The 252,396-nt window shown below is 44.0% G+C and overlaps 3 protein-coding genes across 7 annotated transcripts; all 3 read right to left on the bottom strand.

The window, feature by feature from the left end:
- Nucleotides 1–11,747: 11,747 nt before the first annotated feature.
- Nucleotides 11,748–135,414, bottom strand: ELAVL1 (ELAV like RNA binding protein 1). 2 transcript variants are annotated; one of them, XM_033954839.1, is made up of 6 exons: nucleotides 135,263–135,414; nucleotides 122,850–123,030; nucleotides 121,348–121,451; nucleotides 51,709–51,862; nucleotides 31,709–31,934; nucleotides 11,748–12,990 (listed from the first exon to the last, which is right to left on the bottom strand). In XM_033954839.1, exons 2-6 carry the CDS (start codon nucleotides 123,016–123,018, stop codon nucleotides 12,666–12,668), a joined length of 978 nt encoding a protein of 325 aa, XP_033810730.1. In that variant the 5' UTR covers nucleotides 123,019–123,030; nucleotides 135,263–135,414; the 3' UTR covers nucleotides 11,748–12,665. The 2 variants fall into 2 exon arrangements, with proteins under 2 accessions (XP_033810730.1, XP_033810731.1); XM_033954840.1 differs by having other exon boundaries at nucleotides 122,850–123,026.
- A 7,997-nt stretch (nucleotides 135,415–143,411) lies between these two features.
- Nucleotides 143,412–188,330, bottom strand: LOC117365597 (tetraspanin-3-like). Of its 4 annotated transcripts, none has more exons than XM_033956141.1 (7): nucleotides 188,193–188,330; nucleotides 175,819–176,010; nucleotides 166,472–166,546; nucleotides 157,997–158,095; nucleotides 157,569–157,721; nucleotides 150,717–150,800; nucleotides 143,412–144,023 (listed from the first exon to the last, which is right to left on the bottom strand). In XM_033956141.1, exons 1-7 carry the CDS (start codon nucleotides 188,253–188,255, stop codon nucleotides 143,937–143,939), a joined length of 753 nt encoding a protein of 250 aa, XP_033812032.1. In that variant the 5' UTR covers nucleotides 188,256–188,330; the 3' UTR covers nucleotides 143,412–143,936. The 4 variants fall into 4 exon arrangements, with proteins under 4 accessions (XP_033812032.1, XP_033812034.1, XP_033812033.1 ...); XM_033956143.1 differs by lacking the exon at nucleotides 188,193–188,330 and adding an exon at nucleotides 187,909–188,031; XM_033956142.1 differs by lacking the exon at nucleotides 188,193–188,330 and adding an exon at nucleotides 187,678–187,807.
- A 2,717-nt stretch (nucleotides 188,331–191,047) lies between these two features.
- Nucleotides 191,048–202,769, bottom strand: LOC117365483 (bone morphogenetic protein 2-like). The gene is made up of 5 exons (XM_033955958.1): nucleotides 202,523–202,769; nucleotides 200,786–200,928; nucleotides 197,123–197,245; nucleotides 195,622–195,817; nucleotides 191,048–191,463 (listed from the first exon to the last, which is right to left on the bottom strand). The coding sequence occupies exons 1-5, from the start codon at nucleotides 202,767–202,769 to the stop codon at nucleotides 191,048–191,050; spliced, it is 1,125 nt and encodes a 374-aa protein (XP_033811849.1).
- Between the last annotated feature and the right edge of the window lie 49,627 nt (nucleotides 202,770–252,396).

The following is a 252,396-nucleotide window of genomic DNA, read 5'->3' as shown; positions in this document are numbered from 1 at the left end:
CAAGCCACTGGAGGTGGTTTGACATTGAAAAGACCCTTCATGAATCTAGAAATTAAAGGATGAGCAGTGAGAGGTTTGCCATCCACTGGTTGATGAAAAGAACTGAGATGGACTTGGATGGAAGTAGATTTGAGGCCAGAGTCAGACAAGTTAAATAGATAATCCAATACTGAGGAAACAGAGATGGATTTCGGATTCTGTTGATACAGAGTACACCAAGAAGAAAACAATGTCTATTTTTTGCTGGTAACACAGTTGCGTGGACAGTTTTATGGAAGCTTCCAAGATGAAGTGTACAGGCTGAAAAAAAGTGAGTATCAGCTGCGCTTAGCCCGAGAGGTATCAAGCTGTCAGGTGTAAAGACTGAAGATTAAGACGCAGAAGAGATCCTTGACTCTGCATGAGAAGAGAGAGGAAAATTGGAAGAGTTACTGGCTCCTTGGTACAGAGTTGAAGTAGAAGGGAGAACAAGGGCTATCTGGGTCATCGAGGAGCTATAAGAATCATGGTGGCCGATTCCTGTTTGAGTTTGACAAGTGTCTTGAAGACGAGAGGAACTGGAGAAAATGCATAGAGAAACTTGTGCGTCCAACCCAACAGAAAAGCATTTGCGTCCAGGCGATGAGTCGAGTACTGCCTGGAGCAGAACTGGGGTAACTTGTAGTTTAGAGTGGACACAAACAGGTCAATGTGAGGAGTTCCCCAATGAGAAAAAATCTGATAAAGAACTGGAGAGTTGATTGTCCATTCATGAGGTTGAAGAATTCTGCTGAGTTTGTCTGCCAATGAATTCTGTTTTCCTTGAATATAGATTACTTTGAGGAAGATCTGAGCAATCGCACATTGCCAGATCTTCTGGGCCTCCTGACAAAGGAGAGAATCCATTCCTCTTTTAGATAATACATGGCCATTTGATTGTCAGTGCAGACTAGGACATGACCTGAGACTAAATGCTGAAAAGTCTTGAGAGCACTGAAAATCACTCTCGGTTCCAGTAGATATGATGGCACTGGTCCCGGGGAGACCAGTGGCCTTGAGTGCGAAGTCTGTCCAGATGAGCTCAACAAGCATAAGTGGACAAGTCCATGGTCAGAACCTTCTAATGCAGAGATAAGTGGAGGAATAATCCTCTGGAAAGATTAGAAGAGTTCATCCACCACTGTAGCAATCATCGAAGAGACGATATGACTAATGTGCTACAAAAGAGGATCAAGAGCTTGGGATGACTGAGATGCTAGAGACTATTGAGGAGTCCGGAGGTGAAGCCTTACAAAAGGAGTTACATGGACTGTGGAGACCATATGTCCCAGGAGATCCATCATGTTCCTGGCTGAGACGCATGGAAGTTGAGAAATTTGTTGACAAAGCTGAATCAAAGCACCTTGACGCTGCTGAGGAAGAAAAGCCCTGAGTCGAATAGTGTCCAATTGAGACCCTATGAACTGGAGCATTTGAGAGGGTTGAAGTTGTGACTTGGGAAAGTTGATCTCGAACCCCAAATGTTGAAGGAAGAGTATTGTCCAATGGGTTGCTAAAAGGACACACTGACAAGATGGATCCTTGATGAGCTAATCATCCAAGTAGGGAAAAACTTGAAGACCCTGAGAGCGCAAGGCTGCTGCAACCACCACCAGGCACTTCGTGAAAACCCTGGGAGAAGATGCTAGGCCAAAAGGTAGAACTTTGTATTGATAATGGTGGTGCGCCACCTGGAACCTGAGAAATTTCCTGGAAGCTGGAAGAATAGGAATGTGAGTGTAGGCCTCTTTGAGGTCCAGAGAGCATAGCCAATCATTGCGATCCAAAAGAGGATACAAAATCGCTAGGGACATCATACAAAACTTTTCCTTGTCTAGAAATTAGTTGAGGCCCCTGAGATCCAAAATTAGCCAAAGACCTCTCAGCCTTCTTTGGGACAAGAAATAGCGAGAGAAAAACCAGATTCTTCTGTGCTGAGGGAACATTCTCGATAGTATTGAGAAGAAAATCGATTTCCTGAAGAAGAGACGTCTGGTGAGGGTTTAAAAGAGACTCTTTTGGAGGATGATCTGGGGGAATGGTGAGAAAATGAGGAGAGTACTCTCTTGAATGACTTTTAGAACAGAGGTCTGTGGTGATCAACTCCAAACACTGAAAACAGAGTTGGAGATGACTCCCTGTGGGAGAGACTGAGACAAAGGCAACAGTGACTATGCTCTCTAGAACAGTGATTCCCAACCCTGTCCTGGAGGAACACCAGGCCAATCGGGTTTTCAGGCTAGCCCTAATGAATATGCATGAGAGAGATTTGCATATGGAAGTGATAGGCATGCAAATTTTCTTCATGCATATTCATTAGGGCTAGCCTGAAAACCCAATTGGCCTGGTGTTCCTCCAGGACAGGGTTGGGAACCACTGCTCTAGAAGCCCATCAAAGACTGAGTGGATCTTGGAGGAGCTGATGGTTGAGATTTTGGAGTACGCTGCTGTTTCTGTTTCTTCTGCTGTGGCCTAATAGGAGGTTTCGTTGAAAGCGCCTCTGATAAGAGGAAGGTTTAAAAGATTTTGCAGCCGCTGGTCTTGTTTTGGATTTGACCAAAGCATTCCAATGTTTCTCATGGTCAGTGAGCTTTTGGGTGGCATTTTCAAGAGTCTCCAAAAAGTTCATCACCTAAGCATGGGATATTAGCCAATCTATCTTGGAGATTAGTATCCGTATCTGCAACTCTAAAACAGGCTAAACATTTCATGTTCACAGACATTGAAGAGGCTCTGGAAGTCATTTCAAAAGCGTCATAAGCAGATCTAAGCATCTACTTTCATAGTTGGGTAAGAATGCGAATGAGACACAAACTCTTTCAAGATGTTTAGAAGGAAGATATTTTTCAAAAGCAGGAAATTTCTTGAGATGTTTCATGTAACAAAAAAAATAGAAATTGTAATTTACGACCCTGTTTGCCAACATAGAATTCCAGTAAAGGCAACGGTCAAATTTGTCCATAGTGTGCCCCTCTTGACCTGGCAGTACTGAGGCATAAACTTTGGATGGATAAGACTTCCATAAAGTAGATTCCACCACTAACAATTAGTGCTGAAGCTGTTGGTTGTCAAAACCTGTAATAGAGACAATATTATAAAGAGAGTCTAACTTTCTGGGAGCCACAGGTATAGTGAGAGGAGTCTTCCAGTTCTTATGAAGAGTCTATTTAAGGATACCATGTAATGGGAGTTTTAAGAGCTCTTTAGGAGACTGATCTGTTTGTGCTTCGACTGGTGTCCGTCTGATGAATTCGGAGTCGGGGACCATGGATGCTTAGAAGCATGTTCAGGAAGACGTTTCTTCTTGGATGAAGTCAGAGTCGAAGATCTGGTATGCTTAGAAGCACGTTAAGAAGAGCGATGTTTCTTAGACTGAGTTGGTGTTGGAGACCTGTGGCTCTCAGTAACATATGCAGAACGGCGTTTCCTTTTGGAAGAGCATTTGCTTGAATGAGAATGGCGAGAAGGAGATGATTGACCATGCCTTGACGAACTTGAATGATGAGTAGATGCAGTTCAGGATAGCCGAGTTGATTGGTGTTAAAGAGTTGCTTTGATGTAGTACCGAAGAACCAATGGTGGTACCAGAAGACCTCGTGGTATTCTCAAGCCAAGCTGGTACCGAAGTATTCAGTGTCCGGGTCATAAGGCGAAACATGTTACCAAATTCTAAGCGGAAGCACACATCCAGCTTTTCCTGAAAAGAAAGCACCGGTACCGCCAGCTTTTCTGCCGGTACCAAAGGTGCCACGGCTCGCCTCGGAGAGGTCATCGCTTGGACTCTATGCTATAGTGGCCTGCAACACCGACTGGGAAGCTGGTGGCTTCTTAACTGGCTTACCAGAGGGAGCGATATCCTCCGACACCGGTGTCAATGTCAACACCTTCAATGTCAATAGCTGGGATGCCTTTTCGACATCCATGCTAGTGCCAAATAACTTTTCCTGCTGCGGTTTGCGGCTTTTGATAGTATGTTTCTGAAGTGAAGAATGACGCATGCAGGACTCTACACGATGTTCTGGGCCAGGGCACTGCAAACACCAACATTGGGGGTCGGTGAGAGATACGGGCCGTTGGCAACTGTTGCACTTCATAAATCCCGTCAATGGGCAGAACATCGATGGGAAGACCGCCTCAGCCAAATTAAACTAAATGGCTGAGACAAAAATATAGGCCACGCCAGCAAACACCTGCAGAGAACAAAGAAAAAGAACAAAAAATACACGAGAACAGGAAGATAAAAAGGCAAAGTTTGAATGACATTCAAAATACACAACTTAGCTCCGTGGAAAACTAAGAACTGAGGAGCCACATGCCTACGTTGGGCAGGAAGGCACTTGCATATGCGCAGTGTGGTCAGTTGCAAACTTTCTAAAGTTCTTAAAGTGGTGATGAACTTTTAAAGCTGTCCATACTGGGGTTCCATGGATAATGTCACCCACATGTGAGAATATGCTGCCTGCTTATCCTGAGATAATTAAATTACTTAAAAAGAAAATTACATTTTCAGTGCATACCAAATCTTTATGTACATTTCTTTAAAATTTAGTAAGAAAGAAAAGTTTTTTTAAAAAAAATTCTGAAAAATACAACACTGATAAACATGCCATTGAACATAACTATCTATCAAATTGTTTCCTTTTGCATTTTTTTCATTTCAGTCTTTAAAACCTTCTTTCAGAGAAATTTCCAGCTTTCTGAAGGGGAGCATTAAAGGGAAGAAGGTGGTCTGCAATATCTATTTCTACAAAATGCAACATAATGAATGTTTCATCAAGTCATATACACATTCTTAAAATAATACAATAGGATTCAGATTTGTTTTAGATGTTTGGAAAGCAGTGTCATACTTTATTTAAAAGAAACCCATGTAAAAACAAAGTTAAAATGAAAGAAATGATACCTGAAAAATAAATTATTTCATATAAAACAAATAACTTAAAACACACTCAATATACAAAATGTTTTATCCATATACAGCATGGGAAACAAAACCTTCTGTCCCACAAACTACTTTGTAAGTGAAAATCACAAAAATTGAGGGAAATGGTTAAAAGTCAGAAAGTACAGTACAGTATTCATAGTTGATTATTTAATAAGATATGCTCCTAAGTTCCGATACTTACAAGAGCCATTTTACCTCTAATGACCAAATGAAATTTTATGCTGTAGAAGTTTCAATAAATTAAATAAAAATAAGAATCCTAAAATATCTGGGGGGAGGTGGAAGGGGAGAAAAAGATTGAATAGTTTCAATTTCATATTAAGCTTTCTGGTGAGCTCTCTAAGAAGCATTAGTAGAAAGAACCTTCTGTGATAAATCTCCCTCACCAAAAAAATCAAATTGCTTCCTTCTGTGAATTCCTTACCAAGTATAAGAGCCAACACAATATGGCTTGGGTATGCAGGAACAAGCAGCCTGGCTTAGAAGGCAAGCTACATTCTGAGATTTTTGGCTTCCCCTCAAGGTCTGTGAACATAGGACAAAACTTACAGATGTGGTACAATCATTCCCCATATCTGAATAAAATATTAAGAGCTATTAAATTCATATATCACACAAAATAACTATCGATGCTGCCCTCATTAAAAAAGAATGAGAAATGAAAGTTCAAATTTGTTTCAGCAAATGTGTTATAAACTGTGCATTAAGCTTAAAAGTAAATTAAGCCATTTGACTTCTGAAACAAGGAGTTATATAAAGTAAAGGTTTCTCTTTTTCCCTTTGTAAATCAATCTACTTTATTTAACCCAATTTTATACAAACAGGGGCAGAGAAAGCAAAAAAATTCATCATGATGGCGCTCCAAAGTATTAAATCTGGTACTCCTAAGGACATTCTAATTTTCATCTCCCTAAGTGTGAGGAAGTCCAGCTGTACAGAAGTAGTATTCCAGTTTGAAACTGTGGTGCAAAAAGCAAAACCTACTTCTTCCTTCCCTCCCTCTCAAACCCCCCCCCATGTTCATTTCTCTCCTTATAGGCACTAGGCACTAAGGTTATTGGAATCCCGAGCTAAAGTACTCCCATTAACATTACAAATGATACTGTAAGTTTAGATTTTCCTCCAAAAGGAGGTCAGAGAATAAAACAGCACATTCTTACTACAAATGTGTCTGTGGGAAACAAGAAACAAATCTTACAAGATGTCAATCAAGATCACAAATGTACACTACTAAAGGTTATATGTATTGGCATTTCATTTATAGATCTAATTAAACCTTAAGTAAATTTAATTGGTAGATAAAAATATAGACTATTTTGGTTATTCTTGGGGATATTAAGTTATTGAAAACTCTTCCTATTTAGTTTCAATCAAACTCCATGCAGACATCATATTGATGCATGTAAAAAAATGAATATAGCATGGGCTACTAAACAAAAGGGTCAGCATACATGACATAAAACAATATATGTAAAAAAGAAAGGAAATCTAAAACTCAAAATAGGATCCAATGAAAGCAAGAGGTGGTGAAATCTGTACTTGAGGGACCCATCTAGAACTGCTGGTCTAAGGGACTTCATTATCACTCAGATTTTAACAGGACATTCTATGCATTACTACCCCCAAAATATAGCATGTAAGTTGTGTTTCAGGTCACAGGTCTAACAAGTATGTAGGCAAATTAAAAAGGCACTAACCTAATTCATTTGGTAAAGGGGTAGGAACTGTAATGACAAATTTAGATTTTTAACACATTTACTTTGTCGGTGGACAAGCAAAAAAGCTTTTTCAGAAAAAATGTTTTACGGCCTTGATATTATTGGAATCACACTTAAATAAAGAAAACCCAGAAAAAATTAACAAATCCTTGCAATAAAATATCAACACCTTACTCCCAAGAAAGAGTTGAGGCCCAAACTGATGAGATCTACGTTTCTATGGTAGTTGATTTTTGCTGTAGACAAGATACCTGTGCAATTAAAAAAAAGTCAAAGCTATCCAGAAACCTTATATCTTTCTTGTAAAAACACTACTGAAATAGATGATTTTGGAGATTTTCCCATCAGCTTCACCCAGATAGCGTCTGCATGTGTCCTGCTCATCTGTGGAGAACATGGGACTGTGTACTGACCAGCACTGAGAAGCTACGAAGTATAGAGTGCATATTCTAGTAGCATCAAATACTCAGTACTTTCAACATATTGCTCAATATAACACAAGGAGAAACAGAATACGTTAATCAGAAATTCTAACTACAGGGGCTGGGTTTTAACAAATGAAGTACTGCAAGGCTCATGATGTTTTGAAAGTGGAGGGGTAGCCGTTTTAAAAAGTCAATTTGCCTTCATGCAGAAAAAACATACACATGGAGACCAACTAACATTTTAAATCAACTGGTATGTGATGAAGTAAAACTCAGATACTACCGTATATGGTCATCATAGACTATACAGTAGTTCCTAGGAGCCCAAAATTTGAAAATCCATCTCTATATAACAAGTTTCAAGTTCGCTTAACCATTTTCATTATCTATGGGCTTTCAATCTGCCTAAAAATACTGACTTAAAACCATTATACCCTATGTGAAAAAGTAAATCATTTTGTCAAGTAGCTGAGGGCCTTTCAGAAGGGGAGAAGGTATTGTATATTTCATTTTTTATTTGCAAGGTGGTCATATGTTTAGTGTTTATAAAGACAAATACTTTACATGCCTATCTGCTAGCAGAGAAGTTGAACAGCCAGATATTTATAATTTACAAAACAGACAGTCTATTATCCAACTTTACATTTAAGTAGAAGTAGCAGCAAAGTTAAACTCATAAAAAAAGAAGTTCTAAAAATGCCCACAAAATAGGAAGTGAGGGAGGACACATGTAGAAGTTCTTCAGCCCCATCAAGTGCTCACCCCTACACAATTGCTTGGCTGATTTGAAGTTAATTTTAAAATGACGATAGAGGTATAAGCAAGTAGTATCAACCTTGCATATCTACTGTGTGCATATGTACAAGTATAGGAACAGGATGTGCTGGACTGTACAGTAAGAGAGCCTTTCCTATCTTATGGCTGTGGCCATTCCCATATATTTCTACTTAGGAAGCCTTACGTAAGTGATGAGACCTACTTGGTTTGGCAAAAAGAAATGGTTGGCCTTTAATATTTTTCCTCATGTAATTCTAAAGCATTTAAAATACAGCATCTGTTTCATAGCTGACAGGAGAACCGAGTAGCAACCAGCTGGTCTAGTTTCTGAATTTAGTAAAATTAAGTACCATTTAATTATACCTTCCTCTTGAAGCAATATTTTTCTACTGTAAGCCTCACCGCCAGTGTGTATTACGATTATATAAATCAATACCTCACATCAAGAAATTACCATTTCCAAGAGCAAGTCATTAATACCAAATGATTACCTACATATTTTTTGATGTGATGTTTACATTTGAACTGTAGTCAAGAGTGAAAACATACCACAGATGTCGCCTGAGGAAGTGGGGAAATTTCATGCCAAGAATACTGGACTTTTCTTTGGAAGAAATCCAGATTATGTATTTTCAATAGAAAACTGTTTCTTAGGCACATATGACCCTTTGAAAAATGCTAACTTTTAAAGGATATTCTCTGCTTTTCTGAAAACATGGTCACAGTGAAACATATTACTAGAAAGCTTCACTACTGCTCATGCTTACTAAAGCTTGGTGTGCACTAACTGCTGAGTGGCCCATTTATTCCTATGGATCATTCAGCATTGAGAACGCACACTATTGTCTGTTAGCACATGCTAAGCTTTAGTCAATATGACCTTATGTTTCTGTCTTTTACAGACAGGTGATGTTCTACAAGTTTAATTCATGTGCTTTAAAATAAAAATCAAACCAATTTGCTTTTGAGTAAAATGTTAGGTTCAATCATGAATCGATAATGAATGCAATTTTTGAGCAAACTGGATGGACCATGCAGGTCTTATCTGCTATCATTTACAATGTTACATCAAATGAGTTTCTTACAAAATAGCAATCAGGCTCTTTAGAGAGCACAAATTATGCCTTCAATCTTTTCATAGATAGCAAAGTATTTTGTTTTAGGTCACATGAGAAAAGTTCTGTAATTACTTTAGTGTCCATACTATAAGCCAGGAAACAGAGAGAACAAAAAATGGAGTTCCACTTTGACCAACGATTTATCTTTCCACTCTATCATTACAATAACCCAATTTTATCTTTAAACAAATCGCAAATTGGTCAATGAATTCAAATTCAAAAGATCTCGTGTTCCTCATAACGCTTCATTCTCTTTCTTTAGTATAAATTTGAGTGACATTTTAATGTTTGCTAACAATGCAGCCACACTAAATCTACATTTTTGATCAGCCTAGAGAACTCTTGTACACAACTAACTAGATTTTCTGAACATTAGGTCAGCTGCCCAAGGACCTCTTCACACTTTAGGCTTTCATAAAACCATGTAATCTAAGGATCTCTATAGATCCTACTTCACTCATCAACCAACAGTACTCTCAAGCATACAAATGGAAATTCCCCAACTTAACATGTAAGCAGCTTCATAAGCCCCTCACAGTCTGTGTCAAGAAACTCCAAATATGGCTATCAGCCTTACAATGCCACCATATATACTGTCTTTCCTGGGTATCCCATCAGTATCTACAGTTAGACTTCTTCAGGCCTTCTGTCAGTAGTGTGAGTATAACCTATGTAAAGGGCTTTGCCGAGTATGCCAAGTCAGAAAATGATTCCTCAGGTTATTGAGGTAATTCTCTATAGATCGTATAACATTAAGCGCCAGGATGATGCACACTAACCCCCTCTTCTATTAAACTGCACTAGCAGTTTTTAGCACAGAGAGCCGCGCTGAATGGTCTGCGCTGCTCCTGATACTCATAGAACTCTATGAGCGTCAGAAGCAGCACAGCTCCCTGCGCTAGAAACTGCTAGCGCTGTTTAATAGAAGAGGCCCTAAATGTGAATCCTAAAATGTACATGTAAATGCCGTTATAGAATACTAGCAGTTGTGCAACTAGCTTTGAAATGAAAGCTCCTGCTCCATTTCAATGGCTGGTATAAATGCTTACAGTTAGGCAGGTAACCGATAATATTCTAGAAGATATGTATGTAAGTGCTAGATATGTCCTTGACCTTCCTAGTTCCATGCCCCTTGCAGTTGTACACTTTGGATTTTACATGCACCTAGGGGCAGTTATGCAGATTAACTGCTAATTTGTGTCAAATAGTGTTAACACCAATAGCCAATTATTGGTTGTTAATGCTAATTAGTTGCTCTTTAAACAATTAATTTATGCATACAACTGCCCTAACTCAGCGCATACTTTGTGTGTTAAGCATAAATTTGGGCAAACATGTCTCTAAAATTAGAGGGTTAATGTACAAGACTTTAAACTGAATGTCATCAGCAGGGAGTTTCTAAAACAAAAAAAGGCCACATAACTGTTCTCCACTTTCTCTCCAACATTTTAGGGTCAGAAGATATGCAGGCTGAAAAATATGGACACATTAAGAAAACATAAAATCTATTTTGTTCTCCTTTTTTGTTTTATGCTTCTGATATAGTGAGAGATGAACTTTACCTTTCTGTAATGCAAAGTTAACTGCATGTATTTTAATAAGAATAACTAATGGGCAGACTGGATGGACCAATTAGGTCTTTATCTGCCGTCATTTACTATGTTACTATATGTAAGAAAAAGGAAATTTTGCCATTCTATTCCCCCCCACACAGGCCTGATTAAACACTTGTGTTGCTGTAACTTGTTAATGGAGGTTAAAAACTACTAGTGATATAAATCTGTCAATTTGCTTCTTTCATTTGAGAATACAGTCTTACATCAAAACAAGTGAAAGCACTGGAGTTTCTTTCTAAATCAATAAGCCAGTGACAGCCATCTATTCTAACTACCTTCACACATGAAAGATAGCCCTCCCATGAGTTTCTATTAATTCTTCAGATTTTATCTGCAGTGGTTACAGAGAAAGCAGTAACAGTTTGCAGCTCTGGAAATCAGAGTCCCTTTGCACATCTACTTATCTATCAATCTGAAATTTTGAAAAGTATTATTTAGCAAAGAGTCTTCAGTCACACAAAACCCCTGAACTAGAAACTGAATAGGCCACCTCAGGGGCTGTACAATGCTTTGCAGTTTAAGACTATAGCCTTGGATGGGCCTTAAGAGTTTGTTTTCTGAAGGCAGAAAAACTAATTATTCAGTAATGCTTCTTCATGCAGAATGAGCGGAATTTCTTCTGATAGGCAAGGTCTGTATGAATTTGTTGTAATGACATTTTACTCAACCATGATCTTTCCCCCCTCTATACATCTTTTCAGTTGTGAGAGAAATTTCTTTTAAGTTTAATCTGTCAAGATCTTCTTTAAAAAAATTAAAAATAAAACCCATCAGCAGTTCTCCCTGAATGTCAGCCTCCTTGTGGAATTCCTATCAGAAAAAAATAATTTAAAACAACAAAACAAAACAAAATTTTGAGCAAAACAAAATCAAATTTAATGGTCTTAAATGCAAAAGTAAAACAAAGAAAAACAAACACAAAAAAGCAAAAAGAAAATTAACAGAATAACTGAAAATTCAAGGCAATCTGCAGAAAACCTGGGGAGTTCATTTTTTAAACTATAAATCAAATATTTTGTTAATATCTAACTTGCAAGAAATAAGTACTTTTTCATTGAGTGTTCCATATGTAAAGCAAATTGCCAAAACAAAACCCTATAATAAAAGAGAAAACTAGCTCACAGAAGGGATGCGAGAAACACAATGCTCAAATGTTTATAAAGGTTATTACAAAATAGAATTATCTTTAGGAAATCAAAAATATGCTTAGTGATCTCCCAAAGGGGGCATGGATCTCACTGAACCATGATACATGCAGTACTGTGACATACAAGACTCAGTTTGATGAAGTAGCAACATAGAATCACATTTCCATTTGGTTTTGCATTTGAACTTTGACTCTGGAATTTTCACTCGAGTTTCTTTTGAAACTCTTTGGTCCTTCCCTATTAGAAATGGGGTTTACAAAAAAAATCATTAAAAGTCTGAATTTGACAACTTTAACCAGTATCTCTTATGAAAGCTACCTCATCAATGGTGTTAAAATTTTGACTAGCATGCTGTTCCTTGCAAGACCTTTGCTTCATAAAGCCTAATATGTTTTCTGTTGAGTGCAACTAAGAAAACTGTTCTGTAAAACAAGTGCTGACAACTAAAATTTCTTAGTAACTTTGAAGACTCTTTAAACTACTGAGAAGGAAAAATAAACAAAAACAAAGTTGTCAGCCTGACACATACAATTAAAAAGGCTGTTTCCAACATTTGGAAAATACAAGATCCCCTGGAACAAATCTTAGAGAGTCTTCTAAGTTAAGCATGCTCAAATTTACCACCATCCATAGGGTATTCAGAATGTGATCTACTCATTTAATTTTTTATAGTTTAAAGTAAATAACTTAAGGAACTTAAAATTGGTCTAACATTGATGGGATATTTCAAACATTTGAACATGTAAGTTGCATCCCAGAGTATAAAAAACCTTTTTACTTTTCATTTAGACTAAGACAAACACTTGTGAAAATTGGCGCAAAATGAGTTTTACACTAACAAAAATTTCCCAACTTTCTGTTAATCTTAATTATCTATTCCATACAAAAAGCATCAGCCAATTATTTGTGGGACTTGCTGGTTTTGAAGGAAACCTGTAAGATTTTGTCCCCCAGGCGGTAGCCATTGAGGCTTGCAATGGCCATTGCCGCTTCTTCATAGTTTGTCATGGTCACAAAACCAAAACCTTTACACTTGTTGGTGTTGAAATCCCGAATAACTTTCACATTGGTAACTGCACCAAAGGGACCAAACATCTGCCAGAGGATCCCCTCATCGGCGTCCTGGCCCAGGTTGTAGATGAAGATGCACCAGCCAGATGATGCACTTCCAGGGACATTCACGCCCGAAATCCCACTCATGTGATCCACGCCCATCGGGGAGAACCTACCAAAAGACAACCATAAAATATTCCCATTATAGCTCCTTTCAAGCAGAAATTTCACATACTCAAAACAAAAAGAGTAGCTGACATTAACTGATATTGTATTAAAAGCAAGATTTATATTTCTGTTTAATGCAGAACAGACTTCTTGTACACTCCAGCTAGTGGAGGAAAGGCAATCTCACCTGATTCTTCACAAAACACGAACCTCCAGATTTTTTTGACTAGCTTCCTTTTTATTGGTATTTGTAGTTATTTTCTTTAATAAGAATTAGTATACTCAAGAAATTCAGCATTAGGTCTTCTAATTATACACAAGGAAAGGTATAAATGACAAAACATGCTTGACAAGAATCATAATGGTGATACCTTGATTTATGATTAGAAAAGTGAGAATGATGAAGATGCACGTAAACAGCTCCATATTCCCCTGTACAAAATAGAGTTGGAACAGACCATTCATATGAATGAATTTAAAGCGCTCTTACTTTTAGTGGATCAGTCATTTTTTACAGCATAGGTCCCAGAAACAGTCTATTACCTCCCACCTCAAATTCCACCCACTCAGAAATGTTATCATGCCTCTTTATGGCTGGATTTAACAAGCTCATTTGGATTTTCCAGCCTTAGTTGAAAAGCAACAAAAATGTGAATCTTGATAAGCATCTTCATTGTTTTTCTAAATTATTCTTTTTTTTTCAGTTCAATCATCTTTATTAGCATTTTGAAATTATATGGTCAATGACATAGCAATAAGAACAATAATGAAAAATACAGTATAACTAAACAAACGAACTGGACAGCTGTGTGCAATGACATAAGTAGATTCACAATTTTAAGAGTATGTAAAGTAAATATCATATATAATTATCACTCAAGACTATAGTGTAGTCTGTACCTTGATATTTAGTAGAAGATTATGTTAATAGATTAAGCACAGTTACTTACCGTAACAGGTGTTATCCAGGGACAGCAGGCAGATATTCTTGACTGATGGGTGACGGCACCGACGGAGCCCCGGTACGGACACTTTTAGAGTGATTGCACTCTAAGAACTTGGAAAGTTCTAGAGACCGCACCGCGCATGCGCGAGTGCCTTCCCGCCCGACCCCGACGCGCGGTCCCTCAGTTAAGATAAGCCAGCTAAGAAGCCAACCCGGGGAGGTGGGTGGGACGCAAGAATATCTGCCTGCTGTCCCTGGATAACACCTGTTACGGTAAGTAACTGTGCTTTATCCCAGGACAAGCAGGCAGCATATTCTTGACTGATGGGTGACCTCCAAGCTAACAAAAAGAGGGATGGAGGGAAGGTTGGCCATTAGGAAAACAAATTTTGTAAAACAGATTGGCCGAAATGTCCATCCCGTCTGGAGAAAGCATCCAGACAATAATGAGATGTAAAAGTATGGACTGAGGACCACGTAGCAGCTTTGCAGATTTCCTCAATGGGCGTGGAACGGAGGAAAGCTACAGATGCTGCCATAGCTCTAATTCTATGTGCCGTGACAGAACCTTCCAGTGTCAGTCCGGACTGAACATAGCAGAATGAAATGCACGCAGCAAGCCAATTAGATAGTGTGCGCTTAGAAACAGGACGTCCCAATTTATTCGGGTCAAAGGACAGAAAAAGTTGGGGAGATGATCTGTGGGGCTTAGTACGGTCTAAATAGTAAGCTAAAGCCCGCTTACAGTCCAAAGTATGAAGAGCCTGTTCCCCGGAATGGGAGTGAGGTTTAGGGAAAAAAACAGGTAGTACAATAGATTGGTTGAGATGGAACTCAGAAACAACCTTAGGGAGAAACTTTGGATGTGTACGTAGAACCACCTTGTCGTGATGAAAGACAGTGAAAGGTGGATCAGAAACTAGTGCATGGAGCTCACTGACCCTCCTGGCAGAGGTGAGAGCAATAAGAAAAAGTACCTTCCAAGTGAGAAACTTGAAAGAGGTAGTAGCCAAGGGTTCGAATGGAGGCTTCATCAAGGCGGAGAGAACCACGTTTAGATCCCAGATCACCGGAGGTGCTTTGAGAGGTGGTTTCAGATTGAAAAGACCTCGCATGAATCTGGAGACCAGGGGATGAGCTGAAAGGAGTTTCCCTTGGACCGGCTCATGAAAGGCCGTAATGGCACTGAGATGAACTCTGATGGAAGTAGACTTGAGACCAGAAGTAGACAGAGAAAGCAGATAATCCAATAGGGGTTCCACTGCAAGAGACTTGGGGTCATGATGATGTAGGAGACACCAAGAAGAAAACCTCGTCCACTTTTGATGATAACATTGAAGAGTGGCTGGTTTCCTGGAGGCGTCCAGGATGGAGCGAACAGGCTGAGATAGCAAAAGATCAGTTGAAGTCAGCCCGAGAGATACCAAGCTGTCAGGTGTAGAGACTGCAGGTTGGGATGGAGGAGGGTTTCCTGATCCTGTGTAAGCAGAGATGGAAACAGTGGAAGTAGAAATGGATCCCTGGAACTGAGTTGAACTAGAAGGGAGAACCAATGTTGTCTGGGCCACCGTGGAGCAATCAGGATCATGGTGGCCCGTTCCCTCTTTAGTTTGAACAAGGTCCGAAGCATGAGAGGCAGAGGAGGGAAAGCATAAAGGAACAGATTGGACCAATCCAGAAGAAATGCATCCGCTGCCAGACGGTGAGGAGAGTAAAGTCTGGAGCAGAATTGGGGCAACTGATGATTGTGAGGAGCTGCAAAAAGGTCCACCTGAGGAGTGCCCCATTGTGCAAAGATGGACTGTAGAGTCGATGGGTCGAGAGTCCATTCGTGGGGTTGGAGAACTCTGCTGAGCTTGTCCGCTAAGAAGTTCTGTTCTCCTTGAATATAAATCGCTTTCAGGAATAAGCGGCGCGAGGATGCCCAAGACCAGATTCTCTGGGCTTCCTGGCATAAGAGGCGAGAGCCCGTTCCCCCTTGCTTGTTGATGTAGTACATGGCCACCTGGTTGTCTGTGCAAATGAGAAGGACTTGAGGAAATAGAAGGTGTTGGAAGGCTTTGAGGGCATAGAACATTGCCCTGAGTTCCAGGAAATTGATGTGATGCTTCTTTTCCTGAGGAGTCCAAAGGCCCTGAGTTTGGAACTCGTTCAGATGGGCTCCCCATGCATAAGGGGAGGCGTCGGTGGTGATGACCAGATGATGAGGAGGCAGATGGAACAGAAGGCCCCTGGAGAGATTTGAGGATATCAACCACCATTGCAGAGACTGACGAAGAGACGATGTCACAGATATGTGTCGTGAGCAAGAGTCTGTCGCTTGAGACCACTGGAGAGCCAGGGTCCATTGAGGAGTGCGCAGGTGAAGCCGTGCCAGTGGTGTGACATGAACTGTGGAGGCCATGTGACCCAAGAGAATCATCATCTGCTTTGCAGAAATGGAGTGCTGGGACAGCACCTGCTGACAGAGCGATTGGAGGTTGTGAAGACGGTTGTCCGGCAAGAAGGCTCTCATCTGGACCGTGTCCAGTATCGCTCCAATGAATTGAAGTCTCCGCGTAGGAAGAAGGTGAGACTTGGGTATATTGATTTCGAACCCCAGGAGTTGGAGAAAAAAGATGGTCTGGTTGGTGGCCAGAAGAACAGTCTGAGATGAAATGGCCTTGATTAACCAGTCGTCCAGGTAGGGAAAAACCTGAAGGTGGTGGGAGCGCAGAAAAGCTGCCACCACTACCAGACATTTGGTGAACACTCTTGGAGAGGAGGCAAGACCGAAGGGGAGCACTCTGTATTGGTAATGACAGTGATTGATCATGAAGCGCAGGTACTGTCTGGAGGCCGGATGAATTGGAATGTGAGTGTAGGCCTCTTTGAGATCGAGAGAGCATAGCCAGTCGTTGTGATCGAGGAGAGGATAAAGCGTAGCTAGAGATAGCATTTTGAATTTTTCTTTGACCAAACATTTGTTGAGATCTCGCAGATCTAGAATTGGTCTGAGGTCTCCTGTTTTCTTGGGGACTAGAAAATACCGGGAGTAGAACCCGTGCCCTCTTTGGTCCAGAGGAACTTCCTCTATGGCGTTCAGAAGCAGGAGGGACTGAACCTCCTGACAAAGGAGGGCAGATTGAGGAGTGTGCAAAGCAGACTCTTTTGGTAGACTTTGGCCCGGGAGGGTGTGAAAGTTGAGAGAGTAGCCGTGGCGGATGATGTTGAGGACCCACTGGTCCGAAGTGATAACTTCCCACCGGCTGAGAAAGAAAGACAGACGTCCTCCTATCGGTTGAGGGAGGAGAGGAGAAGGTTGAACGCTGGCTATGCCCTCGAGGATCAAGTCAAAAGGGCTGAGTCGATTTTTGTGGAGGAGGCTGCTTAGCTGGTTGTTGCTGCTGAGGTCTAGGTGCTTGCCGCTGCTGTTGACGCTGCCTCCTAGGTTGCTGAGTGGAAGGCTGCAAGGGGCGAGCCACAAAACGCCGCTGATAGGCCGTTTGCTGTCTGAATGGCCGTGAAGGTGGAGGTTTCTTCTTGGTCTTAAGAAGGGTATCCCAGCGGGTTTCATGAGCCGAGAGCTTCTGGGTCGTTGAGTCCATAGAATCTCCAAACAGCTCATCCCCTAAACATGGGGCATTAGCCAACCGGTCTTGATGATTAACATCAAGCTCAGAGACTCTGAGCCAAGCCAAACGGCGCATGGCTACAGATATGGCTGTTGCTCTAGAGGTAAGCTCAAAAGTGTCATATATAGACCTTACCATGAATTTCCTGAGCTGGAAAAGAGCTGAAGAGCACTGATGGAAAGCCTCACGATTCCCCACAGGAAGGTACTGCTCAAAGGAAGCCATGGTGGTAAGGAGATGCTTTAAATAAAACGAAAAATGAAAAGCATAGTTACCAGAACGATTAGCAAGCATCGCATTCTGGTAAAGTCGCTTACCGAATTTATCCATGGCTTTACCCTCTCTGCCAGGAGGGACAGAGGCATAGACACTAGCTCCTAAGGACTTCTTGAGGGTGGATTCCACAAGAAGAGACTCATGAGAGAGCTGTGGTTTATCAAAACCAGGAATAGGGATTACTTTATAAAGGGAATCCAATTTGCGGGGAGCTCCCGGGATAGTAAGAGGAGTCTCCAGATTCTTGTAAAATGTCTCCCTCAGGATGTCATGTAAAGGGAGTTTCAAGAATTCCTTTGGAGGCTGGTCAAAATCAAGAGCGTCCAAAAAAGCTTTGGACTTTTTAGACTCAGCCTCCAAAGGAATGGAAAGAGATTCACACATATCTCTTAAAAAAGAAGAGAAAGAGGTGGAATCAGGTTTGGAGGAAATATCCTGCAGAACAGGCTCGTCTTCCTCTGATGAACACTCCCCTTCCTACTGAAGAGGTTCTTCAGAGTCGCCCCACAGATCAGGGTCTCGAACATGGGGACCATGGTCCCGAGACTCAGGGGTGGATGGATCTCGGTGTCGGGACTTCTGTACCGACTTACCCGACCTCACCGACGCGGTACCGGGCGATGTTATCGGTCGCACCGGAGCCGATGTCTGTACCGATTGGTGATGAGACCTGGGCTCCGGTGCGAGGACAGGCATCAATGCCGATGAGGCCAAGTGGACCGGTACCGAAGGAGTGGATGGTGATAATACGGACTGTTCCACGATCGGTACCGGTTGCTCAGTGGGGACCGATACCGGAGGGCTCGGTGTCAGGAGAGCTGGAAGGAGTTGTTTGAGCTGTTCCTTCAGCTGTACCTGCAAGATGGCCGCAATGCGATCATCAAGGGAGGGCACCGGTACCGCTTTTTTCTTCTGCGGTACCTGCGGTGCCGCTCGACGCCCCGGAGATGAGGAGCCCGATGTCGAGGGACTCACCTCAATAGGGGCGGAGCGCTTCCGCTGGCGCCTCACGGTCGGCAGGATTGGACTCTCTGCAATGGAGACCGGAGGACGTTCCAGCGGGGAAGGCTTCTTAGCCGGCTTACCTGCATGCTGCGACGCCGACGCGGTATTGCGTGGCGTCGATGAGGTGGGTGCCGACGAAACAGGTACCGAGACCGGCGCCGAAGACGCGGGGTCGGACATGTCGGTGCCGAAAAGCAGTCTTTGCTGTATCTCTCGATTTTTGAGAGTCCGCTTTTTCAAAGTGGCACAGCGGGTGCAGGTAGAGGCCTGATGTTCCGGACCCAGACACTGAAGGCACCAGTTGTGCGGGTCTGTCAGGGAAATAGGCCGTGCACACCGCTGGCACTTCTTGAACCCAGGCTGGGGGGGCATGAACGTAAAAACGGCTTCTGCCAAATCGAAGGCCGAGGCCTCGATGATGGCAGTAGGCCCCGCCGGGTCAAATCAAGAAAACTCGACAAAAACAAAAGAAATTTTTTTTTTTTTTTTTTAAAGAAAGAAAAAAGAAAGGGCAAAAAGAACCCGAAAAAGTTTACGCGAGCGGGAAGGCGAATGAAAAAAATATTTCAACAGCCGTTGAAAATGCGACTTCTTAGCTCCGCGGAAACTAAGAAACTGAGGGACCGCGCGTCGGGGTCGGGCGGGAAGGCACTCGCGCATGCGCGGTGCGGTCTCTAGAACTTTCCAAGTTCTTAGAGTGCAATCACTCTAAAAGTGTCCGTACCGGGGCTCCGTCAGTGCCGTCACCCATCAGTCAAGAATATGCTGCCTGCTTGTCCTGGGATAAAGTTGATTATTTATGGATGGATCTGGCTCATCGGGACAGGCGAAGGACATATTAGACGTCGTAGTACATGTCAACGGTGCCCACATTTTTGCAAACTTCTGGAGTGAATTGTTACGTTCAGCAGCGACCCTTTCATGTCTAGCATATAAACAGACTGTATTCCACTATTCATTATAAGAAAAATTAGTAAAGTCTTTCCAATTGGCCAAAATTATTCATACTGCAATCAGTAAGAGTAATTGTATTAAGTGTAACATCTCCAGCGATAATAGTGCCTGCAATGAATGTATAGTGGATATGAGGTAAGAATAGAATCTCCTGTCAAGGAGAGTACATGAGACCAAATCTGGGTCCAAAAATCCTTCAAAAGAGGGCACTCAAAAATCATGTGTTTCAATGACCCTGTGACTAGTTTACATGACCAACCTTCTGTATTTGTATTCTGCAATTTTGATAGTTTTAAGGGTGTCCAATACGCACGATGCATTAAGAAATAGAAAGATTGGTATAATGTAGCTGAGCTAGTAAGTTTATAAAGTCCATATACGCTCCCAGGAGTCGGGATCTATAGTCATATCCAAATCTTCATGCCAAGTATTCATCACCTTGATTGGACTATGTATTTTATAAGATCGTAGTGTCTTATACCAAATGGAAGTCTTATATCAATTGGAAGCCTCTTTCTTATGATAAGCAAATTTGTTACAAAGGGTCAGAAGATCAGGCATGTGCCATTTTATATTCTGAGAATGTATAAGGTCATGCACTGCATGTTTAAGTTGTACCCATTGAAAAAATTCTGAAGGCGGTAATTTATACAGGGAACACAATATGTCATAGGGTATTCAATTCTTCCCATCAGATATTTGTTGTATGGTCCATATCCCAGAGGATTTCCAAGTTTTCCAGTTTACAATATGATGTATTTTAATTTCAGGATTGTACCATAAAGGTAAATGCATAGATCTATTCCATTTGAATTTTAAAAGGTCTTCAAGATCCAGTACTGCTAATTTACAGGAATCTAGTATATGATCTTTATCTTTTAGGGTCCCAGTGGCTATTATAAATGGTAGATATGTTAAGTTCATCCACCAATATAATTCCTGATCTATCCGTAACCACGATGTTTGACGTTCAGTACAATCAGTGTGGCAGATACACCTCGAGCATTGTCTGAGGAGGAAAGCATGATGATAGTCTAGAAAATCAGGAAAACTCACATCTCCATTCTGCCGAGACTGTTTCAATTTATGTAAGACTATTCTGGGTACTTTATTGTTCCATAGAAACTTAGTCAGTAATTAGTCAATTTTGTTGTAGAGTGCTTTCGGGAAAAGAATTGGTAACATGCTAAGAGGCAGTGGTGTACCAAAGGGGGGGGGGGGGGGGTGACCCGCCCCGGGTGCAGCCTTAGGGTGGGTGCACAGCCGACCAGGTCCGGAAAATGGTCGATCGCCAAGTCAAAGTGAGTCGATAGCGGAGCCCATCCCGAGCTATGTGATAGACTCACTTTGCCTTGGCGATCTACCGGGCCGATCAGCCTTTCTCTCCCCGACGTCAATTCTGCTGTCGGAGAGGAAGTTCAGGCCAGCCAATCGCTGCCTGGGTGGGCGGAACTTCCTCTCCGACAGCAGAATTGACGTCAGGGAGAGGAAAGGGGTGGCATGCTGTGGGTAGACATAGTGAAAAGAGGGAAACTGAGGACTGCATAGTAAGAAATAATTTAATTTAGATGGAGGCAGAAAATAAAGAAGGAAGACCAGAGAAGGAAAGGGAAGAGAGAGAGGAGAGAGAGATGCCAGAGAACGGGGAAGGAGACAGAGATATCAGATCTGAGCGGAGGAAATGAGAAGAGAGAGATGCTAAAAACCACACGGGGGAGGGAAAGAGAGATAAAAGGAGAAAGATGCCAGACCATGAGGGAACAGAGGGAAGATGATGGATGCCAAACCAAAGAGGGGGGGGGGGGTCTAGAGGAGAGATGGAAGGGGGGTGCATACAATTTCTGGAAGGGGCATAGGAGAGAAGATGCCATACAGGGAGGGACAGAGAGATGGCAAACAGCGGATGGAAGGAAGACAGTAACAAGAAGATGAGGAAAGCAGAAACCAGAGAAGGCAAAGGTAGAACAAAAATTTTCTATTTATTTATTGCTTTAGGATACATATGTCACTCTTTCTCTGGTGTTGCATTTTATGCAGAGTCCAGCTTTTTGCTGGTTCAATTTAATCTTTGTCTAAGTATTTCTATTTTATCCCCCGAGGGACCAATTTGCAGACCGGATATGCAATCTAGGGAGGTCTGTTGTCTGCCTGGAGCCAGGATACGAGATGTCACCGCCAGTCTGGATAGACTACTCACGCCCCGAGACCACTTTCCTATGCTTCTTGTCCACATAGGAACCAACGACACTGCCAGGAACACACCTGAGACCATCACCAGAGACTTTGGAGCACTGGGTGAGAGGCTGAAGCGGACAGGAGCGCAGGTGGTTTTCTCATCGATCCTCCCAGTTAGAGGCAAGGGAAGAGCCAGAGATGAATGTATCCTGAGGACGAACGAGTGGCTACAGGGATGGTGCCAGGATATGAACTTCGGATTCCTAAACCATGGGGAAGCGCTCCATCTGACCAGTAGGGGTAGGAACGTCTTCGGACACCGACTAGCCCACCTGCTTCACAGGGCTTTAAACTAGGTAAGTCGGGGGAGGGTACCCATTCACATATTACTGCAGAAAGGAATTATCCTGATGAGGTGAGTCGAAACTCTGCTTCCATGTCCAAGGTAAGTACCCACATTGCAAACAGTTCTTTAGGAGTCATACCGACTCGGGTAGGATACGCCTCACAGGGACTTAGCAAACACAAGATATGGAGGGCCATGTATGTCAATGCACACAGTTTAGGTAACAAAATTCTAGAATTGGAGGCTGAAATAAGGAATGCCGACCTAGATGTGGTGGCAATATCTGAAACTTGGTTCATGGACTCACATGGGTGTGATATGGCTATACCAGGCTACAATCTACTTCGTCAGGACAGAGAGGGCAGGTTAGGAGGGGGGGGGGTAACTCTATACATTAAAGAGGACATCCAAACCACCAGGATCACAGATGTCAAGTACACCGGGGAGTCCCTCTGGGTAAACCTGGCAAGAGGCAGAGAAAAATGCCTGTATCTAGGTGTGGTATACAGACCCCCAAGACAACTGGAAGACATGGACGCAGAATTAATTGAAGACAAAGAGAATATCACTCTACGAGGAGAAGCTGTACTGCTAGGGGACTTCAATATGCCTGATGCAGACTGGAACTCATTTTTAGCAACAACCAGCAGTAGCAGGAGGCTCTTAACCTCCATAAAGGGAGCACATTTCAAACAAATGGTAACGGAGCCCACTAGGGCCCAGGCGATCCTCGACCTTGTACTCACCAACGGGGAAAGCGTCTCAGAGGTCTCAGTAGGAGATACGCTAGCCTCCAGCGACCACAACATAGTATGGTTCAACCTTAGGAAAGGCTTCCCTAGATCAAACACGAAAACAAAGGTACTCAATTTCTGGGGCACAGACTTCGCACGCATGGGAGATTTCATCCATCGGACGCTGCAGGACCAAGCGGAGACCGATGATGTAGAAGCTAAGTGGTTAACACTGAAATCAACCATATATGAAGCAACTAGCCGCTTCATAAAATCAGTAAATAAACAACAAAGAAACAATAAACCCCAATGGTTCACCGCGGAGACCTCACACCTCATTAAGGAGAAGAAAAAAGCGTTTCTCTCCTACAAGCGCACGGAGAAAAGAGAGGCAAAGGTAGAATATAGGACCAGGTCTACAGCGGTTAAAATGGCAGTTAGGGAGGCAAAACTTCGAGTGGAAGAAATTCTGGCAAAAAACATTAAAAAGGGGGACAAATCCTTCTTCAGGTATATTAGTGACAGAAAAAGGAACACAGGCGGGATAGTATGCCTTAGAACAGTGGTTCCCAACCCTGGCCTGGAGGACCACCAGGCCAATCAGGTTTTCAAGCTAGCCCTAATGAATATGCATGGAGCCAATTTGCATGCCTGTCACATCCATTATATGCAAATCGCTCTCATGCGTATTCATTAGGGCTAGCCTGAAAACTCGATTGGCCTGGTGGACCTCCAGGACAGGGTTGGGAATCACTGCCTTAGAAGACCGGATGGAAGTTAAGTGGAAGCAGATTCCGATAAAGCCGAACTACTGAATGAATACTTCTTCTCAGTCTTCACCTGTGAGGCACCGGGACACGGTCCGCAGTTGAAGGCAACACAAAGCACAGAAGACCCGTTTCAGAATTTTGAGTTCACACCAGGTGAAATTTACAGTGAACTGGCAAGACTCAAGGTGAACAAAGCCATGGGACTAGACAATTTGCACCAAAGAGTGCTCAGAGAATTGAGCGATGTCCTGGCGAAACCATTGGCTGAGCTATTCAATCTCTCCCTAAGTAAGGGGAAAGTTCACCTGGACTGGAAATTAGCTAATGTCGATCCTCTGCATAAAAAGGGTTGCAGGGCAGAGGCTGCGAATTATAGACCGGTGAGTCTCACATCAATAGTGTGCAAACTCATGGAAATACTAATTAAAAGCAAATTAGACACGATCTTGAATGAAGGGAATCTTCGGGATCCCAGTCAGCATCGATTCACCAAGGGTAGGTCCTGCCAATCCAATCTCATCAGCTTCTTTGACTGGGTAACAAGAAAGTTGGACTTGGGAGAGTCTTTGGACGTCGTGTACCTGGACTTCAGTAAAGCTTTTGACAGTGTCCCACACCGCAGGCTGCTAAGCAAGATGGAATCGATGGGGTTAGGAGAGACACTAACTGCATGGGTCAATGATTGGCTGAGTGGCAGACTTCAGAGGGTGGTGGTTAATGGTACCCTCTCTAAAACATCGGAGGTGACCAGTGGAGTGCCGCAGGGCTCGGTCCTGGGTCCACTCCTTTTCAACATATTCATAGGGGATCTGACTCAAGGGCTTCAAGGTAAAATAACACTATTCGCCGATGACGCCAAACTATGTAATATAGTAAGTGAATGCAGTTTACAGAATTATATGGCGCAGGACCTGCTTACATTGGAAAGTTGGTCCTCAACCTGGCAGCTAGGCTTCAATGCTAAGAAATGTAAGGTCATGCACCTCGGAAGCGGAAATCCATGCAGGACGTACTTCTTGAACGGAGAAACTTTAACTAGGACTTCAGTAGAATGAGATTTAGGAGTAATCATCAGTGCAGACATGAAAACTGCCAATCAAGTGGAGAAGGCTTCATCTAAGGCAAGGCAGATATTGGGTTGTATCAATAGAAGTTTCATCAGCCAAAAGCCTGAAGTCATAATGCCATTGTACAGGGCCATGGTGAGACCTCATCTGGAGTACTGTGTGCAATTCTGGAGGCCACATTACAGTAAAGATGTGCGCAGAATTGAATTGGTTCAGCGGACGGCCACCAGGATGATCTCGGGGCTCAAGGGTCTCTCGTATGAAGAGAGACTGAACAAATTGCAGCTCTACACTCTCGAGGAACGTAGGGAGAGGGGAGACATGATCGAAACATTTAAGTACCTCACGGGATGTGTCGAAGTGGAAGATGATATTTTCTTTCTCAAGGGACCCTCGGCCACAAGAGGGCACCCGTTCAAACTCTGGGGCGGAAAATTTCATGGCGACACCAGAAAGTATTTCTTCACAGAGAGAGTGGTTGATCATTGGAACAAGCTTCCAGTGCAGGTGATCGAGGCAGACAGCGTGCCAGACTTTAAGAATAAATGGGATACCCATGTGGGATCCCTACAAGGGTCAAGATAAGAAAATTGGGTCATCAGGGCAAAGACAGGGGGTGGGTAAGCAGAGTGGGCAGACTTGATGGGCTGTAGCCCTTTTCTTCCGTCATCTTCTATGTTTCTATGTTTTACAAAACTGTGGAGCGTTTTTTAGCGCCAGCCGTGGTGATAGCAGCTCTGATGCTCAGAATTCTATGAGCTTCAGAGCTGTTACCACCGTGGCTAAAATCCACACTACAGTTTTGTAAAAGGAGGAGGGGTTAGTTTGTGATGATATATTCCATACTAGGCGAAGGTGTTTTCTGTGTTCTGTGTGTTCGAAAGACATGGTTTTCTGTTAGGATTGACGGTGTAGGATTGATCTGTAGTGGTCTGGCTTGTTTAGTTTTACAATGGGTGTATTGATGTACTGCTCACTGCAATATGTAAGATGCTGCCTTTTCCTAGGTACTCATGTGTGACGTGTGGCTTATTACTAAAAATTATGTTTTTCGAACAGATGGAGGGAGGGGTTTGCCAAAAAATGATGAGCCCCGGGTGTCACATATGCTAGGTACGTCACTGCTAAGAGGATAAAGAATTTTAGGGCTAATTACCATTTTGATCAACCCCAGTCTCCCCCACCAAGTGAGATTTAATGGTGACCATCTCTTGATTAATAGAGCGATGTTGTCTATAATATCTGTAGTAGTAAACAATATCGTATCCTCTATTGTAGTTCCAAAATGTATACCTAAGTATTTTAATTTGTTATTGGACATTGAAAATTGTACTCTTCCATTGAATTTTTCATAACAAATGTGTTGAGTGGCAAAAGTTCTGTTTTGGAGGTGTTTTCATTTGTATTCGGAAAATTTTGAATATTCTGATATGGTCTCTAATAACGCCGGAAGGGATTGTGGGTTAGTATAGATCAACACATCATCAGCATAGGCAGACATCTTCGCTTCTATATTGCCGCAAGGTATGCCTTCTAAATTATTCTTGCTTGTGTGGGTATTTACACAGACAGTAGTGATGGTAGCAAGGTTTACAATAGAGTCCTGATATCTAACCTTTGGTTATTCAGCTTTCCAGATGATCCAACAATCATATAATCCATGATCCACCCCCTCCCTCCCTTGTTCCTAAACAGGATTAGAACCTTCTTTTCCTCCCCCACTGCCGTCACACTCATTGCATTCCTCCCTCCCTCCCTTCTCCTTGATCAGCAGCAGCCTACCTAATTGGGGAAGTAGCAAGCTCTGGTCTCTCCTGCCAATGTAGGCTCTACTTTCAAAATGGCAGCTGTGAAACTGCTGCTAGGGGTTGTAGTAGCCATTTGAAAGTGAAACTGATATGAACAGGAGCTACCGGGATCATTCCTGTCCTGACTACACCATTAGATAACTAGATAAGTTATCCTGTGCTGATTACACCACTAGATAAGGTAGGCCTGAAGAAGGGGCTGCTGCTGGGTGTTTGTTTGTTTGTTTTTGGGGGATCACATATTATCCATATTATCTGACATTTTAGATTATTTGATAATCTATCAGTGCCATTTATGTCAGATAAATCATTATTTACACCAAGAGGACAAAACAGGACAATGTTTTCAAGAGTATCATGACTAACAGCCATGCTGCCATCAAATCTATACTTGGGGCATGTCATCTATTTTAAAGAAATTTATCTGAGAAAGATAAAAACAAATAAAGCTTTCGGGATTTTGACAATGTTCATGACAACCCTCTCTGTTTTCTGAAAGGACCAATGACCCTGGGTGTGAAATGCATCTAGGTGATGTTTATATTCCAATTTAAAATTTGAGAACATGGATGCACCAAAAGAAATCTTAAATAACTATAAAGCATATAAATAGGAAAACTAAGAGAAGAATCAGAAAAGCCAAAATTCTAACCTCCTGTTCGCAAAATTTATCTTGAGGATTCTGATTTTTTATATTAGAGGGTCTCAATGGTGGAACATGCTTCCAGAACAAATTCAAATGATAGCCGATCTCAAATCATTAAAATTTACACTAAAAACACTCAAGATGCATATCCCTTATGATGACTTTAAGTACAACTGTACAATGCTGTTGAGGAGTAGCTGAGAAATAATATGTGAAATTAGAACCTGCGTGCTGAGGGTAGGTATTGTGTTTCCTGAATTATGAATAAATATCTGCAATACAACTGAACCTTTTTTTAAAAAAAATTCTATGTACTTTATATCTGTAATCCGCCTGGAAACTGACTGATAGTGCGGAACAGAAATGTTATAAATAAAATTCTCGCAATGAAAAGTTAAATGTAGCAAAACTGAACTCTAAGGACTTTTTATTTTAGACTCATTCCTCACTTGGAAGTAGGTGCATTTTAACACCTGGGGCTTCAATTTCAGAACAATCATCTAAATAATTACATGGTGACAGAATTTATCACCGTTTCTGTCCCTGCGGATAACTGTAGGAAACCATCTCCATGTCATTTAAGGAGAGGGAAGAATCAGAGTATGAATGGGCACAGTCACTGACCCTCAAGCCTTGCATTAAAGAATGCTGGTGTAGAAGGACTGAAGTTAAGATAGACACTAAAGAAAGACATAGGATGGTTTCTCATCTGTGGGGGTGGGAATGGTGATGAATTGTCACCATGTCATGATCTACAATCATTATCATAGAAACCTCTCCCGACATCTGATTCCCCAGCTGTGCCCTATATGATTAATGCCCACCTGTGCCAGCAAAAGAGAGGACCTGACTTGGCTGTGTTTTGGCCTCTTAATGATGTGTCAGTCACAAACAAAACTAGAACTGTTGAAATATAAATATGGATGTATAAATGTATATATTTATGTGTGTGTATAAGAAGGTATAATATGAATAAATACGGTATATATTTTATATAGGTATGTATAAGCAGGTAGATTGATTATATATTATAGGCAGAAATAAGAAAGTGGATTGATTATGGTTTGGGCTATATTAAGCTCATTATGGAGGGCTGTATTGAGAACCAACTCAGAAAATGCTAACTCTGTATTGTAACTAGGGCTGTGGAGTCAGAGACAATTTTGGGTACCTGGAATCAGAGACATGGGTATCAGAAACTGAGGAGTCAGAGTCGAAGGATTTATCTACCGACTCCACAGCCCTGACTGTAACACCTTTACAAAAGCACAAATATTAAGAGTTAATAATGTATTGGTTTAATAAGATCTGTTTTGAAACCATCCCAGGAAATGCAAACTCTGTATTGTAACACCTTTACAAAAGCTCATGTATTGTAACACCATTACAGAAGCTCATATAAACCGCTTTGAATTGACTCCCCCAATCATTAGCAGCAGTATAGAAGCTTTCAATAAACAATAGGAACATATACTGAGTCAATGAATTGATACAATTCTTCAAACTCATTTGGCAGCAAACTCAGCCTGAACAGCAGAAGAGGTAAAAAATAAACAAACAATAAAACCTTGCTTGTTTTGTTATCCTAATATTCATTTTAACATATTGCTGGTAACCCCTCCCCCCCCCAAAAAAAAGAAAGCCAAACAAACAACTAACTAAAAACCTTTGAAAAGTTAAACTATTAAGGCAAAACCAGAAGGGACTTTGTTGGTAAAGAAGTGAAAAGAGCAATATTAGAATGGGTCAATAACCGTAGAGGTTTTCTGGACAGGTCTGATGAGATTACGGGAAAAAAAAAATCTGCCCAACCTTCAAAATTGGTTGGTCACTTCAATGTATTTCTAAAATACCCAATTGACATGAAGCAAAACCAGAGATTTAATCTATATGAAATGAGGACACTACTTTTGGAAGAATGGACAGAATTATTTAACTGATGTTCCTACTTCGGCAAAGTGGAAAAAGTGATCTAAAGTGGAGAAAGGGATCTCTACATGTTAAACCTTGTAGCCCAAAACTCTTAGAAGAAATAGAAATCAGAAATAACTACATAAAGGGTGAGATTCTTCCAAGAAACTCTCTTAAAAGGGGTCAAAGGTCAACAATCCTGGTGTCTTAAGCAAAGGAATCAAATTCCACTCAGGAGAAATGCACAAGAGGATGTATAGCGGCCCTTATTAGAGAAAGTGCACTGTGTATGGTGTTATCCAGAGACAGCAGGCAGATAGTCTGACATCATCCACATGTTATGGTAAGTAACTTTGCTTTTCATCCATCCATTCTGTCACTTTAAACTTGTTAAGCAGCTTTGAGACTGCCCGGACCGCAAATGTGCCTTCCTGCCAGATGTTGGCTTGTGGTTCCTCAGTTTCGTAAGGAAGCTAAGAAGCCAACCAGGGGAGGTGGGAAGGATGTGAGAATATCTGCCTGCTGTCCCTGGATAAAACCTGTTACAGAAAGTAACTGTGCTCTATCCTTGAACAAGCAGGCAGCATATTCTCACATGTGGGACACCCTAGTTTATTGAATGGGATGGTGAGAGAGTTGGCCATTAGGAAGAAAATAAATTCTGTAAAACTGCTTGGCCGAAACAACCATCTCGTCTGGAATAGGATTCTAGGCAGTAGTGAGATGTAAATGTGTGGATTGAGGATCAAATAGCTGCTTTGCAAATATCTTCAATGGGATTGGAATGCAAAAAAAAAAGAGCCCTGATGCTGACACAGCTTGGACTTTGTGTGCTGTAACACGTCCCCGTGGTGTTAATGTACAAGAGATGAGTCTTTTTCAAATGAAGGAAAACTCTGGAAGGAGAGAGCATAGGATGAAGTTAAGATGTGATAGGCTCCGGAGTAATATGGAGATGGTGGAAATGAAGACTGTATCTGAATTCAAGAAAGCATGAGACAGACATGTGGGACCTCTTGGGGAGAGGAGATAGCCCTTTACTTATTCCTGAGCTACCTTGCATTTGCACATAATTCTTAGTTATTTGTGTTTTCCCTTTGGTTATTTTACCTGCTTGTAAACAGTCTTTATTTTTATAATAATTGACCTGGTTCTTTGCTTGTTAGTATAATTTAAGAGCTAAGAATTTAGATCTGCTTGCAAGGGAATGTAAGTATACAACAAGTTCAGGAGTGTTAACCAAAAATATTCCATTACACACTTTGTTCCTCATTGCTCTATCACTATTAGGAAGCAATAGCCTGTAAATGCTCCACTACAATGGATCAGACTTTGATGAACCAATAGTCTTTTCTTCTGCTCGTCTACAAAGATCTTTGTGTCATCTGAAGGTACAAATACAATAAACCTTGGATTGCAAGTAACTTGGTATTCAAATCACTTTTTAGCTTTTGAGAAGCGTTGAAAAGTATTACATCATTGATTATAAATTAACTGAAAAGTTTTGAATCAAATGAAAATTGTTTACAGCACTAGAGCACTTTTTTGAAGTACTTTAAGCACCTGTGTACTTTAAACAGCTCAAGCACTTTTTGCTACCGGTTCTGAGTGTTGAGATGAATTGTAGTTCTTTTTAATAGTTGTTCTAAAGAATCCCTAACCAGTTAAGAGATACTATTGAGCTATAAGGGTTTTAAATGATTTGATGAAATGTTTAAGATTTAGAGTAGATTAGATAATAAGATATTTATAATAAGATATTAATAAAGAATAAAATAATGGATTCTGAATAAAATAATGCAATGAATTTATAGTTTAAATAATGGTAGGGAGGACGGTTTTAAGCCGGTGATGTCATCAGGAGTAAAGAGATAAAACTCTTTCTTCTCTTGGAAGAAATTCCAATGTGAGAAAAATCACTCCGCAATTTGAGGCTTGTTCCTGTCAGTTTAATCTAAGTAGAACCTGAGAGAGAGACATGTCTATACTGCTCTGCAAGATTTAAGGAAATGAGTAGATCTGTAAGGCTTAAATTTTAGTCTCTTCAAAGTCTAGAGAAGAGCTTTCCCTCATTTTGGTTCTGTAGGCTACATCACTCACATTTGAAGACTCTCTCTCTCTCTCTCGTCCTTAGAGAATATGATTACTTTTTTCCTCTTGCATGATTGACATTTTATGATCCCTACCTGATAAATTCAATCTAAGTAGTAGACATTTCTCCATTTTCCTGGTGAAAAGTCCATGCAGAAGAAATCAATTCACTTCATGTCAGGAAAAGCCAGAAACTTGCAATGCATTATTCTCAAAAAGTCATACAATTAGGCTGCCGCCGAACCAACATTAGGTCTGTCAGTGAACCTGCATTTTAATAGTAAGACTGCCACATCATAACAGAAAGAAAAGCAGGGATGCTGGAAGTCAGTCAGAGAAGACAATGCAACTAATATCACAATCTTTTCTTCATACCCACCTGAATCTTTGTGCCTGATGATGGACTGGCCCTCCAAACCGCCTGGCAGGAGAATGGTAGAGCTGTGAAAGAAGGGCCATATTCTTATTTTGATTGGGGTTGGCTGCAAACTTCACTGTGATGGGCTCTGAAGAACCAGGTGGCTTATGACCGTTGTAACTTGAAATTGCTTCTTCTGCTTCTGACCTTTTGTCAAATCGGATGAATGCAACTCCCCTGGATAATCCTTTTAATTGAAGTACAAATCAAACATTCAGAAAGCAATGAAAGATAAACCCCATATTTATATAACACTATTACACTAAACACAAGGTTTAATATGCAAACTTTCAGTATGTCCAAGGTCTTGTTCAAGTTTCTTTCCTTAAACATGATTTTTAAAACTCTTAATAAGATGGCTGCTTCCTAGGAGGCTCATGGAAATTAAACATGTTCAAAATTAAAAATGTCAATTACAGTATATAGGATTCTTTTCAGGGTGTAATCTCTTTTATAGGCTCAATTATCTTAAGATGAGGATACTATGCCGATATATTTTTTTTTTTAGATAATAGGATATTAAGAAGCCCACATAGTTAACAGTAAACATTGCATTGTGCAGGGAAAGTGTACGCAGGATATTTAATCTAATTAAAATATTTTTAAAATATTTAAGTAGAAGGCAATTTAATATTTTCCCCTTAATACTGCATGCATTCCATAGTCTGCTCATGCTTGTTGTCCAATACCAAAACAAGTATGAATTCATCTCTTAGTTATATTACAAAAGAATTTTTGTAATATCTCTGTTATATTACAGTAGATATTACAAAAATTCTTTATTGATTAAGCATCTGAAGGTAACATAGCAGTTACTTACCTGTAACAGGTGTTATCCAGGGGCAGCAGGCAGATATTCTCAAATGTAGGTGATGTACGGATATTGAAAAAGTGTATGTTACTTTCAACTTCTTCAAAGGTCTCGAGACTGCGCATGCACCGGTGCCTTCCTGCCTGACGTTGGCTTGCGAAACCATCAGTTCAGTTCAGTAAATAGTTAAGAAGCCAACTAGGGGAGGTAGGAGGGTTGTGAGAATATCTGCCTGCTGTCCCTGGATAACGCCTGTTACAGGTAAGTAACTGTGTTTTATCCAACCAGCAGGCAGTATATTCTCACAAGTGGGGCTCCTGCCGGACCCCCCAACGCCCCCCCCATGATCGTCAGCAGGAAGATGCTCAATCCTTCCTGCTGACAGAACCTGCCCCCCCGACGATCACCGGCAGGAAGGTGCTCAGCCCTTCCTGCTGACAAAACCCGCCCCCTCCCGACGATCGCGGCAGGAGGGTACCCAACCCCTCCTGCCGACCCCCCCAAAGGCCCTCCCGATAATCGTGGCAGGAGGGTGACCAACCCCTCCTGCCGGCCCCTCAATGATTCCCCCTAAGATCGCCGGCAGGAGGGTGCCCAACCCCTCCTGCCGGACCCCCCCCCCTAAAGCCCCCCCACACCAGACCCCCCCCCTTAGACTTACTTTCTCAAGTTGGACCTGACGGCTCCTCGCACGTCCGGCCAGCAGGCCTGCCTCCGTCCAAATGAGGCGGGACCGCCCCTTCCCTGCCCAACCCACAGGATCCTAGGGCCTGATTGGTCCAGGTGCCTAAGGCCCCTCCCGCTATAAATAAACAGGCAATAGAAAACAGGCAACAACATAGAACGAACCTGTCGTGTGCAATGAGCACAAATCAGAAACATGCCTTTGGTGGGGATATGTACCCATATATACAAAACAAGTCTCCACAGGTTCCTGTCTGCTGGCTAGAGGATACTGAGGCCTGAAGAGAGAAACATCCGAGGCAGAAAAATGCAGGCGATACAAGAGACAGAATAGACTGAGGATAGGATGTAATGATTCCTTCTTGGATTACCAGAAAGAAGATTATCAAAGGTGAGAACCTAATCTTCCATTCTGTTACATCCGCTCCGGAGTCATTACAACAGGTGACGTACCAAAGAATAGCAACATCTAGGGTGGGACAGAAGAGCCTGCCTGTAACACTAAGATATGAAAGCACAGAAATTTGCAGTGAGCTGGAAAAATCGGGATGTGCAAGTAAGCCTCCATGAAATCCAGAGAGGCAAGCAACTCTCCCAGTGTCACCACTATGACAGACTGTACTGTCTCTGAATGAAAGCGTGGAATCCAGAATAGGCCTCCAATTGTCGAAGCCTTTCTTTGGCACGATAAAATGTGTTGATTCTTGGCAAACAAGGGGGCCCTGATCAGCCAGCCATCCAATTACAGGTGTACCTGCAAAACCATTTTCTTCAAGTGAGCTGCCACAACCACCATCACATTGGTGAAGGTTTTGAGGAGCTGTTGTGAGGCTGAACAGCTAAGCCAAGAATTGGTAATGATTTTCCAAGATATGAAAGCGCAGAAATTTGTGGTGAGCTGGAAAAATTGAGATGTACAGGTAAGTCTCTGTGAGATCCAGAGAGGCAAGGAACTCTCCTGGTGCCACCACTATGACAAACCATACTGTCTCTGTATGAAAGCGTGGAATCCAGAGAGCCTTGTTCACATGTGTAAGATCCAGAATAGGCCTCCAATTGACGGAGCCTTTCTTTGGCATGATAAAGTATATGGAGTATCTGCCCGAGCTCGAGAGGTTGGGTGGCACAGGCTCTATGGTTTGAATATCCAATAATCTTTGTACAGTGGCTTGCACTCTAACCACTTTGTCCAGGCGCCCCACAGGAGAGTCCATGAACCAATCTGTCAGAGGCCAGGCAAATTCCAGCTTGTAGTCTGATCAAATAATGTCCAGAATCCACTGGTCAAATGTAATGTGTTCCCAGGCCTGCAGGAATGCTGATAGTCTGCCCCCTGTCTGAATAGAGGCATTCCTCAGCCTGGTGTCATTGTGCCTTTTTGGAAGAGGGAGCAGAATGGGAGGTGGAAGGCTGGGTATGCCTGGAGCTGGAGAGCCTGTAGCCCTGGTAAAACCTTTGACACATGGCACTAGAATATAGGTAGTAATGCCTAAAGCCATGAAAATTAGAGCACCCTGAACTTCTAGAGGACCAGGGTCTGCTATCAGACAGGGTCTTAGGGCGACGGTCCACCACCGAATTCATAAGATCATCCAGACTCTTGCAAAAAAAAAAAAAAAAAAGAGAAAGAGAAAGACAGAGAAGTGGACATAAAGAAGAAGTGGACGGAGCAGGCTGAGTGACTAAATTCAGCTCCTGCATAGACTTAAATAAACACAGAACCCTCGGATAAACCAATGGTTCTAAAGGCACCGAGTGATCCAATAATTCGGCATACAGCCCAGGATCCCCAGCCATGGGAAGCACAGCGCCTGTAAACAAGGGGTCAGCAAGCTGGTCATTTAAGCATCCCCCAGATCAAGGTCAGCCTGCCCATGAACAGCAGCTGACTGCGATGAGGCCATGCCCAAAGAAGCATTAGTATCACTCAGCCAGGATGAGACACTATCTTCTGAAACCACTCTGCCCAGCATTGGTCACACAGAAAATATATAAAGCTGATTTCTTGAGGCCAAGAATGAATTAACGTGCCAATTCCTGCTGACTCCTATTTCTTTCAAGGACTGATGTAAGGAACTTTGACATTCATCCTAGCTACCATCAGATCATGAGGTGGAAAACCCCAGCAATTCCTGATGACTGTGAAGGCTAACTACCAGAATTCCCATTCCCTCAGATTCAGGGAGAATCTGCATAGAAAATCTCCCTTAAAATCCTGTATGCCTGCAAAAGTACACTGCTGAGAATTGCCACTGCCAACAGATGAGAATTGGCCCAGCACAGGTGGCGGCCCACTTCCTTGGCTAGCCCCAAAACTATTTATGTTACAACTTCTACCCTGCCTACAACTAAGCAGTTAATAATCAAAATCAGAAATATACACAGATTTAGGAAAGACATACAAACAAACTCCATACCGTAAAACTGGTGCTAATGCTATATGCCTTTCCCAATAATATGTTGTAGATATGTCCTATCTAGGACCACTTGCCCTTGAATCAGACTGGTAAAAGAAAGCAAAACATTCTAAACCGCCCAAGTTCGATTTGATCAAATGAAAGAGACCATTTCCCCTGAGCCACCTGATTCTGGCAGTGTGCTCCCTAGACAAGGACTAACATCCACTGTGACTATGATCCATTTGAGCTTCTAGTCACTTCTTTGAGAAGGTTGCACGATTTAAGCCACCACCTCTTGCTGCTCTTTACTTGTGCCAAACAAAACACTTAAGAACATAAGTAATGCCTCTGCTGGGTCAGACCAGAGGTCCATCATGCCCAGCAGTCTGCTCATGCGGTGGCCCATTAGGTCCAGGACCTGTATAGTAATCCTCTATTTATACCCTTCTATCCCCTTTTCCTTCAGGAAATCATCCAATCCCTTCTTGAAACCCAAAACCGTACTCTGTCCTATCACACCCTCTGGAAGCACATTCCAGGTGACTACCACCCTCTGGGTGAAGAAGAACTTCCTAGCATTGGTTCTGAATCTGTCCCCTTTTAATTTTTCTGAATGCCCTCTCGTTCTTGTAGTTTTCAAAAGTTTGACTAATCTGTCCCTCTCCACTTTCTCTATGCCCTTCATGATCTTGTAAGTCTCTATCATATCCCCTCTAAGTCTCTGCTTCTCCAGGGAAAAGAGATCCAGTTTCTCCAATCTTTCAGCATATGAAAGGTTTTCCATACCTTTTATCAAGCGTGTCGCTCTCTACTGAACCCTCTCAAGTATCGCCATATCCTTCTTTAGGTACGGCGACCAATATTGGACGCAGTACTCCAGATGCGGGCGCATCATCGCCCGATACAACAGTAGGATAACTTCTTTCGTTCTGGTTGTAATACCCTTCTTGATTATACCTAGCATTCTATTCGCTTTCTTAGCGGCTGCTGCGCACTGTGCCGACGGCTTCATTGTCTTGTCCACTATTACCCCCAAGTCCCTTTCTTGGGTACTCTCACTCAATGACAGCCCTCCCATCGTGTAGCTGTACCTCGGGTTTCTGTTTCCTACGTGCAAGAATTTACATTTCTCTACATTTAATTTCATCTGCCATCTCGCCGCCCACTCCCCTAGTTTGTTCTGGTCCCTTTGTAAATCTTCGCAGTCTTCTATAGTCCTAGCCCCATTAAATAGTTTGGTGTCATCTGCGAATTTTATTACTTTGCACTTTGTCCCTGTTTCTAGTTCATTTATAAATACATTGAATAGCAGCGGTCCAAGCACCAACCCCTGCGGAACACCACTCGTGACCCTCCTCCAGTCCGAGTAGTGGCCCTTCACTCCTACCCTCTGCTTCCTAACTGCCTACCAATTCTTGATCCATCTGTGTACGTCTCATTCCACCCCATGGTTCTTCAGTTTCCAAAGTAGGCGTTCATGGAGTACCTTGTCAAAGGCTTTTTGGAAGTCTAAGTATACGATGTCTATGGGGTCCCCTTTGTCCATCTGTTTTTTAATTCCTTCGAAGAAGTGCAATAAGTTTGTCAGGCACGATCTTCCCTTGCAGAAGCCATGTTGGCTTATCATCATAAGTTTATTCCTTTCTAGATGCTCCTCGATGCTATCTTTTATCAGTGCTTCCGCCCATTTTCCCCAGAACCGAGGTCAGACTTACTGGTCTGTAGTTCCCTGGGTCACCTCTCGATCCCTTTTTAAAGATGGGCGTAACATTGGCTATCTTCCAATCCTCCGGGATCATGCCTGTTTTCAGGGATAGATTACAGACTTGCTATAGTAGTTCCACTATTTCCTCCTTTACCCTAGTACCCTAGGGTGGATTCCGTCTGGGCCTGGTGATTTGTCAGTTTTTAATTCTTCTATCTGCCTGTGTACGTCTTCGAGGCTTACTTCCATGGATGTTAATTTTTCTGCTTGGTTTTCTTTGAAGATTTGTTCAGGTTTCGGTACATTAGATGTGTCCTCTTTTGTAAATACTGACGAAAAGAACATGTTTAGTCTTTCCACCACTTCTTTCTCCTCCTTCACCACTCCCTATCTTGCAGCTCTGACAGAATGTTGATGCCTGCAAATGCATATACAAGTCCCTGCACAAGGAACTACACTCAAAACCATTGCCATGAATTTTAGTATCTGCATATAATCCCAGGCTCGAGGAACTGACTGCTTGAGGAAATTTTGTATCTGAGCTTAAAACTTTCACATTTGTGATCTCAGAACACACAGTTACTTACCATAACAGGTGTTATCCAGGGACAGCAGGCAGATATTCTCACTGATGGGCGACGGCACTGACGGAGCCCCAGTACGGACACTTCAAGAACTTGAAAAAGCTCTTGATGCCCGCACCGCACATGCGCGAGTGCTCTCCCGCCTGATGTAGGCGCATGGTCCCTCAGTTAAGATAAGGCAGCTAAGAAGCCAACTTGGGGAGGTGGGTGGGTTGTGAGAATAGATGCCTGCTGTCCCTGGATAACATCTGTTATGGTAAATAACTGTGCTTTATCCCAGGACAAGCAGGCAGCATATTCTCACTGATGGGTGACCTCCAAGCTAACAGAGATAGGATGGTGGGAAAACTGGCCAAAGAAATACAATTGGAAAACATGATGGCCAAACCATCCCGTCTGGCGAAATAACCAGACAATAGTGAGAAGTGAAGGAATGAACTGAGGACCAGGTGGCAGCTGTACAGAATTCCTCAGTAATGTAACTATAAGGAAAACAACAAAAGCTGCCAGAACTTGAACTTAGGGACTGGGACACGATATTCCCGTGCCAGGCCAGTCTGAGTAAAGAAGAACGAGAGGGAGGCAATCAGCCAAGTGAAAATCGTTCCCATGAATATAGGATATCCAAACTGAGTAAGAACATAAGAAGTTGCCCCTGCTGAGTCAGACCAGAGGTCCATCTTGCTCAGCGGTCCGCTCCCGCGGCGGCCCATCAGGCCTAGTGCCTGAACAGTGGTCCCTGATTAATTTTGTAACTTACCTCTAATCCCATCCCTATAATCTACCTCTACTCTTATCTGTACCCCTCAATCCCTTTGTCTTCCAAGTACATATCCAAAGCTTCTTTGAACCCCTGTAGCGTGCTCCTGTTTATCACATCCTCTGGTAGCGCGTTCCATGTATCCACTACCCTCTGTGTGAAAAAGAACTTCCTGGCATTTGTTCTAAACCTCTCCCCTTTCAATTTCTCTGAGTGCCCCCTTGTACTTATTGATCCCCTTAAGTTGAATCAAAAGAAAAGGTTGGAATAAAATCACTGTGGCTCCGACCTGTGTAACAAGGAGGACAAAAAACCGCTTATAGGACAAAACATATAAAGCCAGGATCCTTGTAGGGAAAAACAAGGTGCAGGAAACAACACAGACAGAAGAACTGACTGAGCGAAATGACAATAGTAGAATGTACTATGGACATGAACACAGAATCACCTTGGCTTGAGGAAAGACTGATAAGGATGAAGCTGCATGAACACTCACCGATCCCCCTGGAAGTGGTGAGAAACATAAGGAAAAACCATTTTCCTGGTAATAAACTCAAGTGGAGATGACGCCATTGATACAAATGGTAACATCAACAACCAGGAAAGAACCACAGAAATAGTCCAGACAACAGAAGGAGGAATAAGGTATGGTTACACACATGAAAAAACCCCTGTCATGAGCCTGAGAACCAGAGAAGAAATCAGAAAGAGGTTGCTCCTCAACAGATCAAGGAAAAAAATGCAATAGCATTAAAAAGAAGTCTGAGTGCTATAGACTCGAGACTAGAATCAAACAAAGAAAAAATACCACCAGTTAGGAAGGCAGAGAAAAAGACACCAGGAAAGAAAACAAAACCACTTTTGATATCAACAAGGGCGAGTGGCTGTTGTCCTGGCAGAAATCAACAAACGGGCTGAAAAAGATGTATATGAAACGGATGCAGCCCCAAAGAAAAACCCAATGAAGATTGGAAGAAATCAAAGAGTCCTGAGTCGGAGTGAACTGAGCAGGAAAATGAGAAGAAGAAAGGGCTCCCAAAATTTGAGTGGACGAAGAAGGGAGAACCCATGTTGACTGGGTCACCATGCATCATGGCAATAACAGCTCTCGTGAGCTTGATGAAAAAGCCCAACAGGAGAAGAAGTGAAGGGAATGCATATAAAAATATGCTTGCCCAATCCAGGAGAAAAAGAACCGTTGCCAGATGAAGAAAAATCCTGGAGTAAAAGGATTAAAGAATCCTGCTGAAATTGGCTGCTAGAAAATTCAGCTCCCCATGAATAGCAGTAAGAGCAGATGGCCAATCGCCTCCAAGGTCACAAAAACAGGGCCTCCTGTCATAACAGGAGAGAGCACTACACTCCTTGCTCAATTACATGTAGTGTAAAACCCCTGAATTGCCTGTGCAAGGAAGGAGGACTTGAGGACAGAGTAGATGATAAAAATCATGAGGTCCTAAAAAAATAATTTGAAAAAAATGTGATGCCTGGCAGTCGAAAGACCCTGAGGCTGTAGAATGCCCATATGAACTCCCCAGGGAGAAATTAGATGCAGCAAGCATGAAGACCAGATAACAAATAGAAAAGGGAACCTCTGTAAAGACTAGAGGAGATCAAAGATATACAAGTTTTGAGAGACAAGCCCTCGCCTGGTACCACTGGAAAACAAAAGACCACTGAGGAGCACAAGAATGTAGGCCAACTCGTGGCATAACAGAAACAGGAGAATGCCTGTTGTTCAAAAGGAACATGTGGAAGATTGAAAACAATCTGAAAAAGAAACACTCTCAGGAGAGTGGAGTCAAAAAGTACCCCAAAGAAACACAGACATGAATATGGGTACTGAAAAAACAACTGGGTAAAAAACTGGATGTTCGAAAAATGGAAAAAACAAGAAGGCCCTGTAATCGAATAGATGTGGCCAGCACAATCAGACACCCCCCTGAATAATATGGGAGGAAAACCCCCCCAAAACTGGTAAGGAGTACAGTTGAAAAACAAAACTCGAAAGCCGTATGAATTGGAGCCTGTAGCGGCTGCCTGGAAAAATCAGGAAGCAGATCCATGAGGTCTGAAATCCAGAAAAAATACAATCATCCAGTGGCCTTGACAATTAAGAGAAAGACCAGTAATCGAAGAGAACCCTTCAAGGAGAATTAGCAGAAGGAAACAGGAAGGACTGCCTAAGATCCCATGTAGACTCTCAAAAGAAAACAGAGTCTGAGAGCAGGAGGAAAAGATTAATGAATAAAGCCTCCAGATGAAGAAGACTCGGAGAGCCTAGGCTCGTAGGAGTACAGGAAGACTTAGAAGATAGCCACCATGACAGTGAAAACTGCTACACAGATGCGGCCAGAGAAAACTCACCAGGCCCATAATGTAGAGGAAACATGTTCCAGCACAGCCCCATGAACACGTTCCCAAATCAGACATATTCAATAACTTGACCTGTTGAGTAATAATAAAGACAGATACGCAGATGGAGACCAGATCTGTAAAAAACAGATCTGCAAAAAACAGGTACTCAAATGTAAAAGTGGCTACATGGAATGTGTACACCAATGAATGCCAAGGAAAACCATTCAGGCAGTAGGGAAATCTAGTAAGCCGGATTGGCTAACCGGACCCCAGCCTTGTCCACTTTGCCCAGAAAGACAGAGGACGACACATTAGTCGTGAGGAGGAACTCTACCAGGAAGGAAACAAAGACACATGGGAACTACTTCATAGGACATGCTAAAAAGTCCCCACAGAGATACAGGAAGGGAAGTAAATCACCCTGGAGGAGATAAGGACAAGAAAGGAAAAGAAATTCCGTAGGGAAAGAAATGACTGTACAAAGGCAACTCCCAAAGGAATGCATTTACAGAAAAATCCCGAATGGTGCAATTATGAAGGTTTTGCGAACCCCACTCAAGGGAATAAAGCACATGTGATGAAGAAGCACCCACCATTTCAGAGAGATGGGGCGCAGTTCTAAAAGACGCCCCAAGCCTCTCAATCAGTCAAAGCCAAGACTTATCAAGGAGTCGAAGTAAAAGGCCGAATACAGCTTGATGACTGCAAAGCCTTCCCATACCAGAACAATACCGACACTGGTAACTGCAACGACAACTGGTGTCATCAAAACCAGAGAAGACTCAAGTGAAAAAGTCCCCAGAATCAAAAAACTCAACCGGGCAGCACTAGAAGAGACGATGTCAACAGGGCAGACAACCCAAACAACTGTAATCACAGTTGAACATGTCGATGTCGACAAAAAAGTCCGACATCGACCTGGATGTCGATATGGACTGCGACATCGATCAGACATGACGACAGTAATATGACGTCGAGAGAGAAGTTGACATCGAACAGGGAGGTCGACACCAATTAGAAACATCGACATCACCGACAAGAACAGTGCCGACCGAAATCGTGGCATGAAAGAAAACATTGTTAAAAATGAAGAGCCGGTACCAAAGGATACAACGCCAGTACCAAGGTGCAACACTCCATAGATGAAAAAAGCTGGTATCAAGGCACACAGAACCACTGAAGCAGACGGGAAAAGACACCGGCACTGTTGGTCCATGACCGGTGTCCTGGTACCAATGATGTCATTCCCAAGCAGAGAGAAAAGGACACGGCACCATTGGTCGTGCCCTAGCAAAGATAAAAAGACGCCGGTACCGTTAGGCCATGACTGGTACCAATGGTGTTAAGCCCCAGCAAAGAGAAAAAGACACCGGTACCTTGGGTCCATGACCGGTACCGATGGTGTCGTTCCAGAGTAGAGAGAAAAAAGCACCAGCACCCAGGGGCCATGACCGGTATAATCGGTGCCGCACCCGGAGGAGAAAGAAAGAAAGAACACCGGTACCCTTGGTCCAAGACCGGTACCATTGGTGTCGTTCTGGAGCAGAAAGAAAAGAACACCGGTACCCTTGGTCCATGACTGGTACCATTGGTGTGGCTACGGAATAGAAGAAAAGAAAGGGCCACCAGTACCCTTGGCTCATGATCGGTACCTATCGGTGTCACTCCACGCTTCGAAGATGAACATGCACATATCAAGACAGTCATCGACGTCAAAGTGGAGCCAGAGATAGGACTGAAAAAGGCAGGATTAGACTCACTGCTACAATGACCTGAAGTCTAAAGGAGAAAACCAACCTACCAAAGAAGAAGCATCATAGGTAGTGCAGATCAGAAAAGCGGTGCCAGAAGTACACTGGGTACCGGAACACTGGCATCGCCTGGTGCCGGATTCCTGGTACCAGATCACTGGCGTCGACTGGTGCCGGATTCCTGGCGTCTTCGACGGGAACCTGCTTCTGGAGAATACACATGAAAATGCACAAAAGAGGAAAAAAGCAAGGGAAGGAATAAACGGCAAGGCCGAGGTCCCGAGATTGCTAAAATAACAGAAGGATGTCGGTGAAGACAAGTTCCACAACAAAACAACCGCGTGGAGGAAAAATGGGCAGGAAAAACCAACCCAGGACAAGAGCCATGCAGAGGGGAGAAAACAAAATGGCGATCCATAAGGCCCCACTAAACCAAACCGACAACGGTAAAGAAAAAAATAAAGTATAATTTAAGTTGTTTTTTTTAAAATGAACCTATCAATGACAGAAAAGAAGAAACTGACAAAAAGTCAGTAAAACCGCAAGAGCGGAAAGGCAGCGAAAGAAAAAATTTTCAACAGCCTTGAACCGCGACTTATTAGCTCTGCGGAAACTAAGAAACTGAGGGACCGCGTGGCTACGTCGGGCAGGAGGGAACTCGCGCATGCGTGGTGAGGGTGTCAAGAGCTTTTTCAAGTTCTTGAAGTGTCCGTACCGGGGCTCCATCGGTGCCGTCACCCATCAGTGAGAATATGCTGCCTTCTTGTCCTGGGATAAGGCATGAGACCAAAGGGGATGGATCTTCCATGACCACAAACTGGGCCTTAGACGAGCAATCCTTTGCTTGAGGAAGTCGAATTGGCGGCCTATTTTCAGATGTACCAAGTCTGCAAATCTTAACCTCCTAAGCTAAGCAGAAGCCATTAGTATCATTCGACCAGGGAGAGAAACAATTTTCTGAATCACTCTGCCTCAGCCATGCATAAAATATAAATTTACTATGATGTTCAGGGATGATAATTGTAGACCTGAGGTCAAAAAATAGTCTGTGATATCAAATTGCACAATTGACCTCCATTATATAGCAAAATTCATGGAGAGTGATCAAAATGATGTTATAAAATTCCTCAGAGATATGGAACTCTGTAAGGAAGGCTTGAAAACCTCCCAGACTGGAAGGTGAACTCTTCACCCAAGGGAGGTTTTCAAGCCTTCCTTACAGAGTTCCATATCTCTGAGGAATTTTATAACATCATTTTGATCACTCTCCATGAATTTTGCTATATAATGGAGGTCAATTGTGCAATTTGATAATGCATAAAATATATGCAGATTTTTGGGACCAGGGCTGAAGTAATGCATTGATTTCTACTGAATCTTGTTTCTTGTGCCCTTCCCTAAATTGGTATTCAAAATCACTCCTAAGCACTCTAGAGGCTGGGAAGGAACCAGCTTGCTCTTGCTGAAATTTATCACAAGCCTAGGTCCTGGAGCAGTTGCATCACCTAATATGTGGTTTGCAAGTTGGTGAGGTGATTAAAATTTCAGATGGTACAAAGTTATTCAGAATAGGAGGATTGCGAAGACCTGCAACGTGACAAACACACTTGAGAAATGGGCTGCGACATGGCAAATAAGGTTCAACGTGGATAAGTGTAAAGTGATGCACTTCGGTAACAAAAATCTTATACACGAATACAGGATTTCCAGGGCGGTACTTGGAGAGAACCCCCCAGGAAAGAGACTTGGGGGTACTGGTCGACAAGTCGATGAAGTCGTCCGCGCAAAGTGTGGCGGCAGCGAAAAGGGTGAACAGAATGCTAGGAATGATTAAGAAGGGGATCACGAACAGATCAGAGAAGGTTATCATACCGCTGTACCAGGCCATGGTACGCCCTCACCAGGAATACTGCGTCCAGCACTGGTCGCCGTACATGAAGAAGGACACAGTACTACTCGAAAGGGTCCAGAGAAGAGTGACTAAAATGGTTAAGGGGCTGGAGTTGCCGTACAGTGAGAGATTAGAGAAACTGGGCCTCTTCTCCCTTGAAAAGAGGAGACATGATTGAAACATTCAAGATAATGAAGGGATTAGACTTAGTAGATAGACAGGTTGTTCACCCTCTCCAAGGTAGGGAGAACAAGAGGGCACTCTCTAAAGTTAAAAGGGGATAGATTCCGAACAAACGTAAAGAAGTTCTTCTTCACCCAGAGAGTGGTGGAAAACTGGAATGCTCTTCCGGAGGTTGTTATAAGGCAAAACACCCTCCAGGGATTCAAGACAACGATAGACAAGTTCCTGCTGAACCGGAACGTATGCAGGTTGGGCTGGTCTCAGTTAGGGCACTGGTCTTTGACCTATGGGCCGCCGCGGGCGCGGACTGCTGGGCACGATGGACCATTGGTCTGACCCAGTAGCATGTTCATTTCTGGAAGAACCTAGACAGCTGACCACTTATCATTAACTCCTTGGAGTGGACCCACGACACATCAATGGGAAGAATGGAAGGGCCCTGGATTTCAAATTTCTGGTTAGCTCTTTTCTGGTCTGCATGAACGGAGAATTACTTAGGTTAAAACATACCACAATGTCCCAGTCTGTATCTCTTCGAATCATGCAATATAAGATGACTAGATGCTTGTCTACTAGAAGTTTTTGTTTGCCTTCTGGTATCCTTTGGAGGCTTGGAATCCCTCAAATCAAGCTTCTCTAGATCTTCTCCAAAAATAATGCAATCTCTGAAAGACAACTTAATGTGTCTTAGAAGCCTTATCTACTTACCATAGAAACCATTAGGCTGATACTGCTACCTCCATGCCTCTAGCAAATCATCTTATTCAGATGTAAAAAGCATTGGCTACATAAGCTAATCCTGCTTCCAGACAGGCAGGATCCTAAAAACTCTTTTGGACCTCTTCCAGAGACATTACTTGGTTCTTCAGGACTCAATATGAACAGACCCTGGAAACAAAGAACTACATATCACAAACTGGGGACCCAACACTGAAATGGCAAATGTTTGTTTTGGCAAGGATTCCCATTTAAAGCCAAGGATTTCTTCAAAGCAGTGCCTCCCTCTATTGCAATGCTTTTCAACCTGGTCCTTGGGGCAAACCCAACCAATCAGGTTTTCTGGATATTCACAATGAATATGCGTGAGATAGATTTGCTTATCAAGGAGGCAGTGCACACAAATCTCATATACATATGCACTGTGGATATCCTAAAAACCTGACTGGCTGGGTATGCCCCGTAGATTGGATTGAGAAGCACTGCTCTACTGGAATGACTGCTCTCTTATTAACAGCTATTAGCAAAAAATCCACTTTGGGCTGTTTAAATGTCTTCTCTTCTTCTGGAACTAATGAATAGAGCTTAGCTACTGTTCTACTTATGTTTCAGAGGATATTTTTTTTTCCTTGGGGGGGGGCATGGCTGTGCTCGTGTGCTGTAGCAAATCTTTGTAAAGTATTGAAGAGTAGAACAGACCTCAGAAAAGGAGACAGGGGGAAGGGTTATGGCTGTGCTTGTGTGCCTTTACAATGCAGAGCTACTAATTCTAAAGGTTATGGGTACAAGGTGAGGGTAGAGGAGACTCCTTTTGGGGAGGGATGGACAAAATTTCTGTCCCTGTGTTATTCTCTAAAACAGAGTCTTCTATCTCCTAAAACAATTAGAAATTCACCTTCACAGCAATGGTTAAGAATTCTGTCTTGCTTAGTTCCTCCAAAAATGGTTAAAACTCAACACTGGGTGATTAAAAAAAAAAAAAAATAATAATAATAAAAAATCCAAGAAGAGGAACAGTATAAAAAGATTTTTTTTTGGGGGGGGGGGGGAAGAGATACAGGAGGATAGAGACTCAGATTCATCTGAGTAAATCCCACCTCCACAGCAATGGATCTAAACACAAAAGGTCTACCCTCTGCTACTGGGACTCAGCTCTCTAACTGGGCAGGAGCTCATCAGACTAGATCAGCTCAAAAGCTACATCGTTCACTTGTTACCATCTGTTAAGAGAGAGAAATACAGAATAACAAACTGCATGGCACCCTTATAGGGTGAGTGGCAACTCTGTTCTCTGGCACCATCTGCAGTTTGATGGGCATAAGTCAAAGGTACTGGTCTGGTCAGGATGCTAAGTCAGCCCCAATTTGAACATCCTTTCTGAAATGCTGCTTCACATGTACACAACTTAATATGCTCATAAAATCCAACCACACGAAGAGGCAAGGCTGAAGATATTCATGGGTGTTTATAACTTTATGCTGTAAGTGCTGATACTCAGTGCTTGCCAGATAAAGTTATGTGCAAAAGTCTGAATGTGATAAAAGGCTGCCTTAAATTTATCCATTTATTCACATAACTTTATATGCATATACAGTATTTTTCCCTCCATAAGACGCACCCTAGATTTAGAGGAAAACAAGAAAAAAAACAAAAAACATTCTGAACCCAGGCTCTGCACCCAGCCCCCCTCACTCCCTGCCAGGCTCTGCACCCAATCCCACACTCCTTGCCAGGCTCTGCACCCTGTCCCCCCCAGTACTTTTTTAAATCCCCCCCATAGCTTTTAGAAACACCCCCTGCCCCCCCCTGTAGCTTTAAAAAATACCCCCGCCCTGTCCTACCTTTTAAAAACACCCTTATAGCCTGGTGGTCCAGCGTGTATCGGCATGGGCAGGAGCCAGATTCAACGTTGCTGCCTAGGCCTGCGTCCCTTCCTGAATGGCTGCTGTCAGTTCTTGCGAGTCCCGCAATCTTAAAGTGTTCTTCAAATAGGACAATTCCATTATAAAATACACATTCACATTCCCTATTCTGCCAAAGAACAAAACTCCAGTCTTCAAGGATCCTCAGACCACCGCCGAGTAACTTTTCAAGTGGCTTAATTCCTTATCGATCCTGGAGTCTACACTATTTTATATTTTTTTTAAATTTATTTATCTCAGTAGATATATAGGTACTTAGCTTTAGTATCTGCTCATCCCCATTGCTGATGCATTTTGTTACTCTTTTTCAAGGCGGGCAGTAGCGGCAGCAATGCATAAGCAAGTGTTAACTGCACAATGTTTCTCCCCGCCTTGAAAAACAATAGCGAAATGCATTGGTAATGGGGATAAGCAGATACTAAAGCTACCATATTTTTCGCTTCATTAGATGCACTTTTTTCCACCCAAAATTGGGTGGAAATTTCAGTGCGTCTTATGAAGCAAAGGTAACTTTTTTTTTTTAAACACCCCCACCCACCCCGGTGTACCTTTTAAAAATGACCAACTCGTTGGGGGTATGCGGGCTGACTGCTGCTGCTCCCTGCCGCTGCTCCTACTGGCCACCGCAACTCAAAGAAGGGAAGGGCCAGCATGCAGCGATTGCACGTCGCCGGCCCATAAGCCTTCTCCCAACATCAGAACTGACGTCAGTTCTGATGTCGGTCGAAGGCTTGTGGGCCGGCGACGTTCAATCGCTGCACGTTGGCCCTTCCCTTCTTTGAATTGTTGCGCGGCGTTGGCGGACCATGGCCAGGGGAAGAGGAATCTGTGGAGGGTAGGCAGGTTTCAGCACGCAGGGGGGGGGGGGGGGGAAGAAGGCAGTTTACGGCGCAGCAGGGAGGACCAAGGACAAAGGCTGGAAGGCAGTGAGTGCAAGGAGACACGAACTCAGGACATGGGAGGGAGGGAGAACGAAGGACAAAGGCTAGAAGGCAGTGAGGTAGCACGAACTCGGGGCATGGGAGGGAGGGAATAGAAAGGGACATTTCTTGGGCCTGAATGATGAAAGGAAGGAGACTCATGAAATCACCAGACAACAAAAGTAGGAAATATTATTTTATTTTCAATTTAATGATCAAAATGTGTCAGTTTTGATAATTTATATCTGCTGTGTGAATTGTGTGTATATGAAAAATGAAATGAACAGACTGGCAGGGAAGGGGAGACAGGGTGCAGAGCCTGGTATATATTAGTACACAATTTGGTTCAGAATAGTTTTTTTCTGGTTTTCCTACTCTAGATCTAGGGTGCGTCTTATGGAGCGAAAAATACGGTAAGTACCTGTATATCTAATGAGATACATAAATAACAAAATAAATTTTTAAAAAATATAAAATAAAAACCACAAAAAAATTGTGTAGACTCCAGCAGGATTGATAAGGAATTAAGCCACTTGAAGTTAAGTTACTCGGTGGTGGTCTGAGGATCCTTGGAGTTTTGTTCTTTGGCAGAATACAGAATGTGTATTTTATCTGTTTACCAACATTTTGAATACTGGTCATCCTGCTACAAAACAGTACACATGCATCTTTTCAGTCAATCCTGTTGGATCCCAAATGGATTCAGGCTCCCACAGATGCTGTGCTAAAGTATAAGAACAAATTTCAGTCCTATAGTTACCATATATAAAAAAAAAAATCCCCATAAATCATGTTGAGGTAATTTGTAACACTGCTGCATATAGAACTGCTCCCAGGAGTTCAAATAAACTGAACTGAATTGGATGTTACTATTATTTATCATATGGATTTTGAAACACTGTTCAGTGCACACCCAAGCAGTTTTGTTTTAGTCACTTAGCTCCCTGATAGCATGGCGCTTTGACTAACAATGTTACCACAAATAACTATTATGGCTCACCATGATACAACTCTGGCCATCTTTCATATTTGAATAGGGCACGTCATCTCTCCCTAGTGTAAAAACAACTTATAAGAGTATGTTAATAAAAGGCTTAAATTTGTGTTTTACTAATCTTGCACTCCCACTGCCTCAAAGTGTGGAGTTTAAACAGTACACCGTCAAAAGCGTGGAGGACAATGGCGTGCCAACAATCCTGCATCGACATATGAGTGCAGGAGAAATGTGCGCTGCCGCTTTGAGGCCTTCCATTATACACTGTGAGGGGGTGGGGCGGGGGAGGAACTGCTCACGCTCCCGTTGGGGGATGTTTGGGAAAACTCTCGCTCTCCTTCCCGTTTTTGGTCTTCAGGAGTTATCAGTGTAGTGTGTGTATGTGGGGGGTTCCCCCCCAACCCAACAGGAGTGTGAGGAATTCTAAGTGTAGTGGGGGGTTCCCCTCCCACCCCCCCTTAGGGCGCAAAAGGGAAGGCCTCAAAGCAGCGGCGCACATTTCTTCTGTGCTGAAATGTCGGCACGTCATTGTCTTCTGCGGTTTTTACATGTGTCACCGTTTAAACACTCCAGGGTGGGGTGAGGAAGAGATGCAGAGTGAAGGAGAGCAAAAGGGCTGCACAGGGGTACAGGATAGGGTGGAAAGGCATTTGTATACACTAGGGAAGAAATGCACACACCCTGTATGCCCACCATCCTCCTAACAAATTATCAGTAGAAAAGGATGAAAAGGTGGGATTACATGTCAAGTGCACATCATACATGGCAAGAACATGCATATTTTTAATGAATGCTTGAATGGTTTCATGAAACAAATGCTTGAGCGTTAATGCCCTCTGAGAACGCTAAATATTTGCATAGAAATTGTCCCAGACTTGTAGGCTTCATAAAGATTATCAACACCACAAATGTGTGATCACCTTGGAAATTTTTATAAGGATAATACATAGTAAATGATGGCAGATAGCAACCTGAATAGTCCTTCCAGTCTGTCCATTAGTCATTCTCTTTGGAAATACATGATTAAGTTAACTGTCTCTTCTTTGATATTTCTGGGCCATAGACTAAAGTCCACCTGGAAAACTGCTGAAGTTGCCGTCCAAACTCACTCCAGCCTATCCATCCATCCCATTGTTTGCAGGATAGCTACTGTAATGTCTGACAAGTAACATCCTCATGTTCCAGTTAGTGGAGTTCCCATTAATGCCCTTCCCAGCCATCCTACACTGAATCACCACATATGGGACACAAACTGTACAAGTTAGTCCAATGCCAGCCTTAGTTCTTTAATTTATATCATTTGTTTTGTTTTCAAATTTGAGATCCTTTGTGTTTATCCCACACTTTTTTGAATTCCATCACCGTTTTCCTCTCCACCATCTTCCTCAGGAGGGCATTCCAGCCATCCACCACCCTCTCTGTGAAAAATAATTTCCTAAGGTGCTCTTCAGAGGTACTGACTTAGGGCTAGATTCACTAAGGGCACAGATCGGTTCTGATCCGTGAGGGATCCGCTCCGTTTCCGGGGGGCTGATTCACAAATCGCCCTCATGCAAATGAGGGTGATCTGAATCATGCCCCAACAAATTGAATCGGATCGCTGAACAGCGATCCTTGAGCATGCGTATACCATCTGTAGATGGTCTGCGCATGGGCTGGCCCTCTGTGTTCGGCAGAGCAGGAAATTTCTTTTTTTTTTTCCTGCCCAAGCCTGTGGTTTTAACCCGCTTTAAGCACGTGAGTTAAAACCATGGGCTTGCACTGCGGGGAAGGATGGGAGAGTCAGGGCTGCACAAGTTCGGGGCAGGCAGGAGATCAGGGCTGAGAGCAGGAGTTCAGAGCAGAGAGCAGGGCGGCAGAAGGCAGGGCAGTCGGAAAGGACCTGAGCGACTGGTCCTCAGCAGTCGCTTGTTTGTGATCGGCCAGTCCAGTCGGTGTTGCAGGTTTGTTAGTGAATCACTGCCTGCCATCATTTGAATGCCGTTCCCCCTCATTTGAATGCGCGTATCGGAGGATAATCGGGACACAGGTTAGTAAATCGGATCGGAGGGATCGGCTTCAAACTGATCGGTACATGATCGGTTTGCTTAGTGAATCTAGCCTTTAGTGCTTTAACATAAATGTGTGTATACTAACAGCACTCAGGAGATAATATACCAGCTTTCTTAACTGAGTCATAATATTTTCTTAATTGTAATGCTTTAATCTCAGAAGAATATGAGCTATATTCTGAACATTGGGAAAATTAATTCTAAGAAATAAAAATATATGAATGTATATACCTGTAGCTTGATCAACAAGCACACGTGAGTTAATGATTCGCCCAAACCGTGAGAACATATCTTCCACATCTTTCTGCGTCATTGTTCTTGGGAGGCCGCTTATATACAAGTTTGCATCCTTGATATTTTCTGAGCTTGGGCGAGCAAATGACACCTTTAATACAAAGTTTCAAAAGTAAGATGCATGAATATACAGTTGAAAATTGCTTGTCTTTATAATTGTCCCTCAAAGTCATGTTGATGGATCACGTGATCTTTCGTACATAGCCCAAAGGTGGTTATCTGGTAGCAGGCTGAGATAGTATGTATCCATTCAAGTTAGGGGTGTTCTGAGTTATCTCCACTGCTCGAAAGCTACAAATGGGTCCATTAAAGATCCAGGAACTTTTCAGGACCCAGATGTAACAAAACTATGGTAAATATGGATTTTTTTTTTTTAATGCCAGCATTCGATAGTTTACTACAGGATATAGCATGCAAGTGATATGCAAATCTGTGCTGCATTAATAATTTGTGCTAATCTCAAAAACTATGTCAATAGCAGAGGTTTTATATGGTTCTTATTATACTAGCCCCACATGCCTGCCTCCATTAGCTAACAGTAAAAGGGGCCTGCAAAGGAGAACATATGCAAAAAATCAAAATGAAGTAGAGCCTCAGGCCTCAGTTAGCACATATATGAATCATAAGCCAAACGCAGTTACATTTCTGCATTTTCTCATCCCCCCCAACTTTTCTGCCCACATTTTGCTGCATAATAAAATCTGTGTCCATGCTGCCATTGTGGTCTCTCTTAGCTAGAGCCTGGCTTATGTCCATGTTCTTGTGAACACAAGAAGGATTCAGGTGAGTAAGAACCTGGGGTGTGGGTGAGGGGGGGGAAGGAGAGGAAGAGAGAGAAGGCAGTACCAAAACAAAGAGCCAGAAGAGCACAGCAGCACCCTTCAAATTTCTGCTTCATTTCAGAGTGGCATAAAATAATTGGGCTGGGGAAAGGGCAGTAATAAATTTTGTGCCTTTTTAAACAAAATTATTTAATCAACTATTGTTCCCTGTACCACAAATATGCATGCTGAACACACTATCCTTTAGCATGGTGGTTTTAGCATGAATATTTTCACATTAAAAACTTTAATAGCATGGGAAAATCCTCACAAAAAATACCAAATAAACTGCTTCATTAAAAGTTAATGCTATTTATTAGATCTATTGTTTTTGTCCAATGTCAGACAAAAACTAAAATTATATATACTTCTATAAAAAGGTGAAAGATCTTTTTGTTTCCAAAATAATTGTTGTCTACACATATGGTTGAAAGTTCTAGTAAAAGGCTGAGGATGGGTGTAAATTGTATAACAATCTGAGCATTAGGCTTGATTTTTAGTTGTGGCAAGTGCTATTGGCTTTGCTAGGGTTTGTTTTTAAGCTTCGGGATCTCTACTTCAGACATTCTGATAGAAGAGTGTAGTCTATACATTTTTTATTAACTAAGGGGAGAAAGTGATGTCGCTATAGGGTTAGGGATACTAGAGTCCAGAATTCTGTCAAGGCTAGTGTTTAAAAGTCTTAAATACTTCCCAATTTGTCCTCAAAAGAGAGCAACAATGCAGATTGGAGCCTGAGGCTCTACTCCTCTTATGTCCACCTGCAAGAGGCAACAGATGAAAAAATTCCAGTTCAGAGCAAGGGCCAGTGCTCAGAAACTGAGAAATGGAGCACGTGATGAATGTGGCAACCCTGATATGGCATTAATAAGCACGGTGCAGGAGAGCAGAGTGGTGATGTAATGAACGTATAATGGGACAGTGCTGACCAAAACAGACATGCAGATCTGGGTGGCAAAGTTGAAGAAGGAGATGAGAACATTGCAAGAAAGGCTACAGTCCACAATGGAAGAAGAGAGAGAGAAGAATCAGGAAATAGGTCAGAGACTTGAAACAGTGAAAAATGTGGAGAGGCATTCAGGAGAACTGGCCAGTGTTAAACTTTAGGCTGAGAAGTTGGAGCAGAAGCAGACATTTGGAGGCTTGAAGATTTAAAGAATAGGCCTGAGAAATACCCAAGACCGATGGAAATATGCAAGACAAAGGAGTGGTCAGATCTGGAGGAAAAAGGGCAATAGTCCCAGTTTAAGCTGCAGAGGGAACACCACATAGCCTGAGGCAGCAAAAAGATCAAAGACCCAGAGTCAGTCCATAAGCTATGGAATGACTTGCCTTTGGGCTTTGAAATCTGTAACAATGCTGGATTTGTGCAGAAACTGAAAACATTGCTGTTTCAAGAAGCATACAGGGACTGAACTATGTCCAGACAAAAGGTTTTACAGACTGCTTGGTGTGTATTTTTGATGCTGCTATGCATATGAGATGAGTGAGAGTTGTAGGACTTACCGATATTTTTTGTTGTCTATTTTATTGTTTAGTTGACCTTGTTTAAATTATTATTATGAATGTTTTTAATATAACTCGCACAAGTTCTGTCAGGCAGAACTTCTTGTTCTAATCCTACAGAAAGAGAGATTTTGGGCCCAGTGCGAAATAACCTGTTTTCAGTGCAGCAGCAGTCATGGCAAGTTCCCAGGGCTATGAGGGGCAGGGAAATGGAGCCCGGAGGAGAGAGGGAGCTGCCAGAATGAGAGGTGAGGCATGAAGAAGTGCCAGGAGAAAAAGATTTTTTTTTAAAACTGAACGAGATGTGGACCACAAGGGAGTTGAGGAACAGTTAATCAAGTTAAATTTTCTAACATGAGTAAAATTAACATGTTAATCACATTAATGTGTTAAATGTGCAGCCCTAATAAAGTCATCAATATATTCAGGGTTCAGGCTAGCTTTCCTGTCTTTCACAGATTTTAGCACAATAGAAAATGTCCTCTCAGAAGACATTCTGGTAGAAACTTCGAACAGATTCCCTGATTCTGTTAGATTGATAGGTCAGCTACAACAATTTCGCAAAGCCCTATAAACTCTGTTTACACAATATCTTAATGGCTTACCTACTGAAATGACAAACTGATAGAACTTTAACATTCTCTTTTTCATGTTTGCATATTTTTATGTATTCTGGACTTTAATTATTTATGAACTGAGTCAAGCTCTGTTAGGAGATGACCCGGTATATAAACCAAAGACTAGACTAGACTAAACTAGAGGACTGCACAGGAATGGGGATCATGGGAATCCTGCAGGGATCCCCCTAAGTCGACGGGACTCCCACGGGGACACCTCCAAGGCTGACAGGACTCCCACGGGGATGGACCCAGAGTTCCTATCCCGAGGCCTATCTAATTTCTGGTCCGGGTCCGGCGCCAAGCTGAGCTCCCGAGTCCCGACAAATCAGCAGCAACGGTCTCTGTCACGAAGGCAGTGATCTCAGCATATAGGCACATAGACTCTTTAGTCATCCTTCCCCCCCCCCCGCAACACTCACGCTTAACTCCCTCCTCAGTATCTGGGCGCACATGCAGCCACTGTAGGAGACGGCGAAGGGGAGAATGCCCCAGAAAAGTTTGCTAAGATCAAGAGTCTTTTTTCTGTTAAAAAAAGAAAATATAAATCATATGCTCTTCCCTGTACGCAAACTGAAATGCAATGAGGAGGGGCCAAGGATATGAAGACTCAGGGCTGCTGACTTTAGGAGGGGTGTTGGGAATGAATGTAGGGAAAGCACAGTTACTTACCGTAACAGGTGTTATCCAGGGACAGCAGGCATATATTCTCACATGTGGGTGACGTCATCTACGGAGCCCCGATGCGGAAGCATTTTCAAGCAAACTTGATTGAAGATTTAAGTTTGCTCTGCTGCTCCACGCATGCGTGCCTTCCTGCTCCACTAGGGGGTGCATCCCCTCGTGGTCTCCAGTTCACTTAACTAGCCAAGAAGCCAACCTCGGGGAGGTGGGCGGGTTGTGAGAATATATGCCTGCTGTCCCTGGATAACACCTGTTACGGTAAGTAACTGTGCTTTATCCCAGGACAAGCAGGCATGATATTCTCACATGTGGGTGACCTCCAAGCTTACTGAAGAGGGATGGAGGGAAGTTGGCAATTTAAGCAAATAGATTTCGCAACACCGATTGGCCGAATCGGCCATCGCTTCTGGACAGGGAGTCCAGACAGTAGTGGGAGGTGAAGGTATGAACCGAAGACCACGTGGCAGCCTTGCAGATTTCCTCAATGGGTGTGGACCTGAGGAAGGCTACGGAGGCTGCCATCGCTCGGACTTTGTGTCCCGTTACTCGACCATGCAGCGCGAGACCAGCCTGAGCGTAGCAAAAGGAGATGCAATCGGCCAACCAGTTGGACAAGGTGCGTTTGGAAACTGGGTGACCTAATCGGTTTGGGTCGAAGGACAAGAACAGTTGTGGGACTTTCCGGTGTGGCTGAGTGCGTTGGGGGTAAAAGGCCAACGCTCTTTTGCAGTCAAGAGTGTGGAGCGCCACTTCTCCGGGGTGAGAGTGGGGCTTGGGAAAAAACACAGGTAAGACGATGGACTGATTGAGATGGAAATCAGACACTACTTTAGGTAGGAACTTTGGATGGGTGCGGAGTACCACCTTGTCGTGATGGAATACCGTGAAGGGTGGGTCCGCTACCAGAGCTTGTAGCTCACTAACCCGCCGTGCGGACGTGAGCGCGAGTAGGAAAATTACCTTCCAAGTGAGGAATTTTGGATGGCATTTGCCTAGGGGCTCAAATGGAGGTTTCATTAGTTGAGCCAGAACCACGTTAAGGTCCCAAACCACTGGGGGAGGTTTGAGAGGGGGGTGGACGTTCAGCAGACCCTTCATGAAGCGAGTGACTAAGGGATGGAGCGAGAGGGCTTTCCCTTCCAGGGGCTGATGAAGGGCCGCAATCGCACTGAGGTGTACTCGAATGGAGTTGGTCTTTAGGCCGGAATGAGGCTTTAGGCCGGAATGAGATAGTTGAAGTAGATAGTCCAGGACCAGGGGGACGGGGACCGACACCGGGTCCTGGCTGTGGGAGGAGCACCAGGTTGAGAATCTGGTCCACTTTTGGGAGTAGCAGGTTCTCGTCGAGGTTTTTCTAGAGGCCTCCAATATCTCCTTGACTGATTGAGACACGGGGAGAGCAGTCAGGGGGAGAGAAACCAAGCATTCAGATGAAGAGATTGAAGATTGGGATGTAACAGTGAACCCTGACCCTGTGACAGTAGAGAGGGAAACAGAGGCAGAGGCAGTGGATCTCTGGCACTGAGCTGAAGTAGAAGGGAAAACCACGGCTGGCGTGGCCAGCGAGGGGCAATCAGGATCAGGGTGGCTTGTACTGTTTTCAGGTGGACAAGGGTCCGCAGTATCAGCGGAAACGGCGGGAACGCGTACAGGAACTTTCCCTCCCAGTCGAGGAGGAAGGCGTCGGCCTCGAGTCGGTCCGGGGAGTATATCCGGGAGCAGAAGAGAGGCAGCTTGTGATTGTGAGGGGACGCGAACAGGTCTATTTGAGGCGTCCCCCACCGTTCGAACACTCCTCGTAGGGGCTGAGAGTGTAGTGACCACTCGTGTGGCTGGAGGAGGCGACTGAGTCTGTCCGCCAGGCAGTTTTGTTCTCCTTGTATGTACACCGCCCGAAGGAAGGTATTGTTGGAGATTGCCCATTTCCAGAGGCGTAGGGCTTCCCGACAAAGGGGCCAAGACCCTGTGCCCCCTTGTTTGTTTACGTAGTACATCGCTACTTGGTTGTCGGTTCGGATGAGAACCACTCGGTCGCGGAGTAGGTGTTGGAAGGCTACAGCTGCGAGGTAGATGGCCCGAAGTTCTAGCACGTTGATGTGGCAGCGACGGTCTTGTGCTGACCACATTCCTTGGGTGCGTAGGCCGTCCAGATGGGCTCCCCAAGCGTACTCCGACGAGTCCGTGGTGAGTACCTTGCTGTGGGGTGGGGTGAGGAAGAGCAAACCTTTGGAAAGATTTGAAGAGTCGGCCCACCAGCGGAGTGATCGTTGCAATGAAGGAGTCACTGTCACGGAGCGGTCTATCGGGTCCCGGTCTTGACGCCATTGGGACGCCAGGGTCCATTGAGGGATTCTCAGATGGAGGCGGGCGAATGGTGTGACATGGACGGTGGAGGCCATGTGGCCCAGAAGGGTCATCATCTGTCGAACTGATACTGAGGTCAGCCGAGAGATCCTTCGGCTCAGACTTACTAACGCCTCCAGGCGCGGAGGGGGGAGGAAGGAACGGAGGCGAACCGTGTCCAGCGTGGCCCCGATGAACTGTAGGGACTGCGAGGGGCGTAGTTGAGATTTTGGGAAGTTTATTTCGAACCCCAGACTTTGTAGGTAGGTAATAGTCTGTTGGGTCGCTGAGATAACCCCTTCTTTGGACGGGGCTTTGATTAGCCAGTCGTCTAGGTAGGGGAATACCTGGAGGCCCTGGGAACGTAAGGTTGCTGCTACCACCACGAGGCACTTGGTGAAGACCCGAGGTGATGATGCTAGCCCGAAGGGGAGGACTCGGTATTGTAGGTGCCAGTCCCCTACTTGGAAACGCAAAAACTTGCGGTGAGCGGGGTGCACTGGGACATGTGTGTACGCCTCCTTGAGATCGAGGGAGCAGAGCCAGTCGCCCTCGTCGATCAGGGGGTAGAGTGTTGGTAGTGAGAGCATCCAAAACTTTTCCCGTACCAGGAATTGTTGAGGCGTCTCAAGTCTAGTATTGGGCGTAGGTCTCCCGTTTTTTTCGGTACCAGGAAGTAACGGGAGTAGAAGCCCTTCCCCCGTTGGTCGGGGGGGACCTTCTCCACTGCTCTCAGGCGAAGCAGGTCTCGAGCTTCGGAGAGGAGTAGAGGTAGCTGAGTCCGGTTGGGAGGGCAGTTCCTTGGGGGATTGTCCGGGGGAATGGCCCGAAAGTTGAGAGAGTACCCTGATGAGATCACGCCAAGGACCCATGCGTCCGACGTGAGTTGTTCCCAGCGAGGGTAAAAGGCTTTGAGTCGGCCTCCGATAGGAAGGTGGCCTGGGACTATGGCGGAGGGGGCCCGCCCCCTTCCGCGTGTCCCGTCAAAAGGACGGGGATGGTTTGGTGGTCGCGGGCGGTTGAGACTTGGGCATGGCCCTGTGATGGGCTTGCGGACGTCTGGGTGGGGGCCGCGAGAAAGCAGGGGTGGACTTTTGTGGGTAGCGGCGCGGAGGGGCCCTGTATGGCCTGGGCGCTGGCGGTTTGGGCTTTTGCCGGACAAGGGAGGCAAATGAGCGTTCATGTTCGGAGAGGCGTTTTGTCGCCGCCTCGATAGTGTCATCGAACAATTCCTTTCCCACGCAGGGGAGGTTAGCCAACCGGTCCTGTAAGTTGGGGTCCATGTCGACCAGGCGCAGCCAAGCTAGTCGGCGCATGGCGATAGCGAAGGCTGCTTCTCTGGAAGAGAGTTCGAAGCCATCGTAGGCCGCGTGGAATAGGTGAAGGCGCAGGTTGGAGAGGGACTCTAAAAGCAGGCTGAACGTTCCCTGCCGGGAGGCCGGTAGGTCAGTCTCAAAGGCTCTCAATAGTCCAATGAGATGTTTGAGGTATGATGTGAAGGTGAAAGTGTAGCTTTGCACCCTAGAGGCCATCATTGCGTTTTGGTATAGTCTCCTGCCGAACTTGTCCAGAGTTCGGCCTTCTCGGCCTGGGGGGACCGCTGCTGAGACCCGGGACGGGTGAGCCTTTTTCAAGGAGGATTCCACCAGCAGCGATTGGTGGGAGAGCTGTGGTTGCTCGAATCCCGGGTAAGGTACTGTGCGGTACTTGGCCTCCATTTTGGAGGGTACGGCCGTGACCATGTAGGGGGTCTCCAGGTTCCTGAAGAAGGCCTGTTGGAGTACCGGGTTAGGTGGTAAGCGAAGGGACTCTCTGGGCAGTGATGGCATATCCAGCTCCGTCAGGTACTCCTTCGAGTATCTGGAGTCGGACTGGAGGTCTAAGTCCAATGCGTGGCCCATGTCTTGGACAAAGCGAGTGAAGGATGGGCGAGATGTCCCCGGGGCCCCGTGCGGGGTCGGGGAACGAGATCTTCGTCGGGTGGAGAAGGATAAGGAGGCTTCCCTCGAGTATCGAGGTTCATGCTCTGATCCATGCTCCGAGGTTGGGGAAGCACTGTGAGAGTGTTCCGGGGTTGTCGATCTTCGGCGTCTCGAGGAGCCTCTCGGAGAGGATGCCGGGGTTAGGGGTACCGATCTATGTCGGATTGGTGACCCCGATCCGGACTCCCTCGGAGAATGTGTCCGAGGGGGAGTTCGGAGGATGCGCGGGTTGGAGAGTGATAACTCAGCCACCCTTAGTGGTCCTGTACGAGGTGTGGGAGAACGGCCTCGTAGGGCTGGTGAACCTCGGGCCTTCTTGGAGGTACGGCGGTTCGAGGTTTCTGTCGTTCTAGCCCGACGTTTTGCCCCTCGGCGGTTCGCAGAGGGGGAACGTCTCGGGCGTCTCGGCGAGGAGTCCGAGGAGGATGGGATGCGGCGAGGATTGCGCACCTTTCCTCGAGGTTGTTCGGTGTGAGGCTCAGGCTGGTCTGGCACATTCGAGGTCGAGGCCAATTGAAACTGGGCCATTGCAGCGGACAGCTCCGACGTGATCATCGCTCGGAGTAGGTCCTGGAAGACGGGCACGGACAGCATCGAAGGCATGTCCACTGCCTCGGTGCGCTCCACCGGGGGCGACCTCGTATCAGAGTATTCCCGTGTGGTGGAGGCACGGCCCGAAGGCTTGGAGGGCTTGGACGGGGCTGTAAGCATGGGGCTTCCGCCATGCGTCGCCGTTGTCCCCGAGGCTGGCTTCTTCGCTGTTGCAAAACCTGAAGAGGGAAGAGGGGACTTACCCGGAGCCGAGGCTTTCTGTTGTCCCGAGGACTTCGGGGTCGAGTCTCGAGGCGATGCCGAGGTTTCCGGGGCCGAGGTCAAGGCCGGGGCCGAGGCCAGGGCCGACCTCGAGGCCGAGGTGGAGGGTTGGTCCGGGGTGAAGAGATCCGCCATGCGGGCTTTTCTTCGGCGGAGGGCCCGGTTTTGGAAATTAGCGCACTGGGGGCAGGAGTCGGTTGGATGAGTCGCCCCCAGGCAAAGGATGCACCGGCGATGCGGGTCTGTGAGAGAAAGAAGCCGCTCGCACCGGGTGCACTTTTTAAAGCCGGTCAAAGGCCGGGACATTAAATCGAAAGTAGCCGCGGCTCGATTAGCCACGCGGCCACGGGGACCCGGAAGCCTCCGGGTCGTTGAAAACGAAGCAGGAATCAAGTAAAAAGGTAAGGAATTCGCGCACAGCGACTTAATCGTGAAAAAACAAGAAAAAATCGCGGTGCTAGAAGGCAGTTGGGGCAGAGCCTGAAAAACACGTCTTCTAGGCTCGCGGAAAATTTTGAACTGGAGACCACGAGGGGATGCACCCCCTAGTGGAGCAGGAAGGCACGCATGCGTGGAGCAGCAGAGCAAACTTAAATCTTCAATCAAGTTTGCTTGAAAATGCTTCCGCATCGGGGCTCCGTAGATGACGTCACCCACATGTGAGAATATCATGCCTGCTTGTCCTGGGATAAGGGTTTTTGTTTCCTGCTGGAACTCTTGGAGGGAGGTTGCTGTAGGCGGAGCGTCTCACCTCTGCTGCCTGCCCCATCTTCCAGCCTGCAATGACGTCTCCTCCCAGCTCCTTTCTGGGGTGATTTTTTTTACTGTTTTGTACACCAGAAGCCCTTATTGACAACAGGCCTAGGGAAGGATGCGAATAAGATGTCTTCTTCCTCACGTGTTTACAGGTATGCAGGAAATACATCTCAGAATTCAACAATAAAAAATAAAGTCTACTGTACGCAGTCAAGGTAAAATAATAAAATTGTGCGGAGGCAGGCAAGGAAACCGTGGTTGTTTTCCATGAGTAAACACGTGGGTGGGTAGATTGCTATCGATTTAGCATCTATACAGTGAGGAGAAACCTGTTCTGCCCTGGTTGTGGGAAGAGAAACTTTTTACTGTTCTTGAAGCATATGCTGTTAACTGAAGGCTGGGCAATAAGGTGGCAGACCTACTAAGGAACAGAGTTGGGCAAGTTACTTTGTAACAAATGAGTTCATCTGGGAGAATCTAATATAATAAAATGATAGGCTGCGCATGCGCACTAAAAAAAGTGTTCCCTGATCCCGTCGCGGAAACACGACTGCGCATGCACGGGTTTTACGTCACCACTTGCTCGCCGCGGCTTTCAAATAAAAAAAAATTACACAGCTGCGGCGGTCTTCCTCAACCCCGCCTCTCACTGTGAATGGTACCGGCTCCTCTCTCGAACTGCACCAGGATCGAGAGAGGAGCTGCAGCGCTGGCTTTCAACTTAAAACAAAACAAAAAAACCAACTGGAGATCGCCGCTCTCACCCAGCTCCCACTGTGCAAACTCCCCCCCCCCAACTTGAGATCGCCGCTCTCACCCGGCTCCCACTGTGCAAACCCCCCCCAACTGGAGATCACTGCTCTCACCCGGCTCCCACTGTGCAACCCCCCCCCCCAACTGGAGCTCGCCGCTCTCACCCGGCTCCCGCTGTGCAAACCCTTCCCCAACTGGAGATCGCCGCTCTCACCCGGCTCCCACTGTGCTACCCCCCCCCAAGTGGAGATCGCCGCTCTCACCCGGCTCCCACTGTGCAACCCCCCCCCCAAACTGGAGATCGCCGCTCTCACCCGGCTCCCACTGTGCTACCCCCCCCAACTGGAGATCGCCACTCTCACCCGGCTCCCACTGTGCAAACCCCCCCCCCCAACTGGAGATCGCCGCTCTCACCCGGCTCCCACTGTGCAACCCCCCCCCAACTGGAGATCGCCGCTCTCACCCGGCTCCCACTGTGCAAACCCCACCCCCCCATGGGAGGATGCGCCGCAGCAAAGTGCTGCTCAGGTACTGGAGGGGGAGAGACATATCGCTTCTGCACCGGTACAAACATCCCTCCAGCGTTGGTAGTCGCTGCACGTTAAACAGGCTGCTTCAGGCTTTCTTCTGCCGTTGAGTCCCTCTGCCGCGTCACCGATGACATCATCAATGACGCAACAAATAGACTCAACGGCAGAAGAAAGCCAAAGCAGCCTGTTTAGCGTTCTGCGGTTGCCAATGCTGGAGGGAGGTTTGATCTTAAAGTCATCTTGCTGGGAGGGTCGCAGAGACAGCGGGGGTTGGGCTGGGAGGGGAGAGAAGTGTCTGCCTCGGGTGCTTCAGGCAGCAGCAGCGTTTACAATTCGCTGCTGTTGCTGGCTTCAGGCCTTCCTCTCTGGCCGGTCCTGCCTACTTCCTGTTTTCATGAAGACAGGACCCGCCAAAGAGGAAGACCTGAAGCCAGCAACAGCAATAAATTGTGAATGCTGCTGCTGACCAATGAAGTAGTTAAATGAGGAAAGGGAGCAGAGGGGGAGAGAATGGCTTGGAGGGAAGGAGGAAGGTATGCCAGACCAAGGCAAAAGGAAGGAGGAGATGGGGAGAGGCCATATGGGAGAGAAAGAGAGAGATGGAAAGAGAAGAGAGGGCAGTGAATGGAAGGGGCAACATAGAGGGTGAACAGTATTCTAGCACCCGTTAATGTAACAGGCTTAAAGACTAGTGAGATATAAAGGCATCCAAGAGCCACTATAAAGTGCCAGCATCTGTGATTCAGGGACGCTACTGCTGCCTGCCAAGCTTGGCAAAAGGGACTCTTGGCCAACTGCAGAGGAAGTCCTCAGCTCAAAGCTTGGGGGGTCCTCATCAGCTGAGTATTTCTATTTTATATTTACATTAGAGGCTCTGGTAGAAACCCGTTTATACAGTATGTATTCTTCCCAATTAATATTTCCAAATTAATAAAGTGTCTTTGCTTATTTGTAAATGGGTCTCTACCAGAGCCTTTAATTCAGTAGCATAATTAAATAACTGTTTCTGAAGTTTAGGGATGGGCGGGCACAGAGTGGATTCCTCGCGGGGACAGAGGGGATTGCTCGTGGCGACAGAGGGGATTGCTCGTGGCGACAGAGGGGATTGCTCGTGGCGACAGAGGGGATTCCTCGTGGCGACAGAGGGGATTCCTCGTGGCGACAGAGGGGATTCCTCACGGGGACGGGTGGGATTTCTGTCCCCACGCAACTCTCTAGACTAGACTAGACTAGACATACTGGTAGTAGGAATGCACAGGATCACCCATGCAAGCTTTCGTCGGCACTTTTGCTTCTTTTTCCAAAAATCAAAACATTGTCTGCATCACTCAAACAAATATCTGTCCAATTCATTAATAGCCTTCAAAGAAGGCACTGTTACATGAAAGTTGCTCATAAAATTGCTAGCATCCATTTTCATTCTTTTGGATAGAGACTCTTCCACAGATGCAATGCTTCTGGGAATATACCGTACATACTCGAATATAAACTGGAATTTTTGGGCCAAAAAATTGGCCCAAAAATGGGGGTCCCGGTTTATATTCGGGTAAATGCTCCCCCCTTCCTCCTCCTACCTCTGCCGATCTGGTGGAGGTGCAGCGGGTCCTCTGCCGATCGTTGATGGAGGTGCAGCGGACAGGAGCAAGCTTTCTGAACTCCTGCCCCACTGCTAACCAGCTGCGCAGATCCACTTAGTCCATCTCAGCAGCACGATTTAGCGCTGCTTCTTGGTGCTGAGCGGCTTCCTTACTTGCTCCTGTGAATTCTCCCCTCCCCTGTCAGGTTCTGCACCTAGCACCCTTCCATCCTCCCCTCCCCTGTCTCTGCATTCTCCCTCTCAGGCTCTTCCCTCTGTTTCTCCTCCCTGCCCTATCTTCCTACCTCTGCCGATCTGGTGGAGGTGCAGCAGGCAGGAGCAAGCTTTCTTAATTCCTGCCCCGCTGCTAACCAGCTGCGCGGATCCACTTACTCAAAAGTTACTTTGTCAAATGCCCAGGAATCCCTTTTGAATCTAGGTTTGGGATTTGTGTCTACTTTGAAATATGATGCGTTTGAAACTAGATTGGCAATATTCAAATTGATACGGAAATTGCATACCAAAATGCTTTTTCTGGACCATCAATTTACTAGCGATGGAATGATCATTTCAGGCAGATCAAATTGGTGCCCTAGCAACCTCTTGCATGCAAATCTGTGTACTTTTAGAGATTTGGTTTTTCAAGAGATAGGACAATTAGAAGAACCTAATGTTAACAACCGCCCTGAATTTAACTTGTCCTATGAAGAATGGATAGCCCTGGGTGAGCTAAGAAATGAGACCTCGCCGATTATTACACAGGCGGATAAAGGAGGCACTACTGTAATCCAATCCCAAGAAAGCAATGTTACTTACCGTAACAGTTGTTATCCAGGGACAGCAGGCAGCTATTCTCACTAGTGGGTGATGTCATCCGACAGAGCCCCGATACGGACGTCTCACAAGCATGTCTTGCTTGAAGAAACTCAGAAGTTTCGAGATGCCCGCATCGCGCATGCGCCAGTGCCTTCTCGCCTGATGGTCCGGGCGTGTCTCCTCAGTTCAGGTAGCTAGCAGAGAAGCCAACCCAGGGGAGGTGGGTGGGATGTGAGAATAGCTGCCTGCTGTCCCTGGATAACAACTGTTACGGTAAGTAACATTGCTTTATCCCAGGACAAGCAGGCAGGTATTCTCACTAGTGGGTGACCTCCAAGCTAACCTCAATGGGATGGTGGGAGAGTTGGCAACTTAGGAGAATAAATTTTGTAACACTGTTTGGCCAAACTGTCCATCCCTTCTGGAGAACGTATCCAGACAATAATGAGAGGTGAATGTATGAACCGAGGACCAAGTGGCAGCCTTACATATCTCCTCAATCGGTGTCGATCTGAGGAAGGCTACAGAGGCTGCCATCGCTCTGACCTTCTGGGCTGTGACCTTACAGGGAAGGGGTAATCCAGCCTGGGCATAGCAGAAAGAGATACAAGCTGCCATCCAGTTGGAGATGGTACGCTTTGATACAGGTCGTCCCAACTTGTTCGGATCAAAGGAGACGAATAGTTGAGGAGCAGTTCTGTGTGGTTTGGTGCGATCCAAGTAGAAAGCCAAAGCACATTTACAGTCTAGAGTGTGAAGAGCTGATTCTCCAGGATGAGAATGAGGCTTTGGAAAAAACACTGGGAGAACAATGGATTGGTTGATATGAAAGTCAGAGACCACTTTAGGCAGGAATTTAGGATGAGTGCGGAGGACCACCTTGTCATGATGGAATACTGTGAAAGGTGGGTCCGCCACCAAGGCCTGAAGCTCACTGACCCTGCGAGCAGACGTGAGGGCCACTAGAAAAACCACTTTCCAAGTGAGAAACTTTAGTGGAGCCGTTTTCAGAGGCTCAAAAGGAGGTTTCATAAGCCGAGAAAGGACAACATTGAGATCCCAAACCACTGGAGGCGGTTTGAGAGGAGGATTGACATGAAAAAGTCCTTTCATAAATCTGGAAACCACAGGATGAGCAGAGAGAGGTTTCCCCTGTAGAGGCTGATGGAAAGCTGCAATCGCACTCAGGTGGACTTGTATAGATGTAGACTTGAGACCAGACTGAGACAGGTGTAGAAGATAGTCCAACACAGAGGAAAGAGAGGCTCGCTGAGGCTCCTTAGAATTGGAAATACACCATGAAGAAAATCTAGTCCATTTTTGGGAGTAGCATTGACGAGTAGCAGGCTTTCTGGAAGCCTCCAAGACATCCCTCACCGCCTGGGAAAACTGGTGAGGGGTTACGTTGAGAGGAACCAAGCTGTCAGGTGGAGAGACTGCAGGTTGGGATGAAGTAGAGATCCCTGATGCTGAGTAAGCAGTGAAGGAAATACCGGAAGGAGGAATGGCTCCCTGCTGCTGAGTTGAAGTAGAAGGGAGAACCAAGGCTGTCGGGGACACCGAGGAGCTATCAGGATCATGGTGGCATGGTCGGACCTCAGCTTGACCAGAGTCTTTTGAATGAGAGGAAATGGAGGAAACGCATACAGAAAGCGATTCCCCCAGTCCAGCAGAAAAGCATCCTCCTCGAGGCGATGAAGAGTGTAGATTCTGGAGCAAAACTGAGGCAGCTTGAAGTTGTGGGGAGCCGCAAAGAGGTCTATCTGAGGCGTTCCCCACTGAGCAAAGATCTGATGAAGGGACGTGGAATGGAGAGTCCATTCATGAGGCTGGAGCAGACGACTCAAGTTGTCTGCCAAGACATTGTCCTTCCCCTGAATGTAGACAGCTTTGAGGAAGGCGTTGTGGCGAACCGCCCAATCCCAGACTCTGAGAGCTTCCTGGCAGAGGGAGGCCGAGCCCGTGCCCCCCTGCTTGTTGATATAATACATGGCGACCTGATTGTCTGTGCGAATGAGGACCACCATGTCGTGAAGCAGATGTTGAAAAGCTTGAAGAGCATTGAAGATGGCTCTGAGCTCCAGAAGATTGATTTGATGGAGTCGGTCTGCACTGGTCCAGAATCCCTGAGTGCGAAGACCATCCAGATGCGCTCCCCAGGCATAGGTCGAGGAATCAGTTGTGAGAACCTTCTGGTGGGGAGGAGTGTGAACCAGCAAACCTCTGGATAGATTAGAAGAGGTCATCCACCAAAGTAGAGAATGCCGAAGAGCAGGAGTGACTACGATGTGCCGAGTCAACGGATCTGACACCTGAGTCCATTGAGAAGCCAGGGTCCACTGTGGAATTCTGAGATGGAGTCTGGCAAACGGCGTCACATGAACTGTAGTGGCCATGTGCCCCAGGAGGACCATCATGTGTCTCGCTGAGATGGACTGGCGAGAAGACACAGACTGGCAGAGATGAAGAAGAGCATCCATGCGCTGAGGAGGAAGGAATGCTCTGAGACGGATGGTATCCAGGACCGCCCCGATGAAGGGGAGCGACTGGGTAGGCTGTAGATGAGACTTGGGGAAGTTGATCTCGAAGCCCAAACTCTGCAGGAAGGAAATAGTGGCCAGGGTCGCCGAGACGACTCCCGGAGCCGAGGGGGCCTTGATGACCCAGTCGTCGAGGTAGGGAAAAACCTGAAGACCATTGCTCCGGAGTGCCGCGGCCACCACTACCAGACACTTCGTGAAGACTCTGGGAGACGAGGACAGGCCGAAAGGAAGCACTCGATACTGCAGATGTAGATGTCCCACCCAAAATCTGAGATACTTGCGAGAGGCCGGATGAATGGGAATGTGAGTGTAGGCCTCCTTGTGATCCAGAGAGCACAACCAGTCGTTCTGCTCGAGGAGGGGGTATAGAGAAGTAAGGGTCAGCATGCGGAACCTCTCTTTGACCAAGAACTTGTTGAGGACTCTCAGGTCCAGGATGGGTCGCAGATCGCCTGTCTTCTTCGGGACAAGGAAGTACCGGGAGTAAAACCCCCGGTTGCGTTGGTCCACAGGAACCGGCTCGACGGCACGAAGCCGGAGCAAGGCTTGAGCCTCCTGAAGAAGAAGGGCGGTCTGAGTCAATTTTGAAGGATACTCTCTTGGAGGGTGGTCTGGAGGGACCCGAAGGAACTGAAGAGAGTACCCTTCCCTGATGATAGTAAGGACCCAGAGGTCGGTGGTTATTGCCTCCCAACGATGACAAAAATGATGAAGCCGCCCCCCAATGCGAAAAACAGGGGGAGGCAGAACGAGACTGGTTATGCCCTCGAAGAGACAGTCAAAAAGGCTGAGGAGCCTTGGGGACAGTAGACGGCTGAGGCTTTTGCTGAGCTTTCTGAGGAGGCTGCCGCTTCGCAGGTTGCCTCGCAGGCGGAGCTTGCCTCGGCTGATAACGCCGCTGAAAGATTAAAGGCAGTCGAGAGGGTCGAGACTGCTGAGGCTTAGGCTTCGGCCGAAGAATGGACTGAAAGGACTTTTCATGATCAGACAATTTCTTCGTGACTGTCTCAATGGATTCGTCAAAAAGATCGGCCCCAGCACACGGGACGTTCGGCAGACGGTCCTGAAGATTCGGGTCCATATCAATGGTCCGCAACCAGGCCAACTGGCGCATCGCCACAGAGCAGGCCGCCGCCCGGGCCCAGAGCTCGAAGGCATCATAGGAAGATTGCATCAACTGAAGTCGAAGCTGGGACAGCGAAGCAACCACTTCCTCAAACTCAAAACGAGCCTGGGATTCGACATAGGGCATAAACCTCCGAAGCACAGGAAGAAAAAATTCCAAATAGGTAGCAAAATGGAAATTATAATTTAGAACTCGGGACGCCATCATAGAATTCTGATAGATGCGTCGTCCAAACTTATCCATGGTTCTGCCCTCGCGGCCCGGAGGCACCGAAGCATACACCTGGGCCGGATGAGACCGCTTGAGCGAGGATTCGACCAGGAGGGACTGATGGGAAAGCTGAGGTCCCTCGAAGACCTTATGATGCACCGTGCGGTACCGAGCATCCAATTTCCCAGGGACCGCAGGGATAGAGTAAGGAGACTCAAAGCACCTCATGAAAGTCTGGTCGAGGAGCTTGTGCAGCGGCAGGCGTAAGGACTCGGCTGGAGGACGAGGCAAATGCATGGTATCGAGGTACTCCTTGGAGTATCGAGAGCCAGAATCGAGGGTAATGTCCAAGTCATCCGCCATCTGCCTCAGAAACGAGGAAAAGGACAGTTGGTCCGCCAGCGCCGGTCTTCGAGAAGGGCTGGAAGAAGTCGAGGCCTCGGGCTCTACCGAGGCCTGAGAACAACATGGTGAGTAAAAAACTTTGGGGTCCTTGAACTCCGGTCCCGGAGGAGGAGATCCAGCTGAAGCAGAGTATCCCATACGAGGCAATTTCTTCTGAGGAGAGACGGTCGAGTGACGAGAGGAATGCCTCGAAGAGTGCCTGGATCGATGCCCCTCACGATGTCTGGATGGGGATCGAGCCCGTCTGTTAGAATACTGATCCCCGAAGCCTCCATAGAGCAGATAGGACTCGAGGCCGTAGATCGGAGAGGCGGAAGATTCGTCGCCTCCCCAGACGCCGCCCAGGCTTGATAGGGGGTACGGAAGAACTCGTCCTGCTTTGCCCAGGACTGGGAGGCCTCGAAGGTGGACGCCACACTGACTCATGGGGAGGAGTAACAGGCTCCAAGGGAGATAAGTCACTAAGGGAAGCTTTCCTCGAGGGAATAGGCTCCAAGGGAGGCATGTCACTAAAGGAGGCCTTCCTCGAGGCACTAGGTTCCAAGGGAGGTATGGCACTACCCGAGGCCGTCCTCGAGGACCGGGACGCCGACCGCCCCTCGGAATCGGAACTGGAAGGTCACCCTGGATCGAGGCAATCAGCCGGGGTCCCATGGTGGTCATGAGTTCCACAAACTGAGCCTCCAGAAGGGACCGCAACGAAGCCGATATGGAGGGATCCGCACCAAAAGGGGGCCCTTCCGCACGGTCTCCGCGCTCCTTCGGTGCCGAGTGCTTTTCCTTGCCAGCCTTTGGCACTTTGAGCACCACCGGTGGAACCGTAGGGGTCGGTACCTGTTCCGAGGAGACGGAGGAAGGCACCGGCGCCAAGGTCAAGGCCGAAACCAGCGTGAACGATGCCGGTTTCAGAAGACTCGAAACAGCCGGGGAGGCAGAGAGTCGAAGCACCAGTCGATGTCGAAGCGTTAATCCAACGCAGCTTCCATCTTGAACATGGACTCCCACAGAAGACAGCGACGCTTAAACGCTCGCGCTGTCAGAGTGGAGCAAGGCTGGCACGATTTTGGAAAGTGATCCGGACCCAGACACTGGAGACAGCGTCGATGCAGGTCCGTGAGCGAAATCGCGCGCTGGCACTTGCTACACTTTTTAAAACCGGTTATCGGCCGGGACATAGGCTGGAAAAGCTCCGCCGCAAGGTCGAAGGCGCGGGGCCCAAGCCACGCGGCCGACCCGGTGTCGGAAGAAAAATTTTTTTTTTTTCCCAAAAAAAGAAATCAAAGAAAGAAACAACACACGGCAAGAGTAAAAGAAACTCAACCCGCGGCGATGCAGAAAGCAAAAAATCGAATTCAATGGGCGCAGAAATGAAGTAAACTTCTCAGCTCCGCGGAAGAAAAAGAACTGAGGAGACACGCCCGGACCATCGGGCGGGAAGGCACTGGCGCATGCGCGGTGCGGGCATCTCGAAACTTCTGAGTTTCTTCAAGCAAGACATGCTTGTGAGACGTCTGTATCGGGGCTCTGTCGGATGACATCACCCACTAGTGAGAATACCTGCCTGCTTGTCCTGGGATAAAGGTATTTACAAACAGCTTATCTTCATTTGAACAATAGTCAAACTTATCAAAGACTACCCACTAATCCAGTAGTGGAACTGAAACAACATATTTTTAACGTGGTATCTAAGGCTTATAAAGGCAAAATGTATACTTCAAAGGAAACTTCATTTTTGCCTCTCGGATCACCCAAATTAACAGGAAACATTGGCATATTGTGACTTTGGCCATCCCTAATATTGGAGAGAAGCCTATTTTTGCGATTAAATGTGGTAGAAATATAGGGGAATTGGTAAATCATAGTATTATTAAAGAAATTACCCCAAAAATTCAAGGCTATCATTCAGATTGTGGCCAATGCCAATGGTGTGCATCCACCATGGTAGGGGAAAGCTGCTTTCACCCTACCACACAAAAAAAACTATTATTCTAAAACTCGCACTGATTGTAACTCTACGTTTGTTATTTATTTGATCCAGTGCCCTTGTTCGAAACTGTACATGGGGTGTACTACATGTTCCATCAAAACATAAGTCTAGCGTTAACACTCATAGTGAAAATGCGCCCCTCATTCACCACTGTATGCTATGTAAACACATTTTAAAAGATCTTAAGTGGAGGGTTTTGGAATCTGTGAATATTGGGTGGGAAGGTGGCAATCTGGAGCACATTTTAAACACTAGAATTGTGCTGGATGTTCAAGCCTGAGGGATTAAATGTAACATCTGATTGGATGACTCTGGTGATATAATGCTGGTTTAATAATTTGGTGTTTAGCCCTTTAAAAGATTCCCCGGGTGTGAGTGTGGGCAGTCCCATTTGGATTCCCGTCGTACGTGGAGGGTGATGTTATGGGGTTTTCCTATTTAACTGCAAAGTAAGATGCAGTGGCCATTTTGGCTTTGTAGTGGAATTAACGAACAAGCAACTGCTAACTGCACAACAGTAAGAGTGAATGGTTTTAAGTGATTTAATGTTTCTGAGAGTAGTATTTGGGTGGCAGGTTTTGGCCGATTGTATCTAAATTGTAATTTTTATTTGCAGTATCTCCCCGCCTTGAAAAAGAGTTCTGAAATGTGTCGGCAATGGGGATGAACAGATACTAAAAAGCTAAGTACCTGTATATATCATTGGACCTAATGTTATGACACAATAAGAAAAAACAACTATTAACTTAAAAAAATTATATTAAAAAATAGTATAGACTCCAGTAAGATCAATGAGGAATTAAACCACTTGAAGTTAAGATACTTGGTGGTGGTCTGAAGATCCTTAAAGAACTGGAAGTTTATTCTCTGGCACAATAGGGAAATGTGTACACTTCTCCCTCAGTATTCGCGGGGGATAGGGGCAGAACCGGACCATGAAGAGGGAAAAAATTGTGAATATCTTCTTGTCCGGCTCTCGAGACTACGACGGGAGCTCATGGCAGCCATTTGCTATTGGCGATCTACACGGGGCAGGAGCGTAGGAAGATCACTCCTGCCCCGAAAGCCCGCTAGACCACCAGGTAAGGCCAAGATGCCGGTGGGGGGGGGGGGGGGGGGGGGGGGGGAAGGCTGGAGAGAGGCGGGAACGTGCTATACTATGGGGAGTTTACCCCCCCCCCAAAAAAATCACAAATATGTGAAATCGTGACTGTTGAAACAGCGAATGGGGAAGGGGAAGTGTACTATCTATGGACAGCTTGGGAGATTCTGTGGCAAGCAGAGGAATGTGGAGGATGGGCAATATGTAGTTTTACATAGTACTTACTGTATTTTTATCTCCATAAGATGCACTTTTTCTACCCCCAAAAAGAGGGTGGAAATAAGGATGCGTCTTAAGGAGCGAATGTAAAAACCCCCCCAAATACCCTGTACCATTTTTTCCCATCCCGGCTGTCCAGCGCGTTTTCAGCATTCCTGCCTCGGTTCCCCAGCTCTGCCTCGATTCTCCTGTTCTCTTCCGGCAGCAGTACAGCGGTGCACGAGGCAGACATGTGCTTTTTGTGTGCCTGCTTGGTCCAGTGCTGAACTTCGAATGGCTGCCTGTCAGTTCTCGTCCCGCTTGGGGTGGCTGGAGGCTGGCTGGCTGGTTTGGTGTGGGTTGGCTGGCTGCCTTAGGGTTGGCTGGATGGCTTGGAACTGGCTGGGACCTGGCTGGCTGCCACTACACGAGCCTACCATTAGACGTGGCCACCACTAGACGTACCCTATACCCTGTCCCAGCCTACCAGTAGACCTCCAGAGGGGGACATGGTACAGGGAACACCATTTGGTTCAGAATTTTTATTTTCTTGGTTTTTCCTCCTCTACAGGTGGATGTGTCTTATGGAGCAAAAAATATGGTATTTTGCCACAAAGCTCAAGCATATTTTAGAATGAGAAATAGGGGGAACTAAATTATCTACTATACTGGAACAATTAAGTAATTCTATCTGTCCTTTAAAGTATTTATAAGGAGATCAAATAAGTTTAAACAGGGATAAGTACAGAAAATCCATTTATAAGAGATGTTCGATAATTTATCTACCCAAGTATGAAAGAAAGTAGGCAATCATGTTAAAACAAGTCTGTGCACGTTGTGACATGTCTCAAGGTTACTCATGCACAGTTGTGGCTCATTGTGAGTCAACATTCCAAGAGATAGGATGTCTTGAGAATCCTTGTGCGAATCAAGTAAGAGAAACTGCTAGATTTGAAGCAGCGTTTAACGATAAACTTTCTCACAATAGAAAGGAAAAAGCCAAAGGAGATCCATGAACGCATGACTGCAGTTTATGGTGAGTCTGCCCCATTATCCTACAAAGTAAAATTTTGGACCACGCAGTTTGTGGGGTAAAGAGTCTATTAAAAATGACCCTTACTCTGGACAGCCTGTGGAAGCAATTTCCACAGAAATGTTCAAGAAAGTCGAGGATTTAATTTTGTCAGACAGATGAATTAAGGTTTCCTGAATAGCTGAAGAAATGGGCATCTCAGCAGGTACAATTTAAAAAATAATTCATGAAAAGTTGAGCATGTCCAAGGTTAGTGGCAAGAAGGGTTACAAGAATGCTGATGCCATGTCAGAATGCCAAGAGGCTCCAGTGCTGTCAAGAGAACTTGGAGATGCTCCATGAAGACCAAGTGAATATTTTTCATTGTTTGGTGACTGGAGATCAGACTTGGGTCTGTCTTAGAGATCCCATGAATCAATGCAGTGGAAGCCCAAGTTATCCCCCGACCCAAAAAAGAGACAGAAAAATCTGCAGGCAAAAGTCATGGCAACTGTCTTCTGGGATGAAGGACTTTTGCTTCTGGAGTTCATGCCACACAAAACAACCATAACTGAGGAGAGTTACGCCAACACAATGATTGTTTTGTAAGAGTCAATCAAGGAGAAAAGATGAGGAAAGCTCACCATTGGCGTGCTACTTCTTCACAACAATACGCCGGCACACATGTCATGACAATCACAGGCTGCCGAGAATGTGGGTTTCAGTACCATCCACCCTACAATCCTGACCTGGCTCCCTTGGATTATTTCCTGTTCTGAGTTTTGAAGAAATCTCTCTTTGGACAGCAGTTTTCAAGTGATGATGTCAAGCAAGCTGTCACGTTCTGGTTTGAAGGTCAAACAGAAGAATTCTTTTCAAAGGGTTAAAGTCATTGCAGGAAAAGTGGATGAAGTATATGGAACTATCAGGGTACTATATTGAAAAATAAAACAAAAAATATTTGAAAACTTTTCTTTCCTACCGAGGTAGAAAAATTATTGAACGCTCCTCGTACAAACACTTATTTGAGTTGTGGGGGAGAGGATGAAAAAGTGGAAAAGGACAGCCAGATTAGAGAATGACACGGTGGTTGTTACCCGCGGCTAGTTGCGAGTAACCCGCCGAAACGGGGAAAGAAAAAATAGTGGTCGCTGTGGGGACGGGGACAAGGCCATTCATCGCCCCATGGAACGGTGAATGGTCTTGTCTCTGCAGTGAGGCAATCAAGGATCATGCGGTCCAGCAGCCCCCACCCACCATCCCCCTCCCTTCACCTCACCTTAGATGCAGTGTTTGCCGGCTTTCTTTTTCGTCCAGCCGCACGCACGGCTGCTCGTATTGTTCAATCTTCTCCTCTGCTGCAACTTCCTGTTTCCGGTTGCATCAGAGGAGAAGATTGAATAACTGAGCAGCCGCATATGACCGGCTTTTTGAACGGGTGCGGCTGGGCAAAAAAGAAAGCCCTCAAACTCGGCATCTAAGATGAGGTGGAGGGAGGGAGCTGATGGAACACTGCAATCGGGCGGGAAGGGGCTGCTGGACAGAGCAATCACGTGTGTTCCCAGCTCACACTAGGAAGGAGGGAGTGAAAGGGAAAGAGATTCTGAGCCAAGGAGATGAAGAGGGAGAGAAAGAAACCCACAGCAGGAAAGAAAGGGGAGGACAGGCAGGTGAACCAGATGCTGGAAGCGAGGGGGAGGGGGGGAGAAAGAGGGAAAGAAGCTAGATGGGGTTGAAAAGACACATTGGTGTGGAAGAGAGGGGAAATATGGACACAGGAAGGTAACAGAAACAGAGGATAAATTATGTGCATGGCGGCATAGGGACAGAGACATAAAGGGGACAAACATGCCATGGGGATGGTATAATGGGCACAGGGGGGGGGGCAATGCTAGATACCTAGGGGAGATATTAAAAATTGGGAAAATAGGAACACAGAAGCGAGATTGTTTGGGGACCGAGCTCACAAGCTCCAGCGGCTTGCACAAATTACACTGTAACATGCCACAAAAGTAAGAGGGAGGGAGGTAGATAGATAGGCCGCGCGAGAGGAGCTGAAGGGTGGTAGAAAGGAACAGATGGTGAAGGAGGGAGGGAAGGGTGGTGGTGAAAAGGAATAGAACAGACATTGAAGGAGGGTGGAGAGAACAGACCCTGAAGGGAAATGTGGAAGACAGAGTGGGGAGAAGACGCTGGAAGGGAAGAAGACAGATGCCAGACTATGGGGGAGTGGAGGGAAGAAGATGGGTGCCAGACCAATTGGGGGGGGGGGTGGAGGTGAAAGGAGAAGCACAGTAACAGAGCAAATGGAAGACGCAGAGAGAAGAGACACAGTGGATGGAAGGAATTGAATGAGAAGATGAGGAAAGCAGAAACCAGACAAGAAAGGTAGAAAAAAAAAATTCGATTTCTTTTCTTTTTCTTTGCTTTAGGATAAAGTAGTATATTAGTTGTGTTGATAAAAATTTATAAACAAAGCCCTGCCAGCTGAACATCTCTTTCTCTAGTTCAGCAGCCAGAACTTTGATTTATAAGGAAGGAATAAGCTAAATATTGCAGTACTGAGGCTTATATGGATGCTGCGGGGACGGGGCGGTAAATGGGATGGCAGTGACGGTGACGGGGCAGTGAAGGGGATGGTGGGCTGGGGCCGGGGACAGATTTTTCCCCCGTGTCATTCTCTAAGCCAGATATTCTAGCAGTGATCAGGTATGACCAGGATTATCTAGTGAAGTGGGATATAATGATCTATAAAAAGGGAGGAATCTAAGGGTCTATATAAATTTGGGCAGCTGCCTAATAGTGGTCACTTCATTGCCTTTGAGCAGTTTAAATAAGTTTTTCCATCTTACAATTCATGCAACCGTGAGGTTTAAAGGAGGAAGAGATAGATGAAAAACAGCAACTGGAAGGATTGTGGGGCTCCATAAAAAAACATAAGGGGGCTATTACAGCATTGTACAATTTTCTCAGGAGTTGAAAATTTAAGAACTGAATACATGCTTAAGTGAGAGTAGGATTTAAGTGAAGAAAATTAATGGAAAACAGCGCATGAGTATCTGCAAAGATGGTATCAAATTCTCTCCATGTGTATTAATTAGAAAAACTCTATAAAATGATTTCTCATTGGTATTAACAACTGAACAATTTGTAAATATTTATTTAGAAGCCTTAGACAGGTGTTGGACAAAATGGTGGTCGTGTGCAAGAGCCCAGACAGAGGCTATGAGGATTGGGAGAAAGAGGAAGGGTGTGTGAAAGTAGCAACACTGCCAAATATGTGTGTACTAGGACGGACACTGGTGAAAGAGTTTAATGGGAAAAACACATTTTGAGGATGGGGGCGCAGGTGTGAAATCACTGCACATTTGAAAAAAAAAAAAAAAAAAAAAAAAGTAAGCCTTACAGTTCAAGACTGGTATCACAGATTGAGGTTGATGCCAGAGATGGAGCTTTTAACTGATTAAGAAAAGCCTGTTATATGTAGTATTATATTCTGCTGAATCCTGGCGGGTGGATTACAAATAGCTTATATATAAGCTTATATTATGTATATAATGATACAGTTAGGTAATAATAGAAGAATCTTCAATGGCTGTTGTGTTCCCACAGAAAGCAAAAGGCTGAATATTCATCTGGCAGGTGTTAGAAGGGAAGCTAGGGAGTTTTAACATGCTGTGAATCACAAGGTGACAAAAAGCACTGGCATGCTTGAAAATAGACATGTACGGACACATGAATCAAATCATTTCTAAAGCACAGATCTGGAACGCCCTCCCAATCTTTCTACGAAATGAGCATGATCTGGGAAAATTTAAAAGTAATTTAAAAACATTTCTTTTTAAAGATGCATTTGATTTATTAATTTTTAAACTGTTGTTTTAAATATTAAAATTATACTGTTACATACCTTCCCAATGTTCTTTGCCTTTGTTTGTTCTACTTTTCTATCATGAACTTTATTTCATATCCCCTTTTTACCTTATGTTATGAATATGTTGAACCATTTCTAATATAATGTCATTATTTAAGTTTGATTTGTATTATATGTTTAAACTTTTTTTAAAGTTACGTCATTATTTAAAGTTTGTATTGTATTGTTTCCCTCTGAATGTATTTTAAATTGTACATCGCTTTGAACTATGATTAAGCGATTAATCAAAAAATCATTAAACTTGAAACTTGACACAAAAGCAGCTCCACTCAAAATACTACTTAGAATGGCTTTGATATCTACTCCCCTCCACCAACGCAGCCAAATAATGTTGGTACACTTCTCCCTCCATATTCGCGGGGGATGTGGGTGGACCATGGCCGCGAATATGAAAAAATCACGAATAACTTTTTATTTGTTATTCGCTGTTTTTTGTAACAGCCAGCGTTTTTGCAACTGAAAACGCAAAGAACTAGAGCTGAAAGTACCTGGGAGTGTGCCGGATACCGAGTATGTGAGCACCTCTCTCTTTCTCGATCTCACTGGCTGGGCTTCGTGCAGGCTCTGCTTCCGCTCCATGTCGCAATGAGAGGGGGAGGCCTGCATGAAGGACGTGTCCATTTTCAAAGCGCTCGGCACTTGCGTTTCCTATGCTGTCTTCTTCAGTTCTGTGCTGTGAGAGGCGAGAGCGGCTGGTGGAGGAGATGATGCGCTGTTTATGGGTAGGAACTTTAATCATGATGCAATTTTTTTTGGGGGGGGTGGAGTCAGCAGCGAAAAATCGTGAATAAGCAAATCTGCAGATACTGAAACCGCGGATAAGGAGGGAGAAGTGTATAAAGAAGTATTCAAAAGAAGTTTTCTCAAGGCATTGCAGTACACATGAGGGCACATTGAAACACTGAACTGATACATTCATGTTAAAACAAGAAACATTAAATACCACTGTATGCTTCACATCTTGAGATATTTAAGGTATTAAGGCAGGTTCTGAAGCAACTTGAAAGCATGGAAATACGCAAGGATAAACTAAAGATGTCTTAGATGCTGATAAGTTGTCAAGTGCCACCATGATAAAGTATTTTCGAAACAACGCTGCATAGAGGCACTCTCACATAAATGCAAATTTAAGAAATATCAAAACACTGAGCTAATAAAAAGATACGCCAATCCCCTTCAAAGCATTAAAGACCTAAGAATACACACGGCTCCTTGTGACTCTGGGCAAGTCACTAAACTCTCCTTTGCCCCAAGTACAAAATGAATACCTGTATATAATATGCAAACCACTCTTGTTTCCACAGAAAGGCAGTAACTCAAGTTCTATCCCATGTGCATAAGCATCTGAAATATGGGGTGCATTCACCAAAAGCAAGGTAACAAAAGAAGGTTGCTCTATCAATTCTTTATTTCTACATCTAATACCTGTCTGAATCGCAAGGAACACCAATTCTCTTTATAAAGGAGATGGATAAAGCTCTCATCTCTCATACAGTCATTAATCGCCTCGCAAATTCCCATACTCTTTATGCAACTCATTTCACAGCAACCTTTACATTTACGACTACAGAATAATGTTCTTGTTTGAACCCTATAGATGTATAATCTAAACTAGCTACTTATATATTCAGTCCAATTAATCTGTAAAACATATAATTTTTTATATAGGGGAATGATGGTCCAAATTGGTTTACATTAAAATAGTCAAAGAATTGAATAAATAGGGCAAAAAAAAATCCTATCTCATGGCATTCTTTACTAGCCTGTGTTTTAGGGACTTATGAAAACAAGACTGAGGAATCCTATCATAAGTGTCCTCTGCTGACATTCTTTTGGCAATTTTACAATGTTTAGCAAAGGAATGAAAATGGAAAAATTATGTTTTCATACCTAATAATTTTCTTTCCTTTGGTCACAGCAGATGAATCCAGAGACAAGTGGGTTGTATCCATCCACCAGTAGGCAGAGACAGAAAGCACGGAGATAGAGAGCACCAAGTTGAGCTCTATCATATAGGATAGTAGGCTCACTGGTAATCCAGTATTCCTTGTAACAAAGCAGTAGGATCAGTTGCACAGGCCTATCAGCCAATAACATCCTCCTCAAAATGTCACACCACATAGCTAACAACCAGTCACACACTAAGCAGACCCCATGGTTCAAAATGTACCAAGTATAGAAAGACATAATAGAACAGAACAAAGCAAAAGGAGCAACCCTGGATTCATCTGCTGTGACTGTCATCATCAGCAGATGAATCCATAGACAGAGGGATATAGCAAAGCAGTCCCCAGTAGGATGGGACCAAAACCAGGACCTCAAAAGAAGGTAGGTGGTTTGCTGTGCCCCAAGAATTGCAGGATGGCCCTAGTAGGACTGCTGTCTTCAAGAAACAATACCAAAACAGTCTGTACAAAGGTCTCTCTACCCCAGCCAGAACCCGGTGTCCTACCAAAGTAATGACTAGAAGCTGCACTCCAAAAGCCTCTAAAGATCGAGATGTGTTCTACTCAATGTAAATAAACTAGATCGTTAGGATAAGCCTACCTCAAGTTGGAGTTGAATAAACCAAACCTATGTCGCCAGTGCATGCCAAGGAGACAAAGGAGTGCCCTCCAAGATGCTTGTGGCAAGCCAAACCAAAAACCCAAGGAGCTATCAGGCAAGAGGGTGTGTACGCAGAAAAAGGGAAGAAGCTGTGCTGCAGATACAACACTCGACAGCCAAGAAGGTGTCTCGTGCAGCAGCAAATGAAGATTGTGCACTTAACCTCCAGACTTGTCCGGAACTTGGAGGCGAGGAGGATGTCAGTTTGAGTGCAGAGCTCCTCTCCCTGGACATTCTCACTAAAGATTTTATAACTATTTAATCCCTTCAGTTTAACTAAAGTGATTTCAGATGGCTTCAAGAAAACAACTTACATTGGATACTGTATTTGCTACAGAAGGGAAAAGTAAAAGACCAAAACCAAACCCTGTAACACCATCTAACACCATTCCAGCAGGAGAGAGCCGACGGAGGAGGGCTGCAGTCGGGCCATCGGACCAACGGTCGGCTCGGGGGCCCGTTCCAGCGGGGCACCCGACACTGTCTTCGCTCCTCCCCCATTCCAGCAGGGGAGAGCCAACGGAGGAGGGCTGCAGTCCGGCCATCGGACCAACGGTCGGCTCGGGGGCCCGTTCCAGCGGGGCACCCGACATTGTCTTCGCTCCTCCCCCATTCCAGCAGGGGAGAGCCGACGGAGGAGGGCTGCAGTCCGGCCATTGGTCCAACGGTCGGCTCGGAGGCCCGTTCCAGCGGGGCACCCGACACTGTCTTCGCTCCTCCCCCATGCCAGCAGGGGAGAGCCAACGGAGGAGGGCTGCAGTCCAGCCATCGGACCAACGGTCGGCTCGGGGGCCCGTTCCAGCGGGGCACCCGACACTGTCTTCGCTCCTCCCCCATTCCAGCAGGGGAGAGCCGACGGAGGAGGGCTGCAGTCCGGCCATCGGACCAACGGTTGGCTCGGGGCCCATTCCAGCGGGGCACCCGACACTGTCTTCGCTCCTCCCCCATGCCAGCAGGGGAGAGCCAACGGAGGGCTGCAGTCCGGCCATCGGACCAACGGTCGGCTTGGGGGCCCGTTCCAGCGGGGCACCCGACACTGTCTTCGCTCCTCCCCCATTCCAGCAGGGGAGAGCCGACGGAGGAGGGCTGCAGTCCGGCCATCGGACCAATGGTTGGCTCGGGGGCCCGTTCAAGCTGGACTTCAGTTTTGACTGTTTTGATTTTATTTTCAATTCTTTTTAGTTTATGATATATTTTTTAATCTCACTTATTGTTTTACCACTTATTTTGTTTTATTTTATCATTCAAATTTCATTTAAATTTCTCCAGAATTCTATTGCTTCAATGGTTCTCCCTCTGCATCTATTCTTATCTCCCCTCTTTTTTCAACCTTTCAAAGTCCTTTAGATCATTGTAATCTTATTAGAATGTTTATTTTCTTATTTTTCTCATCTATTCTCTATTTTATTTCTTCATTACTCTACTAATTGTCATTTTTCCAGGTACTTTAGTTAGATTGTGAGCCTTCGGGACAGTAAGGGAATTTCTAAGTACCTATTTTACTTATAATTTTAATGCACCCTATTGTCTATTTTTCTGTAAACCGCTTAGAATCCTAACGGAGTTTAGCGGTATATAAGAAATAAATTACATTACATTACATTACAGACAAGGGGTTGCACTAGACCCCCAGAAATTGGGCTGTATATGGTCACCTGAAATGGGCTACACCCAATATCCAGTTACTGAGCTATGCTCTACTATGGAGCTGCACCCAGTCTCCAGTGATAAATCAGTGTGTGACAGAAAATGAGCCATGCCACGCAAACATCTGAAGCAACACTCTACATCTAAAGAATGCCAAGCCAGCATTCAGTGGCAATCTACCTCAACAGATGGAGCCATTCCAAGGAGATATTCAGAGCAGACCCTCGCATTAGAGAATGACTCGGTGGCTGTTACCCGCAGCTAGCAGAGACTACCCGCGGGTAACCCGCTAAAACAGGGGGGGAGGGAATGGTCACCACAGGTACGGGGAGAAGGCCATTCACCGCTCCGTGGAGTGGTGAATGGCCTTGTCTCTGCAGTTAAGGGAGGGAACGTGTGAGGTCACCAATCACGCACAGCCCCCTCCCTCCTTCCTAAAGATCGTCATCATCCATCTGGGCATCTTCCTCCCTCCCTTCCCCTTACTTTCAAGCGATTTTGGATTTTTTTTCAACAAGCAGCCAGAGCCGCGTGATGCAAGTGGCTGCTGGAAAGTCTTCCTCTGATGCAACTTCCGGTTTTGTCAGAGGAGGACTTTCCATCAGCCACATGCAGCACCGGCTGCTTGAAGGAAAAAAAAAAAAATTCAAAATCGCCTAAAGGTAAGGGGAAGGATTTATTTGTTTGAAAGAGTTTGCTAATACACAACCTACTTGAGTAGTTATTTGGGAATTCAACTCTTCTCCGGATTCTTTGAGTTTTCTTGCACCACCTTCTAATTTTTGTTTAGCTGCAGGGGAGAGGGTGGGGATGTTTGGAGGAAAGAGATAGCCAGTGGAAGGTGAAGAGGGGTGGGGGTTGGGTTTTTTTTTTTTTGCCATGCATTAAAGAATTATGGTATGTCAATTGTATTGTATCTGACCCTCTGCTATCTTGTCTGTGATATTGTGTTTGGGTGTTTTTTTGGTGTCTGATTGGCTTTTATATTGTAATTTGCGTTTTTTTTCAATAAAATATATATATATTTTTTAAATGAAGAGAAGGGGAAGGGAGGGAGATGATTGGACCACGCAAAGTGTGCTGAAGGGGGTGGAGAAAGGGAGGGGGTGGAGAGGAACAGATACTGAAGGGAAATGGGGAAGATACGAGTGGGGAGAAGACACGGAAGGGAAATAGAGAAGAGAGAGAATGAGAAGACATTTATACACAAAGCCCTGCCAGCTGAACATTTCTTTCTCTAGTTTAGCAGCCAGAGTTTTGATTTATAAAATGAAAATTGTACAGAATATTGTTTCTTTTTTTTTTTACTTTAATAAAATAAGCTCAGTATAAAATTATTCAAGGCTTGGGATCAGATGGTTTGCGGGGACGGGGTGGTGACCGAGCTCAGAGGAAGGGACAGTGATGAGCTCACGGGGATGGGGCGGAGAAGGGGACAAATTTTTTCCCCGTGTCATTCTCTACCTCATGTCCAGAGCAGGAACTATGCCAAGTATTCATCCATATTGGCACTCTACCTTCAGAGAAGGAGCCGCACCAAGCAAGCGTTTGTAGTGATCCTCCTCCAGATATGAAGACATGCCAATCAGGCAGGTGAAGCCGCGCTCTACCTCCAGAGATGGAGCCATGATAAACAGGCAAGCAGAACCACACAGAGCCACACACTACAAGGCCTTGCTTTATTTTGTCTACGACCTTTTACTTTAGATTTTGTTGGTTCTTCTTTTTTTTGTTTGTGCAGAGGGCAGGAAGCGCCATGTTCTACCTCCAGAGATGAAGCCATATCAAACAGGCAGGAAGAACCCTTGACTACATCCAGATATGGAGCCATGGAAAGTAGACAGGAGTCGTTGTGCTCTCTATCTAGAGATGGAGCCGTAGCCAGAAGGTGCCATGCTCCACCTCCAGAGATGGAGCTGTGTCAAATAGGCATGTGGAGCCGCTCTACCTAAACAGATGACCCCATACCAAGCATACAACTGAAGTCGAGTCTAAATAGGTATGTGGAGTCATACACCAAATCCAGCACAGGCATTGTGCCAAGCACGCAGCAGGACATCCCGCATAGGTCGGTGGAGGCTGCGCTGAGGCTCTAGATATGGATCATGCCAACCAGACAGGAGGAGCTGACCCTAGCATCCAGAGGGAATCATGCTGCACAGCTAATCTCTGCAATCAGAGAAGAACCCATGCATCATAGTTGGCCAGATTCAAGCTGAATATCTAGAGGCAGAAGAATAGAGAATAGTCAGGAAAGGCCACACTCTACCACTAGACACTGCATCTCATGTGACTGATGAGAAGCACTCAGCTTCACCTTCAGAAACAGGGTCATGTCGAACGGACAGGAGGAACCACTCTTTACATCCAGAATGGAGAGAAGCTCGGAGCCCTGTGCCCCCTCTAGATGTGAAAGGTGCTACAACACCAGGAGCAATTGAGTTCTACAACCAGGTAGAGAGATCTGCAGGGTCCCATTGTACCTGCAGCAACGAAATTGAACCGTACCATCTGGAGAAGATGCATCCTACATCCAAGGCAGAACCATCCTGCCCAGTATGCTAGATCCCCCTCTAGTAAAAAAGATCTCCCCAACCCATTCAAGGCGGGATAGCAGAAGACAAAATTTACTTATCCCTATTAAATATAAATGTAAATAATTAAGTGTCCTCAGTTTTCACAGCTTGCCTGAGAAGCCTCCATAAGGCACTGCTGCCACAATAGTACACCCAAAAGGGGCCTGTGAAACATCCTAGGACCTTATCCCTGGTAAGGAATAAATGTGAATTTTAGTGAGTTAACATAACTTAACGTGCTTAAAACAATTAAATCCGCTGCTCCCGGATTGAAAGGGTAGTACAGCGGCCAAGTTCTTGCCTATGCCAAGACTGGCTACAGATTAATGTGATACTGACGATCCGTGCTGGACCAATGGCCTTGAGTACGGAGACCATCGAGATGTGCCCCCCAAGCTTAGGTTGAAGAATCTGTCGTGAGGACCTTCTGATGAGGGGATGTTGAGATTGAAAGAGAGCATCCACCAGTGGAGAGACTGTCTCAACGAAGGAGAGAGTGGGTCGAAAGCCTGAGCCCACTGAGATGCCAGGGCCCACTGAGGGATTCTGAGGTGAAGTCTGGCAAAAGGAGTCACATGAACGGTAGAAGCCATGTGACCTAGAAGAACCATCATGTGTCTTGCTGAAATCGAAGAGAGGGAAGAGACAGAGCTGAAGAAGAGCATCCTGACGTTGACGAGGAAGGAGTGCTAAGTTGTACAGTGTCCAAGACAGCTCTGATGAATTGTAGAGTTTGAGAGGGCTGTAGCTGGGATTTGGAAAGTTGATTTTGAACCTGTCTTTGGAGGAACCAAATAGTCTTTTGGGTCGCTACAATAACCTCTTAAGATGTTGAATCTTTGATGAGCCAGTCGTCCAGGTACGGGAACACCTGTAGACCATGGTTCCGCAGAGCTGCTGCTACTACAACTAGGCACTTGGTGAAGACTCTTGGAGATGATGCCAGGCCAAAGGGTAGCACTCTGTATTGGAAATGCAGATTTCCCACCTGAAATCTAAGGAACTGTCGAGTGGCTGGATGAATGGGAATGTGAGTGTAAACCTCTTTGAGATCTAGAGAACATAACCAATCGTTCTGATCTAGAAGGGGGGTTCACAGTCATAAGCGCGCTGACATTTGAGAGCAGACAATTGAGCACAAGACTTCAGCGCGCCGCTCTAAAAGCTTATTTTAAAGGGCTCCAACAGGGGGTGTACTAATAGTGTTGGCGCTGCTTTGGGGGTGGTTTGGGGGGGTTGTAACCCCCCCCCCCATTATACAGAAAACTTAACTTTTCCCCGAAAAAATAGGTAAAAAGTTAAGTTTTCTGTATTAAGTACATCCCCCTGTCAGAGCCCTTTAAAATAAGCTTTTAGAGCAGCGCGCTGAAGTCTTGAGCTCAACTGTCCGCTTTCAAATGTCGGCGCACATTTGTCTTTTGCGCTTTTGTCCCGTCACCAGAAGGGGATATAAGGTGCCAGAGACAACATTCGGAATTTTTCTTTGACTAAAAATCTGTTGAGTGCTCTGAGATCCAAGATAGGGAACAGATTGCCCATCTTCTTCAGAACTAGGAAGTAATGGGAGTAAAATCCCATGCTCTGCTGTTCCAAGGGAACTTCCTCGATGGCACGGAGACGAAGCAGAGCTTGAGCTTCCTGAAGAAGGAAGGTGGTCTGCGATGAATTGGAAGGATACTCTCTTGGAGGAAGATCTGGTGGAATCTGGAGGAAACTAAGAGAGTATCCTTCCTTGAGGATAGACAGCACCCAGAGATAAAAATGATGGAGACAACCTCCAATGGGAAGGGGAGAGGACAGAGGCAGAACGATGGAGGTTATGCTCTGCATTAGATGGTCAAAAATGTTGAGAGTAGAGAGCTGCAAGGAAACGGGGACGACGGGAATCCCGCAGGACCTGCAGGGATCCCGCAGGTTCCCCCTTTGGGTTGCGGGGATCCTGTGGGGACACCCCCTCTGGGTCTTGGAGATCCCACGGGGTTGGATGCAACTCAAGCCACGAGGCTTGTCTTCTTTTCCTACCTGTCCTGCAGCAGCACACACAGCCGACCGGAAGTCTTCCCCGATGTCGGAGGGAGGGCTTTGTGTCAGTTACGTGCAGCATGTTAAGCAACGGGCCCTGCACACTGCACATGTCCGACGTGAAGCCTTCCATCTGACGTCAGCTCTGACCACAGGGGAAGACTTCCGGTCGGCTATGTGTGCTACTGCAGGGCAGGTAGGAAAAGAAGACGAGCCTCGCGGCTCAAGCTACCTCTCAGAGCTCCATTTGGATGATGAAGAGAAAGTTGCTGAGTAGGTAATTTGCTGGAAGATGAGGGCTGATCCAAGGCTTTTGCTTGCCAGAAGCAACAGGCTGGAATTTCCTCTGCCTGGTGCCAGCAACAATCTGGGGCTGGATGGGGTTTCCAGAGAACTCAGCGCAAACATTGCTTCTCTGAACATAAAGCAGAGTTCATCGGCAGAAAATGTTTAGAAAGAACCCCCTCTCCCTCTGTCCTGGTAATGTTTCTGTTTTATTTTATTTCTATAACCTCTTTCCCTTGCCTTCTCTCTTCCTCTTGCATGCATTTTCACTGTTTTTAAAGATGTTTTGAATTACTGCTGCTTGCTTCTCCCCTAGGACCTGCCAGAGCTGTAGTCTAATGAGCTGTACTCTCCATGACTACGACGATTCCCCTTTTAGTTGTATTATTATTATTATTAATGAAGGAAGGAGCCCACTGGCAAGTGACGTTTGAAACATTAATGGAAACACTTGACTGCCTTTACACTTTTTTTTTGCCTTCACCATACTTCCTTCCTTTTTCTTGTATCTCTTACAAGTACCATACAAAACAAGACTTTGAGCCGCCTCCAACCCCTGCTGCTATCTGGACACGAACGTGAGAGGCAAACGCAGGACAGAAGGGGGTTGAACATGGGAGGCAAACGCGGGACACAAAAGGGGAGGGAGTGCATTTTTGGACACAGAAGGCATGAACTTGGAAGAGAGGATGGAGGAAGGAAGGGAAAGAGATACTGAGGTGAGGAGGGAATGGAAAGGGAGAATTGGGTGTGTCAGTGAGAGGGAAAGAGAGATGGTTGTGTACATTGGAAATGGAAGAAAGGAGAATTTTTGGTCATAGGGAGGGAATGAGGTACAGATGATAGAGAACAGAAAGAAATGTTGTGGTGGAAAGGGAACAGTGGGACAGATTGAAATGGATGCAAGAGGGAGGAATGTTGGACATAGTGGTGAAGGGAATGGAGAGAGAGATGTGAAATGTTGGGCATGGGGCTGGTGGGTAGGGGCGAAAGATGCTGAACATGGTCCTGGGGATGAGAGAGGGATAAATGCTGGACCATGGTAGGAGGAACCAATGGACAGCAATAGAAGAATTTATAGAAGATGGGAAAGTGGAAAAAAGAAACTGGGACCAACTTTATGGAAAAATAAGTCTCCAGACAACAAAGGTAAAAAATGGAATTTATTGACTAAAATATGTTAGCTTTGGGAAATGTATATAGCAGATGTCTTTGTATTGTGTTCAAAAGAAAAGGAAATGCATTTCTGGTTTTATTTCTACTGTTTTGAAGTACTTGCTGACCCTTGCTGTGGCTGGGATCCCCAAGCACCACAAGCAGAGGACCTCCTCTAGAGACAACCAGAACTCCTTTTCCACCAAGCGCAGCAGTCGCTGGCAGCATCCATGAGTCACTGAGATGCCAGCATCTGTGACTCAGGGACGCTACTGCTGCCTGCCAAGCTTGGCAAAAGGGATCCCCAGCCAACTGCAAAGGAAGTTCTCAGCTGACAGCTTGGGGGTTCTCATCAGCTGAGTATTTATATTTTATATTTACATTAGAGGCTCTGGTAGAAACCCGTTTACAAATTAATAAAGTGTCTTTGATTATTTGTAAATGGGTCTCTACTAGAGCCTTTAATTCAGTAGCATAATTAAATGAAATAACTACTTCTGAAGTTTATAGGGACGGGCGGGGACGGATTTGATTCCAACGGGGATGGGTTTGATTTTTGTCCCCGAGCAACTCTCTAGTTGAGAGGCCTTAGGCACAGCAGGAGTCTGAGATTTTTGCTGCCTTTGTGGTTGTTTCTTAGGAAGCGCTCGTGTATAAGGAGCTGCTCTCTGTGGAAAACGTCTCTGGTAAGATGGAAGAGGCCTGAAGCCTTTAGAGGTAGAAGGCTTAGGCTTAGGAAGTTAGGACGAATGATGGAAGCAAACGATTTCTCATGTTCAGACAATCGCTTAGTAGCTGCCTCGATGGAGTCATCAAACATTCATTGCCCTGACAAGGGATGTTGGCCAGACAATCTTGAAGATTGGGGTCCATGTCTACAGTGCGGAGCCAAACACGCCAGCGCATTGCCATTGAGAAGGCAGTGACCCTGGAGGAAAGTTCAAATGCATCATAGGAAGCTTGAAGGAGATGCATGCAGAGTTGAGTCAGAGTGGTAATCGCATGCTGAAACTCTGGAAGACGGTATTGAGGAATATATCTGAAATATTCAGGCAGTGTGTCAATCAAATGCTTGAAATAAGAAATGAAAACAAAATTGTAATTCAAAACTCTAGTTGCCATAAGAGAATTTTGATACAAACATCAACCAAACGTCCATGGTCCTGCCCTCTCTTCCAGGAGGGACAGTGGTATAAACTTTGGCAGGATTGGTCCTTTTTAGAGAAAACTCCATGAGAAGGGACTGATAGAATAACTGAGAATTCTCGAAGCTTTGCAGTAGACCATCCTGTAACGACATTCCAGCTTTACTGGTACAGCAGAAATGGAATAAGTTGTTTGAAGATTCCGCTTGAAAGTTTGAGAAAGAAGTTTATTAATGGACAATTTAAGAGACTCCGCAGGAGGATAAGACATACCCATTTCTTCTAAATACTCCGTAGAGTATTTGGAATCAGAGTCCAAAGTAATATTGAGGACCTTATTCATTTGACGTAGGAAAGAAGAAAAAGATATCTGCTCCAAGGAAGGTTGACCTCGAGGGGAAGAAGGTGACCTCGAGGCGCCTCGCAAAGGAGAGAACGAAGGTGAAGCTTCTCTGGAGTACTGATACCTGAGGTCTAAATATGCAGGTATAGATTACTCACTGTGAGAATGGATAGAATCCCTCTCAGGAGAAGAAGCATAGGTGTAAGGCTCTGGAGGTGGTGTCCTCGACTTCGGAATTGGAGGCCTAGAAGAGTCTCGAGGCCTGGAGAGACAAGGCTTGCCTCGAGAAGAGGATCTGTGCCTCGATGGATGAGTCAACTGATGTGGAGAACTGTGCCTCGAACCAGGCAGGTCTCATTGAGAGGAACGTCGAGGAGTCTTCGCCCTGTGCCTCGGAAAGGGCAATGCCTTATGCGAGGAAGGAGGGCTGGAGATCGAGATCAAGACACCAAAAGGGATTGAACTCCTTGTGTCAAGGTATCTCGAGGTGGCTCCTTGAGTAGCATGCTTATGCTCCAGATGAGACACTCGCAAAGACTCGACTCCTTGCATAGAGTATGTAGAATCCTCTCAAGGCACTCCCAAGGACTCGACTCCTTGTATAGAGTGAGTAGATTCAGCTCGAGGCACTGCCAAGGACTCGACTCCTTGTGATACTGCTAAGTGCTCAGACTGGACTGCAGGAAGCAGAGTCAAGGTAGGAATATGTTTGGCAAGCATATTACCAAATTGGCGATCCAAAATGGTCTGGATCATAGCCTCCAAATGTGACACCGAGACTTGAGGATCTGGTACATTTGGTGTGGCTATAGTCTCCGAGGAAGAGGAGAAAGAATGACTCTTCAACTTTGAGACATGCTTCTTGGGCAGCTTGATAACCACTGCTGGTACCTGACATGAGGGAGGCAGCAAGGAAAGCATCTCATCAGGAGAAGACTTAGCAGATTTGCTCAAGGATGAGGACCCGCCAAATGAAGAGAGTTTGATTAAAGTCGAGGCAGAAGGCGGAACCCCTGTGAGAAGCTTGACCGGATTCGAGGTCAAGACCGGGGAAAGTGGATCCATACCGTCAAAGAGTTTTTTCACCTGAACTTGATGATGTTTGAGGGCTCGAGGTTGAAAGGTAGCACAGTGGGCACATGACTCCGGATGATGTCAGGTCCCAAACACTGAACACCCCACCTATGTGGGTCAGTGAGGGAGATCGCGCGCTGGCAACGGCTACACTTCTTGAAGCCTGTGACTGACTGGGACATAAACAGAAAAACAGCCTCAGCGAGATTGAGGCCGCGAGGCAGGCCCCGCTGTGACACAAAAGAAAAACAAAATTAAGTTGTTGGGTTTTTTAAATATGAAAACGTGCAAACATAGCAATCCTGTAAAAAATAAAACACGAGCCGCGGTGAAAGAAGGCACAAAGTAGAACCGAGTCTAGCATAGAGCATCGAAATAGGACTTCTCAGCTTCGCGGAAAATTGAGAAGATGCACACCCTTCATTGGGCGGGAAAGCATTCGCGCATGCGTGGTGCAGCAGTTGCAAACTTTCTAAAGTTCTTCAAGCAAGTCTGTTTGCGAAGCTGTCCGCATCCGGGCTCCGTGGATGAAGTCACTCACATGTTGAGAATAGCTGCCTACTTGTCCTGGGATAAGGTGGTTATATCTCCTCCCTGGTATAGACTTATCAGTCAGACCCTACCATCAGTTCCCAAGTGATAAGGATTGGGTACAAAGGAGCAAGAAATATACCAAGGAAGCCTTAAAGAAAGAAATCTATCAGCAGACACAGAAACCAATGTTCCCTCTAAGCCTTGTGGGAGCAGGACCCCTCAGACGGATTTTAAAAAAAATTATTGTTTGCTTGGCAGCCTAGGATCTGCGCTGGGAGCTCTGACATCTTGTTTTCCGCAAATCTGAAACCACCATATAGTGAATATTCCATGCCTCCCGAGCTAAGTAAATTGAGCCCAATGGGGACTCCACGGTGAAGCTAGGGAAACCCAGTATAGAGGACACTGCCACCAATCTATATACCCAAAAGAGGGCAAAATAGGAACAACTGCCCATATTGAAGGCCAAGTATATTCGTGTAGCTTCTGCCAATCACTCTTCAGGGGTTCACAGCCAAGGGAGATTGCAGACTTCTTGGAAGCCATATGGATGGCTGGAAACTGAATCCAGGCAACTGCCTGGCTACATTACCCCCAAACACTTTCACCTAAAGGTTCCCAAGAAGGAAAGATCTGAATATCCCTAAGAAACTAATCTGAGCTACACTGAGGTAGACCAACAGTCTCCCCAGTCCAGAAGCCTAACCTCAAGACCCAACCAAAGGATTTCAGGTCCTCAAGAGAACCTAGCAGGAAGTTCCTACTGAATACCAGCAGCACTGCTCAAAGGATCGGGAACTCAAGAAGGTCATATCCCGGGAGAGGAATACCCCCTTCCCTTCTCACTGAAAATGGCAATAGCCCAACAGGAAGAAAATGGTCATCGTCAGTTGATTCACGTGCCAAAGGGAAGTGCCGAGGAAACCAGCACTGTAGCTAGGAGGAACTGAAATAAACCAAACCATACAGATAAAATCAGGCAAGCAGAATGCGGCCTGAAAACAAGTTGCTAACCTGTCACCGTGTTCCCACCAGGGCTGTGGAGTCGGAGGAAATTTCGGGTACCTGGAGTCGGAGTACAAAAAACTGAGGAGTCGGAACATTTATCTACCAACTCCATTTTTGAACTTGGCATACCAATCACGAGCGATTCTTTCAGCTATAGCACCCACTATATACACAGCACAAATGTTGCGAGCAGCTTCTGTGGCCTTAGAACCTTGATTAAAAGCAAAAAGAAGGTGGTGTCGAAAATGCTCATTTCTCTCAACTTGACATTCCATTTTAATGATCTGAGAATTAACCAGTACTGTGGAGTCGAAGTCGAGGAGTCGGAGGAAATTTCGGGTACCTGGAGTCGGAGTCTGAAGTACAAAAAACTGAGGAGTCGGAACATTTATCTACCGACTCCACAGCCCTGGTTCCCACCAATACTGTAAAACAGGCAGTTGGGTTTACCACTGACTGTTGGTTCCCCACAGAACAGAAATGCAGTCCCTAAAACAGGCTGCTAGCTTGCTGCTGTGCGCTCCTGTCCTGCCAAAACTGAACAAAATGCAGACCAGAATGGAACACAGTGGATCTAAGCTGCCCAGCTGATAATTCAAATGCAGAAACCCAAAGGTAGACAAGAGAAAAGACAAGGAAAATGAAAGAACTCACCCCAGCAGGCCAAACTGAAACACACATTACTCACACATCTGGTACTGGTCCCCAGCATACACCAGCTATTTGCTGAAGTTGTCTGCTGTCATGCCTCCTATCCACTGCACTCCCTCTAGGTTTGCCAATCTGCCCTTTTTTAATGGAGGAGGGAGAAAGGAATGCAGGGCAAATACAACAGGGGGGCACGAGGGATGAGTTAGGAAACTGGCACTACCAGCTATAAACCTTAAGATAGGCACCCAGGAGCCTAATCTCCTCATTCAGTGGATGAGCCAAAAAAGGAGCCTTGTTGGGCACGCTGAGCAGAGATGAAACCAGGAGGAGAAAGACCATCCATCTATCTGTGGAGATAGAGACTCACCGTGCCCCTGGTATGAGGCCTGAGGGTGCGCACCAGAATGGATACTACTGAAACAGGATATTTAGGGAGTCCCGGTGAAGAGGTTCCAATAATGGTGAAAGAAAACCAGGAGGGTTTAAGAGGAAGGAAGAGTAAAAGACTCAAATTTTCCTTGTCTTCTCAGCAGCCTGTAGTTGCAAGGAAAAAAACACAATTTGAAATGTCTGTATACAAATGCTAGAAGCCTAAAAAATAAAATAGGAAAGTTAGAGTATTTAGCACTGAATGATAAGATAGATATAATAGGCATCTCGGAGACCTGGTGGAAGAGGACAATCAATGGGACACTGTGTTACCTAGGTACAAATCATATTGCAAGGATAGAGTAGATAATTTATTTATTTTTTTATTTTTTTTTTTTTTGGGGGGGGGGGGGTTGCGCTATATATTAAAGAGAGAATTGAATCAAATCAAATAAACATTATCCTTATGGATAGAAATTCCATTTGTGAAGGGAAGGAATATAAAGGTAGGGTTATACTACCATCCCCGGGGACAAAATGAGCACACAGACGAAGAAATGTTTTCAGAAATTAGGAAAGCTGGAGAAATGGGCAACAGTATAATAATGGGTGATTTCAATTACCACTTGAATAATCTGGAGGAGCACAATAATCACAAGTATATATAGAAACAGCCTGTCCCTCCCCCCCAAAAAAAAAACCAACTGTACACAGGGTTCTTTGCAAGTGCTGAGAACCATCAGGAACAAAAAAGCAACACCAGTAAATATAACTAGAATGGCATAAACCTCAGTTGAGCTTCATGGGTTTTCAGGCAAAAAAACTCTACCCTATGCTACATCACTCCAGGAAAATGGAACACCTCAAAACATGATCTTGAAGAATTCTTATTCCAGAACTCTCTATCCTCTTCATACAACTTGCTCCTAGGAGACATTAATCTCCACCTCGAAGACCACACATCCAAACAAGCAAACGAAATACTCTCATACCTCGACGCCCTATCCTTCCAGGTCCTCAATCCGGAACCCACGCACAATAAAGGCCACCAGCTTGACATAGCAGCATTCACACCTCATAACCTACACTCCCCAAATATTCACATCACTAATGGTACATGGCATCCCTCTTTTTGGTCAGACCACCACAAATACACCTTCACTATCAACTGGCCTCAAAATAACATAAAATCTATGCCCCAAAAAACAACCTTCAAATCTAGACAGAAAATTGAACCAGCCACATTCTGGGACAAAGTGGACCCTGCACTTGACCCCATAGACCCTTCAGACTTCGCAAAACACTGGCGCACCCTAAGTGAAACAACCTTAAATGAGCTAGCCCCAGAAAAAACCAAACACAGAACCTGCAGACCATCAGACAAGTGGTTCGTCTCAGAACTCCACCTACTAAAAAGGCATTGCAGACAACTTGAAAGATCTTGGAGAAAAAAGAGAAATGACCAAACCAAATCCGCTTGGAGAACCCAAATCAAACTATATAACAACAAACTCAAGGAAAAACGAAAAACATACTACACTAAACTAATTGGCACAAACAACCCCGACACAAAAACACTCTTCAACTTAGTAAAAAAACTTACAGACACAAACCCATACCTTGCCCCCAAGGCAACAAAACTCCAACAGCTTCCCAACTTGCTGACCATTTCAAACTCAAGATCATCAAAATCAGAACTACCTTCAACAACTCAACTACCATACTCAACGAGTTAACAACTACCCCCACAACAGAAGAAGCCATAACAGCAGACAGAACATGGGCCACCTTCCCAACTCTACAATGGCCTGAACTGAATCGACTATATAAAAAATACAGCCACACCTCATGCGACTTGAACTACTGCCCATCGTATCTACTCACAAATGCCTCCCCTAAATTCAAAACCAGCCTCATGCAGTGGATACAAAGCACTCTCATAGAAGGCCAATTCCCACAAGATCTAGGAGAGATCATAATCACACCCATACTGAAAGACCAAAAAGGTCCTGTAGACACACCTACCAACTATAGTCCGATCGCTTCGATCCCACTCTATGTCAAGCTGATTGAAGGACTTGTGGCTCAATACCTCTCTAACTACCTAGCTGACCACAATATACTTCACTCATCCCAATCAGGATTTAGATCTTACCATAGCACGGAAACTCTACTAGCAACACTACTGGACATAGCCTGACAACACCTCAGTAAAGGTCACAGGATCCTAATTATCCAACTAGATCTTTCTGCAGCCTTTGATCTAGTTGATCATACCATACTACTCCAGATACTTGAGGCAATAGGGATCTCAGGGGTGGTGTACAACTGGTTCCAAGGATACCTTAAAACAAGAACTTACAGAGTTAAGATAAACGATACGAAATCCAACACATTGTCTAATCCATGTGGAGTCCCTCAGGGATCTCCACTTTCACCCATTCTATTCAACCTCTACATCTCTTCCCTTGGTACCACTCTAGACAACCTAAATGTAACATCCTTCAGTTACGCAGACGACATAACTATCCTCCTCCCCTTCGTAACCCAAGACAAATCCGCAACTGGACATTTGGAAACAATACTGGACGAAGTAGAAAAATGGATGACAAACCACAAATTAAAACTAAACTCGGACAAAACCAAATTCTTAATGCTTGAAACGGACAAAATCCCATCCATAACAGACCTGGAAATTAAAACTATCAAATACCCAATCCAGACCTCCCTCAAAATCCTGGGAATGCTGATATATAGATGCTGCACTATGCAGACTCAAATCAACAAAACTACCCAAAAAGCATTCTTCACAATGCGCAACTTAAGAAAAATAAGGAAATTCTTCGACAAAGAATACTACAGGATCATTGTTCAATCCCTGGTACTAGGACTTGTGGACTACTGCAATATCCTATATCTACCATGTCCTACAAAAATGATCAAAAAACTACAGACCATTCAGAACACAGCTCTCAGACTAATCTATTCCCTCGGAAAACATGACCACATAACTAACGCCTACCTAGACTCACATTGGCTACCGATTAGAGCCAGAATCCAATACAAACTATACTGTCTACTCTTCAAAGTACTCAACGGTACAGCACCTGCCTATCTAATCGATCGCCTAAACCGTAACCTTCCACCCAGAATAAGAAGAACACTGACACCATTCTCATACCCACCACTCAACGGTACTCATCGTAAAAAGCTTTATGATAACCTCATAGCAACACATGCAGCAAAACTCGAACCCTTCATAACCAGATTGTTAACCTCAACATCTGACTTCAAAGCATTCCGTAAAGAAATCAAAACGCTACTTTTCAAAAAGCATATTCAAAACACCTAATCTCCCTCTCCTCTTCCACGTACACCGACCAGGTTTACCCACTCCCTGGCACCATACCCTCAACCGACCAAAAAAAAAAAAAAAAAAATTGAACCTAATTCATCCTTCCGAATCATATTACCTACCAACGCCTGGAAAAAGATTTGATATGTAATGCAATATAACTGCTTTCATCCAATGTTACTAAGTCTATACTCATTCTGTTACTATGTCTTACCCTAATTGTCATGTACCCTCCTGGAAATGTCCAGCTTCATCTTATGTAATCCGCTTTGAACCGCAAGGTACAAGCGGAATAGAAATCACTAATGTAATGTAATGTACCCTGTAAAGAGGTTGAAGCCTATGACAAGGTCAGCGGGCCAGCAAACTCCCGGGAGAATGGACACCGAGTTTAGGAAGGGTGGCACACAGTACACTGGTTCCACAGATCCACTAGAGTTTATTTGTGAAGCAGCAGACTGGCATTGCAGGATTGTGTCCTTTCCTCTGACAGAGGATCACCGGAAAGGGGTCTCAAGCCACCGAGAAAAGGGAACTTTAAGTGAAAAAACAAGAAAAAGAAGTAGTACAACTGCAAAAGACTTCTGCACGGATTGCTTGAAGAAACTGTAACTGGATATGCTTTCTAGCTCTCAGGTTAAGGGGGTAGAGCATGTGCTCCGAAAAGTGTTAGATTTCTGCAACTCCCAGATTGCAGGTTGGGATTGAACAACTAGTGTATGGAATCCAGAAGGGACATAACAGAATAAAGAGAAATCATTAGGACTCTGAAAGCTGAATGGATAACGAAACTGAATATCATTAGTATAGATTTAAAAAAGTGAATCCAAGTGACTGAAGCAATAATGTAACTGGAGCAAGGAAATATTAAAGAATATGGTACCAAGAACTGAACCCTGAGGGACTCCTGATTGAAGTTGCTGCAGACTTAAAAAAGAACAATAATAAAAGACAGAATAAGACCGCTCAGTAAGATAGGAGTGAAACCACTGAAAAGCTTTAACGGTGATATATATATATCGATCCCTTATATGGTCAAATAAGACGGAATGATCCACCAGGTCAAAGGCAGAGGTCATGGCCAACGAAAAAAGATCATCACAATTGCCATCAAGAATTGATCTTATGTAATTTGTAAGACCTAAAAGTAAGTGTTCTATTGAATGCTTTGGTTGAATACCAGTCTGGCATAGGTGAAGCACATTTGTACAATGAAGAAAGTCATAAAGTTATGCTGCTACTACCTTTACATGAATTTTAGAAAGAAAAGGCAAGTTAGATATTGGCCTATAATTTGTAACTTCAGCAAGATCCGATTTAAAGGCTTTGAACACAGGAGCATGCTTCCAGATAGGAGGAAATGTGGCTGAAGTGGGACTATTAGAAAAATAGCTATCAAAGGCCCAGAAAGACAGTCTAGGAATCTTTGTAAAAGGAAAGTTGGAATACGATCATTTGGAGACAAAATAGATCGAAAAGATGTATCTACTTTTTTTAAAGATGAAACTGAAGGAAGATTAAAAACTGAGAGTACTGAGACAGGGACCAAAGAGGAACGGGAGTCAAGAGCAGAAAGAAGAGATAGATGCAGTAGTCATTAAGGATTGCCTCAACTGGATGACCATGTTTTGGAAACCGTAAGCAAAGTCATCCGATGAGCTGTGTATCTAGATTCGTTTGGATGTAAAATAGAATTGTTCCCAGCCCACTGTCCTCCCTCTAGGTAAGACAGACAATTTTTTTAGGAAGTGAAGAGGACAGGGCCAAGGCAGATGGGGGCTAATGGGGATGGGTAGGGAACTGGTACTACCAGTTATACCCAGGATAGGCACCCAGAAAGACTATCCCCATGCTCACTGAGTCAGCAAAGCCAAAACAGGAGCGAAGCTGCGCCTGGAGCAATCCATACATGCAGGCCATATGCGAAGCAGATAAGACCAGGATCAGGAGAGACCATCCATCCACCTGCAGAGACAGAGAATAAGAAGTACCAGTAAGCACACCATCACATATATGACAGAGCTCAGCTTGGTGCTCTCTATCTCCACCTGCTGGTTGGTGGACTTAACCTACTTGTATCTAGATTAATCTGCTGACAAGGAATACTGAATTACCAGTGAGCATACCAACCTATGACAGAGCTCAACTTGGTGCTCTCTATCTCCGCCTGCTGGTGGATGGATACAACCCACTTGTCTCTGGATTCATCTGGTGCTGATGACAAGGAAATTGTTGATATTAGCTTATAGGCCACCATCATATCATGAATGTTGCAATCTTGACTTTCCCGTTATGTGGTTCATATATAGGTCAAATTCAGGGGGCACCAAGTCCTTTGGCCAGCATCTCCTCTCTTCCCTATCTCCCCCCCCCCTCCAGGTTTAATTGTCTGATATCCCAGTCTCAAGATCAGCATCTTCCCTCCCACCTCTATTTCTTCCCCCAGGTCAGGCGGCTCACCTTCCAATTCCATGGCCAGTATCTCTCCTTCTTCCTATAGGTCTAGTATCTCACCTCTTGGTCCTGTAAACCAACATCTCCACTTCCACACCCTACTCCCTGAGTCCACCATCCCATCTCCCCTCTCCCTTCCAGCCTGACCCCTCAAACCTTTTCTAGCATAACAGAGGTATTACACACAACATGGGGCTTTTATGTGCAGGCCTACTCTCACATCCACCCTCTCCCTTGCAGAAAATGCATCACAAGAGTATGTTGTTTTTCCAAAGAGCTTGTAGGATGCATTTCCTATTGGGGAGAAAGCAGAATGCAACAGTATACTTGAGAACAGGCTTGTATAGAAGGCCTCATGATAGCGCATAGCACCTTTAGTATGCTGGAGGAGATATGGAAGGGGACAGTGGCCACATGAGGGAGGGAGAAAGCGGGAAAAACTGCTGGTGGGACCTCATGGGAGCACATGAGTCGCTGGACCCTGGAAGCAGAGAGGGATAGGAAGAGGAAGGGAAAGGGAGATCCTGGATCCAGTGCAGGTGGATAGGGAAGAAAAATGCTGGATCTATAGACAGATCTGCAAAATGTATGACTTAAGAGCTCTATATGCAACCTACAGCAATTCTACACAGATGCGCTCTATTTGATGTACATAATTCTCCACCACAGAAACAGATATACATATCAAATTGTCAAAACTGCAACTTCACATTTGTAATTTAATCTTAATTCTCTTTGATATTAAAAATGTAACGGCACAAAAAAACAGGAAAAAAAGCTGTTTATATAATGTTTTTTTCTTTCTAAATTGACCTTAATGAAAGATTAGGTTCTTATCTGGATAATCTTCTTTCTGTTAATCTACTACAGATTCCGTATGTATGGTATTCAATCCAAACACACAAACCAGGTCTTGTACAAGTAATACTCACAGCTTTCAGCACCTCCCAGATTGCAGTAGAGTATAGTGCCCCGTTCAGTTTTGTCCCAAAGCAAATCGATCATCACTGGAATAAAACACAAAGAAGAAGGGGTATAGGGAACTTCCTCACCAACATCATACAGTTCTATTCTGCTCTGCAATTTATAAGACAACAACGAATTAGTAACAAGCATGAATACATTCAAGAAACATAGCAGCAATAACCACCAACCTGCTGTGTGCAACAAGCACTAACATCAAAGGAGCTAGGGACTGACTAATTTACTTACATATTCAAGACAATCTTATACATAGCCAACTGGCTGGCAGGAGAAGAATTTCAAGGCCCTTGTCCTGCTGAAGACAGATGAAATCTGCATACCACGGATGGGAAAGCCAGTCTAGGGCCACTAAAATTATGAGACCTTGATGAATCGCAATCCTGCAGATGACTCAGCCTACCAAGGCCAAGGGGATCCTGGCTTGGCCATAGCTGAACTAACACATCCAGCCCTAAGCTTCCTTGCTCGGCTCTTTGAATGAAGAAGTGCATAACTTTTGAGTTCTTGGCAGAAGTCATTAGGTCCACTGCTGGTCTGCCCCAATGACGTACAATGAGCTGGAACGTCTTTTGAGAGAGGGACCATTCTCCCAGGTCTGAGAAAGTCTGCTTGCACATTTACTACGCCTGCCACGTAACATAGTAACATAGTAGATGACGGCAGATAAAGACCCGAATGGCCAATCCAGTCTGCCCAATCTGATTCAATTTACATTTTTTAAATTTTTTCTTCTTAGCTATTTCTGGGCAAGAATCCAAAGCTCTACCCGGTACTGTGCTTGGGTTCCTACTGCTGAAATCTTCATTAAAACCTACTCCAGCCCATCTACACCCTCCCAGCCATTGAAGCCCTCCCCAGCCCATCTTCCACCAAATGGCCATATATAGACACAGACCGTGCAAGTCTGACCAGTACTGGCCTTAGTTCAATTTTTAATATTATTTTCTGATTCTAGATCTTCTGTGTTCATCCCACGCTTCTTTGAACTCAGTCACCGTTTTCCTCTCCACCACCTCTCTCGGGAGCGCATTCCAGGCATCTACCACCCTCTCTGTAAAGTAGAATTTCCTAACATTGCTCTTGAATCTACCACCCCTCAACCTCAAATTATGTCCTCTGGTTATACCATTTTCCTTTCTCTGGAAAAGATTATATTCTACGTTAATACCTTTCAAGTATTTGAACGTCTGAATCATATCTCCCCTATCTCTCCTTTCCTCTAGGGTATACATATTCAGGGCTTCCAGTCTCTTCTCATACGTCTTCTGGCGCAAGCCTCCTATCATTTTCGTCGCCCTTCTCTGGACCGCTTCAAGTCTTCTTATGTCCTTCGCCAGACACGGTCTCCAAAACTGAACACAATATTCCAAGTGGGGCCTAACCAATGACCTGTACAGGGGCAACAACACCATCTTCCTTCTACTGGCTACGCCTCTCTTTATACAGCCCAGCATCCTTTTGGCAGCAGCCACTGCCTTGTCACACTGTTTTTTCGCCTTTAGATCTTCGGACACTATCACCCCAAGGTCCCTCTCGCCGTCTGTGCATATCAGCTTCTCTCCTCCCAGCATAGATGGTTCCTTCCGATTATTAATCCCCAAATGCATTACTCTGCATTGAATTTTAGTTGCCAGGCATTAGATCATTCCTCTAACTTTTGTAGATCCTTTTTCATATTTTCCACTTCCTCTTCAGTGTCTACTCTGTTACAAATCTTGGTATCATCTGCAAAAAGGCAAACTTTTCCTTCTAACCCTTCAGCAATGTCACTCAAACATATTGAACAGGATTGGCCCCAGCACCAAACCCTGAGGGACTCCACTACTCACCTTACCTTCTTCCGAGCGACTTCCATTAACCACCACCCTCTGACGTCTGTCTGACAGCCAGTTTCTAACCCAGTTCACCACTTTGGGTCCTAACTTCAGCCCTTCAAGTTTGTTCAACAGCCTCCTATGAGGAACTGTATCAAAGGCTTTGCTGAAATCTAAGTAAATTACATCTAGCACATATCCTCAATTCAGCTCTCTGGTCACCCAATCAAAAAATTCAATCAGATGTGCAGCAACCTGAAGAAGCACCTCTGCATACCAGAAGAGCATCTGTGCTTCCAGACACAATGGTGCGCTCCTGGTGCCACCCTGCTGGTTTACATATGCTACTGCTGTTGCGTTGTTGGAAAACTCTTGTACCGTTTTTTCCTCCAGGGCCTTCTCCACATGTGATAACACTAGCCTGATAGCTTGAAGCTTTAGACGGTTCATTGACCATCTCTTTTGATGGCGAGTCCACTGGTCCTGGATAGAGGGTACCCAACCCGCAATGAGCTCCCCAATTGAAAAGGCTGGCATCAGTCATGAGAGTCACCCACTCTATGATCCGGAGAAGCATGCCCTTTGACAAGGAAGCGCCATGAAGCCACCAGTGTAATATGTTCTTCACTGTCCCTGTCCATGGGAGCTGCATCTGAAGAGAATGATGCTGAGGTGACCACCAAGGCAAGAGAGACTCCTGCAGGGGCTGCATGTGCACCCTGGCCCAGGGAACAACCTCTAGTGAGGCTGCTATGGAGTCCAAAACCTGAAAGTAGTGCCAGGCCATGGGGATCGGAAGTGCTAATAGGTCCAAGATTTGTTTCCAGGGCTTCTGTTTGTGTGGCTTGGGAAGAAAAATGTGGCCCTAAGCCATGTCGAACTGAATGCCCAGATATTCCAAGCACCGAGTTGGTTCTAGCTGGCTCTTCTTGAAGCTGATAATCCAGCCCAGCCTTTGCAGGAGAGCCACAACTTTCTGCACTGTCTGCTTGCACTCCGGCTGGGACGGAGCTCTGATGAGCTAATCGTCCAGACAGGGTTATACTTGGACCCCTATTTTGCAAAGAAGAGTGGCCACCACCACCATTTCTTTGATGAAACTGCAGGGAGGGAGGGAGGAAGGACTGCAAATTGGAAATGCTACTGGAGAACATGAAATCTCAGATATTTCCTGTGTCCCGGGAAGATGAAGAGAGGCCTCTGTCAAATCCAGACGCCAGAAATTCTCCTGGAGTCACTGCCGCAATGAGTGATCAGGCTGTTTCCATGTGGAAACATAGAATTTTCAGAAATGCACTTAATGCCTTGAGATCCAGTCCTTTGTGCCTTTCTTGGACATGATAAAGTATATCTGGTTGAACCCAATTCATCACTGGGGACCAGTTCTACGGTGTAAATGTCTAAAAAAGCTGCTGAAACGTGACTTGGACCCTGGCCTCCTTTTCTGGCCTTTCAGCTGAAGAATCTAGAAACAAATCTGAATGGGGACAAAAAGAATTCCATCTTGTGCCCTTTTTGTATGATGTCCAGCACCCATTAGTCCGAGGATCAGTTCCCTTTCCCTCCAAAACACCGACAACTGCTCCCCCCCCCAAAAAAAAAAAAAAAAAGTGTGGTGGTGCAATTCCAAGCCTATTGTCATTGGGACTTTTTGAAGGAAGGGATGCCGTGAGACCCAGAGGTCTGCTGGTGGCTGGAATTGCTGTCTGTACCATTGGAAGGATCTCTGACGGAGGAGTTCGAGGTATTTTTGCGGGCCTGGTGAGAGAGTGGCTAGGTCTGTTGCCCAGCAGCAACTTAGGGTGGCGGTCTGCTACTCTGGCCGTGAATTTATTAAGGTCCTTGCCAAAAAGCATCTACCCTTTGAAGGGCAGTCTGATAAGAATCGCTTTAGAAGCAGAGTCTGGTCCACTGTCTGATCCAGAGCATCCTGCGAGCAGAGACCACATATGGTAAGACTTTGCGCAGGACCCTAATGAGGTCATACAAGGCATTCGCTACATAATCTCCCTTCTATCTGGGGGCAGATGTCCTCCTCTGCTGAGGGTACCCGACCTGCTACTGCCTTAATGCCCAAAGATAGTACCTCGAACTGCTTTTTTAATACCATGTCCACCATACAATCCTGCAAATCATTTAGCATCAACTCTTCCTTCGCTAGGGAGGGCTGTGTGCTTGATGACTTGAAACATGCACTGATCAAACAGCTGCTGAAACTCTGGGGCCATGGGATAAAGCCTGAACATAGCTTCTGCCACATTTAAGGAGCCTTCGGGGGTCTCCCACTGCTCTGTGACCAGAGCAGTGATGTCCGAGTGCGCTAAGAAAAAGGAGGTCCGAATACTGGAGCAGTTTATGACTGTACACTGAGAAGTGGAAGGTTGTACTTCATTTCAATTCCTTGATTGCATTCGCAATAAAATGGTGGACCAATAGACTTGAACAGCCACCGTATAAAGGAGTCATCATCCTGATCAGAGGCCACAAAGGCATCTTGGTTCATGGACCCAAAAATGGAATCACAGTCATCCAGGACAGAGCCAGTGCTTTGAGACAAAAGAGGCATGGAATCTGACCTCCAACTCAGTCAATCTTGGTCCAAGCGGTCATTTGCACTGGGAACTGGATCACTGATCTCAGGAAGAGAAGACACTCCCTGAAAACACTGCAACATGCTCTCGTGACTGTGGAGTGCAGCCTGGGTCTATTAAAAACGCTCTCCACATGAGATGGACAAATTCCAGGGAGAAGTCTTGCACAAAGGCAATAACTGACCCCTGACAGACCACTGACAAGGTTTCATGGGCTTCACTCCAGTTTCGGGTACCGGTGGGATTTTCTCCCAGACCCAGTACAGTTCCCCAGCCCTGGAAGACATGAATGGAGCTAAGCTTGAAATTCTCGCTCTCTCCTCGCACGCAGTACATGGGCGCTCCTCTACCGGCAATCCATTGCAACTGACACATGGATTCATGTTAGTACATGCTGAGGAGCCAAAATGACTCGGGTATGTGAAAACCACTGATAATCAACAATACACTTTCACAAGAATGGATAATCAAAAGGGTACTGTAATAGTATTGGAACGTGAGCACATAGACCAATCTTAATGGAGGAAAAAAGGCCTCAGACAGGGGCCCGCCCACCTCCACAACGGTGGAATAACGGTGTTCGAGCGGTCACTTCACTGGCCAAAAACCTCCTAGTAAAAGTGGTTCAAGCAAAGTGATAGTTTCCAATTCTTTTGAAAATTTAGTGTAGAATAGAAGACAAAAAAACTTATTTCTTTCATCAAGATCGGTACACCAACTTTGGATCTCTGAGACGCTGTTGGCGTCCGATTTAAAGTGGGATCGGATTTGTTACACCCTGAGGCAGCTTTATAGTGAAACGCTGGCCACCGTTGGTGTACCGATCTTGATGAAAGAAAGATAAGTTTTTTTGTCTTCTATTCTACACTAAATTTTCAAAAGAATTGGAAACTAGCATCTTGCTTGAACCACTTTTACTAGGAGGTTTTTGGCCAGTGAAGTGACCGCTCGAACACCGTTATTCCACCATTGTGGAGGTGGGCGGGCCCCTGTCTGAGGCCTTTTTTCCTCCATTAAGATTGGTCTATGTGCTCACGTTCCAATACTATTACAGTACCTTTTTGATTATCCATTCTTGTGAAAGTGTATTGTTGAGTACATGCTGAGGAGTCCATCCCTATTAATTTGAGTAAAAATCGAGGAGTTTTGAGGCAGAAAAAAGCTTTAGAAAAAAAGATTGTTTAAAATCAAAGATGGCCACTGCCAGAAAAATCACACCAAAAACGGCCCGGAAACATGAGACTTAATTAAAAAATACAAAACTCGAAAATAGGGGTGTTAAGAGGTAGGAGATCTGAACCCTACCTTGGAAACCCTCAAAAACAACTTTTTCAGACCCCCCCTCAATTTTACCATAGGAAATAATGGGGTTGTACTCAACAGTTCTATGCAGTGCCTGCCTGTCAGCTTTTCCCTGCAATTGAAGAGAAGGGAAAGGACTTTCTGCCTCAGAAACTTCACCGTTACTTCTTGAAAGTTTTGGGCTGCCAGTTGGACTGACCCTGAGACCTCCACCCCCAAAGAACCTCGAAGTGCAATGAGGACAGGAAATACGCAGCTGGCATCCTGATACACTGGGGGTTCTTACTCAAGGCATCCTTAGCCTATACTTAAGCCTCTGAAAAAAATTCAGCAGGCTCCCAGGGGAACAGACTCTGAGCTCTGAAGAGGCACCCAGTAGGCTGGCCCCACAGGTCCAACCAAAGTTTTACCCAATGAAGCTTCAGTCCAACTCCGCGGAACCTGCATTCTTCCCCAGACAGAAATTCCCGGAATAAGGGGTCTCAAGGCACAGAAGCCACTGAAAAGAACAAAACTTTTAATGAAAAGAGAGAAAAATAAAGCAGAGCAGAACAGAAACACCTCTGCATGGTTCGCTTGCAAAAGGAAAAACTGAAGGGGGCACTATACTCCACTGCAATGCAGGAGGTGCTGAAAGCTGTAAATGTCATTTCTATAAGACCCGATATGCAGGTTTGGATTGAACACATACGTATGGAATCCATAGTAGATGCAACAGAATGTTTCCTTGAGGACCGGAGAATGCTCTCTTACTTTCCGATTTTAGAGTATAAATTTATAATTCACTTCTTGATATAAAAACTAAAATTGCCATTTGAAGCAGAGATTTACAACACTTCTTTGTACAATTGTAAAAGAAAACAGCTGAATGAACAGGAAAATTAAAGGAATGGCCTAATGGTTAGAATCGCTGCTTCAGCACCTGAGGTTGTAGGTTCAATCCCCACGCCGCTCCCTGTGACCCTGGGCAAGTCACGTAACACTCCGTTGCCCCAGGTACTGTAGACTGTGAGCCCGCTGGGATAGATAGAGAAATAGAGTACCTGAATGTAAACTGCTTCAAATAGAAACAGTATATAAGAAATGTAAATAAATAAAAAATCATTAACCTCCTATCACATTTCGATAGACCATACACATTGCTTTGGCCTGCTTTTGCCAGTAAGGATAGTATAGCAAATGTAGTACTGTAACTTCTGACTTAACAATGTTCTATTGTGGAATGGGAGTTGGTGAGGGTTGCTATTTTACTGTATCCTAAAATATTAAAAATGAAGATTTATTGTACTAGGATAAATGTATAGCTCGCTCCTTAATTTATAAGCCGTTTATTGGAGAATGTACATCAGCATGCTATTCTACAGAGATGTATTTTTTGGATCATTTGTTGTTGTTCTACTAATAAAGACTTTATTAAAAAAAAAAAAAAAAAAAAGTTAGTATAGTTGGGTTTAGAAAAAGTCCAAAAACTATTAGGCAGACCCAGGAAAAAAAACACTGCTTATTCTTTGGGGTAGGTGGCATGGAACCTTACTATTTTTGTGGATTTTGCCAGGTACTTGTGACTTAGCAGGATACTGGGATAGATGGTCCTTGGTCTGACCCAATATGGCACTTTAATATAGTCAATGCAAAACCACAGCTCTGGGATCAACAGAAGGGTTCTTCAAGCCATTTAATGCTAATTTAAGATTTCAGCCACATAATAATAATTACAAATTGTGGGGTCGCTGTAAAGCTAGTCAGACCTATTCCAGCAACCCTACAAGTTTTCAAGCTATCCACAATAGATATGCAGAAGACGTTTGTACACTTGAAGTCTCAATTTATGTAAATCTCTTTCATCCATATACACTGTGGATTTCTTGAACACCTGACTGGCCGTGTGATCATCAGAACAGGTTGGAAAACATTGGGTTAACGAGTTTTGGTTTTCAAGCTGTTTTTATTTGGATGAAATTCAATCTCCTCATTCAAGAAAACAGGGCTTCTTACTGCACACAGTAAACCTTTAGAGGGGTAACTTTTAAGCCCCATTAAGATTTTAACTCAACTCTAAACTACCTATCCATATAGAAATGTTTCTTTATATCAACAATGAACAGGTTGATTTACTAACAACTGGAACATTACCTTTTTTGATGTAGCCTTCAATCCATAACCCTACTCCCCACTGCCCTAGCCAGTAAGCTCCTTTGAGCAGAGACCGTCTCCGTGACTCTGTACAGTGCTACGTACATCTGGTAGTGCTACATAAATAATTAATAGTATCTACCCACAGGTTCCCTTACATAAAATTAGCCCTGAATCAGGTAACACACAATTACAGCATTAACACATGCTAACCATTAGAGGAAAAAAAAAACCCCTCGAGTGCTCAATGTTTTTTTCTCCTGTGTAAACCATTTTTAACTTCTCTAACATTTGAAAGAGAATGTGAAGCAGGATGGAAGCTTCAAATAACGAAAAATATAATATTTCCACAGTTCAACAAAACTGAATACTAAAGCTTCCTTGACCAATAAGAGGCTTTAAGTTATCATTTCTTGACTAGAATTCTAAAATCTTCAGAATTATAAACCTCGGGTGGAAAACGTATATTATCTTTATCAAGAAACTTGCTAAACCGCTTTTACTAACATGCAGGTCAACGCGGTTTACAAAAGTGCAACACAGTACTTTGCCGTGATGGTTGTACCTTTTTCTAGGTAATCTACATGCAAAATTCCATCTTTGTCCCAGAACACGCAGTGGTTGGATCTACAGCCTCAGCACCCTGGGGTTGTGGGTTCAAACCCTGCGCTGCTCCTTGTGACCCTGGGCAAGTCACTTAATCCTCCATAGCCCCAGGTATGTTAGATAGATTGTGAGCCCACCAGGACAGAGAGGGAAAATGCTTGAGTACCTGATTGTAAAAACTGGCTCTGTTCTGATTGTAAAAACCTTGATAGGCGGTATATAAAATCCTAATAAACTTGGAACTTGATGACTTCTGTGCTGTGGGTAATCACCGAGTCTCCGTTCTTTGGACTATATATATGAGATGGTTCAAAAATATATAGTCCAAAGAACGGAGACTCGGTGATTACCCACGGCACAGAAGTATATATATATATATATATAGCCAATCTTTTGGTTTATATACCGGATCATCCTCCAGACAACAGAGGCTTGACTCGATTTACACAATAAGAAGCTGTAATAGTTTCTTCAAATAGAATTATTTAAGTAACAATTTTTGAAAGAGAAAGCACAGTTACTTACCGTAACAGGTGTTATCCAGGGACAGCAGGCAGATATTCTTAACGTATGGGTGACGTCACCGATGGAGCCCCGGTACGGACACTTTTAACTAGAAAGTTCTAGTTGACCGCACCACGCATGCGCGGGTGCCTTCCCTCTCGACGGAGGAGAGCGTGGTCCCCAGTTAAGATAAGCCAGCTAAGAAGCCAACCCGGGGAGGAGGGCGGGTCCTAAGAATATCTGCCTGCTGTCCCTGGATAACACCTGTTACGGTAAGTAACTGTGCTTTATCCCAGGACAAGCAGGCAGCATATTCTTAACTTATGGGTGACCTCCAAGCTAACAGAGGGGGAGGAGGGATGGTTGGCCATTAGGAAAATAAATTTTGTAACACAGATTGGCCGAAGAGTCCATCCCGTCTGGAGAAGGCATCCAGACAGTAGTGAGTAGGGAACGTGTGAACTGAGGACCAAGTGGCAGCCTTGCAGATTTCCTCAATGGGCGTGGAACGGAGGAAAGCCACGGAAGCAGCCATAGCTCTGACTCTGTGGGCCGTGACAGCACCTTCCAGTGAGAGACCGGCCCGAGCATAACAGAAGGCAATGCAGGCAGCAAGCCAGTTAGAAAGCGTCCGTTTAGAAACAGGGCGACCTAAACAGTTAGGGTCGAAAGATAGAAAGAGCTGAGGGGATGAGCGGTGAGCCCTGGTGCGATCAAGATAGTAAGCAAGGGCACGCTTACAGTCCAGCGTATGCAGCGCCTGTTCCCCAGGATGAGAGTGGGGTTTGGGAAAAAAGACAGGCAAAACAATGGACTGGTTGAGGTGAAAGTCCGAGACCACCTTGGGAAGGAACTTAGGATGGGTGTGCAGAACCACCTTGTCATGGTGAAAAACAGTGAAAGGTGGGTCGGCAACCAGTGCATGCAGCTCACTAACCCTCCTGGCAGAGTGATGGCAATGAGGAAAAGCATCTTCCATGTCAGAAATTTGAGTGAAGTAGTGGCAAGAGGCTCAAACGGAGGTTTCATGAGGGCTGACAAAACCACATTCAGGTCCCAGACGACTGGAGGAGGCTTCAGAGGGGGTTTGACATTGAAGAGGCCTCTCATAAACCGGGAAACCAGGGGATGGGCCGTAAGAGGTTTTCCGAGGATAGGCTCATGGAACGCAGTGATGGCACCGAGGTGGACTCCGATGGAGGTAGACTTGAGGCCAGCGTCGGACAGAGAGAGCAAATAGTCCAGTACAGTTTCCACCGCCAATGAGGTGGGATCGTGGTGATGCAGTAGACACCAAGAGGAGAACCTGGTCCACTTCTGATGGTAACATTGGAGGGTGGCCGGTTTCCTAGAGGCATCCAAAATGCGACGGACAGGCTGAGACAGATTCTGTGGAGAGGTCAGCCCGAGAGAAACCAAGCTGTCAGGTGGAGCGAGGACAGATTGGGATGTAGTAGAGACTGATGCTGCTGCGTAAGTAGAGTAGGAAACACAGGAAGAGGAATGGGCTCCCTGGAGCTGAGCTGGAGCAGGAGAGAGAACCAGTGTTGGCGAGGCCACCGAGGCGCGATGAGAATCATGGTGGCATTGTCTCTGCGGAGTTTGAACAACGTCTGCAACATCAGAGGAAGTGGAGGGAAGGCATAGAGAAACCGACCCGTCCAGTTGAGCAGGAACGCATCCGGGGCCAGACGATGAGGAGAGTAGAGTCTGGAACAGAAAAGGGGCAGTTGATGGTTGTGAGGAGCTGCAAAGAGGTCCACCTGAGGAGTGCCCCACCGATCGAAGATGGAGTGGAGTGTGGTCGGATCCAGAGTCCACTCGTGAGGTTGAAGGATGCGGCTGAGTTTGTCGGCCAGGAAATTCTGTTCGCCCTGGATGTAGACAGCCTTGAGGAAGAGATTGCGGGCCGTGGCCCAGGTCCAGATGTGGATGGCCTCCTGACAGAGGAGGGGAGAACCGGGGCCGCCTTGCTTGTTTATGAAATACATGGCGACTTGGTTGTCTGTGCACAGGAGAAGAACCTGAGGGTAGAGAAGGTGTTGGAAAGCTTTGAGTGCATAGAACATGGCCCTGAGTTCCAGGAAGTTGATATGATGTTGACGTTCCTGAGGGGTCCAGAGACCCTGTGTGCGAAGTTCTCCCAGGTAGGCTCCCCATGCGTAGGGGGAGGCATCCGTGGTAATGACCATGGAGTGAGGGGGTAGATGAAAAAGCAGACCCCTGGAAAGATTGGAGGAGTTCAACCACCATTGAAGAGATCGCTGAAGAGACGATGTCACACAGATGGGATGAGAAAGAAGGTCCGTGGTCTGAGACCATTGGTTGGCTAGAGCCCACTGAGGTGTTCTGAGGTGGAGTCGTGCCAGAGGGAGCACATGGACCGTGGAAGCCATATGGCCCAGGAGGACCATCATCTGCCGAGCAGGGATGGAGTGATGAAGGAGCACCTGGCGGCAAAGATGGAGCAGGGTCTGTTGACGGTCGGAGGGGAGAAACGCCCTCATCAGAGTGGTGTCGAGAACTGCTCCAATGAACTGAAGTCGCTGTGTGGGAAGCAGATGCGACTTGGGGTAGTTGATCTCGAACCCCAGAAGATGGAGGAAAGAGATGGTGTGTTGAGTGGCTTGTAGCACAAGCGGAGACGTAGGTGCTTTCACCAACCAATCGTCCAAGTAGGGGAACTTGTGGAGGGAGGTTGTGAGACCTGAGGAAGGCCGCCACCACAATAAGGCACTTGGTGAATACCCTGGGCGATGATGCGAGGCCAAAGGGTAGCACTTTGTACTGGTAGTGATGGTGCTGTATCTGAAACCGGAGGTAGCGACGTGAAGTCTGGTTGATTGGAATGTGAGTGTAGGCCTCCTTGAGGTCTAGGGAACATAGCCAGTCGTGTTGAGAGAGAAGAGGGTAAAGCGTGGCAAGGGAGAGCATTCTGAATTTTTCCTTGACCAGACACTTGTTGAGGTCCCTGAGATCGAGGATGGGACGTAGGTCTCCTGTCTTCTTGGGTACCAGGAAGTAGCGGGAGTAGAATCCCTGACCCTTTGGTCTTGGGGGACTTCTTCGATGGCATTGAGAAGAAGGAGGGATTGAACCTCCTTGAGAAGGAGGAGGGTTTGAGAGGAGTGAGAAGCAGAATCTACGGGAGGATTGTCTGGTGGAAGAGTCTGGAAGTTGAGAGAGTAGCCGTGGCGAATGATGGTAAGGACCCACTGGTCTGACGTGATGACCTCCCAACGGCTGAGAAAAAGTTGCAGGCGTCCTCCGATAGGTTGAGGAAGAGGTAACGCTGGTGAGAGACTGGCTATGCCCTGGAGAAAGGAGTCAAAAGGGCTGAGAAGGTTTTGACTGAGGGAGAGGCTTGGCAGGTTGATGAGATTGGGAGCGAGCCTGAGTTTGCTGTTGCTGACGAGGTCGGCAAGGTTGTTGCGGAGGTGGATGAAGAGGTCTGGCTGAGAATCTGCGTTGGTATGAAGACTGCTGTCTATAGGGGCGAGCAGGTGGAGTCGTCTTCTTCGGTTTGATGAGAGTATCCCACCTGGTCTCGTGAGCAGAGAGTTTCTGGGTGGTGGAGTCTAGGGACTCTCCGAAAAGTTCATCACCAAGACAAGGTGCGTTAGCCAGGCGGTCTTGGTGGTTAACGTCGAGGTCGGAAACTCTCAGCCAGGCCAGACTTCTCATGGCAACCGCCATGGCCGAAGCTCGAGAGGTGAGCTCGAAAGAATCATAAATAGAGCGCACCATGAATTTGCGGAGTTGGAGTAGACTGGAAATGTGTTGTTGGAAAAGAGGGACCTTACGTTCAGGAAGATACTTTTGTAATGAAGAGAGTTGTTGAACCAGATACTTCATGTAGAAGGAGAAGTGAAAGGTGTAATTATTGGCTCTGTTTGCAAGCATTGAATTTTGATAAAGGCGCTTGCCAAATTTATCCATCGTTTTGCCCTCTCTGCCAGGAGGGGTAGATGCATAAATACTGGATCCCTGGGTTTTCTTCAAGGTGGATTCGACAAGAAGAGATTCATGGGGTAGTTGGGGTTTGTCAAACCCCGGAATAGGGATGACCCTGTAGAGACTATCCAGTTTTCTAGGGGCCCCCAGTACCGAGAGAGGGTTCTCCCAATTCTTGTAGAAAGTTTCCCGTAAGATGTCGTGGACGGGTAACTTTAGGAATTATTTGGGGGGTTGCTCGAAGTCCAGGGCATCTAAGAAAGCCTGTGACTTCTTAAGAGTCAGATTCCAATGGGATAGAGAGAGCCGCTGACATTTCCCGAAGAAATATGGTGAACAAGGATTGTTCAGGCTTGGAACCGGTATAGATTGTGGAGGGCTCCTCGTCGGTTGAAGAAGCCTCATCGTCGGTACTGGGTTGGGATTCTTCCCAGAGGTCTGGGTCCCTGACGTCGGTGTGTATAGGACGGGACGGTGGTGTGGATGGTTCTGCGTGGCAAGTCTTAGAGAGAGATTTGCCAGAACGCATGGAGACGGTACCGGGGGAAGAGCAGCGGTGCCGGTCTCGGTCGGCTTGGCGACGGTCCCGATGTCGGAGAGGATCGGCATCAGAGTGTAGTTGCACGAGAGGGTTGGTGGGTTCCGCCGCAAGCACCGGCATGGACGTGTTTAATGGTACCGATGGAGTCGACTCCGGTGGTATGGTGCGAGGCTCGGGCCGGTCCGGTACCGGAAGGAGCGGGGCCAATATTGTTGGCAACAGGTGCTGTAGTTGTTGCTGTAGCTGCTCCTGTAATTGAGTTTGGAGTATGGCCGCAATGCGGTCGTCCAGAGGAGGCACCGGTACCGCTTTTTTCTTTTTTGGTACCATAGGTGCTGCTCTACGCCCCGGCGATGAGGAGGCCGATGACGAGGCACTCACCAAAATCGGGGCTGAGCGTTTACGGGGTCGGCTGGATGCCGGGAGGACCGGTGTCGCCGCCGTGGCAGGAAGGTGTTCAAGGGAAGTGGAAGGCTTCTTAGCCGGCTTACCTGACGCCATCGACCCCGAGGAAGGATCAGGCGGTGTGGAGGTAGTCGGTGCCGACTTTAGCGGCGCCGTCGATGGTGTGGCACACTCCATGGCAGATCCGGTGCCAAAAAGGATGTTCTGCTGGATCTACCTATTCTTTAACGTACGTTTTTTAAGAGTAGCACAGCGGGTGCAGGTGTCAGCCCGATGCTCTGGACCCAGGCACTGTAAGCACCAATTGTGCGGGTCAGTGAGAGAGATCGGGCGTGCACACCGCTGGCACTTCTTAAAACCCGGCTGAGGGGGCATGAATGGAAACACGGCCTCCGCAAAATCAAACCCGGAGGCCTGTATGTTGGCAACAGGCCCCGCCGGGGCCGGCCAGAAAAATAAAGGAAAAGACAAATTAAAGAATTTTTTTTTTTTTTTTTAGACGAAAAAGAAACTTGAAGGGAAAAAGGCAAAAAAGGAAGAAAATTACGCGAGCGGGAAGGCAAAGTAGAAAATTTCAACAGCCGTTGAAAGCTCCGCGGAAACGAAGAAACTGGGGACCACGCTCTCCTCCGTCGAGCGGGAAGGCACCCGCGCATGCGCGGTGCGGTCAACTAGAACTTTCTAGTTAAAAGTGTCCGTACTGGGGCTCCGTCGGTGACGTCACCCATACGTTAAGAATATGCTGCCTGCTTGTCCTGGGATAAAAAGTAGATCTGCTCTCAACTGGTAGTTCGTTCCAAATAGAAGTAAAGATGTATACAAAGGAGTGAGAGACATAACCTAATGCCTTTATTCCCAGATGTGGACTAGAAAGTTTCATCTGCAGAAATGGAAAGAAGGGAGATTGTAGATGCCTTTCAAGAAGCTCTGCTCAGACAAATGGTGATGGAACCCACGAGGGAAAAAGCGAAATTAGATCTGGTCCTCACAAATGGGAAGTATCTCTAATGTTCGAGTGGGTGCTCACCTGGGAAGTAGTGATCTAACAGTTTGGTTTGATATAATGGCTAAAGTGGAGAGCGGCCACACGATACTTGTCCTAGATTTCAAATGTATGGACTTTAATAAAATGGGAGAGTACCTGAAGAAAGAGCTGTTAGGATGGGAGGACATAAGAGAAGTGGAAAAACAGTGGTCTAAGCTGAAAGGAGTGATAAAAATGACTACAGACCTTTATGTGAAGAAAATAAATAAAAACAAGAGAAAAAGGAAACCGATATGGTTCTCCAAACTAGTGGCGGAGAAAATAAAGGCAAGAGAGTTGGCGTTCCTGAATTAAGAAAAACCAAGAAGAGGAGTATACAAAGGACTACAGGGTGAAACTGAAAAAAGCCAAGAGAGAGATATGTCTGGCGAAAGCGCAGGCAGAAGAGCATATGGCTAAAAATGTAAAAAAGGGAGACAAAATTTTTTTCAGATATATTAGTGAAAAGAAGAAGATGAAAAATGGAATTGCTAAACTAAAAGATGCTAGGAACCGATATGTGGAGAGTGATAAGGAAAAAGCAAACATGCTAAACAAATACTTCTGTTCTATGTTCACGGAAGAAAATCCCGGAGAAGGACCGAGATTGTCTAACAAAGTTACACAAGAAAATGGAGTAGATTCTGCGCCGTTCATGGATGAAAATGTTTATGAGCAACTTGAAAAACAGAAGGTGGACAAAGCCATGGGACTGGATGGGATCCATCCCAGCTGAGGGAGCTCAAGAGAGTTTCTGGTGGGTCCTATTAAAGACTTGTTCAACAAATCTCTGGAGACAGGAGCAGTTCATGGGGATTGGAGAAGAGCAGATGCGGTCCCTATTCACAAAAGTGGTCACAGAGAAGAAGCGGGAAACTACAGGCTGGTTGTTGGAAAATAATGGAAGTGTTGCTGAAAGAAAGGATAATGAACTTCCTAGAATCCGAGGCAACATGGCTTTACTAAAGGTAAATCGTGCCAAACAAACCTGATTGAATTTTTTGAATGGGTGACCAGAGAACTGGATCGAGGACATATGCTAGATTTAAGCAAAGCCTTTGACACGGTTCCTCATATGGGGCTCTTGAACAAACTTGAAGAGCTGAAGTTAGGACTCAAAGTGGTGAACTGGATTAGAAACTGGTTGTTGGACAGATGCCAGAGGGTGGTAGTTAATGGAAGTCGCTCGGAGGAAGGTAAGGTGAGTAGTGGAGTCCCTCAAGGTTCGGTGCTGGGGCTGATCCTGTTCAATATATTTGTGAGTGACATTGCTGAAGGGATAGAAAGTAAGGTTTGCCTTTTTGTGGATGATACCAAGATTTGTAACAAAGTAGACACTGTGGAGGAAGTGGAAAACATGAAAAAGGATCTGCAAAAGTTAGAGGAATGGTCTAATATCTGACAACTAAAATTCAATGCAAAGAAATGCAGAGTAATGCATTACATTTGGGGATTAATAATCGGAAGGAGCCATATATGCTGGGAGGGGAGAGGCTGATATGTACGGAGGGGGAGAGGGGTGATAGTGTCCGAAGATCTAAAGGCGAAAAAACAGTGCAACAAGTACATGGCTGATGCCAGAAGGATGCTGGGCTGTATAAAGAAAGGCGTAGCCAGTAGAAGGAAGACACAAAGGAAGGAAACAAAAAGGCTTGAAGCGGTCCAAAGGAGGGCGACGAAAATGAAAGGAGGTTTGCAACAAAAGATGCATGAGGAGAGACTGGAAGCCCTGAATATGTATACCCTAGAGGAAAGGAGGGTCAGGTGGATATATGATTCAGACGTTCAAGTACTTGAAAGGTATTAATTTAGAACATAAATCTTTTCAAAAGGGCATAATTTGAGGCTGAAGGATGGGAGACTCAAGAGCAATGTAAGGAAATTCTTATTTACGGAGAGGGTTGTGGATGCCTAGAATGTGCTCCCGAGAGAGGTGGTGGAGAGGAAAACGGTGATGGAGTTCAAAAAAGCGTGGGATGAACACAAAGGATCTAGAATCAGAAAATAAAAGTAAATTGTTTCCCTTATACTTATCAATTTAAGGGGTAGGGAGGGGGGAATTTTATTATTACATGTTTTATATGATAATGGAATATATGGGTGGGTGGGGTGGGAAAAGGGAAGGGATATGTTTTTATGTAATATATCAAGTTATGTAGTTAATGTTAATCTGAATGAATATATTTAACACTTAATGTAATTTTGAAAATGAATAAAGAATATTAAAGAAAAAATAGAAAATAAAAGTAAATATTGAACAACTAAGGCCAGTACTGGTCAGACTTGCACGATCTGTGTCTGTATATGACCGTTTGGTTGAGGAAGGGCTGGGGAGGGCTTCAATGGCTGGGAGGGTGTAGATGGGCTGGAATGAGCTTTGACGGAGACTTCAGTAGTTGGAACCTAAGCACAGTACCTTGGAGAAGCTTTCTATTCTTGCCTAGAAATAGCTAAGAAGAAGAAAAAAATAAATAAATTTTAAATTGAATCAGGTTGGGCAGACTGGATGGACCATTCGGATCTTTATCTGCCATCATCTACTATGTTACTATGAGAGGTTCATGGTTTTACAGTTCATAAAGCATTAAGAGAAATAGGAACCAAAGACAGAACTATTCCATTCAAATTTTTGAACACTATGGTAGCACACAAACTGAATTCTAAGAGAACTGGCAACCAATGAAGAGCCCTCAACAAAGGAGACACATGATTGTACTTCTTTTCCAATAAACCAATTTGGTTGCTCTATTTTGAATCAACTGTAACCTCTTCAAGCTGCCCTTAGTTAGGAAAGCGTAAAGAGAGTTGCAATAATCCAGTTGTGCCAGTACAATAGACTGGGCCAAAATAGCAAAATGCTGTTGATGAAACAGATTACGGACTTTTCTTAACATTCGAAGACTTAGAAAACATTTTCTTGAAAGATTATTAACCTGAATTTGAAACGAAAGTGAAGAAGCCAACATGAAACCCAGTATCCTTGATGAGAATTCAACAGTTAACAAGTCATCAGTCTTCAAAATCACCAATGGAAGTAAAAGATCCAATTTAGGGCCAAACCAGAAAAATTTAGTCTTTGCGGAGTTGAGTTTCATCTGGACTGTAGAGACCCAAGTTTGAAGTCTAGTGATACAAAAATTAATATCCAATGATATGTTAATCAGTAAAGGGTCAACCTCCAACAATATAAAAGTCATCCACATAGGGGAAGATTGATTCCAGTCTTGTCAGTTTAAGGTTTCTTAATGTGGTCATGTAAATATTAAAAAAAGTGGAGACAAGGGAGAATGAGGAACACCACAATGATCTCCAAACAAACGATGAATTACCTTCAGCATGAACATGATAGGATTGCACGTATACATATGAGGGCCGTTCAAAAAGAATCAGACATAAGAATAACCTTACTGGGTCAGACCAATGGTTCATCAAGCCCAGTAGCCCGTTCTCACGGTGGCCAATCCAGGTCACTAGTCTTCTTTTCTCTTGTATAAAAGCTCATGAATAATAAAGTCTACTCGCTCTCAGGATATCTCCAGGATATCTATCATCTTTTAGCTGATATTCTTCTATCATCCAGGATCATGAAATGAATGGCATCCAGGATTTTTGGAATTGTCACTTGAGCTGGTCTCCCAAATGTTCTTCATCTTTCGTGCTCCAATAAAACATAGTTCTTGACTGTGGAGTAGGAAAGGCACTTATCCCCTAATGTAACTGACATAATATCATAAATTTAGTTGAGTTTCCTTTTAGGAAAAGATATTTCATTAACGCTTGGGACTCTTTTGCAGTGAAATCGTTGTGTTTACACCATTTTCACTTAGTCCATAAAGTTTAAATGATCAGGATACAATTAAATTTAGGTCAGGCACATACGAAAAACTTTGATATGATGAAAGTATTAGTCTAAAAGTAGAAGAAATAGGAAAAGCCAAAGACCTACCAGCACCCCCCACCCCACTCGTAAAAGTAAATGGAGCAAGTCTGTAACTTTGGGTCAAAGACATACAGCAAGTACTGCAAGGTGGTGGATGTGTGGTCACTGGTGGCACACCAGGAAGAAAAGCATGCCCACTTGAATTGATAAGAATGCTTGATGAAAGGTTTCCTGAGGCTAGAAAAATGTGCTGGAAATTGATGGAATGAGAAGTCAGCTGCTGCTACTACTATTAACAGCTGAAGTGGCTGTGGACTCTGGCTTAAGGGCAACTGTGGTTGAACGAGGCAGGGTTATAACAGACTTGCAGCTGAACTCAGATGATGCAAACTCCCTCCCCCTCATATCTTGTGTGCCAGGAACAAAAATGGCATCAACACCTGCCTTGCTAGTGCATGTGGAGCTGGTGACTGAGGCCCTGGATCACCGGGTGCTGGTTTAAAGCCTAATGGGGTAGAGGGTGGCTAAAGGCCTTGCTGCAGGGAACCTGAGAGTACCACACCGAGTTGGTTGGCAGGGGATATTGGAGGCCATAATGGCAGAACTTTCTAGATTAATTATTGTTGCAGAGACTATCTCTAGTGTGCAATGTTTCTCATTAACAAGCAGTTCTTAATTTTCTTACCTCCCTCCCCCAATGTATGGTGTAGTGAGATTATTTAGCTGCCATCCATTGGGCTAGGAAAAAATGATTGAGTTCAGAGGAAGAAGGAACCTGGTTTTCAGCACAGGAACCTCTGCATATGCTCATGGGAATCTGTTTCAAAAGCTTCCCTGAACTACAGGAAGGCAAAACCACTGAAAGTCATCTGGATGACATCTTCCACTAGTGTGAGTGAATTCCTCAGGCTTTCGACACAAAATAATTTGTATTGTGTTGATGAGCACACCATTTCATAGTTTGCTAAGGATCTGGCAGTGGCAGGTCACCTCTTCTTGAGATGTGGAATTTATGCCCCCCCAAAGCAAGCTGCTCTACCCTTCCTGTCTCTTCTAAGCGCCAAGTTTCTTCTTGGTGGCAGAACTTTACTTTCCTGCCACTGTGCTTTCTGCTGGCTCCTGCTCTGCTTTAGGAATCCAGTTGTTTGAACATAACCAACCTAGGCATATGGATGGATAAACTGAAGGACTATTGCTAACACAAAATGTACCTGATTAGGCATATGGATCCAGTTGTTTGAACATAACCAACCTAGGCATATGGAGGAATAAACTGAAGGTGCTATTGCTAACACAAAATGTACCTGAAAACCTAGTGTTCTTATGTGCCTTTTAATTCACAGTACCACTTTGTCATTGATGACAGTTTCCCCAGCAGATGAAGACCCTGGCCTGTAAATATCACAATGGTTTCCTATGTCAGAGTCAAAGGTTTTGTGCATGCCATCATTTCTTGGGAAGAGAAAAAGGCTTGTCCTAGTACATGTCTCAGTACAAGCTGAAAACTCAGATAAACTTTGCACCTCAGAATCATGAAATTTTATAAAAATTCTAATTAGACAAAAGGTTCTCCTAACTATACTTTGAACAATTTTTGGAAAACCAGTTAATCAAAATGCAGAAACACAAAAATTAGGGCTAAGAAAGATCACGTGAACCACCAGTGTGACTAGAACACACTTAATTTACAAGAACATAAATGGGCCTATCTAATAAAAATGCTGTAAAGATTTGCAGTTGGTACTTGTGAAGCCTCTAAATATGTTAACTTTTAAGGGCACTCCCAGCATTTTCATACATAATTAGCTCTGATACATCTTCCTTACCATGCATTAACTGCACTACAGATAAAATGATAGTTAGCTACACCTATTTAGGTGGCATCTATACTGCATTATAAACCAAATCACTTTAATGAATAACTACTTTCACTTTAATCGTATTGCACAGTCTCTGATAATTTTTTTGCCTTGTTACATGTTAGTTGTTAAGGCAGAAATTAGCATAAATTAACTGCTCAAACACCCTAGTAACAGGCCCCCAAACTCTATAAATCTTAATATTCCAACAGTAAAATATTATTTTAAGTACAAACTATTTCCCCATTTAGAACCTTAAAATTTTGCCATCTTGTCTTTCACAAATTGTCCAATACAAAACACACCAATAATTCATCCATATGTTGATCTTTCATGTATTTACACTCATTTTGTCCATTTTCCTAGAATGCTGAAAATATGCATTTGACATGACAGAACAACAGTTTCCTGAAAAACTTATTTGTCCAAGAGTGACAATACATTTGTTCTTATTTGCAACAACAGTTTAATTATAATTACTTTCTCTGGACACAGGAATTGAGTAACTAGATTGGACAGATTTAGAAAACTTTTAATAAGTGGTTCTGCACTTGAGAGCAATTCTAAGGACTCCATTCTCCTACCAGGCTTTTATTATGACAGAGACCTTACAGTAAACTTTTTCCTCACACACAATGAAAACTACTGCAATTAGCTAGATTTATAAGTGGCAACTGGCACAGGTAGCCCAATTGTTTTAAAATGGTCTGTACATGCTAGTTTTCCAGAGTCAGGAGTGACAGTCATCTTTTAGAAGAAAGAACTGTGCCTTTTAAAGTCTTAAATATGAAAACAGAGAAAATGACCACAGATAAAGACCACAGGGTAGACTAGATGTGCTTAATTTCATTCCTGGTGCATGGCCATAGACTTCAGTCTCTCTCTTATTGCTGAATGTATCCTAGAAGAAATCTGGCAAATTAGTTTTCTCCTAGTTGCCCCAGTGCATATTTTGAGGGTGCAACAAAGAGTAGGGAACCGATAACCTGGACTACACAAGCTCCAACTTACAGTTCAGCTTTAAAATTCAACATAGTTACCTTGATAGTTTTTGATTGAAGTCTGAGACCATTCAGTGTATTTATTGCTCTTTCAGCGTCTTTTGCGTTAAGATAGTTCACAAAGCCATATCCTAAGCTGTGCCCTTAATTAAAAAAACAAAACAAAAACAAAACAAAAAAACTCTACGCAAGTCAAAATAATATATAATATTGTAGTAAGCCTTGCACTAACCTTGGACAGGTTTCACCAGATTGAATATAACAAAAAAAATTTTTTATCTGAACTTGCCCAGTATATTATAAATCAATCAAGAACACTTCCTCCTCCTTTGTCCAATGAAACAGGGCAGAATCAAGGAGGAGAGATATGAGCAACCAGGCTAATGCATGTGTGTGGGGGGGGTGGGCTCTATGGCAACTTGGTTGAAGGGAGATGCTGCTTCTTTAGCATAGTGGTACATTTCCTAGCATGAAACTTAGTTTCACGGTTGGAAAATATTGTGAAAATATTTTAGTAAGGACTGAAAAATGTTCACACTAAGTTAAAGAAGCTCTCACCCACTTAAGGGGAGGTTCAGATTAATATAGATATGTATCTCCAGAGTCTGCTAAGGGAAAGGTAGGATACATGAAGACAACATGGCTTAATGAACAAAATCCTCAGGTGAATGTTTATATAACATGCTATGATCCTTCATGATACAGAAAATCACCAATAATTTACACTTTATAAACAGATCTCTCACACCACCATTAAAGATATGTTTAAAATAAAACTTTTTCAATGTTCAACTTTATTTACACCACTATTTTCTGATTTTGAGGTCACTTCTGATAAGTTTCTAAAATATCTAGAACATACAAGTGTAAGAGTACTACATTGCAGTGTGGAAGTAGTGGAAAACAGATGGTTTGCACTACAGTGCCAGGTATGAGAGAACTGAAAATCAAAGTGCTTTATATAGTCACCTGCTGGGGAGACGATGTAGGCTATATTATTGTAAAGATAACTTCAATGGGGTGGAAGAGAGGAAGATAGTCCCGATGTTTTGAAAAGGGGTGGTTGGCTGTGTTTTTTGTTAGGATGGAGAAGGAAAAGGTTGAAATCCCATTAACTGCATTGCAGTACCTTTGCTTATAGCCTCTCCTTCTGCGCCCCCCCCCCCCCCTTTCTCCCTGTAAATCAACCAATAATCTATCTACCCAATCTTGAGAACTGATTTTCTTTTGAAAAAGGAAACATTTCCTTTCCAGTCTGCCTTCATAAGTTATTATTGTTAAACCTACCAACTTGTACCAAATAATTAGAATGAGTATGTTGAAAGCAAAAAGCACCAAGGAATAAAATTTGGGATGTTACATTATTCAGAAGTGGTAGCAATAGCAAGGCTACCAGATTTCCAAGAGGCATAAAATTGGTACACCAGGGTAAACTAGAAGATAAATCATTGAGCAGCACAATATTTATCTCACATTCCAATAAAAAGTCATTTCTTTAAGCCAATTCTTTGTGAGTCATAGAAACATTTTGATAAATTTACCTGCAACCTTATCCCGAATAAGTTTAGCAGACTCCACCTCACCAATACTGCTAAATAAGCTTCGCAGTTCATCCTGTGTCATGTTCTGAGGAAGGTAGTTCACAATGAGGTTTGTTCTGCCATCGTCCCTACAGTCGTCAGCCATGTGATCCTCATAACCGTTAGACATTTCACAATCTGCCTACAAGAAAAAAAGATCATTAGCTCTTTTATACTTTTAACTGACAAGAAATAAACCATAACTTTTCAAGCCAACTTAAAATATCAACTATGTACTGGAAAGAAGTAAGTGATCTATTCCCTCCCTATCAATATATTCTTGTTTTCATTTAACTCTTTAAAATATTAAGCCAACCTACCTGCTTGATTTAAATGTTTGGAAAACAGAGTCATATGAACCCTTATTAAAACAAAGTCAAAATGGTTTTTCTACTTTTACAGCCAAAAACCGCTGTGCTGATAGTGGGAAAATTGGTAAATGGGGTAAGATCCATCTATGACTGGGTTATACTGAAGAACAATAGGGTAAGAGGAAAAGAAAATGATTGGAAAATTAGCATTAAAAACTCCCCAAAGAGGACATAGATTTATGAAGTGTCAACTCCATTTCAGATAAAAGAAATATATATAATATATTAAAGACTTGTTTAACAAATCTCTGGAGACGGGAGTGGTTCCTGGGGACTGGAGAAGAGTGGATATGGTCCCTATTCACAAAAGTAGTCATAGGGATGAAGCAGGAAACTACAGTCCGGTAAGCCTCACTTCGGTTGTTGGAAAAATAATGGAAGTGTTGCTGAAAAAAAAAAAAAAAAAAAAAAGAATAGTGAAATTCCTAGAATCTAATAGGTTACAGGATCTGATACCTCATGGCTTTACTAAAGGTAAATCGTGCCAAACGAACCTAATTGAATTTTTTGATTGGGTGACCAGAGAAATGGATCAAGGACATATACTAGATGTAATTTACTTAGATTTCAGCAAAGTCTTTGAAACAGTTCCTTATAGGAGGCTCTTGAACAAACTTGAAGGGCTGAAGTTAGGACCCAAAGTGGAGAACTGGATTAGAAACTGGTTGATGGACAGAAGCCGATGGTTAATGGAAGTCACTCGGAGGAAGGTAAGATGAGTAGTGGAGTCCCTCAGGGTTCGGTGCTGGGGCCGATCCTGTTCAATATGTTTGTGAGTGACACTGCTGAAGGGTTAGAAGGCAAAGTTTGCCTTTTTGCGGATGATACCAAGATTTGTAACAGAGTAGACACCGAGGAGGGAGTGGAAAATATGAAAAAAGAATCTACAAAAGTTAGAGGAATGATCTAATGCCTGGCAACTAAAATTCAATGCAGAGTAATGCATTTGGGGATTAATAATCGGAAGGAACCATATATGCTGGGAGGAGAGAAGCTGATAAGCACAGACGGCGAGAGGGACCTTGGGGTGATAGTGTCCGAAGATCTAAAGGCGAAAAAACAGTGTGACAAGGCAGTGGCTGCTGCCAAAAGGATGCTGGGCTGTATAAAGAGAGGCGTAGCCAGTAGAAGGAAGATGGTGTTGTTGCCCCTGTACAGGTCATTGGTTAGGCCCCACTTGGAATATTGTGTTCAGTTTTGGAGACCGTATCTGGCGAAGGACATAAGAAGACTTGAAGCGGTCCAGAGGAGGGCGACAAAAATGATAGGAGATTTACAACAAAAGACGTATGAGGAGTGACTGGAAGCCCTGAATATGTATACCTTAGAGGAAAGGAAGGACAGGGGAGATATTATTCAGACGTTCAAATACTTGAATGGTATTAACGTAGAACAAAATCTTTTCCAGAGAAAGGAAAATGGTAAAACCAGAAGACATAATTTGAGGTTGAGGGGTGGGAGACTCAAGAACAATGTAAGGAAATTCTTTCTTATGGAGAGGGTGGGGGATGCCTGGAATGCGCTCCCGATAGGTGGTGGAGAGGAAAACAGTGACGGAGTTCAAAAAAGCATGGGATGAACACAGTATCTAGAATCAGAAAATAATAATAAATATTGAAGAACTAAGGCCAGTACTGGGCAGACTTGCACGGTCTGTGTCTGTATATGGCCGTTTGGTGGAAGATGGGCTGGGGAGGGCTTCAATGGCTGGGAGGGTGTATAGATTGACTGGAGTGAGCTTTGACAGAGACTTCAGTAGTTGGAACCTAAGAACAGTACCGGGCAGAGCTTTAGATCCTTGCCCAGAAATAGCTAAGGAGAAAAAGAAAAAAGAAAAAAAAAACCTCCCCAACAAATTTTTAAATCGAATCAGGTTGGGCAGACTAGATGGACCATTCGGGTCTTTATCTGCCATCATCTACTACGTTACTATGGTTTTTTTAATGCCACTCTACATGCTTCCAATAGCAGGAAAAAGGGGAGTACCCTAATGTGAGAATAGCAGGTTGAGAAGCAGGGAAGCTACAGTTGAAATCCCACTGCAGCTCCTTGTGATTTCGGGCAAGTTACTCAACCCTACATGGCCCCAGGTACAAACTTAACCCTGACAGTTAATGCTTTTTTTAAAATAACGGCTATTGTGGATGTAATATCTGGATATTAAGTGCCAGTTATTTAGCTGATGTTAAATCTGGCACTCATCAGGCACCGCTAATGCTATAAAGTTAGGACAGCCGTTTTGCTGTGCTTTCCAAAAAGCGGATTGACTACTGCCACTACACAGATAACTTCTGGCTTCATTCCAAAATAACCTTGTGAGTGCTGCTGAGTATCAGCAGATAGCCACAGCAAAGGGAATTACAGTGGTACCTTGGTTTAAGAGCATAATTCGTTCCAAAGGGAAACTGCTTTGATTTGTTCCATCTCCCCCCCCCCCCGAGGCTACCGGCGCTGCTCAATTCTCCCCCCCCCTTGAGGAATCTGACGCTGTTCCAAACCCCTCCCCGTGATCTGGCTTTCCCCCCCCCTGCGAACCGGCATCCTCCCCCCACTCCACCGCAATCCTACTCCCCCCCCCCCCCCCGAGCAGTCAATGACACTTCCTTTACCCGACTTGGCACCAGTGCCGGTGCCCGAAGATCCTCCCTCTCCTGACGTGGCCTAGGCATCGGAGATCCTCCTTCTGGTCTGGGCTGGACTGGCTTTGAGCATTTGCGCATGCTCAAAGCCTTCTGGTCTCGCTCTCAATCTCGGAGAGAGTGAGACCAGAAGGCTTTGAGCATGCGCAAATGCTCAAAGCCAGCCCAGCCCAGCCCAGAAGGAGGATCTCCGATGCACCGACCAGCCCAGGCCGCGCCAGAAGAGGGAGGATCTTTGGGCACCGGCACTGGTGCCAAGTCGGGTAAAGGAAGTGTCATTGACTGCTCGGGGGAGGAAGTAGGATCGCGGTGGAGGGGGGGGGGCAACGCAAACGTGAGCACGGGGGGGGATGCCTGATCACGGGGGGGGGGGGGGGGGGGGCGCTCGTACAGCGAGGCAAGCTCGGTTTACGAGGCACCAAGTTTGCGAATGTTTTGCTCGTCTTGCAAAACACTCGCAAACTGGTGCACTCATAAACTGAGGTACCAATGTATCTGGATATTTTCCTTTGGCTACTAACATCTAATGTAGAAGTCCATCCAAAATAGGGAATTCCTAGTAGAGAATTGCATGGGGATAGAAATTTTACCCATCCCCCAAGGAAATCTAACTCATAGCCACTAAAATTCATTCTCTCTCCACCCACCCCAAAAATTAATCTCATCCATTCCCACCTGCTCCCGCAGGAGTTAATGCTATTATTTACTTGCTCAGAGCCCTGTTTCCTCCCAAGCATAACAGCCTCCTGTGATTTATTGGATTATATTCACTATTCAACCAATGAGTGTTCAGAGCGCCTTTCTGCCGTGGCAATCCCACAGCAACTTCTTCCATAACTTCGCGGGTCGTTTCCCCTTAATATATCAAAAGAATAGTTTAAAGTTTTTTGCCTCCTTGCTATTTTTCCTCGTCTCTTTTGGCCCCTCTTATGGCACCTGCTTTGATGTAGTTTGTGCTTTTTCCCGTTTTCATTCGTTTTTGACCTTTTCCATTCCTTAAACGAAGTCTTCTTGTCTCTGATCGCTTCCTTCACCGCTACAGTGAGCCATGACGGTTCCTTGTTCTTTTTCCTCTTGGATCCCTTGTTGATACGTGGTATATATATTTTGCACCTCGGTGACTGTGTCCTTAAAATGGGACCATGCTTGCTCTAGCGTTTTTACAGTGCTTATCCTCTTCTTAATCTTCTTCCATGAGGAAAGGCTCCAAACCAGAAAGGGAGTACATAAGTGGACTAGAAGGCAAGACAGCCAATGCCTTATTGGGCGTTGGTCCATGGGGTACAATCACAGAAAGTAGTCCCAGGACATGGAAGGAAAACTACCATGATCAGGCCTTGGGGTGATGCTAAGAAGTCTGCAACCGCAGATACCAGGACAGACCAAGGTCCAGTGAGCCCAGCAAACTGCTCTCAATGGAGGTCAACCAAGGACATGAGTACCCGGCAAGAGCTCAATGAAAACAGGCCGCGGCCTGCCCAAAGTATTGAGAGAGGCTGAAGGAAGAAAGAGAGAACAAGGCCAGCGAAAAAAGGAAACAACAGGTAGTGAGGGAGTGGCGGGCAAATCCAAATCTACAAGGACAAGTAGGTGGTGTAAGATGTCACCAACTGTTTGCTGTGTCCTCTCCCACACCGGCTGCAGCCACATCTGCATCCGGGGCATCCACCGCATGCAGTATCCCTGTCCACCCTCTCCCTGCGGTGCCTGGAAAGGCTTACTAGGTGCCCTGGACCTAGCAAGGGGAGACACCCCCAGTCGCTGCACTCCCGCTGAAGCTCTCTCCACCAGCAAAGCAAGAGAAACTGTTGACAATTGTTTGGTGGAATTTATTTTTGGTGAGGAGGAAGCCTTGAGGAGATGCCGGTCAGTCAGGGAGAGAGGAATATGAGAGGAGGGGGGTATTGGCCTGGCTCCCCCAGATATTTACCCAAGGCTAAAGATCCCCTAAGCTACCACCAAGGTAATAAATACAATAGGAGCCTAAACTGGAGGGAAGAATTCAGGAGCAGGAAAGAGACCTGCTGGAGATAGAATATACTGGAGAGGTGTGGAGCATGCCATCCAGGGTACTAGCTCACAACTCTGCTGTTCTCTATTTCTGCCTGCTGGTGGATGGAATTAACCCATGCATCTGGATTCGTCTGCTGCTGCTGACAGGGAAATAGATTTTATGATGTCTGTTATAGGAATAAGCAGAGGGTTTCCAAAAGTATCTTAATAATGTAAGGAAATTATACAACCCTTGTTATTTCCGCTAGTCAACAGACTAGACTGGTTCCATGAAGTGGCAGCAGAGTCAACATAATCTTACCCAAAGAAAGTTAGCCAAAGGACAGGAAAACAAGGCATTATGGGTCCTCAACATGTCCTGGAACAGAAGTCTGGAAAGTTGCTATGACAAAGGTGTCTGCCAGACACTGGTGACCTTGTCTGGGCATGCCGGAAACAGAAGATCGAGCCCAATGGACTCCTGGTGGCACCCCAGAAGGCTGTATTCCTATAATTACCTAAAGGCTAACCCCATAGGAAAGACTATCCTAGAGGCAGAATCTCCCCGGTATAGAAATTTTAAAATAAAATAAATAAGACCACTGGAGAGGGTAACAGTCCAAGCCCAAAAAGCACAGCAGTGCTAAAAGCAGGGCTGTGGAGTTGAGACATGGGTACCAGAAATTGAGGAGTTGAAGGATTTATCTACCAACTCCACAGCCCTGGCTAAAAGAGCCATTCCCTTAAGGAAGGAGACATGACATCCAACACCCCCCCCTGCAAAAAGGCAAAGCAGAGGCTGCAAGGAAGCCCAATCCCCTTCCTCAACTGAGTCAGCAAAGCTAAAACAGGAGCAAAGCTCTGCCTGAAGAGGAAGTTGCCTTTGCAAACAGGCCATGTGGAGCAGCAGATTAGATCAGGAGCAAGAAAGACCATCTACCCACCTGCAGAGATAGAGAATACTGAAGTACCAGTGAGCAGATCATATATATATTCATATATATATATATATATATTCATATATATATATATATATATTCATATATATATATATATATATATATTCATATATATATATATATATATATATTCATATATATATATATATATATATATTCATATATATATATATATATATATATATATATATATATATATATATATATATATATATATATATATATATGTAACAGCTCAACTTTGCGTTCTCTATCTCTGTCTGCTGGTAGATGGACGTAACCCACTTGTCTGGATTCATCTGCTGCTGATGACATTGGAGGCTACATTCCTGGAATTAACTAAAGGCTAACCCCATGGGAAAGGAAGACTACCCTAGAGGAGGAATCTCCCCAAAAGACCACTGAACAGGGTGCTAGTCCAATCACAAAAATGACAGCAGTGCTAAAAGAGCCATTCCCTTAAGGGAAGAGACATAGCATCCACCCCCAACCCCCCCCCCCCCCCCCCCCCCCCACCGCAAAAAGGCAAAGCCTTGCTGGAGAAGCAGAAGCTGTAAAACACCGCAAACTTGTTCCCCGGAACAGGATAGTATCAGGTCTAGGCAACAGCTGTATGCCTATAAAAATAATCACATGGGAGACCGCCATAGTATGTGGTACTACCCAGACCATGGCTGAAAGCACGAGCGCCCATATTTCCTGAGCAACCCTGCCTGAACCACCAACCTTAGGGCAGACAGGCAGAAGAGAGCTGCAACTTCCAGAAAGTCTCCTGTATGCATCCGCCGATCCACACCAGCTGAAAAGAACATTACATGCTCTCAACTCGTCGGGAACAAAAGAAGGTTCCACCGGCAAAATCACCAAAAAGGAACCGACTTGCCACCAGAAGTCCGGCTTGAAGCAGCTATGCCTCCAGGACTCATGTTGGTGGCGACTCGGAAAGAGAAGAACCATCTCAACCAGGCAGAAACTGGAAATAGAACTAAGAGGTAGGGCGTAAAACAGAGAAGGCCCAGGCAAAGGAACAGCTTCATAGGAATCAGGAAAGCTCGCAAATCGTGCAGAGGCCCAAATCCTATAACAAGACTGTAGAGGATCCTTCCCGTCAAAATTCAAACAACCACCCTGATCAAATGGCATCCGCGGAACACACCGCGTTGAGACCCTCTGAGCTTCAAGAGAACAAGCAGCCCAAAAGATTCATGTGCTTTTTTTTTTTTAAAGGAGCCTGCATAACAAAAGACAAGAGATATACCGCCAAAAAGAACTGCAGAGCACCACCACTGAAAGGCCAGAAGACAGAATGTATCCACACAGGAACAGATCCATCTTAAAACAGGTTAAAAGAAGCCACAGAACATACTCACCCACATGCAAGCTGCTGTCATTCAGTGAAATACCCCCTGCCCGCTACACACCCTCTGGATTGACAAAACTTTTTTTTTTAAACAAGTGAAGAGGGAGAAGGCTGCAGGGCAGATTTAAAGGGAGATACAGGGGATGTATAGGGAACTGGCACCATCAGTTATACCCTAAAATAGACACCCAGGAAGCTTAATCCCCCGGCTCGACAGAGTTAGCATATCCGAAAGAGGAGCCTAGCTGAGACTAGTGAAACTAGATTCAGGCTTCACTAGAAGCAGCAGTATATGAAATAGAGTTGTGGAGGGATAGAAATCCTGCCAGAGTTCCGCCCATCCATGCGAGGAATCCCCTCCATCCGCTCCTGTCCCCGCCATAAAAATTACCTGTCCCCATAAAAAGCAGCAATTACTTCTGACAGCTTTGATTTTAGTCTTAATTGAGTTTTACAGAAAATTCAAAACAAAGACATCTGTCAGAACAGGCATAAAACCAATACCCCTTCTCTCCCTCCCTCTTCCCAGTCGGGTGGGGTTGGCATATCGTCAAAATGCTATCCCAAAGAAGTAGATTTAAGGCAGAATTCAATGAACAGAAAGAAGATACCCAGAACAGCAATTCTATCCCCCTTCGCTCCCTCTGTCACCCTCCCAGCCCAGTCGTTAGTGCAGTGTTCACAACTTACAGCTCTTGTTGGCTTCAGGCCTTCCTCTCTGCCAGGTCCTGCCATCATGGAAATAGAATTTAGGCAGGACCTGGCAGAGATGAAGGTCTTAAGCCGACAAGGCCAGCGAAGTGTGAACGCTGCTGCTGCCACCAGCCCTCAAGGAATAGTAGGTGGAGCACCATACCTGTTATGTGGCACCCACCCACGCTACTGTAGGGCAGAATAAGCAGAATTTTCTTTTTAATGTTACATATTTAATGTTGGTAACTGCTGGGCTGAAGCAGTTTAATGCAGGGTAGTCAGGCTCCGGAGCTGCAGTTATGCTGCTCAGTCACTCCCGTGCTCCACAGTGAGTGGTGGCAAGCTTCAGCCAACAAGATTTTTGAGGGGAGATCTCGCGCCAAGGCTCACTACTGGGACAGCTCTGCACATCCACCAATCTGGGAGAAAGAGCTGGATGGCCAATCAGGAGCACTTCTACACGCTTAGAGGGAACACTGGAACAAAGGTAGGCTGGCATTTCCATGGGACACCAGAGAACTAGCATCCATCACTGTTGGATCTCTATGTGAGTCCCTTGGATCAGGGTGGCCATTCCCTGCAGGACCCACGGTATTCCCATGAAGACCTCTAATATGAAACCAGGAGTAGGAAAGAAACCATCCATACGCCTGCAAAGATAGAGAATACCAAAGTACCAGTGAGCAGACCATTGTATATACAATATATGGCAGAGCTCAACTTTGTTCTCTCTTATCTCTGCCTTCTGGTAGGTGGAACAATCCATTTGTCTGGATTTATCTGCTGCTGCTGACAAGGAACGTTCACCAATTTCTCCAGGTCCTCACTAAAAAGAAGCTTCTCAAGAAAGAGGCGCTTGATGAGGTGCTATTTGGAAGCAGCATCTGCCGCCCAGTGGCAGAGCCACAACAGGCGCCTCACAGTGACTGTGCAGGCCATCTGTTTGGCTAACGCTCAGACTAAATCATACAAAGAGTCTGTTGAATAAGCCAGACCCATCTCCATTGCAGGGAGCTTCATTACACCTTTAGATCCAGACTCTACCAAGGAGTCCACTCACTGCCTGTTGTATCGAGGACGGGCAACATAAGAACTGCAAACTGCAGCCTGGAGAGACAGTACAGCCAACCTGAAAGAAAGCTTCAAGACTCAATGTTAAAACAGTGGTTGGAGTGCAGTGGTTGGAGCTACAGCCTCAGCACCCTGGGGTTGTGGGTTCAAACCCCGCGCTGCTCCTTGTGACCCTGGGCAAGTCACTCAATCCTCCATAGCCCCAGGTACGTTATCTAGATTGTGAGCCCACCAAGATAGATAGGGAAAATGCGTGAGAACCTGATTGTAAAAACCGCTTAGATAATCTTGATAGGCGGTATATAAAAAAACAAAACAAAACCTAATAATAGAAACCTAATTCACTTGTGCCGAACAGTGGCATAAACACTAAGAAAAGTTCAATAAAAAAACAGACATTATTGTAATAAACCAGAGTCAAATACATGTGGAAATGGCTCAAAATAAAGAAGAGCAGCTAAAGTTAGTAATGTTATATACCGTAATTTACCAATAAACCAAAGAAAAGGGTTTAAAATAAGACTACCTAACTACAGTTATTTTTTTTTTTTAGTCTATCTTCCAAATGGTGCTCAAAGTGGCTTAGAATTATCAAGAAACGAATGAAAAACAAAGATGAAAATGTTATAATGCCCTTGTACTGCTATTATGGTACGGCCATACCTCAAATACTATGTTCAATTCTTGTCAATGTAAAGATGTAATGGAATTAGAAAAAGTACAGAGAAGGGCAACGAAATTATTAAAATGGATAACTTCCCTATGAAGAAAGGCTAAAGCAGCTAGGGCTCATCAGCTTGGAGAAGAGTTGGCTCTGGTACTGAGTAGAGCGGAAAGGGTAGCTATGAATCGCTTGTTTAATCTTTCCAAAAATGCTAGGACTAGAGGGCATGCGATGAAGCTACTAAGTAGTAGGTTTAAAGCAAACCAGAGAAAATATTTCTTCACATAATGTATAATTAAACTCTGGAACTTATTGCCAGAGAATGTGTTGAAATCAGTTAGCTTAGCAGGGTTTAAAAAAGGTTTGGATAATTTCTGACTTGGGGAAATTCACTGCTTATTCCTAGGATAAGCAGCATAAAATCTGTTTTGCTACTTGGGACCTGGGTTGGCCACTGTTGGAAACAGGATGCTGAAGCCTGATGAACCTTTGGTCTGTCCCAGTATGGCAATTCTTATGTTCTGAAGTACATGTACTTTCAAATTCAGAAGAAATATGTCCTGGGCTCAAAGAGCTTATGATCCTAATTGGGAATCCGAGTCAACTACTTTCATAAGTCCTGAAACTAGCCTTGTGTAGGGAGTATCACAGGAGTCATTAATTATTGTTACTGCATGTTATCTGAAGCAGGGCCCATTTTATACACTATGTCAGATATAAAACCATGACCTTAGCAATAGCACACCTGCTACTAAATGACTCCATAAACATTTTGAAGCCAGAAAAATGTAGTAGTTGTATTTTATCTGAAATCTACTGTTGGACACTTACTACAATACTACTGTACTAACATGCTACAAAATTAAGAAACACACAAAACCTAATCTATCTTAAAAGGTAAACCAGGATTCACCAAACAGAAAAAAAAACCCAAATAACATATTTTTGGGAAGAGATTCTGGATTTAGCTCTTGCCTTTATCAGTGGTAGCTCAAAGCAAGTTACAGTAGGTACTTTACTTTCACAAGAGGGCTCAATCTGAGTCTATATCTAAGGCAATGGAGACTGGAGTGACTTGCCCAAGAATGTAATGAGGTACAGCAGGCTTTCAATTGGGGCTCTTTGGTTCTCAGCTCCTATTCTAACTATTTAGGCTACTCCTTCTCCACTGCCTTTCACCCCAAAGAGAGGATCCAAAATAGTTTAAAATCTTAACATAAACACAAAAAAGTACAGAAGTCTATACTGTACCAACTAGCTGAATACAAGTTGCCTTGAACTACTGAGAAATACAAACTAAATTCAAATCATTAAGACTAAAGTTTCAAATGAGAAGTTCAAATCTACCTGACAGTTAACCAACTTTGTGTGGTGGTGGAAGTCTATTTCCCTTACCCCATATCCCCCCGTTTCCACCTTTTATATGGAAAAAGGAACAAAGAGTGAATGGTGCTTTGGACAGCTCAACCGCAGGAAAACTTTTCCCTACTGTGAAAGTTTCATGCTAAAATATATTATTGTATAAAGAAGTAAATATAAAATGTGTAACTGCCTTTAAATATTTCCCAAAACACCAATGGACACTGAGTTATGACAAGGAATTATATTTTCTTCCCCCACCAAAAAAACCTCTTTTCTTCTCCAGCAAATAGGACATTAATAAGCAGAATTATCTTGACGCACAAGTCAATCTTCTCACAATCAATCAACTATCTATAAAGATTAAATTGACCACTGTTAATCAGAATATTCAGTAAATATTAGACATCATTATTTGGTCTAAAAAATAAAATTCCTTATTATTCCAAAGTAAAAGTTATCACAATTTCATACTGAATGACTAAAAAAAACAAGCCTTCCTGGAGGCAAAGACACCAAATTTGAATAACATTTTGGAAAAGGTACCCACCCTACTGAAGCAAATGGGGCTAGCTCATTTTTTTTCTTTTCAAGGGAATATAAAAAGAACTCGTTTACAAAAAATATCGCAATGTAAGACACATCGTGTTCGAATAATGCTGTCGATACAACAAAATAACCATTATATCCTACAAATAAGCCAGCTTTTGATCAACGTCAAAAAAAGTTCCTTCAGGTACAGGAAAATGTGGACGACTCAGCCACATAAGTAAATCCATTACCCAAAGTAAAAATGTCACAGCGAATACATGCACAAAACAATAAACATGCACGAACGTTCAGAAAGACAAACAGATATAGGGGGTACAGACAAATCTTATCCTACTTGGTGCCGATGCTCCCAGCAAAAGCCACTGTTCATCTTCACATGCAAATTTCCTTCTCCCCTCCTCCAAAAGACAACGAGCAGAGCAAAGGCCCTAGATTCATCCATTGAGCGCGCGGCGGTCCTGGGCCAGAGCCAGGCCTAAGCCACTGCCGACTCCGCTCTCTCACCAAGCAGAAGCTCAGAGAGCAACGATTAAACCCTGAGCACATTCCCACGCGGCTCTAACCTACAGGATATAAAGGAGATGGGGGGGATGGGAACGTGAGGCTGGGGTCCGGAGCGCCCGCGCGACTAGGCCGCAGGAAGTCGAGTTCTGGCCTGCCGGCAAGCATACACACAAAACAAAGCACTAGGAAAAGCGACGGTGCGAGTCTCACCAGACTACTTGGGCGAATTCCGTTGTTTCGTCAGGGGGAGAGGGGGCCGGGGTACTCCTATCTCCGTGTCTCGGGAAAGGGGATGAGTCCCCACACAGCAACGGTCTCCGGCGTCCGAAAAAAAATCTACGGCAACTACTGCGCAGGAGCGGCCCAGCCAAGCAAAGCCCGCCTACGCCCACCACCATTGGACTAAGCGAGTCAGTAGGCGGGAATAGGGAGTAACTCCCATTGGAGGGTAGTGCTTGTCGATCCCCAAGATTGAAAGACACACTCGAAAGCTGATTCAATGCAGTGAGAGCAGCTACCGGAGAGCTATGTATGTTGGGTGACAAGAATCTGTTTCTGCTGGAGTTTAATATAAGCGAGGGTAGATAACACAGTAGTAATAATGTAGTAGCATTATCATTTCATAGAGACAACGTTGTAAAGAAACACAAAAGAACCAGTCCCTTCTCGATATTGCTTATCCAAAGCAAATAGAACATATTAAGAAAGGAAACGGGGGGGGGGGGATGGTGGTATTCGATATGGGAGTGTTTAAAACAGCATTGTTTATTTATTCAATTTTCTATACCGTTTTTCCAGAGGAGCGCAGAACGATTTACATGCATTTATCAAGGTACTGAAGCATTTTCCCTGTCTGTTCCAGCGGCCTCACAATCTAATGTACCTGGGACATGGGGGGGGGGGATTAAGTGACTTGAGGAGCAGTGTGGGTTTGAACCCAAGACCTCAGGGGCTGAGACTGTATTGTTAACCACTGCCTCAGATAGTAAAACATGACATAATATGACAAAACATGGCACGGTGAGACATAGCATAGCGAGCATAGTACAGCAAAGTATGACATGACTTGGCAGAAATGGTAAGGCAAGCGTGCATGACAAAACAGCATGGCAAACATGATGTGATAGATTGTAGCATAACAGATGTAGTATGACAACATAGTATGGGAAATATGGCGTATGATAGGACAGGATGGTGAACAGTATGACCGAGTGTGGTAGAACATTGTATGACAAAACATGGGATAGTCAGACATAGGATGATCATCAGCATTTGAGACAGTGCAGGGTTAGGCCCTTTCTTAGAGGGCTGAAGTATTTGGATTGGTGCATTTCCATAGAGGGTCAGGGAAAGAGGTGAGTTTTTATTGCCTTGCTGAGGTTCAGTACACCTCATGATTTTATGTAGGTAGGTAGTTTTTTCCATAGGCACAGTAGGTAGTGCAAGTAAGATCTGTTTCGGCCATTCTCACGGTGGATGGTGCATCCTGAGGACGTGCGTAATCACCTTTCTTATAAGTGAAGCGGTTGATTCGGGGCATAGGGCAGAAGTTTGGAGGCTATGTAGATCAGTACCATGTTGCGGAAGAGTTTGTAGGCCATTACTAGGCCTTTGAATATACATCATTTGTCAATCGGCAGCCAGTAGGCAGCATGCAACACTGGGGCAATTGGGTCTTGTATGTGGAGATTCTGCAGGAGTCAGGTGGCAGCATTATGTACTTGTAGTCGATGGAGGGTTTTTTGTAGTAAGCCCATTTAGGAGCGTGTTGCAGTAGAGTAGTCCATACTGACGAGGATGAAGGTGTAGAGTAGTTGAGAAAAGTATTGTCTGATTTTCCGTAGTTGGTGGAGGTAGTAGAATGAGGCAAATACGACTTGGGAGATATGGTCAGAGAGCAAAAGGTCACGGTCAAGGTTCAGCCCTAGGCTTTTGTACTTTGACATTTCTGCATCTCTCACAGTTAAAGAAAAGAACATAAGAATATAAGAGTGGTTCTGGTTCATACCTTGCCTGCCTTTAAGACTTGTACATCCTCATATATTGATAAATAATTATTAATTTTGAGCCCAGGCTAATTAATGTTTCTTTATTTTCTGTTCCACAGCATTCCTATACTAGAACAGACTAAAGGCTCATCAAGCTAGTAACCTCTTTCCAACAGTGTCCAGCCTAAGTCACAAATACCTAGCAAGACCCAGAAGAGTAAAATAGATTTTATGCTACTTATCCTAGAAAGAAGCAGTAGATTTTCCCAAGTCCATCTTAATAATGGCTTATGGACTTTTAATTTAAAAAGCTATTCATACCTTTTTCAACTCTGCTACTCGAACTGCTTTCACCACATGCACCGGCAAGGAATTCCAGATTTTAATTACATGTTGAGTGAAGAAATGTTTTAAATCTACTACTTAGTAGCTCCAATACATGACTCTTAGTCCTAGTATTTTTGGAAAGCATAAAAGGTGATTCACATCTACCTATTCCACTTTACTCAGTATTTTATAGAACTCTCTCATATCCCCCATCCCCATATCTCATATCCAGGCTGGAACCATAACCAGTTTAAGCTTTCACATAGGAAAGAGTTGTGCCATCCCTTAAAGACAAACCAGAGAAAGTATTTCTTCACTCAAGATGTAATTAAACTCTGGAATTTGTTACTGGAGAATGTGGTCAAAGCAGTTAGCTTAGGAGGGTTTAAAAAAGGTTTGACTAATTTACTAAAACAGAAGTCCAAAAGCCATTATTAAGATGGGAAATCCACTATTTATTCCTGGGATAAGCAGCATGAAATGTTTTACTTCATGGGCTTGTCCCAGATACTTGATACCTGGGTTGGCCACTGTTGGAAACAGGGTACTAGGCTTAATGGACCTTCAGTCTGTCCCAGTACGGCAATCCTTCCCTGTATCTTTTTTATTAATTCTATTAAATTTTAGGGAGGGAATATAGCAACTAGAATTGGATACAGTATTCAAGGTGTGACAGCATCATGGGGTGATACAAGGGCATATGTATGTTATCTGGAAACCGCATAGTTGTATACGGTATATACATTTTTAAATAAATAACATTCTTATGTTTGTTTTCAATTCCTTTCCTAATAATTCCTAACATTTGATTTGCTTTCTTAGTTACTGTTACACCAGCCAATCGGGATGCACATTTTCTAAAAAACAACCCAAGGCAGGCTGCCTGCACTGTAGGCATCTGTCACAGTTGAGGGAGATGCATAGGGACACTTAAGCTCGCCCAAGGTTGGGCATGGTTTTGCCTGAAAGTGGCCTTAGGGAAGCTTAAGATGCCCTAGGTGTCTCCCCTAGGGCCGCAAAGGGCGCCTGAAATGTAGGCCGTGCTGGCTGTCCGTCAAGGTGATCAATGATGCGGTCCTTTATCAGCGCCTCTACCATCGTTCCCGGTACCGAGGTCAGACTCACTAATCTATAGTTTCCCGGATCTCCCCTCAAACCCTTTTTGAAGATTGGCGTAACATTTGCCACCTTCCAGTCTTCCGGAATCTTCCCCGATTTGATTAACAGGTTGGCTATTAGTTGAAGCAATTCTTTTCAGTTCCTTGATGACCCTCGGATGGATGCCATCCAGTCCCGGGGATTTATCGCTCTTTAGCCTATCACTCTGTCAGTTTCCCGTCTTTGTTTCCAGCATAGAGCCTGATGAGTACCGGTATGTTGCGTATATCCTCTTCGGTAAATACAGACGCAAAAAATGTGTTCAGTTTTTCAGCGATTTCTTTATCTTCCTTTAGTACTCCCTTTATTCCATGGTCATCCAACGGCCCCACCGCTTCTTTCGCGAGTCATTTCCCCTTAATGTATCGAAAGAACGGCTTGAAGTTTTTCGCCTCCTTGGCTATTTTTTCCTCGTAGTCTAAGAACATAAGAAATGCCTCTGCTGGGTCAGACCCGAGGTCCATCGTGCCCAGCAGTCCGCTCAAGCGGCGGCCAAACAGGTCCAGGACCTGTGCAGTAATCTTCTATCTATACCCCTCTATCCCCATTTCCAGTAGGAATTTGTCCAATCCTTTCTTGAACCCCAGTACCGTACTCTGCCTTATAACATCCTCTGGAAGCGCATTCCAGGTATCCACCACATGTTGGGTAAAGAAGAACTTCCTGGCATTTGTTTTGAATCTGTCCCCTTTCAACTTTTCCGAATGCCCTCTTGTTCTCTTATTTTTCGAAAGTTTGAAGAATCTGTCCCTCTCTACTCTCTCTATGCCCTTCATGATCTTGTAAGTCTCTATCATATCCCCTCTAAGTCTCCTCTTCTCCAGGGAAAAGAGACCCAGCTTCTCCAATCTCTCAGAATATGACAGGTTTTCCATACCTATTATCAGACGTGTTGCTCTCCTTTGAACCCTCTCGACTAACGCCATATCCTTCTTAAGATACGGCGACCAATATTGGACGCAGTACTCCAAATGTGGGCGCACCATCGCCCGATACAACGGCAGGATAACTTCTTTCGTTCTGGCTGTAATACCCTTTTTGATTATACCAAGCATTCTATTCGCTCTCTTAGCGGCCGCTGCACACTGTGCCGACGGCTTCATTGTCATGTCCACCATTACCCCCAAGTCCCTTTCCTGGGTACTCTTATTCAATAACATCCCTCCCATTGTATAGTTGTACCCCGAGTATCTGCTCCCCACATGTAATACTTTACATTTCTCAATGTTGAACTTCATCTGCCATTTCGCTGCCCATTCTTCTAATTTGTTCAAGTCCCTCTGCAACTTTTCGCAGTCCTCTGTAGTCCGAGCTCCATTAAATAGTTTGGTGTCGTCCGCAAATTTTATTATCTCGCACACTTCGTCCCTGTTTCTAGATCATTTATGAAGATATTAAATAGCAGCGGCCTGAGCACCGAGCCCTGCGGGACACCACTCGTGACCCTCCTCCAGTCGGAGTAGTGACCCTTCACTCCTATCCTTTGTTTTCTACCCTCCAACCAGTTTCTGATCCATCTATGTACGTCTCCTTCCACCCCATGGTTCTTCAGTTTCCGGAGTAGACGTTCATGGGGCACCTTGTCAAAGGCTTTTTGGAAATCTAGATATATGATGTCTATGGGGTCTCCTTTGTCCATCCGTTTGTTGATCCCTTCGAAGAAGTGCAATAAGTTCGTTAGGCACGATCTTCCCTTGCAGAAACCATGCTGGCTGGTTATCAGAAGTTCATGTTTTTCAAAATGTTGATCGATGTTTTCTTTTATCAGTGCTTCTGCCATTTTCCCCGGAACCGAAGTCAGGCTCACTGGCCTGTAGTTTCCCGGGTCACCTCTTGATCCCTTTTTAAAGATGGGCGTAACGTTGGCTATCTTCCGGGATCTCGCCTGTTTTCAGGGATAAGTTGCAAATTTGCTGCAGTAGTTCCACTATCTCCGCCTTTAATTCCTTCAGAACCCTTGGATGTATGCCATCCGGACCCGGGGATTTGTCAGTTTTTAGTTTTTCTATCTGCCTACGAACGTCCTCAAGGCTCACTTCTATGGATGTTAATTTTTCTGCCTGACTTCCATTGAAGAATTGCTCAGGTTCCGGTATGTTGGACGTGTTTTCGTTTGTAAATACAGACGAGAAGAACATGTTAAGCCTTTCTGCCACTACCTTCTCCTCCTTCACCACTCCCTTCCTGTCTCTGTCGTCCAGCGGTCCCACTTCCTCTCTAGCCGGCTGCTTCCCTTTAACATATCTGAAGAATGGTTTGAAATTTCTTGCTTCCCTGGCTAGCCTCTCTTCATACTCTCTTTTGGCTTTCCGGACCTCACGGTATATCCTTTTACTGCCTTATAGCACCTGCGTTGTTGTTTGTGCTTATTCCAGTTTTCGTCCGTTTTTGACCTTTTCCATTCCTTAAATGAAGTTTTCTTGTCTCTGATCGCTTCCTTCATCTCTACAGTGAGCCATGCCGGTTCTTTGTTCTTTTTCCTCTTGGATCCTTTGTTGATACGTGGTATATGAAGAGGTGGAGGGAAGATTAGGTAAGGTCAGTAACAAGAGAAGGTGTAATGGAGCCATAGACTAGGAGAGGGAAGCAACATCTAGAGCAAGGTACATATAAATGGATCAGAGGTCCCTTGGTCTTTTTACTATTCCCTTCAAACCTGCCCTGTTGTGCTCATCCTTAACTTGTTCTTGCTTTACTATAACAGTTGTAGTTCCTCCCCTTTTCCTTTTGTACCAGTCTTGTTATTTACAAATTTGTTCTTAATTGTGTCTACGTACAGTACCCGTCTCCCCAATTTTAGATTTGTAAAACGCTTTGAAATTATGACAATGTATGTACATCAAATTTTTTTTTAAAAACTTGAAACTTGGGGAAGATGTCTGCTAGTTGATTGTAAGATCTGCTTGGTGAGGAGGGTGGATGTGGTATAGAGGTTACTTTGAAGTAGCAGTTTTAAGTGAAGAGAGAGGGAATGGGAGTTGTGTATTGTATTCTTGTGGTTACATATTCAGGGTGGAGGGCAGTGGAGAATTGAAAGACTTGTTGAGGGTCACAAGAAGAAGTGCAGGATTTGATCCCACAACCTCTGGGTGTATATGCAGTGGTTCTACCACTAGGTCAATTAAGTTTCTAAGTATAATGAAAGGGGCGAATTGGCGAGAGTCAAGGTGGTCACCTAATAAAGGTTTGGAAGTAGAATCTATGTAGATTAGCAATGATTTTCACTTCTCAGGATCAGTTGGAGGATTAATAATGTGAGCCTATGAATGGGTGGGATGAGGGGCAGGGTGGGAGGGCCTAAGCAACAGGGATGTGTAGACAGTGTAGCTATGGAATCAAATCTTTAATAATGCCATATTTACCAGGCAGCGAGAAATAGCTACATAGATTAGTGAGCAAAGAGAGAGTCCTCACAAATGCAAGGAAGACAAATAGAAGCTCTTTCTTAAGGTTTTGGAATCAGGATTTCTATAATATATATTTAGGTCTTCCAGTCTTCTTGTACATCTTTTGGCTCAAAGCCTCTACCATTTTTGTTGCCTTCTTCTGGCCTGATTCAAGTCAGCTCATAGCCAGATAGGGTCTCCACTACTGAACACAATACTCCAAGTAGGGCTTCACCAACAACTTGTACGGTGGCATCAACACCTCCTTTCTTCTGCTGGTTATGCCTCTCTCCATACAGCCTAGCTTACCTATTTAACTTTAAGTTTATCTTGCCCCAAGTTTACATGCAATTTCCCAGCTAATTCTTACCAGTGAAGATCTCTTGTTCCCTGGAAGTCCTCTCATAGCACTTCTTTTGGACTCAAAATTGGCAAGGGAAGACTGAGCTCTACAGTATGCCTTTTACAAGGCCTCTAGCTCACAGCCTACACTAGGCTGAGCTACATTAACTTATCTAGGAAGCAGAAGCAGGAATCCCTTGAACTTCAGGAGTGCCATCTTACTAGATGGCGATACTGTCTTTTTTGGTAAAATCCATGGATTCAATGTAGACTGAGATGGTTAATGAAGCAGTAGCTTAATTTTAGTTTCTGCTTCATCCCCTTCTCTAGCAGGCACAATAAAGGTTCACAGAGCTTATAATGCAGCACCTGCCTTGTTTTTTGGTAGTCCTTCCTCTTCTGAAAAAGATCTCTAATCTATTTATATGCTTATGGGGAGTCAAACTCCTCTCTTAGACCATACACCAGATGGAAAATGTATGAATATGCTCCTATACAGAAAAACAGGGCCACCCAATAGAAATTCTTAATTTGCAATAGGGATAAAAACATATGTCATGCTGATTAAGATCAAGGTCCATCCATTGAGCCCAGAATCCTCTGCCAGCATCCAGTTTGGGTCATAAATATACAATACATCCCAAACATAGGTAAATTTCTCATAGCTCTTTTTTCAAGGATATATTTATAAACTTCAGTCACAACAATTAGGCTATTCTCCAATCAGCTCCTTAATCATTCCATTTCCATGGGGGGGGGGGGGAAGCCCTAAGTAGTTAAAAAAATTGATTAAAATTTGCTAGTATGGCAGAAGGTATATATCAACCTCATGTAGAAAGGGGTGCAATTCATGTCATCATACCAAGCATGACAGAGCTGAAATATTAAAAACTACTTATAAAGGAAATAAAATATTTGACATGATATGGACTTGCTAACAGGCTTGAAAGTAGGACTTTCCCAGAGATAAGGAAGGCTCGTAAGAAATGAAGAAGATGGAGGAGAAAGTTCAGCAGGAAGAAACCTGTGGTACAACTGGTATCACATGGCCAGGTTTATAATCTTACAGGGTGCCCTGCTGAAGCCCAAACAGCAGTATCTCCAAACTTACTTAGTATCTGCAAGAGAAAAGAGAACTTGGCTCAGCAATGAAACAAAATCAGCATATGAGGAAGTTTAATAAAACATAAATAAAGCTAATTGTAAATTAATTTAGTTTATACATTGTTGAATCCAATCAGTCACAGATGTGTTTTCAATTCTGAAGAAAGTGTGACTGATTATATAAAGTGACTAAGAAACCACCAAAGAAAAATACATTTGAAAAAAAAAATACTATGATTAATTCACGTCTTTAAAATAAGGTTAGAAATGAAGAAAACAACACCCCATAATGTGGAACAGAATGACAAACAGAACATTCTTCAAATCCTGTTATACAAGGAAACAAAGAAGCCACTGTGTTCAAAGGATGAGAAAGAATATTCAACATTTTTATAATTTTTCAAGTATTTTCTAAAAAATATAAAGAGAATTTATGTCATCTTGCAGAGTCAGTTTTAGGCTCACATGTAGTGTTCTGAATTTGAGTATAGCAAAAGTCACTGGCCCCTTCTGTTTTCAGGGTGCACATTTTTAAAGCAGTCATTCTTGTTTGTCTGAACAACAAGGCACATTCAGGGGTCATGTGAATGTTGCAGAATCCAGAATTCTGTAGTCTTGGAATGGATGCTGCCCCATGATGGCACCATCACCGATTGCAGCCAGAACCTACAGCAAAAGCATAAAAGGCTATTACTACAAAATAGCATGTAGAAACTAGGTAACAACTCGATTAATATGAGGCATAACAGTATATATTATACATTGGGATATGTTCTATATTTATAAAGAGTAGTTAACTTATTTCTTGGAAGTGTTTTTCTGAGGATAAATTCTACTCATTACCTCATTAGGAGTTTGGGACCTATTATAAAATTCATCAGGAATCTTCTTCCAAATTTTAGTGCCAAGGTATTCATTATGGTCCTACAGACACCATAATCCTGGATGGATTCTTGGCTAGCTTTCTCACTCCAGTCCTCCCCAGGGCTTGAATGCAGCCACGGCTAGGTAAGGTTTCTCTCTTTCAGGATCCTCTCACTCTGGGACCTCCTTGAATGATTCTCCTCTGTGGCACATAAACACCTCCCTGCTGAGTCCTGCCCACTGACTCAGCAGGATTACCTTGTTATGGTAGCTCAGCATCGAGCTATATAGCCCAGTGTGGTTTGGGACATGTAGTCCTCTCAGTCTTGGGCTGGCAGTAGAGAATGACATGGGAACACATTTTTCCCTGTCCCTGCGAGCTTTGTTGCTGTCCTTGTCCCTGTCCCATTCCTGCAAGCTCTGCCTTAACCGCACAAGCCTCAAACACTTATGATTTTAAAGTGTTTAAGGCTTGTGCAGTGCAGATGAGGACAGAGCTTGCAGGAAAGGGGCAGGGACAGGAGAATAACTCACTGGGATGGGACAGGAAAATGAGTTCCCACAGGGACTGGGAAAAATTTTCCCCCATGTCATTCTCTATCTGGCAGCCCCTGCTGTATGGAGGTGGAATGGTAGCATTAGCGGAAGAAAACCTCTTACTCTTTCACAGAGAGCTATCGTTATCACTCTTCATGTCTGTTAAATGGGCATCCCATGTGCATTTCTTTACCTCTTAGCTGTCCAAAGAAAAGCATCTGGAACTCCATAATATAACAAAGACCTTAAGCAGGCATACTCTGATAGGGTGTGCAGTCCAGACTACTGTACCCATTCATCGGAAAGAAGATTGAGGTAATAACCTAATCTTCCCTTCCAGTGCAAAGGGTACAGTAGTCTGGACTATAGAGACATATCAAAGCAGTCCCCCTGAATCTAGGGCGGGGCAGATGAGTCTCTTTGAAGCACTGAGGACCCAAAAGCTGCATTGTCCTTTTGTGCTGCCATGTCCACCATGTAAAACTTCATAAAAGTATGGAGTGTGGTCTATGTAGCTGCCTTTCAAATCTCCTCAGGCTCCACCCATGATGAAGCCACACTTCTTGTAGAATGTGCCTTCAGCGAAATCGGAGGCTGTTTATCACAGCCAATGTAGCAAAAACAATAATCATGTGAATCCATCTGGAAATATAGCCTTGGAGGCTGCCTTTCCTAGGCAACTACAATTGGTCAGTACAAAGAGATGGTCAGACAGACAAAAACTCTCCCGATATCCAAATATGCCAAATTCTTATCCTGCTGTTTTCTATCTGTAACCAAAAACGCCAGCAGCCAGACTTCCTGATTTACATGGAATGCCAATACCACTTTTGGAAGAAAGGAAGACATGGTGCTTAGATACTCCAGCCTCCTTAAGCCTGAAGAAGGTCTTCCTACATGAGAGGACCTGAAGTTCCAACACACCAGAAAAAATGTCTTCACGGTGAAAAGTTAGCAACACTTCCTGCAAGGGTCATATGGAGCCCCACTGAGGGCCCACAAGACAATGTTAAGACTCCATATTGGAAATGGCCATCACACAGGAGGATGCAAACATAACACTCCTTTCAGGAATTTGGCTATATGAGAATGAGAAGCTAGGGTTCCCTTTTTCTCTTATTGACGAAAGCATGAGAGGCTTGCCACCTGTACCTTAAGCAAACCAATTGCAAGGCCCTTCTGGGGAGCCCATCCTGAAGAAATGCCAAGACTGCTGAAATTGAGGCCTTAAAAGACTGAACCATCTATACCACATACCAATGCTGAAAACGTCTTCCATGCCTTAGTAAAAGCCATGATTGTTGCTGGATTTTTAGCTTGTAGGAGGGTAGTAATAACAGTCTTCAAATAATATTTGTGCTTTAGGGTTGTGTACTCAAGAGCCATGTTGTAAGCCCAAAGCAATCCAGACTTTCCAAAGCAACTGACCCCTGTGACAGATGGTCTGGATGCAGCTGTAACCTGAGACACCTGTCCCACTGCAGCCAAACTAGAACCACATACCAGGGGCATCAAGGCCAGTCTGATGCCACGAGAATTACTAGATCGTAGTGTTCTGCTATTCTTTGAATGACCTGGCCTATCACTGGCCATGGAGAAACACGTACAGTTCCCCCTCCCAATTCACAGTTTCCCCAATCACGAATTTGGTTATAAGCAAATTTTTTGCTTCTTGAATTTTTAATTCAGAAATGCTGCCCTGGACAAAGGTCTCAAGACTACAACGGGAACTCACGGCAGCCATTTTGATGATGGCTCTGCCTGGGGCAGGAGTGTAGGAAGATTCCTTCTGTCCCGCGTCGCCACTAGACCAGCAGGTAAAGTCAAGGATGCAGGAGGGAGGCGAAGGTGGGTCAGAGCTGGCCCAAAAAATTATTCGCGACTTTCCCTATTCATGGGCTGGCTATACACCTAACCCCCGTGAATATTGAGGGTCTGCTGTATAACAGCCCCTGTGTGGGCAACGGTTGTAATAAGGCATCCATACTAGTGCTTCCCAGCTCAAATCTTTGGCTGACGTGGTAGTTTTTCCTGGATGCTTCATAATATAGTTGGCCTTAAAAAGATGGTTTCAAATGGATAACCTAATATTAGCTCAACAACTATAACCCTAAAGAATAATCTGCCAATAAAATCAAAACTAAGTTCCCAAGAAAAAACTTTTTAAGTGTTTGCACCTGCACTTTATAAACTTTTTCATGCATTTTTTTTAGCACTTTATTTTCTAGCACCCTAGCACTTTATATTTTTTCAGTCTTGGGAGATATTTAATGGTCAGTTCCACTGGAGAAAATGTTTGTTGAAATTTATATATACATGGACAATGTGTGTATGAGGGAGTCCTTATTTAGACTTAAGGTCTAGTGCTAGTCATTAATGAGTTTCTGCCTGAGCCAAATAATCTCTTTTGCGGTATCACCAAGGCTCATACTGATGTCCATTATTTAAAGACAGTTTTACTGTTTCTTTATTCTCCAAACATTTTTTCCATGAGAACTGGAGTTCTGTCCAGTTTTTTCTTGGTAACCTAATATTAAAAATTCACAGAGGGGAAGAATACTAAACTGTAAAGTACAAAAATCAAACTTGTCTAATCAATGGTTCTACTCAGTGTTCAGTCGAGTTTTAAAACTATTACACCACTATACAATTAGGTCTCAAAATCCAAAGGATAAAACAAACGAAAACAGACAATTGAGGACTCAAGAGGATCAGATTCAATGGCTACCATCACTAAGTCATCTAAACTCTGGGAAAATTTCTGTATGAAAAGCAACCTCACTAACATACCCATCAAATGCTGATTCTAAGGTTGTATATCTCTGACAGTAAGCATGAGGCTCTATGGCCATACCAACACAAGTTTCATGATCAACATTTTCCAAGATGATCTTAATAAAGGACCTAGTGTACAGATTTTTCTGAAGTGAAATCCAGATGCAGAACCAGCTCTATAGCATCTCAGACCATTTCACTTTTGAGGATATACGTCAAAAGTGATGCTCCCCTCCAGCTCTTGACCAGCAAGAGTTCTCTAAAATGCCATCTGAAGAAGGATGGGTTTTAAAATGGAAGATACAGTATGCAAACCAATCTCAGAGTCCATTGTTAGCCCTTGCACTGGATGCAGAAAAAACATTTGATCGGGTAGAGTGGGGTCACATCTTCGCTACGCTTAAATGGTTTGGATTTGAGGACTCAGTCATATGCATGATCAAAGTGCTCTACACTGCACCCACCACCAATGTTAGAATCAACGGATTGATGCTGGCTTTATTCCATCCTACCAGAGGCACAAGACAGGGGTGTCCTTTTTCACCACTTCTCTTCAACCTTGCTCTTGAACCATTATTACTCAACATTTGCCATAATCCTGATATTAAAGGTGTGGATTGTGATCACACTGAGGTGCAATTCTTGGCATATGCCAATGACATACTTATTTACACCATCCCTGAGTCACTGCCAGCCTTAATGTTGACTATTGAGGAATATTCCAAAGTCTCTGGTTACAAACTCAACACTACCAAAACGGAGCTGATGCCACAAAAAGCTTATGTTGATAACCTCCATTTCAACAAAGAAAAATGGAGAGACCCAATGATCCACAGTGAAAACAATCCACCGATGAAAACAAAAACAAAAAACTGTGGATGTTCTTTTTACATTACATTACATTAGTGATTTCTATTCCGCCAATGCCTTGTGGTTCAAGGCGGAATACATAAAAGTTTTCAGAAATTTGCTCACATGTTTAAAGACAATAGACTGTTTTCAGTCCAATTCTTTATATGTGAGTTTGCAAACAATTGGACCCCTAAAGAAGGCATGCGTGTTCGCCGAAACATGGACCATGTAGGGTCCGGTTGGATTTTCACCACTGTATTTTTTATCATTGTACTTTTTTCATTGAATTTTCATGTTTTTATATATGTCAGTATATAATAAATTATCTCCCGTTTTTTTTGTTTTCATCGGTGGATAACCTCCATTTTCAATTGTCTGCAAATAAATTAAAATACCATTGCTCTGACCATGGAATACAGTATGAATCATATCCTGTAGATACTCAACGACTTGTCATCATGCTGGTCTCCATTAAAACTCTCATGGTGGGGGAGACTGGAAGCTATCAAAATGATAAATTATACTTTAAGCATGATAAATTATACTTTAAGCATGCTTCTGTTTCTATTGAATCCCTCCTTTTATAAAAGAATTGACACTGCTTTATCCAGTTTTTTGTTGTTTTTTTTTGGAACAAAGGTACTCCTAGGATTGCATTACGGAAGCTAAAATCAGCTAAGGAGCTCGATGGTTGCTTTATGATGTTGCATGAAGAACCGATTGCACATGGCTGGATTTCGAAGCTGAGCAATATGGACGGATTCTGCTCCAGTATCTTCCTTTTATGTCTATGCTCAAAACTGCGGATGGTAAATAGCATATAGTGATGTCCATGAAGAAAGTGATCCAAACAGTGGAGAGATTATTGGATGTTCCATGGGTATCCACATTGATTACATACTCCAATTTGGTGGAATGATCATATCAAGATACAGAGCACTCCTGTTGATTGGAAGGGCTGGCAAAGAGCTGGCATATGGCAAGTTGGACAACTTAGGGATAAAGGAGGCTGGATTCCTTATGACACACTATGTGAAAAGCATAACTTTCCACCCAGTTGTTACTTTCAACGGCTACAACTCACACACTCATTGCAAGAGCTTTATCGGGTCTACCTGATTGAAGATAAAATTCCAGACATTATCTCTATATGCTCATCTTTATCATTTAAGAAAAAGGAGGCATCTCAGTGGTATAAGTTGATTCGCAACAAGAAGGATCAGAGGCCCTGCAAGATTGAAAATAAATGGAAGCTTGAGTTGGAGGTAGATATTACCGAAGATACTTGGCGTTTGCTTTGGACACATACTTCAAAACTCTGTAGATCTGCCTCATATCTTCAAGTTTCCTTTTTCTTGCTCCACAGGGCTTATTGGACGCCTAGTAGGTTATCAAAGCTTAATCCTAAAAAGGAAGTTAACTGGTCTTGCAGCAATTCCAGATACATGATTTTTCATTACTCAGGGATTACTGGAATAAAATATGGACGGACATCTGCTCCATGCTTAATATAAACCGACCCTTCTCTTTCAAAGTTCTTCTCTTAGGATGCTCTGAAATCGAAGAAACAGATAAACTTATTGCTATCAAAATTATTCTATCAAATTGGAAAAACTTGGCAGCAGTGGATATAGATATGGTGGAACACTGTTCGCCTGATAGCCAAATACGAGCAAATTGCTGCTGAGAGATCAAATTCTTTACAGAAGTTAAAAAAAACTATGGACCCCTTTGTTAGCCCATACTTTTTCTCCTTATCAGTCTTCAGACTGATTGCTCATCCGCTTGGATAGATTGATTCCAGAGACTAAAATAAATGATGCACCTCTCCTTTTCTGTCTCATTGTAATGTACTATGACATCCATGTTGAACTACTTTTGTACTTGTTCTATGCATTACATATGCTCATACAGTTTTGCATTACTTTTTGTTACCTTATAGATTAGTACTACCCTTAATCCCATCCTGTTTTTCTCCTATTTTTTGGTTTCTTTGGTTATGGTATTGCTTTGTACCAGATGCTTACTAGAGCATTCCTTTCATGTATATAAAATACGTTTCTTATAATCTGTACTCATTATTATGCATCTTGTATTTATGGTTTTTGTCATATTGAACCCAATAAAACTTGATTGAACTTAAAAAAAAATAAAAAAAAATTGAAGCTGGAATCAGGGAAATGTGTAAAACCAAAATCACAACATGCATCCAGTCAAGGATTTCTAGACCAGTTTAAATGGAGTGTGTTTACCTTGATCACAAAATCAATCCTTGAACATACCAGCTTCATCTTCCCCCTGCCAAGCAAGCACAAAACCAACAATACTCACCGCCAGAGCAATTGCAGTAATAGAAGACCAAAAGAGAAACATGACAAACATCTTCAGTCGGTTCTTCAGCTTTGTCAGGCAGCCCTGAAATGAAAAGGGAAAAACAAAGATAGCTTTCATGCTATTGTTATAAAAAGTGATTTAACATTACTAAAATATCCAGTAATGGGAAACAGTTTTGGAATTAAAGGAGGCATATATGACAATGAAATTAACTGATAAAATAAATTTTTAAAAATGTGGCAAGTTTGTAGGCAGTTCTGTATTCGTATCATCTTCCTTTTCCTCCAGATTATTATTGAAAAAGCAGCTTCAAGGCATGAGAATAACCAAGTCATTGTCACAACTTCTAAAAACAGGTCCAGTTTCTCCTCCGATGAAGCAGCCCATTCCAGCAGCTATCTGTTCTCTCCCTGGCAACCAATTCGCTTGTCAGGCAGTATGACAGATCTCAAGAGGTGTTAGAGAGACAGTCAATGGTTAGAAACAAATCCCCCAAATGGCAGGGAAAATATTAAGGTCCTTGCATTGCTTAGTATCAACATAAGGGCAGTGCAGGCCATTCACTAAGAGAGAGGATTATTTCAATACAACTCCCTTTTGGGAAGCTTGGATGAAATATTGCTTTGAAACAAAATTATTTTGTACAGAACATTGAGTTTCTTAAACTGAGACACAAATGACTAAATATATTCTAGCAGAAAACAAGTAAATAAATGCAGGAAAAAAAGTAGTGGGCCAGGTGCGTCTGTCAAACCTAGGTTCAGGGATGAAGCTTTAAGGGGGTAAGAAAAGAATAAAGATATATCTTTGCAGTACACAGCTACAATGAAAACTGGGCTCTTGCTCCTGAGCTAGAGAATGACACGGGGAAAAAATTTGTCCCTCGTCCCCGCGACCACCGTTCCTGTCACCGCCCCATCCCTGCAACCACTGTCCTCGCCGCATCCATAGAAGCTTCAGTACTGCAATAGAGTCAAACCTCGGTTTGCGTGCAACCCGGTTTGCGAGTGTTTTGCAAGACGAACAAAACACTCCAGCAAAATGAGCATTGTCTTGCAGTACAAGCACATAAATTTGATCCTAACCTTAATTGGTAATGTGGGTTTCCTACCTGCTATGCTCTGGATCTGCCCTGATGAGGGTGACTGACTGAGGCCCTTCAGCTTTTCCCTCATCGGCAGCTGCGGGGCTCCGAGATCAGTGTGGCATCTCTGTTTATTGGTGGGGCTCTGCATATTAGTTTGGTGTGGTGTCTCTGCTTATTGGTGGGGCTGTGGTACGCTTTAGCAGGAGTCTGACTGTGCATCAGGGACCTGGGGCGGATGCCGGAGCTGTGATCACCAGTGGTGGGTTCGCCTCGATGGATCTTCTGTGGCCCACCTTCTCTCCTCGGCCTACTGCCTTCGGTCGTTCCGCCCCTCCTTCTTCTGTCTCAGACCGCTTCCTTCGGCTGCTTTGGGACTTTTGCTTCAATGAACAGACGGCCAGCCTTCTCCATTCTGCCCGTTCTGTTTTCGGTTGCTCCTGGAGCTGGGCAATGGCGCCTTCCCCTCCTTGCAGAGGTAGAGTCCTGTTGTGGTGGACGAGCTATTTAATGACCGATTTCAACTCACTCTCCGTTTATTTTTCTTTTTGTTCTTATTTAATATTTATTTCATATCTACAGTTGTATTAAAGGCCTGCACTAAAATGTAATTAATTTGACCAGTTAATGAGAAGATTTTACACGAATTGTCCAAGTTTCCATTATTTCCTATGGGGAAATGTGCTTTGATATACAAGTGCTTTGGATTACAAGCATGCTTCTGGAACGAATTATGCTCGTAAACCAAGGTACCACTGTATTTAGCTTATTTCTTCCTTATAAATCAAAGTTTTAGCTGCTGAACTAGAGAAAGAGATGTTCAGCTGGCAGGGCTTTGTTTATAAATTTTTATCAACACAACTAATATACTACTTTATCCTAAAGCAAAAAAATAAATAAATACCTTTGCTGTCTGGTTTCTGCTTTCCTCATTCAATTCCTTCCATCCATTGTCTGCCTTCTCTCTGCGTCTTCCATTTGCTATGATAATGTACTTCTCCCTTCCATCTCTCCCTCCACCCCCCCTAATTGGTCTGGCACCCATCTTCTTCCCTCCACTCCCCCCCATAGTCTGGCATCTCTGTCTTCTTCCCTTCCAGCGCCTTCTCCCCTCAACCTCCTCCCCACCCCCTTCAGCGTCTTCTCCCCACCCACCTTCAGCGTCTGTTCCTTTCCACCCCCCTTCAGCACCCCTCGCGTGGTCTGAGTATCTCCCTCCCCCTTATCTTTATAGTATGTTAGTGTAATTTGTGCAAGCTACCGGAGCCTGCCTGAAGTCATGTGCATCTGCGGGCGGAAGCTTCAGGTTGCGTATGAGGAGAAGCTTCAGCCCGCAGACTCACACGACTTCAGGCACACTCCGGCAGCTTGCACAAATTACACTAACGCGCCACAAAGGTAAAAAGGAAGGAGGGAGATATTTGCGGACAGTAGGTAGGAAGGATGGAGGTGACCACACGCGTTCCCTCCCTTAACTATGGAGACAAGTCATTCACCGCTCCAATGAGCGGTAGAGGGCCTTATCCCCACACCCGCAGTGAGCACTTTCCCCCCCCACCGGAGGTGTAATAGTATACGATGATCTTAAGGTGGCCAAACAGGTTGAAAAGGTGATGGTGAAAGCTAGAATGATGCTAGGTTGCATAAAGAGAAGTATGGCTAGTAGGAAAAAGGAGGTTTTGATGTCCCTGTATAAAACTTTGGCGAGACCTCATTTAGAATATTGTGTACAATTCTGGAGGCCGCACCTTCAAAAAAAAAAAATATATATATAAAAAGGATTGAGTCAGTCCAGAGGAAGACTACTAAAATGATATGTGGTCTTCATCATAAAGCATATGGGTACAGACTTAAAGATCTCAATCTGTATATCTCTTTAATTTGAAAGGAAACTCTGCAATGAGAGGGCATAGGATGAAGTTAAGAGGTGATAGGCTCCGGAGTAATCTAAGGAAATATTTTTTTACAAAAAGAGTGGTAGATGCATGGAACAGTCTCCCAAAAGAGGTGGTAGAGACAGAGACAGAGACAGTGTCTGAATTCAAAAGGGCCTGGGATAGGCACGTGGGATCTCTTGGAGAGAGAAAGATAATGGTTACTGTGGATAGGCAGACTATATGGGCCATTTGGCCTTTATTTTCCATCATGTTTCTATGTTTAAGTAAAGAGTAGTGATGTAATTTCCAAGTTACAAACAGTTAAGAGAGAGGTACCGCAGGGATATGCATTATCAGCACTATTAAATAATATCTATATGGCAGGGATAGGCACAGTTCTTCAAAGCTTTCAGGTGCAGTATAGATTATATGCTGATATTTTGTTTTTCTTTCCAGTGGGTAAGGATCAGGAGGAATTTAGAAAGAGTCTGAATTTTTATATGGAGAAAATTGTACATTGGATGAGAATGCATGACTTGCAGCGGAATGTTAATAAAAACAGAGGCATTAGTGGGAAGTGATAAAGAAAGACGATTTCTGGAGTGTGTGACCGTGTTAGGAAGTCAGTTACCAATAAAAAAAAAGAAATGTTGGTTTTAGGAGTTTGGTTAGATTCTGCACTGACAATGGGATATCAAATTTTGAAAACAATTCAGATGGAATATACACAACTGCATATGCTTTATCGGTTGAAGCCAATATTAGTATCTTATGATTTTCAGACCGTGGTGCAAGCGATGATCTTAAGTAGACTAGACTATTAAACGCAAATATTTGGGAATAAAATTCCAAAGCGAGGGAGCTGAGAGATTGGAAAAACTGGGACTTTTTTCCCTGGAGAAGAGAAGACTTAGAGGGGATATGATAGAGACTTACAAGATCATGAAGGGCATAGAGAGAGTAGAGAGGGACAGATTCTTCACACTTTCAAAAAATAAAAGAACAAGAGGGCATTCAGAAAAGTTGAAAGGGGACAGATTCAGAACGAATGCTAGGAAGTTCTTCTTTACCCAGCGTGTGGTGGACACCTGGAATGCGCTTCCAGAGGGCGTGATAGGGCAGAGTACGGTACTGGGGTTCAAGAGGGAATTGGACAACTTTCTGCTGGAAAAGGGAATAGAGGGGTATAGATAGAGGATTACTGCACACGTCCTGGACCTGTTGGGCCACCGCGTGAGCGGACTACTGGGCACGATGGACCTCAGGTCTGACCCAGTAGAGGCATTTCTTATGTTCTAGTTACTGTAAAAAATACTCAACCTTGCTGTACCAATAAGTTTGAGGTATGGAACCGAGGGCAGATTCTGAGTCATTGATTGAAGAATTCTTGAGGAATTGTGAGGAATAAGGAGTCTGTCTATAAATTTGGGCTGATTATTTTGACAGATTTAAAAAAAGTTAGTAGCAAAATTTTATAGTTAATTCTGTGCTCTACTGGAAGCCAATGTGCTTTGTGCAATAATGGCAAAAAAGGTCAAATTTTATTGCATTAAACATGATTTTTACAGCGGTATTTTGAACAATTAGACCTAATACTTCTGTTGCCTTAAGAATGACTTCAGAAAGAGAATTAGCGAATGGCCTAATGATCGTAAAATTATCTGCATAGCTAAACAGTTTTATCCCCAGTTAGGACAATTGCACACCCAATGATGACATCTAAACATTAAAAGCAATGGGGACAATGGTGAGCTTTGCGGAACCTGATAGGTACGAGACATAAGAAAACCCCGAAACCATTCTAACACCTCTCCTCTGATACCAATAGCATCCAAACATTGCAACAATTTCCCATGGTCTACTAAATCAAATGCAGAACTCATATCAAATTGTATGATCAAGGCATTAAGACCTTTACTAATCAAAGAACATAAAATTGTCCAAAATAGCCGCAATTACTGTCTCGGTGCTAAATAAAGATCTGAAACCAGATTGAGATTCATGCAAGAGAGAAAATTGATCAAGATATTCCATTAATTGAGAATGGACCAATCCTTCCATAATTTTTACCAACCTCTCCACAGTTTTCTTTCTCATCCTCAACCCACATTTGAGAGATTTTTATATTTTAACATTTTAACCAAGAAATATACTTCTTGTACAGAAAATTGAGTAAGATGTTCAATTCACATTAAAGGAAATTAAGATTGAATTAGAGGGAAAATTATTCACTTAATCAATATTAAAGTCCCAAATTAAAGAGATCCCAAATTCTAATGAGTGAATATTAATAAAAAAAAGAAAAAAAAAAGGAAATCACATCCTGATACAAAAAAGGCGATCAGCTGCTAGTGATTACAAGAGCATTTTCTTTTCTCTAAGTTGTTATTACTATTTCCCCTTCAAGACGTTTCATGGTTAGAAACCCTGATAACTGCAAAGGTTCAAAGAATATGTAATTACAAGACTTATGTTTTATAACACATTTACATGGGTATCGTAGAAGAAAAACAGCACCCATTGCAGTTACACCTGGCTTAAGCAGCAAGAATTGTTTATGTGGGTTTTTTCTTTGGCAAAGTAAGTCAAGGTGGTTAAAGGAAAAGTATATAACATGGACAGGAACTCCACTGTAAAACAGGTCAGGTACAAATCACCAGGTAGCATATACCACAACAAATATAATTAAAGTTACATAGGCTACGAGTCACACAAATTGTTTGACATCTGCCAGCCAAACACCTGGGTGAAAATATGAAATTTTAGTTTCTTTTTAAATTTGGTGAACATTAACTCAGTCCGAACAGGAGGGAGGTGGTCATTCCATACTTTAAGCATGAGAAAATATAATGCAGAATGTATAGCAGTTTCCAAGTAGGCCTGCTTGGGTGCAAGAAGTACCAACCTGTGGGCATCCAAAGCCTTGAGAGATCTAGCGAGAATGTAGGGAATTGTGAGAATAATGGCAGACCAGAATAGTAAGCCTTATAGGCTAGGCATTGTATCCAGGGCTGTGGAGTCGGTAAATAAATGTTCCGATTCCGACTCCTCAGTTTTTTGTACTTCAGACTCCGACTCCAGGTACCCGAAATTTCCTCCGACTCCGACTCCACAGCACTGGTTAATTTTCAGATCGTTAAAATGGAATGTCAAGTTGAGAGAAATGAGCATTTTCTACACCACCTTCTTTTTGCTTTTAATCAAGGTTCTAAGGCCACAGAAGCTGCTCGCAACATTTGTGCTGTGTATATAGTGGGTGCTAAAGCTGAAAGAATCGCTCGTGATTGGTATGCCAAGTTCAAAAATGGAGTCGGTAGATAAATGTTCCGACTCTGATTCCTCAGTTTTTTGTACTTCTGACTCCGACTCCGACTCCAGGTACCTGAAATTTCCTCCGACTCCTTGACTCCGACTCCACAGCCCTGATTGTATCTTAAGATGTGGTAAGGGAATTGAAGTCAATGAAGGCAAATGAATAAAGGAGTAATATAGTCAAATTCACTAGCAAGTTTAATCTATAGTTCTCTAAAACATTTCAAAATAGGTCTCATGTTCCTTGATTTTTTTTTTTTAACTACCTGGAAGAATAGACAGGATGCGTCAAATCGAGTTGATGCCACAAATTTTAAGACAAATAAACAAAAACAAATGATGAGTTAGACCTTATTTCTAAACAGTGCAATAAGTGCCAGCTCTGTAAGTGCTTCAGCATCCCCAATATTGAGCAATACCATTACTCTGACTAGGGAGCATTCACTTTTGGAGAGTTTAGAACCCCCAATCTTCTTGAAAAGGTGGCTCATTTGGTGACATCAAGATCTTGGCTTTAATAGAATTCAAGAAACTCCAATAATTATGAAAGGAGCAGTTTCCAGATTCAGGCAATACCTCTTGATAAAGCAGATCTGGCTGGATTACATCCCCAAAACAGGTATTATCCATACTCTTGCAGCAGCTCACTGGTACGTTGGTATTACCAGAGTGGACGTACCATGAAGTGGTTTGCCAATCAGTATAGGCAGCTACACCACAACACTTCAGCTGGAAGATACAAGAAAATAAAATCAGGAAAAAGGCTTCATTGCTCGTCCTAGGTTCCCATGGCAACCCAGAAAGTAAAACATAAATATCTTCAAATAGCCTATGTCCTCCTTGGATTCTTTATTGCCTCAGATGACTTATTCAACCCAACACAAGATTTAATGGCAATATACATGAGGTTCTGAGACTACAGATTACTTGATTTTCTTAGATCCATTGTGACCAGCATGTACCACCCCCCCCTTCCCTCCCCCGAAGAGAGAGAAACACATTACCTGTTTCTGCAATGTATCCACTGCTCTGCTGCCAATATCAGAATCACTTCCATTGTACTGGCCAAACACCTTACCCACTGTGGTCAGTTCATTTTCAATCTGAAATGCATGAAGACGAAAGGTAATATTACCTTCTATTACCATCAGGATGATGATTCGAGGCATGTGTGCTGTGTCTGACCCAATAATTCCACTGTGAGCACCTATTGACCCCATTCTTCTTGTCCATCTTCCAGGGCTAAACAATGCCCCAGGTACTCTTGGATGGAGAAAAATCTTCCAATATGTTAAGTCAGGCTTGTCCAAGTTCAGTGAGGGCTGCAAATGGATCTGATTTTTGGGACATCCCTAATAAATATATTAAGATACCGCCCTTCGTAATATCATTAAGGCGGTTTTTACATTCAAGTACTCTTAAGTATTTTCCCTATCTGTCCGGGCAGGCTCAATCTACCAATGGTACCTGGGGCTATGAAAGATTAAGTAACTTGCCAAGGGATCAAATCTGCAACCTCAGGGTACTGATGGAGCAGTTCTAACCACTAGGCCACTCTTCCTCCCTATGTATGAGATAAATTTACATATAAATGGAAGCACTATGCATGCGTGCAAAATCACCATCACTAGCAGGCCTTCAGCATCTCAGGACACACTGGGATGCTAGACTTGCTGCTCATACTAGCTTTTAAAGGGCTTCCTTGCTGCTGTTTTTGCAACCTGTGCCAGTGCTGCACTGTCACCCTTTCCCATCCCTCAAAACTTGCAGTTTCTATGGGATCCCATGGTGGTAGGGTAGTGTAGGTTAGGAAAGGAGATAGAAATTGGACACCTTGGAAGAAGGGACAAGAGATGTTAGACCACAGGCGGCGCAGGGTGATTGAACAGGGCAAGGACCAGTTCTAGGTGAATATACATAGCATCCTTCCCCCTAGCCTTATTATCTAGTCCATTGCTTCCCAACCTTGTCCTAAAGGACCACCAGACAGTCGGGTTTTTGGGATAACCCTAATAAGAATATAAGAAGTTGCCTCCATTGGGTCAGACCAGAGGTCCATCGCGCCCAGCGGTCCGCTCCCGCGGCGGCCCATCAGGTCTATGACCTGTGAAGTGGTTCCTGACCATTTCTATAACCTACCTCTGTTTCTATCTGTACCCCTCAATCCCCTTATCCTTTAGGAACCTATCTAAATGAATATGCATGAGAGAGATTTGCATATAATGGAGGTGACAGGCATGCAAATCTGCTCCATGCATATTCATTAGGGCTACCCTGAAAACCCGACTGGCTGGTGGTCCTCCAGGACAAGGTTGGGAACCACTGATCTAATCTAAGAGAAAAAGCTACACAAAAAACAAAACAAAACAAAAAACAAACAATCTTACTTTCAGTAGCATCATTCGCACTATCCCAGAACTTGTGGTATAGTCATATCCTTCAATCAGCAGCCGGAGAAAATACAGAAGTGAGCTGTACAATATAACCCCTGTCAGGTGTAACATAGTCCTTCAGTATTTTCTATCTCCAACAGGTGAATAGTCAGTCATATTTCCTAGCCTTGAGCTCTGGATAGGCTACTCCTGGGTCCAGTTAAGCTTCGCAGGTGCTTGCCCAGTGGGAGTTCATACTTGTGGATTTTCCCCACCAACATGTGGAAGCAAGGCTCGGCAACTTATTCTGGACTGGTGCATTAAAAAAGGGCCAGTTTCAGTCCTAAAGTTTTAGCAGCTTTTTTCTGTTCCAGCTCTTTAAAATAAACAAATAAATGGCATGCATGAAAAGCAAGGAAGCACAGCTGTTCAGTGCTAGGGATTCCACAAGGAAATGTGCAGTACAGGGGAATGGTGTGCAGCTGGGGCAAGTCTGCCTCCCCCTTCTGTCCAGAGCAGCATTTGGGGCTCAGGTCTTATTCTCAAAGGAGAGAACAGAGCAATGTATTTGGCCCTGCACGATGTTGGTTTCTGTAGAATCGGCAAAGCAGTGCTCTTGCTGTGGAGTCCTCTGGGAAGCCTCAGGCCGTTGTGTATGGAAGGCGTGGAAGATGCACACAGATCCAGATAAGGTTGGCGAGGGAAGTTCTTGGGACCTTTTGCAGTCTTCAGGCAGTACCATGGCACTCAGGGTCCAAGAAAATAACTGTCAGCACTCCTCTTCAGAATGATGCAGGAACAGCAGCCATTTTGCAGACACAAGGTGCAGACGTTGCATCTTCTTGCAAGGCTCAGAATTGCTGCCTCAGTGTTTCTCTCTTCCAGTCAGTCAAACCTGGTAAGTCTGCAGGAGTCTACATTTTTCCAGAGTTTTCATGGTGGGTTTTCATTTGGCATACCCACTAAAGCAGAAACAGGTAGCAGATTCTGGGTCCTCTTTACATTTGTTGCCCTCTGCTCACATTTAGACCTTCTGTGTGGCATTCAGAGGGGTCGTCTTCTCTCCTCCATCAGAGGAGGCTTCCATCAATTCAGGTTCTTCTCTTTTGGAGCACGTTGGAAGAGTGGAAGCTTTCCCTAAGGATAGAGATGATCCCAAGGTTTAGAGGCTCTTTCATAAAGAAGAGCCGAGTGCTCTAATTTCAGACACTTTAGCAGTGCTGTCTATTGAGGATCCTTTGGCACCAGCCGTGGGGTTGTTGATCATGAAGGGTTATCAAGACCCTTCTAAGGCCTTTCCAATGCACCCAGATATCCAGGAAATGATTGCAGCTAAGTGGCAATCTCTAGATATGAGGCTGAAGGTGGGACGAATCATGGCTCATTTGTATTCTTTTTTGCCTTAGGAGAAATTTCAGTTGCCCAGAGTGGATTCATCAATAACAGCGCTCACAAAGATGACTGCCTTTCTGGTGGAAGGGGGTAAAGCCCTCAAGGAAATACAGGATAGAAAAATAGAGCATGCCTTAAAGCAATAATTTGATGTAGCCTCCTTGGACCTTCAAGCTACAATTTGCAGCTCCTTTATGGCCAGGGTGTGTGAAGTGACACCAGCAGTCAGTAGCACAGGAAATGCATCAGATGGCCCAACTAGAGGCTGGGCTGGCTCACTTGGCAGACGAAATTTATGACATGCTGTGAGTGTTGGCTTGGGGGTATGTCCTTGGCTGTGGTAGCTCAAAGGTAGCTCTGGTTGCAGAACTAGGCAGCGAATGCAGCCTCAAAGTCTCAGCTGGTCAAGTTCCCCTTTAGGGTTAGATGCCTCTTTGGAAAGGACCTAAGTAACCTAGTGAAAGAGCTAGGGAAGATAAGCCGAGAGATTCAATCCGGTCTGCTCAGGATCCTCCAGTTCCAGATTTTGACACAGCAGGTGTTATAGACACGTCAGCAGTTCAGACAGAAAGTTTGTTTTCCAAAACAGGCAGTTTTCCTTTTGTAACATAGTAAACGATAGCAGATAAAGATCTGTGTGGTCCATCCAGTCCAGGGATCTCAAAGTCCCTCCTTGAGGGCCGCAATCCAGTCGGATTTTTAGGATTTCCCCAATGAATATGCATGAGATCTATGTGCATGCACTGCTTTCAATGCATATTCATTGGGGAAATCCTGAAAACCCGACTGGATTGCGGCCCTCAAGGAGGGACTTTGAGATCCCTGATCCAGTCTGTTCAACAGTTACATTCATTTTTGAGGCAATGTTAAACCAACAATCCAGTAATTAATCATTTTACTTGCCAAGCTCCACTATAAGATGTTTTTTCCCTATCCCCTGAGATTCTTGCTCCTTATCCATATTGCCACACATTGGACACAGGCCATAGAAGTTTGTCTAGAATTAGCAACACTGCTACACCGCTGGAGTTACTGTTCAAACTTCAGCCTATTCCAATCTGTCTTGCCACATATTGGACCCAGACTGTAAGAACATAAGAATAGCCTTACTGGGTCAGACCAATGGTCCATCAAGCCCAGTAACCTATTCTCATGGTAGCCAATCCAGATCACTAGTACCTGGCCAAAACCCAAAGAGTAGCAACATTCTATGCTACCAAACCATGGCAAATAGAGGCTTCCCCCATGTCTTAACATACTATGGACTTCTCCTCCAGGAATTTATCCAAACCTTTCTTAAAACCAGCTACACTATATGTTTTTACTACAACCTCTAGCAACGCGTTCCAGAGTGTAACTATTCTCCGAATGTAAAAATATTTCCTCCTATTGGTTTTGAAAGTATTTCCCTGCAGTTTCGAGTGTTCCCTAGTCTTTGTAATTTTTGACCAAGTGACAAATCGATCCACTTGTACCCATTTTACTCCACTCAGGATTTTGTAGATTTCAATCATATCTCCCCTCAGCCTTCTCTTTTCCAAGCTGAAGAGCCCTAACTTTTTTAGTCTTTCCTCACACAAAAGGAGTTCCATCCCCTTTATCATCTTGGTCTCTCTTCTTTGAACCTTCTCTAGTGCCACTATATCTTTCTTGAGATAAGGAGATCAGAACTGAATGTAATACTCCAGGTGAGGTCGCACCATGAAGCGATAAAAAGGCATTATAATATCTTTAGTCTTACAAACCATCCCTTTTTTAATAAATTCCTAGTATCTTGTTTAATTTTTTGACCGCTGCCACACATTGGGCAGAAGATTTCATCATATTGTCTACAATAACACCCAGATCCCTTTTTTGACAAGAAGTCCGCCTTGTAGTCAGGGAGGTTCTCCAGTCCCTCCCATAGTATTCAATGAGGTGAGACAGGCCCATGCCTCTCCACTCCCAGTAGGAATTCATTTTCAGTACTTTGTGGATGAGTGAGCCTTGATAATGTCATACCAGTGGGTCTTAAAAAATCCTCAAAGGTGGCTACAAGCTGGAGCTCCCCTGCCCAGTTGCACACTTCTTCTTGGAGTCTTCTGAAAGAAGGAGTGTCAAAAAAGCAGTCATCTGAGCAATTGTGGAATCCTTGCTCACTCTAGGTGTGATCGTTCCAGTCCCTCCATGAGAACAGGGGCTCGGGCAATACTCTTACTTACTTTGTTGTGTCCAAAAATGAGGGCACTTTTCAGCCAGCATTAGACCTCAATTATTGCTTGGGATTATTATTTTCATATGAAGACCTTGCGCTCAGTCATTACTTTAATTCAGTCATAGGAGTTTCTTACAGCTCTGGACCTAAAGGAAGAGTATTTTCATATCCCCATTTGTCTACCTCATTAGCAGTTTCCGAGGTTTGCAGTTCTGAGTCATATTTCCAGTTCAAAGCCATGCCCTTCAACCTAGTCGCAGCACCATGGACATTTTCCAAGATTATGGTATTGGTGGCAGCCTTCCTGTATTGTCAGGTAACCAGGGCTCATTCACATTATTTACCGGTAATTCGTTTTCTATCCCATTTTCCCCAAAGAACTCAAGCCCTTCATGAAAGTAAAGCTGTGACAACAATGATTGTGAGCATATTGCGGTTCTTAGGCTGGGTGATCAATTTTGAAAAAGCAAGTTGATCTCCTTGAAAACAGAGTATCTTGAAGTCCTGTTCAATATAGGACAGGAGAGGAGCTTCATCAGGTTTGCATGCTGCTTTGGCCGACCAGCCCTCAAACTTTGGATTATGACTAGTTGCTGGAGTCTATGACAGCTGCAATGGAGGGGGTGCTGTGGGCAAGGGCACCCCTTCAACATTTCCTCTTCACCCAGTCTCCAAAAAGTACAATGTTCGCCTTCTGTGGATGAACTCAAGTTAGGTAGAGCATGCAGTGGTGGATGTTGGAGACCAACTTGTCCAAGGGAGTTCTATTTTCGGTGCACCACAGGAAGATGGGGATCAGATGCCAGCTTTTCTGGCTAGAAGGGGCACTCTCTCATCTCACCCAGGGTACATGGTCTCTGACAGAGATGACTTGGCTCATCAATCTACTGGAGCTCAGGATGATTTCGTAGTCACACACTTTCTTACGTTGTTTCTAGTCAGTGATCTCTGACAACACCATAGCCATGTCATATGACAACAAGCGGGGGGTGGGGGATGAAACTCAGCCACTTAGTGGAAATTCTCCTGATGTGCTGGGCAAAGAAGCACATGCTCTATTTATCAGAAGCTCCCATAGTGGGGTCACTGAATGTGCAGGTGGATTTTCTCAGCCACAAATCTTTGGATCCAGGAAAATGGAAGCAGTCGGAGGAGATCTTTCAGCTTTATTATGAATTGCTGGAGTCAGCCAAGTTTTGACTTGATAGCCACTAGCTCAACACAAAGGTGACGCAACTTCTTCAGTCCCTAGACAAAGCCAGGCAATCAGAGACTCGATGCTCTTCTATTGCTGTAGCAGTCCAATGCCCTTCTGTATGTTTTTCCTCCATGGTCAGTTGTCATCTTAGTGGCTCCAGACTAGCTACGAAGACTGTGGTAGGCAGATCTGGATCAGTTTCTGGTCAAGCAGTCAATTCATCTTCCTCTCTCTCAGGGGTTACTGTATCAGTGTCCGGTGTTAGCAGAGGATCAGTCCCCCTTTGTTCTTATGGCCTGGCCTTGAAAAGTCGTGGTTGAGATGGCAGGCAAGGAAGTGCTTCACTTCAGTGGCTTATGCTAGGGTATGCAGAATGTTTGAGGGCTTGCGTGTTGACAGTTAATTCTCCTTTCTCTGCCTCCATAGTTCACATCTTGAAATTCCTTCAGCGTGATCTAGAAAAGGGATTAGCGTTTTGGTCATTGAACTTGTAAGTGGTGGCCTTAGCATGTTTCCAAGGTCACTTGCAGCATTTCTTCTTGGTGGCACACCCAGACGTTGTCAGGTTTTTCAAAGGGGATGGCTGTCTGTGGCCTCCTTTCCATCAGATCTGTCCAGAAAAGAATCTAAATCTGGTTCTTCAAACATTGCAGAAGTCCCCATTTGAGCCTTTGGAAAAAAGCTTCTCTCAAGGATCCGACGTTAAAACTCATTTTTCAGATGGCTATTTCCTCTACCCGCTGTGTTTCAGACCTTCAGGCTCTATCTTGCTAGGACCTTTTTCTTCAATTTTCTGAGGCAGGGATGTCCCTGCAGGCAGTTTCATCCTTTCTGCCCAAGGTGGTGTCAGCATTCCACATTAACCAATCTGTGAAGCTTCCCTAATTTTGGAAGGACAACTGCAGAGATCGGTTTGTGAGCTTGAGGCTTTTGGATGTATGTTATGTTCTACTTAGAAATCTGGAGGTTACCAATGAATTTTGAAGGTCAAATAGGCTGAGCCAATTGCCTCTTTCAACCATCTTGCAATCATGGGCTTAGATGCTGCTAAACCTCGCTTTTGACTACTGAATAGGACAAAGAGCCTATCTTCTCACAGGGAAGCAGCCTCCTGCTGTATTATAGGGGCACTCTCCAGGTGGACTGCTTCTTCCTGGATGGAGGCAGCTTTATTGTTGCCTGAAGATATTTGCAAGGCATTCACTTGGATGTCCCTTCATGCCTTCATCAAGCATTATAAAGTGGATGTGCTGGCTTGTTCAGAGGCCAGGTTTGGGGCTGAAGTTCTGCAGGCAGAAGTGTCAGAGACCCACCCTTGGTAGGGATATCCCACAAGTTCTGGAATAGAAAGAAGGACACAATGAAAGGAGAAATTAGGTCTTACCTGAATTCTCTTTCCATTAATCATTCACACTATTTCAGAAACCCTCCTGATATTTCAGTTGTAACTAATATTCAGAGGTATTGGCGTACTTGCTGCTTACTTGCACACCATCTTTGCACTGCCAAAGAGTTTTGGAGAGTGTTATGCAGTTTTTGTTGCTTAAAAAAAAACCAACCAAAAAATACCCACCACCACCACCCAGTCAACCAGAGAGAAAAGCAAGAGGTTTTGGTTTAGAGTGGCTGTATTCAGAGGTGTAGTAAGGGGACCGCCCTGGGCGCCAAGTCGGTGGGGGCACTGGCTCCTCTCTGCTGCATCCCGCCATCCCTCCTCCCACCTGTACCTCTGTATTATCTTTGCTAGTGTGAACAACTTCTGCCTGTTGCTCATGCCAGCCTGAAATCACTTTTGGGTCATGGGGCCAGGAAGTGATATCAGAGAGAAATCCAAAGCTGGCTCGAGAAGCATGCTGCCGAAGCCACTCACACTGGGAAAGATTTAGAGGTATGTGAGGATGGGGAGGGAGAGCACAAGTGTGGAATGGAGGGCGGGAAGGAGTGGGGAGGCGCCTCCTATCCTTACTATACCCACTGGCTGTACGAGTCTTGGTTTCTTGAATGCACTCTGCTTATTTATATAAATACTGAAAGTTGTGTTACCTGGTAGGTTATATCATACAGCTCACTTCTGTGTTCTCTATCTCATCCTGCTGGTTGAGGATATGACTATTCCACAAGTTCTGGAATAGTGTGAAGGACTAATGCTGTAACTGGGTTCCTAGCTATCCAGGCAGGATAGCCTAGGAGAGGCTACACAGCCCATCAAAAAAAAAGTCTTTGTACGGCTCTCAGTCTCTGAAGTGTTTTAGTAACCAACAACAAAATGATAATTTAAAAAAAAAAAAAAAAAAAACATACTAGGACAACTATAAATACCTACTCTGTTGATAAAGAGGTAAGACATGACTGCTCCAGAAGCTTCTAGACAAAGGAGAACAATGATGAAGAACAGGAACTACAAAATAAGACAGCAACAAAAGGCAATCAAAAAGGGATAAACACATCTTTCTAATGTATATATACAGGAAACGTTTAAAACCACTGTTCATGTTGACCTAGAAATAGCAGCAATATTGGAACACAAACTGGTTTGATTACACCTATTTGAACAACAGACAATTTTATTCATCAGTTGGGTATAAAATTTTAGACCCATATGTGCTTCCCTATAATCTCAGATAGTGACTTAGCTAGAACTGAATGTGTACCAGGTGGAAAAATTAAGATGAGCCCTCTATAACACCATCTCCTAATGTAGTGAGGACTGTGGAGGGGGGGGGGGGAACCTTTCAGAGCTCTAGTAAATAATTCCTGCAAAAAAACAAAACAAAAATAAATTCAAGCCCTATGTAGAATACCTGTCATAGTAATAGATATAGAAACTGAAATACAGTATATCAGAGGTGTGCATTTGCTGATATATTATAATTAATAAATTCAGGAAAAAATTAGGGTAACGGATTAAAGGGGGATAGGACTTTATAGGCCACTTTCTGTGTGGTTTACACAATCAAAGTGGTTTACATGGGCCACAAGGCCGTGGCGTTTTTCAGTGCTCTAACAAGTTTGAAGCAGTGTTTAGCTTGGGTTGTGCATTTTCTGGTTTACTGCACACCCGAAGACTCTCAAGACTCCTGATGCAGGCCGGGTAGGCCGAAACATGTGCATGTCGAGTCATTGAGTCATTGTATGGATTTACGGAACTTTGGATGAATAAAGGCATTTGGATCTATCAGATGAGTTGAAAGACACTTTTTTTGTGCACCATTCTGATTGGGACAATTCCACTTTGTCTTTGAGGCAGACAGAGGGGACAGAGCAGTGATTGACAGCAGACAGCTCAATCATAGCTACATCCCTGCTCACTGGACCTGTGGTATTTCCAGTTTATGCTGTAAGCTTGAAGTTGGCTGGCAAAGGGAGACACAGGTAAAGGGTAGAAAGAGACACACAAACAAGCATATTTAAGAGATTAATAGAGGAGGTGTAGGAGGCTACAGTGCTAAGAAAAAATGAAAAATCCCTTTTTTCCCCCCCATCCCCACCACAGAAATCTCCATCAGATCTCTTATTATGATTTATTAGTCTTTATGGAAAAAAAAAAAAGACTCATCCAAGGCGGCGTACAACAGGTAAAGCTTAACAAAAATTTATATTGTATTAACAGCTTAAGTTAAAAAAATTAGCAGTTCACACCTTTCCAGAGGTCATTCAAGGTGAGTTGCCCACAGTACCTGAATGTATTTCCCTGTTCTCAGAAGGCAGTATCTAAGGGGTATGTTTACTAAAGAGTGTTACACCTTTTACGTGTGAAAACAGGGTTACTGCAAGACTATGTTAACATTCTTTGGTAATGTATCTGTGGCACATGCATTACGGAATTTTTCTGGGAGAAAGCATGGCATGGTGAGAAACTATCCTGCTAGTGCATTCTAAGTTTACAGTTACTTTATTTGATATATTGCAATTATTAACAAGATAGTTAAACCAAAGTGGTTTACAATGAAAAATATTAAAATGATAAAATAATCAATAAGGACAAACAGGGTAAATCAACCATGATAAAAACAAACACAATTTGGCTATAAAGGGAAGGAAAATTTACAATATATTATGAAGAACAAAAAGGAAGACAACAAAAGGTAAAGGGGAATAAAAAATTATAAATAAGAGTAATGTCAAATGCTATTTTAAAGTAATGAGACTTTGAGACTTAAAAATTTTTCAAAGATTTTTCAGTCCTACAATATAGTGGAAGGGAATTCCAGAGACTAGGGGCCATTACTGAAAAACTGGAATCCCTGTAAAATATCCAAGAACATCTGTCTGAAAGATGACACAGTTAGCAAGTGTTGATAGAGGAACAAAGATTCCTTTGAGGTGAGCAGAGGATCAGATGGCTAGCCAGAAATAAGGGAAAACCTGAAGACCGAATCTGGAAATAGAGTACTGTACGTTAAACTTGAAAGGAATTCTATAAGCAATTGGAAGCATATGTTCTGCTTTGAGCAAAGGGAGAATATGATCATATTTAGAATGACAGTAAAGCAATCAGAGAGCAGTATTTTGTACAAGCTGGAGTTGACAGTGTTGATATTGAGGAAGGCCAATTAAAAGTGAGTTGCAATAGTTGAGTTTAGAAAAGACCAAAGAGTGTAAGAGAATCCAGAGTGAAGTACGATTTAAAAGTGACCGAACAGAATGAAGCTGGCAAAGTTTTAAGAATGAAGTAGAAACAGCTCTAGAGATACGAGAATGAAATAAGGAGGTATCCAACGTTAACACCAAGAATTTTAATGGATGTGGAGTATGACAGAGTGAAGCATGGAAGGTTCAATGGGCATTTAGTGGAGGAAAAAATAAAATAAAATAAATCATAGTAGACTTTTTTGGGAATTAATTTTCAGCCTATTCAATGTTAACTAGTTAGCCACATCATCTAATTTTTTGGAAATTATCGAGAAATCATTAAGAGCACTGAGAATTGAATGGATAAAGAAGCTGAATGTCATCAGCGTAGATGAAAGTAAATCCAAGTGACTAGAGCAATAATGTAAGCGACGCAACGAAAATATTAAAAAGCATGAGCTCACGAACTGAACCCTGGGGGACACCTGATTGAAGTTGCTGTGAACTTGAAAGAGAGCCAGAATGATAGAGTAAGATCGCTCAGTAAGGTAAGAATGAAACGATTGAAAAGCTTTATCCATAATGTGTAAATCCCTTAAACGGTCTAATAAGATTGAATGATCCACCAGATCAAAGGCAGCGGACAAGTCCAATGAAAAAACAATGACATTATGATTGACATCAAGAATGGATCTTAGTGAATGAGGACAAAAACCTGCCTGACGAGGGTGTAGTACTTTTGTACAATGAAGAAAGGGCTAGATTCACTGAGCAAACTGATTGTATACCGCTCGGTTTGCGCTCACTTTCCTACTATGGCTCGATTCCTACTATGGCTCGAGCTTCCTCCAGATCCCATTTGCACCCTATCCGATCCACGCATGCAAATGAGTAAAAAGGCATGTAAATTTCTAAAGGCATGTAAATTTCTAAAGGCATGTAAATTTCTAAAGGCATCAATTCATAAAACCATTTCGTCCTAACCGACTGGCCTTTCCGATCCAAAAAGTTTTGACTGCTGAGGACCAGTCGCTTTACATCCTTGCCAACTATTCCTGCCTAGCAACTGCTGCATACATGTTAAGAACCCCATTAAAAATATATATCTACCCCGCAAAAAAATCCAAAAGATATTTAAACTTTAAATATATGTAAACTTTCATGTACATAAGCATTAAAAATATTTTTTTGATTTTTTTGGAATGCGCATAGCATGGCATGGGAATGAATCTCGGATTTGTAATGTGCACGGTGAGAAAATTGCGGATTAACCCCATGCTCTCCTTGTGCATTGTGCATTTCATATATTAATGCCAAATTTAAAAAAAAATCAAAAATAATTTATAAGGGCCAGCTATCCTTCCCCCTCTTCCTTCCAGCTAGATTGTCGCGTGCATCTGACGTTACGGAGTCGCCTTTGGTTGCTTCGTGCTTCACAGCAGAAAGAGCCGCACAGCCTCCTGGGATTCATAGGCTGTATTTAACAGCGCGTGATCCCAGCGCATTCAACTGCTGTTAACTGTTGTGCCTTCTAGCAACTTAACAGTTCTATTCTTGAAAGAAATGTTAAGCTGTTTGGAAGCGCGCAATAAATTTCAAATCCGTAAAAAAAGGACGAACTCAAAGAATTCCACAACTCGCTCACAAACCTCCGATGCTATTTCTCCTTAAACCTCTCCAAAAAAATTTTCAAAAAGCTACGGTCACAGCTTAAACAGCTTGCAACAGCACTTAAAAAAAAAAAGAGAGGTCGTTAAAAACTACAGTTCTTATATTGCATTTTTTTACAACAATGCTTTGCAATAGGCACATTCGGAGCCCGCCAATGACATATGCGATTAAACCCCGCCCCATTTCTACGCAGTGAAGTCCTAAAGAGCTAGTGCATGCGTTATGTGCTTCAAAACCAACAAGGAGACAGTGCGCACGCGCGATCGATGTTACAGTGAGACGTGGGGGCTTGTTTACAATTTGATCATTTGCATGGACAAGCTTTACTGAATCGATCGGCCAGAATGACTTGGAAACGGATAGGACATGAATAGGCTAGATTTGTGGATTTTAGTGAATCTAGCCCAAAGTCAGAAAGTTGTGCTGCTAATAACATGCGCTAAAAGGATAACATCCAAGTTTATGCTGGATCCTAAATAGGAGTCATTAAGCACTCCTGCATTAAATCCTAGCAGTCCATGTGCTAATGTGATTAGTGAATGAACTGCATAAAACATTCCCTCAAGAAGAATAGCATTAAATTTGCAGTTAATAAGCGTTAAAATCCATGTTACCTCCAAACTCTAATGGCCTTTAGGGAAACATACCCTTATATTTGTATCTCAATCAATAGAGGGTAAGGTGACTTGTCCAAGGCCACAAGTGAATAAAGAAAAAATATAGTACTGAGGACTAGAGATCCAAAAAGGATACGAGAGATCTGTTTATGGCCTAGAGGTTTTCATTATAGCTAAGCATTTGTAATATTTATCTGAAGCATAAGGACCCTTGATGAAAATTTACAACAGTGTAGCCTGACCAGAGTCAGACATTTCACTGACTTCTACCAAGCTAAGGGCCAGATGTTGCCGGTAAATTATCTAATTTGAAAATGGCAATAGATGTTAAACTAAACTAAACCTTAGGCTTATATACTGCATCTTCTCTATAACAGCAGAGCTCGGCACAGTTTACAAGAAATTAGAAAAGAGAAAAAAATACAGTATGGATTTGGAATAGCATGGAGAGGAGCGGAATTTACAACTTTGAAAATAGCCAAGTTTTCAGATGTTTTTGAAATGGTTGGAAGGAGCCCAAATTGCGCAGTCGAACAGGAAAGTTATTCCACAACTCAGTAATTTTGAAAAGTAGAGACTTTCCTAATTTGCCAATGTAGGTAACATTTTTCGACGTAGGAAAGGACAATTTAAATTTTTGAGTAGGTCTGGTAATGTCAGATCTTATAGAATTCCAAGACAGGGGAATTAAAGGAGGAAGGATGCCATGCAAGATCTTAAATGTTAAGCAGGTACATTTAAAATGAAGTTTTTGCAGAAGCGGAGAGATGTGATCAAATTTACTTTTTTGCAAAGATCAGCCTCGCTGCAGTATTCTGGATCATAGGGATGGGAGGAGTGGGATAGAGAAGAAAATGAAGAAATCCTGTTTATAGATAGATGGAAATAGGGGAGAAGATGGTACATATGGATAGATGGGAAGAGAAGACATGGAAAAGCAGATAAATTTGAGGAAGCAGAAAAATGGAAGTAAGTAGATAGATTTGAGGAAGCAGAAAAATGGAAGAAAGTAATGTTAAAATCAATGCCAAAGATGGATACAGCAAACTACCCTATACCACCTCACTACCCAATCATTGCTAGATCTTCCATACTTTTAAGCATAAATTAGTGTTAAATAGCAAATTAGTGCAAACAATTCAAAAAGTTCAAAAGTTCTTAACTTAAAGCTTGGTTTCTGCCACCTAGTATATTCTGTTTAGTGTGGCTGGACTCTAAGCTGTTTGATTTCCTGAAGCAGGAGCACGAAATGTGTTCACATTGAAACCAAGAAACCAAGCTTTAAGTTAAGAACTTTTGAACTTTTTGAATTGTTCGCACTAATTTGGTATTAATTTGGCACAAATGTATGCTTAAAAGTATGGAAGATCTAGCAATGGTGAGGTGGTATTGGGGGAGGTTCCTTCCGCAAAACCCCTCCATGTCTCTGAGCTGATCTTTACATATATATAGCATTATTAAACAACAATTAATGTACTATTCAGGGTAGTGTCCTTTGATCATACAAAAAAATTTTCACTCCCTCTTTTTGTACTAGTGGTATATACATACACATATATATACACTTATATATATATATATACACACACACACACCTTTTCCCTGTATATATTTTTGACAAAGATTGATACAGGGCAGAAAATGAAGGAGAGAAAACCGGCCATTGGATAAGGCGGCCATGGAAACAGTTAAGCACAGACAGAAGGAAGTGAAACAAGAAACTGGGAAAAGATGAGTAGAAAAATAAAAATCACCAGACAACAAAGGTAGGAAAAATGATTTTATTTTCAATTTAGTGAATGAAATGTGTCAGTTTTCAGAATTTACATCTGTTGTCTATATTTTGCACTGTTCAGGAAAAAATGTATTTTTTTCTATCTCTCTGGTGTTTACTGCATGCAGAGCCTGGCATCTTAGGGTTTCATTTATGGGCAGACTAGATGAGCCTTGATCTACCATCATGTTTTTGTGTTTGTGTATATTAGGACTTTTAGTTTGTTGTCCTGTATTTGCATAGGATTTATCTGTTTTCTGCACATGTGACCAAAATCAGGTGTTCTGGTAGGAATGAATGTCGTGATGCATTATTGGTGTCATGGCCCCAAGTAGCAAGATATTTGTCAGCAGTTTGTCTGGGTTTTGGAAGGTGCTGAGTCGGGGCTGCATCTGGAAGGTCTCGGTGCATGTGCAGATGTCAACATGATGACATCACATGTATGTGTGCCTGAGCATGTGTCATCGCATTGATGTCAATGTATGCGCAGAGGCCCTCTAGACACGGCCCAGAGCTTGGGGAAGGAAACATGAGGTTTGTTTGGGGGTGGAACAGGGCAGAGCCAAAAGTCCTCTTTTTTAAAAGAGGAAATCTGGAAACTCTAGGCAGGAGGTATGCCCACTCCCTCCTGCTGACAGGCTCGCCTCTTCAAAATGGCAGGCCTTCCCCTTTCAGGTGCATCCTGGGATGCACTGGGAAGGGACTAAGACTGATTGGTTCAGATACTCAAGGCCCCTCCTATGGGCCCATGGTTAAAACCTGGTGTTTCATTATGTGCTCATTTGGAGTGCTCATTGGCCCCAAAAAGTGCGAGGATCTTTGCCTGTCTTCTACAAAGCACCCGCGCCTGAAGGGTAGCACAGCGCGAGCAGGATTCAACCCGGTGATCGGTCCCGAGGCACTCAATGCACCAACGGTGTGGCCAGTAATAGAAATAACCCGACTGCACTGAGTGCACTTTTAAAATCCAGTAACAGGCCGGGACATAAGGCCAAAACCACCGCCGCAGCCGCTTGAGGTCTGCCGGCCCAGTCGGACCCGGAGCCCCAGGTCAATGACAAATTAGATGAAGAAGGACAAGTATCAAAAAATATATATATATTTTTTTTTGGTAGGAAACACACCGCACAGCGACTCACTCGAATTTAAAAATAAAAAAGAAGCAAGCTGCGGTGCAAGAGGCACTCCGATCGCACAGAGCGGAGGAACAGGGCTTCTGGCTCCGCGGAAAACAAAGAACTGAGGCCATGCTGAGGAGACGCACGCCCTGACTCGGGCGGGAAGGCACACGCGCATACGCGGTACACTCGCAAGCTTGAAGATCTTCAAGCAAGTTTGCTTGCAAGACTGTCCGCTCGGGGCTCTGTAGATGATGTCACCCACGTGTAGAGAATATTCTGCCTGCTTGTCCTGGGATAAACTGTTAAGTTAGACCTAGAGAAAGTTGCTGCTTATCCTTGGGTGTATCTTCATATCAGAACATGGTGTAAGAGTGAAGCTGGGTTACTGCTGTACAACTCAAAGATAGCTCTCTTGAAAGCCATTAACCTGATTTTGCTTATGCAGAGATGCAATCTTAGAGGAAACTATGGCAGTAAACAGGAAACCAGCATGAATTCATTATTTCATCAAACTGGCTGTTTCAAGGGAATTACCCCTTCCACTTCAATTTTCAGTATGACAACTCATTGCACCAGTTTCATCTCTTCTGTTCTTTGCACTGAATTATCCAAGATGACAATTCAATGGAAAGAACAGAAGAGATGAAACTTTTCCTCCAGAAACCTGTTCACCCACTGCTCTGACTTCATTTCCCAGCAAAGAATTCCAGAGCCCTAGTGGACCCCAGAAGATGGTTATTATTAACCGAAAACAAGGACCATGTTGAGTCCATACCACACTATTTGCTGTGTTTCATATGTATTATCCTATTGATTTGCATCGTTTCATTTGTGAAGACTTTTATTGAACTACTTTGTTTTTATTATGAAGACTTTTATTAAACCTTTACATCAAAAGCATCGGTTCCATGGCTTTACTTTTGGTTTGGTTTCTCCGTCTTTCTATGGAACGCTTTGGAGATATTTGTTGTTTCGATAGTGAATAGCACAGTAAAACATTCACATAAAAATATGATAACACATCAACAGAATACAAATTGTAACTCAATAGAATGCAACAGTCTTAGGGTGCACAAGTGCCAAGATCAAGGGGGAAGTGAGAAGAAAAACCCAGGTAGCTGCAAATAAAAGGTTTATGGTACAGTAACCCCACTAATGGTTTATTGTGATCCCAGCTGAAAACTGCTGGTGGGGGAGGAAGGCAAATCAAATTTAAAATCCTATCCTCCTGCTGGCTTGCAATGGGACCTTCAAAGCCAGCCCAACTATTAAAGCAGTGTCTCACAAACTGTTTGCTGCGGCACAGTGGTGTGCCATAAAGATTCTGGGTGTACCGAGAGATTCAAGAATTTATTTTTAAAATTCCCTTCATAAGAATCAATTCAGAAAATAAATATACACTAGAATAGACGATACGTACGCTGTGTATGCAAGAGTCTGTCACAGCCAGCAGCTCTCCGCCTCTCTGCCCTCCAGCATACCTCTGTAAATGTTTGCCAGAGTGAGCAGCATATTCCACCTGCTGCTTGTGCCAGCCTTCTGACATCACTTCCTGTCACGGAACCAGAACATGACATCAGAAGGGAGCCGAGGGTGGCGTGAGCAGCAGGTGGAAGATGCTGCTCATGCCGGCAAACATTTACAGAAGTTTAATTTTGATTATAATGTGCCACAAAAAATGAAAATAAAAATTTGAGCAAAAATGGGTTAATATTTACAGATTAGGGGCCTAAAAGTTAATTGAGCCTGGGAGAGGGAGGTGAAGGGAGGCACAATGCTGAAGTTTTGCCTAGAGCGCCTAAGTCTTAGTCTTGGAACCTTGCTTACCCAAATGTTTTAAAAAGTGCTTTTTCCTCCAGTAGGCCTATAGTTATTTCAGGTCAGCAAATAGTTTTAACATGAGTTAAAGACTTACGCTCCCTTGTTGAAAGCGTGACTCCTTGATAGGGATACATATTCCCAGAACACCAGTGAGAATCAAGAAAAGGGCTACGATGACAGCTAGCCAGCCAGGCACCAGAATGTAGCAATCCTGGAAAAAATATCCATGGTTCTGGTAGGTTAGGATCAGGAAGGTCCCACTAAAGACCATGATTCCTGCTACACCCTAGGGTCAAGAAAGAATAAAACACAAAATAAAATAACAGCATCAAATCAAAAACATCCATAAATATCCCCAGGACATTATACTGTAGATTAAAAATCTAGAAATTGTTAAATAATAGATAAAACGTAATAGAAACAGATAAGAACTAGACAAAAAAAGTCATTATGTTTATGTTTGTTAAAAATTTGATATACCACTCCCGCATTTTACTGATCTAAGTGGTTTACAACTTAACAATTAAATAATGAAAGGAACTCCATTGAAGATAGGAAAGATAGAGATAGAGACAAGATATGCACATCCCAACAAGTATTCAGTGAGGATAAAAACAGAGATTACCTTAAAAACAAAAATAAAACAATAATTAAATTATAAATTAAAAAAAGATTAAACATTAATTTAATTTAATTAAATTAAAAAATAAAATAAATTCCAGTCAGACATTATTATTTTAACATTATGATATTATGCCAATTGATAGCCAAATTGTACATAAAATTTGAGGAATGTTCTAACAGTGAAATATCATTATGCTGCAAAGGCTGGGGAGGGGAGGCAAAAAGCAAGCCTTGGGTGTGCATTTGACTTTTAGGAGATCTTTCTCAATGTGAACAATCTTTGAGGTAAGCATCCCAGAGACAGGGAGTTGTATCAGGAAGCATGCATTTTTTAAAAATGCATTCCAAATCTGTCTCTTTAGGAAAAGACAAGCACAGTACAAACTCCTGAGCAGATGTCAGAAACTACAAGTGACTACTGAAGTATTGCAGTTCATTTTTAAAATATAGCTATGAGACTTTGAAAGTTGCTCTACATTGAATAGATACCTAGTGCAGGACAATTAGATAAGGGTATACATAATACCCAAACAGATCACTGTCAGCTTTCTTCCTCTTCCCTCCATGGTCCAACAGCAGCATACGCACACTCATATGCCAAACCTGGGCCTTCTACTGCATAGGTGACAAGATTGAAAGATTAGATTCTTACTTTGCTAATCTTCTTTCTGAAAGAAGACATGGGAGCAACAGATATGGTACAGAATCCTATTAGTCATGAATCTGCAGAAGGGTGTCACTCAAGAAAAACCTTTGAACTCCTCCCCTTCTGCAGTGGAAAAAAAGCTCCCTCTTCAGTTAGTACCAAAGCAATCGAACTCCACTGAACAGAAGAAAAGAGAAGGAAAGGCAGGGGGAACTTCCTCAGTAACAAACCATATTCTTCTGTTCTGCTCTGTAACTTATGATAAAATAAAAATTGTTATTAATCATTGAACACAGAACAATAAATTATGCACACGAGTAGCTAGGAACCAACCTGCTACGTGCAATTGGTAGGAGTTATAAAACCCCCCAAAGGAGAAAGGGAATAGAAGCCATCATGTTCCTGTAGTTTGTCTCTGCTAAATCTTAGATACAGGAGAAGAGGTCTCGAGATGGACACAGGCAACATCTGAGGCAGGAATCTGGCAAATCAAATGCCTGCACCTGGCATGCCGTACAGAATCCTGTCTTTTATCAGAAAGATTAGGGACAGGAGGAAAGGGATTGGGACTTGTATACTACCTTTTTGTAGTTATACGACCACACAAAGTGATTTACATGCTAGTACTTCAAGCATTTTCCCTATCTATCCCAATGGGCTCACAATCTATCTAATGTACCTGGGGCAGTGGAGGATTAAGCAACTTGCCCAGGTTCACAGCCCTGAGTAGTATGAGGTTTGAAGCCACAACCTCCGGGTGCCGAGGCTGTAGCTCTAATCACTGCACCACAGGTAAAAATTTAGGGCTCCTTTTATGAAGCCGCAGTAGCGGCTTCAGCGCGCGCAACTTTTCATCACGCGCTAACCCCCGTGCTAGCCAAAAAACTACCGCCTGCTCAAGAGGAGGCGGCAGCGGCTAGCGGTTTAGCGCACGCTATATATGCGCGTTAAACCACTACCGTGGCTTTGTAAAAGGAGCCCTTAATCTTTCATTCTGCAGTGAAGACATAGAATTCTGTACCATAGCTGATGTACTAAAGCAGTGCCAGACATCTGCCCGCAGTACAGAGGACTCAAATGCGACATCCCCGCAAGCTGCCACATTCACTCTGTAGAACTTCATAAAAGCGTAAAGAGTAGACCAAATAGCTGCTCTACAAATTTACATCAAGCAAAACAGCCCGGAACTCTGCCCAGGAAGCAGCCATAGTTTTAGTCGAATGTGATGCGATTGAGACAGGGGGGGCTACTTACCACAGACAATATGAGAAAATGAAATTGCCATGTAAATCCATCTGACAATCGAAGCCTTGGAAGCCAGCTTGCCTCATCTCAATTGGTTGATTACCACAATAATAGTCCTCTCCAGATAATGAAGTAGGGCTCTATGTACACACAGCATCCACAAAATTCTGTCGTGTTTAGCTGAACCCTTAAGGTGAAAGATGCGTAAATGAATCTCCTGACTGACATGGAAGGCAGAAACCACCTTCAGTAGAAACACCAGACTCCATAAACTAGAGGAAGGGTTCTCTAGAGGAAGGGGCCTGTAACTCTGATATCTGCCAAAAACACGGTTTTAACCATAAGATCCAATAGGGAAGCGTCTGGCAGGGGCACATATGGAGCCCGAGATAGACCCTTCAGAACGACATTAAAGGTCCCAAGATGGGAACAGCCTATGCAGTGGGGGATGCAATTTTAGTGTTCCCCCTCAAAAATCAAGTGACATCTGGATGAGAAGCCAGCGACTGCATGCCTCTCCAAGCCCTAAAGCACAAGAGACTGGCTACCTGTGTCTTAAGATCAAAATCACTAAGACTTTTCCAAAACTGACTTGTAGGAATGCCAGAATCACCAGGATGGGAGTCATCTGAGGCTCCACCTGCTCCTTGGTGCACCGTAACTGGAAAGCCTTCCAGGTCTTTGCATAAATTGTAAATGTCACAAGCTTCTTTGCTCCAAGAGTCGTGATGATAACCTCTGTGTAGCCCTTAAGGAGTTAGCATCATGTGCTCAAGAGCCATGCTGTAAAATCAAAACTCTGGATTCTCCATAGGAACTGGGCCTTGGCTGAGAAAGCTAGGATTAACTGGCAGCCTGAGAGATCTGCCTCTTCAGAGGTGCCAGATCCACATACCAAAAACGTCAAATGAAAGAAACTGTATGACAACCTCCTAGCTACTAGAGCTGCAAAACTGGACCACCAACTCTCCAACCTACTAATCACGACCACAGACTTCAAAACCTTCAAAAAAGAAACAAAAACCCTACTATTCAAAAAATACATTACACTTCTCCCTCTGTATTCGCTGTGATAGGGGATTAACAGAACCGCAAATACTGAAAAATCGTGAATAACTTTTTTATATGTTATTTGCTGTTTTCTTTTAAAAACCATTGTGAATATGGTGAAACCGCGAATAACATGGTGGGAGACCTGGCCTGTTTCTGAAGGAGAGGCAAAACACTGTGAACAAAGTGCTGGGAATCAGCGATTTTCTCTGTAAACGCTTGGATTCAGCGATTTCTCTATGCAAGCTGATGTAATTTGGGGGGGGAGGAGTCAGCAAGCAAAAAACCGTGAATAATCGAAACCATGAATGCTGAAACTGCGAATATGGAGGGAGAAGTGTAAACTAAACTAACACAACCAGACTTGACCAAGCATAAGATGACCATACGTCCCATTTTGAATGGGACCGTCCTGTTTTCAGACCCCCTGTCCCACACACAGCTTCGTGCAAAAAAAAATAAATATTAAGGAGGGAGGGAGGGAGGTAGGCAGGCTGGCTTCGGGGATGGGCTATAGCTCCAGCCACTGTGCCACACTCTCCACCCTTACTATGCTAAGACAGATCACGTTGACATTAATTTAGATTAACATATACAGGCTAGAGAAATGGCAGCAAACTGAAATACGCATTAATCCATATGAAAAATTAATATGACCTGTATAAACTTAGCTTGCTGAACAGAGCTGCAAGTGATTTTTTGAAAAAAAAAAAAAAAGATAACCAAACAAGCTTCCAGTCTTTGTCCCAAGCTGTTAGTGGGTGGCATGACAAATTTAGAAGATCTACACTGGGCAAGATGAAGAATGGAGATGCTAGGCCCAGGGAAGAGATGCACCAGGCAGGATCAGGAACACATAAAGCAGGAATAGGTGTAGAACAGGAATCACAGGTAGGACAGGAACCAACAATGATGCCGGAATCAGGCATGAGAAAGCAGGAATCAAGTGTGACACAAGTTGGGAAGAGCTTACACTGATGCAGCAAGCACAAGGAGCTGGATAACTAAATATGTCAGCTCACCAAAAACCGTTGAACCAACTGCTCCAGTGAGCTCCTCAAGGGGATGGGATCCTTCCTTTTCCCCTTATAAGCACATTTCTATGAACTCAGGTTTCAGATGATCAGTCTGGCTCAGCTGAAAACAAGCTGAAAGGGACAAAGTCAGGAAGGCAGTGAGAGAGATATAGGAAGGAGGCACTGGGGGCACTAAGGACATAGGAGGGGCACTAATAATAATAATAATAACAACTTTATTTTTGTATACCGCCATACCCCGAAGAGTTCTAGGCGGTTCACATTAGTTAAACAGAGATTACAAGTGAAGGACATGGGAAGGAAGGAGGGAGGGAATAGAAAGGGACAATTGTTGGGCCTGAATGCAGAAAGAAAGAAATGAAGGAAAGGATACACAGTCAGAAGGAAACGCAACCAGACTAATGAAATCACCAGACAGAAAAGGTAAAAAAAATGATTTTATTTTCAATTTAGTGATCAAAATGTGTCAGTTTTGAGAATTTATATCTGCTGACTATATTTTGCACTATATTTGTATAGTTTTCTACAGTTACTGAGGTGACATTGCATATTTTAAAGTCATCTGCCTTGACATCTTTGAACCCCCCCCCAATATACATGATAATTAACATTTTATAAATAATCTGGAAACAGGGATGAAGTGCGAAGTAATAAAATTTGCAGACGACACCAAACTATTTAATGGGGCTAGGACTAAAGAGGACTGCGAAGATTTACAAAGGGACCTGTACAAGCTAGGGGAATGGGCGACGAGATGGCAGATCAAGTTTAATGTAGAGAAATGTAAAGTCTTGCACGTAGGGAACAGAAACCCGAAGTACAGCTACACGATGGGAGGGCTGTTCCTGAGTGAGAATATCCAAGAAAGAGACTTGGGGGTAATAGTGGACAAGACCATGAAGCCGTCAGCATAGTGCGCAGCAGCCGCTAAGAAAGCGAATAGAATGCTAGGTATAATCAAGAAGGGTATTACAACCAGAACGAAAGAAGTTATCCTTCCGTTGTATCGGGTGATGGTGCGCCCGCATCCAGAGTACTGCGTTCAATATTGGTCGCCGTACCTAAAGAAGGATATGGCGATACTCAAGAGGGTTCAGAAAAGAGCGACACATTTGATAAAAAGTATGGAAAACCTGTCATACGCTGAAAGATTGGAGAAACTGGGGCTCTTTTCCCTGGAGAAGCGGAGACTTAGAGGGGATATCATAGAGACTTACAAAATCATGAAGGGCATAGAAAAAGTGGAGCGTGACAGATTCATCAAGCTTTCGAAAACAACAAGAACGAGAGGGCATTCGGAAAAATTAAAAGGGGACAGATTCAGAACCAATGCTAGGAAGTTCTTCTTCACCCAATGGGTGGTGAACACCTGGAATGCGCTTCCAGATGGCGTGATAGGACAGGGTATGGTATTGGAGTTCAAGAAGGGATTGGACAATTTCCTGAAGGAAAAGGGGATAGAAGGGGATAAATAGAGGGTTACTAAAAAGTCCTGGACCTGATGGGCTGCCGCGTGAGTGGACTGCTGGGCATGATGGACCCCTGGTCTGACCCAGCAGAGGCACTGTTTATGTTCGTGTATAGTGTGCTTTGTAGTTTTTTAAAAAATTTTATGGTTACTATTATGAATTAATAAGATATTATGTGTACATGAAAAATGAATGTAAGAAGTTGGGGGGCGGGACTGAATTAATAGATGTCCCCTTTTGATGAAAAAAATAAATGGTCACCCAAGCACCACCTGCAACACTCCCTGATCCTTACCATCTTAGTAAATTTACAGACTACTTCTTATGTATCTCCAATTGACCTAATACCTCATATGTAATACTGTAAATTGTAATAATGTAATCCGCCTTGAACCACAAGGTAATGGCGGAATAGAAATCACTAATGTAATGTAATACCAAGGCCGACGGGGACAATTCGGAGCTACCAGGATCTAATCTGCTGATGATTCGACCCACCATGGCCTGTGATGAAAACACATAACGCAGAAGCTTGGTGGGCCAAGGCTGAATGAAGGCATCCTTGCCCTGAGCTTCCCGGTTTGTCTCTTGAAATATAGAAGCGATCTAACTTTGCATTCTTGTCTGTGGCCATGAGATCCATGCCCGGTCTTCCCCAGCACTGCACAATGAGGGCGAATGCTTTCTGGGACAGAGACCACTCCCCCCAATTCAGAGTCTTCCTGCTGAGAAAATCAGCCTGGACATTCTTTACTCTTGCCATGTGGGCAGCAGAGAGAGCTTGTAAGTGAACTTCCGCCCACTGGAACAACATCTGTGTCTCATAGGGGTGCGCTCCTTGTGCCTCCTTGTTCGTTTATATTAGCTACTGCTGTGACATTGTCCAAAAACACCCTGACTGCCTTCTCTGTCAGAAAAGATTGCAACTCCTTCAGTGCGAAATGAATGTCTCTCAGTTCCAGACAATTTATGAACGACTTGCTTTCTAATGGGGTTCACTTTCCCTGGAGCAGGCAACCATAACAGTGGGCCCACCAGCTGCACAGGCCGACATCGGTCATGAGAGTCACTAATGAGTTAATTTTGAGAGGCATGCCCCTCGATAAGGGATCTCCCTAGACACACCAACGTAAGCTGTGTTTTGTCCCCGAAGAACAGGGGAGCTGTGTCTGCAGAGAGTGGTATTGCGGTGACCATCTGGAAAGAAAAGAGGCCAGGAGTGGTTGCATATTGTTTATTGAAAGCTTCTATACTGTTATTAATGACTGGGGAGTCAATTCAGAGTGATTTGATTGAGCTTATATAATGGCGTTACAACACATGAGCTTTAGTAATGGTGTTACAATACAATACATAAGCTTCGATAAAAGAACTTTAGTAATGATGTTACTATACAGTCAGAGTGTTTCTGTGATAAGTTATCCATACCTGAGCTTCAGATGGTGTTTATTGTTGGTTTTGGTACATTTAGGCACGTGAGCTCTCGCCCAGGGAACAACTTACAGAGAGGCTGTCATCAAGCCCAGCACCTGAAAGTAATGCCAGGCCGAGGGGCTTGGTAAGGCCAGGATCTCTAAGATCCGTTTCCTGAACTTCTGTTGGCATGGCTCGTGAAGATAGACACAGCCCTGTGCCATGTCATACCAGACTCTCGGATATTCCAAGCAGTGAATTAGCTATATTGCGTGCTCAGCTTCCCATTGTGAGGGGGCTCTCATCAGCCAATCATCCATGGCACCTGGATGCCTATCCTGCACAGGTGAGCTGCTACAACCACCATCACCTTGGTAAAGGTGAGTGGAGCCAAGGCCAAATCAAAAACGAGCACCACAAACTGGAAGTGTCACTGAAGGACATGGTCATCTTAGATATTTTCTGTGATCCAGAAAGATAGGGGTGTGAAGATATGTCTCCATTAAATCCAGAGAGGCTATGAATTCCCCCAGAGTCACCGCTGCTATAATGGAGTGGACTATCTCCATGCGAAAGCAGGGGACTCTTAGTGCCTTCTTTACCCACTTCAAGCCCAGAATAGGCCTCCAATCTTCTGTGCCTTTCTTGGGAACTATGAAGTATACGTAGCATCTGCTGGAGCCCGATTCTTCTTCGAAAAATAGAAACATGATTGTAGATAAAGGCTAAATGGCACATCCAGTCTGCCCATCCGCAGTAACCATTATTTCTTCCTCTCTCTAAGAGATCCCACATGCTTATCCCATGCTTTCCTGAATTTAGATACCGTCTCTGTCTCCACCATCTCTTCTGGGAGACTGTTCCACATATCTACCACCCTTTCTGTAAAAATGTATTTATTTAGATTACTCCTGAGCCTATGACCTCTTAACTTCATCCTATGCCCTCTCATTCCGGAGCTTCCTTTCAAGTGAAAGATCTGACTAATGCGCATTTACGCCATGTAGGTATTTAAACATCTCTATCATATCTCCCTTCTCCCATTTTTCCTCCAAAGTATACATATTGAGATCTTTAAGTCTGTCCCCATACACCTTATGATGAAGACCAAGCACCATTTTAGTAGCCTTACTCCATCCTTTTTATATATCTTTTAATGTGTTGTCTCCAGAATTGTACATAATATTCAAAATGAGGTCTCACCAGTCTTATATAGGGGCATCAATACCTCCTTTTTCCTACTGGCCATACCTCTTCCTATGCACCCTAGCATCCTTCTAGCTTTCTCCATCACCTTTTCAACCTGTTTGGTACCTTAAGATCATATACAATCACACCCAAGTCTCGCTCTTCTGTCATGCACATAAGTTCTTCACCCCCTAAACTAGGGGTGTCAAAGTCCCTCCTCGAGGGCCACAATCTAGTTGGGTTTTCAGAATTTCCCCAATGAATATGCATGAGATCTATTTGCATGCACTGCTTTCATTGTATGCCAATAGATCTCAAGCATATTCATTGGGGAAATCCTGAAAACCCGACTGGATTGCGGTCCTCGAAGAGGGACTTTGACACCCCTGCCTAACTGTACCGTTCCCTCAGGTTTTTGCAGACCAAATGCATGACCTTGCATTTCTTAGCATTAAATTTTAACTGCCAAATTTCAAATCATTCAAGCTTCACTAGGTCTTTCTTCATGTTATTCACACCATCCGGGGTGTCTACTCTATTGCAGATTTTGGTATCATCCACAAAGAGGAAAATCTTACCTGACAGCCCTTCAGCAATATCGCTTATAAGAATGTTAAAAAGAGAAATCTCCACTGACCACTACCCTCTCATCTTCCATTCAACTAGTTCCTTACCCAGTCTGTCACTTTGGGGTTTGAAAAGACCCAAAGAAACCAAAACCTAAAAGCTGGACCTCAACCATCTTGTTACAAAAGTGAGAGGAAGAGCAATAATCAAAGATTTATTGACAATGCTGAAAGACTAGAGAAACTGGGGCTCTTTTCCCTAGAGAAGCGGAGGCTTAGAGGGGACATGATAGAGACTTACAAGATATTGAAGGGCATAGAGAATGTGGAGAGGGACAGATTCTTCAAACTTTCGAATACTACAAGAACGAGAGGGCATTCGGAAAAGTTAAGAGGGGACAGATTCAGAAGTTCTTCTTCACCCAAAGGGTAGTGGACACCTGGAACGCACTTCCAGAGGGTGTGATAGGTCAGAGTACGGTATTGGGGTTCAAGAAGGGATTAGATGATTTCCTGAAGGAAAAGGGGATAGAGGGGAGATAGAGGATTACTATACAGGACCTGATGGGCTGCCGCATGAACGGACTGCTGGGCGTGATGGACCTCTGGTCTGACCCAGCAGAGGCACTGCTTATGTTCTTATACTTACAAATCAAATGAACACAGAAATTTAAAACGTCAAAAAACACAGCACCCATGAACACACAATCAAAAATCACACTAAAAAATATCCAATATGAGCATATTTTTGGCAAATCTGTCTGCACTTGGTCTACATATTCTTGAGTTTACAGTAATACAAGGATTTATAACACAGATTTACATTTAGTAACACCTGCTTTATACTTTGAACATAGGTGTGACTGACCAAGGGCTTAATGGGTACCATACTTTGTGTTTTTAATTTTATTTCAATTCAGACAATATTAAAAGTGATTTAAATAGTCAGGAGAAGTTCCAGCCTACTTAAATCACCTTGGGTTGCCCAGCCTCTGATATTCAGTGGTACTTAACCAGGCAGTGTCACTGAATATTAGCTCTGATCACCCATGGGAAAAGAAAACAAACAAACAGGCAAGTCAGGGGCAGTACAAGGGGTAGCATGGGGGGAAGGAGCTAGTGCTTGCATTTTAAAAAAAAAAAAAAAAAAAGGAAGGGGGGTGGGGGAGTCCTGCAATCCTGATCTTTCCCCAGCCTACCCTCCATTCCTAGTGGTCTAGCGCACTGGTTCCCAACCTTGTCCTGGAGGACCACCAGGCCAATCGTGTTTTCAGGCTAGCCCTAATGAATATGCATGAGAGAAATTTGCATATAATGGAAGTGAGAGGCATGCAAATCTGCTCCATGCTTATTCATTAGGGCTATCCTGAAAACCTGATTGGCCTGGTGGTCCTCCAGGACAGGGTTGGGAACCACTGGTCTAGCGGGTGTGATGGAGCAACAGTGAAGCACATTTGAAATTGACCCTGGTAGCTGCCTAAAGAAAATGGCTGTACTGTACTGCAAGCTGACAGGGCAGTAGTAAGTGGGCTTCATTTTTACCCCCATTATCCCCACTGGACCACCACATAGACCTGGGGGGTTGGAGGGACATTCCGTGGGGGGGGGGGGGGGGAGAGAAGGAGGGGTTTTGCCTCAGGGACAGGAGGGGAATTGCAGAACTTAAAAACAGTTGTGGCTCCCAATTGATATTAAAGCAGCAGTATATCAAGCAATGAATAAACAAACATGTGGGCCCCAGATAAATATCAGCCAACCCCACTTATAAAAAGCCTCCGATATTCAGTGCTAGTGCCCAACATGGCACAGCACTGAATATCTAGGGCTAATCCATAGCTATCTGTGTTTAAAAAACAAAGCCTTGCTGACAGGTTGAATATTACCCCCAATGTATTCATTTAATTAGCAACTTGTAAGCCATTCTCAATAAATCTTTTGGATACCTTTTATTCCTTCCCTTTTCTAGGCTCCGGTTTTATTCTCACCCCAAACACACATTTGTTTTTCATTCTTTGAAAAAGAATACTCTTATAGACTTTTCCTCCAAGAATTTGTCTAAACCAATTTAAATCCAGTTATGTTAACTACCTTGACCACATCTTCCAGAAACAGCTTAATTGTTCATTGAATGAAGAAAAATTTCCCCATGTTTTTAGAAGTACTATTAGTTTAATAGGCTGTCTCCTACACACTACATTTTTTTCTAGCAAAAAAGGTCATACTTCAGGAGTGGGGTGATCACTGAGGGATCCACCCCACTATACCCAGGCCCCTTACAACCAGCCACAGAATCCATGAAAAGGCAGCCCTGAGTGGGCAAAACCTGAGCTCTTTTATTAATACTTGGGCACCATGGGTCATTTTTATCGAGCAATGGAAAAAAGTGCTTGTACTGGTGTCTGAAAGAGCAGTATATCAAGTTTTAATAAAACAAACGTACCCCTTCAAAAAAGTCCTGCACATACTACCCATAAAGGGAAATTAACCTTTCACCAATAACTTTTTACCCCACTCATGAGTTTATAGATTGTTTGCTTAACCTCTCTGCTATCTCTTCTCTAAGCTAAAGAGCTCTCGCCCATTTATTACGTCCTTAAACATATCAATCAATTTCCTTTATCTTTTGGAGAAGCTTCGGTATGGAAAAAGAACAGTAAGGCTCAATATCATTTCCAAAGCAGTGAAAAACCTCTGTGGGTTATCAAAACTTCTTACCCTTTCTATCACCGTATACTTCGCGTGTCTCAATGTATTTTTAAACACGCATTCTTCTGCTAGGTTGATGCAAAAGTATTAGGTACCCTAGGTAAATCATCAGCCACAATTAACTTTTAGGTCTCTTGCCCCCACCCCCTCCCAAATACCAATCTTCCCAGAAAAATCTGCTTGAAAACTACCCCCTCTGCTCTGCCTATATCGTGTTGCTGCGGCTGCTCTTTATCTCACCACCAAAACTGCAACTTCAGGCAACGCCTAGTCTACCTGTTGGGTCAGACCTCCTCTTAATTATTTGTAACACAGGAGTTTAAATCAGATCTGTTCTTTATCATCATTGACAGCATACCAAATACAACAAAACCATGTTACCAATAAATGGCTCACTTTGGCAACATATGTAAAATTGCCAGGACAACAAAGTTATTTGAACCTGAACCTCCCAATGCAAACAGAGAGTGGGAAGCTGGCCTATCCTGAGGAAGACGTGAACATGTGGACCCTGACCAATTTACCCAGAACAAGAAGCCGAGGAAGGCGAACAGAGGCCGCGAGAGGTGCAAAAAGCGTGGGCACATCGCGAAAAGTGATCGATTCTGCTCCGGGCGCCCAACAAGGCCACGTTTGTTTACTTCCGGGAAACGTAGTGTATAAGCCCCACCCACCCCTCCCTCTGGAGCTTTCTCTAAGCCGAAATGAGCCCGGCTCTTTCACCTGTGCTCTAGAATGGACGCACCCACCTAAGCGTCGCACTCTTCCCAAGCCACGCCCATGGATTCCTTATCCACTTCTGTGGCGTGTTAGGTTCAGCTCTTATGGGTCGACGTGATCTGCTTTTCTAAAAGTGTGTAGGGCGTAACCCCCTGTTGAGGGAAGGGGTGCTACCAGGACAACTGCCCTACATTTTGGGTCAGAATGGAACCTACAGCCCCGATTTCCAACAGAGACTACAAATAGCTCAGTTCAGGACTGGCCAAATAGTCTCCCTCCTAAAAATGAATAAAATAAAATCTGTACAGGAGGCCCTAAGACTGCTCAAAAGCCGAAGGAGACATAGCCTGCTGGTGTGTTTGGGGGCTCCCTCCAACATTTATGCCATGTCCCTGAATTCATTACAGTATAAATATCAGAACTGCCAAGGGAGCCCAATTTTTGAGAGACTTTAGTACACGGCCAACCCCGCCCACATTATCTCATGGCTCTGCCTCCTATTCTGTTTGAGCAGTAGAGAAGTTGACAGTGCCGGCAGCCCCAGGCACGTTCAGTTTAGGCTAGTGGTCTCAAATAGAGAATGACACGGGAAAAAAATTTGTCCCCATCGCCGTGACCACCATCCATACAAGCCTCAGTAATGCAATATTTAGCTTATATCTTCCTTATTAATCAAAGTTCTGGCTGCTGAACTAGAGAAAGAGATGTTCAGCTGGCAGGGCTTTGTTTATAAATTTTTATAAACACAACTAATAAACTACTATATTCTAAAGCAAAAAAAAGAAAATAAATATAAATTTTTTTTTCTACCTTTGTTGTCTGGTTTCTGCTTTCCTCATCTCATTCAATTCCTTCCATCCACTGTCTTCTCTCTGCGTCTTCCATTTGCTCTGTTACTGTGTCTCTCCCTTCACTCCCCCCCCCCCCCCCCAAATTGGTCTGGCACCCATCTTCTTCCCTCCGCTTCCAAATAGTCTGGCATCTCTGTCTTCTTCCCTTCCAGCGTCTTCTCCCCACTCTCTGTTCCACATTTCCCTTCAGCGTCTTCTCCCTACTGTCTCTTCCCCATTTCCCTTCAACGTCTTCTCCCCACTCAATGGACTCAATGCAGAGGACACAAGATAAATCTTTCTAAGCAGTATTTGAAGATCACAAACTATTTTGCTCCCAGTCTGATACTTTATTAACTAAATAGGAATGTATGAGCAAAGGGGAAGTACAATAATTTGTATTACATCATATATATATATATATATACAGTATATACACAATATATACATATAAGCACCAACATAAAGTTTAATAACAAATAACATTTTCAATATAAAAGTTAATGCTTAAAAGAAAAACAGTCCCAGAGCATTTGATTCTTTTAATATTCAATATTTACAAATGTAATTTAATACCTTTCTTTATCATCTTATATATTATTCTCTTTTTTATGTACATATCATACAACATAGAGCCATATTTCTAGTTTGTTTCTAAATACTGTACTGTATAGACTTGAATATAAACCGAGGTAACCTTTTTTTCTCCCAAAAAAGGGAGATAAAAGGTTGGCTTGAGTATAACATGAGGGTTTATATTCAAGTATAGGTATTGGTGGTCCAGTAGTAAGCCGGGACAGGAGCAATTCCTCCTTGTCCTGTCCTGGCTGACTCTGCACTCCTCGTCCCCTCCCTGACTCATTGCAGGTCTCCCTCGGGCCTGCCTTGAGCCCTAGTGGTCCAGCAGTAAGCCAGAACAGGAGTGACCCGTCCTGGATGGCTCCGCATCACCCCACCTCCCTCCCGTCTCCCACATCTGAAAAGGCCTACCTTGCACGCCCTGGTGGTCTGGCGATGAACTGGGACAGGAAAGAGGTTGCTGCGGGAATTCACAGCAGCCATTTTCCTTAGCAGTTCTGCACGGGGAAGGAGTGTAGGAGGATCACTCTTGCCCCAGTTCACCACAGGACCACAAGGGTGTGCAATGTAGGTCTTTGCAGGGTCCAGGAGGCAAGTAGAAGTAAGGTAGTGTGGACCTGGCCAGGACAGGAGATGGGAGGGGTTGCTCCTGACCTGGCTCAATGCTGGACCACAAGAGCTCAAGGCAGGCCCAGGGGAGGCCTGCAACGGGTCTAGGAAGGGGCAGGAGGTGCACAGCTGGATGACTCAAATATAAACCGAGACCCCACATTTATGGGCTATTTTTTTTGTCCCAAAATCTCGATTTATATTCAAGTATACATGTTAACAACTATCTACCAATATATAACTGCTGGGTGATTAGTTTTAGGTTAACAACTATCTACCAGCCAGGAATGATAGAGTGCAGGGAGAACCATGTGGCCAATCAATCACAGGGTTATTTCTCTAGTTACCTAATCAGTATCCTGACTCTCCTGTTTGTTAGTCATGTCAAACCTCTGCCAGAAGAGTTTTACCACTCAAGATTTGTGTGACTCATATAGACTGAAAAACAGATTGCCTGAAGAATGTTCTGATAAGTGGATGTGTGGCCACAACTCTGTCCTAGATGTGGCCCATCTGCTTTAATAAAGCAAATGTGCAGGGAAGCAAGTGGTGGAGTAGTCTGCCCATAGCTAGTGCGTACCATCTTTGTGTACTGCTGTCCAACTGCATTGCACTTGCTCAGATCTTTTGCCATGGAGGTTTCAGTGGCATCCACAGCTGCCTGCTACCATGTCATCATATTGTTTGAGGACCACATTCTCATCGTCATCAAAGTACAGCAGGTTGATGGAGAAAAGTTGGTCTGGGACACAACAGGGACTGTTCACACCTTTGCTGAGTTTGAGAGCATTGATAATAGACTGAACAGTAGCATGATTAGTAGGTCTCATGTTCTGGCCCAGGGGGAATGGACAGGAGCCCTTGCAATGATAAGCGTTGTAACCACGTGGAGAGATGATCCATCCTGACCAGCCAATCTCCTCAAAGTCAACGTAGAGAGGGTGTTTCTGGCAAGGCAAATGTCCATCCTCAGCCCCGAGGGAACGTATGAGTCGAGTGCGATTGGAGGAAGGTGCCATGGGCTCATTTGGAAGGGAAGCACGTTGCACATTTGTATCTGTGGAGAGATGTGGAAGAAATAAGTTAATTGTGTGGCTGGTGAAATTAAATACATGCATACCTCTAGCCACAAAATAAAATTCTTAGGAGGAACCTAGACTAGTTAACTGTAATCTTCTGTCACTTCCTAATTGTTTTTATTGTGCTTTAAGAGCTTCTAAGGGCAGTGGTTTAGTAAAGGGGGGACCACCTCAGGCGCCGTCTTGGTGGGAGCGTCGGTCCTTCTCCTCCCCCCCCCCAATTCCCTCCCTTCCCTGCCCCTGCACCTCTTTAAAATCTTTGCCAATGCAAGCAACTACTCTAGCCTGCTGCTCACATCGGCCTGGCTCCCTCTGAAAATCACTTTCGGGTCACAGGGCCAAGAAGCGACATCAGAGGGAAAGCCAGAGTGAGCAGCAAGCCGAAGAAGCTGCTCATGCTGATGAAGATTTAAAGAGGTACAGAGGTGGGAAGGGAGTGTGCGAGTGTGGCGTGGGGGTGCAGAAAGAGTGGAAGGGGGTTGGCCTGGATGGAGAGGGAGGGGGGCGTCACCACCCCAAGCGCCTCCTACCCTCGCTACGCCGCTACCTAAGGGTACACTGCAGCTTATTCCCAGGGACTAAAGTGCAACTCAGCTCACAAAGGGGCAAGAGTTCTACATTTTCATGTTGGCGTAACTTTAAGCTCTATGGGGTAATCTTATAAACCATTTTTGCTCTTAACATGCTGATTTATACATTTAAATGGGCTCATATAGAATTAGGAGGTGCATACTTCTACATTAGGCATGCTCAGGAGCAGAGTTTGGGTGGAGCATGGGTGGAGTCATGATGTATGCATGGATTTTGTAAAATATACGCAATTGTGCGAATTGCATTCATTTACACCTGTTTTCAAGCAGATGTAAATGTCTGCAGGTGTTTTGCTACTATTTATAACACATACAGTAGTCTCGTATCTACTATAATAAAATGCTAAGCGCGCATGCGCACTCCTACCTGTGTGTTCCCTGTTCCATATGTCCGTGGTCGGCATGAGTGCGCATGCGCTAGCTGTGACAGTGCTCCCTACTCTTCAGCTCCTCCAGGCAGCGGCAAACCTCTTCACAGTAAACAGGACCTGACTACTGCCGGATCAGAGACCAGAACCTGCACACCTGAAGCCGTACGCTCGCTGCTCACCCATGCCTCTAAGCTCCCATGCAGCCGACCATGGAATCACGCACAGGAGCCCCGCCTTGACTGGCTCCTCTAGGCCAACGACAGGCTAAGTCAGCCAGCCAAAGCAAAGGATCCGACGCTACAAAAACGGCCGATCCCGAAAGTAGCCCTGCATGCCACTCCACCTCCGATAGCCCCGAGCACCTCCCATGGCGCCCGATGTACAAAATCGGCCCCGGAGGGAATAGAGAGCTGCCTAGGTCTTTTGTGCACACTGCTGACAAGAACAGGCATGCTAAGGCTGAACAAGTTGAATGAGGCAAGAAGGAGTGTGCATATACCTTTAATAGAGGGGGAGGGAATACTGCTGCACAGGGAAGTGGGGTGGGGGTAGGTACATGTTGTTTCACAAGGAAGTGGAGTTGGAGGAAATGATGCTGCTGCACAGGGGGGGGGGAGACATAGGGGGCCAGGGAGCAAACGTGCTTTGCTTTGGGGGCGAGATATGCTGGGGGGCCAGGAATCAATCTTGGATTGCTTTGGGGAGGATAAAGAAGGGGGCCTTAGAGAAAGACAAAGAAAGGCAGGCAGGCAAGGGGACATAGAGAGATAGAAAGACAGCGGACAGGGAGAGAGACAGAAAGAAAGAAAGACAGACAAACAGGGGTCTAGAAGGAGAGAGACAGACAGAAAGAAAGACAGACAGTGGGAGGGAGAAAGAAAGAAAGAGACAGGGGCAGGGAGAAGCACAGACAGAAAGAAAGACAGACATACATATATTCTAGCACCCGTTAATGTAACGGGCTTAAACACTAGTGTGTTTTTATAAAACAGGAAAAAAAGGCACCTTCTTTCCCTATTAGCTTAGGCACCCAGTTAAAAAAATTGCCCTTGAAGAGGGTAATTTTTATAAAGCCACACCTGATGTGTCTCTTTTACGCTTGTTTTATAAAGTAAAGCATGTGCCTATTTGACTTTATAAAAAATTGTAGGTGCAAAAGAATGCAGGTATGCAATGGTGCTAGCATGGAACACCGACTCCATGGCTGGTGCGTCAGTGTGCACTTTACGCACCGACACTTAGGGACTGATTCTATAAACAGTGCCTAAATTAGCCAGCGCCTAAAAAAAATGGCACTGGCCGCATGTCAAATCACACTTTAGGAAACTGCTGAAAAGACATCTGTTCTGTAAAATGAAATATAAGGTCTGAGTTTGGTTGAGGGTGAAGGAGTGATGACTCCTGAGTGCTGGTTACGGAGGTGTTCGATGGTCTGGTTTGTTTTATTTGGTTTATTGATGTCTGTTATTGAAGCATCTCGTATGACTTATGGAATTTTATATTTTGATGTATGTGTGGGTTTGGCCAGTTTTGGCCTTAAATGAAATTCGTCGTTGATGCGACTTGTATGTTATATGTAATTTGATTTGCTATGTAAGTATGTAATTTGTTATAGTTTGTCTCTGAAGTGTTTTGTACGATAAATGTAAATCATTTATTTTGTATGTTAATATGTAACTCGCCCTGGATAAGGGCGGGTGAGAAATAAACATATAATAACAGACTAGCTGCTAGCATCGCCTATGTAAAAACTTAGGCACCTGAAATGTAGGCGAGTGTTTTAAAGGCCTACATTTTGGAGAATCATGCTTAGCAGCGCCTAAGTCACACTCCGCCCATAGAAATGTCCACTTAGGTATTAGGCACCGCTAGGTGACAAGCGAGAGGCAATTATCGTCCAATTAATTATTTTTATAACCAATTACTGAGGCTGTTAAGAGTATTTTGCCAATTAAATTAGGTTTCCCTTTTTAGAATCAGCCCCTTCCTTTATAATCTATTCTGTGTGCATGTGTGGGCACCACCCAAACTTTGCTCTTGTACACAGTGGCGTAGCTAGGGAGGTTGGCACCCAGCATTGCCGCGCAGTGTGGCCCCACCCCTCTCCGCTTGAGCACCTCCCCTGCCATTGCATCTTGAAATGTTCAACGGGGTGAGCAGCATCTTCCGCATGACACTTGTGCCAGCCTCGGCTTCCTCCCAAAGTCACATCCTGGTCCCGTGATCAGAAGGTGACGTCAGAAGGGAGACGAGCCCGGCGCGAGCAGCAGGTGGAAGATGCAGCTGGTCCCAGTGAGCATTTCAAGAGTTGTGCAGGAAGGGACGGAGAGGAGGGGAGGCACCAGCACCCCCTTACTACGCCACTGCTTGTATATACAATGAAAGAATGGACCATGAAGCTTGCATGCTTATTTTCATGCTAGTCAGTATTTTATAAGAGGTCATATGCACCTCTATGTAATCTGTTATGGGTATAAATGACGAAAATACTAGCATTTAAGTGCATTCTTATGCCCAATATTCAAACCAATCTAATCAGGCGGGTGAGGCATTTAAGCATAAAGAACAAACATACAAGCCTACTTTAACCCAGAAAAATTATGTATAATGTGCAAATGTGTGCAGTTCTCCTGAGATAATTATCAAAGTGAAAATATTTGAATGCTTTTACCCCCTCATTTACGAACGCATAGCGCGGGTTTTGGCGCCGGCAGCGGTAATAAGTGCTCTGACGCTCAAAGGAATTCTATGAGCATCGGAGCAGTTACCGCTGCTGCTGGCGCTAAAACCCACGCTATGCATTCGTAAAAGAGGGGGGTTAGTTTGAAAATCCAGCAGAGACCACACTGTGAAAAGTAGGCCCATATCTTTCACTAACGTGGGCAGTTATAAAATTACCTGTAGCTGATTTAAAAATGACAAACATTAAGGGCTCCTTTTACTAAGGTGCGCTAGCGTTTTTAGTGCACGCAGGATATTACCGCGTGCTATACTGCACGCTACGCGGCTAGAACTAACGCCAGCTCAATGCTGGCGTTAAAGTCTAGCGCGCGCATTATTCCGCCCTAATGCAGCTTTGTAAAAGAAGCCCTATGTGTTCTACCCTGAATTTTTAACTGTGTAATTAGGCAGAAATAAAAACAGAATCAAATAAATTAATGGAGACTCTTTTTACCTTGGAGGCTGTTGAGAGACACAGTCCCTCTCCGGCCGTCATCTGTGAAGAGGACCAGCATAGGCTGTTTGCTCTCATGATGGTGTTTCCCAGAGGCAAAACGCACAAGGTTGGGCTCCAGAGGTGTTCCCCCTAAACCCCAAACAGTGACCAGAAGCCCATGGTTAGAGCTTTCATCATCATTCCATGCCCGGACCTAAAAAAAACAAATAAATTTACAGTAAACAAATGATGGTTTGAAGTTTCTGTCACTGTAAAGATTACAGTTTAACAGACATTAAAAAAAAAAAAAAATTACCTAGACCCAGTAGCAAAGTAAAGGGAAGGCGAGGGAAACAGAGTGTCTCGTGTGCCAACTTGGCGGGGTTCTGGCACTCCTCTCCCCCCATGATAGGGGGCTCTGAAAAGAACTCCTGCCCCCCCTACCTCTTCAAATCCTTGCTGGCAGTGAGCAGGCTGTCTTACACGGTGCTCGTGCTGGTCTCATCCGTCCCTATGATGTCACTTCCTGTTCATGAGACCAGGAAGTGATGTCAGAAGAAAGGTACAGCTGGCACAAGCAGAGTTAGGACAGCCTGCTCGCTTCTGACAATGATTTGAAGAGATACGGGACAGGGTAGGGGGTGCAGCAATGTCGGAGCAGCAGGGATGAACGCATCAGGGGGTTGCATGGTGTGGCAATGCCAGACGCCTCCGTCCCAAGTGCCAACTTACCTCGCTACACCATTGCCTAGATGGGCGAGAGGGTTGCATCCTGAAGGTCTAGTCTGTCTTGACTAGATTGTAAGCTCTTTTGAGCAGGGACTGTCTCTTCTATGTTTTGATGTACAGCGCTGCGTATATCTAGGATTACCAGATCTCCGGATTTCCCTGCACATGTTCTCCTTTTGAGGACATATCCGGGGATCCGGATGGCTTTTCAAAACCCGGCACAAGTGTCCGGGTTTTGAAAAACTTCTGGCAGCGAGCAACATTGGGACGGCATTTGCACATGCGCTGATGCAATGCGGCGACATCACGCATCGCACCAGTACATGCGTGAATGCTGTCCAACGTCGCTCATTGCTTGTGCAGGTTGAGGGGGTGGATCTGGGGGTGGAACAGGGCGTAGTCGGCTAAAATGGGGTGGGGCCATGGGTTCGGATTTTCCTTTTGTAAAATCTGGTAACCCTAAGTATGTCTAGTAGTGCCACAGAAATAAGAAACAGTAGTAGTAAGGTGTACAGAACTACAATAACAAGGGTTACCCCCTCCATTTTCATTGAAAATCTATTCTGTGCAAAAGGGGGCGGAGTTGGTGCCAGTATATTCAGTGCCCTAGGCCAGGGGGAAGGCAATTCCGGTCCTCGAGAGCCGGAGCCAGGTCAGGTTTTCAGGATATCCACAATAAATATGCATGAGATAGATTTGCATCTCAAGGAGGCAGTGCATGCAGATCCATCTCATACATATTCATTGGCCTAGGCAAACCGCTAGCCTTTGGCCTTGAAATTCAACTTACGGCCTGAGTGATAGAAAAGACTTCCCAGCCTATCGCCTGCAAGGAGATCAGCCTGGAGGAGAGCAGCTTCTTTCCCTGTGGGAGATCCATGTTGTGCTTGTCCAAGACCTGATAGACGTTCACCTGGAAAACAAGAGAGAAACATAATCCCCCATTATCTTCCGGTGATGGAAGCAGGAGCAGTTGCCTTGATCTGATTATTTTTTTATACAGTATTTATTTCCTTCCTAATCACATGCTCAGCGTGGTACAACATAATACCTACCTCCAGAGGTAAGGTTAGTTAGTGTGGGAATAGCATGCATTTTAATCTGCACAGAATGCAAAGAGGGTTTTACCACAGGAAACAACGAGATGCATGCCAGAGATGGCCGCAACTTGTATTTAAATGTAGTCAAACATACATTAATGACTCATTTGGAGTTTACAGTTCTTAAAAATTGAAGATTTTGTAATAATTGCCCTCTCTCATTCCCATCTGTAAAGAGTTCTAAAAAGACTCAAAATTAACGAAAAACTTTGTGCTTCTCAAGCGCCAAAGATCTGAAAGAGTCTCGTCTCTTGTTTCTCAAATTTAAACTTAAAAACTCTTTTATTTAAGAGATTTGTTTAATGTTGAAATTATTATTGTAATCTCAAAGGGCTAATTTCTATAATTCCCAATTTTGATTTGAGGAAGAAGGGGTTACTTTCGAAAGCTAATCATAAACTACATTACGCTAGTCCAATCAAAAAGTATTTTTCTTTTCTTCATATTAACTTATAATTTCAAAGCATTAGCGCTAATGTTACAGCAAGGGCAAAAGTCCGGCATGAAAGCTAAAGCTAAGTATCAAATCATTTTGAAGAGCTTAAAAGTTAAAGAGGAGATTAGACGCTAAAGCTATAAATTAAATGGTAGGGGGTGGCAATAACCAATGATGTCAGCACCATTTTGGTTTGCAAGCTACGTTGAAATAGTAAGCGGTAAACCGGGACCTAAGATTTTCCTTTCAATATACTAATTGCACCGTTATATCTATGTTTAAGCTACAACATGGTATAATCATATGAATATTCTGTGTGCAGTGAATATTTTTTGATTTTGAAATAAGTGACTTGCCCAGAGTCACAAGGAGCAGTGCAGGGTTTGAACCCACAACCTCAGCTAGATCTGGAGCACACACTCCCACGCATAATTTCTGTGACAGTGGTCAGCATTTAGCCCCCCTCCCCCCACTAAGGCCCATATTCTCTAAATGGTGCTTAACTTAGGTGCCAATAATCACCCTACCAGTGCCTAAGTTAAGTCCAAAGCACCATTTAAAATGGTACTTAAAAGAAATTTCAAGGTACTGGAATCGTACCTCTGGAGGTGCCTACTGCTGCCTAACAGCACTGTAGGCTTGACTAACGTCGGAAGTGGTAATAGGCACCCTTTGCCTGACGCGTAATTCTCTAAATGGTGCCGTCGTGTGATTGACACACGATCTGCAGCTGCTTTTTTTAAGGCGGCCGCCAATAGCGGTACTGTTTAGAGAATCCGTGTCTAACTGCTGCTGCCTAAATATTGCCTCCATATTCTCAAGTATGTTAAAAGCAAGGCTGGTCCAATCATTAGACATGACTAGGCAATTGCCTAGGGCAGCAGCTTCTGGGGGGCAGCAAAGAGCAGCTGCAAGCAAAGCAAAACAATAGATTCTGACAGCAATACAAATTCAAAGAACCATCAATGCATACTATAACCTGCATTTGTATAGGAGTTTTGTGCGACGACCATGATTGCTGAGTTTAATTATCAAAATCTGAGGGGGGGGGATGGAGTGGAGGGAACATAAGGCTGAAGGTTTGAAAGGGGCACCCACTATTGTTGCACTGGCTCTGATTATAATGATAAACATCCACATTCAGGGGGAAATTCTGTAAATGGCATCTGAAAACATAGACGCCAATCACACTTAGGCACCTATTACAGAATTGCGCCAAACTTAAAACGTAGATGCCTGTAATATAGGCCAGGGTTTCAAATGGCTAGATCAGGGGTCCCCAAAGTCCCTTCTTGAGGGCCGAATCCAGTCAGGTTTTCAGGATTTCCCCAATGAATATACATTGAAAGCAGTGCATGCACATAGATCTCATGCATATTCATTGGGGAAATCCTGAAAACCCGACTGGATTCGGCCCTGAAGGAGGGACTTTGGGGACCCCTGGGATAGATTCACTAAGCTTTGCGAGTCTTCTCCGACCAGTTTGCGAGCCTTCTCCGACCCCAACCCAATTCCTGGCTGATCAACCTCCCACCCAATCCGATCCGCCCATGCAAATGAGGGGAGGTGGCATGCAAAGCAGGAAGGCAGCGATTCACTAAACAGAAGAAGGAACACCGATTGGGCTGGCTGATCCAAAAAGAAGCGGCTGCTGAGGACCAGTCGCTGCCGACACTCTTGCTCTCTGCCGCCCTGTCCCTGCAGTGCGAGCCTGTGGTTTTAACCCGTGGGTTAAAAGCATGTTCTGTTCCATCTGCAGTGTGCTCTGTCCTGTTCTGTTCTACCTGGCTGCAGTGTGTTCTGGCTAAAGCGTGTTCTGCCCACTCAAAACTGCAGCCCCCCCCTCCCCTTTGTTTTGACCTCGCTTGTGCGGTCTACACAAGCGTCTGGATCGCTCTAAAGTGATCCGTGGGGGTCACTGTGGGACGTGCCTCTGATCAAATTAATTTGCATGAGGACACGTAGTGAATTGATCGCCTGGCAAGACTCAGCCACAGATCACCCATGGATTGCTGCCCCTAAAAACAACTACTTTGGAATTAGGCACTGCTAGGCACCGAGTGATAGGCACTAGAGAATGACACGGAAACAAATTTGTCCCCATCCCCACAGGAACTCAATTTTCCTGTCCCGTCCCCATGGGTTTCGTCCCTGTCCGTGCCCCATTCCTGTAAGCTCTGCCTTAACCGCACAAGCCTTGAACACTTATGATTTTAAAGGGTTTGAGGCTTGTACAGATGAGGACGGAGCTTAGGCATTGGTGGAATGAGGCATTATGACATCACAATCTGAGCTCTAGAATGTTTCTACTTATGATTTTAAAGGGTTTGAGGCTTGTGCAGATGAGGACGGAGCTTGCAGGAATGGGGCAGGGACAGGAAAAGAACTCGCCGGGACTTATGGGAAAATGAGTTCCTGCTGGGACGGGGAAAAACTTGTCCCCATGTCGCACCTAAGAAGATAGGTGCCTATCATTCAATTAATTTTTTATTTTTCTCAATTATGTACTTATTAAAGCTCATAATTGAAGCCAATTTACTAATGTATTTATTTAGGCGACTTTTATAGAATTTTCCCCTCAGTACTGATTTGCTTGCTAACTCCTTTTTCTAATGCTTAGCGCGGGTTTTAGCGCTGGTAGCAGCGGTAACTGCGCCGAAGCTCATAGAATTCCTATGAGCATCGGAGCAGTTACTTCTGCTGCCGGCGCTAAAACCCACGCTATGCGTTAGTAAAAGAGGGGGAAAGTGTTCTCAGCTTTAGTATTACGAAAAAGGAATGGAACGGCTGCACATTAAAAGATGGTGATAAAAGAGAAATAGCTGGCAAAAATCTAGTTTTCTCCAGGCCCAACATACCACCTGGAAGCCTGCACTAATCAAAAGGATGCAAAGGATAAGGAGAGACCTCTTCCTACCTGGCAGAAATGATGTCTCTTGAAGTAAGGCATCTCACTGGCCTTGGGTCCAAGCTTAAAGAGATGCAGCTCAGCTGTCAGGATCTTCTCACTCTTGGCCACACTTAATAAGTTGAAGAGGAAATGCATCTGATCACTGTGAACTGAAGATGGGGGAGGGGGGAATCAAACCAGGGGATCAGAACAGAACCTAAGGGCTCCTTTTACTAGATTAGCATGCGATGCCCCCCGCGCTACGTGGAAAACTAATGCCAGCTTAATGGAGGCGTTAGCGCAGGGGTGCCCACACTTTTTGGGCTTGCGAGCTACTTTTAAAATGACTAAGTCAAATGATCTACCAACAATAAAATTTAACCCCCCCCCCCACACACAAAGCACACTGTACGCTGAGAAAATGTTAATTATCATTCCTATTCCGGGGTTTTTTCAAAGAGGTCAAGGCAGATGACTCTATGCATTGTCACCTCAGTAACAACCATACAAAAATAGACAAATATACCCCCTCCCTTTTTACTAAACCACAATAGCAGTTTTTAGCCAGGGAGCTGCGCTGAATGCCCAGCGCTGCTCTCGACGCTCATAGGCTCCCTGTGCTAAAAACCGCTATTGCGGTTTAGTAAAAGGGGGCCATAGTGCAAAATATAGACAGCAGATATAAATTCAGACACATTTTGATCACTAAATTGAAAATAAAATCATTTTCCTACTTTTGTTTGGTGATTTCATGAGTCTCTGGTTGCACTTTCTTCTTCTAACTGTGCATCCAATATTTCTTCCCTTCTTTCAGCCTGTATGCTTCCTCTCCTCCAGACCTCATTCCCTCCCCCAACTTTTTCTTCCTCTCTCCCTGCTCTTTCTTTCTCCCTGCCTCCCTTTCTTTTTTTCTGTTTCCCTTCTTTCTCCCTGCCTGTCCCCTTTCTTTCTTTCTCCCTGCCCTCCACCAAGCCACTGCTGTCACCATCGGGGAACAGGCCCCCAAGCCGCCGCTGCCGCCACCATCGGGTAACAGGCCCCGAAGCCGCTGCCACCCCAAGCTCTCCCTGTGTCGGGCCGACCAGCCTTCCTCTCCCCGACGTCAATTCTGCCGTCGGAGAGGAAGTTCCGGCCCAGCCAGGCAGCGATTGGATGCCCCGAACTTCCTTTCCGACGGCAGAATTGACATTGGAGAGAGGAAGGCTGATCGGCCCAGTAGATCACCAAGGCAAAGTGAGTCTATCACGGAGCCCGGGATGGGCTCCGCGATCCACTCACTTTGCTTTGGCGATCTACTGGTCGATCGCGATCGACCTATTGGGCACCCCTGCGTTAGCGTCTAGCGCGCGCTGAAACCGCTAGCGCAGCTTAGTAAAAAGGAGCCCTAAGAGTCAGGGCCAGTTTTGTAATTCAGTAAAAGAAACCCTGAATTCACAAATACACAACCAGGATTGCTAGTCTCCAGAGCTGGTGAATTATATTTGAAACCTTCAAGGACTGAGAGCCCAACAAGGAAGGTCCTACAGCATTTCAAGACCACTTTGTAAATGAAAAGCCAGATGTGTGCAGCTAAGCATTTATCCCACTGAAACAAAGGGGAAATATGCTTACAAAGCGAAATAATGTTTCAGTTAAAGATGAATAATAAAGAACTTAATGAGAGGTACAGGAGGAAATAATTTGTAGCTATGTCTGAGAGAAAAAAGAGGAGAAGGGAGACCCTGCTCAGTAGGATGCCAGAAGGCTGGAAAAGGTTGCTCTTACTTTTATCGAAGAAGCTGCGGACAATGTTCCCCTCCAGGAGATGGGGATCCTTCGTGACCCCATCAGCATCAGCCACTGTGTTATAGAGATCGATCATGTATTGAGGGGGCTGCTTGATGTGGTGAGGGAAATTAGGGGGATCCTCTATGCCAAAAACTTCCAGGAGCCTTTTGAGAGCCTCCGATCGCATTTCCTTTGAGTCTTCTCCCCCCCAGCCGTTGGCGGGTCTGCCAGTGCTCACCGGCATAAAGGCAAGAAGAAGCAGGAGCCGCCGCATCTTTCTGGATCCCAACCTCAGCTGCTCCAGTGGATTCTCGGAAATATTCTGGGGGGTGGGAGTTCAAATGCCTCTCTGGGATGCTCAGTGCCACAATTTATATCGGCCCCCAAAAGGCAGCTGCAGTTTGAGCTCTGAAAGCAGATAGAATTAGGACAAGTATGTAAACCAGCAATCAGTCAATGTAAAGAAAGCTAATTGCTGTGCTAACAGGGTGCGAATGTGAACCCCCAGTCCCCTGGCTACAATTATCCCCAGTACACAACCTCCACGAAGCGGGAAGCAGCACAGCTGTGTGCTTTTCTTATTTTAAAGCAAGATCAGGGGCTCTTGCATAGGAAGAAGCCGTAAGAGTTGAAACACCTGGAGGGTGCTGGGTTTGTTGATCATTTTTCTCTAGTAAATGTGAAATTAGCCCATTGTAAGGGGCTCAGCCAGGAGAGTTTGCACTCAGCAGGACACAAACTTCCTTCTAATCTGTTTATTAATGGGACAAACAGGAGAACATTGGCATCCATGCATTAGCCCCTTTTAAACAAACAGCGGAGGAAGAAGCTTGGGATGCTGAAAAGAAGCAAGCATGCCCTTTGGACCCAAGGGGAAAGAACCATACCTTTAACGAGTTCATGCGAACAATACATTACACAAATCTGATGATTTGGGATGTGTGATTGTAGGAGAGGACTTTGAAAAGAGATTTAGGCTAGGGAAACTAGAACCAGGGAGATGATGTTAAAATATTTTGTGAGCACAAAGATGGTCTCAATAGGTGAAGTACTATTATTATTATTGTTGTTGTTGTTGTACTGTACATGGCCCATAATGCAAAGACTTGCCTGGTATCAATGGAACATTCAGGCTTTATCAAGAAACTTAGGAATTATCCAGGTATCTTTGTAAATACATTCAGGCTTCATCAAGAAACTTAGGAATTATCCAGGTATCTTTGTAAATGCAGCTTGAGCTGAGCACAAACTGTTTCTTGAACTAAGCAAGCAAGGTTTGTGACATTTCAAGGTTTTGTGGAAATTTCTCCAGCATTTGTGCAAGGCCTTTTTACTTATGCTAAGCTAAAAAGCGGCCTGTGCTATTTTTAGCACATAGGTTTCCCCGCGGGCTGAGGCCACTTTTAGCACAGCTGTAAATTGGCTTCAATATTTTCCCCATTAATGGCCACACATTAATTTCCCAATTAGGGTGTGGCCACTAGAATGTGAGCCTTTATTGTCACCTATTTTGTAAATAGGTAGGGTTTTCCAAGCTCATCCTGAGCTAATCAGTCAGCGCACGCCAGTGTCCATCTACTCTTTGCCTCCAAACATGCCCCCTCCCACACTAAAAAAATAAAATGAGTCCTCTTTAATGTGTATGAAGCGCTCACTGATCCCAGAACTACTGCGGGATGTTTGAGTGCATCCCGCAGTAGTGCATTTTTAACCTGTAGCGAGCACACGTTAGCGCTTACTGCAGCTTTGTAAAAGGACCCCTAAGGTTCCTATATCAATACGGGATAACCCGGCATGGCTTGTTTCAGAGAACCTAGAACAATAAAGTGGGGATAGGAAATGTACACATCAACCTGGAATAGGTTAAATGAGACAATATTTATTTATCAAATATACGCTGTGAGGTTCATAATCGAAACTAAACTACGTCTAAAAACCCACCTAAATTGGCACTTGGACAATCAAAAAGACAGGTCGTCCGAGTGCCTATAATCAAAACGGGTTTTAGACTTATATCTAGAGGCAGCTTAGGCCTTTTGACCGCTGCTGTGCGCCAAGAGCGAAAAGGGGCGTTTTTGGATGAGTGGTTAGGGCGGGAGGTGAGATGACCAAACTTAGTCGTCCTGCAGCGATAATCGAAAGTAGGACGAGACTTCCTAGACGGAACTTATACATTGTGACTTAGGTGGTTTAAAAATAGGTCTAAGTGCCCAGAAGTACCACTCATAGAATTCCTATGAGCGTCAGAACTTTTACCGCCACAGCCAGCAATAAAAAAATGCTAACGTGGCTTCATAAAAGGGGGAGGGGAGGAATCTTTGTGACATGCCCATCCTGTATAATTCTGGCAAGGCCCATTGATGCACACTGCTAGTTTAAATACTCGAAAGGCATGAACAAGTCTTTTTCAGAGACGAGGAAGCAATAGAAGAAGAAGACAAGAATTACATTTGCAGGGAGGTAGTCTTAGGAGTACACTTCTCCCTCCATATCCGCTGTGATAGGGGATTAACAGAACCGCAAATACTGAAAAACCGCAAATAACTTTTTTATATGTTATTTGCTTTCTATTAAAACCCATCGTGAATATGGTGAAACCACGAATAACATGGTGGGAGACAAGGAGAGGCAAAACATGGTGAACAAAGTGCTGGAAATCAGCAATTTTCTCTGTAAACACTTGGAATCAGTGATTTCTCTATGCAAGCTGATGCAATTTGGTGGGGAGGAGCCGGCAAGCTAAAAACCGTGAATAATCGAAACCGCGAATGCTGAAACTGTGAACACGGAGGGAGAAGTGTCAGGAAAACACTTTTTCATAGAGAGGGTGGTAGTTGCCTGGGTGATACCCTCATGGGGGAGGTTTTGGGGACAAAACCAGTGACAATTGAAAAACATACAGAATCCCTATATCAAAAGCGGATGGATTCAAAGCAAAAGTTAAATGACCCTTACACTTTGAACAGAGCACAGAGGGGTGTATCTTGCACACGGGGCAGACTGGATGGACTATATAGGTCTTTATCTGTCATCATTTATTATGTTACAATATAAAATGGTTGAGGCTGAGTATAGCAGGATAAACTGAAATCACAAGTGATATTTTATGTTGCAGGGACCACACTAGGCTTAAACACTGTGATCAAAGGATAATGAAAAGTTACCTTAAAAGGCCATCCTGGGGGTGCTGAAGAAGAAATTCACTCTCTGGAATAAACATTTTCAAAGGACATCAGAGAACCCAGCTTTCTTAATAGCATCTCTAGACCAGGGGAGGGCAATCTTTATACGTAGAGGGCCATATGAATCAGTATTATTCCTAATGGGCTGCAACGTTATACACTTCTCCCTCTGGATTCGCGGGGGATAGGGGCAGAGCCGGACCGCGAATGGTGAAATACCGCAAATATCTTCTGTTCTGGCTCTGACCCACCCCCGCCTCCCTCCTGCCTTCCCCCCGGCATCCCGGCCTTACCTGGTAGTCTAGCGGGCTTTCGGGGCAGGAGCGATCTTCCTATGCTCCTGCCCCGTGCAGTTCGCCAATAGGAAATAGCTGCCGTGAGTTCCCGTAGTCTCTCGAGACTACGACGGGAACTCCCCACAGCCATTTCCTATTGGCGATCTACATGGGGCAGGAGCGTAGGAAGATCGCTCCTGCCCAAAAAAGCCCGCTAGACCACCAGGTAAGGCCGGGATGCCGGGGGGGAAGGCTAAACTATGGGGGGGGGGGTTTCTTTTTTTCCCCTCCCCAAAAAAATCACGAATATGTGAAATCGTGATTGCCGAAACCGCGAATTGGGAGGGGGAAGTGTATAGGGCTCCTTTTACGAAGCCGCATTAGTGGTTTAACGCACGTAATAGTGCGCACTAAACTGCCAGATGCGCTAGCCTCTACCGCCTCCTCTTGAGCAGGTGGTAGTTTTTCAGCTAGCGCGTGATTAAAAGTCGCACGTGCTAAAGCCGCTAATGCGGCTTCATAAAAAGGAGCCCATAATGTTGGAACTGGAAATGCACAGAGCTCCACAGACAGGAGCTTCCCAAAGTGCAGGACCCCAAGCAGGGTCACAAATCCCACATTTCAGTTCTCGACTTGGGTGGGTTCTCCGCAGGCGCATCATTATTCTGCATTTTCAGAGGGTCACACGGTTTTATTTATCTTGTTTCCAGAATCCACTGGTGGCAAAAAAGGTATTTCTCTTAACTGACATTGAAATACCCTTTTTGTCACCTTTGGATTCTGGAAACAAGAAAGCCAACATTCAATTACAACATTTCACAGCAAACAAGATGTTTGAATTCAAGGAGATACAAAGAAGAAGATTGTGGTTTGAAATACCGTGAGAACAGAATATTTCACAGGACATATATCTTAGTCATTATAATTAGGAAGGGGGACTCTAGTTCTCTATATAAGTATTTATAAATAATGTTAAATGGATATTTGAATGATTTATAGAGTGTGGTGTAATGATTATGTTTAAAGATTTGTTAAATAGATGAAAATATTTTCTATACAGCTTTTTTGAGTAAGATTTAGGGCTCCTTTTACAAAAGTGCATTAGGGCCTTAATGCGCAGAATAGTGCATGCTAAAATGCCCCGCGCGCTAGCTGCTACCGCCTCCTTTTAAGCAGGCAGTAATTTTTCAGCTAGTGCGCGCTAATCTTGTGCGTGCGCTAAAAATGCTAGCGCGCCTTAGTAAAAGGAGCCCATAGTAATATATACAGTAGAGAAACTGATTGGAATTGATTCTCCCAATAGTTTGTTGTATTGATGTCTTAATCCATAGCACAAGGCAGATGTTAGGAAACTTCCTGCCTGAGTTTACAGTCTGAATATTTTGGGTTACTATCTAGGGTGAAATTCTAGCTTTGCATGGAAAATAACAGTGAAACCATAGACACTCCCCCCTCCTCTTGCCAATCCCACGTAAAGTAATATTCTTTCTTGTAGTTAAAAACAAGAGGTGGTCTAGTGCTTTGACCAAAGGGCTAAGCATCAGAAGATTGGGGGATGTAGGGGGACAATTCTTGATTCTCCCATAATATTTCATGTACCATTGGGCAAATCGCATTGCCCAGGACGCTGACATACAGTACCTACAGCAAGGACTGCAATGCTTTCAGCACCCCTCCCCTTCCTTTTGGACATTTGCGTACACAGACTGATTCAAAGGACAGTGTGATGCTTTATGGCTCGACATCCAAGGAGGTTGCGTTGCATGTAGGTTGTAAATTCCAGTGTGCCTTGATTAGGGCACTGTGGGGATCACATAAAGCCAAAAATATGCCAAAAATCGTGCAGCCTAAATACATGTTTATAGATTTGTATGCCAAAAAGATCATGCACCATAAGAAGGTCTTTCCAGGGCCAGAGTTGCAATGGATGTAGGTATTTTGTCAGGTTTCAGGTTTATTTAAAAATTTGATATACCGCCTTATCAAAATTCAAAGCGGTTTTACATAATATATAAAAACAAAGAGTAGAAAGGCATACATTTAAAACAAAATATAATTATTAAAACAGACAGTCAAACACATAGACGAACATTAACTTACCGAAACAAAATGAAAAAGGGTAGAAATACATTTGTGTAATGAAAAAGAGAGGGAGAAGGATCAAAATAAAAGGGAGGGAACAAAAAATAAATAATCTAGCACTTTGTAGAAAAGATTAAAATGAATAAGAAAAGCAAGGAGCGAAGTTCCATTACAGTCCTTAAAAGGACTATTATACTCCAAATGCGTCTTGAAAAAGAAAGGCCTTCAAGCTACTTTTAAATTTATCAAGTGATGAACTTTCTCTTATATAATTTGGTGCTGAGTTCCAGATAGTAGGGGCCGTAACAGAAAAGATATTAGTACGCATGGTGCCAATGTGTCTTAAAGAGGGAATGGATAACAAAAAAACAACAACAAAACCCCAACAAAAAACGTTCATACAGTACATGCACATATTTACAGCTTCTTTGGAACAGACACTACTATGGATTGTTCTAGGTGCCTATTTTATAAAGGCACAGAAGTACTTAGGGTTCCTTAATAAGCAAAGGCACAGGAGCGCCTTGGAGCACAGCCACAATTAACAAGGCAGCTGACACACTCAACACTCAGGCCGATGCTCTGCCCATTTGATGCTGGACAGGGAGAAAGGTGTGGTGACTTCCAGGGCATCGCTGCCATCATCTTAATGATGCCGCGGGTGGCAATCGGCTGCCTGACCCTTGGGAGGATGGAGCGTCCTCCCACAGCGGGCCCTGGGCAGGTAGAAATCACCTCTTTCGCCTGGACCTTTTCCTCCTTGCCAGCTGGATCAGTATCCAGATATCAAAATGTGGGTCACTTAAAGATAAGACTCAGATTCATCATGGAAAGTGGCCCTGCTGCACATGCCTGGCTGGTGCTGGGTAGGTGAAGGACTACAGCCGAAACCGGAGCAGTGCAGAGCCCAGCTGGAGAAGAGAGCAAGGCAGGTGCGCAGGAACTATGGCATAACCTCCCTAGCTAGTGCAAGGTGTGGAATGAATTCAATTGTACTACTTACTGCTCGGGCTCGGGCGTTTCCTTTGATTTGGTTTTAATATTGTTGTCAATAAAGCTATGGCGCAGTGGTGAAAGCTACAGCCTAAGCACCCTGGGGTTGTGGGTTCAAACCCACGCTGCTCCTTGTGACCCTGGGAAAATCACCTAATCCTCCCCTTGTCCGAGATACATTAGATAGAGAGGGACAGACAGGGAAAAATGCTTGAGTACCTGAATAAATTCATGTAAACCAGTGATCTCAAACTCAAACCCTTTGCAGGGCCACATTTTGGATTTTTAGGTACTTGGAGGGCCTCAGAAAAAAAAAAAAATTAGTCATTAAAGAAATTACAATTTTGCATGAGGTAAAACTCTTTATAGTTTATAAATCTTTCCTTTTGGCTAAGTCTTAATAATAATATTGTAATTTATAGCTAAAGGGACATATGATCAAGAAACTGTTTTATTTTACTTTTGTGATTATGATAAACATATCACAGAGGGCCTCAAAATAGTACCTGGCGGGCCGCATGTTTGAGACCACTGATGTAAACTGTTCTGAGCTCTCCTGGGAGAATGATATAAAAAATGAATAAATAAATATTCCACAATAATTTTAACCCTTAACCTGTGTGTCTGTTGTATATTGTGTATGTTAACCTGTAACCCGTTCTGAGCTCGTTGGGGAGAACAGGATAGAAAATGAATTAAATAAATAAATATGGGCTCCTTTAATGAAGCCGCGTTGGCGGCTTTATCCCACGCAAATTTTTAGTGCGCACTAACCCCTGTGCTAACCGAAAAACTACTGCCTGCTCAAGAGGAGGCGGTAGAGGCCAGCGCGGCCAGCAAATTAGTGTGCGCTATTACGCGGTTTCGTAAAAGGAGCCCTAGATCTCTTGCTGGGGGGGGGAGGGTCAAAAGAGGTAGTTAAATGTGCAGAGGCGAGCAACAAAGCTGGTAAAAGGTATGGAGAACTTGAACTACGAAGAACGGCTTAGAAAACTGGGATTGTTCTCCCTTGAGAAGAGGAGACTGCGAGGGGATCTGATTGAGACTTTTAAAATAATAAAAGGAATCGACAAGATAGAGCAGGACATAAAGTTATTTGCGATGTCAAATGTGACTAGGACAAGAGGTCATGGACTGAAGCTGAGGGGGGACAAGCCCAGGACAAATGCCAGGAAGTTCTGCTTCACACAGTGAGTGGTGGACACCTGGAACGCTCTCCCGGTGGAGATTGCTGTGGAACCCACCGTTCTAGGATTTAAGGGCAAGTTAGATGCATATCTTCTCGAAAGACGAATAGAAGGATACGGGTGACTAAGTTTTCGCCAGGTTACACCTGGCTGGGCCTCTGTGGGAGCGGATCATCGACTTGATGGACCCAAGGTCTGATCCGGTGATGGCAGTTCTTATGTTAATGTTAAATAGACCTAAAATAGGCACTCTTTTGGCAGTTTGAAATTACCCTCTATATAAAGACAAAAAGTATTAGCGTGAAGAAAGCTCGATTCTCTTTGTTTCCTGGAAGACTGATTTTGAGGAGACTTTTTCTCCTAGTCAAAATTAAAACTGGTTGGAATCTACTTCAAGGAGAGAAACGTTTGCTTGCTTAGTGTCACTGTCTGACAGCAGAAGAGGGGTGAGACTCGAGGCCTGTCAATAAAAACCCGTGAACAGGATATTCCTTTGTTTGTGAATTGATTCACAGTGATGTGATCTTTCCCCCCTTTCAGGATATCTTCTGCCAGATCCTTTTGGAGAGCAGTCTACATCCTTCCAGGAAACACGGGGGCTTTAGAGAGGGTCATATATTCTCAGGAAACGAAAAGGCTTTGGAAAAAAAACCCAACTTGGTGGTTTGCAATGCACTCTTTAAAACTTTTGATAACATAAAGGGTGAAAAGTTAGGGAGTGGGATTTTGGTTTGTAAATTATTTGCAAGGGCGAAAAAACACCAACTTTCATTTTTAGTGCAAAATGATCACCTCACTCTTCTTAGCCATATGATGGTCCTTTTATTGTTTAAGGCGGTGTCCCTCAAACTTTGTCGAGCCAGGGCACACTAAGGACTCCTTTTACTAAGCTGCGTTAGAGCTATAGCGTGCACTAGACGCTAACACCAGCATTGAGCTGGCATTAGTTCTAGCCACGTAGCGCGGGGTTAGCATGCGCTAATCTGCTGCGTGCGCTAAAAAACGCTAGCGCACCTTAGTAAAAGGAGCCCTAAATGTAGTGACAATGGCCCGAGGCATCCAAAAGTGCATGGCTGTCTACTGTAATTTTCAGAATCCTATATGGTATTTTTTCTCTTTTGGATCCTGTCTCATTTAATTCACAAGAAATCTCTAATTCTAGGAGCTCTCAAAAATATAAACTTGGCTTTCCCACTCTTAAAGGAATAAAAACTATGGCCAATTTTTGTCGATCATTTTCTTTTTTTATTTGTAAAAGTTTGGAATGACCTTCCTTTATAGTTTATTTAAAATTCGATTCCACGCCTATCAAAATTCTAGGCGAAAGTACAATATTAATAAAAAAAAAAAAATAAGGGGTACAATAGTTTAAAACACAGATATATTCAAACTAATTAGTTCAAGCATTGAAGACATATTAATTCCAGAAATTTAATAATGATTTTTCTTTTTCAAATAATCAACCTGGGCTGTATAAAGAGAGGCGTAGCCAGTAGAAGGAAGAAGGTGTTGATGCCCCTGTACAGGTCATTGGTAAGGCCCCACTTAGAGTATTGTGTTCAGTTTTGGAGACCGTATCTGGCAAAGGACGTTAGAACACTTGAAGCGGTCCAGAGGAGGGAGACGTAAATGATAGGAGGCTTGCGCCAGAAAACGTATGAGGAGAGACTGGAAGCCCTGAATATGTATACCCTAGAGGAAAGGAGGGACAGGGGAGATATGATTCAGACGTTCAGATACTTGAAGGGTATTAACGTAGAACAAAATCTTTTCCAGAGAAAGGAAAATGGTAAAACCAGAGGACATAATTTGAGGTTGAGGGGTGGTAGATTCAAAGGCAATGTTAGGAAATTCTACTTTATGGAGAGGGTGGTGGATGCCTGGAATGCGCTCCCGAGAGAGGTGGTGGAGAGTAAAACTGTAACTGAGTTCAAAAAAGCGTGGGATGAACACGGAGGATTTAGAATCAGAAAATAATATTAAAAATTGAACTAAGGCCAGTACTGGGCAGACTTGCACGGTCTGTGTCTGTATATGGCCATTTGGTGGAGTATGGGCTGGAAAGGGCTTCAATGGCTGGGAGGGTGTGGATGGGCTGGAGTAGGTTTTAACTGAGATTTTGGCAGTAGGAACCCAAGCACAGTACCAGGTAGAGCTTTAGATTCTTGCCCAGAAATAGCTAAGAAGAAAAAATTATAAAATTTAAATTGAATCAGGTTGGGCAGACTGGATGGACCACTCGGGTCTTTATCTGCCGTCATCTACTATGTTACTATGTTACAACCATAAAAGATAAAATTCTGGCCTAAAAGATATACCCCCTCTTTTACTAAGGTGCGCTAATTGATTTAGCGTGCGCTAAACGCTAACGCATCCATAGAATATAATGGACGCATTAGCGTTTAGCACGTGCTAATCAGTTAGCGCACCGTAATAAAAAAGGGGGAATAGTTTCTGTTCTAATTTCTGTTCTAATTTATTAATATTCTGTTAACCATCGAGCCCTCCTATTGGGATGAATCAGTATATAAAATCAAAGATTAGATTAGATTACACTTCTCTCACCGTATTCGCGTTGATAGGGGATTAACACACCCGCAAATACAGAAAATAGCAAATAACTTTTTCATATGTTATTCACGGTTTTCTATTAAAAGCCATCAAAATATGGTGAAACTGCGAATAACCGCTAGTTCTTTTGCTCTGGAAATCAGTGATTTGCTCTGTGCAAGATGAGAATCTGTAAACGCTCGGAATCATCAATTTTCTCTGTGCACGCTGGGAATCAGTGTTTGGAAAAATGGGCCAAAATTTTTTTCTGCACCGATGGATGATGTAATTGGGGGGGAGGAGCCAGCAAGCTAAAAACCGTGAATAATCAAAATCGCGAGTGCAGAAATCGCGAATACGGAGGGAGAAGTGTAGATCATTGTGTCAACATCCCTGCGTGCGCGAAGGACCACCAGACTGGCCCTGAGCCACCAGTGAGGGGTGCTGGCACCAGTTGATTGCCTACAGGAAGTGCCTCTCTCCAGAAGAGGCACACCCTCTAGGTAGTCAGCCAACGCTGGCACCTCTCCTCCTCCCTAATGTCTCGTGGCACACTTAAAATCTCAGGAGGCACACTAGTATGCCGCAGTACACAGTTTGCAATACACTGGTTTAAGCTATCTTCTGCACAATTATTATGGTATCCTTTTACTAAGTTACAATAAGCACTTACCACAGCAGAAAAGGCCTTACCGAGGGGCAAGCTTGTGCTTCCTGTGTGAAAAAAAAAAAGGATTTTATTTTTTTAGCGCTGGGGATAGATCGGGGAGAGTAGGCACGTTCTGTGCTAATCGGTTATTACACCTACATTGTGGCATGCTAAGGGGCTCATAATCAAAACAAATATGTCTAAAAACCTGCCCAAGTCGGCACTTGGACGACCTTAAAGACAGGTCATCCAAGTGCCGATAATCAAACCTATTTTTGGATGTATCTAGGGACTTTTTAGGCCTCTGAATGCCGCTGTGCGCCCAGAGATAAAAGGGGCATATCTGGAGAAGTGGTTAGGGCAGAACGTGAGCTGACCTAGACTTAGGGCTCCTTTTACTACGCTGCGCTAGCGGTTTTAGCGCACGCTACAATGCCGCGCACGCTAGACGCTAACGCCTCCGTTGAGCTGGTGTTAGTTTTTCCGCGTAGCGCAGGGGTTAGCGCGCGCTAATCTGCAGAATGCGCTAAAAATGCTACCGCAGCTTAATAAAAGGAGCCCTTAGTCGTCCTGCAAAGATAATCAAAGGTTTTACGAGATTTCCTTGGTGGAAATTATACGTTGTGACTTAGACGATTTAAAACCAGGTATAAGTGCCCAAAAGGTATCCAAAGTGACCAGATAACCACTGCAGAGACAAAGTAGAGACCCCCCCCCCACATCCCCCCAGTGTTCACTGACCTCCCTCACATCCTTGCAAACAGGGATCTCAAAGTCCCTCCTTGAGGGCCGCAATCCAGTCGGGTTTTCAGGATTTTCCCAATGAATATGCACTGAAAGCAGTGCATGCATATAGATGTCATGCATATTCACTGGGGAAATCCTGAAAACCTGACTGGATTGCGGCCCTCAAGGAGGGACTTTGAGACCCTTGCTTGCAAAGATTGGAATAAAAACATACATACCTGTCTCCAGAACATCAGCACTTAAATCTTGTACTATTATATAAATATGGCAAATCTAACCTTTAAATTGTCTGTGTCAGTTAGGATAAAATTTGTACTGGAAAACTTGCACTGTAAGAATAACCAGGATAAATTGTAACCGATAAAACCTTGGATTGCAAGTAATTTGGTTTGCAAGACAAACAAAACATTTGATTAAATTTTAACTTGATTTACAAGCAATGTCTTGCAATACGAGTACATACAGTATACACGCGTCACATCATCACAACTGAGCCGATGGTTCTTCTCTCTCTGATACTGCAAGAGTGTAATGACTGTTCTAAACGAGCGAGGTCTTGCAATACAAGTACATTCAGTATTTTATATTAAAGATTTGGAGTTGTGGAACGAATCATCCGAGTTTCCATTATTTCTTATGGGGAAATTCGCTTTGATATAAGAGTGTTTTGGATTACAAGCATGGTTTTGGAACGAATTATGCTTGCAAATCAAGGTTTTACTGTATTATGTATATTAGTATTAGACCCTTAATATGTGTCTAGCTAGGAAAAAACTTGAATTGGAAACTTGTACTGAAATTAATGCAAATCCAGAGTAAATTGTAACCTGTTAACTGTGTTTAACCTGTAACCCGTTCTAAGCTCTTTGGGGACAATGAGAAAGAAAAATAATTAAATAAATAGTTTAGGAAAGCCTAGTAGAACTAGTGCACATAGGTCTCTTAAATAGCTGGAGGGGGGTGGATAGTGAACCATAGAGAGGAGGACCCAGGCCCATAAGCCACTCTAACCACTACATTTATAGTGGAACATGTGTGCCCACCCAAACTCTGCTGTATTGCCATATAGGTGCCACCTGCAGCCATAAGGGCTATTGGAGTTGTAGACAGGTAGCTATAGTGGATTTTGGGGGTGTTCTGGGGGGGCTCAGCATAACCTATAAGGGAGTTCTGGTGAGATGTTTATGTGGCACCCTTTTTGTGAAGTTCACAGCAGCGCTCTTTTGCCATGTCTGGGTGGCCAGTCCATCACAATGCTGGCCCCTCCCACATCCAAAATCCAGGTAGACAATTTTTGGAAAAAAAAATTTTAGATGTATTTTTCGAGAATGGGCATTTTCCTACTTCTGACTTTGGGCGTTTAGCACTATACGTCCCAACTGGACTTAGTCGTATGTTTTGATCATTAGCAAACGATTAGCATGTGAGCCTTTAGAGCCAGATTCAATAGATAGTGCCAACTTGGTTGGCACCTACCGCATGTCAATCAAAGTTAGGTGCCGTTTGTAGAATCACGCCTAGGGGCGCCTAAATCAACTTAAATGCCAGTAGGCATCATACTGTTAGGTGCCAGTATATTAAGTCAGGATTTTCGTAACCTAATATACTGGAACCTAACCAGAGCCTAACTCAATCCATGCCCAAACTCTGACCCTAGCCACGCCTATTTTTTGGGTAGACGCCTTGGTGTGAGGTGCGAGGCACCTACCAAGTTGGACACCTACCGACTAATTATTATTATTTTTTAATCAGTTTTTAATAGCACTTTCAATTATCAGTGGCAATTAACTAATTAAAAAAAAGTTAATCCTTGCTTTTTCAAAACCATAGCACGGTTTTTAGTGCTAGCCGCGGCAGTAACACCTCCGACGCTCATGAGCATCAGAGCTGTTAACACCATGGCCAGTGCTAAAAACCATGCTATGGTTTTGTAAAAATGGGGGGGGGGGGGGCAAGCTAGATGCCTAACTTGGTAGGTGCCCTGATGTAGGTGCCTACTGGTGGGTGCCTTTTTTAGAATCAGGGCCTTACTGCCTGCAAAATAGATGATAGTAAGGGCTCAAGTGCTAATGGGAAAATTAACACATGGCCATTAATTCCAACCATTGAAAAAGAGGCCATTTTACTCCTGTGGCAAAAATGGCCTTAGTGTGTAGGAATGATCCGTGTGAGGACATACTAAGGGGCCCTTTTACTACTGTTCAGTAAAAGGGCCCCTATGTTTATGAGTTGCTTTTTGATTTTGCCTTAATAAAATAGGCTTAACATAGGTGTCATTTTCTCTTATAAAATTAGCCCCTCCCCACATGTATAATATAACAACTTAGCTGTACGAAGTTTATTTTCCCAATTCCCTTTTGTGTTTACCTTAAATGTTTCTTACATTTTCTATACCGATTGTATTTCTCCCCCCCTTCCTATTTGTGTCCAGGGGCTTTACGGTCCTTTTTACCTAGTACGTATTTGTTGTCGGTCATGTAGTTTTTTAAAATTATTATTCAATTAATAATAGATTTGTTATCACGGTAATGTAAGTTTTATTTGTTAAATTTTTGTTTAAATGTTAATTTTTATATTTTTGTATTTTTGTATATTTGTATATTTTGTAATATTTATATTATTGTAAAACGCTTTGTAGTTTCGAATAAGCGTTCAATCAAAAACCTGAATAAACATAAAACATAAACATATGGCTACTTTCCCGCTGAATCAAGTTTCAAGTTTATTTATGGCTTGATTTACTGACCATCACATGTATCTGGACGATTTACAATATTAAAAATTGGTAAAATCTAATATAGAAATTTGGTTAAAATAAAATAAAGAGGGGGTAAGCTAGGCCTAAGACAAAATTAGACTTATTAGAAACGAAAGGGACTAGGGAATAGGAGAGTTTTAATTACAATATGTAAATAAAAATAAAAAGGAAAGATAGATGGATAGGAAGTAACGGAAGGGAGACGGGGATGTCGCTTCTTAAAAGCATTTTTTTCTCTCTTTAATAGGTTCTTAAGTGCATTATTGATAGGTATCTTTGAAAAGGAAAGTTTTAAGGTTTGTTTTGAATTTATTGAGAGAATTTTCACTGCGAAGATAAAGTGGCATTGCATTCCAGAGCGAGGATGTGATTACTGAAAAAATGAAAATACTGATTCATAGATCTAAGGACTCTAGGAGGGGATTGTGGGATGAGATACTTGTGAAGAAAAGCAGGAAGGTGGGAGGTTGTAATTTTAATGGTTAGAAGAAGAAATTTATATGTTGTTCTGTGAGAGACTGGTAGCCAGTGTAACTCTCGAAGAAGCGGGGTAACATGATCATATTTTTTGGCCTTATAGATAAGTTTGATTGCAGTATTTTGGATTAGTTGTAATCGACGGGTTTCTTTTTGAGTTACGCCGTGGTAAAGAGAGTTACATAGTCTATGTGTGAGATGATTAATGAGTGGCTATTTATGAAAAATAAATGGAAGCAACAAAATATGACATAAATGCAATAGGCAATGGAAGAATGAACTCACTATTGCAAGACAAAGCATAGAATAATCTTAATTAAAACCCAGAAAAAAGGCACTGTTGAAAGACTATGGACTCCTTTTACTAAGCTGCGCTAGTGGTTTTAGTGCGCGCACTAGGCGCTAACGCCTCCATTGAGCTGGCATTAGTTTTTCCATGTAGCACGGGGGTTAGCACACGCTAATCTGCAGCACGCGCTAAAAACGCTACCGCAGCTTAGTAAAAGGAGCCCTATGTTACGTTATGTTATGTTATATTAATCAGGTTTTCTATTCCGCCTTTACCTATTCAGTTTAAGGTCGGATTATATTACAAGAGGTTGAGTGAGTTACCCAGGAAGTTCCACTGGACAGTTTGACATGGACATTCAGTTGGGTTGCTAGTACAGGTGGATCAGTACAGATATTAATACCCCCCCCCCCCCATCTTTTACGAGCGCATTGCATGGATTTTAGCACTGGCAGCAGTGGTAACTGCTCTGAAACTCTGAACTGCAGGCACTAAAACCCGTATATTAAAAAGCTTTGGCCTTTCACTAATTCTGCAAGCTGTGAAAAAACCTCTCGGAGGTATTATGTTTTCAAATTGGCTCGTTTTGTGCATGATAATAATGAACCTCTCTCTCAAGCCAGGAAATGTGGAGACTCTCAAATGCACTGCTAATGCTCACTGCAGTACTTGCATCTTGCCAAAGTGTACTTCCATCTAGAGTTCACAGGATATAAGTTGTGCATGGGAATTGCTTTTATTCAGGCCTGTGGCACCCAATTCACTGGGAAATAGTTCTATGTCTTTATGCCACTTTTCTTTGTTTCTAATGACATTACTTAGTACTTGAGGGTCTTCCTTTTCTCCATGACACTGAGACCTTTGAGCAGCATTTTAGCAAGGGTGTCCAAATCAAAATTTAGATGTCTAAGTTGGAAGTCTGAAGCTTCACTAGTGTCTTAGAACAGGATCGAATCTGCCAACAAAGAGCCAGTTCTGAAATTAGGGTTAACAGACGTCCGTATTTCCCCGGACATGTTCTCCTTTGAGGACCTGTCCAGGGCTCCAGACGGCTTTTCAAAACCTGGCACTTTGTCCGGCTTTTGAAAAACTTTCCCCGAAATCGTGTTGGGAAGAGGGTATCTGCGCATGTGATGTCATCACATCACAACTGCGCATGCGTGGATGCTCTCCTGCCCAACCAGAGCAAGCTGTGAGGGTGGGGCTAGGGCAGGATTAGGGGCAGGACTTGGGTGTAATGGGGCGGGGATGGGTGGGCCTGGGGGCAGGTCTAGGGGGTCTGGATTTTACGAATGTAAAATCTGGCAACCTTATCTAAAATAGATGGTAAAATCAGGCGTTCATGTGCCAGTGGTGATGTGCAGAGAACTATCCATAGAGACCAATCCATAGAGAAAAACGACGGGACCTGCGATGCTTATACGCAAATGCAAGAAGCCTCACGGCCAAGATGGGTGAACTAGAAGTCGTGGCCAAGGGGGAGGACCTGGATATAATTGGAATTGTAGAAACCTGGTGGACAGAGGAAAATCAATGGGATGTAGCGCTGCCGGGGTACAAGCTCTATAGGAGGGACAGGATCTACAAAAAGGGGGGAGGCATAGCACTATATATAAAGGACTCTATCCACTCGGTCGGGATGGATATGGCAACGAAGGTAGAGGGGCTGGAATCGCTGTGGGTCAAATTACCGGAAACAAGGGTGCGGGCATAAAACTGGGGCTGTACTATCGACCACCTGGTACGCCAGAGGGAGTCGGACACGACTTGGAAGCAGAATTGAGACAGGAGTGCAGGACTGGAAGTGTAATAGTGATGGGGGACTTCAACTACCCAGGGATTGACTGGAGTACGGGTCACTCCAACTGCACTAGGGAGACAGGATTTGTAGAAACTGTGAAGGACTGCTTCATGGAGCAACTAGTCAAAGAACCGACGCGAGGGGGTACTACTCTTGACCTCATCCTAAACGGATTAGGGGGGGCCTGCAAGAGGGGTAGAAGTGGGAGGACCACTAGGCAACAGTGACCACAACACGATCAGATTCACATTAGAAAGAGGGACACCCATAGTTAGGAGGACCGCAACAACTGCGCTGAACTTCAAGAAAGGGAACTATGTTGCTATGAGGGAAATGGTGGGGAGGAAGCTCAGAAAAATCTTTAGGATGGAGACTGTGGGAAGCGCCTGGACCCTATTCAGGGACACCCTGCAGGAAGCACAGAGAATGTACGTCCCCAATTTCAGGAAAGGCAGCAAGAACAAGCGATCAAAGGACCCGGTTTGGATGTCAATAGAAGTAAAGAGGGCGATAAAGGACAAAAAAATATCCTTCCGGAGATGGAAAAAGGACCCAACAGAGGAAAATCACCAGGCGCATAGGAAATGCCAAAAGGAATGCCATCGGGAGGTTAGACAAGCAAAGGGGAAGTACGAAGAGGGGCTGGCCAGGGAGGCGAAAAACTTCAAGGCATTCTTCAGTTACGTTAAGGGGAAACGACCAGCGAGAGAGGAGGTAGGGCCGTTGGACGATGGGGACAGGAAGGGAGTGATTAAGGAGGAAAAAGAGGTAGCTGAGAGGTTGAACACGTTCTTCTCGTCGGTCTTCACGAGCGAAGACACATCTAATATACCAGACTCAGAGGAGCTCATGAGTGGGGAACAGGCTGAAAAATTAGAGCACATAGAGGTAAGTAGGGAGGATGTCCTCAAACAGATAGACAGGTTAAAATGTGGCAAATCACCAGGCCCGGACGGGATCCACCCAAGGGTTCTGAAAGAACTAAGACAGGAAATAGCGGGCACAATCCAACATGTTTGCAACCTATCCTTGAAAACTGGTGAGGTACCAGAGGACTGGAAATTGGCAAATGTCACACCCATCTTCAAGAAGGGATCGAGGGGTGACCCTGGGAACTACAGGCCGGTGAGCCTGACTTCAATTATAGGGAAGATGGTGGAAGCTATGATCAAGGACGACATTTGCGAGCACATCGAGAGGAATGGCCTACTGAGAACAAGCCAGCATGGATTCTGTAAGGGAAGGTCGTGCCTAACGAACCTTCTGTACTTCTTTGAGGGAATAAGCAGTCGGGTGGACAATGGGGAGCCCATAGACATCATTTACCTCGACTTTCAAAAGGCTTTCGACAAGGTGCCACATGAAAGGCTACTTAAGAAGCTGTGGAACCACGGGGTGGGAGGGGATGTGCACAGATGGATCAAGCACTGGTTGTCGGGTAGACTGCAGAGAGTTGGAGTAAAGGGTCAATATTCTGACTGGCGGGGAGTCACGAGCGGTGTGCCACAGGGATCGGTGCTGGGGCCTTTACTCTTTAACATATTCATCAATGACCTGGAAAAGGAGGCAAAATGTGAGGTTATAAAATTCGCAGACGATACCAAACTGTGCGGCAGAGTTAGGACCAGGGAGGAGTGTGAGGACATGCAAAGGGACCTGGACAAGCTGGAAGACTGGGCAAACAAATGGCAAATGCGCTTCAACGTGGACAAATGCAAGGTCATGCATATAGGGAAAAAGAACCCGTTGTTCAACTACAAATTGGGGGGGGTATTGTTGGGAGACAGCAGACTCGAGAGAGACTTGGGTGTGCTGGTGGATGCATCACTGAAGCCATCTGCACAGTGAGCAGCAGCCTCGAAAAAAGCCAACAGGATGCTGGGCATCATAAAGAAGGGCATAGTAACCAGATCCCGGGAAGTCATCATGCCATTGTATTGAGCAATGGTGCGTCCACATCTAGAATACTGCGTTCAGTATTGGTCGCCACACCTCAAGAAGGACATGGCGGTACTTGAGAGAGTCCAAAGGAGAGCAACGAAATTGGTAAGAGGGCTGGAACACTGCTCATACGCCGAGAGGCTGGATAGGCTGGGGCTCTTCTCTCTGGAGAAAAGGAGGCTCAGGGGAGATATGATAGAGACCTTCAAGATCATGAGGGGCATAGAGAGGGTGGATAGGGACAGATTCTTCAGACTGAAGGGGACAACAAGTACGAGGGGGCATTCGGAGAAACTGAAGGGAGACAGGTTCAAAACAAATGCAAGGAAATTTTTTTTCACACAAAGGGTCGTGGACACTTGGAATGAGCTACCAGAGGAAGTGATCAGGCAGAGTACGGTACAGGGATTCAAACAGGGATTGGACGGATTTCTGAGGGATAAAGGGATCGTGGGATACTGAGGGAGGAGCTGGGATGTAACACAAGTATAGGAAGTTAACCAGGTAATGAGTATAAACCAACCAGGTCGTGCATGTGCAAGACCGGAGGGCTAGGACATCGATAGGAAGGCAGGACTTAAATGGGAAACCAAGGTGGCAAGGGAGCCCCTTCTGATGATTCAGACAGGTCTTGACCTGTTTGGGCCGCCGCGGGAGCGGACTGCTGGGCAGGATGGACCTGTGGTCTGACCCGGCAGAGGCACTGCTTATGTTCTTATGTTCTTATATCTATGAAATTAGTGGTGATATGCAGCATTAACATTAATTTTTGAGAAAAATAGCAGTCTAGAATATCAACAGGGCAACACAGAAACATAAATGTCTCTGTGGCAGCACATGAATGTCTATGTCATGAAATGGCAACATAGACATTTATGTGCTGGAATATAAACAGTTATGTCAGCCATTTTAGGAACATAGACATCTCTTTCTCCCAAAACTGTCACTTTGCAAAGTTTTTAAAAAGGAGCATATGATGGCCATACAACAGGGATATTATAAGAAATTTATGGATGATTGGGAGCCATTGTCAGAATTTTGTAAGGAGTGATTGTTGATTTTGCCCTTTGATCATACACGTCCAGGGTGAGGAGATACTTTTAATTAGAGTGCAATTGTTCGATATGTATAAAGTGTGTGTGTGTGGGGGGGAGGGGGGAATGAACATAAGAACTGCCATCCCCGGATCAGACCTTCGGTCCATCAAGTCCGGCGATCCGCACATACGGAGGCCCAGCCAGGTGTATACCTGGCGTAATTTTAGTCACCCATATCCCTCTATGCCTCTCGTAAGGAGATGTGCATTTAGTTTGCTTTTAAATCCTAGAACGGTGGATTCCACAATAACCTCCTCTGGGAGAGCATTCCAGGTGTCCACCACTTGTTGCGTGAAGCAGAACTTCCTGATATTTGTCCTGGACTTGCCCCCCCCTTAGCTTCAGTCCATGTCCTCTTGTCCGTGTCACATTGGACATTGTAAATAATTTTTTTTCCTGCTCTATTTTGTTGATTCCTTTCAGTATTTTGAAAGTCTCGATCATATCCCCTTGCAGTCTCCTTTTCTCAAGGGAGAACAATCCCAGTCTCTTAAGTCGTTCCTTGTATTCCAAGTTCTCCATACCTTTTATTAGCTTCGTTGCTCATCTCTGCACCCTCTCCAGCAGTTTTATATCCTTCTTTAGGGTGGGAGACCAAAGTTGGACACAGTATTCCAAATGTGGTCTGAACATTGCTCTATAAAGCGGCATTATAACTTTCTCCAATCTACTCGTGATTCCTTTCTTTATCATGCCTAACATCTATTTGCTTTCTTTGCCACTACCACGCATTGTGCTGATGGTTTCAGGGTCCTATCTATCAGTACACCCAGGTCCTTTTCTTGTTTGCTCTTACCCTGAGTTGCACCTGACATTCTATACTCATGTTCCTTGTTCTTTCTGCCTAAATGCATTACTTTGCACTTTTCCACATTAAACTTCATCTGCCATTTCTCCACCCATTTTTCTAACTGACACAAGTCACTCTGGAGTTCCTCGCTATCCTTCTGTGATCTGATTGCCCGGCATAGCTTTGTGTCATCTGCAAACTTGATGATCTCACTGGATGTTCCTTCTTCTAGGTCATTGATGAAAATATTAAATAAGATGGGCCCAAGTATCGAGCCCTGGGGCACACCGCTAGTCACTTTCTCCCAGTCTGAGAACTTCCCATTTTGCCCACTCTCTGCTTTCTGTTCTCCAGCCATTTGCCTATCCATCATAGTATATCTCCCTCTATTCCATGACTTTGTAGTTACCTGAGAAGTCTTTCATGTGGAACCTTGTCGAACGCTTTCTGGAAGTCCAAGTATATTATGTCCACCGGTCCTCCACTATCAATTTGTTTGTTCACAGTCTCAAAAATTTGAAGAACATTCGTCAAACATGATTTCCCTTTCCTGAAGCAATGTTGACTGGCTCTCATCAGGTTATGTGTATCCAAGTGCCGGACTATGCTATCTTTAATCAGTGCTTCAACCATCTTTCCAGGGACAGACGTAAGACTCACAGGTGTAGTTGCCCGGTTCTCCTCTTGATCCATTTTTGAAAATTGGCGTGACGTTCGCTATCTTCCAATCGTCCAGTATCTGTCCAGTTCTAATTGACAGGTTGGCAAGTTTTTGCAATAGCTCTCTGATTTCAACCTTCAGTTCTTTTAAGACTCTCAGATGAATTCCATCAGGTCCAGGGGATTTGCCGCTTTTAAGATTGTCGATCTGGTAGTATATCTGGTCCAAGTCCACTTCTACTGTGGTGAGGCTGTCCTCTATTACTCCTTTGAACACTTTCACTGCTTCTGGTATTGTTGCAGTGTCCTCCTTCATAATGACAGATGCAAAGAAGGAATTTAGTCTGTCTGCAATTTGTTTGTCTTCCTTGATGTACCCATTTCTTCCCTGGTCATCCAGCGGTCCCACCGCCTCTTTTGCAGGTTTTTTTCCTTTTACGTATCTAAAGAAGGGCTTGAAAATTTTGGCCTCTTGCGCTATTTTCTCCTCATAGTCCTTTTTGGCATCCCTCACTGCCTTGTGACATTTTTTCTGATCATCTTTGGGTTTGTTCCAAGCTTCGGTTGTTTTCGTGCGTTTCCATTTTTTTAAAGGAGTCCTTCTTTTCTTTTATGTCTTCCTTCACCTCTCTAGTAAGCCATGCCAGTTCTCCTTTGCCTTTAGTTTTCCTTTCTTTGGAAATCCGTTGAATGTAGAGATTTTGTGCTTCCGAGATAGTATTTTTCAGTAGGGACCATGCCTGATCTACCATTTTAACTTTGTCCATCTTTTTCTTGAGCTGTTGTTTCACCATGGCTCTCATGCTATCGTATCTTCCCTTTTTAAAGTTTAAGATTGTGGTTAAGGTTTTGGTATGTTTCTCTTTCCCAATGTCAAGTTTAAAGTTGATCATGTTGTGATCGCTCGTCCCCAGTGGGACCATGACTTCTACTTCTTTCGTCGGTCCCGTAATGCCATTTAGGACCAAGTCCAAGGTGGCGTTTCCTCTCGTCGGCTCTCCCACCATTTGTCATAAATATAATTTTATAGAATTTAAGTGTTGTTAAAGTGTTAAATGTCTGTAAAATATGTTGCACTTATTTTTGGCTTTAAAATGAATAAAGATACATATATATATATATATATTTTTTTAAGTTTTCTTTTTTTTTGGGGGGGGATAGAGACCCCAACAATGGGGTGATGAAGAAGGTGACCTCTCCTAATCCTTCCAGTGCAGTGTTCCTCAATAAGAGCACTTTTCTGAAACCTAGAGATCCGGGGTAGCAGGTCTAATCCCGATATCCATCTTGTTTCGATCAACATGTCTTCTTCAGGGGCCCCATTATAAGGCTGCCTTAGTTCTTTTCAGCAGCACATTTTGTTTGGGCAACTACACAGTATACATATCAGGTATATTTGTTGCATTTTATTTATCACCACCTTGTTATGGGACCCCTGAAGAAGACATGTTGATCGAAACACGGACCGTGTTGGGTCCCATATTGCAACAAGTGGTTTATTTGTATGCAACTTTATGTTTGTTTGTTCATAATAAATTTTGCCTTTATCTTGTACATCTGTCTACAGTTCCTTTCTTTGTCCTTGGTTTATCATATCTTCACTGCAGATCTGTTGGATCGTCTTTTTTGGTTTTGAACCCACAACCTCAGGGTGCTGAAGCTGTGGCTTTGACCACTGCACCACACTTTCCCCCCATAAGATATAGAATGACCTGACAAGTATTTTTGTTTGTATGTTGGAAATAGGTTTTGCTTAGGTTTGAATATCTAAAACTATAGGTATAATTTGCCAGGCTTAATTTGTGGTTGTTAGGGATAGAGAGGTCATACGGTTGGGGCCAAAGAAACAGATTCAACATCAGCACTCAGTGCCAAACCAAGAGCTGGGTGGGCGGTATAGCCACACAGGGTGCAAATATGGAGGTGTACAAGTTGATTCCAGCTCACGGTCTCTTGTCATTGGCGATTGTGAAGCAACTGGTGCAGGGGGTTCCAGTGGGTGAACCACACAGGGCACAGCTATAGATTAGTGCAGTGGGAGTGTGTGGCGCAGTGGCTAAAGCTACAGCCTCAGCACCCTGGGGTTGTGGGTTCAAACCCATGCTGTTCCTTGTGACCCTGGGCAAGTCACTTAATCCCCCCCATTGCCCAAGGTACATTAGATAAATTGTGAGCCCACCGGGACAGACAGGGAAAAATACTTGAGTACCTGAATAAACTCATGTAAACCGTTCTGAGCTCTCCTGGGAGAATGGTATAGAAAATTAAATAAATAAATAGCATGCTGTACCTAAGTTTAAGCTGCTAGAAAGGTCTTAATCACCTATAACCCATTTTGAGTTCTTTGGGAAATTATAAAATTGTAAAACAAACCAAAGAATTAAATTTGAGAGTTATTTATTTAAAATTCTTTAAGGTATGTATGGGTAATTGTAACAACGGTGAAACTAAAGTAGCTAGAATCGAATTGCTGACCAATGTGATGGATGTGTTGTTTTTTTTTTTAGTGCAAATTAACTTAAAACGCAGCTCGATAGTCAACAAGCAAACATGTATTTCATCATCCACCATTTGAGCCCAGAGAGCAGGGCAGGCAGGAGAAAGTCGGGAGGCAGGCGAACAGGAGACAGAACAGAATCGGGAGCTGAGAGAGATGAGTAAGAGGGGAAAAGAACAGTCTCTATGGGCCAAAATTCCAGAAACAAAAGTAACGGAAACGAAGATGGGCATATACTACCAACTCCCAGGACAGTCCGAAGAAATTAATGGAGAGATGACGGATGAGAACGTGCTTCCAGAGGCTGTGGTGGACAGGAGCACTGTACAGGGATTCAAACAAAGTTTGAATAGGTTCCTAGAGGAAAAAGGGATTGAGGGTACAGATAGAGTAGAGATGGGTTATAGGGATAGGAGTAGAGGTAAGTTATAGGAATAAGAGTAGAAATAGGTTGTAGAGCTAGACAGGGACCACTGCTCAGGCAGTGGGCCTGATGGGCCACCGCGGGAGCAAACCGCTGGGCAAGATGGACCTCTGGTCTGACTCAGCGGAGGCAACTTCTTATGTTCTTATGTTCTTATGAGATTAAACGCAACTGCAAGGGAAGCAACGCAGTTATCATGGATGACTTCAATTATCCGGGGATAGACTGGAACCTTGGCACTTCCGGCTGCGGTAGAGAAACCAAGTTCCTGGATGTTCTAGGTGATTGCTTCCTGAAACAACTTGATAAACAAAATACGAGAGGAAATGCAATCCTGGACTTAATTCTAAATGGACTACAAGGACCGGTGCAAGATGTAGAAGTAGAAGGGATGCTGGGAAGCAGTGATCACAATATGATCCGCTTCAACCTGGACATGGGGCAAAACATTGATCCAGGACGTCGGCCATGGTACTGAACTTCCGAAAAGGGAATTATGAAGGAATGAGACTCATGGTGGGGAAGAAGATTAAGAAGAGGAAAAGCACTGTAAAAATGCTAGAGCAAGCATGGTCCCTTTTTAAGGACATGGTCACTGAGGCGCAAAATCTATATATACCACGTATCAGCAAGGGATCCAAGAGGAAAAAGAACAAGGAACCAGCGTGGCTCACTATAGCGGTGAAGGAAGCAATCAGAGACAAGAAGATTTCGTTTAAGGAATGGAAAAGGTCAAAAACGGACGAAAACTGGAAAAAGCACAAACAACATCAAAGCAGGTGCCACAAAGCGGTAAGAGGGGCCAAAAGAGACTACGAGGAAAAAATAGCCAAGGAGGCAAAAAACTTCAAGCCATTCTTTCAATATATTAAGGGGAAATGACCTGCGAAGGAAGCGGTGGGGCCATTGGATGACCATGGAATAAAGGGAGTGCTAAAGGAGGACAAAGCCATCGCCGACAAACTGAACACAATTTTTGCATCTGTATTTACTGAAGAGGATATATAGAACATACCGGAAGCCGACAGGCTATATGCAGGAAACGAAGATAGGAAACTGACAGGGTTGACAGGCAGTCTAGAAGAGGTATGCAGGCAGATTGATAGGCTTAAAAATAATAAAACCCCGGGACCAGATGGCATCCATCTGAGGGTAATCAAGGAACTGAAAGGGGCTATAGCTGAATGCTTCAACTAATAGCCAATCTGTTGATCAAAAAGGGAAGGATTCTGGAAGACTGGAAAAGTGGCGAATGTTACGCTGATCTTCAAGAAGGGTTCAAGGGGAGATCTGGAAAACTACAGACCGGTGAGTCTGACCTCGGTACCTGAAAATATGGTAGAAGCGCTGATAAAGGACTGCGGTCCTTTATCAGCGCTTCTACCATCTTGATGGACACAATCTGAAGAGGACCAGTTAGCAAGGCTTCAGCAAAAGAAGATCTTGCTTGATGAACTTGCTGCACTTCTTTGAGGGAGTAAACAGGCAGATAGACAAGGGCGAGTCAGTCGACACTGTATATCTGGATTTTCAGAAGGCATTCGACAAGGTCCTGCATGAACGACTACTTCGAAAAATTACGAGCAATGGAATCGAGGGTGAAGTATTCATGTGGATTAAAAACTGGTTGGCGGATAGGAAACAGAGAGTGGAGATAAACAGACAATACTTGGATTGGAAAAGCGCCACGAGTGGTGTGCTGCAGGGTTCGGTACTTGGACCCGTGCTCTTCAACATACTTATAAATGACCTGGAAATTGGTACAACGAGCGAGGTTATTAAATTTGCGGACGATATGAAGCTATTCAGAGTAGTGAAGATGCAGAAGGATTGCGAAGACCTGCAAAGTGACATAAACTTGCTCGAGAAATGGACCATGACATGGCAAATGAGGTTTAACGTGGATAAGTGTAAGGTGATGCATGTTGGTAACAAAAATCTTATACACAAATACAGGATGTCTGGTGCAGTACTCGGAGAGACCTCCCAGGAAAGAGACTTGGGAGTAATGGTCGACAATTCAATGAAGCCATCCGCGCAATGCGCGGTGGCTGCGAAAAGGGCGAACAGAATGCTAGGAATGATTACGAAGGGGATCACGAACAGATCGGAGAAGGTTATCATGCCGCTGTACCGGGCCAATGGTACGCCCCCACCTGGAATACCGCATCCAGCATTGGTCGCCGTACATGAAGAAGGACACAGTACTACTCAAAAGGGTCCAGAGAAGAGCAACTAAAATGGTTAAAGGGCTGGAGGAGTTGCCGTACAGTGAGAGGTTATAGAAACTGGGCCTCTTCTCCCTTGAAAAGAGGATGCTGAGAGGGGACATGATTGAAACATTCAAAATAATGAAGGGAATAGACTTAGTAGATAGAGACAGGTTGTTCACTCTCTCCAAGGTAGAGAGAATGAGAGGGCACTCTCTAAAGTTAAAAGGGGATAGATTTTGTACAAATGTAAGGAAGTTCTTCTTCACCTAGAGAGTGGTAGAAAACTGGAACGTTCTTCCGGAGGTTGTTATTGGGGAAAACACCCTCCTGGGATTCAAGCCAAAGTTAGACAAGTTCCTGCTGAACTGGAACGTACAGAGGTAAGGCTAATCTCAGTTAGGGAAATGGTCTTTGACCTAAGGGCCACCGCTGGAGCGGACTGCTGGGCACGATGGACCACTGATCTGACCCAGCAGCGGCAATTCTTATGTTCTTAATTTCTGTCAGAGCTGAAAATCCAAGTTCGCAAAGATACGACGATCCAAACGATAACAAAGCCTTGATTGCTTTGTTGCTCAAGTTCCAGGAAGTACGCTGGAAAAAAGGTGTTTGACTCCACTTTTGAGTTCCTAGGATCACACATCTGGAACAGTCTGCCTACGTACCTTCGGTAGCCCACTATATGCAGTCACTTCAGGAAGCAGTTAAAGACACACCTTTTTCCCCTTGCAGCTACTTCTCCTTTCTTGTCTGTTACTTCCAACTGAGCCATCAATGTTAAATCCGCTGATCTCAAACCTTGATCCATTAATGTAAAATCCTCTTGCTGTGAGGATTCCATGCAGAAAACTGCGGGATCCAAGAAGTCATTTTGTATAATTACTGCATAAAAGCTAAAACTAAAATTACTTGCCATTAGTTTTCAAGGATCAATCATGTCAAAGAATGAAGCTTGTCTGGGCGGTTGTATCCTTACGCAGGCAGACGCTCATAATATTGAGAAACTCTTGCATATGCGATGTACATGTCATCTATTCACGTGTATACAATTATGAAGGGAATTTTTAAAAAGAAAGTAAAATTCTGGAATCTCTCGTGGCACACCCAGAATCTCTTTGGGGCAACCACTGTGCCACAGCACACAGTTTGAAAGACACTACTCTCCTTTTACAAAGGTGTGCTAGCGTTTTTAGCGCGCACTCTGGATTAGCGTGCGCTAGTTGAAAAATGACCGCCTGCTTAAAAGGAGGCGGTAGCGGCTAGCATGCGTGGCAATTTAGCGTGCGCTATTCTGCGCGTTAAGGCCCTAACGCACCTTTGTAAAAGAAGCCCTAAATGATGCTCCAAGTTGAGGGTGCTGCTTGTAGAAGAGCATTTAGTGCCAGGATCCATACCCGACTTCGGGCATGAGTATTTGCATCGTCTGAAAGCCTGTTGTAAATCTTCATATGCAAATTAGGCGCAGATCCCCCCCCCAATTCTGTAACAGTGCATGCCACTTTAGTGAAACACCCCTTCCCTGGCCAGGCCCCTTCCGTAGCCACACCCCTTTTTCAGTGCATGCTAAAAGATTTATGTGCGCATCTTTTATAGAATAGCGCCTAACAAGATACGCCTACAAATCTAACTTGTTGACAATTAGCTCCAATAACTTAGAGCACCCAATTTTAGGTATTAATTGGCTCATTACTCAATGAAATTGCATATGCAAATTGAGCGTGCGTCCAGACTTGCATGTGCAACTGTGAGCGCCATGTTTAGAATCTGGGGGGGGGGTAGTAGGACCCTACTTGACCTCTTAAACTAGGGGGACCCTTTTATTCAAGTTGGGGTAAGGGGGGTTTAACACGCAGAATACCGCGCGTTAAACCGTCTGCCGCGCTAGTCAAATATCAGCTCGAAATAATAAACTTCTCTTTATAATGACAGGGGTTGCCATTCAACTCATTTTGAAGAATTGAAAGAACTGGGATAGGTTAAATTATACTTTCTGGTGGGTATCTCTCTGTTATACTTTTAAAATGGAACGTTCGATGGCCATACAACAGGGACAGTATAAGAAATTTATGGATGTTTGGGAACCATTGACTAAGCTCTATAAGGAATGATAACTGATTTTATTTTATTGACCCTTAAGCATACACATCCTGGGTGGGTTTTGCATTGGAATTTCATTCGGGGAATATATGGAAGGTTTTCTGTAGGTATGCACTTTTTCTGATTATTTGAGGGGGGGGAATAGTTGTGCATTAATGTCTATAAGTTTATGTGCATTTTGTGTAATATTATGTATATTGAAATTGTCTGTTTGCACAATGGCAGTTTGGAAATTTAATAAAGATTAAAAAAAAAAAAAAAAACACACAAAAAAAAACAGCGGAGTCAAGTGATCGTATTTTTGTGGAGTTAGTTATGATCTTGATAGTAGTGTTCTGAATGATTTGTAACCTTCTCAGTTCTTTTTGGGTAATGCCCTTATAAAGTGCATTACAGTAACTGAGGCATGAAATTACCAGTGAATGTATTAGAATGCTAATGGAAGAAGAATCCACAATTTTTGATAGGGAACAAATCAACTGTAACCTGTAGAAACTAGAGGTCTGCACGGGAAGAGGATCGCGGGGGTCCTGCAGGAATCTCCCCTAATCCACAGGACTCCCACGGGGACCCCCCTCTAGCCAACGGGACTCCCCATGGGGGATGGAAGGCTTTGGAAGCAGGGTTCGTCCAACATAATATAATAGACACGTCCGCCTTAGTAAAAGAGGGGGTTTATAAATTAATTACCTGAACAGAAAACAAAAAAAGGGTTCCCACCAAAGAGATTCCACAAGGGAAAACAGCAGCGCAAAACACAAAAGAAACTGTAGAATTGATGATCCTGTCAGAAGTAATTGCTGCTTTTTATGGGGACGGGCGAGGATGGAGATAATTCCTTGCAGGGACAGGTGGGGACGGAGAGGATCCTGACAGGGATGGGTGGGGACAGAGAGGATCCTGGCAGGATCGGGTGGGGATGGAGAGGATCCTGGCGGGGACAGGTGGGGACGGAGAGGATCCTGACAGGGACAGGTGGGAACGGAGAGGATCCTGACAGGGACAGGTGGGGACGGAGAGGATCCTGACAGGGATGGGTGGGGACGGAGAGGATCCTGACAGGGATGGGTAGGGACAGAGAGGATCCTGACAGGGATGGGTGGGGACAGAGAGGATCCTGACAGGGACAGGTGGGGACGGAGAGGATCCTGACAGGGATGGGTGGGGACAGAGAGGATCCTGGCAGGATCGGGTGGGGATGGAGAGGATCCTGGCGGGGACGGGCGGGGATGGGTGGGATTTATGTCCCCGTGCAACTCTCTAGTAGAAACATTTACTGACCACTGTACTAATTTGTTCGTGGTGGTACATTTTGCTGAAGCTGTTTTGCCATTGTCTAATTTTTTTCCCGATTCTAGGTCTGCAAAATTTGTTCATACATTTCATGTTACTGCAGTATCTGTTCGCTTAGGACCAGATTCTCAAAACTCAAGGTTGCTGTTAATGCGGTCGCTAAACTGGTTCCAGCTGGTTTAGCGCGCATGCATTTTAGCGGCAGATTATCAAAACGTCTTATCACGGTCTTTGGTCTCCGACACTGCCAAGCAAATGTGCTCGTCAATATTTAAACGAGCACTCCGGTGGATTCTTTAACATCGCCGAGTCATTCTCCAAGCGGGGCATCAGCTTTTGGTGACAAAAAATCAGCGACTGGTCCAGGGATGGCGGTACTGTGCCAGCACTGTGAAAAGTGCTCGTGGCATGTGTCTTTGCTGTGGCTAATGAAACAAAATAAAAGTTACACGATTCACATTAATTATAGTCTTTTTTTGTGGGGGGAGGAGGGGGTGGCAAAAGCACACTTCTTGAGCATGTGTATTATAGCCGTGTCTTATGTGTTTCTGGCTGTGGTTCATGGTAAAATTTGATATTAAAAGCAAATTACAAGATTTACATGAATTATAGTAGTTTTTGTGGGAGAAAAGTCATGTTTTATGCGCGCTTGTTGAAAGCCAACGTTGCAGCTGCCCTCCCTTCCTTTCATCTAATAGCTCTGGCACACAGGTGATATGTGTGCTTACGGCGTTGCTTTTCACGGCACATGCACACATTTCATGGTGTATTATGTGCATGGTCGATCACTATCACTAGCGACTCATCTCATGTAAATTTAACAAACCTTTGCTACGCTCTGTTGACCTCATTTGCATACACATTTTTTTGAGAATGACTCGTCTTTTTGAAATTGCTACAATAACAGCTGTGACAGCGGCCCATCGGTTTTTACCGAGAAGTTTTGAGAATCTGGTCCTTATTACAGTGTCTTCTTTCACCATTATCATATAATCCTCCACTATTTTTATATTGTTAAGTGAAAAATAATACTTCAATTGACACTAGTTTCTCCTTTAAAATTAACAGAAGGCTAGATTCACTAAATAAACCAATAATGTACTGATCGGTTTGTGACCCCTTTGTGACCCGATTTTAGTCCAGCCTGATTCACTTACCTCTCCTCCAATCCGATTCCGATCCATGCCATGCAAATGAGGGGAACGGCATGCAAAGTAGGCAGGGACACGATTCACTACAGAAATCTTGCAAACCGACTGGGCTGGCCGATCAACACAAGAAGCGACTGCTGAGGACCAGTCGCTGAGGTCCTTTCCAACTGCCCTGCCTTCTGCCTGCTTCTCTGCCCCGATCTCCTGCCTGCCCCGATCTCCTGCCCTGTCTCAGCTCCAATCTCCTGCCTGCCCCGATCTCGTGCTCTGCCCCGAATCTCTCCTACCTGCTGCCACGACTCGCCGCTCTGCTCTTATCCCACCCAGCTCTCCTGCCTTCCCCGTACTACGAGCCCATGGTTAAAACCACGGGCTCGTTGGGCTAGTAAAAGTTTTTTTTTTAAAAGTCACGGCTCTAGATGGCTCTTAGACCCATGCGCACACCATCTACAGATGGTTTGTGCTTGCGTCGGGATCGCACACTAGTAATCCGTGCGGATGGAGGGGGGGCATTCCTCTGATCGTCCTGATCGTAATTTTTTGGTTTTGTAAGTTCGTCGGGCCTGCACGGATCTGACACGGATCGGGAACGCAATGGAGGTTAGTGAATCTAGCCCAGAATTCTTACATTGCCTTAGGCAAGTTTGAATTGTTAGACAAACAAAACAGGCAGACTAATGATGACCATCTTAATGAGGTGCAAAATTCCTTTAGTCCTCCATCAAAAAGTCTAGAGGCTACACTTTTAGTGCTCTTTAATATGTATATTCAGTACTTGAATAACCAGGGAACTCCCTTACTGTAACTGTAACAGGACCAATGTGTAAATTAGATCTAATAAAGTTTAACATTGTTATCTTTATAGAAAAGCCCTGTTTTTTGTGGCAGCTCAGGTACAAATTTCATGGCAAGGATTAGAAAATTCAGCAACATACAGTAGTTTTCTTTTAAAGCAATTTTTAAGCAGATTTGCATATAATTATTATTATAGTTAATATTATTAGTAAGTCTTGGAGTTAATTCCTTATGTTTATTAATGTATGTATGCATAGGCCCTTTGACAAAGTCGCAGCAAAATCTGGGTTTAGCGTGTGCTAAAGTAAGACTTTCCCATGTGCTAAGTCCAGATTTAAACATGGCATAAATGTTAAGCATTTCTTCCTTTACCATATTTTGGGAGGTGATGTGCTAATGTTTGAATTAACCCAGGGTACTTGCAGAAAATAATACAGCAGCGTTTACTCCCAAATTCTGTATATGGCACCTAAAGTTGTGCACAACTTAATCGATCAAATGGCCTCGTTGACACTAATAATTAGCAATTAACACCTCGTAATTGACACTAATTGAAGTTAATTGAAACTTACAAGAACAACTTAGGGCTAGATTCACTAAGCAAATCGGTTTGCGACCCCTTTGTGACCCGATTTCACTCTGACGCGATCCACTAACCTGTGTCCCGATCATCCTCTGATCTGCGCATGCAAATGAGGGGGATTTGCATTCAAATGATGGCAGGCAGCAATTCACTAACAAAAAGCCTGCAACACCGACTGGGCTGGCCGATCACAAACAAGTGACTGCTGAGGACCAGTCGCTCAGGTCCTTTCCGACTGCCCTGCCTTCTGCCTTGTTTTTCTGCTCTCTGCCCTGAACTTCTGCTCTCAGTCCTGATCTCCTGCCTGCCACGATCCGCTCTCTGCCCCATCTCATGCTCTCGCCCCCAAATCTCTCCTGCCCCCCTGACTTGCCCCAAATCTCTCCTGCTACCCCATCTCTCCTGCCCTTCCTGCAGTGCAAGTCTGTGGTTTTATCCTGCAGGCTTAAAGCGGGTTAAAACCACAGACTTACGAAGAAAAAAAAAAGAAAAAAAAAGTTTCCTGCTCTGCCGGGTACAGATGGTCTGCACATGCGTCGGGACTGCTATTCAGAGATCTGGGCGCTCAGTTGGGGATGCGATTCTGATCGCCCTCATTTGCATGAGGGCAATTTGTGAATCAGCCCCCTGGACACAGATCGGATCGGATCCTCACAGATTGGGATTGCTATACAGAGATCCAGGCGCAGTCGCCTTGGGGGTGCGATTCTGATCGCCCTCATTTGTATGAGGCCGATTTGTGAATCAGCCCCCTGGACACAGATCGGATCGGATCCCTCATGGATCGGGATTGCTATATAGAGATCCGGGCGCTCGGTTGGGGTGTGATTCTGATCGTCCTCATTTGCATGAGGGCGATTTGTGAATCAACCCCATGGACACAGATCGGATCGGATCCCTCACGGATTGGATCAGATCCGTGTCCTTAGTGAATCTAGCCCTTGGTAGGCACCTTGTTCAAAATGTTATGTGTCAGATTGTCCTGCATCGAATTCCAGAGTTTAATTACATGTGTGAAGAAGAAAAAGCACGTGTCTTTATAGAATAGCGCCTAGCAAGGTGTGTGCATAAATTCTAATTGTTGCCAATTAGAATTTATAATCGATTGTTAGCACCCAATTATAGGCACTAAATATGATTTTGCATCATTTGGTAGAAATAAGAACACTGTTTTTATTGAAAACCCTTCCTTATATTCTTTTTTTAAACTATAAACTATTTAAACTTTTTCTAAAAGGTGCAAAGCCCTTAATGCACAGTTAGCATATGAGAACAGCCTACCGCAAATGTGTTAATAAATTGTTTTATGGCATTTTGCCTGTTTCACAAGGAAAACCCCACACTAATAATAAAAAAAATGCTTCTATGAGGAGGTGTTGCACCGGGACAGAAATCCTACCCATCCCCACCCGTCCCCGCCAGGATCCTCTCCGTTCCCACCCATCCCCGTCAGGATCCTCTCTGTCCCCACCAGTCCCCGCAAGGAATTACCTCCATCCACGCCCATAAAAAGCAACAATTACTTCTGACAGGATCATCAATTCCACAGTTTCTTTTGTGTTTGTACTGCTGTTTTCCTTGTGGAATCTCTTTGGTGGAACCCTTTTTTTGTTTTCTGTTCAGGTAATTAACTTATAAACCCCTCTTTTACTAAGGGCTGACGTGTCCATTATATTATATGGATGAACCCTGCTTCCAAAGCCTTCCATCCCCGTGGGAGTCCCGTTGCCTAGAGGGGGGTCCCCGTGGGAGTCCCGTGGGTTGGGGGGAATTCCCACGGGATTCCCGCGATCCCCGTTCCCATGCAGACCTCTGCAGAGAATCAGCATTCTTGTGTAATCCAGTTAGTGCATTATGATTAGCATACGCTAACTGGATAACACAGGGTTAAATGCGGGAGCACCGGGCACCTCCTGGATAGGAAATGGTAAGTGTTCCCATGTTAAGTTTTTGCACGTCTTGTGCTGTAATGGGAACATTAGCATACAACCTGGAAATGGAAAAAAAAAATTATGAATCCCTACAAAAGTGCCATGTTAAATCTGAGCTTAGTACTCGGGAAAGTCCTGATTTGAAACATGTTTAGCTCAGAAGATTTTACTGCAGTTTAGTTAAAAAAAAGAAAAGCCCCTTTATTTTTATTATGCATTTCAAAATACTTCACAAGACAATTTCTTGTTACAAGAAACCCAGAGAGACAAACATTATAAGGAAATTATACTCATAAACCCATTAATTTGTACCCTTCCTTAGACCTCTATTAATAGGGCGTGGACAAAGGAAAATAACAAGGAGTTTAATTAAGGTCAAATCTTAAAGAAAAGGCTTAATGGGATCTCTTTCATATTATTCTAATCCCAATTCAGTCTTTAAAATTTTTTTCAAATCAAGGAAGTCCTTCAGTTGTTCTGGGGAATAAAAAACATATATAGATCCCTCGTACTGAACCAGGCATTTACATGGATAAAAGCCTACAAAAAAGTTGCTCCTATTTTGATAGTCTCTTGTCTCAAGGATATAAATATTTTTCTCCATTCTTGTGTAGTCTTTGCAACATCTGGGTAAACCCAAAGTTTTTGACCTCCATAAGGAAGATGAGAACTTTTAAAATAAAGTCTTAGAACTATATTCAAGTCCTTTTCAAAAACAAATGATACAAGCAACGTTGCTCTCTGAGGAACATCAGCAATAGATTGTTCCAGAATCTCAGATATATTATCAAGATCAATCTGTGTTTCCTTTCTATTTTCCTTTCTCCCAACTCCTGGAGAACTTTTCTTAGTAGGTAAATAATATATTTTATCGGGGGAACAGAGTTCAAAGAAATTTGTATATTTTCCATTAGATACCACTTGACAAGGTCAATAGGTAATAACCCTGGAAAATTCAACAAATGGAGATTCAACTGTTATAATTTTCCATTTGTTCAAGCTTCCTATGAATAATCTGATTATCTTTTATCATAGAAACTTTAAACTGTTGAAAATGTTGGATTTCTTCTTGCATTTGCCTGACACGTCCTGTGAGATCTTCTTTCACAGATTCAACAGTCCTAGTTAGGTTTATGTATCTTATTTGCAATTGTTGTTACCTCCTCAATTGATTTAGAGACTGTAGATTCCAGTCGCTGAAGAACTTGCTATACTGTATGTTAACCAGGGATACCTCCATGAGAGTAGTAGAAACATCTGCTTCCATGTTCTGATTCCTCAGCGTCTCTGAGGCTGACACAGCACCCATGCTAGGAAGCTCTTCACAGACACTTCTGGGTACCGAACATCTCCTCTACCGATGTCACAATAGTCGCTGGACAGGGAGGGCTCTTGGGATCTGGAGGAGAATAGAGAAAATTCTCAAATCCTTGAGAAAGAGGCACTGCTTCGCCATTCCTCACTGCAGGGACAGCATCTTCAGTATGGCTGAAAGGCTTGCCGTTACAAAAATGGTTGATCGTTTGCTGCATAGAGGAGTGAAACGAGGACCGGTAGGGGAACAGTCCTTACCACCCCTTTCTCATAGTATGTGGCATTGCCATGAAAGCAGGAAATATGAGTATAAAGGTAAGAGTAACCACAAACTCTCGAACCTTCTTCATGGCAGGTTCACACTGCCATCATCTTGGCTACTCCCTTAATGCCTTTCTTATTTTACTACTCACCATCTCAGCCACAGTTCTGGTTTCTGGCCTAGGACTATGGCTTCTTTTGGAACCCAGATTTTTACTTGTAGGTCTCATTTGGTGTGTGGTGGCTAGAACGCCCTCTGTACCTCCCAAATGCTGTAACAATCTCGACCTTATTCTTAATGCACACAGAAATTTGTAACTCCTATTTACAAGTCCTATCCAAAGACATAGTCATGGCTGGACTTGAGCCCATCCAGCAGCCAGGCGCAGTATCCACATTGCTGGTAGGGATCCCTTAGCTCTGCCATCTGAAGAAATGCGGAGCTACCACAAATTAGTAAAGCTCAGAAGTTAGTGGTGGCATGTTAAGCTGCTGATGCTGGCTCCACAAAGATACCCAATTTCATACATGCTCAGTTCATTTATAGCACTGAGCATGCTCCCAGTGCCGGCAGATAATGTGCTGTTCTGTTGTTGACAGCTGAGTTTTACAGATTGGAGGTGGCTCTGCAATTTTTTCAGCTGACAAGATTTGGGGATCCTGCCAACCAGCTGGCTTTACAAATGTTAATTTTAATGAAGGATTGGGGGGAAGGAGACAGAGGAAATGATAAGGCTAGTGTCCAACCATGTTAACCATTGTGCCCCTCCCCCTTATACGGACTATGCTACTGGTCCCAGCATACAGTGGGCTCAGCCTTTCCCCAATAGATCTGGAGCTGTATGGGTTTTCCCGGTTGGTGTTCAGTGCCCTACAAGCATTCCCAGCCCCTGCCAGCCCAAGGAGCATGGAGTCCCATTACTGAAACAGCTACATCGGTCCATCATGCCAGCCCAAGTAGCTTTCAGTTCTTAAATATTTTCCTTTCATTGATAAAGGCCTATGAGCCTTTACTGTGAGAATCCAGCTAGCTTCTTTATTCCCTTTTACTCTTTCTCTTGTTTCCCACCAACCTCCCTCTCCTGCCTTTTTTCTTCTCTTCTCTCAACCTCCTTGTCAATCAAACTCCTACCTTGCATGTTGCTAGTCTGAGATTTTTAGCACTTGAAAATCCAAGCAATTTGAGCCTCCGGTCGAATCATCAAAAGTCAAAACAAATTCTCTCTTTTTTTCCTGTTTTGTTTTGTTTTTCACTCTGTCTCTCAATCACTCCTTTTCACACCCCAAACTATCTCCGACTGTATCGTCCTAGGAAAGTTACTGTCCTGCTGGGTGAAAAGGCAAAGAACTTCACTACGGACACATCAATTTATTTTGTCAGGAAATACAGGCTATAGTGAATCTGATACCAATAATCTGTTCAAAAGGGTGTTAATGATTAAGTGTAAAGACTCTAATTAGTTGGGTTTCGATCCATGGTGACTGTAAGAAAAGGTAAATTGCCATCATCATCAGAACTCTCCTCTCCCCAAACAGACTAGTGGTAAGAACCCCAGCCTCAGCACCCTGAGGTTGTGGATTCAATTCTTGTGCAGCTCCTCTTGAATCCTGGGCAAGTTACTTAGGGCTAGATTCACTAACCTGCCTCTCCATGTCTGATCTGCGGCAGGCCGACCAATTCACGAAAGGAGAATATTCAAATGGGGAGCGATTGGAGGCACGTCCCCATCCAACGACACGGATCATTATATAGCGATCCCGATGCATGCGCAAACCATCTACTTTGCCTGTAGATGGTCTGCGCATGCGTTTACTGTCCTTTCTTTTTAACTCGTTTTCAAACAACTTCCGTCCTGCTCTGGCTCTGCAGATCTGGAATCTCCCTAGTCCCACCCCATCCCTAGATCTAGGATCTCTAGCCCACTGCACCCCACTCGTGGATCTGGGATCTCTCTAGTGCAGCCCACCACCCTACCTGCATATTTGGGATCACTCTAGCCACCCTCTTTGGATCAATGATCTATCTAGCCTCAACTCATCTATGGATTTGGAATCTCTATCCCACCTGTTCCCTTGTGGGTTCAGCTTCTCTCTAACACCTCCACAGATCTCAAAATGTGCAGCAGGTTGCTGGCAGAGACAAAAACTGAAATAGGCCTCCCATACCATTCTCGCTAGTACCTTTCCTGTGCCTGATCTAGCTCACAGGAAGTTACATCAGAGGCAGGAACTGGTACAGATGAAGACCCTGATGGACTTCATGAAAACGTTTCTCCTGGGGTTTGTAATGTGAAGACTAGCGGCGCTCAAGTTCACTCAGCCCTGGCGAGTCCCCCACAGCTAAGCAGGCATAATTTTTGACTTTCCTGCTCTCTACCGCCCTTCCCCGCAGTGCAGCACCGCTTTAAACCTGCAGGTTAAAACCATGGGTTTGCACTGCAAGGAAAGGCGGCAGAGAGCAGAAGAGTCAGGGCAGCAAGAGCAGGGGAAGGGCTAGTTCACTGCCTCCAGTGTTGTTCTATCCTGTGCAAGGATCGGCTTGGGAAAACTGGCAGGAGAGGCGGCAGAGGGCAGAGAGCAGGTGCTTTTGATGGGGCAGAGAGCAGGTTTTTTTTACCACCAGCCGCTTGTTTTTTGATCAGCCAGCCAGTCGGTGTGCCAGAAGAAAGTTTAGTGAATCGCATCCTTCCTGCTTTGCATGCCGTTTCCCCTCATTTGCATCACAGATCGGGATCGGATCGGAGGATGATCGGTGCACTGGTTAGTGAATTGAGTTGGAGGGAAATTGGGTCACAAAGGGGTCGTAAACTGATGGGTACACGATAGGTTTGCTTAGTGAATATAGCTCTTAATCCTGTGTTGTCCCAAGTACCATAGTTAGTTTGTGAGCCCACCGGGACAGATAGAGAGAAATACCTGGAATACATGAATGGAAACCACTTTGAATAGAGGTGATATATCAGTAATGTAAATAAATAAATACACTGCGGACCACTGCATCTGCACTGGAACCCCATACTAGTGTCAGATATGAAAAATTAAGTAGTATATCACAAGAAGAAAAGTTCCAGGGAAGAAGCAGTTTAAAATAATTAGATTCTAATTTTTTTTTAAACTTTATTAATTTTTTTAATTCAAAAATAGTGCATAAAAAATATACATATACATATTAAATAACTTCAAAATTGCACTTAAATCAATCATAAAAATACTTCAAGACATTTTCCTCCCCCTCCCACCCCAATACAGAAATGAAAACCAAATGCATTACTACAGACAAATAATGAAAATCATATTGAACATATTGATCAAGGATAACATCAAAATATGATATCCCTCCATCCTGGATATAAAAATAAGAAATCAGGGGAATAATCCAGTTAATCATCGTTAACAAAATTTGTCAATGGACTCCATGTTAATTTGAATAACTTATCATTACACAACATTTCTGAATTCATTTTCTCATATTTGTAATATAAATATATAGAATCCCACCAAAAGGAGAAATTAAGTCGATCCCAATTTTTCCAATTTTTGGTCACCAGTTGCATGGCTATCCCATAATGGCAAATAATCTACTTTTATATTTGTCCAAAGGAGGTTTCGGTGACAACAAGGTACCGCAAATAACCACCTCATAAGACAGTGGAATTGAAGATTCCAAAATCAGATTGGGTTTACCCAGATGTTGCAAAGACTACACAAGAATGGAGAAAATATTTCTATACTTGAGACAAGAGACTATCAAAATAGGAGCAACTTTTTTGTAGGCTTTTATCCATGTAAATGCCTGGTTCAGTACGAGGGATCTAAAAATGTTTTTTATTCCCCAGAACAACTGAAGGACTTCCTTGATTTGAAAAAAAATTTTAAAGACTGAATTGGGATTAGAATAATATGAAAGAGATCACATTAAGCCTTTTTTTAAAGATTTGACCTTAATTAAACTCCTTGTTATTTTCCTTTGTCCACTCCCTATTAATAGAGGTCTAAGGAAGGGTAAAAATTAATGTGTTTTTGAGTATAATTTCCTTATAATAATGTTTGTCTCTGGGTTTCTTTCTAACAAGAAATTGTCTTGTGAAGTATTTTTGAAATGCATAACAAAAATAAGGGGCTTTTTTTTTTAAAAAAAAAATTAAACTGCAGTAAAATCTTCTGAGCTAAACAACAAATGATCCAGTGTAGAGAGCTACACGGGAACGGGGATGACGGGAATCCCTCGGGTTCCCCCTTTGGGTCACGGGGATCCCGTGGGGACGCCCCTAAGGGTCGCGGGGATCTCGTGGGGATGCCCCCTAGGGTCGCGGGGATCCCGTGTGGATGCCTCCGAGGGTCGCGGGGTTCCTGCAGGGTTGGATCGCAGTGCACATCGAGCCGCGAGGGTAGTCTCCTCCTCCTTACCTGCCCTGTCGCAGCACACAGCCGAACGGAAGTCTTCCCGATGTCAGCGCTGACGTCGGAGGGAGGGCTTAAGCAAAGCCCTCCCTTCCTCCGACGTCAGCGCTGACATCAGGAAGACTTCCGGTCGGCCTGTGTGCGGCAGGGCAGGTAGGAAGAAGGCAATGGCGTACGAAAGAGGGGGGGAGGGGGCGGTCCGCCCCGGAGAATGTGCACAGCCCGGTCAGGTCCCCCAATCGACCGACAACAGGCCCGGCCGACAAATCTCCCTGCCCTGTAGCCGCGAATCTAAATTACCTCTTACAGCAGCTTCACTACTCCAGCTGCTGTAAGAAGGTAATTTAGATTCGCGGCTACAGGACAGGGAGATTTGTCCGACCTGGCCTGTTCTGTTGTCGGTCGGGTGCAAAAGCGCCACAAAGGGAGGGAGGAAAGGTGGAGTAGAGAAGAAAAGACGCTTAAGGAGGGAGAAGGCCGCTGAAAGTACTGGGGAAGACAAAGGGGTGGAGAAGAACGCTGAAAGGACATGGGGTAAACGGGAGGGGGGGGGGGAAGGATGCTGAAAGCACAGGGGGAAGACAGAGGGGGGGAGAAGGAACCCTGAAAGCACTGGGGAAGACAAAGGGGTGGAGAATGCCACTGAAAGGACATGGGGAAAACAGGGGGGGGGGAGAAGGCCACTGAAAGGACATGGGGAAGACAGAGGGGGGGAGAAGGCGCTGAAAGGACATGGGGAAGACAGAGGGGGGGGAGAAGGATGCTGAAAGGACATGGGGAAGGCAGAGGGGGGAGAAGGATGCTGCCTGACAGGACATGGGGAAGATGGTGGGGGAGAAGGGACACTGAAAGGAAATGGGGAAGAGGGAATGGGGAGAAGACGCTGGCAGGGAAGAAGACAGAGGTGCCTAGACTATGGGGGGAGCGGAGGGAAAAAGATGGGTGCCAGACCAATTTGGGAGGGGGGAGAAAGGGAGAGGCACAGTAACAGAGCAAATGGAAGACACAGAGAGAAGAGAGGCAGTGGATGGAAGGAATTGAATGAGAACATGAAGAAAGCAGAAACCAGGCAACAAAGGTAGGAAAAAAATTCTTTTTTTTTTTTTTGCTTAAAATAAAGTAGTATATTAGTTGTGTTGATAAAAATTTATAAACATTAGAGGCTCTGGTAGAAACCCGTTTACAAAGTATGTATTCTTCCCAATTAATATTTCCAAATTAATAAAGTCTTTTTGCTTATTTTTAAATGGGTTTCTACCAGAGCCTTTAATTCAGTAGCATAATTAAATGAAATAACTATTTCTGTAGTTTATAGGGACGGGTGGGGATGTAGGGGATTCCTCGCGGGGACGTAGGGGATTCCTCGCGGGGACGGGCGGGGACGGAGTGGATTTCTTGCGGGGACGGGTGGGAGTCCTCACGGGGACGGGTGGGATTTCTGTCCCCGCGCAACTCTCTAATCCAGTGTCCCTACATCAAGATTGAGTCGCTATCTTTAGAGAATCTAGCCCTTAGTCTGCTAACACTATGGCATGCTATATCTTGGGTCTGTTCCTAGTGATAAAAGTATAGAGCAGAAGGAGCTGCAACAAGGTGGGGGGGAGTTGCTAGACTATGAGAGATAGGTAATAGAGAAGGAGAGGGGAGATGTTAGATATGGGGTATAGAGGGTCAGAGAGACAGAGAGGGAATGCTGGATGTAACTTATATGGGAGGAGAGAAAGGAACTGGATGCTGGATCTAGAAAGGAAGAAAGAGGGGAGATACTGGGAATGGGGGAGAGGAGGGACGAAAGGAGAGAAAAGAGGGAATTAGTGAATGTGTCATTAGTGGAGAATTGAATGTGGGATTGGGGAGAAAGACATTTAATTTTTATTTGGTGAGTATGTTCAGTGTTTGAGAAAATCCTGGGGGCAGAGCTGAGAGAGGGGTCAGAAGTGGGGTTAGCGTTGGAGCTTAGGTCCCCTCCAAACAAAAAGGCATTCTAGTGCTCCTTTAATCCAACCACAAAATATTTCCCCCCATGACCAAGTTTTCACGGGATATAATCTTTAAAAATCCCAATGGACCCTGTTGAAAACCTTTTCTGCATCTATCCCTTAAAGAAAGGCCTGATGGACAGTCTTAGTAGAAAAATAACTCTGAGACTGAATCTTATAGATGTTATCAGAAGCTTGCTTCTTAGGGACAAAGCCCATCTGGTCTGGGTGGATACAAGTTGGCAAGACCTTGCCAAGTCTCCACATTTAAAAAACAGAAATAGGATGGATGATAAGACTGACAATCTGCCTTTATCCTTTCCCTCCTTTGGTATGACAGAAATCCAAGCATCTAGCATTGTAGGTGGCAGAAGGCCTCCAGATCTCATCCTATTCATAAACTCCATGATCAATTCCGCATCAAAAGTTTAAAAAACTCTACTGGAGGTCATCTAAGCCTGGAGATTTCCCTGAAACTAAAGCTGTAATGGATCCCACAACCTCTATAGGTGTTACCAATGCATCTAGACAGGGGTGTCAAATTCTGGCCCATGGGCCAAATTTGGCCGGCAGAGTAATTAAATTTAGCTCGCAATTTGGACCATGATTTAGCCTGCCGTTCCTTCCCTCCCTCCATCCCGGCTTCCTGGTCTCATCTTCTAAGCAGCTTGCTGAGGATCGCTGGTCAGCTGTAGTGAACCTAGCAGGCTGCTGTCGACCTCCGCAGCACGTTCCCTCTGCCACAATCCCGTACGTCAGAGGAGGGGTGTGATCACAGCACAGGGAACATGCTGCGGAGGCAGAGGCAGCCTTCTAGGTTCGCTACAGCCGACCGGTGATCCTTGGCAGGCTGCTTAGAATGTGAGACTGGGAAGCCAGGATGGAGGGAGGGAAGGAATGGCGGGCCAAATCTTGAAGGTGAGACTGGGAAGAAAAGGGGGAAAACATGTAGGCCTTCAGGGTGGGCCCTGGTATAGAAATACACGGAGGGAAGGAAGGAGGGGTCCAAAGAAACATGTATATGACTGACTTATGGTTGGGGGAGGGGAAGACATAATGGGTCTAAAACAGAGGAGAGGGAGAGAGATGGTAGACAATGGGATAGAGGGAGGAAAGGAACAGAAAGGGAGAGATGGTAGACCCTGGGGTGGTGGAGAAGGAGGGAGAGATGCTGGATGAAAAGGTAGTTGAGAAAAGGAGAGATGGTGGATCTGGGGATGTTGGGGTCCATTGCTGCAGCTGCAGGAATGGAGATGAAAAAAGGAAAGATGCCAGACCTCTCGAGGAGGGAAGGGAAATGGAGGACAGAGATGGAAGGTGGATGGTTAACACGGTTAAAGAAAAAAAAAAATGACAAATGGGCAGGAGACCCTGGCAAGTGAGTTATCAGAAAACAACCAGAGCCTGGGACCAACATGATTTGAATAATGAACAGACAACAAAAGGTAGAAAAAATCATTTTATTTTCTATATTATGATTACAATATGTCAGATTTGAAATGTGTATCATGCCACAGCTGGTGTTAGACAGCAAACGTGAACTAGGACCTAAAAGAGAGAGGAATAGTCTTTATTGAGGTGCACATTTAGCACATACTAAATCATTTAGTGTAACTTAATAAAAGGACCCCTAAGTATCTTAATAAAAAATTCAGCTCATGAATTAATGTTTTAGATTTCGGCCCCTTATGTGATTGAGTTTGACACCCCTGATTTAGACAGTCCTTGAGTAGAAGCAAGAATAAGTGATGTGATAATTTCCAAGTAACTCTCAATATTTGAGGATTAGTATCTCTAGAATATAAATCCTGAAGAAAATCCTTAAAATGTTCCCTAAGATAAGTTAATTTAAGTAAGGTTTGACCTGCAGGGTCCTTAATCTTACCCACTAAATGCTCAGTACGAGCCTTCCAGAGCTTGTACGTTAACAAAAAGCTCACCTTTCCAGTGTATTCATAATGGGTTTGTTTGAATTTATCTAAGGAAAACTGTAAGTCCTCTTGATAGAGCCCTTTCAAAATAAAAGGGTCACCCTCAAGGCACTCAGGCCCTGATTCTATGTAACTTAGACACCCATTATAGAATCACGCTTAATGTCATCTAAGCATGCTTAGGCAGCATGCAGCATCCTAACATTTAGGCATCCCTAATTTATACCAGGGTTTTCTTTGCCTAAAGTTAGGTGCCTAATTCACAAAGGCACCTAATTCGAAAACACACCCTAACCATGCCCACTTTTAGCATAAGCAATTTGGGCTAGGCACCTACATTTTGTAGTCCAATTAAAGCCAACTTTAAGATGTTGAGTGCTCATATTGACGCCGATTAATCTAATCTTCGGTTTATATACCGAGTCATCTCCCAACGGAGCTCGACTCAGTTCACATAAAATTAAGACTAGAGTATATAGAAAGAGAAGCATGAGAGAAGTAAGAGCTATGGTATTATTATTTCATTGATACTGTAGTTAAACTGTTTAAATATTGCAGAAAACCCCCCCCCCAAAGTTTTCGGGGTTTTACAAAATAATTGTAGCTGACCTATCAGTCTAATAGAGTCAGGGAGTCCATTCCAGATCTCTACCAGCTTGAAGATAAAAGATTGACTAAGCTTCCCAGTAGATTAAGCCTATCAGTGCCTAACTTTACGCAGACTTTATAGAATCAGGGCCTCAGTGTCTGTTTAGAACCCATCAGTTTATGCTGAGTTTCAAGATAAGCCAATTGAGACAAATATTGTTCCCTAAGGGCATTTCTACGCTTCTTCTTCTAGGCTGCATGTTTTAAGAAAAAGCCCCTTGGTACTGCTTTCAAGCATCCCCAAATGCATAAAGAGGAGGGCATGAACCAACGTTAAGCTGTAAGGGTTCCTTTTACTAAGCTGCGATAGTGTTTTTAGCGTACACAGAATTTTAGCGTGTGCTAAACCCGCGCTACATGGCTAGAACTAACGCCAGCTCAATGCTGGCATTAAGGTCTAGGGCACGCTAAAACCGCTATCGCAGCTTAGTAAAAGGAGCCCTAAATCAGTGTATCTCAAACTGTGTGTCACGGCACAGTTGTGCGCCCCGAAGAGATTCCGAGTGTGCCCCGAAAGATTCTAGAATATTACTTTATTTTTAAAAAATTCCCCTTCATAAGTATGCACTAGAATAGATGACGTACGTTGCGTATGCAAGTCTGTCAATGTTATGAGCGTCTGTGTACATAAGGATACAACTGCCCGGACAAGCATCATTCTTTGATGTGATTGGTCCTTGAAAACTAAGTAATTTTATTTTTTATGCAGTAATTATCCTAACTTGAGCAACAAAACAATCAAGGCTTTGTTATGTTTGAATCTTCTTATCTATGCGAACTTGGATTTTCAGCTCTGACAGAAATTGAATCAATAAAAAGAGAATGACTGCAGATGGTAGATGTATACCTGACCGGGCCTCCGCGTGTGCGGATCGCCGGACTCGATGGACCATGGGTCTGATCCGGAGATGGCAGTTCTTATGTTCTTATGTTATGTTCTTATGAAATGTGTGTTTGCTTTGTTGACTATTGAGCCATATTTGAGTCAATTTGCACTCAAAAGCAAGCACATCCAGCACATTGATTAGCAATTCTATTCTATCTACTTTAGTTTCACCTTTGTTACTATTACCCAGGTACTAGTGACCTTGATTGGCCACCATGAAAACGGACTACTGGGCTGACCAAGTAAGGCTATTCTTATGTTCTTATAGCTTAAAAAACTTTAAATAAATAACTCTCAAATTTAATTTTTTGCTGGTTTTTCAATTTTATTCACTTCCCCCTCCCTATTCGCGTTGTTTTTTTTTTTTTTTGGGGGGGGGGAAGCAAAAAGCATAGTTTAGGACCTTCCCGCCTCCCTACAGGACTTAAAATGTTTAGTAGCGCTATAGGAATACCTGTAAATAGTAGTAGTAGCAAAATGTCATTTATATATTTAAGTGCCTCATTCAGAACATGACATCTCAAAGTAATTCAGATATACAGTTAATTCAGGCATTTCACAGATTACTCCTTACCTGGTGGTCTAGCGGACTTTCGGGGCAGGAGCGATCTTCCTACGCTCCTGCCCCGTGTAGATCACCAATAGGAAATGGCTGCCGTGAGCTCCCGTTGTAGTCTCGAGAGACTACGGGAACTCATGGCAGTCATTTCCTATTGGCGATCTGCACGGGCAGGAGCGTAGGAAGATCGCTCCTGCCCTGACAGCCCCTCTAAACTACAGGTAAGGCCGGGATGCTGGGGGGAAGGCAGGAGGGAGGCGGGGGTGGGTCAGAGCTGGACGAGAAGTTATTTGCGGTTTTTTCACACTTCGTAGTCCGCTCTGCCCCTATGCCCGCGAATACCGAGGGAGAAGTGTAATTTCAATTATAATGTGTCACAGAAAACATTTGCTCCATTTAGTGTGCTCTAAATAGTTCTCTAAGGCAGTGTCTCGCAATATATTTGAACCTGCGGCACACTAAGGGCTCCTTTTACGAAGGTGCGCTAGCGTTTTTAGCGCACGCACCGGATTAGTGCGTGCTAGCCAAAAAACTACCCCCTGCTCAAGAGGAGGCGGTAGCGGCTAGCGTGCGTGGCATTTTAGCCCGAACTATTCTGCGCGTTAAGGCTCTAACGCGCCTTCGTAAAAGGAGCCCTAAACTCAGGCCGCATCTGAAGGGTGCAGATGAAGACGGCATCTCGCGGTATACCTGGAATCTCGCCGCAGCACATAGTTTGTGATATACTGCTCTAAGGGTTTGTCTATGCTCCCGGACAACCTCTTCGTCCTTAAGCAGGGTGGTATTGAGGGTCCAAAATCTCTCGGGAGAATGATCCCTTATAGAACTTACATCTACCCAGCAAGCAAGAGTTTGGTTCCCAATCTCAGCCTGTCTAGTATTGCTTCTATAGGTAACATCTAGAACATATACAGTGGTGCCTCACACAACGAACTTAATTGGTTCCAGGAGCAAGTTTGTTATGCGAAAAGTTCGTTATGTGAAACGCGTTTTCCCATAACAATACATGTTAAAAAAAATAATTCGTTCTGTAGCATAAAATATGCTAAGATGACATAAAAAAAGATAAATTTTTTGTTATTATTTTTATTTAGATACATCTAAAAACATAATTGTTTTTTAAAACAACACACATTTTTTAAATTTAAAGACAGACTAAGTAGAGTCTAATTTTACAGTGAGAGAGGGCAGAGTCTCAGCGGCAAAAACTGGGACTTAACTGTTCATTTTTTTTTTTTTCTAGCATCGGGGAAGCGGCGAGAGTAGCTCCGCCCCCCCCCCAACGCATCAGCAGTAGGCGCCGGGCCCCTGCGAGCCGACGGTCCGCCACTGCACAGGGAGCCAGGCGGAGAGAGGGCAGTTAAGCGCAGTGCCTGCGCGGAAGGATGCAGCTCGGGCGACTTCGTTGTGTGAAACGAAGTTCGTTGTAGGAAGCGAGACCTGAAGTTCGTTGTGCGCAGCGTTCGCTGTGCGAGGCGTTCGTTATGCGAGGCACCACTGTAGTTGATAACAGTGTATACTGTATGTTGTATGGAGAGGAGAAAAAATGGTAGCCTTTTTGATATCGATTGCCCTCTCACCACTCATCAAAAAAGCCTGTCACCCAGCAGTGATTTTAAGTTTTCAAGTTGCAAGTTTCATTTAATACTTATCAAAAATTTCTAAGCGATGTGCATCAGTTAAAAATAGGAAACACGATCATATACATACAATTGACTCTCACAAACTAAACTAGACTAACTCAAAAACATAAGGGAAATGGGGCAGAACAAAATTTATAGTACAGGAAGATAGTTAAGGATTGAACAAAGGCATCCAGGTTAGGCCTCAAAAGAGTATTACAATCTCCTCCAACAATCAATGTTCCCTTAAGGAAGCCATCTAGTTGTATTTTAACCCTATTGAAAAATTCAGCCTGATCAGCATTTGAGGCATACAGACTAAGAACTGTATATTCAACATGGTCATGAAGGATCTGAGCAAAGATGTATCTCCCCTCGGGGTCACATTGCACTTTCTGTATGGTCAAACAAAGATCTTTGTGGAATGACAGCGCAATACCCATTTTTTTTTTTGTATTTTGCTGGTCAGAAGTAAACAAAATATGGGGTTACACTTTGGGCTCCTTTTACTATGGTACGCTAGCGTTTTTAGCGCACACAGCAGATTAGCGCGCACTAAGCCCGTGCTACGCGGCTAGAACTAACGCCAGCTCAATGCTGGCATTAACGTCTAGCGCCCAGGGCATTGTAACGTGCGCTATTCCACGCGTTAATGCCCTAACGCAGCTTAGTAAAAGGAGCCCTTTATGATGGAAGCATATATTCATGTAAGAAAATAAGAATAGTATTATCACACATATGACAAAATTTTGGAAAAACACTGTGTTGTCATGTGCTACTGGCCATTCCGATATTTATCAAAACGAGCCTTATAACAACAGGCAGGTTAACTTAGTCCATGCCAGACAGTCAAGCCAACTGGCAATGTGACTTATGCTTCCTGTTCAGTAGGGGACTTAACGCCCTGATCATGCAATTCGATATGAGCTCTGCGTTTGACTTAGTAGACCATGGGAAACTTCTACAATGCTTAGATGCAATTGGTATCAAAGAAGAGGCGCTAGACTGGTTTCGAGGTTTCCTTATGTCTCGCACCTTTCAAGTACTTTTCAATTACGATCTCTCTGATACCTGGAGCGATCCATCTGGCGTGCCGCAAGGATCACCATTATCCCCATCGCTTTTCAATATCTTCATTACGTGCGCAATTATCCCAGCCGGGGATAAAATTATTTAGCTATGCAGATGACTTCACGATCATTATCCCATTCACTAACTCTCTCTCGGAAGTCACTCCCAAAGCAACAGAAGTACTAAATTTGATGGAGCAATGGATGACAGAATTCAGACTGAAATTTAACTCAGAAAATACAAAATTTTTTGTTGCTTCGCCACACCCGCTTGATATCAAAACATTACTATGCATCAATAAACTCAGTTATCCTATTCAATCTACTATGAAGGTACTGGGTGTAACACTGGACCACAGCCTAACCATGAAAGACCAGGTGGATTCCACAATCAAAAAGGGTTATTTTTCACTCTCTGGAAGCTTCGGTCCATTAGAGCATATTTTGATGTGTCATCATTCAGAATTCTGGTACAATCCCTCGTACTGAGTCAACCTGATTACTGTAATATCGCCTACTTGGCAATTTCCCTGAAGAATATGTGGCGACTACAACTAGTGCAAAATACAGCGATCAAACTGATCTTCAGGTTGAAGAAGTTTGACCATGTTACACCTTCCTACCGACTTCTGCATTGGCTGCTGATGAAGTTCAACTTTGGTTGTTTCTGTTTTAAGGTACTATTCAGTTTAGCCCCTCTTTCTCAGCCAACAGACATAAGAGAAGCTCACACTTGAA

Source organism: Geotrypetes seraphini, chromosome 8 (assembly GCF_902459505.1).
Source record: "Geotrypetes seraphini chromosome 8, aGeoSer1.1, whole genome shotgun sequence".
Classification (NCBI taxonomy): Eukaryota; Metazoa; Chordata; class Amphibia; order Gymnophiona; family Dermophiidae; genus Geotrypetes; species Geotrypetes seraphini.
The sequence above is the reverse complement of the archived record's forward strand: the minus strand, read 5'-3'. Positions and strand labels throughout refer to the sequence as shown.

Excerpts from the sequence above, each read along its gene's own strand:
- LOC117365597 (XM_033956141.1), bottom strand. The coding sequence starts at position 188,255 with ATGTGCCCACGCTTTTTGCACCTCTCGCGGCCTCTGTTCGCCTTCCTC. Across the intron at positions 158,096-166,471 it reads CTTACCTCTTTATCAACAGA|ATTGAAAATGAACTGACCAC; the intron begins GTAGGTATTTAT and ends CATGCATTTCAG. Across the intron at positions 150,801-157,568 it reads CAGATCTGCTTTATCAAGAG|GGCTGCCTGACAAAGCTGAA; the intron begins GTATTGCCTGAA and ends TTTTCATTTCAG.
- ELAVL1 (XM_033954839.1), bottom strand. The coding sequence starts at position 123,018 with ATGTCTAACGGTTATGAGGATCACATGGCTGACGACTGTAGGGACGAT. Across the intron at positions 121,452-122,849 it reads TATTCGGGATAAGGTTGCAG|GGCACAGCTTAGGATATGGC; the intron begins GTAAATTTATCA and ends TTTTTAATTAAG. Across the intron at positions 51,863-121,347 it reads TTCAATCAAAAACTATCAAG|GTGTCATTTGCTCGCCCAAG; the intron begins GTAACTATGTTG and ends TTTGTATTAAAG.
- LOC117365483 (XM_033955958.1), bottom strand. The coding sequence starts at position 202,769 with ATGCCGGTGAGCACTGGCAGACCCGCCAACGGCTGGGGGGGAGAAGAC. Across the intron at positions 200,929-202,522 it reads CCGCAGCTTCTTCGATAAAA|TTCACAGTGATCAGATGCAT; the intron begins GTAAGAGCAACC and ends CCCCATCTTCAG. Across the intron at positions 191,464-195,621 it reads GTCTCTCAACAGCCTCCAAG|ATACAAATGTGCAACGTGCT; the intron begins GTAAAAAGAGTC and ends ATCTCTCCACAG.